Consider the following 234,835-nt stretch of genomic DNA (forward strand, 5'->3'; position numbering starts at 1 on the left):
TTGATTGGAAAGGAACACTGGCAGGGATGACGGCTGAGCAGCAATGGCTGGAATTTCTGGAAGCAATTCAGAAGGCACAGGATATATACATCCCAAAGAGGACGATGTATTCTAAGAGAAAGATAACACTACAATGGCTAACAAAAGAAGTCAAAGCCAACATAAAAGCCAAAGAGAAGGCACATAACAGAGCAAAAATTAGTAGGAAGTTAGAAGATAGGAAGTTTTTGAAAACCAACAGAAGCCAACTAAAAAGTCATTAAGAAGGTCAGGATAGAATACAAAAGTAAACTAGCCAATAATATTAAAGAGGATATCAAGTTTCTTCATATATATTAAGTGCAAAAGAGAGGTGAGCATGGATATCAGACTGCTAGAAAATGATGCTGAAGAGGTAGTAATAGGGGAAAGTGAAATGATGGACGAACTGAATAAGTATTTTGCATTAGCCTTCACTGTAGAAGACACCTGTAGTATGGTGTAAATTCCAAGTGAGAGGGGGCATGTAGTGTGTGAAGTTACCATGACTAGAGAGTAGGTTCTTCAAAAACTGAAAGGTCTGAAGGTAGATGAGTCACCTGGACCAGATGGCTTATACTCCAGAGTTCTGATTGAGGTGGCATTAGTAAAGATCTTTCAAGAATCACTAGATTCTGGATTCGTTCTGGAATATTGAAAATGCAAATGTCACTTCACCCTTCAAGAAGGGAATGCCTACAAGATGGCTCTTTAGAGCAGCTTGTGCTTGAACCTACTCGGGGAAAGGCCATCTTAGATTAGATTGGGTGTTGTGTAACAAGGTGAAAAGGTGCCACACGTGAGGTTACTTAACAAGATAAGAGCCCATGGAATTACGGGAAAGTTACATACGTGGATAGAGCATTGGCTGATTGTCAGGAAACAGAGAGTGGGAATAAAGGGATCTTATTCTGGTTGCTTGCCGGTTACCAGTGGTTTTCCACAGGGGTCTGTGTTGGGGCCGCTTCTTTTTACATTGTACATCAACCATTTGGATTATGGAATAGATGGCTTTGTGGCTAAGTTTGCTGACGATACGAAGATAGGTGGAGGGGCCGGTAGTGCTGAGGAAATGGAGAGTCTGCAGAGAGACTTGGATAGATTGGAAGAATGGGCAGAGAAGTGGCAAATGAAGTACAATGTTGGAAAGTGTATGGTTATGCACTTTGGCAGAAAAAATAAACGGGCAGACTATTATTTAAATGAGGGAAGAATTCAAAGATCGGAGATGCAACGGGACTTGGGAGTCCTCGTACAGGATACCCTTAAAGTTAACCTCCAGGTTGAGTCAGTAGTGAAGAAGGCGAATGCAATGTTGGCATTCATTTCAAGAGGAATAGAGTATAGGAGCAGGGATGTGATATTGAGGCTCTATAAGGCACTGGTGAGACCTCACTTGGAGTACTGTAGGCAGTTTTGGTCTCCTTATTTAAGAAAGGATGTGCTGACGTTGGAGAGGGTACAGAGAAGATTCACTAGAATGATTCCAGGAATTAGAAGGTTAACATATGAGAAACGTTTGTCCGCTCTTGGACTGTATTCCTTGGAGTTTAGAAGAATGGGGGGAGACCTCAGAGAAACATTTCGAATGTTGAAAGGCATGGACAAAGTGGATGTGGCAAAGTTGTTTCCCATGATGGGGGAGTCTAGTACGAGATGGCATGACTTCAGGATTGAAGGGCGCCCTTTCAGAACAGAAATGCGAAAAATTTTTTTAGTCAGAGGGTGGTGAATCTATGGAATTTGTTGCCACGGGCAGCAGTGGAGGCCAAGTCATTGGGTGTTTTTAAGGCAGAGATTGATAGGTATCTGAGTAGCCAGGGCATCAAAGGTTATGGTGAGAAGGCGGGGGTGTGGGACTAAATGGGAGAATGGATCAGCTCATGATAAAATGGCGGAGCAGACTCGATGGGCCGAATGGCCGACTTCTGCTCCTTTGTCTTATGGTCTTATGGTAATAACCCAGATCTTATTAGGGAGCTTAACGTAGAGGAACCCTTAGGAGATAGTGATCATAATACATTGGAATTCATACTGCAATTTGAGAGAGAGAGCATAACTCACATGTATCAGTATCACAATAAAATAAAGGGAATTACAGATGCATGAGAGAGGAGCTTGCCCAGGTGAACACTTGTGGGGGTGATGACAGAGCAGAGCTAGCTGAGGTTTCTGGGAATAGTTCACAAGGCACAGGATAGATACGTCCCACAGAGGAAGAAGTTCTCAATTGGCAGGGGTAGGCAATCGTGGCTGACAAAGGAAGTTAAGGACTTCATAAAAACCAAGGAAAAGACATATAAGGTAGCAAAAATGAGTGGGAAGTTGGATGATTGGGAAGCTTTTAAAATGCAACAAAAGGCAACTAAAAAAGCTACAAGAAGGGAAAGGATGAAATATGAAGACAGACTAGCCATTAATATAAAGCAGGATACCAAAAGTTTTTTCAATTATATAAAGAGTGAAATAGAGATGAGAGTTGATATTGGACCACTGGAAAGACAAAGAAATAGCTTGATTCTGGCATGGTCCTGGAGGACTGTAAGATTGCAAATGTCACTCCACTCTTTAAGAAGGGAGGAAGGCAAAAGAAAGGAAATCATAAGCCAGTTAGCCTAACCTCAGTGGTGGGGTAAGTGTTGGAGTATATTATTAATGATGGGGTTTCAAGGTACTTGGATAAAATAAGTCAAAGTCAGCATGGTTTTTTGTAAAGGGAAATATTGTCTGACAAATCATGTGAATTCTGTGAAGAAATAACAAACACGATAGACAAAGGAGAACCAGTTGATGTTGTGTACTTGCATTTTCAGAAGGCATTTGACAAGGTACCACACATTAGGCTGCTTAACAAGCTATGAGCCCATGGTATTACAGAAAAAATTCTAGCATGGTTAAAACAGTGGCTGATTGGCAGGAGGCAAAGAGTGGGAATAAAGGGAGCCTTTACTGGTTGGCTGCCAGTAACTAGTAATGTTCCACAGGTGTCTGTGTTGGGACCAATTCTTTTTACGTTATATGTCAATGATTTGGATGATGGAATTGAGGACTTTGTTACAAAGTTTGCAGATGATATGAAGAGAGGTGGAGGGGAAGGTAGTTTTGAGGAAGTAGAGAGGCTACAGGAGGACTTAGACAGATTAGAAGAATGGGCAAAGAAATGACAAATGGAGTACAGTGTCGGGAAGTGTATGCCTGTGCACTTTCTTAAAAAAAATGAAAGGCTTGACTATTTTCTAATTGTAATGAAAATACAACAAAAAATGAGGTGCAAAGGGATTTGGGAGTCTTTATGCAGGATTCCCCAAATGTTAATTTTCAGTTTGAGTCTGTGGTGAGGAAGGCAAATGCAATGTTAGCATTCATTTCAAGAGTGCTAGAATATAAAATCTAGGATGTAATATTGAGCAACACTCACATCACGCTGGAGGAACTCAGCAGGTTGGGCAGCATCCCTGGAAATGATCAGTCAATGTTTCGGGCTGGAACCCTTCGTCAGGACTGAAGAGGGAAGGGGAAGAGGCCCTATAAAGAAGATGGGGGGAGGGTGGGAAGGAGAAGGCTGGTAGGTTCCAGGTGAAAAACCCTGACTTTATAAAGCACTGGTGAGTGCAGTCGGATGAAGTTTTATATAGCTGCAGTATGACTTTTTTACTCTTATCATCATAACCCCTACTGAGGAAGGTAAGCATGCCAAATTCCTTCTTTACCACTTTATTAGTTTGCATAGTCACTGTGGACCTGGACCCCAAGTTTCCTCGGTCCTGCAGTGCTATTACAAGACATGCCATTAACAGTATACTTTCTCCTTTAATTTGACCTCCCAAAGTGCAGCCCTTCACACTTGCCCGAATCAAGTTTGTCTGCCATTTCACTGGCCATTTCTGTAACTGATCTATATACAACTGGATTTATTGATAGTCCTTTACACTTCCTAATCCTTCCATCTACATTTTCATCCAAATCATTGATACATATCATAAAAGGCAGAAGGCCCAGCACGGATCCTTGCAGAACACCATTGACAACCACCCTCCAACCAGAATCTTCCATCACTTCTGCCATCTTATAGGCCCTGGGGATTTATCCAACTTCATACTTTCCAGAAGTCTCAGCTCTACCTCCTCCTAAATCTCAAAATGTCCCACCAGATTAGTATGCCCCACTCTGTTTTCACTACCTTCCAAATCCTTCTCCTCAATAAAAACTGACACAAAGTACTCATTTAGTATCTCATTCATTTCTCCGACTCCAAGCATAGATTCCCTCCTTTATCCCTGAGTGGACCTCTCCTCTCCTTATTTGTCTTCTTTTTCTTAATATAAGAATAAATTCTCTTGGGATTCTCCTTGCTTCTGCTCACCAAGGACATTTCATGGCCTCTCCTAATTGTCTACATGAGCAGTCTCCTGTTCTCTTTATATAGCACAAGGTTCTAGTCTGATTTAGCTTCTTTAACCTTATGTACACTTCCTTTTTCTTTCTCATTAACTTTAGGACCTGTCACGTTATCCAAGGTTCCGTTACCTTATCATCCTTGTCCTTACTCCCGACTGGAACATGGCAATCAAGAACTCTGATCAGCTCATCTTTAAGCAACTCCATCTGTCAGCCATAGGCAGTGGGCTGTGCCACCTCATTATTGCTGATTGCAGCTCTTAGTTTCTCAAGTGCTAGCCTGATGTCTGCCTGAAGTGAGAAGTAAACTCTACTCAGGGTGATGGTGGAGAACTCCCTCAGAAGGTAGAATAGCCAGCTCTTTACTGGCAGGTATTCCAGGTTGGGAGAGCAGGAACAGGACGAGAAGCCATGGAAAACAGTTAAGCAAAAAAATGATAATTTTTGGAATAATTTAAGAAACATTAGGATGCTTAAAGTCTCAAAAATTCTACCATCTCAATAGTACATAAGGCATACAAGTTGCATCCCTCCTCTAACAATGAAAAAAGGAAAAAAATCATATTCATATATGACTCAAATGAACTGTCCTGTTTCCATGATGTTCACTCTGCCAGGTGCCACTCCAGATAATTGGGCTGATGGACGGTTCTTCCATTGTGGGACTTGCTCCATCATTCCAGAAGGAATGCTATGGTTCACAAAGGTGGCTCATAGTCGTGAAGGTAAGTATTAAGACAATGGTTTACATTCTGAGTACAAAACTACATCCACTGCCTTTTGGTAATGAAATTCACATTTGAATTTCTCAATATTTATTCTGAATTATTGCTCTCAAAGAGCAGACTAATAAACTTTCCACTGTACCTTGCAATATCGTAACTTTGTCTCATAAGACACATGTAATTGATTATGGTACATTTTGCCTGTACCTAGGTGCTGTGACTTAAAATGAGTTACCTGGGTATCTGCCTCAGTTCAATGGGATGACAATTCCTTCTGCTTCAGGAAGTTATCTGTTCAGAAACCTCGTCGCTGATTGGCTGTGTGGCAAACATTCGGAGTGCACACCACAATCAACAGTGCACTGATGATGTCTCCTCCTATGGTGACAAAACATTTACAAATAAATTGCCAAAATCAGAGAACAACTCTAACCAACCATCGACCACCCAAGTCTTCCAAAATATTTCTAACTTTTGCACTTCTGCTGAATACTCATTTAATCTTCTTCTCTCTCAGTCTTGCTGATAGATTTAGTATTATTTCTAGTATTATGATCCTTCCTCCTTTACCCTTCACACACAATAATCAAAAATACCATGAAACCATCTCTGATGTATTTCCTCTTATTTAGACGAACAGCAATGTATGGTGGTTGGCCTGAAGTTATATTTGTGATGTATTTCCTTGTTCAATTAACATGCAGATCTCCAACACATCCAATCCATGAACACTACCTCTTTATTCCTTTTTTGGCACGATGTATGTATTTTCTAAAATATGGTAATTTTGTGTCTTTGCACAGTACAGCTTCCACAAAACAACAAATTTCACATCATACAAGGCAATGATAATAAACCTGATTCAAAGGACTTCAGGAAGAGGTCACACAGAACTTTACACCAGATGTAAGAAATCTTTTTTACCAAGCACAATTATATAGCTGCTCCAGGTATCATGATTATTTTTCATATGTTCAATAGCACAATGCTTCCATTTAATATCAGAGAATATGTACAGCACACAACCTGAAATTCTTACTCTTTGCAGACATCCATGAAACAGAAGAAAAATCCCAAAGAAAGAATGACAGAAAAATGTTAGCTCCCCAAAGCCCCCCTCCCCCTCCTACAGCAGCAAAGCATCAACCCTGCCTCTATCCCACCTGCCTCAGCAAAAGCATCAGCCCACCACTACTCACCAGGTACAAAATAGCAAAGCCCCCAAAGAGACCATTATCTAGAGTCCATCAAAAAACACCGTTCACCCCAATATATGTATTTGTTAATGTAGCTGATGTAGCTGTTCTTCACAGCTATTAATACTTACATTGCAGACATCTCATTAGGAATTCCTGAATGTTGTACAAAAACCAGTGTGCATAAACAGAGTCAATGCTAACAGTTATTTAACCAACATGGGGTAAATATTTGTGTTAGTCCCCTTTTCTGTCACAATGCTTCCCTTAGTACTTAAAATTGTGTACTGTTTGAAATCCAGTGGTTTACTTCTTCCCAATGCTCCGCTAAAGGCAGAAAGTTTTTCAACAGCTTTGTGTTGCTTTTAGGCAGGGACCATTCAATTCTGAAATTATCTTCATCTTGGAGCAGCTGAGATTCCTGGTAGATCTTTAACGGGATATACCATGCTGAGAGTCCAAAGCAATGTCAACTATGTAGATCCAACAGTTATGTCCAGAAGAAGGTTAATGCTAATACCCTACGTGGCAACGTCCACTGTACTCTTTTCCATAGATGCTGTCTGGCCTGCTGAGTTCCTCCAGCATTTTGAGTGTGTTCTTTGGATTTCCAGCATCTGCAGATTTTCTCTTATTTTTCAATGATTCCTGGGTATCATGCTCTCTCTGAACTAACATCCTAGTATTTATAGCAAAAATCTAGATGGCTAAAACCTGTAGCCATGTCTGGTATTATTTCTTCACATGGGAAACATTATTTCGGACAGCTGAGGTGAGAGTGACAGCTCTTAAAATTATTACCAAAGTAAATCGGTATTAGGGAGCAAACACTCCAATGAATGAACTTATACCCCACAAAAGAAGACAGTTACTGTTGTTGGAGATCAAACAATCTAGCACGGGGATATCAGAAGATCTCAAGAGAAGTTTCCTATGCCTTACAATGTCTCAGTTGCTTCTGGAACTACTATCATGTCCAAAATAAGGATGTATCTGATGATTGTACTGTTTGGTTCCTCAGTAAGTGAAGCAGCTCTTGCTGGTTTGCAGACAGAGACAACATTCAGCATTGGGAAGTAACCTGTTATACAAAAGTGCCAGGACTGACCATCTTCAACAAGAGAGAGCCTGACTGTATTTAACATTCAATGGCATTAATATCACCCACAACTATTTACACCCTGGTAGTCACCATTGTCCAGAAATTTAATTGACTAGTGGTAAATGACTGAAACCTTTTTATCTCAGGATTAAATAATAAATTGAATTCAGCATTGGTTTAACGGGAGAATCCAGCGAGTGGTAGTATATGGTTGTCTCTTTGACTGGAGGCTTGTGACTAGTGATGTGCTGCAGCGTTTGGTGCTGGATCCATTGTTATCATCTATATTAATGACCTAGATGATAATAAAGTAAACTGGATCACCAAATTTGCAGATGACACAAAGGTCGGGGCATATTCGACAGTGAGGAAAACTATTAAAACTTCCAGCTTAATGTTGACCAGCTGAAAAAATAAGCTGAAAAATAGCAGAAGGAATTTAATGAAGACAAGTGTTGCACTTTCGCAGGACAAACCAGGGTTCGACTTGCACAGTGAATGGTAGGGCATTGAGGTGAGCAGGATCTCTTCTGGGGGAGGTATAGCCGGTTCAAAAGTGATGGGTTGCACCTGAACCCGAGGGGGACCAATATTCTTGCGGGCAGGTTTATTAGAGCTGTTGTGCAGAGTTTAAACTAATTTGGCAGGGGCATGGGAACCAGAGTGAAGGAACTCAGGATAGGATAGATTGTAAAAAAGTGAAGATAGCGTGCAGTCAGATTGTCAGGAAGGGCAGGCAGGTGACGGGACTTAGTTGCAGCCAACAGGGTGAATATCAAGTCATTAGGGATGCAGTGTCAGAAAGGATAGCAATTACGGTACTCAAGGTGTTGTATCTAAATGTGCGTAGTATAAGAAATAAGGTGGATGATTGTATTGCAATATTACAGATTGCCAGGTATAATATTGTGGCCATCACTGAATTGTGGCTGAAGGATGGCTGTAGCTGGGAGCTGAATGTCAAAAGTTACACATTATATCAGAGGGATAGGAAAATAGGCAGAGGGGGCGGTGTGGCTCTATTGGTAAAGAATGGCATCAAATCAGTAGAAAGATGTGACATAGGATCGGAAGATGTTGAATCCTTGTGGGTTGAGTTAAGAAACTGCAGGGTAAAAGGACATTGATGGCAGTTATGTACAGGCCTCCCAATGGTGGCTGGGAGGTGAACCAAAGGTTACAACAGGAAATAGAAAAGGCGAGTCAAAAGGGCAATTTTATGGCAGTCATGGGAGATTTTAACGTGCAGGTCAGTTGGGAAAATCAAGGTTGGTAATGGATCTCATGAGATTGAGTTTGTTGAATGCCAAAGAGATAGCTTTTTAGAGCAGTTTGTCATTGAGCCTACTAGGAGATCCGCTATAATGGATTGGATGTTATGTAATGAACCGGAGGCAATTAGGGAACTTAAGGTAAAAGAACCCTTAGGAACCAGTGATCACAATATGATTGAGTTCAACTTGAAATTTGATAGGGAGAAAGTAAAGTCTGATGCAGCAGTATTTCAGTGGAGTAAGGGAAATTACAGTGGTATGAGAGAGGATTTGGCCAAAGTAAATTGGAAGTACCTGCTGGCAAGGATGTCAGCAGAGCAGCAATGGTGTGCATTTCTGGGGAAAATGAGTAAGATGCAGGACACGTGTATTCCAAAAATGAAGAAATACTCAAATGGTAAAATAGTGCAACCATGGCTGACAAGGGAAGTCAAAGCCACTGTAAAAGCAAAAGAAAGGGCATACAACAAAGCAAAAATTAGTGGGAAGATAAAGGAGTGGGAAGTTTTAAAAAAACCCACAGAGAGCAACTAAAAAAATCATTAAAAGGGAAGAGATGAAATATGAAAGGAAGCTAGTAAATAATATCTAAGTGGATAGCAAAAGTTTTATCAAGTATGTTAAAAGTAAAAGAGAAATGAGAGTGGATATAGGATCGCTAGAAAATGAGGCAGGAGAAATAATAACGGAGGACAAGGAGATGTCTGATGAACTAAATGAGTATTTTGCATCGGTCTTCACTGTGGAGGACCCTAGCCGTATGCCTGATGTTGTAGTGTATGATGGAAGAGAAGTGGGTGCAGTTTCTATTACAAGACAGAAGGTGCTTAAAAAGCTGAAGGACCTAAAGGACCTAAAAGATGAACTGCATACCAGGGTTTTGAAAGAGGTAGCGTGAGAGATTGTGGTGGCATTAGAAATGATCTTTCGGAAATCACTGGACTCTGGCATGGTGCCAGAGGACTGAAAAATTGAAAATTTCACTCCACTCTTTAAGAAAGGAAGAAGGCTGCAAAAGGATATTAAAGACCAGTTAGCCTGACCTCAGTGATTGGGAAGATGTTAGAGTCAATTGTTAAGGATGAGGTGATGGAGTACTTGGTGACACAGGGCAAGATAGTACAAAGTCAGCATGGTGTCCTTCAGGGAAAATCTTGCCTGACAAATGTGTTGGTATTCTTTGAGGAGATTACAAGTAGGATAGATAAAGGGGATGCAGTGGATGTTGTATATTTGTACTTTCAGAAGGCCTTTGACAAGGTGCCACACATGAGGCTGCTTACCAAGTTAAGAGCCCATGGTATTACAGGAAAGTTACTCACATGGTTAGAGCATTGGCTGATTGGAAGAAGGCAGTGAGTGGAAATAAAAGGATCCTTCGCTGGTTGGCTGCCAGTGACTAGTGGTGTTCCACGGGGGTCAGTGTTGGGACTACTTCTTTTTATGCTGTATATAAATGATTTAGATGATGAAATAGATGGCTTTGTTGCCAAGTTTGCAGATGATACAAAGATTGGTGGTGGGGCCAGTAGTGTTGACGAAACAGGTAGGATTGAGAAGGACTTAAGTCAGATTAGGAGAATGGGCAAGAGAGTGGCAAATGAAATACAATATTGGAAAATGCACGGTCATGCACTTTGGTAGTAGAAATAAATGTGCGGACTATTTTCTAAACGGGGAGAAAATCCAGGAACCTGAGATGCAGAGGGACTTGGGAATCCTTGTGCCGAACACCTTGAAGGTTAACTTGAGTAGGTTGAGTCAGTGTTGAGGAAGGCAAATGCCATGTTAGCATTCATTTCAAGAGTTCTCGAGTACAAGAGCAGGGATGTGATGCTGAGGCTTTATAAGGCACTGGTGAGGCCTCACCTTGAGTATTGTGAACAGTTTTGGGCCCCTCATCTTAGAAAAGATGTGCTGGCATTGAAGAGGGTCCAGAGGAGGATCACAAGGATGATCCCAGGAATGAAAGAGTTATCATACGAGGAATGTTTGATGGTTCTGGGTCTGTACTCGCTGGAGTTCAGAAGGATGGGGGGGATCTCATTGAAACCTTTCGAATGTTGAAAGGTCTAGGCAGAGTAGATGTGGAAAGAATATTTTCCATGGTAGGAGAGTCGAGGACAAGAGGGCAACACCTCAGGATAGAGGTGCACCCTTTCAAAACAGAGATGTGGAGGAATTTCTTCCGCCAAAGGTTGGTGAATTTATGGAATTTGTTGCCACATGCAGCTGTGGAGGCTGTGTCATTGGGTGTATTTAAGGCAGAGATTGACAGGTTCTTGATTGGACATGCCATCAAAAGTTACGGGGCAAAAGGCCGGGCACTGGGGTTGAGGAGGAGGAAAAAAAAGGATCAGCCATTACTGAATGGTGGAGCAGACTCGATGGGCCAGATGGTCTGATTCTGCTTCTATGTCTTATGGTCTTATAGACAAAGGGGTCTAGGAATACAGTTCCATAGTCCTTTGAACGTGGCATCACAGGCAGGTAGGGTCATAAAGAGTACATTTGGCACATTGGCCATCATAGAGCATTGAGTTCAGGAGATGGAATGTTATCTTGAATTTGTATAAAATATTGGTGAGGCTGAATTTTGAACATTGTATGCAGTTCTGGTCACCAACCATGATAGCCTTCCTCGCTGCCAACTACACCCCAATCTTAGTGCCATCTGTAAATTTTCTGATCCAGTTCACCACGTTGTCATCTATATCAATGATCTGGATGCTAAACAACAATGGACCCAGCACCGATTGCTGTGGCACACCACTAGTCACAGGCCTCCAGTCAGAGAGCCAACCATCCACTACCACTCTTCGGCTTCTCCTACGAAGCCAATGTCGAATGCAAATTACTACCTCATCTTGAATGCCAAGTGACTGAAGCTTCCTGACCAAATGCCTTGCTAAATTCCATATAGATAACATCCACTGCCTTGCCTTCATCCATTTTTTAAGTAATTTCCTCAAAAAACTTTCTCAAAGATTGGTTAGATGTGACCTATCAAAGATGAAGCCATGTTGACTATTTTTAATCAGTCCATATCTATCCGAATATTACAGCTACAGCTCTGCCTTTAATACCATCATTCCAAATAAACTGATTCCTAAGCTCCGGAACCTGGGCCTTAGCACTCAGATCTGCAGCTGGATCTTCAACTTCCTCACAGACAGGACCCAGGCTGTAAAAATAGGGGACAAGCTCTCTTCTACAATCACTCTGAGCACCAGTGCCCCACAAGGCTGTGTACTCAGCCCCCTGCTGTACTCACTGTACACCCATGATTGTGCAGCCAAATTATCATCAAACTCAATACATAAGTCTGCTGATGACACAACAATTGTAGGCCGTATCTTGGGTAATGATGAGTTTGAGTACAGAGAGGAAATTAAGAACCTGGTGGCATGGTGCGAAGACAATAACCTATCCCTCAACCTCAGCAAGGTGAAGGAATTGGTTGTTGACTTCAGAAGGAGTAGTGGACCGCACCAATTTACATTAGTGGTGCACAAGTGGAACAGGTCAAAAGCTTTAAGTTCCTCGGGGTCAATATCACAAATGACCTGACTTGGTCCAACCAAGCAGAGTTCACTGCCAAGAAGGCCCACCAGCGCCTTTACTTCCTGAGAAAACTAAAGAAATTTGGCCTGTCCCCTAAAACCCTCACTAATTTTTATAGATGCACCATCAAAAGCATTCTTCTAGGGTGCATCACAACCTGGTATGGAAATTGTCCTGTCCAAGACCGAAAGAAGCTGCAGAAGATTGTGAACACAGCGCAGCACATCACACAAACCGATCTTCCGTCCGTGGACTCACTTTACACAGCACGCCGTCGGAGCAGTGCTGCCAGGATAATCAAGGACATGACCCACCCATCCAACACACTTTTCATCCCTCTTCCCTCTGGGAGAAGGCTCAGGAGCTTGAAGACTCATACGGCCAGATTTGGGAACAGCTTCTTTCCAATTGTGATAAGACTGCTGAACGGATCCTGACCCGGATCTGGGCCGTACCATCCAAATATCCGGACCTACCTCTCAGTTTTTTTGCACTACCTTACTTTCTATTTTTCTGTTTTCTATTTATGATTTATAATTTGAATTTTTAATATTTACTAATTTTTACTATTTTTAATATTTAATATTTGTAAAGCAGGGAGGGGGAAGTGCAGAATCAAATATCGCTGTGATGATTGTACGTTCTAGTATCAATTGTTTGGCGACAATAATGTATAAAGTATAATGTATATTATATATCCAATCCCTTAGAATACCTTCCAATAACTAAATTTCAGTATATTCTGAAATTTATCCACAATACTTATAAATGCTTTTGTTACTCTTCAGGCATCCTTTTGAATACCAAGCCTTAAATATTATGATCAACTCACAGCTATAGCTAACATGGACTATCTTTTTGCCTTCAATATATGATTCCTGGCCACTCACGGTCAGGATGTCACTTTATACACTATCCTTGATTTCAACACATATACTCTTCCTTAATCTGTTGATGAGGCATATTTAAGAGGATAGATAAAGAAAAGGAGAAACTATAATTAAACAGCATTGATAAATTCTATATCAAAGATAAAGTATTTAATCTACATAATTAGAAACAAGAGAAAATCTGTAGATGCTAGAAATCCAAACAACACACACAAAATGCTGGATGAACTCAGCAGGCCAGGCAGCATCAATGGAAGAGGGTACAGTCGATCCACCTGGCTTTAACTATCACCTTGTGTTTCTCCCGCCCCTTCCCTCCCCCCACCTTTTAAATCTACTCCTTATCTTTTTTTTCCTCCAGTCCTGCTGTAGGGTCTTGGCCCAAAACATCGACTGTACTCTTTTGCATAGATGCTGCCTGGCCTGATGAGTTCCTCCAGCATTTTGTGTGTGTTGCTTAATCTACATATTGCTGGTTTTCATAGCTGTTGCAAAGATTGAAGAGACGTGAATAATATATTGTAGGCTATTTTTTCCTTTGAAGTTCAAAGTAACTTCGATTAACAAAGTACATACATGTCACCATCTACAACCCTGAGATGCATTTTTCTGTGGGCATACTTGGCAAAGAAAAAATGAAAGAGAAGAAAGTAGATAGGGTGAGATATACAATTTGCTAATCTGTAGAATGTAAACATTTCCACCAGCAGCAGTGCAGATGGAGGCCCACAAAGACCTTTTTTCCAGTTTCATGCTAATCTTAACAGCCATCTGGTGCATGTCACATAGCAATAAATTGAAACTTTAAAGAAACAGGATTTTTAAAATTAATTCATTTCTCAAGAACTGCATTTCACTGACAAGGCCAGTATTTATCATTCATTCTTTATTACACTTTAGAAAATGATAGTGAACCCCTAGAGTAGTGTAGCCTACTGTTTACAACTGAATGGTTTGATAGACATTGCAGAGGTAAGTTTAGAGTCAACTTCATTGTCATTGGTTTGGAGTCATTTAAAGGCTGGACCAGGCAAAGATAACACATTTCTTCCCCTGAAGGACAATATTGAATGAGATGATAATGCCAGCTTGAAATGAAGAAATATTTGAAAAACAACTTCACTTAATGACCACGCTGTGGATAAAAGGGTTGTGACAATTGCTTAGTAATTTATAAATATTTTAAGAAACTAAGCAGATGATCTTTCACAGAAGGAAGACAGGTACTGAATTGTTTCCTCTTAGTTTGAGTAAATTGTACAGGCTGTATATTGAAGTCAAAGATTTCTGCTGATAAAAATATTCTCTGTGACCTTTGAAAAAGAAACAATTAATATATAATCCCATTACCTCCCTTTGGTTCTCCTCCTCCTTCCCTTTCTTCTATTGTCTACTCTCCTATTAGAACCCGAAATGGCAAGATGCTGTGTTGAAGCACAGCAACATGTTCAAGTTAAAAAAACAGCACAGCAAGAAATGGTCAAGATTGGAAAAAAAGCACAGCATGTGCTTCTTCAGTAAAGGAAAGATGATAGAGTTTAAAAAGGCAGAAAATGGACAAATTTATGGATTCATGAACAGTGAGTACTGGGTAATAATCATAAATTAAAAAGAAGTGGAAATGGCTGGCTACATTGGAAAGATTGATACATTCAATTGCACAACAGATAACTAGCTCATGTATATTGAGCAAATTGAGCAGTATTTTGAAGCAAATGGAATAACCAATGAACAATGAGCACAAATTTTGCTGAGTGCATTGCATTTAAAGGCATACAATTTGCTTAGAAGTTTAATGCCTCCAACCAAAACTGCTGAAATGAGCTTTGCTGATATTTTGAAAGTAATGCAGGAACATTTAGAACTGAAATCATTGTTGATTGCAGAACACTTTAGGTTTTATAAGCAGAATCAAATGGAAGGAGAATCCATTTCAGCATACATAGCTGAATTGAAGAAATTCTCTGAGCATTGTCTGTTCAGCAATGGGCTTTATGATGCACTGAGAGATTGTTTATTTTGTGGAATCTTGCAAGAAAGTATTCAAACATGGCCCTATCTGAAGCACAACTTACATTCAAAATAACAGTTGAAATAGCTGTATCAATGGAAACCGCAGACAGAGACACAATTAAGTTAAGATCAGGTATGAAAGTGAGTGTAAACAAAATTGCATCATCTAAACAGAAACATGTTTGGCTGAACAAATTGTATTACCATTGTAGCACATACACAAGGGCAATGCAGATTTAAAGGCAAAAGTTTCAGAAATGCAACAAAGTAGGACACATACAAAGAGCATGACGGGAGGACAAAAATAAATAAACTGAACAAGGAAGAGGAAAAGATACAAAGTCAAGTTGCAGTTTCAGAAAGAGCACCAATCTGCATGCTGTTGATGAAAAATCTGATAATGATGAGAGTGACACAGAACTGCATAGCCTTGAGATTTACAACATGAGAACTAGCAATTAACAAGCAATATGGCTTACATCACAAATGAATGGCAAATTAATTAAAATGGAATTGGACACTGGCTCTGCTGTTTCATCATTCCACGAAATGAGTTTGAATAGCATTTCAAAGATACCAAACTGAAGCCTGCAGATATCCAACAATCAGAATCAGGTTTAACATCACTGGTATATGTAATAAAAGTTGTTGTTTTTTTGCAGCAGCAATACAATGTAATACATAATAATAGAAAAAACATGAATTACAGTATATATATAATTGATAAATTAAATAAGTATTGCAAAAATAAAAATGAAAATGTAGTCAGGTAGTATTCATGTGTTCAGTTTTCCATTCAGAAATCAGATTGCAGAGAAGAAAAAGTTGTTCCTGAACTGCTGAGTGTGTGCTTTCATGCTCTTGTACCTCCTTCCTGACAGTAGCAATGAGAACAGGGCATGTCCTGGGTGATGAGGGCCTTTAATAATGGATGCTGCCTTTTTGAGGCATTGGTCCTTGAAGATATCCTGAATATTAGGGAGGCTGGTGCCCATCATGGAGCTGACTAAACTTACGACTCACTGCAGCTTACTTCAATCCTGTGCAGTCGCCCCCCTCCACCCCCTCCCCCCTGCCAGACATTGATATAGCCAGAACGAATGCTCTCCTTGATATATCTCTAGAAATTTGCAAGGGAAATCTTCTCAAACTCTTAATGAGCTATAGCTGCTGTTTTGCCTTCTTTGTAGCTGTTTTGATATGTTGGGCCTGGGTTAGATCCTCAAGAGATATTGACGCCCAGCAATTTGACATTGCTCACTCTTTCCACTTCTGTTCCTTCTACGAGGACCGGTGTCTGTTCCCTCGTCTTATCCCTTCTGAAATCCACAAATAGTTCTTAGGTCTTAGGTAATGTTGAGTGCAAGGTGTTTGCTGAACTACCACTCAACTACCTTGCTCCTATATGCCCTCTCACCACCACCTGAAATTCTGCCATCAAGAGTAGTGTCGTCACTGAATTTACTAATGGCATTTCAGCTGTGGCCAGCCAGGCAGGCATGGGTGTAGAGAGAGTAGAGCAGTGGGCTGAGCACACATCCCTGAGGTGCACCTGTATTGATTGTCAGTGAGGTGGAGCTGTTATTTTCAATCCACAAAGATTGTGGTCTTCTGGTTAGGAAGTCAAGGATCCAGTTGCAGAGGGAGGTACAGAGGCCCAGGTTTTGGAGCATTTTGATCAGAAGTGTAGGAATGATTGTGTTAAGTGCTAAGCTGTCATCAATAAACAGCATCCTGACATAGGTATTTGTATAGTTCAAGTGATCCAAGGTCATATGAAGAGCCAATGAGATTGCATCTGCCATAGATATAGTGTGCTGATGGGCAAATTACAGTGGGTCCAGGGTCCTTGCTGAGACAGGAGTTAGTTTTAGCCATAGCCAACTTCTCAAAACACTTAATCACTGTAAATATGAGTGCTACTGGACAATAATTGTTAGGGCAGCTCACTCTGCTTTTCCTGGGCATTGGTAAGATTGTTGCCCTAACTAGGACTTACACTGGAGAATAGAGGACCCCTGTGGGAATGACATTCATACCAGTGAAATGCAACATGCAAAAAGTCACATTGAACTTGTATATGGTAAAAACAGGAGGGCCAGCATTGTGGGACTGTGAGTGGCTGAGACAACTACAACTTGATTGGAGATCCATCCACCATTTGCATGCCACATTCCCTGCAATAGAGTCAACTGAAAGTGAATTAAGGAAGGTATTGGATGATACAACAGCAGTGTTCAGGGATGGCACTGGAAAACTCAAACGTATCAAGGGTAAAATAGTGTTAAATGAAAATGCTGCACCCAAGTTTTACAAGGCCCATCCGGTTCCTTAAACTATCTCTGATAAAATAGCCAGTGAGCTAAATCACATGGAGGCTGAAGGAATTCTTTCCAAGGTTGGATGGAGCCTTTGGGCAATGCCAGTAGTCCCAGGAGCCAAGAAGAATGGGTCTGTCAGGATCGGTGGTGATTTTAAGTTCACCATCAACCCAGAAGTGAAAGTAGATCAATACCCTCTGCCCAGGATAGAGGATATCTTTGAAAATCTCTCTGGAGGAAAACACCTCAGCAAAGTGGACTTCAATGAGGCCTACCTACAGTTGGAGATGGAAGAAGTCGAAAGCTTTTCTCACTATAGACACTCACAAAGGGCTTTATCACTATAACAGGCTTATTTTTGGAGTAGCATCTGCACCTGCAATCTGGCAGAAAGCCTTGGACCAGGTGCTGAAAGACTGGCCTGTCACTCAGTGTTACCTGGATAACATCATTGTTACTGGTCATGATGACAAGGAACATCTCCAAAATCATAAGACAGTGTTAAAAAAATTGAAAGATTATAGGCTCGGAGCACAACATGACAATTGTGAATTCTTTGAACTAAGCATCACTTACTTAGAAATTGCAGGGGCCCTGGCAGAAATACTTAAAATGTCCTTAGCCACGGGTATGGTGCCGGAGGATTGGAGGGTAGCTCATGTTGTTCCATTGTTTAAAAAAGGCTCCAAAAGTAAACCAGGTAATTACAGGCCGGTGAGCCTGACATCAGTAGTAGGTAAATTATTGGAAGGTGTTCTGAGAGATCGGATATACAAGTATTTGGACAGCCAAAGGCTGATTAAGGATGGTCAGCATGGCTTTGTGCGTGGTAGGTCGTGCTTAATGAATCTTGTAGAGTTTTTTGAGGAGGTTACCAAGAAAGTTGATGAAGGAAAGGCTGTGGATGTTGTCTACGTGGACTTTAGTAAGGCCTTTGACAAGGTCCCACATGGGAGATTAGTTAAGAAGTTTCAGACACTAGGTATCCATGGAGAGGTTGTAAACTGGATTTGAAATTGGCTGTGTGGGAGAAGACAGAGAGTGGTAGTGGATGATTGCTTATCAGACTGGAGGCCTGTGACTAGTGGTGTGCCTCAAGGATCTGTGCTGCGACCATTGTTGTTTGTTGTCTATATCAGTGATCTAGATAATAATGGGGTAAGTTGGATCAGCAAGTTTGCTGATGCCACTAAGATTGGAGGCGTTGTGGACAGCGAGGAAGGCTTTCAAAGCTTGCAGAGGGATCTGGACCAACTGGAAAAATGGGCCAGAAAATGGCAGATGGAATTTAATGCAGACAAGTGTGAGGTGTTGCATTTTGGAAGGACAAATCAAGGTAGGACATACACAGTAAATGGTAGGGCACTGAGGAGTGCGGAGGAACAAAGAGATCTGGGAGTTCGGATACATAATTCCCTGAAAGTGGTGTCACAGGTAGACAGGGTTGTAAAGAAGGCTCTTGGCATCCTGGCATTCATAAATCAAGGTATTGAGTATAGGAGTTGGGATTTTATGGGGAGGTTGTATAAGACATTGGTGAGGCCAAATTTGGAGTATTGTGTCCAGTTCTGGTCACCTGACTATGGGAAGGATATCAGTAAGATTGAAAGAGTGCAGAGAAGATTTACTAGGAAGTTGCCGGGTCTTCAGGAGTTGAGTTACGGGGAAAGATTGAATAGGTTAGAACTCTATTACTTGGAGCGTAGAAGAATGAGGGGAGATTTGATAGAGGTTTACAGAATTATGAGGGATATAGACAGGGTAAATGTGAATAGGCTCTTCCCACCTAGATTAGGAAAGATAAATACAAGAGGATATGGCTCTAGGGTGAAAGGGGAAAGGTTTAGGGGGAACTTCTTCACTCAGAGAGTGGTGGGAGCGTGAAACGAGCTGCCATCTGACGTGGTAAATGCGGGCTCATTCTTAAGTTTTAAGAATATATTGGATAGGTACATGGATGGGAGAGGTCTGGAGGATTATGGACTGGATGCGGGTCAATGAAACTAGCAGAATAATGTTTTGGCACAGACTAGAAGGGCTGAATGGCCTGTTTTCTGTGCTGTAGTGTTCTGTGATTCTATGGTTCTACTGTGGTTACACCACTGATGGACAAGAATTACTCAAGTGTGCTGAGCATATTCAGGTTGTGGTGGATGCCCCAAAGCCGAAGCACATGTCAGAGTTGCAGTGTCTTTTTTAGGGTTTGTCAATGACTATATCAGGTTTCTGCCAAACCTAGCTACTGTTTTCCACCCCTTGAAATCATTACTGCAGATCGGGAAGAAATGGCAATGGACAAGGCGGGGTGAGGTGGCTTTCCAAAAGCAAAAGGAAATGGTGACATTAGACACCATACTCACACCTGAATGGGACAATTTAAAATTTCCTCTGCTGCGAATGCGATGGCAAACATCATCACATCCCCATGTCATGTGTGCACATTTCTCTAAAGGAAAAACTGAACTAAAACCTGCTCACCTGGACTCCTGTCTTTTTTCTGCAATTAGTTTTATAGTTCAGAGTTACAAAACATAGCACCCACCTTCCTGCTCACCTGATCTCACCTATCACCTGCCAGCTTGCGCTCCTTCCCCTCCCCCAACCTTCTTATTCTGGCTTCTGCTCCCTTCTTTTCTTGTCCTGATGAAGGGTCATGGCCCAAAAATATCCACTGTTTATTCCTCTTCATTGTGACTGCCTGACTTGCTGAGTTCCTCCAGCATTTTCTGTGTATTGTTCAAGATTACATCCGGAGAATCTCTTGTTTTTATAATTAACATATTTTGTTTATAACACGAAGGCAGTTATTTTCAATATTTTTTTAAAAATCCGGTAGCAAAGATTGTGGAAACTTAAATTTCAACTCAAAGGCTGTGGATAATTGACATTTCCCATGCAACCCTCAAAAGTTAAAATTGCTGATCTGTAAAATATTGAAAGGGATTCATAAGCTTCCATTTTATTTATTCTTATCTGGCATGCAAAAGAGATGAAAGAGCTATATTTATTGCACTTTTTGTTGGTGCCATGTACTTTTTTCCAGTTGGTCAAATCTGTGCCATTTTGCACAAGGTCATATTGAACCCACCACGTGATTTTCAAACTCCATCAAAAATGTTAGGCTTAATGTGTCTACATTCTAATCCCAAAGGCAAGTAACCTATTAGCAAGGACTGTTGATATCTGGAACCCCTACTGAAATTATTTAAGTTTCTATTGAATTTAGATATGTGGATAATCATTATTTTTGAATTTCCCAAAGTGTCCAGTCACATGGTTTCTATTGCTCTATCATTCTAGTTGTGATATCTGAATGGAGAACCCTAAGACAATTCTAGGTATGACTTTTACCTTTTGACTTGAGATACTTACTTACTGCCTATAGTCCCACTGGTGTTTAAGGCAGCAATGAAAGTATTCCTTGTCTGGCAGTGTTCAGGGCTTCCTTCATCATCTCAGTAGCTTCCTTTCAGTTTTCACTTCTGTCAGTCATGCAAGTCCCGGGTGGAGACTCAGGAATACCATCACACTCAGATGTAGAAGGATTCTTTATTGCTGTTTCCTTAACAATTTTGCTTTACCGGTCAAGATTGTTAGCCCTAGTCTGAATCCCTGAACCTGGAGGGCCGGTGGACCACTCTTAGTCTGGTCTCTACCCTTTGACCTGTTTGGCATGGGGGACCCTACCAAGAGCCAAAGCACAAAGCCCTGACCCCAGCCAAAATAGCTCTCTGGGTCATTGAGGCATAGAGGCCTCCAAACCATGACAAAGTTGTGGTCCTCTTGAAGGTGTTGACTTGAGATATACTAGATAAATTGGGCTTTGTAGATGAAGAAAGAAATTTTCATTTCAAATTTTAAAAAAGGGAGATCTAAATTCAACTGCCTTGGGCAAACAGCAAGATTAGTTGATCTGGGAATTAGCAGGTACGAGTGGGAAGACTTATTTTCTTACTAGTTATGATGTAGATTTTTTAGGCTTTAGATTCATTATATTACAAATTGATTGCAAGGAAATCTGATTATCACGCAGTAACCTCCCTCAGCTGATGAATCAGTGTTCCTCAATGTTGAGCAACATTTGGTAAAAGCACTGAAAGTAGCAAGAACATAGAATGTCCTCAGAGTGGGGTACTCACCAAGGGAAGTTTGGTATCCATTAACCAATCAGGACAAACCTTTAAGGACAATGCTGTAAGATTATGTATGGGGCAGGTAACAAGTCAATGAACGTGAGGGACAAAGCTGCATGATCTTGTATTCACCAGATATCCTTCAGCAATCCCATTAACAGTGGGGTAAAAGCTATCTTTGGGCATGGGGTGGCACATAGTCTAATTTTTTTCTACCTTCTACACCATGCTACCAAGCTCTCTATCTCCTTTTTGTACACCATCTTGTTGTTGTCTGAGATTCAACTTACTGTGGTGGTGTCATCTGCAAACTTGTGGATAGAGTTAGAGCTTAACCTACTGGCAAGGAACAAAGACAGCTGATGGATGGAAAATGTTGCTTCCGAGGCATACACCATATTGACATGGAAATGTATTGCTGCTGCTTCATCATCACTGCACCTAAATCTTGGAATTCCCTCTCCAATAATATTATGAAAGGTCCTTCACAGAAGGACTACTGTGGTTCAAGATAATGGCTCACCATCATCTTTTCAGGGGATAAGCAATAAGTGCTGTCATTGACAATGAGTTTGGAGGGAAGAGGTCATAACTTGGCTGTGAATGCAATTTTGAAGTAAAATTCATTCTAAGGCAAAATTCTAGACACACAAACTCAAGTGAAAGATAGTGCCATGGTAAGTAATTTCAAAAAAAAACTTTAGTTTAATACTTCCAATAATTTCTAAGGGTCAATGTATATTGATTTTTTTTTATTTTTCAGAAATGTTTTTAAAAAATTAAAATCATTTACATTTTGACAGGAATAAAAGGTCCATCATGGCATTATCTTTTGTGAAAGACTGTCAGAGTACTACAGAACAGAGGCAATTTTACTACAGTACACTGCCTGAGATCTTTCCATCTTTCCATCATTGCCTGACTCCAGGATGCAGAGAGTAAGTAACATTTAGGGGTTATGATAGCTTCTTCAGTTGAGCTGACCCAAATTTTGAGGAGCTGCTCCCCAACTTCTGGGTTAACATCATCCACTTCTCCCAACATCTGGTCATCTACAGTGGAATAAGTCTGAGTAACTTGGAGGAAGTCCTTATACCTCTGTGCAATATGCTATTTTGTAGGTCCATTTTGGATATACTGCACCTCATGGTCATTCTGATGGCTGGTCTCTTTTCCTTGGATTTGTCCTCATCTGAGAGTCTGCGGAGGAGCATGCAGTATCTCCCAGTATTACACATTTTATTAATTAATGGGAAGCATGATTTGTTGGGAAGGACAATATTTTCTCTTGTGAAGATGCTTGTGAACAAACTTCTTGAACTTCTGCAGATAATGTTTGCAAATATATTAGGGAGATCCAAGATTTTGATCCAAAATACAAGTGATATAAATGCATACAGAATGGTCTGTGATTTGCAGTAGGACATGTTGATGGAAGATGCTGTTCTGGAGATGCTACTTCGAAAGTCCTGATGAACTGCTGCAGTACACAATGTAAATAGTACACGTTGCAGCTATGGTGTAAGCATAGCAGAGGGAATGTGAACACTTGCCAGTAAAGTAATGGTGATCTGCACTGGATGCTGTTGAGTTTTTTGTTGTGTGTTGTAGTTGTACTTACTTAAGGAAGTGGAGAGTATTCCACAGCACTCTGATGTGTAATGTAGTTCGTGGAAAGATTTTGGGGAAATCAGAAGGTAAGTCACTCAGCATAGGATACCTTTGCCTTGCTTTCTTGGACACTCTGTTTATATCAAAGTTCAACAAAAATTTATTATCAAGGTATGAATATGTCAGCATATACTACCCTAAGATTCCTTTTCTTGTGGGCATTCACAGTAGAACAAAGAAATAAAGTAGAATCAATGAAAAACTACACACAAAGATGGACAGAAACAACCAATATGCAAAAGAAGATAAACTGTGTAAATACAAAATAATAAATAATAATAATAAAGAGTAAATAAATAATACTGTGAACATGAGTTGTAGAATCTTTGAAAGTGAATTGATAGGTTATAGGGTCAGTTCATTGTTGAGGTGAATGATGTTATCCATACGGGTTCAGGAGCTTGATGGTTGAACTGTTCCTGAACCTGGTGGTGTGGAACAAAAGTCTGCTGTACCTCCTTCCTGATGGCAGCAGCAAGAAGAGAGCATGGCCTTGATGGAAGGGATCCTTGTGGATGAATACTTCTTTCTTGTAGTCTTTTATCTGGCCAAGTAAACATTCTGCTCAGTGGTATTTCCTAGCATGCGAATACTGGAAGATTTGCTGGTAGTAATCTCGCTGAATTTCAAGAGGTTGGACTCTCTCTTGTTGGAATTGGTCATTAGCTGGCACTTGTTTGCTAACAATTTAACATATCATAGACATACCACTGAAGCCCCAATGTTGTCTAAACTTTCTCCTTGGGAGATGATTGTTTCATTATCTGAGAAGTTGTGAATGGATACAAACTACCTACAACCATGAGTAAATATCTCAACTTCTGTACTTTTGATGATTATCAACTGAAGATGATTAGGCTAGCATCTATAACTGAGAAATTGCAATAATGTCCAGTGACTGTAAGTAACAATTGACTGCTAAAAACCTTATTCATCTTACTGTATCTAAGGAATGATGTCTTCCAGGACCAGTGAGCACCACAGAGACTAGAGTGTATTAAAAATATTGAATCTTTGAATCTATGGTGGTTGCAGTGGTCTTCGAATATATTCAAGACAGAGATTGACATACATTTTAACAACTAAGAGTTCAAATAATAGGGGAAGAGTTAAAAAATGGCATTGATGACAAAAGTGAATCAACCATGATCATAGGCTTAAGGAGATGACCAGGTCTGTTCGAAGTTCAAAGTACATTTATCATATAAGTATTTATACTGTATACAACCTTGAGACTTGTCTTCTTGTAGGTAGCCACAAAGAAACACAATAGAACCCATTAAAAAACCTCTCGCAACAAAGACCATCAAACACCCAATGTGCAAAAGAAATGAACAAATTGTGTAAACAATAAAAAAAGTAAACGAATAATACCCAAAACATTAACTGCAGAGTCCCTGAAAGCGAGACCACAGCCACAGAGCCAGTTCAGCACTGAGGCAAGTGAAGCTGGTCCAGGAGCCCAATGGTTGCAGGCCACAGCCATGAAGCCAGTTTAGTGCTGAGGTGAGTGTCGGTGGTCGCAGGCCACAGCCACGAATCCAGTTTAGTGCTGAGGTGAGTGTCAATGGTCGCAGGCCACAGCCACAAAGCCAGTTCAGTGCTGAGTCAAGTGTCGATGGTTGCAGGCCACAGCCACAAAGCCAGTTTAGTGCTGAGTCGAGTGTCGATGGTCGCAGGCCACAGCTGCAGAGTCAGTTCAGTGCTGAGGTGAGTGTTGATGGCTGCAGACCACAGGCACAAAGCCAATTCAGTGCTGAGTTGAGTGTCGATGGTTGCAGGCCACAGCCACGAAGCCAGTTCAGTGCTGAGTTGAGTGTCGATGGTTGCAGGCCACAGCCACGAAGCCAGTTCAGTGCTGAGTTGAGTGTCGATGGTTGCAGGCCACAGCCACGAAGCCAGTTCAGTGCTGAGTTGAGTGTTGATGGTTGCAGGCCACAGCCACAAAGTCAGTTCAGTGCTGAGTCAAGTGTCGATGGTTGCAGACCACAGCTGCAGAGTCAGTTCAGTGCTGAGTCGAGTGTTGATGGTCGCAGGCCACAGCCACGAAGCCAGTTCAGTGCTGAGTCAAGTGTCGATGGTTGCAGGCTACAGCTGCAGATTCAGTTCAGTACTGAAGTGAGAAAACTTCTTGGAGTAGTGAGCTGAACACCAGTTCATCCTTCGCTCTCAGCCTTGACGCCTTAATCAGATCAGACAAATAGTGAAAAAACATAAACCAAAACACATGGAAGATGAACTGTAGAGCCCCAAAGTGAGTCCACAGCTGTGGAACCCGTTCAGTGCTGAGGTGACTGAAGCCCATCCTGGAGCCCAGTGGCTGCAGGATAATAACTGCTCCTGAACCTGGTGATGTGGGACCCAAGACTCCTGTACCTCCCGCCCGACAGTAGCAATGAGAAGAGAGAGAGAGACCAGTCAAATGCAGGTGGACGGTACTGAGCACCTGTTCATTTTCCACAATTGTCCTCGACAAATTTAGTTTCGCTAGGCACTTAAATCATTGCGGAGTAATGGAGCCAAGCACGGGTTCATCTTCCACCATCAGGTCTTGATTCAGCATCCACTCCTACTGATGGCTGCACTCTCGAGAGTCTAGTTTGCTGAATCCCCCAAGAGATCGGAAAAGTGTCAGGTTATTTAGTCAGTTGAAAAGAACATCCTTAAAAGGGAAGTTGCAGGCAGCAGACTGCAACGATTGGAGTTCAGAAGAGTGTCTAGTAGCTTTGTGAGCAGTCTACAAGACATCAACGTTGGCAACTGGCGCCATCTTGCCACCATTATATATTGTAAATGTAAGGGATTTTATTTAATTTGCTAAATTTTCCTTCTCCTTTATGATACAGGTATTATTGGTTGTGGGATTTTATAAATTATACTTAATTTGATAAAGTTAGGGAAATCATGTGATTCCTAAGGGTTATTGAACTGCAACTGAAGGACAGTGGTGGGTCCTATCTCTTATTGTTCTACCCTCTATATACAGGTGTTTCAGCACCCAGAGTACTCTATCCACAATCTGAAGCTGCTATTATAGTAAATTATATGAAGATTCTCAGCTGTAACATACAATATTCAGTAAACTATATGTACTTTGGTAGTTGGTGAGATCTTGGGTGGATCGGCACTTGAAAGTGCAATATAAGAAGATTTTGTTCAATATCACTGATGCACTGACAGATGTTCTAACCTATTACATTGCAAAAGGGTTTATTCAATTTTGCATAGAGGAATATTTGTTTGTGACATTAAAATTCTTTTTTTAGTGAGAAAGTTGTCATTGTTTGATTTGAGCGGACTAGGGCAAGGTGTCTATGCCCACTACAAAGGGTTCCTTATTTTCCGTTCCAGAGTGGCAGACACTAGGACCTGTTATCATATGCAAGAGTCCTTTGTTCAGTTTCCGAGCTGGGAAGGCAAACAATAGAATCTTCTGCAGTGCACAAGGAGACATCAGTTCATTTTCAGAGTAGTATAGACTTCCAGAGGACCACGATCAGTATGAATGAGGAGTGCTGAGCAATGGGTCTTTGTTCAGATTCAAGGTGGGGCCGTATGTATAGCACTAGGACCCTGTGAAATTTGGCAAATTTGCCCAGAACAAGAATAGAAGTAGGACAAATTTTGTTCAATTTCATGGTGGGGAAATGTTAGGATTAGGATCCCGCCTATTGGGGAGGAGTTGTTGGTTCCTCTTTAGAAAGAACGGATTATAAAGCAAATTGTAGTCCGGATGCAAAGTGTCAGAAGAGCCTTTGTTCAGTTTTGTATTGGGGCGGGCAAAGTGCTGGCACTAGGACCCGTCGCAGGGAAGGAGGAGCCTTTGTTCGGTTTCAGAGTCGGGCGGATACCATCCCAGGCACTAGGACCCGGCGCAGTGCGGGGGGAGTCTTTGTTCAGTTTCAGAGCGAGCGCAGCTGCAGCTTCAGAGCCGGAAAGATCTCAATGGGAGCAGGGACCATGGCGCTCAATCTTAGTAATAACAGACTCGCTTTACTCACAGCCTATGAGGATGTCATCAACGAGAAGACCTCCACCGACTGGTAAGGGGATCTCGGCACACAGCCGTCGGGATATAGTAGGACCAGGGGCAAGCAGTGGAACGGGAGTTGGGGATGGAGATGGAGAGGGATGCAGACGGTAAATCATAGCAGATCCCGGCTTTGGGGATTTCCTCCTATTGCAGACTTGGGAAATGCACCAGCGCCTCGCTCCGGGCGAACAATAGGGCACCATCGGATGCGAGGAAATATCATGATACAACATATAAATACAAATTTAATTAGTAGCAAGTTGTATATGTTGTATGCGTTATGAAATAAATATTTAAATCAACTCACTATAGTAATTTTATAACTGATTAAATATTGAGTTGTCTTAATTAATGGTGTGCTTATTTAGGAATCGTCCTCGATACCCTTGAAATAACTTTGCTTAATTTAACCGTGAAAAACCTGCAGTTAATCATGCTTCTTAAAGTGCGATTTGTGATTTGTTTATATTTACTGAAATATTTTTTATAGTTAACCTTTAATTGTTTCAGTTGTAAAATATGAAATGCTGCTTGCAATGAACTAGGTAATCACTGGTGGTAATAGAGGGCGACGCCAGTACCTGCTGCGTCTGATTTGCTCTGCTTCTGGTCGGAAGTTGCTGTGTCGAAGAATATGAGCCTTAAGGCTGCTGTGTGATGGACAAATCTCTTCTCCCACCGCCCTGTGATTACCGATAGGTGACAGTCTGTGAAGCGCAAATCTTTTTCTTTGTTACATTGTAACGCAGACTGAAAGGACCACGTAGCTGATTAGATGCAAATCAGACCGCAATTTATGTCTCTCCCCGCCCACCGCCTTTCAACACTACCACCCACGCGCACTTTTATTAGGGCTCATTTCGGTACCTCAATATCTCTGCAGTGTGACCAATGCTTTGTGTGCCTTACTTATTCGCCATGTGCAACGTCTATTGCATTTGTTCATTTTAACGGAGTTATGAGACTATAATGGTTATTCCATTGACCCGCGTCTTCTGTGATTTATGACAGATAATGCAATTGGTATGACTAATTATAATAGGACGTGGAGATAAGATTGTGCGATTAGCAAATGATTTTTGAACTGCATTTCAAGCCTTCTCAGCAAAATTAATCAATTTTATTTTTAAAACACGGAAAAACGTAGAAGTATTTGCATCACTCGTTGCCTTGGCAACCTAGTCAGTCTGAAGGGAATGTTATAAAAATTATGGCATTGTGTGTTGTACATGTGGTTTTCAGTAATGGTTAAATAATATGGAAATTGTTTTAGCAGCAAAGTGGATTACAGTTTCTTCCTGGGGCCCATGGTTTGTGTTTAAATGAAAACCACAGAGAAGTGCTTCAGTATTAAAGCTTCAAATGATTTGTCTACATATTTTTAATCTCCAGATTAATAAGACCTTATTTGATCTGGTCAAAGTCACATCCATTTTGGAGAACTTTCCCATAAGAGGACTGGGCAAAGACCTTTATATGGCAGAAGATTGGATGTGTATAACACATTGCTTGCTCAGCCCAGGTTTTACGCCGTTAAGTTATATCCTATATGGACGCAGTGCATAGACCTCCCCACCTGCTGCCAAATTTGGCTTTTGCAATTTTGCTCACTCTAAAATGGGGAATCATTTCTAATCAACTTGTGTTACCAAGGCAAATATAGTCAAGCTAAATATGTTAATCGCTTGAAAATTCAGAGTACAGAATTTGTGCTCATGTTCCTTCTATGTAAATTGTACCTATTCTTGTCTTGTTTGCATCTCTTTATTTTTATTGCTTTTCATGCTTTGGTCATTATTCTCAGATTCCCTCACAGTCCTTACTATTTACACTTTTAAATGTTGCTAAGCTGCCCACCTCAACAACTATTTCGAGCAGCTCATTTGAAATGTGCACTATCCAGTTCATGCCTCTGATATCCTTTTTCAGTCTCTCGGCTGGAACAGGTCCCATGTTCCAAAATAGTGTTAAAATCAGAGATACATTTTTATGGAGAAAAGCTACGATGCACTTTCATTTTTTTTTTGAAAAGCTGATGAAAATGTGCAACTGATTTCCACGTAAAGCAGTAGGCTTTTCCATTAGAGAGCCATCATTTTTGTTAGTTGTTAAGTGGTCTCTCTTATTACTATTTTCGCTTGCCTACGCATTCCCTGCCTTGTATCTTGTATTTCAGATTTTTTAGTGATTTTTTTTCTGAAAATCTTATTAATTCTATTCTCTGGTTGGATCTCAGGGTTGTATAAGGTGGCATATGTACTTTGATAGTAAATTTACTTTGAACTGTAATAGTAGCTTGTGTTTGTTTAAACTACCTTATTTGGTCAGGCCTTTCTTTGGCATACATGATTTTAATTCTGTATTGATCATATTATTCTTTATCAGCAATGTTTGCTTCACAGATCTGGTCTTGTACCTTCACCTAGATCTGCCGAGTCTGTGTACTCTCATTTCATTGACAAGCATATCCTTGCAAACCGCCTTAATATAAACTAACCTGATCTCTTCCATTTTACTTGATTAATTGGTATTTTGTGATTGATTCCAGTGATATATTAAAGTTTTCCAGTCTGCACTTGCTGTGGTGATTCCAGTATGGTTTGATCTTGGCTAAGTTCAGGGTGGTATTAATGCATGAGGAAACTCTGGTTAGGCCTTTATATTTAAAAAAATGCACTTTGGTCATAGATTATAAAAATATACTCAGTCCTTACATTTGGACTTTGATTTTTTTTTAATGTACAAATACACGGCTTTTTTTTTAAATTGCAAGATTTTGTTTGTTGTTCAGTCATCTTCCTGTGTAACATTTTAACCATCATTTTGAAAATTCCTTAAATGAGAGTATTTGACCAAGATGTGTATCCTGTCATGATTTAGGAAATTGTCTCTTTAATCAGAGACAGTCATCTTCCTGATCTGTAATATTTTAATGAAATATCATCTGTTCTGTATTTCACATTAGGAAATCAGATGCTTTTAAATATTTTGTAATGCAAGAGCATTCTCATTTAGCTCTTTAGTAACTGACCTTGTGCATTACCCTTCAGCTTTCTTGGTCTCTGAGGCATTTAATACAGCATAATGCACAATCCTCCAATGCTTCCACAATCCAGCTGAGTGTGACTTCCCTTTCTTAGTTATTAACTGTTCATACATACAGTAATCAGAGAATTTCCTTCAGTCATTTTCATTCTGTTGCTCCTTACAATTGCCTCTGTGTTGTCAAACAGCATTTCTGATATCCAGTCTTGAATGAGGCACAGTTTTCACATGCTGGTAATTGGGAGGAGAAAAGCTTTTGTTATCTACCTTTTTATCTCCTTTCTGAACATCATTAGACAGGACCAGCTGGTTTAGGACTTCAGCATCATATTTGACATCTGAACTGGCCTTATAACTATGATATCATCTTCATTCCTCTTAGTCTCTCAAGGCTGAGGATGATTTATTTCCCCTCCAATTCTATGTGCTCTGGGGTGATGAGGCTCATAACATGAGATCAAGTACAGAGTCAAAGCTTTTTTTATAAAGTCAGATAAGTATCATAGATGATTCTGCTCACTGCAGCTTCGAGTGTTGAGAGAAATCTCAGCTCAGATGGATGGAATTAACTTGGAGAAAAGTTCTTTAATTACTCAAAGAAATTAGTTTAGTCGGACCCTTGCATTGACTTGCTCTTTTAGCCAACTGCAAGGAGTTCCTTCTGTAGTAATTGCATTCAAATCTGTCTCCTTTCTTTAAACAATTATGGGGCCTCTGATGTTCCCTGGCATGTCCTTCTCTTCAAAAGTATGCAAAATGTGAATTTGCATCTGTCTCTGCCAAATTTTCAATGTTCATGGATACAAAGGCCTTCTTGCTTTTCCATTGCGTATAGACTTATCAACATTTTGTTGGTCTGGGGTGATCACTGTTCCCTCTAAGCTGCGCAGGTGTTCAGCAACTGAAATGCTCCCACTCACGTAGCCTTTGTTGCCGTGTAGCTGGAATTTTCTTTTATGTAATGTTAACATAATTTTGAAATTATGTTAATTTAAACATTTGTTGATATAACTATATGTTAATGAATAATAAATGTACAACATCCTTGGAAACATTTTAGAGCAATGTATTTAAATTATCAGTACTTTAAGTTACAATACTGTTACAAATTGTAACAATAAACACAGAATGGATGTGGGTAGCTCATTGTTAAACCATTGGCCATTGAATGCCAATGCCATTTAGTCAAACCATTTTACTTTTGCCATTGTGCCTGTCACTTATTTTGACTGCCCTTCATTATTTACTTGTGTTGTGAGTCATGGTTTGTATTTGTCTGCAGTTTTCAGACCGTGTTTTTTAAAAAAAAATCCTGCTCAGATCTAATCAAAAACCTGAAATTCAGCTGTTTTAAAAAGAAGAGAGAACTTTGGGGGTAATAGTCACTGGACCAGATGGGATGTGTAGGATAGAGTCAAGCACTGAGTCTCTTGAGATGTTCTTTGAAATGCTAATTCCTGCAGGCACTGATTCTAGCTTTATTTGTGATAAACTTACTCATATGCTTTTCATTTCTTTTCCCTGCAATCAGCTTTCATCTTTATTAGATTCAAAGTATCTTTTTGGACATTTTATAAACTGGTAACTCAGTACTTACTTTTGCCATAGTGAGGATAGTTTAGGAGCTGATGGGATGTACATCTGAATGCAGGAGATAGAATTACTTGGCTGGTTGCCTGAGATTATATCATAGGGTTGGTTAGGTAATTTCTGAAACGTTTTGCTCTGTTTGTTGCAATGAATGTGATTACATCATGAAACTAGGTGATTAACTTAATGTAATGGCATGCACACGATGATGTTTTTTAAAAAATCCAGAAAACTGATCTAGGAATGATTATTGGGGTTCAAGGATCTGATGGTATTAATATTATTAATCCAGTTGTTTATCATGGTGGATAATACAAGGAAGGAGCATGCTGACAAGGTAACTCTGATTAATTGCTAATGATAATTAATTGATAATGACAGATTGACAGGTCAGTGGCTGAATGTGCACTCTGCTAGTTTGAGTATTGTAGCGGGTATTCACTGGTCCAGTCAGAAAAGTATCTCATTTTGTTTATAACTTTAGATTTAAGGTGTCTGAGACTTCGTCATAAAATGATCCACTTGTCAAGAGTACCCAACCCTTGCCTTTCCCTTGCAGCTACAGTGTTTTGCTGTGCAATTAAACCTAGGGGAATTGGTGACATAGGTATCCACATCCTGCAACTTCAGTGATGTGAGTTTAAGTTGCTTGCTTAAGTGTTCTAATTGTTATCCATGATGTAAAAATGCAATAATTTCCTAAATAAAACAAAAGAAGAGAAGTTTGACTTTGCTTGTTGGAAGTCAGTGGAACTAAATACGCAAAATGTATATCACTAGTGGTTAACAGTTCCAAAGTGTTTATGTAAGACAGGTTTTGATTCAGAATTGTACAGCATGGAAATAGGTCCTTTGGCCCAACTCGTCCATGCTGACCACCATGCCTCTCAGTGATAATCCATTTGCCTGTGTATGTCCATGTTGCTCTAAACATTTCCGATCATCCGTAGTATCCAGGCCATCTTCCTCAAAAAGGCAGCATCCATCATTAAGGTCCCCCATCACCCAGGACATGGCCGCTTCTCATTGCTACTATCAGAAAGGAGGTACAGAATTATGAAAGTACACACTCAGTGATTTATGAACAACTTCTTCCCCTCTGCCATCTGATTTCTAAATGGACATTGAACCCATGACCACTACCTCGCCACTTTTTAAAATTTCTATTTCTGCATTACTTATTTAATTTAACTATTTACTATAATGACAAATTTCATGACATATACCTGAGATCTGATTAAATCTGATTTTGATTCCATGTACCCACCATATGTTACTTAAACATTGTAATTCTACTGCTTCTACCTCTGTGGCAGCTGGTACCATACTCACCATCGTTTGTGTGTGTTTGGGGGAGGGATCTTGCCCCCTCAAATTCCTTTTAAATTTACCCTGCCTGCACTTTAAATCTATGTTGCCATGTTTAAGACTCCACTACTCTGGGTGGGGGGAGACGTATTATATCAATTTGTGGGAGGAAATTAATATTTCCTATTTATGAAGTTTCACTACGATCTAATCAAAAACCTGAGAAGTTAAAGTGTGACATTTCTGTTTATGCCATCCAATAGCAACTTTTGTACATCCTCCTAATTAAAGTAGCCAAAATCTGCATCGGAGCTCACAATAGCCTGGCACTGAAATAAGTGGTGAAAGGATATTCTTTGACATTGTTATTGCTACCTCCTTATTCACTCATTTTCACAGACATTGGAAGCTAATTAGTTGATCAGCTGATTCAAACTTTGATCAAATGTTACAATTGGATGTTTTCTGCAGTTCAAGAAGTGTTTACCTTTCGATATTTACAAATTAGGAATTTTTTATGTGGTTTGTTGCCAAATTACCCTTCCGCTTATCCACCTAATATGATAAATGCTTTTTTTTAGTTTAAACCATTTTAAAAAGGGTTGATAGCTATAATCTATAAATAGTTATTGAACTTACGAATGATATCTAATGATAAAATTAAACGCACTTGGGAATCAGAATTTCAAAAGTCATTTTCAGGTAATCAATGGAGTAAAATTTTTCATTTGGTTAACAACTCATCTATATGTGCCCATCATTCCTTGATACAGTTCAAGCTAGTGCATCGGGCCGATATGTCAAAGGATAAACTAGTGTGTATTTTCTCCAATACCAATCCTATTTGTGACAGATGTAATACTGAGCTGGCCACTTTAACTCATATGTATTGGTCTTGAATAAAGCTAGATAACTTTTGGAGAGATGTTTTTAAAATACTACCAAAAGTTTTGGATCTGCAACCTAATTTGCTTACGGCAATTTTTGGGATTATCCCATCGGAAGCAGGAAATATTCCTGTTTCCGCTCAGCGTATGATAGCCTTTTCAGCCTTACTGGCTAGGAGAGCCATTTTATCGAAGTGGAAGGATTCTAATCCACCTACGGTCTTTTATTGGCTCTCCTCCATTATGTCCTGTTTAAGTTTAGAGAAAATAAAAAGTCGGACATTTGATACATCCTTTAAATTTGAGCAAATCCGGCGACCTTTTATCCAGTATTTTCATTTAATTTGATTTACTACTCTTTCAATCTTTTTTCGAAGTTTTAGATTTGATCAGAAAGTCTTTCTTTCTTTTTTGGTTATATCCTCAAAATAGACTGCCCAGTCCCTTTTTTTTGTTTTTTTTTGATATATATATAGTGTAGTAGGTTTTTTCCCCTCTTCATTTAAAACTCAATGTTCTTTCTTTTCTCTTCATAAACTGATAAGAGAATTGCTGTTTTCATTTCTTTATTATATATTTTATACTAGTTTAACAATATTTGATTTTGACAATGTCTATCTTAATCTTGGTTTGTATTGTTAATGATATATATTTGAGATAATTCTCTTGATTGCATTTATGTTTTTAAATCAATAAAAAGATTAATAAAGAAAAGAACAATAAGTGTTTACTTGCACCCTTTGACAGCTGAGGTCATGAAGCAATTGCTTTATTCAGACTGAAGCTTGGAGTTAGAAAAAATGCCAGATATAAAGAATTTTTTTAAAGTCAAAAGATGCAAACAGTAAGATGGTTTGACTGTTTTAATTCTCCCATCCAGCAGGCCCATCTAGTCCATACTAACCTGGTCTTCTGCCTAGTTTTATCTTGCCTGTACCTGGACCATAGCCCTCTCATCCAGGTATAATCCAAACTAAATGGCTTGACATTAGTCATGTAAGGTTCCTCTTGTGCCAATGTTTGTTGAATGATGTTTAGTCCATTGCCTACTGAACTTGGTGTTTTCAGCACGATTGTTGAGTACGGCATGTTGTAGCCACAGCAACAGGGTATGTGAGAGGTGGGTGTTAGGTTAGATGATCCTGTGGATGTGGGTTGGTGTCAAAGGAATGGAGAATTGCAAATGTTACATCCATGCTGAAAAAAGTAGTGCAAGAAGAAACCCAGCTACAATGGGCCAAGCATTTCAATTTTGCTCTTGGAAATAATACCCAGAAACAGAATTAGGAGTGACATGGACATGTGTGGACTGATCAGATTTGTAAAATTAACATGATGTATTTTTAAAATATTTTTTGTAAGAATAGTTTGTGGTGTTTGCAATTTATTATTAAAATTGGATTCCATGAAATAGGGGTGGTAGGAGCAAAGATATCAAATTGTTGTTTTGCAGATTGAAGGGAAGTATTCAATGGATCTCTCCAAGACTGGGTACAAGGGCCATTACTGTTCTTAATGATTAGGATTTGGTGTGGACTAGAGGGCAGATGACAAATCTGCATATGACGAGCATAATAAGTTATATGGGAGATGATACAGACTTCAGTAAAATACAGTCAAATTGCTAGAATATATGGGAAATGAAATTCAATGCTGGAATGTTACATTTGATGGAAAGAGAAAGACAATATAAGTAAGAAGTGTAGCCAAACAGAGATTTAACATAATTTTGTACATAAATCATTATATGTAGAAGGGCAGGTTGAGAATATATATGAAGCATAGAGAATTTTTGACTTTATGAATAGAAGCATAGAGTGCAAAAGCCAGGAAGTCTCAATAAACCTTTTTTTAAAAAAAAACTGATTTACCCTCAACTGGTGTTATGAACACAATACTTAAGAAAGCTGTCAAGGACTTAAAGAGGTCACAGAGTGAGTTGTACTGTGATTCCTTTGACTAAATCCCTCCTGTGCCCTGCCTAGAGGCCTTTAGCTATGTGGATAGTTTGGAAAAGTTGTGTTCTTCGTGGACCAGAGGAGTTTATGAATAATTTGGAATGGAGCAAGTTTGGGAGGAAGTGGATAAAAAGGAAAAAAAAATTCCCATTGGTAAACAATCAGGAACCAGAGAGAGTATAATGAGGTTAACTGGCCAAAGAATCAAATGTGACATGACAAATTTTCTTAAGCAGTTAGGATCCAGTATGCATTGCCATCAAAATAGTGGAGGCAAATTCTTTGTGCTGTTGAAAGTAACTTGTTAAGTACTTGAAATGAATAAAAAGCTGATTTTGAGGAGAACATGGACAAGGTAAGGCTAGCTGGAGTGATGTGTCCTTTGTGTTGATTTCAATAGTGTTGTCATTTTGCCACTTTTTGCTTTACAAATGTGCTGCATTACAGTTGGCCATTCTGCAGTTCATCTGGTACAATTAAATCCATCAATCCATTATATCAAGTTACTTTATGGTTCCAAATTGGCTGCTTCAAATCTAACTGCACTTTCTCATTTAGAAACGTTTTTTTATATATACCAGCTGCTAAATTATGTAGGTTCCAAAAAGTGATGGGATATCCAATATGCTTGTTATCAAGCAAGCCAGAGCTGTAAGGTTTTTTAAAGCATTTGGATAGCTGCCCTAATATTTGCCTGTCAGTCATTTTTTATATATATAATATGGTTTAACAGGTTGGGATGTAAGGTGCTATATAAGAGGATGTTATTGCTGCTCTGGTGTGAAGTTCCAATGAAGTGGGTGTTTTTGTCAATTTAGTGTCAGTCCTTCATGAGTACCAAACTGTGGTGGTTTGTCATTACGTTTTCAATATTTAAGAACAGTTGTTGGATGAGAGAGAGTTAGGATTCCATGCATTCTGAAAATTAAAAATTGATTTCAGTGTTATGTTTTTGGAGATGAGAAAGAATGGGTAGACCACGATGTTTGAAGGTTGGGAGGAGCAAAAGAGAGAAGTGCAGAAGGGTAAAATTGATTTACGAATTGGAAAAATGCCAAGATTGCAATCTTTCAGCTTTCAGGTGAATGAGGAACTTTATCAGATATACGTTTATAATTTTAAAAGTTATATATTTGTAGAACACATTTAAGAACATAAAATGATTTAGAAGTCTGTGTAAATTGGGAAGCTGTATTCTGAGCAAAGGGTAAATGAGCATCTAACAGGAAGAGATAATGGTGGTGGGAGCGGAACCTATATTCCAAAGGCAGTGGTAAAGTAACAGCCAAATAAACATTGGCTGGGTCATATTGGCATTCCTAATCATTGTAAAACTATATTCAACTAAGTCACTATTGTATAGGTAGTAAAATATCAGTTTGATAATTCGTGAGTGCATGCCACAATTATAATTTGATAACTCTTTTCAATTGTGTCCAGCCCTGGTCATTGAGGTTTAAAAAAAAGAGGCATTTAAACCTGGAAGTGCTGTAAGAACAAGCCATAAAATGATATTAAAATATAGAAATTTCACTGATCAAAGCAGTCTTGAAAATCTTTTTAGCTCTTGAGAAATTATTCCATTGTGTTTTATTTATCTTTAATTCAGGTGAAAAAGATAAATCTGTAAAAGTAATTGTTAAAGTAGAAGGCTGATACTTTCTTCATTTCCCCCGCCCCCTTTGTAAAAAAAAAATGATCGAAGCTTGTAATGGGCCTGGACCAGGCTAACAAAGACAAAGCACTGGAATTATACAGCAGCCATATTTATGCTGCTGTTGGCCTCTTGACAGCTAAGCTACAATAGACTAAATTGCTGACTGTAACTATTTTGTGATCTTGCAAGCCCTTTCAGACTGAATCATTTCTCTTTTAGGTATGATTGTGTATCTATTTCATTTGATTGCTGTGAATTAACACCCTTCGTTAACATTGCATTAATATTTTGAATGTTGCATTCAGATATTCGAATTCCTACCGTCCTCAATTCAGGCCTTAAAGATACACGTGCAATATTTCCTGTTAAGAACATTGAACAGTACAAGGCCTTTGGCCCATGACATTATGTTGACCTTTTGATTTACTTTAAGATCAATCTAACCCTTCCCTTCCACGTAGCCCTCCATTTTTGTTTCATCCGTATACCTATCAAAGAGTCTCTTAAAGTCACTAACGTATCTGCATCTATCACCACCCCAGCAGTGCATTCCATGCACTAACCACTATGTGTAGGGGGGAAAAGAAACCTACCAGTGACATCCTCCCTATACTTTCCTCAGATAACTTAAAAATTGTTCCCTCTCATATGAGCCATTGCCGCCCTGGATGAAAGATGCTGACTGTCTACTCTATCTAGGCCTGTTATTGTATACACCTCTATCAAGTCATCTCTCATCCTACTTTGCACCAGAGAGAAAAGTCCTAGCTCACTCAACCTTTCCTCATAAAACATGCGCTCTCTTAACAAAGCAACATCCTGGTAAATCTCCACTGCACGCTCTCTCAAGCCTCCAAATCCTTCCTATAATGTGGTCTTAAAAGTCATCCATCATGGCTTTTGAACTCTGTGCCCCAACTAATGAAGGTCAATGCACCTTGCATCTTCTTAACCATCCTATCAACTTGTGCAGCAACTTTGAGGGATCTATGGATGTGGAGCCCCAAGATCCCTCTGTTCCTCCACACTACTAAGAATCTTGCCATGAACCTATTAGTCTGCCTTCAAGGTCAACCTTCTAAAGTGCATCACATTTTTTTTTTCCTGGATTGAACTCCATCTGCCACTTCTCAGCCCAGCTCTGCATCCTGTCTTTGTCCTGTTGTAAACAGCAACAATCTTCTTCACCACCCACAACACCACCAACCTTTATATCATCTGCAGAGGTATTAACCCACCCTTCCACTTCCTCTTTAAAGTCAATTTATAGAGGTCACAAAGAGCAGAGATCCCAGAATAGATCCAAGCAGAACACCACAAGTCACGGACCTTCAGGCAAAATATGCTGCATCTACTACCACCTTCTGCATTTTATGGGCAAACCAATTCCAAATCCATGCAGTTAGGTTTCCCTGGATCCCATGCCTCTTGACTTTCTGAATGAGCCTGCCATGGGGATCCTTGTTGAAAACCTTACTAAAATCCTTGTACACCACATCTACCGCTTGAGCATCATCACTTTGTTTCGTCCTTTTCTTGTAAAAGTCAATGAGGCTCATGAGGTATGACCTGCCCCTCACAATGTCATGCTGACTATCCCAGATCAGAGTATGTTTCTCCACATACTCATATTTTCTGTCTCTAAGAATACTCATTGGTCTATAATTCTCAGGATTATCCCTATTACCTTTCTTGAACAAAGAAGTAAAATTTGTCACCCTCTAACCTTCTAGTACTACTCCTGTGGTCAGAGAAGACTCAAAGACTCTTCCCTCACTTCCCTTACTAACCTGGGGTACATCATGTCTAGCCCTGAGGACTTGTATATCGTAATGTTTTCAAACATTCAGCACATCCTCTTTCTTAACCTCAAGAGATCTAGAATTCCTTCTGTGCAATTCTGAGTTGAATGTCCAATTCCCAAATATTTTGTGGGTTAATATTTTTGTTTTCTAAATTTTTTGTTAATTTTTAAATTGCTCTTTGGTTTGGAGCTTGCAATTGAAGTTTTTGTTGCTTTATATCAACCTAGAGCAAGGCTGAACATAAATCAATTGCACCTAAACATTTCGAGGTAAACCATTGCTACCCGTACTGTAAATATTTTCTATCTGGTTATCCACTGACATTTTTTAGATATTCAATATTTTTGTAGTATTAGATTACGTACTTTACTATTTGTTCATCCATTAATTTACTTATTCAAAAACAAGTGGCTGAGAGGATGTTAGTATGCCAAGGAATGGATAAATATCTAGAACCAAAGTTGAGGGGGGAAAAAGGCACTGTAGCAGGTGCAGAGGTGAGTGGTGCCAAGATGTGAACAACACAAGAAATGCTAAAGATGGGAGAGGAAAGGAGTGAGGACAGTCAACTTGCCAATGTTTTCAATGATTTAATAATAGCTTTGATGTACTCTTTCTTTTTTAAGAACTGCAATAATGAAGTTACTGAGGGTGCAAAGTTGCTATGGAAACAATCCCCAGACTTCTGGTTTTGCATAGCTTCAGTGATGTCTTGGTTCTTGGGGATGTGGTAAAGGAGCAAATATTTGCATTTGCTATAGTGCTTTGTGGTCTATGAAGTGCATTTTGAATGCAGTCACTATTGTGATGTATGTACAGTATCTGTGGGCATCAATATGTATATTGCAAGCACTTAAAAATAACATTGTGATAATAATCTGTTTCAGTCCTCTTGATTAAAGTATAACTATTGGTCAGGAAATGGAAGATAATGCCCATACTATCTGAAATATTGCAATGGCACCTTTTAAAGCATTCTCATCAAGCAATATGCTGTCTCAACTAAACATCAAGTTGTAGAACATTTTTGATAGTTGTGGTAAACCATGTATATATGTTGTAACTCGGTTGCCTGTCTGGACACACCCCTCTGCTGACCGCCCCTGTGGCTCCTCCCACAGAGTCCTGTATAAATGTGTTCGCCTTGCCCCTCCCCCTCAGTCCGGGGGCAGACACTCACTGTGGAGGTCATATTGTACAGCGAATAAAAGCCTTTCAGTATTTTACCAAACCTCAGTCTTTTGGAGTAATTGAAGGTGCTTCAATAGTGTACCAGAGTGTCAATCTAGGTTCTTCTGTTCAGAATCTGTGGAGTGGAATTTGAGCCCAAGACTTGTGAATCAGCTGTAGCTGCTGCAAACTGAAACACAGCTGACACTAAGATGCTTGGGGGGAGGAGAATTTTTATTCAGTTTTTAAAATATTAATACGGGCCAGAAGAGTCCAGTCGTTCAGAACCTTTATAATTACCAATTAATTGTTGTTTCCAAGGGCTTCAGTTGGATGAGAGCTTTAATTGGCCAAGCAGTGTGGTTTTTGCATGTTGATCATCATCACTGTCTGCATTGGGGATGAACAATGCTCTATTACCGCATAATCTTTGATCTGAAATCTCATCATCTTCCCCCATACTTTTCCTAATCCATTTAAAACAATTAACTACGTGAGACTTTCACCTTGCATTTATCGAGCAAATGCAGCAAATTCTCAGTGCAACAAATATCTAAAGCAGAGTGCAGATATATGCATGCTGTGGTGTTGATGAAATCTGAGTCACATGGTCCACTGGTACCATGTGTTTAGCATATAATCAAGAAAATGCATTTATCAGTATGCTTGGAGAAACTGAATCTGAGTAGCTTTTTTTTCTTGCAACATGGTGACAATGCACATTTTAGTATTAGGAATGAGGAAAAGTTTAACCCTTAAATCCAATTAGCTTGTTTTGTAATTATTTATATTTTCTGCTATTGTCACTTGTACAGTTAATCTACATTGAATTACCTTTGGGATTGCTGCTAGGGCAGCAGCTCATGTCCATGACACCATAAATCAATATTTCATCTGCTTTGATCGTGTGACTGAAAATCCTGATGGGACGACTTCCAAATATGAAAGAAGGTCATTAGGACATTGTGCAACTGCAGATCTAAAACTAATAGCACTGCCACATATGAGGAGCCAGATTCCAACTGTGCACAATGCTCATCTTGCTATTTCTTATGCAAGATAGAGGCGAAAGTACTGCATATTCTAACAGCTGGAAAATGCTGTCAGTGTCCATTGTGAATAGTGACAATGTGATGCTGTTGTCAATTTAACTGTAGACAACAGTAAATTGATTTCTTCGACCTGTAAATCTGACCTAGGTATGCTTTTGCATATTTAAGGATTTAGATGTGCAATAATAATGTTTTGTACAGGTACTTTATACATCTTGATTATTTTCAATGATATATTTAATAAATTATATCACATAACTGCCAGAATCCTAACCATGTTTTTTCAATGGAGTGTTGCAGATACCATCTCCTGTTGTATCATTTGGAGTTAAATACCTTTTGACTTGCCTTTTTATTAGAGAATTTAACAATTACTATTTTGTTTTGCCATTCAATTCTTGTATTAGTAATAGAATCAAAGGGACAGGCCCTTTGCTCTATTGAACACGTTTTGACCATTGCTGGTCCCATTTTATTCTCCCAATATTCGTATCAACTGTTCTTGGGTTCTAAACATTGCCTGCATATTATATACAAGTTACAGAGATAAGTGGCCTATACACTTGTACATTTTTGGGAGGTGAGGGGAAACACATAGTCACAGGGAGGACATGCAAACTCCAGAGAGCACCAGAGGTTAGGGTTGAACCTAGTCTGTTAGAACTGTGAGGCCGCAGCTCTGCTCAATGTGCAACTGTGCTATGTATTAGTTCTATACGTTTTTAAAAAAAACTATTTTGTTGGTTCACGGTTTAACATGGGTCAAGAGAAAAGTCTGGAATAACACTGCCTTGCTCACTTCCTCCTTTCAACATCTTTTTCCATATTTTTGAAAATTGATGATTTTTGATGCATTAAACCTAGCTTTAGATACCCCTGTTAGAGTCATATACTTTAATATTTTCTTCCCACCAGTTCCTTTCCCAACCCACTCATCTGCTCAGATTCGGAAAAGGGTATAGCATCTGGTTACTGATGAGCATGGCATCATGAACTGGTGAACTAAATCACGGGTCCACAGGTGTCATTATCTTTCCCTTTCCTTGGGGAGTTGTTTTGTAAATTGTGATGATCTGAGAGCAAAGGATGCCTTTTGGTCCATTTTACTGGGTTCTAATTTGGAATTGTCTGCAGTATTAAACTATTCCAATGCTAAACTTTGCCGACTGGTGCAATAATTATATCACCTGATACGTTATTTAAACAATGGTCAAAAACCTGGACGTTATAGTAATTAATATGATGTAATATCTTAACAGAAAATACATTGTATTTGGCGTCTCCCCCCTGCCCTTCTCAGTCCTGAAGAAGGGTCTGGGCCTGAAATGTCGACTGTCTACTCATTTCCATAGATGCTGCCTGACCTGTAGAGTTCCTCCAGCATTTCATGTGTGTTGCTTTACATTGTCTTGAGTGGTCTTGTTCAGTTTCATCTCTTATGAACAAGCAGCAATATTGATGTGCATGCTCTGTTCCGAGATTAGTACAAATGTTTAGGGGAAAGTCCAGAACAAGTGGTTCCTTTTTATAACTCATTTCACTTAGTTGTAACAGAATTAAGGAACTTTTGGGGAAAATAAAAAAATCAAATTTCTGAATACTAAAGCTGTATACTCTAGACAGTATGTATAATGCTGTTCAGCTGTCTTGGGTCAAAATGGATGTAAGAGAAAGAAAGCAAGGCTTAAGAATTACTTCTCACTTTCAAGCACTTTGATTTGCTTTTAATTTTTCAGAAAAGTTTAAAGACACATTTCTTAAAATTAAGCTCTCCAGCCTTTCCAAAGCTTAGCAGGTAGCCTTTTTAGCAGAACCCTGACGAAGTATAACATCGCAAATACCTGAACCAGGAACAGAAAAAAAAACTATCTGAATAATGTATTCCCACAGAAGGGGTCGATTCAACCTTTTCCTCCTAGTGGAGGGATTATATCAACTTTGTTGCAAACAGTAGCTCTTACTGGTGAACCATCTTTCTTTAGGCACTCTGTCTCGAATGAGAAGAGGACTGTCTGAATCACTGTGTCAATGGGTGATTTAATACACATTCACAGGCCAGGCTCACAAGATGAGGTTTCTTAACAATGTATCTTTGTTTATTTCAGATATTCTAAACTTGCCAGAAGTATTAAATATATTTAGATCAGGAACCAGCTGAACAAGGACCTGGAAGTGAACACAATTATCTGTCTGTATTGTAAATGTCAAACAATCTGCTTCATCAGGACAAAAATATTTGAGACATGCAGAATGATGCTGAGTTCTGTGATGTGAGAATTAGGATGTTGTAGAAGTCTTTGGTCATTTCTTGCAATACTTTTGTGTTGTATGCTGAAGTTTATCACTGCAAAGAATCATAGATGTTTATGGAAGTGAAGGAAGTCATTTAGCCAGTTAAGTCTGTTGCCACAAAAGAGTGATTCAGAGTCGTTTTATTTCTAAGCTGTCATAGGTTACAACATGTGACATGTTACCCCTGTTCTTGCTAAATGAAATGGAGACTCCTGCTTTCATTTTTGTTGTAGTAAGCTATGGAATTCGTCCTTTGGGGTAAAAGATTTCTGTAACAAATCCTTTCACTAATTACACCCAAGTAGGAGATGTATATACACATATCAGGTGTTTCGGTCTTTCAACATCAGATACTATCGCCTGGGCAACCCACCAGGGTCGATCAGGCCCTGGCTTTTGTCCCAGCAGCACTGGTCCATGGGTCACACCTCTTGATTGATAGCCATCTGGAGGCTCACTCAGCATCTACTGTGACTGTCGTGATGGCTCTTTTCATTGCAGCCCTCTGTAATGCTGAGGAGAGAGTAGGTTCTACATCCCACCTCTATAGGCTCACATTGTACCCTCCACCCCTGTCTCTGGCACTGCACTGCCCTACCAGCTCCTGCTATTTGGCTTTCTTATATAACCTATGCAGGACACTAACTTTAAACAGCTTGATTAATCTCCCTGTAGATTCCAAACCAGCTATTCATTTCCCTTAATTAAAATTTTTCTTAGTCTTGGCAACCTTGTCATAAATCTCTGCTTCACCCTCAAGCTATCACATTACTTGGACATGACAGATGACTTGTCCTGAACTAGTGTTCCACAATTCCAGTACAATTTACCATTTTATGAATTCTGTGCCCTGTTCAATAAATGGAATGATATTGATCAGTTGGTAAGATGGCCAAAGCAATGGATTTATATCTGGAAAAAAGAGTGAGGTGATGTGTTTTTGGGAATCCTAATAAGGATCCTAGTGAAAGCTGGGAAGAGAGGGTCCTTTGGTGTATGTGCCTAAGAATTGATGAAGGGCAGCAACACAACTAAAGCACAAGTGATACTTGCCTTACTTAGGCAGGGCGTAAATGTAAGAGCAGGTAGTCCATGGTACCACTATATAAAATATTAGTTGGATCACAATGTGCATTTCTGGTGGCCACATGATAGGAGGGCCATGACTGAACGGGAAGGGCACAGATGAAATTCACCAGGCGTGGAACATTTTGGTTATAATGGGAGACTGGATAGACCTGGTTTCATTTTCCTTGGAGCAGAGAAAACTAAGGGGGAAACCTGTTAGAGGTATACAAAATTATCCACAAATTGTTTTTTTTTAATTGGGGCATGCACTGAGGTACAGTGCATAAACTTTGTTTTGCATGCCATCCATTATAACTTTTTCATCAAATCAGTATATCAAGGTAATACGACGGGCTAGCAACAACAGAATGCAGAGTACGGTGCTACCCAGAGTGCAGTGTAGACTTAGAACTTGGAAGTAATAGGGCTTAGAAAAGGAATGACTATGATAGAATAAGTCAATCTGCAAGAGTAACTTGCAACAAGTTGTCATGTTACAGTGCTATGTTGCAATGTTTGTGAATTATAGATGGTGAGAAGTTTCTTCCCCTTTAGATTTAGAATGGGTGTTTTCATCAAGATAGTATAGGTTTGAGGTAAGGAGTAGGACACTTAGAGAGACATTTGAGGAAGGATTGTTTTCACCCTGAGAGTGGTTGAAACCTGGATACACTGGGTGGATGGTGAAGTTGGGTACATTAATAACATTTATCAAGTGTTTAGGTGAGTACTTATGAATGTCCATAGTGGAAAAAAAAAGACTGTGTTGCAAAATGGGATTGGCATGGATGGATACTTGATGGCTGACATGGAAACAGTGGGACAAAAGGCCTGTTTCCCTGCCGTATGCCTCCTTAGCGAAATTTCTTAATCTATAATCTGCCTTTGGCTGTTGTTCTCTTACATATTACAAAGGATGAAGGATCAAGCCAAAGTAAATTTGTTATCAAGTATGTATTGTACATGTCACCAGAGATTCATTTCTTTGTAGGCATTTACAGGAAAATAAAGAAATACATATTAAAACTGTACATAAAGACTGACAAACAACCAGTATCCTTTGTATTTTTGCACCGAAAAAACGTGGAAGTATTTCCATCGTAGAGTCATTAGTTTATGATGCCCATCAGTTGGAACAGGTACAAGAGATGTTTGGGAACTTTTAGTCTTTGAAATATGGCTGTTTTATCTAATATTCCACATATGAAAAATAGAATGAGCATTCACCCCTCTCTGTAGAGTGAATAGGGTGGGACGGAGGGGGAAATATGTTTTGCACAATATCCAGGGTAAAGTGAATGTAATTACAGTGGGAAGACCCTGCCAAAATCCCCGTTCACCAAACAGAGTGAAGTGATTTGCAGAACTGGGTTTTGATTGATATGAAAGCCAGGACTTGTATAGAACTGGGTTTAGTTTGTTATAAAGTCAGTACTTGTACAAAAATGCAGTTTTTCTTTTTCTAATAAACTAGGTTTAAATTTGCCTCTATCCCATGGTCTAACTCATCTATTGTTTGCATGCAGTGCTGTTTTTTCAGGGAAGGAATTGAGGTCTGATCCAGGCATCAGGTCCTCACAGAGTATGAACAATACTGTACATAATCCAGTTTGAACTGATGCTGGGTCATTAGGCAGTCTTTCGAACAAGAGTTATGCTTTACTTATTAAAAAAATTAACTCAACACATTGGCCATTATATTTGGATTTACAGGGCAAGTGATGGGACAACCTACCAACTTGGCGTGATCAGGGAAAAGACAGTCATCCCAATCTTATTGCTGGTATCCTTTTCCAATAACGTTTAAGTTTTACTTTTTCTCTGGGTTCCCAGCAATCAGGAGAGTATTTAACACTTGGAGTGGGGCAGCAAGACCAGCATACCTCTTTAAAAAAAAATGTTTAATATTTGTTGAGGAACTGTGTTGGAAAGAACAAACCTCCGAAACTGCATGCTTTCTGAGAACCCGCCATTCCATAAGGAGTGCTAAGATGATCACTTAACCTGGGGTACCTTCCAATTCCCTCCTGAGTTTCATGTGTCTTTTGTGTAGGGAAGAAGCAGTAACTTAGAATTATGAGGGGTGCTTTGATGCAATTATTGAGTGAATGAATAAGTATGCATATGTAGATGTGAAGGTCAGGTTGGTCTGTAAAATGGGAGTACTTTGTGGGGTCTTGGCCTCCACTGAAGTCTACTGGAGTGCACAAACTTGTGCATATGAAATGTAAAGAATTCCAACAAAGTACATGTAGTTTATTCAAGGGCTCTTCACAGGCTATTTCTGGAACTCTGTGCAAGGTATTGTTGCAACCCAGAGAATAGTTATTCATAAGCTGCAGTGCATAAGTGGGTAACAGTCTTAAAGAGATAATTATTACATCTTATACCTAATATTGCATGCGCTACTGTCTAAATAAGAACCTACTTTTAGTTACACTAATCCCTCCCAGTACCTTTTGAAATTTCTCAGAAGGATTTTCTGCAGTTTTGAGCTAAGCTGACTTAAGAACATTTATAGGTTTGCACGAGGGAGACGGGCACAGTCCAAGTAAGCATTTAAAGTAATAATACACTAAATTTGAATAGTTATTAAGTATTTTATTGCATATATTACATTTTTTTCTTTTATTTCATTCTGAAAAATTGGTCATTCATGTGCTTGCCCTTGCCCAGCCGCCAAGTGCTGTAAGGTGTGTAAGAGCAGCCTGGATAACACCCGGAGTCAGAATCTTACCCCCTCCTTTCCTGCTCACTGCCTCCTCCTTTGCACCATGTAATAAATCACAATTCTGTAAGGTGATTGAATTGCATCATTCACATCATACATTTCACACAACTGTTACCCTCCAGACTCCCTTTCTCCAGTGGTCCACTCTCCTCTTCTATCAGATTCCTTCTCCTCTAGCAGTTGACCTTTTCCCACCAAACATTTTCTAGGTAGCCTTCTTTCCCTCCCCTTACCTTTTTATTCTGGCATCTGCCCCCTTCTTTCTCAGTCTTGATGAAGGGTTTTGTTCCGAAACATCAACTATTTATTCATTTCCATAGATGCTGCCTCACCTGCTGAGTTTCTCCAGCATTTTGTATATGTTGCTGTGGTGTCTTTTTTTGTAGCCAAGAAGCAGCAAATTGTAATTGAGGACCTTTTAATGTAATTATAAAGTAAAATTTGTCATCCACTACATACGGAAACAGTGAGGTAGAAGTGGTATGTTTTAAGGAACATATTAAGGAAAGAAATAATTGGAAGTTAAAGGCTTGGCAGCTGAAAGCACACCTGCCGCTGGCAAATTGGTTAAAATGAAGGGTAAGCTGCAGTACCATCAACATCACTCAGCTGTCTGACCAGGTAACACCTGTTCTTGATGAAAACGCTGGAAGACAACTTCACTCCTTGTTCACTTATTTGTAGATCTTTACTTCTATCTGGACCAGTATTCTGATTATACTGTATTGTTAAAAGTAGCTACCAGTCCCATTGCTGGAGTAGTACCCAACCTACAAACGAAAAACATTTCTCCTTAAGTTTCAAATTCAAAACTACCAGAAAATGGAAAAAAAAATCTGCACCTGTCAGCAGAAGGCTAAAATATGAACAATCCTAGCAGGTATCTGGCCTGCCGCACATATCACAGTGCCACACTGTGTGGTAAACTTAAACATTCAAAAATAATTTCATGTTGAATGGACTTTAGCTGGAGATGAAGAGCAAGCTGGACTGTAGGCCAATTATTTAGAATCATTAAGTTGGAAAATGGGAAGCTTTAGGTGGAATCTTACAAAGTCAGTGACTTGAGCAGTAATGTGCTGCAGCAGGTATTGGCAGGTTTCCAGTAGGGCACTCGTGGTTATTTTAAAGTAGGAGATTGTTTGTTGAGTGTTGCTGAGTTAATTGACCATAAGGGACATTATTAATTCTGTCCTTGCCCAAATGCCACATTCCAGTGGGAGTTAATGGTTTCGTTTCCCAGTTATATCTGCGAGGTCAATGAAGAAAGTTATATAATAGCTGAGGAAAAACTAACCCTCTGCATACAGTTCAGAGCAACAGCACAGCCTAGAAATTGAATGGCTCTGGTAGAAATGCACAAGTGTTTCCTGCTACTGAATACACTTGGCCCATACAAAGGCTACTCTTTGGTGAACGTTGCCATTCTGGGCATAAAGTCAAGATAGATCTTGATGTGGGGTGTGTCGGCAAGAGTGGGAGTGCTGTGGGTGAGGGGGTGGGGCTGTGGAAAAGAGAAGGGTTTGGAATTTGTAAGGCAGTCTGGGATTGGTAAGGAAAGTTAACAGATGATGTGAGAGTCAGGGTGAGTGTTTATGGACAGTAAGAAATGGTTTGGGATTCAGAAGGGCTGGGTCTGATCAATAAATTGTGGTGCTGTCAAGGAATTGATGGAGTAGGGGTGTTGAACAAAATGGACAATTGGTGCTCAGGGATGTGGTGTCGGTATAAGATCTGAAGGTGGTGGGGATGGGATGCAGTGTGGGCCTGAGAAAAAGCTGGACAAATGCTGCTTCAAGGAGATCTAGGAATGCTTAGTGCTCTATCAAAATTGGTCATTGGGTAGTGGCATAAAATGGAAATTGATATTTCATTTGTTGAAGAAAGTATTTATTTTCCCTCTCAGTCCCATTCTCCTACCTTCTCCCATAATCTTTGACACTCTTGCTAATCATTAACCTATTGGCCCCCACTTTAAATAAGCCCAATGAATTGGCCTCTGCAGCCGCTTATGGCAATGAGTTACACAGATTCACCACCCTCTGGCTAAAGAAATTCCTCCTCATCTCTGTTCTAAAGGGACATCTTTTTATTCTCGGACTGTGCCATCTGGTCCTAGACTCGCCCACTATTGGAAACATCCTCTGCATGTCCACGCTGGGCCTTTCAATATAAACTTCCAATCAGATTCTGCCACTTGCCCCACCCTTTCTTCTAAACTCCAGCAAGTAGAGGTCCAGAGTTGTCAAACACTCATACATTAACTCTTCCATTTCCAGAATCAGTATTGTGAACTATCTCTGGACCCTCTCCAATGACAGCACATCTTTTCTTAGATACGGGGTCCAAAACTGCTCACAATATTCCAAATGTGATCTGACCAAATCCTTATAATGCCTCAGAATTATATCCTTGCTTTTATGTTCTAATCTTTTTTGAAATAAATGCTAACATTGCATTTGCCTTCCTTGCTCTCAAGTCAAACCTGCAAGTTAACTTTCAGGGAATCCTGCATTAGGACTCCCAAGTCCCTTTGCACCCCCGTTTTCTGAATTTGCCTTTATTACATCTGCCAAGGAAGAACTATGGTACTGATAGTTGGTTATGAGGGTAATCTGAGTGTGCTAGTATTGATTCAGTTTTATAATTTGCCTTCAGTTAGTAGTGCCAAGTTCCTCAAATCTCTTAATTCCCCCAGAGAATTGCTCTCAGTCTAGTATATATAATAGTTTATTTACAGTAATTAAAAGTGTAACCTTGAAGGATTATGTGATGTGAGTAGCAGCTGTCTAGTTGCAATTATGTGTAGACATCCACATACAATGCACTCTATTGGAAGTCAGGAATGTATAAAACGTTTCTTTTACCTGGCAACAAATAACCTACTTGAAGAACTCAACTGATCTAGGAGCATCTTCAGGAACAAAAGGAATTGTTGATGTTTGGGGTTGAAATCTTGCTTCAGCATTAGGATAACGATGTAAGATTTCAACCAGCAATTTCTTCACCCTGAAGTGCACCATAGTAGAGTAGGTTAGCGAGACGCTATTAAAGCTGGGGCATTCCGGAGTTTGGAGTTTAATTTCAGCACCGTTCTGTGAGGAGTTTGTACGGCTTCCCCGTGGAGTGCGTGTGTTTTCCCTGGGTGCCCCAGTTTCCTCCCACCGTGCAAAGACTTCCTCGAGGGTTAAATGGTCATTGTAAATTGTCCTATGGTCATATTGGGGTTAATCGGAGTTAGCAGGGACAGCGTGGGTCAAAGGCCCTGCTCCCTGCTATATCACTAAATTAACAAGATCTTGCTTGACCCACTGATTTTCTCCAGCAGATTGTTGTCCAAGTTCTAGCAACGCAATCTGTCGTGTCTCTGTTTACATGCGAATCACTTTCTCATCTTACTGTTACGTTTTCTCTGCCTAGTGATTCCTGTGTTTTTTTTGTAAATTCCTGAATAACAGCTACTGCTTCAAACTACAAACAGGCATTCTGAACTCCAGAGACCCAACCTTTGTTGTAGTAAATGCAGTAGACTTACTCCAGGAATCTCTTGAGTCAGAGAAGTTAATCTTCTGAACTAAGTTTGTAGGATCTAATAAATGTTGTGCCTGTCTGCACCTTGTTTCCTAACTCTCTGCTGTTGCTGCTTCTATTATGAATGTTTGGCTGTAAGGAAATGCTACACCTGCTTCTTATTACTCCTCACTCCGAGATGGAATTGAGGAAGTGGGGAAGAGGATGTTGAAAACCTTTAGAATTTCGGAGGCTGTAAGGAGCATTTTGTGTGTAGGCAACATGCCAAAAAAAAAAATTGCTCCAAATAGAACTAATTTCCAACTGCAGAAAACTAGGCACTGAAAAGCACCATCCTCCTCAGGGCTAGAAATTTGTCACCTTCAGCGGCCTTTAATTGAGTCTGGCAACAGCTGCAGACTTTAAGTTGGCCTAATTTATCCTGAGTGATTGTGAATGTACAAGACATCATTGTGAACAAAGTATGTACATTACCACAGGCAGAACATGGCAGCATTCACAAGAAAGGTGATCAAAATCTGTTTAGAGATATTATCTTCATTTATTTAATACCAAATTTTTCAAGCAGTTTGGGTCACAAAGAATTTAATAGTTTCCGACACAATGCAGGGATTATATTAAAAAACAATCAAAACTGCTGCTTAGATTTAAAAGTATGGTGCCATTGATGATGGGCCATAAGTAGAACTAGGAATTTGAAGCTGGGATAGTTTTCATACATTACAAGCAGATTAAGGGAGAGCTTCAAAATTCTTATTATTTAAGTAAGGTAACAATTGATTATTTGCAGTGTTGAGTCACATAGAAATAGGGCCACAAATTTAACATCATTGACGAGTTAGAGGACATTAAAAATATTCTTTATATAGAAGCGGATTACAATGTTGAAAATTTTGCGGTAGAATCAGTAAATTAACAATAGCTCTGGAAAATCTTGAAGAAAAACAGTAATGGATGAGGTAAATGGCACTATTCCATGCAATGATATGGGCTGTTAGAGGACACTGCTTGAAAATATAATCTTTTCTAAAGTTCCAATGTGGGGTTTATTTACTTGCTCTGATACGTCTAGCTGTTGCTTGTTCAAAATTTGCAGTCATTCATATTTCTGTATGTTGTACACTTACTGTTTTCTGTTCTGGGAAAACCTGTTTTGCAACAATTCATTAATAGTGTGAAACCATTTGTTTTTTGTCTTGATTTGCAAATTCACTCATGGAATCAACTGCATTTCTCGCTTTCATTGGATCAGTATTTCCACTCTCATCTCTGGTATGCCATTGTCCAATTAAAAATGGCCTGAAGGAAGTGGCGTTTCTTTTCCTGGAAATATTTGGTCATCTTTTCATTCAGAGGATTGTTCAAGGCATTCCCTTGAACTGGTACAAGTATTAATGAAAAGACTGATAGAAGAGGTTTGTTTTATTGAGAGTCACAAATATCCTTTCCCCAATTCACTCCCATCAGAGATAATGAGGGATAATAATAATTCAGATAAGAGCAACTATCCTACTCTTTAAGCCTAGTAGACTTTCTTTGCCAGCTCAATTTAGAAAATTTAATCCTACTGCAGCTGATGGTTAATTTCCATGGCTGCACCTGAAGTCAATGCCATTTCTCCACAGAATATTAGATGTGCTTTAGAAGTGAGAGTGAAGAAATCCCTGGAGACCTCATTAAGGCAGTGGTTCCTGTCATTCACCGAAATGATCATTACAGTGTTGGGCAGCAGCTGCCACTCAACTCCTATTCCAGTCTTGCTGTGTAGAAATAATGTTAACCCATACTCTTTTATGTATCTTCCAGACCAAATGCACATATGGTTACTTGGGAACGAAGGCTTCTCTCACTGGGGCCATTCTGTTAATTGACGCCCTAACAAGAAAAGCTAAGCTAAAATTAATTCTCTTCACAGCTGCTCTATAGCAGGAAATGTGAAAACTGAAAATGCCGCAGTTGGAGAACGGTTGTCTGGACAGCACAGGATTTGGATGGAATGGGCTTGTTTGGAAGAATAAGTGTCTAAATCAGGTTTTTAGCCAGGGAAGGTTAAATTGGAGGCTGGATGACCGGAGAGATTTTTGTTTTGGAATTGATTATATTGCCCTATTTTGAATTACCTTTTCTCTTCATTCAACCTAGTAATATTATTTGAATTAGCAATCTATTTTCTTTTTGAAATTTGGGCACTGGGACATTGTCTGAGGTGTATAGCAGTAAGAATTTAATTAAATCTTTTAGAAATATGGTTGTAATATAACTAGTTATCAGCTACTACAATATACGCAAATTATTTTGACAAACAGTGAGAATAGATTGCCACCTGGTTCTGGCAGATGTCCATCCTCTTCCTATTCATTAAAGATGGCTTGCAGAGCAGCTGCCGCTGTCACGGAAACAGCATTCCATCTTTGCAAGTGAAATTGTGCCTCTGCAGTAATCCCAAGAGTTTCAGAAGCCATTGCAGGATATTCAGATGTAAGAAATAGTATTGCCTACCTTCAAAATGTTGTGTGAAATAGATTATTTCTTCTACCGATATTTATTAATACCATAATGAGGAGGAAAAGCCCCACCATACAGAATGAGCAGCAGTGATGGACGTTGTATATGCATAGTGCTTGCTTACAGCGCAGAAATGCAGAAGAATGACACTGCTCAGCAGGCCAGACAGCATTCAAGAGAGAGAAACAGATGTAACATTTCAGGATGATGAGCTGGACTGGGAGAAGCTAAAGGTTTTGGGCTGCAAAAAAACGGGAAGTAGAGCAAAGAACAAAAGGAAATATCTGAGATAGGAGAGAAAGCAGGAGGGAGTATTCAACATGAGAGATAATATGAACTGAAATGTTAACATTGTCTCTATATACAGATGCTACCTGACCTGCTGAGTATTTCTCACATTTTCTGTTTTTATTTTAGATTTTTAGCATTAGCAATGTTTATCTTTTGATTCACAGGCAATTTCACCCAACAGGCCCCAGTCTCCTCCCACCCTTCTTATTTCACCCTTCCCACCATGTCACTTTTTGCTTGGTTTACGAAGGTAAAAGGAAAGCTATTTAATGAACATTTAATAGCTCTGTTTGATAAATGAGGAAGCAATCGAAGGTTCAGTTTATTAAATTATTCATGTTCAATACAACTCTGATACTCGTCTTCTCTAGATAGCCATGAAATACAGGAAAACCATGGGAGTTGTTAAAGGAAAAGACATCAACTCCGCTCCCCCCCGGCATGAAAAAGAAACAGAAGCAAAACTTGCAAGCCCCAAAACCCCCCACACCCTCCCCTGCACAGAAAACTAACAGACCTCCCACATGAAAAACGAAAGGTGAAACATCAAAAACCCCAAACCCCCAGCGCCCTTCCTCGCAAAAAAACAGTGACGATAACATCAAACCCCTGACCTGCTCCCTTGCTGAAAATAACTGTGACAATAACATCAAAACTCCCACCCCTCCCCCCACAGAAAAAACTAACAGATCGCCCACACAAAATACCAACAAGAACATCAGACCCCAAATCCCCCCCTCACAAGAAGTGACATGTCACCCACCTGCAAATCGGCTATAAGAAAGAAAATGCCAAAAACTGGAAGAGACCAATATAAAGTACAGTCAAATAATCAAATCTCAAAATATTGAAAACATCTTCCCATCAACATTCGAGGAGTGTGACTACATGACTTCAATTCTTCTGTGAAGGGTAACTGCCATATTGGGTTTGAACGCTGCTGACTCGGTTACTGCCCACTGTTGCCCCCATGGCCTCTGTTGAGAGTGACCTCTGACCTCCCCTGCATTCGCCTCTGCTTCAATCTTCCTCGATGCTTTGAAATGGAATTGTTCATGACCCTGTGACACGCCTCTGGTCTTTTCCATGAGCCAGCTCATGTTCTCTGTCCTCTTACGTCCGTTTCTGGTTATCAAATGAACCTGGGTGACGGAAAAGAGGTCCCCTAAATTCACCAGAAGGACTTACTTCCTGTTAGCCGCTGATGTATAGGGCAGCGATGAAGATCCTCCGTCTGTCTGTAGCCATCTTTGTTGTGTCCCAGGTGTGATTCAGGGTCCTCAGTCGTACACGGATATAAAAGGATTCTTCATTGTTGTTTCCATAACAATTTTTTTTGACAAGTCAGGATTTTTAGCCCTGAGCTGAACCCCTGAACCTAGAGGTCAGGTGGGCCACTCTTAGTCTGGCCTCTACTCTTTGACCTGTTGGGCATGGGTGGCCCTACTAGGAGTCAAAGCATAAGACACTGACTCCAGCCAACATAGCTCTCTGGATCATTGAGGCACACAAGCCTTCAAACCCTATCACAAGGTCGTGGTCCTCCTGGAGGACTGGAAGGACAAGCAAACCAATATCGGCATCCTTGCTTTGGCTATATCTGCAATACTGAAGACCTAGAGACTAAGCTACTTGGTGAGGCCACATCAATTATATGCCAGACACACACATTCTGTTTCTTGCACTGTCATGGGAAGGGATTACCTGCCTGTCAGGTGGGAAAACAATCTTAGGATATCCTCAAAACTTTCTTGATTAAATACAGCATCACCAAAGACTCATAGGAATTACTGACCCTGACCCCTCAGTGTAGCAGAAGCAATTGGAATGGTGATGGGAACTTCAAGGCTCATGGATCAGGAGTACAAGTTACTGAAGGAATGAATCAGCTCAGAAGTTGTCCATCTTCCTGTTCCACCTGTAACTACCTGAACCATCCAACTTGGAGTAGAAGTCTGCTATCCTTGATCCTGAGACACTACCCAGGATGTCACTACAATAAACACTGTAGGAAGGTCAGTTCAGGAAAATGATGCAAAGTGGTTGCTATCACAAAGCAATTCATTTGCAAACTTGGCTGGAATTTTATTGTAGCAAAAAACATGTTTAATTAGGAGTTTGAGTAGAGATTTGAGAAAAAACAACAGTATCATAAATTAGATGAGATTTTTTTGAAAAGCATTTTTCAAAGATTTGTCAATGGAAAGCTAATAATGAGGGGAATGACGGCTAATTGCAGGACGAAATGAATGAGGTAGTATTAAGAGCTGTGGGTGGGGGAGCGGTTGTTATCCTTCTTATCCCAGTGACTAAGAAATTGACATTTGATTAATGTTTGAAACAGAGAAGAGTTTAGAAAAGGGCTGTCTGGAGACAGTTAGTCCTGGCAAAAGAATCAGTATGCACATACTGTATGTTAGTTTTAAAGAGGCAACAGTTTAACAATAAGATAATGCCCCAGGGATGCTAGGAGGAAACAAACTAGAAATGTTTGCAGAGGGAAGAATCTGAGGAGATCCAACGTTAAAACTTTTAAGATGATAACCAATCTAGGTAAATTGAATCTGAATATTAATTGTGAAAACCACGAACTCTGTTGCTGGGAAGAACAGAAGGTATGTAAGTGTAGCCAGAATGTGGGGTTCAAATTACAAAGGGAGTTGCAATAATTACAGATGTTTTGGAAGCACACTGGAGTAAAGGGACTTGCAGAGGTATGCAAGAGGTGCTGGCCAAAGTTGATTGGAAGGGGATACTAGAAGGGATGATTGCAGAGCAGCAATGGCTGGAGTTTCTGGAAGTAATTCTGAAAGTACAGGATTGGTTCACCCAAAGAAGAAGAAGTATTCAAGGAAAGATAATGCAACTGTAGCTACAAGCGATGTCAAAGACAGCAAAAATGCAAAAGAGAGTGAATGTAATATGGTAAAAAATTAGTGGAAAGCCGGGGGTTTGGGAAGATTTAAAAAAACAAAAAAAGACATAACAAAAAAAACTATAAGGATAAAGAAGATTAAATATGAATGTAAGCTAGCCAATAACATAAAAGAACATGGCAGAATTTTTTAAAAAGATATATAAAGAGTAAGAGGGGCAAGAGTGGATTGGATATTGGACTGCTGGAGGGGCAATAATGTGAGATAAAGAAATGGCAGACAAACTAAATAAGTATTTTAAGTCAGTCTTCACTGTAAAAGCAGTCAGTAGTAATCCAGAAATTTGAGAGTGTCGGGACAGAAGTGAGTGCAGTTGTTATTACCAGGGGAAAGTGCTTGGGAAGCTGAGCAGGCTGAAGGTGAGTAAGTCACAGGGACCAGGTGGACTACACCCCAGGGTTCTGAAAGAGGTATTTGAAGAGAATGTGCTGGTATTAGTTGTGATCTTTCTGGAGGACTGGAAAATTATAAATGTCAATCCCCTCCTTAAGAAGGGAGGGAGGTGAAAGAAAGGCAATTACATAGTAGGCCAGTTAGCCTGACTTTCAGTGGTTGGGAAGATGTTGGGTCCATTATTAAGGATGCAGTTTCAGGGCACTTGGAGGCACACGATAAAATAGTGTTGAGGAAGCAGGGAGTCTGCAGAAAGCTTTGGTCAGATTAGGAGATTGGGCAAAGAAGTGGCAGATGAAATACAGTATAGGGAAGTGTATTGTCATGCAGTTTGGTAGAAGGAATTTTCAAAAGGAGGGAGCAAATTCAGAAATCAGAGATGCAAGGGGACTTGGGAGTCTTAGTGCAGGAGTCCCTGAAGATTAATTTGCAGGTTGAATCAGTAATAAGGAAGACAAATGCAGTGTCAGCATTCATTTTGCAAGGACAAGAATACAATATCAAGGATGTAATGCTGGGACTTTATCAAAAATTGGTCAGGCCACATTTGGAGTTTTGGGCCCCATATCTAAGACAGGATGTGCTGGCATTGGAGAAGGTCCAGAGGTGTTTTATGAGAAATATTCTGGGAACAAAAGGGTTAATGTTCAGTGTAAGAAGTGTTGGATTGCTCTAGGCCTGTATTTGCTGGCGTTTAGAAGAATAAGAGGGGGTCTCATTAAAGCCTTTCGAATATTGAAAGACCCAAATTGAGTAGCTATTGAGAGGATATTTCTGTTGTGAGGGAGTCTAGGACATGGGGGCACAGTATCAGAACACAAGGATGTTCCTTTGCAACAGAGATGAGGAGGAATTTCTTTAGCCAGAGGGTGGTGAATCTGCAGAATTTATTGCCACAGATGGCTGTAGAGGCAAGTCCTTCAGTATATTTAAAGCAGAAATTGATGGGTTCTTGATTAGTAAGGGTGTTAAAGGTTATGGGGAGAAGGCAGGAGAATTGGGTTAAGAGGGATAATAACTTAGTTGTGATCAATGTCAGAAAAGACTTGATAGGCCAAAATGACCTAATTCTGCTTCTATGTTTTATGGTCTTTTGTGAGGAGCTGCCTGGGGTGCATTGAGAGAGTACTAAAGGTCTCTATAATGTACATTGGTTTAAACTTTGGGATTTGGCTGATGGACTGCCCTGGTCCTTTCATACCGTACAAGTCCTCCTTTGCCCTTGAATTATACTTGAGCACATGCCATTCTGTGTCTGAACATCTGGGATAGTGAATGTATTTGATACCTTAACCCAAAATGAACAACTTTATTTTTGTGACTGATTGGATTTCTGCATGCCTAGTTAGTTTCTCAAATTGACTGAGTGTAGTAACCAGGTCCTGTTGATGAGTTTATATTTTACAATACAGTGGTAGTAACCATTTCAACTTTGTTGCAGCACGTATCATAGTCAGAGGATTTGAAGCCCTTCTGTGAGAGTTGAATGCATAGTTTGGGCTGACAATTTAGTACAGTTATGTGGGAATGCAGTATTGTCTGAGGTACTGTCTTTCAGATCAAACATTAAACTTCAGGACCATCTGTTCTCCTGGACAGTCATGAAAATTGGAGAAGGGTCTATTCTTCGATCAATCACATCATTGGCATTTACAACAATAACTTCAAAGTTGCTTATTTGAATGTAAAATACTTTAAAATTCTTGAAGCCTTGAAGGTAGAAATAAGTTCACTCTCTTTCAGAAACAACAATGAACTGAGTTAATATGCACTTATTTTATTTGCTAGTTGGGGGCAAGTATATTGACTGAGTGAACTCTGGCCTTATTTTACTAATACCATGGGATATTTAATGACTCTTGGAATTGGCAGACTCTAATTAATACTTCATTTGAACAGCTGTGCAATGCTCCATCTATGGTCCTCTTGAAAAATTTGCTTAAATTGCGCAATCAAATTATGGAGCAATGCCTAAATCAGTCTCTGACTTAGAGTCACTGAATGAGTCAAAGCATCATGCTGTTATTACATGTTCTTGCACCTGGTGTTTCTCTACATGTGCTTCTGACCTCAGCAGTTGTTAAGGAAGAGGAGATCAGCCAAGAGGGAACACCAGGTGGTTCAGCTCTAGAATACATTAATGTGCAGTGATACCTCAAATCTTTAATTAATGATAAATATTTACACAAGTAAAATTGAAAGTCTTTTTTTATTTTAGGAAGTACATCTGTGGAGATTTGAAAGCACTTGGCCAGTTAAATGAGTGGTAATTTTGGACCCGTGTGACAGTGGGGATAAGGTGAAGTGGGTGAAACTGCTAATTTTTTAAGACACTGTGTACTAGTGCAGAATATGTTAATCATTTTAAGATGCTTGAAACTAGTTTGAGGTTCTTCAGGTGTGTCCATTTCCTAGTCAAATAATATAGTTGGTTACTGAAGTTCCCAATTTATGCTGTGCTGTGTCTTTATCCGAAGGCAGAATTCTTCTCTACAGATTACATTGAACTTTGAAATCCAAATGGTCTGTTTATGTTCTATTTTTTTGTGTAAATTTGACATGATGGTGATCGATAAGTATGACATTCCTAGTTAAAACCATAAAGATGAACTTAGCAATATATGTGACATATCCCTTTATACAACAACTTGGTCAAATGATAATTAAGATATGGGAAGACAAATTTAGATGATGAAAGTTAAGCTTCAATTTTGCCTTCAATGGTTCCATTTAATGTCAGAGTATACAGTATACAATCTGAAATTCTTACTCATCGAAAACATCCACGAAACAAAAGAACCCCAAAGAATGAATGACAGAAAAATGTTAGAACCCCCAAAGCCCCCTCCCCCTCCCACAAAAGCAGCAGCAAAGCATCAACCATCCCCCTCCCCACCTGCCTCAGTAAAAAGCATCAGCACCTCACCACCCACAGTGCAAGTAATGGCAAAGCCCCCAAAGAGATCACGGTCTAGAGTCCGTCAAAGAAAAAACACATCTCACGGGCTCTCTCTCCCACTAATGAGGGAAAGAGAGGTATCGCTCCTGCCACAGCGGAAGGGGAGGACAACAGCTCGCTGTTTTGATGTTACAATTTGCAGCATTGTTTATTTCAACAGCAGCGTCCATGGCTGTCTCAATGCTCCGATCTCCTGCGATGCCTCAGTTGGCGATACCAGCCTTAGAACAAGTCCAAAAATCTAGGGCTCAATAGATGAAGTAAGGAAGAGTTTGTAGATTAGGCTAAGAATTTTATATCATTGGGGAAGGGGAGCCAATGCAAAGTGGGAGGACAAATGTAGGAACGTACATTCCCAACAGGAGAGCGCAGACTGAATTCAGTCTGTACGGAAAATGACAATAATTAAAGTGATGAGCTGGGGTGATTTAATCAGGGGTAGTGAACGATTTGGTTGAAGCTGTACGTTATTTATGAGTGTAGTTAAATAGCGACCTATCAAAGAGCAAAGATCAATTAAACCCACAAGTTTTCTGGATTTTGCCCTGTCTTGTCCTGTGGCCTGTCCAGTGCAGAATAGTTGTAAGGGGCATTGTCACGATGAAATTCTATTCACAGATGTTTCACATGTTGTGGAATCGCTTCTCCTCCTCCCTCATGGTCATGCTTAGACTTCCTCAGAGACACTTTCCATGACCAGTGTCAGATGCAGCACATTTGGCAGAATTTCTCCACTAAGAAGGATGTGGGTTTAAGTTTCATTCCAGATACTTGGGCACAAAAATCTAAGCAAGTACTCGAAGCAGTGCTGAATTGTTGGAGCTATTGTCTTTTTACTGAGCTGCTACACGAAAGCCATGTTGACTACCTCAGGTGCGATTCGATAGGCAAATTCACTGATATGCCTTTTCTATTGTAATGGTGACTACTTTCTACCTCAACAATATTTCACATGTTCTAAGGCACTTTGAAGTGTCCAGAATGCAGGAAATGTATTATATAAATGACTTTTTGCATTTATTTTGGTATCGCTCAGCACTATATCACATTAGCACTTGCCACTTAAAGCACTTGATATCACATACTTTATCAGCTTTAACTTGACTATCCAAGATGCTAGCAAAGACAGCAGAAGCTGTCCTTACCAGGCACAGCCGGATCCTGGAAAACTAAATCATAGACAATACTTAAAGTCTTTTAAAAGATTTTTTTTGAGGAGTAAAGGAACAAGTGAAGTTGTGAGAGAAAGTAATTTGGAAGGAATTCTGAAATTTGGGAATTTATTGCAAAAAGCACACTGTAAATTGTGCCGTAGTAATTGTTTTAAATTTGGAGATACCCAGGAATGTAGTTATCCCAGAGGCTTACAGAGAGAGTGGCAGGATGATCATTTGAAATTCTAGTTGTAGCTTCACCTAGAGCCCACATTGGTCAACAGACACAGTGGCCATGTGATTATGTGAAATGTATGGATACTAGCAGTAAAGTCCTGAAACAAAGCATGTTTATGGAGAATAGAGTGAGGAATCACCAATGGAAGCTTTGAATTCATTTGTATCCAAAGGTAACAAAAGCACAGGGAACTCAAGGCAAGGCCCCTATTATTTCCATTCTGGCTTCTTGATAGCTTTAATCTTGGTTTCTCCAGTGTCTAATTCACTACAGAATGGAATGTTCAAAGTTTTATTCCTCTATTTTGGTCCATTTAAGCCCCAGTTGTCCATATCTTTATGAAAGTACAGTGGCTTCAACACATTTAATTTTAAATCCTGGATTTCAGTTCCTTCTATAACCCCAAACCTCCAGTTCTCCAGTTTACCTATCTTGTCCTCCAACTCCAGCCTTTTGCATGTCACCTCCAAAAAAATTCTGATATTTCAGCTTCTCAGTGAGCAACCAATCCCCATAGAGGGATCAGAAGTGGCGACAGTGAGCAATTTCCAGTTCCTGGGTGTCAAAACCTCTGAGGACCTAACCTGGATGCAACATATTGATGCAGCTATAAAGAAGGCAAGACAGCAGCTGTATTTCATTAGGAGTTTGAGGAGATTTGGTTTGTCAACAAAAATGCTCAAACTTCTACAAATATACCATGGAGAGCATTCTGACCGGCTGCATCGCTGTCTGGTATGGGGGGTGGTGGTGGGGGGCTACTGCACAGGACTGAAATAAGTTGCAGAAACTCGTAAAATTAGTCAGCTCTATCATGGGTACCAGCCTCCTTAGCATCCAAGACATCTTCAAGGAGCAGTGCCTCGGAAGATGGCATCCATCAGTGAGGAAACCTACCAGCCAGGATATGCCCTCTTCACACTGTTATCACCGGGACGGAGGTGCAGAAGTCTGAAGGCACACATTTAATGATTCATGAACAGCTTCTTCCCCTCTGCTATCAGATTTCTAAATGGACATTGAACCTATGAACACTACCCCACTACTTTTTATTTCTGTTTTTTTGCCCTACTTATTTGAACAGGCTGGATGGAGAGCGAGGTGTCTCCCAGTGGAGGTTGGTTGTAGGGGATTCATAGCCCTTTCTTTAGTTAGAGCCTTCAGCATTTTGGGCATCGAGGGAGAGAGGAAGAGGAGAGCCATCCGCAGTACCACCGATGCGGCAGAGAGGGCCTCAAGATGGCTGTGGCTCAAAAGAGGGGAGCCATGGAGTTATAAGTAGCTAGCCATCTGGACACAAGCTGATGTCTGATCAGCCCCGGTTGGGTCACCTGGAGGAGGTTGTATGATGTTGAAAGACCCGAAACACCCGATGATTCCACGAACATCACTGAAGATGTGTCCAGAAGCATCAATAGATGTATGTACACAGCAGTGAGCTTAGCTATTTAATAAACATTATTAAATAGACATTAATTATTTAATAGATGTTAATGTAACAGTTTTTTCTATATTTGTCATGTATTTCATTGTACTGCTGCTGTAAAGTTAACAAATTTCATGATATATGCTGGTGATATTAATTTAGATTCTTTCCCTAAAGTTTTCACTCTTCCAAATTCCTCTATTATTTAAAAATTCCCTGAAAATCAAGCTATTTGAGTAAGCCTTTAATTAAATCAATATCCCCCCCAATAATGCATTTATTCCCCTTTTATTAAATACTTGGGATATTTTATTGAACAGTACACACATTAATGCTTCCAGTGTTAACCATCGGGTTCTCTTTCTGTTTTATATAGAGTGATGCTGTAAGTAAGAGTTTACTGCAGTATTTCAAGGAGGAGCTAGCTGTACGACTTCCCATGAAAATGGGTGATCTAAGGTTGTTGGATGCAAGTAACTTCTGCACAAGTTATGGAGAATTGCTTGACTGCATAAGGAAATTACAGCCTCCCTAAATTTGGATTTTAATTTGTATGGTTATCTGAACAGTTGGGTGAGAAGAGGAGAACATTGGTCTATATAACTAGTCTTGAAACTGGACAGGCAAGGCTCAGTATTACTCAATATTGCCTTTGTGTGTTTGCTCATTGATTGCACACTCACCTCCAAATTAGTTCATGGGTTCATGACCCAAATCGGATCTCAAGTTCATAATCTAGTCTGATGTTTTAACATTGTGCAAGAAGTGTACTGCATTAGTGTTAGGGTTACTGCTTTGTTTGTCTGCTCAGAGGTACCAGTTAGAAATTTGACTGTAACACGAGAAAATCTGCAGATGCTGGAAATTCAAGCAACCCACACAAAATGCTGGTATTCCACCAGAAATTTGACCTTGGTCACTTGTAGAAAGTGTGCATTAGCAGAGGTGATTGCCTTTTATCTATTATTCTCAAATTCTGTTGCTTTCTTTTCAGTTGAAACAACCTGCCACATCAATCCAACTTTCTATCCAGGTGTCTTTGACAGGAGAACATTGGTTCAGGCTGATACCAAAACTTCCATGCTCTCTATGAAATATACTCTGGCTGGATTTCCTCCCTGAATATGATCACTGAAACAATGCCAGTAATTGGTTATTTGTTTACTTGTTCAGGATAATGGCAGGTGATTTTTTTCTTTCCTTCCTACTCACAGCCTCTTTAGTTAATAGTGTTGATACCAATTCGTCCCATGAGCCCTTTGTTTTCTAGCAGCTTGTTCAGAAGATCAAATCTCCAAGATCCTGTCTCTGTAGAATATCAAATTGAAAACTCATCCACCCACTTTTATGATTTGCAGTAAAGCAGCAAAAGAGGCTCATGGGCAAATGTGGTTCATTAAGAAAAGAAATCAAAAGCCACTTCAGAAAACAAACTTGAGCTCCATTTAGTACAAATATATCTTTAGCATCCCAGATAATAATTGAAGCAGGTTATAGTCATGCAGGCTGGACCAATCTGGAGCCTGCCAGTCTTACTGTGTATATTCAGCTACTTCAGTGTTATGGAATCTATTTTGAACAAAGACACTAAATGCAATGCACCATGAAGTGTATTGCACTCTTTACATTATAAGAATTATTACTCTATGCTGCCCACTATGTATGCCATGGAATGAGAAATCTTCATAGTATGCATCCTGGCAGTACGCAGAGTACAGCACTGCAGTGATTTTTGTAGTAAAATTAGCAGAGGTTTAACATAGATCTGGCTGATTAATTATTGTTAATGTCTAATCCATTGGCTTTCTAGAAATGTTCCTCAAACTAGCAATATATTACTTTTTATGTTGGTTAACTCTTCTGTTCACTACACAGCATGTTTTGGTGTTAGAGTTTAGCTTATCGTCATTCAGTCGTTCACATGTATACTGCCAAATGAAACAACATTCCTCTGTGCCGATGAGCACAACACAGTACTTATAACTACAAACATAACAAAAAGTAATATTACCATTAGTAAATTAATAAATAACAAAGTGCATTTACAACACAAGTTTAAAAAAAAACAATATAATGTTACTGGCGCTTCATGTGCGATGAGTTCTGGGTGTGTCAACGGATTTCAGTATTCTTGTGGCCTGAGGGAAGAAGCTATTTCACATCCTAACGGTTTTTATCCTAATGTTACAGTATGTCAACTTCATTAACTGTTACACCAAATAAGCATTGGTTCCAGTTTAAAAATAAATGGTAAATCTATTTTCTGTTTAGTGGTCAAACAATTTACAATTTACGCATTGTAAAAATCATAGCATTGACATCTGAGCCAAGTCTCAATATTACTGTGCAGCAAATAAAGCTAGCTTTTTTGTGCCTACCTGCATGTGACTGCTTTGCCATCTGGTCCTCTGTCATGTTTGATAAGTTAATACTCGAGTGTTCTCTCTTCCATTTTACTAATATTGTTGGATGTAATAGATGAGTCCAGTCCAGGAAACTCTGTGTTGTACCAGTGAAGGAATTATGTGGCAGGTATTTAAAGCCAGTTCAATACAATCCTGCTCACCTGTACTTGGCGATGACCTCATCGTGACTATTCTAACTTAATCAATAGGTACAGTATATTGATGTTAAGGGGCAGAATATTAATTTGGACATCCTGTAATTAAAATCATTACACAGCCTTGGAAGACTATTCAGCCCCCAAACTTTTGTTCACAAGAATGAGTTTATGACCAGGGATTTTGATCAATTTAAAAAAGAATTTTTATCTATGAATCGCATGCTCTCTTTTTCACAGTAGAACCCAAAAAAAGGAATATTGTAAAGCATGAAAAACAAAAAAAATCAAAACTGAAATATCAGCAGTTCAAAAGAACTCATCCCCATTTACTCAGTAACTTTTAGTTGAACCACCTCTCACAGCTATTACAGCCCATAGTATTTTTGGATGTCTTTATCAGCTTTGCACAATGTGATGGAGCAAGATTTGCCCATTCCACCTTGCAAAATTGCTCAAGCTGTGCCACGTTAGTTGGGGAGCAGTGGTGGACACCAAACTTCAGGTCTTGCCATAGATGTTCAATCAGGTTAAGGTACGGACTCTGACTTGGCCATTCAAGGGCATCATATTTCTTCATTGGAAGCCGTTGCATGGTTCCTCTGACAGATTGCTTTGGGTCGTTGTCCAGCTAGAAGACGAACTTACTCCCCATGTTAAGCTTTCTGGCAGAGGCTAACAGGTTTTTGTCCAGGATCTCTCTGTATTTATCAGAGAGATCCATCTTCCTATTAATCCTGCCCAGATTTCCAGTTCCTGCTGCTGAAAAGCATCCCCATAGCATGATGCTTCCTTCACCATACTTTACAGTAGGGATAGTGTCACCTGACTGGTGCACAGTATTAAATTTACACCACAGGTACCACTTTTTAAAAAAAAATACCCTTGGCCGTAAAGACTTTGTAAATCATCACATAAACTGTAAAGATGTGGAAGAAGATAATATGGTCAGATGAAGCTAAAGTGAAATATTTTGGTCTCAACACTAAATGGTACATGTGGCGTAAATATAATGCTGTTGGTCAAGGAGAGAACATGTCCTTGGAGGCAGAAGGTGTGGGCAATGTCCTAAATGAGAACTTTGCATCAGTATTTACCAAAGAGAAGAATATTGAAAATGGTGAGATCAGTAATGATAGGAGAAGACAGGAAGGGGGAGGGATGGAGCCAAGAGCTGGACAGTTGATTGGCGAAAGGGATATGAGAGGATCATGGGACAGGAGGCCTAGGGAGAAAGAAAAGGGGGAGGGGGGGAAGCCCAGAGGATGGGCAAGGGGTATAGTGAGAGGGACAGAGGGAGAAAAAGGAGAGAGAGCTAAAGGATGTGTATATAAATAAATAATGGATGGGGTACAGGGGGAGATTCTGATATGTCTATCCATGGCCTCCTCTACTGTAAAGATGAAGCCACACTCAGGTTGGAGGAACAACACCTTATATTCCATCTGGGTAGCCTCCACCTGATGGCATGAACATTGACTTCTCAAACTTCCGCTAATGCCCCATCTTCCCCCTCGCACCCCGTCCGTTATTTATAGACACACATTCTTTGTCTCTCTCTCCATTTTCTCCCTCTGTCCTTCTCACTACACCCCTTGCCCGTCATCTGGGCTTCCCCCCTCCCCCTTTCTTTCTCCCTAGGCCTCCTGTCCCATGATCCTCTCATATCCCTTTTGCCAATCAACTGTCCAGCTCTTGGCTCCATCCCTCCCCCCTCCTGTTTTCTCCTATCATTTCAGATCTCCCCCTCCCCGTCCCACTTTCAAATCTCTTACTAGCTCTTCTTTCATTTAGTCCTGACGAAGGGTCTCGGCCCGAAACATCGACTGTGCCTCTTCCTAGAGATGCTGCCTGGCCTGCTGCGTTCACCAGCAACTTTGATGTGTGTTGCTTGAATTTCCAGCATCTGCAGATTTCCTCGTGTTTGCGAGACCAGTAATGTTGGGTCTCTTGAAGGATGTTAATTTGGATAAATTCCCAGGGCCAGATGAGATTGTTGGGGTCTTGACCAAGATATTTACGTCCGCTTCAGCCACAAGCACAATTCCAGGGACTGGCAAGTAACTAATGTTATTCCATTATTTAAGAAAAGAAATAGAGGTAATTCTGGTGTAGGGTAATGTAATTGGGAGAAAAGTACATAGTTCACAACCACTGACATTGAGTTGGGCTTTCACTTCAAGAGGCTGGTCTAGTGTGATGATGTTTTTATGTAAAGAGCTTTAGCGCATTTTTGTGTGTAGGTTCAATAAAAGTCATCAAGCGTAAAGCGCCTTACTTTCTTTTATTTGTGAAAACCTACACTGGTAACTATAGACTTGTGAGTTTCACATCAGTGGTAGGGGAGTGAACTGTTGGAGAGGATTCGTGGGTATATAATTTATGAGCATTTGGAATTGTCAAATTAGGGACAATACGTGGTCTTTCTAGCTTGATTGAGTTTTTCGGGGAGGTGACAAAACTGATTGATGAAGGTAAAGCTGTTAAGGTTGCCTACTTGGCTTTTGATAGGGTAGGAAGGGTTTAATATGAGATTCAAAACTGGCTTGCCCACAGAAGACAGAGTAATGGTCGATGGGATTCATTCTGGCTTGAGGTCAGTAATTATTTTCCATGTAGGTCTATACAAGGGGGCCTACAGTTTGTGATTGGTGAGCTAGTAGGTTTGCTGATGACACAAAGATTGGTTGTGTTGTAGCTAGTGCAGAAGTCTATCCAAACGATATGGCAGGGTATAGGTAATTTGTAGATATAGGTAATTGGAGACATGGCAGGTGGAGTTTAATCTGTCAAATGTGTTGCTCTTTTAGAATCAAACAAACATAAAGGGACTGTATACTGTTAATGCAAAGACCTTTAACAGTATTGATATATAGAGGGATCTTGAGTCCAAGTCTATAGCACCTGAAAGTGGCTGATCTGGTTGATAGAGTGGTAAAGATGATATAAGGCTTGCTTCTCTTTATTAGTCAAGGCACCGAGCTTGAGTCAAGAAGTTATGTTGCAGTTTTATAGACCTCTGGTTAGGTGACATTTGGAGTATTCAATTGAGTTGTGATCACCCCAAAAGAGAAAGGGTTTGAAGCCTTTGAAGAGGATGCAGAAGTGGTTTACTGATGTGCTGCCCAGATTAGAGGGCATGTACAATAAAGAGAGGTTGCACAAACTTGGGTTATTTTCTCTAGAAGTGGCAGAGGCTGAGGAGTGTTCTAATAGAAGTTGATAAAATTATGAGGGGCCATAGAGTAGATAGCCAATGTCTTTGTCCAGAGAGTGAGATGCTTAATGCTAGCAGGCATGCATTTAAGATGAGAGATCAAAGGAGACGTGCAGAGGCTTTTCTTTCATACAGACTTGTGGGTGCCTGGAATGTACTGCGAGGGGTGGTAGTGGAGGCCAATCTGACAGAGGTGCTTAAGGGGCTCTTGGATGTGTAAAGAATGCCGGTATATGGACTTGAAAAGTGACTAATCTAATTGGGCGTATAATTACTAGTTTAATTAGGAACTATATTGTGTACTGAAGAGCCTATTTCTTTACAATACTGTTCTATGTGTGGGAGAAGCAAGTGTTTTAGGTAGTGAGTAACTGAAGGAAATCATTATAGAACATACGTTTGTAGAATAGTACAGCACAGTACAGGCCCTTTGGCCCACAATGTTGTGCCGACCCTTAAACCCTGCCTCCCATATAACACCCCACCTTAAATTCCTCCATATACCTGTCTAGTAGTCTCTTAAACTTCACTAGTGTATCTGACTCCACTACTGACTCAGGTAGTGCATTCCACGCACCAACCACTCTCTGAGTTAAAAACCTTCCTCTAATATTCCCCTTGAACTTCCTACCCCTTACCTTAAAGCCATGTCCTCTTGTATTGAGCAGTGGTGCCCTGGGGAAGAGGCACTGGCTATCCACTCTATCTATTCCTCTTATTATCTTGTACACCTCTATCATGTCTCCTCTCATCCTCCTTCAGAAGAGTAAAAGAGTAAAGCCCTAGCACCCTTAATCTCTGATCATAATGCATACTCTCTAAACCAGGCAGCATCCTGGTAGATCTCCTCTGTACCCTTTCCAATGTTTCCACATCCTTCTTATAGTGAGGCGACCAGAACTGGACACAGTACTCCAAGTGTGGCCTCACGAGAGTTTTATAGAGCTGCATCATTACATTGCGACTCTTAAACTCTGTCCCTCGACTTATGAAAGCTAACACCCCACAAGCTTTCTTAACTACCCTATTTACTTGTGAGGCAACTTTCAGGGATCTGTGGACATGTACGCCCAGATCCCTCTGCTCCTCCACACGACCAAGTATCCTGCTATTTACTTTGTACTCTGCCTTAGAGTTTGTCCTTCCAAAGTGTACCACCTCACACTTCTCTGTGTTGAACTCCATCTGCCACTTCTCAGCCCACTTCTGCATCCTATCAATGTCTCTCTGCAATCTTTGACAATCCTCTACACTATCCATAACACCACCAACCTTTGTGTCATCTGCAAACTTGCCAACCTACCCTTCTACCCCCACATCCAGGTCGTTAATAAAAATCATGAAAAGTAGAGGTCCCAGAACCGATCCTTGTGAGACACCACTAGTCACAACCCTCCAATCTGAATGTACTCCCTCCACCACAACCCTCTGCCTTCTGTAGGCAAGCCAATTCTGAATCCACCTGGCCAAACTTCCCTGGATCCCATACCTTCTGAATTTCTGAATAAGCCTACCGTGTGGAACCTTGTCAAATGCCTTACTAAAATCCATGCAGATCACATCCACTGCACTACCCTCATCTATATGACTGGTCACCTCCTCAAAGAACTCTATCAGGCTTGTTAGACACGATCTGCCCTTCACAAAGCCATGCTGACTGTCCCTGATCAGACCATGATTCTCTAAATGCCCATAGATCCTATCTCTAAGAATCTTTTCCAACAGCTTTCCCACCATAGACATAAGGCTCACTGGTCTATAATTACCCGGACTATCCCTACTACCTTTTTTGAACAAGGAGACAACATTTGCTTCCATCCAATCCTCTGGTACCATTCCCGTGGACAATGAGGACATAAAGATCCTATCCAGAGGCTCAGCAATCTCTTTCCTTGCCTCGTGGAGCAGCCTGGGAAATATTCCGTCAGGCCCTGGGGCTTTATCCGTCCTAATGTATTTTAACAACTCCAACACCTCCTCTCCCTTAATGTCAACATGCTCCAGAATATCAACCTCACTCATATTGTCCTCACCATCATCAAGTTCCCTCTCATTGGTGAATACCGAAGAGAAGTATTCGTTGAGGACCTCGGTCACTTCCACAGCCTCCAGGCACATCTTCCCACCTTGATCTCTAATCGGTCCTACCTTCACTCCTGTCATCCTTTTGTTCTTCACGTAATTGAAGAATGCCTTGTGATTTTCCTTTACCCTACTTGCCAAGGCCTTCTCATGCCCCATTCTTGCTCTCTTCAGCCCCTCCTTAAGCTCCTTTCTTGCTACCCTGTATTCCTCAATAGACCCATCTGATCCTTCCTAAACCTCATGTATGCTGCCTTCTTCCACCTGACTAGATTTTCCACCTCACTTGTCACCCATGGTTCCTTCACTCTACCATTCTTTATCTTCCTGACCGGGACAAATTTATCTCTAACATCCTGCAAGAGATCCCTAAACATTGACCACATGTCCATAGTACATTTCCCTGCAAAAACATCATCCCAATTCACACCCGCAAGTTCTAGCTTATAGTCTCATAATTTGCCCTTCCCCAATTAAAAATTTTCCTGTCCTCTCTGATTCTATCCTATTCCATGATAATGCTAAAGGCCAGGGAGTGGTGGTCACTGTCCCCCAGATGCTCACCCACTGAGAGATCTGTGACCTGACCCGGTTTATTACCTAATACTAGATCTAGTACGGCATTCCCCCTAGTCAGCCTATTAACATACTGTGACAGGAATCCGTCCTGGACACACTTAACAAACTCTGCCCCATCTAAACCATTGGAACTAATCAAGTGCCAATCAATATTAGGGAAGTTAAGGTCACCCATGATAAGAACCCTGTTTTTTTTTCTTTTTGCACCTTTCCAAAATCTGCCTCCCAATCTGCTCCTCGGTATCTCTGCTGCTACCAGGGGGCCTATAGAGTACTCCCAATAGAGTAACTGCTCCCTTCCTGTTCCTGACTTCCACCCATACTGACTCAAAAGAGGATCCTGCTACATTACCCACCCTTTCTGTAGCTGTAATAGTATCCCTGACCAGTAATGCCACCCCTCCTCCCCTTTTGCCCCCCTCTCTATCCCTTTTAAAGCACTGAAATCCAGGAATATTGAGAATCCATTCCTGCCCTGGTGCCAGCCAAGTCTCTGTAATGGCCACTACATCATAATTCCATATATGTATCCAAGCTCTCAGTTCATCACCTTTGTTCCTGATGCTTCTTGCATTGAAGTACACACACTTTAGCCCTTCTAGCTTACTACCTTTACATCCTTTATTCTGCTTCTCTTTCCTCAAAGCCTCTCTATATGTTAGATCTGGCTTTACTCCATGCATTTCTTCCAATGCTCTATCGCTCCGGGTCCCATCCCCCTTGCAAGTTAGTTTAAACCCTCCCAAACCATGCTAGCAAACCTAGCTGCAAGGATATTGCTCCCCCTCGAGTTCAGATGCAACCCATCCGATCTGTACAGGTCCCACCTTCCCCAGGAGAGATCCCAATGATCCAAAAATCTAAAACCCTTCCCCCTGCACCAACTCCTCAGCCACGCATTCAACTGCTATCTCCTCCAATTCTTACCATCACTGTCACGTAGCACTGGTGGCAATCCTGAGAATACCACCTTTGAGGTCCTGTTCTTCAGCCTTCTGCCTAGTTCCCGAAACTCACACTTCAGGACCTCATCCCTCTTCCTGCCTATGTCGTTGGTCCCAACATGTATCATGACTTCTGGTTGCTTTCCCTCTCGTACCAGGATGTCGTGCACCCGGTCAGAGACATCCTGGACCCTGGCACCTGGGAGGCAACAAACCAAGCGGGTGTCCTTCTCATGTCCACAAAATCTCCTGTCTGCTCCCCTGACTACAGAGTCCCCAGTGACGACAGCTCTCCTCTTCTCCGTCCCACCCTTCTGCACCACAGGGTCAGGGTTAGACTCAGTGCCGGAGGCCCTGCCACCGTGGCTCACCCCGGTCAGTCGTCCCTGATTAGTAAAGAAATATTGCCAGGGAAATTTAATGGCTGACAGACACCCAAGGTACATCCCAGAATATTAAAAGAAGTGGCTAGCATTTAAAGGTTTAAAATTTAACTAGTTTAAAATTCTAGAAAAAGGTAGACTTAATTGAAAAATAGAATAAACATCCAGGAGAAAAGCCATCCATCTGTAACCAATGAAGGAAGTTAAGGATGGGATGGGAAAGATGTGACTTAAAATGGTGACAAAAGTGCAGCAAACCTGAAGGTTGTGAGATTTTAAACACACAGTATTTGAATGATTGAAAATTGATAAAAATGGAAAGATAAAGTAAGAATAACATTTGAAGTTGTAAAAGGCAACATTTGAAGAGTTTCTGTCACCATGGAGATAAAAATAGTGTCTCAGTGGAACCTGCATTTATTTTTGACATTGGCAGAAGAAATTATAGTGTGGAATAAAGAAGATGGCTGAGGCATTAAACATTTTAAGTCCGCCTTCATTGCAGGTTATATAATAATAGAAATGGAGGGAAACTTGGGTTGAATGACACCAAGGAACCAAAAGGTATTTAATATCACCACCAAAGGAAAGATGATTGGGGAAATTAAAGGGAATGACTCTAGATAATCCTGATGGCTGGCTCTTGAGGTTTGGAAAGGAGGTAATTGCACAAATAATTGTGTAATCTAGAGTTGACAATTCCTTTGCTTCTTAATCAGTGTTGTAAGGTTGCAAATATTACCCTTTGAAGGTAGGAAAGAAATATATAGAGCTATAGATTTAGCCTGACTTGCTGACATCATTGAAAGAATCATATTGCAGTTATGTAGATATATACAATGGATTTCTGTTAATTGGTTCACATTGGAATCAGTACATTTTGCCCCAATTAATCAGCAGGTTACTGGACAGCTTCTATGGAGAGAGAAAAAATGAATGGCCAACAACCTTTTTATTTTAACTCTTTTTCTCCCCATATATGCTGTCTGACCTGTGAGGACTTCCAGAATTTTCTCATTTGTGTTTCATGATCCCCATGGTCATTAGATCTGAGCAGAATAACCACTGAAAGTATCAAAAATTGGCTCGATTAAAATACAGTGGATTCTGGTTAATTGGGACATGCCAGGAATAGTACATTTTGGCCCAATTGCGTGGTTGCACCAATTAATTGAATGTGTATTAGTACTGTGTATTAGTTCCTAATATTATTGATTGAGAAGCTCATCTGCAACCTTTTTGATAGAATGTAAATGAACAAAATTAGTGGAGGTGCCTAGTGTAGATAATTGACTTACTTCATACAATGCCATTGATGATTACTTCTTCCAAATCTTCATTTTCATTGCAACATTGAAGGTGATTGTTGATTCCTTCAAATTCATTGTCGTTCCTAATTTGAAGTAGTGAAGGTGTTTCATTTTTACTCCTGGCCGTTTCTGGCAAGGGGTAAAGGTAGTTTATTTGCACCTTAAAACCAGTTGTTTCAGGCTGATTGGGTTCAGCCTTAGTTGGGAGCTCCTCTAGGAAAAGGAAAATTCTGATCTCAAACATCCGCTTGCTTGCAGACAGATCCGGGGAAGGCTTCAGGAGTAATCCCCAAGGAAAGATTCTGGAGCTATAGTCCCTAAGGCAGTCCTGCCTGGCAATTCCTGCAATACCGCTGATGCCAAAATGTATCGGTTTCTGCAATTCCTTTGGATTCATCAGCTGCATGGAGAGGGTGAGCCTGATGCATGGACAGCAGCTTGCTCTCTACATTGTACTGCCCTTCGTTCCATATTATGTGGACATCCAGGATGCAACCTCCATGGTCAACCCCAACCATCAGAAGTTCTCCAAGTGCCAAAGAAATTGAACATTAAGTACAAATTGGTGTCCTTTAAATTTCACTTCATCTATGATTTTTTTGCATATTGAAGTAAATTAGAAATATCTTCACTGAAAATATTTTAACATGAGATGAAAGAAACAATTGGGAGCTTGGGTTGTATTTCGTTTCCTGTGTTTCACTTCTGTTTTATTGAGTTACAGGGAAGTGGATAGATGATCTCATCTGTTTGCCCCCACTGAGAAGTTTGTGAATATATTTCCTCATCCAGTGGAAAATTGTGATCAGTGGCAGCTGTGATAGAAGAGATGTAGAAAAGTGGAGTTACATGCTAAAAGTTGAGTTTGTGGTTTTGTTTATCTTGAAGTTGTTCAGTTTTCACTGTGTTTTGCACTTTGGATTTCCATTTGTTCTCCTGTTGGGAAGTGGAAGAAAAGGAGAAAAAAAGGAATAAAACATTTATTCCTGGCTCTCTTGCTGCCACACACATTCTTCAAAACTAACCAAATTCCAAATTCCAACAATTACTGTCTCCTGTGTCTCCTCGGCTTCCTGGAAACTGCACTAACAGATTTTCTGAGAGACATTACGTTATTCTGAAAATTATAATGGATGCATTCACTTTCTGTTGTCATGAGTTTAACCTCAATTTCAAGAATCAACATAAACCAACAACCTTTTTGTTTGCCTTGGGATATCTTTAAGGCAAGTGTAGTATCTTCTCTGATTAATATGCCACCCTCATTGTTCTGATCATTTTCTGATGATGGTATTTCATCTACTAGTTAGTTCAAATTCAAAGATTTGTTGATATCACTTGAGTAGTTATATTGAATAAATAACTGCCTTGCATGTTCCTACAAGGTTTTGTCACTGAGGGTTTTGGTGGGCATCAGTTACTGTAGAGAAATCTAGAAAAGGAAATGTTGCTTTGCACATTGCAAATTCTTTTACTAAACAAATTTTATTTATTTAAATTACCAGTTGTCATCTAGTACCATAAAGAATGAATTTTTTTTAAAAAGATAAAAATTCTAATTTCAGCTATCTGAGACCTGGAACTCGTCTGAAGATTTCCCTTCAATCACTCCTGTATTTTCTGTGATATACATAGAAGCTATTCACCATAACGTGTACTAAATCTCTGATAGATACATCAATCCCCATCTCCCAATTTTTTTTTCTTCCTGGTTACTTACTTTGTTTCAGTTCCTTTAATTTCCCCTAATTGTCCAATCATCTATTTATACTTTGGGCAATTCACATTAACACACTTTCAGCTGTTGTGCAATCTTATTTATTTGTATTTGTAACACCAGCTCTCATTCTGGCCACTGTCTAAAACTGAATCAAAATTTCTATTTTCATAATTGTAACTATATCAGGCTAATTACCTATTTCAACTGCAGGATGACTACAGCTACATTTTCCCTTCCCTTTCACAATATAGCACTTACAGCACATGGTCTTTCTGGTTTCCTGCAAAAACTTGGTTTTGCCAGATTAGAATGAGGCTTAGCATTTAAAGGTTTGTATTCATCAACCTTATTGAAGAAGTGAGAGTGTTTGGTTAGGTAACAGATGGTAATGGAAACTGTCTTCCCCTTTTCTCTCCAGTTTTTGTCCTTGTGGTTGGAGTTCATCAAACTTCCTCAGTTTTGCTTAATAATGTTTGTTAATTTGCTGCTTCTGTTCTTAAATATTGTGATTTGAATGAAAACAGTTCAACTTGTTTAGCAATATAATTGTACCTAAAACCTGGGACTTGAACTGATTGCAACACATTAATTCAACTGTTGTGCAGTCTTATTTCTTTTTGTGACACTATCTCTCTTCCTGGTCATTGCCTCAGACTGAATCAAACTTGATCCTAAAATGAGCTTTCAGCCCCTTTTCATTCCATTATCACATCCATTTAACCTTGTGTTCATAATGTTTCCTGTCTCAGTTTGAATAGTACTGACCCTATCACCCATCTGTTTAATCCCTCATAAACATACCATTTTTAAGTATTCACTATGTATTTCTTCCAAAATACTATCTCTATTGTGTCTTTCTTTGAGCTCAATTTATTCATTGGCCTGCCAGATTTTTTTTTAAATCTTGTTTTTAAATTCCTCCTTCACTTATTCAGTCATCCAAGTTCCCAAGGGCACTGCCTCTGGAAGAATTTCCGTAATACAAAGGAACATTGCCTTAAGTTACTTGATTCACAGTCCAGAAAACCAAATTCAGATTCAAGGTTTAAGATCGTGTAATGTTATTTCCTGTACACAAGTGTAAGGAGAATGAAATAATTGCTACTCTGGATCTGATGCAGCACAAAAAACACAAAAGATAAAGAACACTATAATAATATAAACAATAAATATAAATACATAAGATTGTGTATATATATGCATGTGTGTGTATGTATATGCATGTGCAAATATATAGTCTATAAAGTAAAACTCACAATACGCTGGAGGAACTCAGCAGGTCGGGCAGCATCCGTAGAAAAGATTGGTCGACGCTGAAGAAGTTTAAATCTTGTGTTTACGATAGTCTAGAAAGTGATGCTGGACTGTACGTAAGGTGACTGACAGGGAAAATAAAGTAGTGGTGGAGTTACTGGGTGCAGGTACTGATCAGCCTTACTACTTGGAGAAAGTAAACTGTGCGTGAGTCTGGAGTGGATGCTATGTGGCCTCCTCCCTGATGGGAGTGGGACAAAGAGCATGAGCAGGGTGGGTGGTATCCTTCAAGATGTTACTGGCCCTTTTCCGGCACCCTTCTGAATATCTGTCCTTGATGACAGCTGGTGCCAGTGGCGTGTTTGGCAGTTTTCACTACCTGTTGTAGAGCTGTCCTGTCTGCCGCAGTGCACTTTCCCTATCAAGCAGTGACGCAGCTTGTTAGGGTGCTCTCTAATGAGCATCTGTAGAATGATGTGAGTATGGACGAGATAAATTCTATTCATATTCCATTGCGTCATCTTAGAATTGACCATAAAGAGAAGCTACTGATGTGGTAAATCCCACGATGATCCTTGTAGGAAATGTGACCTCCTTACCCAGTTTTGATCTGTGCTGGGGTTTCATTTTTGTGATTGACTCTTCAATGGCCTGGCAAGCCACTTGTTCAGGGAAATTAGGGATGGGCAGTACGCGCTGGCAACAATCTGGAAAGTGGAAAACCTAATCATTTGGCAGAACTTTATGTCACCTATCTAATTTTATTGTATGTGGTTCAGTTCAATTTTTATGTCATGCCTTGTTATTATTAATTGATTAAAGATGCAGTAAATTAATGTAGTGGTTTCAGAACTAAATTACTCTGGTCTTGATGTTGCTTGCATTGGAGCTGAGCTCTAGGCAATGCTGAGGTAACCCATCTTGATCTGGTAGCAGTTAGTCTTGTTTTAATTTGCTTGTTGTACTGAACTATAAATAAGAGGTGGAAGATGGAGCACACAGGAGAGGAGAGAAATTAGCTGTTGTCATGTCTTTTGACATTATGTAACTTTTTTTTTAAACATTGACATTTCCTTTTCCTCCTGTACCAGATTTTGTTTTTAGATTTAACATTTCAAATTGCTCCATTGGATTAGCCATCACTTTCTGTAAATTAGAGTGTGCCTCTTGGATTGCCAATTTCTAGATATTTTACAGTGATTTCCGAGATTTGGAACACATTTTTCACAATGTAAAAGTGAATTTCAAAAGGTGGTAGAATAAACATTCAATTAGATTATGTCTTAAACTATAAACTGTGAAGTGAAATTTGTTAATAACTGGAGAATTAGCCAGTGACAAAGGCTGGGAATAAATTTGGAATTTGTTTTGGCTATTAAAAATTCAAAGTACATTTATTATCAAGGAATGAGTGCAGTATACAACCCTGAGATTCATCTTCCCACAGACAGCCACGAAACAAAGAAAACCATGGAACCCGTTCAAAGAGAAACAACAAACCCCCAATCCAAGCAAAAAATCATGCAAATGGCAACAAAAAGTGCGAAAAACGCAGAATATAAAACACAAAATTGAAAGAGTTTAGGCATATAACTGCTTGGAATAGTGGATTGAAACAGTTATATATCTGCCGTGTTAAATAGACTCAAGTTCCTGGATTTGCTCCCCTAGTGGTTCATTTTGAGAGATGATGCATTGTTAATAACATTTAAACACTTCCAATGGACTCATCAAATGTTATTCTGGCTGAGATAAATATTCACATTTTAGCTAACAAACTAAATTAATTTTAAGTCAATCAAGCTTGCATCTAAGCAAAATCTGCAAAATGTTTGTATTTTAATTGAATGATTGCGCACTTTTCTTTAGCTATCTGGCACGGCTCTTCTACTTATAATCCAGTAAATCTTTCCATTCTGCCACCCACCGCACCAGGACAACCTGCTAGTATGAAATTCAGTGCACCTCCAGCCATTTTATTCCTTTCTCTAAGTCGTTGTAAAATAAGAACTAACAATTAGTGAAGTGTATGCCTTGCTATTTCTGTTGAAGGATTTTTTTTTCATGTCTGCTAGGTATGAACACAGATTTCAGTGACTGGCTGCTGGAAGATATCTAAACTCAGAGCAAGCTCTGTCCTTAAATTGCTAACTTGGCGGTTGATGAGTGATTGAGTTTCCTTGATATGCAAGATGAATATGACATAATTTGACTATTAATAAAGCAATCTCCTATTTTCCAATAAAGATTAATCCAAATGTTGAGACTTAACACCTTTTGTTCCCAAATTTCACAAGTTTGTAATTTGGATACATGAATTTTAAAAATAAATAACACACACGCACTGGAATACAACGCAATAGGCTTCATATTATTGCTGGTTCATTCAACTATCCCATAGTTACCTCAAACTTAATAAATTACTTGGTATGTAATTGTTTGCTCTGCAGAAACACAATTCCATTTCAAGAGCAGTAGAAGAGCCAGATTGATTCTTTCCAAGCTAATCAGTAGGTTCCCTCTATGTCATATTGAGATTTATTACTCTGCATTGTGCTGATGCAGTTTAGAGATATAGTACTGAGAGAATACTGCATGAGCCTGCTCACTGCCCATTATCTCTATTATACAAGGTACATTTTTTTGCCTTTTTCCCCCAATTGTTTCTTGGATCTAATTTGGATATTTGCATTCACTAATATGAGCTCCGAGGTTGCAAATGAAAGTAACCTTAAGTACTTTGTACAAGAGACCAGGTGGTGATCTGGCAGAAGCCATTGACAGAATAACACTTACAAGTTTGATTATCTTCTGAAATTGTTACACACAATTTATACAATGGATCATTGAATAATAGCAAGGAGGTAAGTGTAGTGTATTTAATATTTAAGTAATATTTGAGTAATATTGTAAAAACATTGATTAAGCATGCTTTTTATTTACATAATTCATTAAAGGTTATATGTATAAGTATGTAGCAGACAGCAACAGAATCAACAAACTCATTCGTAAGGCCAGTGATGTTGTGGGGATGGAACTGGACTCTCTCACGGTGGTGTCTGAAAAGAGGATGCTGTCTAAGTTGCATGCCATCTTGGTCAATGTCTCCCATCCACTACATAATGTACTGGTTGGGCACAGGAGTACATTCAGCCAGAGACTCATTCCTCCGAGGTGCAGCACAGAGCGTCATAGGAAGTCATTCCTGCCTGTGGCCATCAAACTTTACAACTCCTCCCTTGGAGGGTCAGACACCCTGAGCCGATAGGCCGGTCCTGGACTTATTTCATAATTTACTGGCATAATTTACATATTACTATTTAACTATTTATGGTTCTATTACTATTTATTATTATGGTGCAACTGTAATGAAAACCAATTTCCCCTGGGATCAATGAAGTATGACTATGTGAATGGCCTATGTCACTATGCCACCAAGTCATGCTTACTCTCCTCACTAAAGAGAATCTAAGTACACAAGTATCCCCAGCTTCTGTGCTTTTCTTTTGATTAAATTTCTGGAGTTACAAAACATAACAGCAGCAATGAGGAAGTTTTAAAGCGAACCCCAGACAACTACCTACCTGTTGAAGCACAGCATGTTTTTATCTTTGGAGGGTGTCATATTTGCTTTTAATAAAGACAAACTTGGTCTTGGTAAATGCTAGAACATTTTATCACTGAACACTGTACAACACTGATTGCATGTGTCTAGGTCTCCATTGAAACTTCTGGGTCTGGGTGAACTACCTGCATTGCACACATAGTAACAAAGAAGGGCAGAGAGATTTTGAGTTTTTTTAAAAAAAAAGTGCAGCACATATTTATTTGGAAGGGGAGAGAGTCATTGAGTTTTCTTTTAAAAAGGGCAGAAAACAGATGAAATTCATGGGTTCATGGTTGAGTACTGGGTGACAATAAATTTAAAAAACAAAAGCAGAAATGACTGGCTACTTCATAAAGATAGGTGCATACAATTTCACAATAGATAACTTGATGATGTATATTGAATGTATTCAACAGTATTTTGAAATGAACAAAATAACCCATGAGAAATGAGTACCAGTTTTGCTGAGTACAGTAGGTGAAAATGAATACAATTTGCTTAGAAGTTTAACTACTCCAAACAAGCCAGTCAAAATGAGCTTCTCTGATATGAAAGCAATGCAGAAACATTTGGAGCTGAAACCATTGTTAATTGTAGAATGTAGGTTTAAAGGTGAAACTTGCAGAAAATGCAACAAATTAGGGCATGTACAAGGAGCATGTTGGGAAGACAAAAATGGGAACAGGGAAGAGATGAAGATAAAAAGCAAATCAAGTTGCAGTTTCAAAGCGAGCACTAATCTATATGCCGTTGATGAAAAATCTGACGATGATGAGAGTGACACAGGACTGAGCAGCTTTGAGATTTACAATTGTGAAACCTAACAATGGACAATATGGCTTACTCCAGAAGTGAATGACAAATTAATTGAAATGGAATTGGACGCTGGCTCACTGTTTCAGTTATTCCAGAAAATGAGTTTGAATAGCATTTCAAAGAAGCCTGCAGATATCCAACTAAGAACTTGTACCAGAGAAAAGATAACTCCTGCGGGAATGACATTTGTAACAGTGAAATACAACAACCAACAAGCCACGTTGTGCTTGTAGGTGGTACAAGCAGGAGGGCCCATATTTCAGGGTCATGATTGGCTGGGATAATTGCAACTTGATTGGAAATCTATCCACCATTTGCATGCCACATTGCCTGCAACAGAGGTAACTTGAGGCTAATTAAGAAAGGTACTGGCTGATGCCACAGCAGTGTTCAAGGATGGCAGTGGAAAACTCAAACATATCAAGGGTAAAATGGTGTTAAATGAAAATGTCACAACCAAATTTTGCAAAGCTGCCCTGTTCCTCATACCATCCATCATAAAATAGCCAGTGAGCTAGATCACATGGAGCCTAAAGGAATTCTTTTGAAGTTTGAGTGGAGCCAATGGTCCCAGTAGCCACGAAGAATGGGTCTATCAGAATCTGCAGTAACTTTAAGGTCACCATCAACCCAATACTGAAAGTAGATCAATACCCTCTGCCAAGGATAAAGGATATCTTTGCTAATGTTTTCTGGAGGAAAACACTGCAGCAATGTGGACTTAGCTGAGGGCCACCTACAGATGGAGCTGGAACAAGAGGAAAAAGTGGTTCTCAGCATTGCAAAGGGCTTTATCAGTATTTTGGAGTAGCATCTGCACCTGCACCCTGGCAGACAACCGTGGACCAGGTGCTGCCCAGGCATTCAGTGTTACTGGGATGACATCATTGTTACCGATGAGGATGACAAGAAACATTGCCAAAACCACAAGACAGTATTAAAAATATTAGAAGATTATGGACTCAGAGCACGATATGACAAGTGTGAATTCTTTAAACCAAGCATCACCTGCTATGATTACACTATTGACCCAGAAGAATTACATAAGTCTGCTGAGAAAATTCCAACAGTGGTGCATGCCCCAAGGCCACAAGGACGTGTCACAGTTGTGATCCTTTACAGGATTTGACAACTAGTATGAAAAGATCCTGCAAAACCTGGCTACTGTGCCCCACTCTTTGAACACGTTATTACAGATCGGGAAGATATGGCATTGGACAAAACCGTGGGAGGTGGCTTTCCAAAAGATAAAGTAAGTGGTGACATCAGACTCTGTACTCACAAATTATGACCCACATTGTCCAGTGAAGCTTGCCTGTGATGTCATATGCTCCCTTTGCATCATGTTCCTTTACCACTGCAGAACAAAATTATGCACGGATTAACAGAGAGGCTGTCAGTCCGGTTTGAGGTGTAACACGTTTCAACCATTACCTGTATGGGAGAGAATTTGCCCTCATCACTGATAATCAACCACTAGTGTCCATTTTCAATCCACAGGAGGATGTTCCACTGACAGCAGCACAAATGCAGAGATGGGCTCTGTTTCTTGGAGGATACAATTACAAGATCAAATTCAAGAGGATGACTAATCGTGTAAACGCTGATGGATTGTCCCAATTACCCTTGTCAAAGGAAATAGCTGAAAAACTTAAAAAGAGGACACTCCTCTTGACATATGCTCCCTAACACAAATCAAAAACCTTCTTGTTATGGTAGATATGATCCAAAGGGAAACCAGAACGATCCCACACTCTCAAGTCTATATGGCATCCCAAACTGGCTAGGATGTGCAGCAGAATTCCCAGTTCCCCAATTTTTACCAGGGCTGTGATGAACTTGCCCTTGACAGGGATTGCCTTGTTTGGGGATTGAGAGTTGTTGTACCATCCAAACTGAGAGCTAAAGTGTTGGAGGAGCTACATGCTGGTCATCAAGGTGTGGTCAAAATGAAAACATTGGCTTGAAGCTTTGTCTAATGGCCCTGGCTAGATCAGCAGATCGAGCAGCTTGCCACGCACTTTTTGGGATGCCAGCACCTCCAAAAGATGCCAAAGCAGCACCTCTCCATCCCTGTTAATAGCCTACATTGCCTTTGTAGAGGATTTTCACGTGGATTTTGCTGGAACAATCATGGGCATAAATTTCTCGGTAATAGTGGATGCAGCGACAAAGTGGCCAGAAATGTTCCCATTAACCTCTACTAGAGCCTTGCACACTGTTGATGGGTTGAGAAGCCTCTTCTCAAGGTCTGGTTTTCCAGAACACTTAGTGACAATGGACCACAGTTTGTTGTGTAACAGTTTCAGTCATTTCTGAAAATGAGTGGAATAAGACATATTACGTCTGCACTGTACCTCCCAGCTACAAATGGCTTGTTGGAAAGGTGTTTCCAGACTTTTAAAGAACACACTGCAAGCAATGTCAGCAGAACACATTACACTTACACTGAATCAGAAGCTCCCCAATTTTCTCCTTGCACGTCACAATGCAGCACACTCCACGACTAACAACTCACCAGCTATACTGTTCCTGTGTCATTCCTTGCACTCAAGCTTGGATCTCCTCAAACCCAGTCTCTGAAGGAATATGCGGGACAAACAGCTGAAACAAACTGAGGGCTCCTCAAACAAGGAGGTTCAGCATTTCACTCCTGGATAAGTAGTCCTGTAGGACTGTAGAGGTGATCAAAGTGGGTATGCGGAAAGATTAAGGACAGAACTGGACCACTCTGCTACACGATGGAGATTGCATCTGCTGTCATCTGGTGAGGACACTTTGATCAGTTGAGGAGACCAGAGTCAATTCTTAGAGAAAAAAGGTATCCAGAGCTGTCAGAACTTCTTCCTGCAGTCCCAAAGTCAACACCTACAACCACCACTGAGAAGGCTCCAGAACCTGAGATTGTTTCACAGCCATAAGGTCACTCTGCTTGGCGGGTAAGACCCCCTTGTCAAGAGAGAAGTTAACCAACAAGAATAAGCAATCCTGCACAGCGATTAAATCTTTAGTCCTCAATGGAACAATTTAAAATCTACTATGCTGTGAATATCTATATTGTAGTTGTGCTGTATGGTATACTGCGTGAGAGAGCAATATGTTGAATATTTCAGTTGAGCTGCATTCTATCTTGAGTTGGAGTTTATAGCTAAGTAGAGAGAAGTATAGTGTATTTAATAATTCAGTGATATTGTAATATTGTAAATGTTTGATTGAGCATTCTTTGTTTACATAATTCATTATGGGTTATATGTAAGAAGTATGTAAATAGCGTATATTATTAGACCACCATGTCATGTATGTGCACTTCACTAAAGAGGAGCTAAGCACATTAGTAACAAAAGGTTGTAGAGAATTTTTGCTGTTCCAGATGAAGCTAGCTTTCTTACTATATTAAAAATAAATTAAGATATTCCAATTGGGACAGCATGTTCATTACTATGTTTAGCATTGTATTCAACATCAGTGCCTTTGGGGAGAGTGGCATGCTTTGTTTTTGGCAGTGTATCTCCTGTCAGCTGAAAGCTAATGATTAGTTGTATCTTTTCAAAATCAACTTTACAGATAGCATACAATAATAGAGAACTTTGTATTGCAAGCTGCAATTGTATTGGATAAAACTCTGCAAGTGGACTTTGCTGTTGACATTTGCAAAAGACTGAATAAGATTCTGCCCATTTCCCCAGGTCAGTTGATGTGACTCACAATTTCTGGCAATTTTCCTGCTTTACATATGTTAAACATACAAGTTATAATGGCACAACCAGGCTACGAAAAAACTGTTTTAAAAAAACAAATCTAAAATTTCCATCTGCTACATATTTATTTATTTATTGAGACACAACACGGAATAGGCCTTCTGGCCTTTCGTGCCATGCTGCCCAGCAACCCTAGCCTAATCATGGGATAATTTACAATGATCAATTAGCCTACTAATGGGTATGCCTTTGCCTGTGGGAGGAAACCAGAGCACCTGGAGGAAACCCATGCAGTCACGGGAAGAACGTACGTGTTCCTTACAGGTAGCGGTGGGATATGAACCCAAGTTCTGGTACTGTAAGGTGTTGTGCTGACCACTATGCTACCAAAATGCCCAATTTATGCACTTTGTTTAATGTGGATTAAAAATTATAATCTAAAGGTGTGTTAATCTAAGAATGGAGTCCATTTCTATTTCATGTGAGATACATACAAAGTGAATGTTTATCATGCACAAGATACATTGTGTGATACAATGTCTGGTACTGACTATCTAACTCAAAAGTGGGTGGGGAAGGAGGGATGAACTAGATTAGTGAGATCAGGATGCTATAATTCAATGAGGCTAACTTTTGACCAAGCATTTCCCAAACAAGTGTCCACTCACACCGCAAGAGCAGCATGAACCTCAGGGTAGTGTACGGTGATATATTGTATATGGACTTTGAAGGCAATTATTGATAGATAATAAACAGTGGCCTTTCTGTCATGCCCAGGTTATGCAAAGTCAATAGATAAAGCAAAGGATTCAGATTAAGGAGAAGATGTGCAGGCACTGGTTCAAGGTGGATGGAGTAGAATGATTTTGGAGCTCAAGTTAGAGAGGAGATTGGGGTCAGAGAGGGAGGAAGGTAGAGGATTAGGTTAAGTAGTACTGGAGAGAAGATTTTGGTCAGTGGAGGAGTAGGACATTGTACTGGAGTCATAATGACACTTGTGAGTAGGGAGGCAGTCCATAAGAACAGGAGCAGAATGTGGACGTTTGGGTCATTGGGTCTGCTCTCTCATTTGATCATGGATGATTTATTTTCCCTCTCAACTCCATTTTCCTGCCTTCCAAATCAAGGACACCCTTACTAATCAATAACCTATCAACGTCCACTTTAAATATATCCATTGCCTTGGCCTCCACAGCTGTCTGTGGCAATGAATTCAACAGATTCACCACCTTCTGCCTAAAGAAACTCCCCTTCATGTCTGTCTAGAGGAATTTCCTTCTATTCTGAGGTTGTGCCCTTTGGTCCTAGACTTTCCCACTATTGAAAATATCCTTCCTGTGTCTAGTCTAGCTAGGCCTTACAATATTCTGTAGGCTTCAATGAGTAATCCCTCATTCTTCTAAATTTCAGCGAGTACACACCCTGAGCCATTGAACCCTCCTCATGTGTAACCCTTTCATTCCCAGTTTAATTTTTGTAAACATACTTGGGACACTCTCCAATGCCAGTACATCTTTTTTTAGGCATGGGGCTGAAAACTGCTCATAGAACTCAAAATGTGGTCTGATCAATGTGTACTAAAACCTCAGCATTGCATCCTTGCTTTTATATTCTAGTCCTTTCAAAATGAATGCTACTGTTGCATTTGCCTTCCTTACTAATGACTCCACTTGCAAGTTAACGTTTAGGGACTCCGAGTCCCTTTGCACTTCAATTTCTAAATTCACTCCCCATATTAGAAAATGCCTTTAGTCCTTTTACCAAAGTGCATTATCATACACTTCCCTACAGTATATTGCATCTGCGACTACTTTGCCCATTCTCCTAATCTGTCTAAATCCTTTTGCCAACTCCCTGATTCCTCAACAGTACTTGCCCCTCCACCTTTCTGTGTATAGTTTGCAAACTTGGCCAGAAAGCCGCCAATTCTGTCATCCAAATAACTAACATAATACATGAAAAGTAGCAGACCCAATACTGACTCTTGTGGAACATCAGTGGTCACCGGCAGCCAACCAGAATGGGTAACTTTATTTCCGTTCTGTCTTCTGCCAGTCAGACAATCTTCTATCCATGCTAATACCTTTCCTATAATATAAGGGGCTCTTATCTTGTTTAGCAACCTCATCGTTAATAATGGATTCTAACATTTTGCCAACTACTGAAGTCAGTCTAACTGCCTAAAACTGCCTATATTTTGCCTCCCTCCCTTCTGAAAGAGTGAATGACATTGTGATACTTCAGTCCTCTAGAACCATTCCAAAATCTAGAGATTCAAGAAAGATCACTACTATTGCCCCCACAATTGTTTCAGCTACCTCTTTCAGAACAGTGTGGTGTAGTCCATCAAGTCCAGGTGACATATATCTTCAAACATTTCAGTTATCCAAGCACTTTTTCATTAGTAATAGCGACTGCACTCACTTCAGCCCCTGACACTCTGGAATTTCTGGCATACTCCTTAGTAAAGACTTTGATTTCTCCAGTGTCATTTTCCAGAGGGCTAATGTCCATTCTTGTCTTACTTTTACTCTTTATATAACTGTTTTTAAAAAAACTATATTTTGTTATTGGATATTTCATATTTTCTCTCCTTATTGTTTTTTGTTGGCTTTTTAAAAAGATTCCCACTAATTTTTTTGCGCGCTCTCTCTCTCTCTCTCTCTCTCTCTATATATATATATAATTTTGCTATATCTTATGCCCTCTTTTTGCTTTTATAGAAACATAGAAAATAGGTGCAGGAGTAGGCCATTTGGCCCTTCGAGCCTGCACCACCATTCAGTATGATCATGGCTGATCATCCAACTCAGAACCCTGTACCAGCCTTCCCTCCATACCCCCTGATCCCTTTAGCCACAAGGGCTATATCTAACTCCCTCTTAAATATAGCCAATGAACTGGCCTCAACTGTTTCCTGTGGCAGAGAGTTCCACAGATTCACCACTCTGTGTGTGAAGAAGTTTTTCCTCATCTCAGTCCTAAAAGGCTTCCCCTTTATCCTCAAACTATGACCCCTCGTTCTGGACTTCCCCAACATTGGGAACAATCTTCCTGCATCTAGCCTGTCCAATCCCTTTAGGATTTTATACGTTTCAATAAGATCCCCCCTCAATCTTCTATATTCCAGAGAGTATAAGCCTAGTCGATCCAGTCTTTCATCATATGAAAGTCCTGCCATCCCAGGAATCAATCTGGTGAACCTTCTTTGTACTCCCTCTATGGCAAGAATGTCTTTCCTCAGATTAGGGGACCAAAACTGCACACAATACTCCAGGTGTGGTCTTACCAAGGCCTTGTGCAACTGCAGCAGTACCTCCCTGCTCCTGTACTCGAATCCTCTTGCTATGAATGCGAGCATACCATTCGCCTTTTTCACCGCCTGCTGTACCTGCATGCCCACTTTCAATGACTGGTGTATAATGACACCCAGGTCTCGTTGCACCTCCCCTTTTCCTAATCGGCCACCATTCAAATAATAATCTGTTTTCCTGTTTTTGCCACCAAGGTGGATAACCTCACATTTATCCACATTAAATTGCATCTGCCATGAATTTGCCCACTCACCTAACCTATCCAAGTCACCCTGTATCCTCTTAGCATCCTCCTCACAGCTAACACTGCTGCCCAGCTTCGTGTCATCCGCAAACTTGGAGATGCTGCATTTAATACCCTCATCCAAGTTATTAATATATATTGTAAACAACTGGGGTCCCAGCACTGAGCCTTGCGGTACCCCACTAGTCACCGCCTGCCATTCTGAAAAGGTCCTGTTTATTACCACTCTTTGCTTCCTGTCTGTCAACCAATTCTCTATCCACATCAATACCTTACCCCCAGTACCATGTGCTTTAAGTTTGCACACTAATCTCCTGTGTGGGACCTTGTCAAAAGCCTTTTGAAAATCCAAGTATACCACATCCACTGGTTCTCCCCTATCCACTCTACTAGTTACATCCTCAAAAAGTTCTGAGATTCGTCAGACATGATTTTCCTTTTACAAATCCATGCTGACTTTGTCCGATGATTTCACCGCTTTCCAAATGTGCTGTTATCACATCTTTGATAACTGACTCTAGCATTTTCCCCACCACCGATGTTAGGCTAACCGGTCTATAATTCCCCGATTTCTCTCTCCCTCCTCTTTTAAAAAGTGGGATTACATTAGCTACCCTCCAATCCTCAGGAACTAGTCCAGAATCTAAAGAGTTTTGAAAAATTATCATTAATGCATCCACTATTTCTTGCGCTACTTCCTTAAGCACTCTGGGATGCAGACCATCTGGCCCTGGGGATTTATCTGCCTTTAATCCCTTCAATTTACCTAACACCACTTCCCTACTAACATGCATTTCCCTCAGTTTCTCCATCTCACTGGACCCTCTGTGTCCTCCTTAGTGAAGACAGAACCAAAGTATTCATTCAATTGGTCTGCCATGTCCTTGTTCCCCATGATCAATTCACCTGTTTCTGACTGTAAGGGACCTACATTTGTCTTAACCAATCTTTTTCTTTTCACATATCTATAAAAGCTTTTACAGTCAGTTTTTATGTTCCCTGACAGTTTTCTCTCATAATCTTTTTTCCCTTTCCTAATTAAGCCCTTTGGCCTCCTCTGCTGGACTTTGAATTTCTCCCAGTCCTCAGGTGAGCCACTTTTTCTGGCTAATTTGTATGCTTATTCTTTGGAATTGATACTATCCCTAATTTTCCTTGTCAGCCACGGGTGCACTACCTTCCCTGATTTATTCTTTTGCCAAACTGGGATGAACAATTGTTGTAGTTCATCCATGCGATCTTTAAATACTTGCCATTGCATATCCACCGTCAACCCTTTAAGTGTCATTTGCCAGTCTATCTTAGCTAATTCACGTCTCATACCTTCAAAGTTACCCTTCTTTAAGTTCAGAACCTCTGTTTCTGAATTAACTATGTCACTCTCCATCTTAATGAAGAATTCCACCATATTATGGTCACTCTTACCCAAGGGGCCTCTCACGTCAAGATTGCTAATTAACCCTTCCTCATTGCTCAATACCCAGTCTAGAATAGGCTGCTTTCTAGTTGGTCCCTCGACATGTTGGTTCACAAAACCATCCCGCATACATTCCAAGAAATCCTCTTCCTCAGCACCCTTACCAATTTGGTTCACCCAGTCTATATGTAGATTGAAGTCACCCATTATAACTGCTGTTCCTTTATTGCACGCATTTCTAATTTCTTGTTTAATACCATCCCCAACCTCACTACTACTGTTAGGTGGCCTGTACACAACTCCCACCAGAGTGTTCTGTCCCTTATACTGTCTTTGACCCCCCTTGTTAACCACAGTTGCCTCATCCTCCCTATAGAATTCCTCCTCTTCTTTGAGATGATCAATCCTGCATCTTCCCTATTACTCCCTGAAACTCCAGCCACTGCTGTTCTGCTGTCGTCCCTGCTAGTGCTCCTTTACAGTCACCTTTGGCCAGCTCTTCTCTAATGCCTACATAGTTGCCTTTACTCAACTTGTAAATCCAATACTTCCAATTTTAGCATCTTCCCCTCAAACTGCAGGGTGATTTCTGTCATATTATGCCCACTGTCCCCTAAGGGTTACTTTACCTTAAGCTCCCTGAACAAATCTGATTCGGTATGCAACATTCTGTATTGAATTGCAGTATGGAATTGCCTTTTGTTTAGTTGGCTCAGTCACAAGCTGGTCTAAAATGCCATCTCATAGGCATTCTATAAATTCCTTCACAGCATTTACCTCATTTTCCTAATTTACCTGAGTGAATTGCTGCAGTCTGGGATTAGTAGTGGACTGGAAATTGAGAATAGCTTGGTTGAATAGTTGGGATTTGCAGGGAAGATGTGAACAGCCATTCAAAATCGCCAGCACTGGCAGGCTATAGTCAAACTAGATTCAAGGAGGGGGGATTTGGATGGCTGTAGGACTGATTAGGTGCCCTATAAGTATTGGCAGTGAGGGGGTGCAATGAGAGTTGACTTGAGACAACACCTTACAGACATATGTCAGATTTTGTCATTTTTAAGACTGAATATATTCTTCCAGTTAATGCCAGATTCAGTGTTAGTAGCCTTATCCCCTTCACTGACCCAGCTCCAAAAGGTGAAAGCTGCAAGAAGAAAAGGAGATGAAAGAATTTTGAACACAGTGGAGAGAAAAGCTCACCAACATCGAATAGTTCGGGTGAGCACTTTTGCTGCAATGTTATTAGTGATCCTTACCAGACTGTTCCAATGCAGTGATAACACTGCCACAGCAGAAAAGAAATTGTCAAGGTATGCAGGGCAAGTCTAGCCAATTACTTCCCCAATAAGCTTACTCGATCATCAATAGAGCAGATGTTTTTTTTAAATTAAGCTGCTCATATTCACCAGTAAAATTCATCTAATGTTCACCTTGTCTTCCTTTTGGACTACTTGGCTCCAGGCAATTCTGGTCCAGGTTTAGATAAAATATTTGAATTCCAGGGGAGAAATGAGAGAGCCATGAACCAGCATTTGTTTATGTATAACTTTGACTTTGAGACTTTTATCGTGCCATGGTCTGTAATCAATTTACGGTATTGCTTTGCACTGTTGTAACTATATGTTATAATTATGTGGTTTTTGTTAGATTTTAGGTCGGTTTGTCATGTGTTTTTGTGATATCATTCTGGAAAAACATTGTATCATTTCCTAATGCATGCATTACTAAATGACAATAAAAGAGGACTGCGTGTCCTCATAATCTAATCTCACTTAGAACAGGGGTCCCCAACCTTTTTTGCACCGCGGACCGGTTTAATATTGACAATATTCTTGCGGACTGGTCGATTGGGGGGTGGGTGGTGTTCAAGTAGGGTTAAACTCACCTCAACATGTCTTTTACAGCAAAAAAAAAAGGAATTCTGCAGATGCTGGAAATTCAAGCAACACACATCAAAGTCGCTGGTGAACGCAGCAGGCCAAGCAGCATCTATAGGAAGAGGCGCAGTCGACGTTTCAGGCCGAGACCCTTCGTCAGGACGAAGGGTCTCGGCCTGAAACGTCGACTGCGCCTCTTCCTATAGATGCTGCTTGGCCTGCTGCGTTCACCAGCGACTTTGATGTGTGTTGCATGTCTTTTACAGTTAGGGTTGCCAACTGTCTCACTCCCAAATAAGGGACAAAAGTAGCAGTCAAATCCTGACGAAGGGTCCCGGCTCGAAACGTCAACTGTACCTCTTACTATAGATGCTGCCTGGCCTGCTGTTTTCACCAGCATTTTTTGTGTGTGTTGACGGGACACTTGTGTTTACCCCGAGAAAGACTACCATGACCATGAAGCCTTGCGCGGGCATGTGTGTGCATGCGTGACGTGCGCATGCGCGTGCGAGCCGATTTTTTTTAATCCACAAATCGGTTTTAGCTTAATCTTCCCAACTATACTGTACATGCATTATTTCTACTTTATATAGGCTGTGTATTTATCATATCATTCCTGCTTTTACTATATGTTAGTGTTATTTTCAGTTTTATGTGTTATTTGGCATGATTTGGTAGGTTATTTTTTGGGTCTGGGAACGCTCAAAAATTTTTCCCATATAAATTAATGGTAATTGCTTCTTTGCTTTATGCCATTTCGGCATGAAAGGTTTCATAGGAACGCTCTACTTTAGCGGGGGAAATACAGGACAAGGACAAGGGCGGTCCCGTATGGGACAAACCAATTTAACCCAATATACTTGATGTCCCGGCAAATATGGGACAGTTGGCAACCCTATGTTCAAGTTCAACAGTGTGTGACAGGGAATGAGGAAAGGTGCAGCTGACTCATATCGTTTCCTCACAGCCCGGTCGGTAGCAGAGGCTTTGCGGCCCGGTGGTTGGGGACCGCTGACTTAGAAGACCCCTCCCCCCGGCAAATATTTGATGTGAATGGAAGTTACATTTGACAAGTGTTCAACAATGACCATCTCCTTTATGCTACCTTGACTTCTTATGACATAGGAGGCAATTTCACCCATTAGGTCCTTGCTGGCTCCCAGGAAAACAATTCTTATCAGTCTTATTGCCTATCATCAATTCGTTGGAACAACTCCTCTGATATACTTATCAATTCCTCTTTTAAGTCTTATGCCATTTATCCACATTGAAGGGTAATTTATAGTGTCTTGCCAGTCTAATAGAGCATCTTTATGATGTGTGATGAAACTGAAGCTCTTAGAAGAAACCCACAGAGTCATAATGAGAAACAAACTCACAGACAACATTGGAAGTTAGGATTGAACCCAGTTGCTGGTGTTTTGAAGCAACAAAATTAATTGTGTTTCTATACCAATATCCTGAGAGTTCTTTCATTCCATGAGCTCCTGCAGTTCACGTATAAAACTTGGTTAACTTGAAATGGGTAGTGAATATTAGACTTTCCCACAATTCCCAAGCCCTGTGCATTTTCTTCTCTTCAATGGCTTTGATAACTTCTGACTGGTATTTACTTTATTCCAGAATTGCCTTTGGGGCATATACAGTACACAGGAAATCCTCTCCTGTGGTCTTAACAGCTTTAATTTTCCACATCCATCTGTTTGGAAGCTTTTGCTTAATTCATTATTTCCTCCCCCCTCTCCTAAGTATAGGATTAATGTTATTTCATATTGAGTTAACATTAGTGTATGTAAAAGGAGAATCATTATGTATATGCACGTGCATGCGTGTGTCTAACAATGAATCCTATCCTGCATGTTCATTGGGTCATCTGAAGGTCAGCAATCCAGATCCTTAGAGTACTCGCTCTCATTCCCATTTCAGCAGTCTTGTTTATCATGAACTCAGTCATGCAGATATTGAACCTTTCCCCACAGATATTATTATTTCAACTATAACCAAAGCTACCATCCCTTTCTCTAATTTAAAATTATCTTTTTAAAAATTTTGCAGTAAGATTTTCTACAGGCTTAACACACAAGCTAGCTTAAAGAATGAGGGAACTAATTGGAATAGTTGATATTTGTGAACATCTTTGCATATCTAATTCAATCATCAACTTCAACAGAACTCCCTAGTTAAGTAATTTAAGGAACTGACCTTTTTTTAAAATGAACTTCTGACTAACTTCCCATCCCTTCAAGCTGGAAATCATGGTAAATGACGAAAATTCCTATCAATACTGACAGGAGTTGTGGAATTGGTTCTAGGTTCTTGGAATTACTTTAGTGGAAAAAGTAAGATTATGACAGGAAGTTTTAAAAGCTTTCATGTGTGATCTTATGGAATACTGCACCAGGTGTAAAATTTAATTTAATAAAATGTTCAGAATTTCAATCACAACTTGTTTTTTTTCCCCTTTCCAACTGAAATCCCTCAATCCAGTTCTGGATTACCGTATACCATTTTGCTCTCCCTAGTTAAAGAGCAAAATTAATTGCAGTGGAAATCCAGAGAAAGTCGATTAGAATGAAGAGATTTTGTGGAGAAAGATGGGGTGTCCAGTCTTATTGAAACATGCAAAATATTGAGGAAGCTTGATAGCAGAAGTACTGAAAAGATATTTCATTTCACATGGGTTTAGTAAATAAAGGAATGTGATTTCAGAATACAAGTTTGTGTCTTTAAAATTGATAGGGAAGAATTTCTTCTTTCTATGATTGTAAATCTTTTAGAACTTTCAACTCTATTGAGCGGTGAGCATTGAATATAATCAATTGACATAGACATAGTCCAAGATAGCATCAATCATGATCTTATTGAATAGCAGAATCTATGACCTAATCATCTTGGTCTTCCCGATGTCCTAATGGTGCAGGAAATCTGCCATATGTAATCATTGTGATGACTACATCTTCTTGGTTTTAATTTCCAGAAGACCACCTTGCCGCATGTCCCTTGATACCTTTTCTGTCTAAACCTGATAACTTGGTCAGTAGCTCCAAGTTCACCCTCTTTTGTCCTATTTGTCCTTGCCTCACCCTCTTTGCAACTTGTAATAGTTTCTTTTTCTCTTGTTTGCCACTGACTATGATCTGAAACATTAATTTGTTTTCTTCTTCCATAGATGCTGCTGGATCTAGATTAGATTAGATTAGATTAGATTGGACGTTTCCAGCATTTTGTGTTTCTAGTTCGGATTTTCAGCACCGTTTTTCTTTCATTGATTTTCCTGAACTCTTCTTATCTCTTTGTGCACTGTAAACTGTTGCTAGACTGACTCTCAATGTCAGACAATCTTTGGCTGTGCATTATATTTCTATTTTTCTCATAGATCTTATAGTATTTCCAAGCTGTCTAAGTTGCATGCTATCTTGGACAATGTCTCCCATCCACTACATAATGTAATGGTAGGACACAGGAGTACATCCAGCCAGAGACTCATTGCACCGAGATGCAACACAGAGCGTCATAGGAAGTCATTCCTGCCTGTGGCCATCAAACTTTACAACTCCTCCCTTGGAGAGTCAGACACCCTGAGCCAATAGGCTGGTCCTGGACTTATTTCATAATTTACTGGCATAATTTACATATTACTATTTAACTATTTATGGTTCTATTACTATTTATTATTTATGGTGCAACTGTAACGAAATCCAATTTCCCCCGGGATCAATAAAGTATGACTATGACTATGACTATGACTATTCAGTTGTTGAATGTTTAAGTATTCAGGTATAAGGAGCAAATGTAGAGAATAGCTCCTAACCTCCTCAATCCATCTCTCTGAGTAGTGCTAGGCACTGAATGTGTTAAGTGTATTTTTCTGAAATGTGTTGTCACCATAACAAGCATGTTTTGATTTACAATGACCTTTAAATTGAGGGAATGGAAGCCTTTCCTGACTGAATTTGGTTTTTTAAAATGTGCCCTTAAGGTGTGCTGTTAATGGCTGCCAGCACTTGTGAGAAGTCAATGTTCTAGATGGCACCTGTTCACCGAAATCAAAGTAGTGGAGGACTAGGACATTCCCTAGAGATGGGTGAATTGGCTGATACCTCTAATGAAGTAGTGAGCAGCAAGTTGAGAGACGATGGAGAGATCTGTTGTGGCCACTTGGATTGACCCTGTGGTGAAAGAGTTGAGGGGTTAATATTACTTGACGGCTCTGGAGAGAATAGTTGAAACATGAGAGCATGGCCCATAAAATATCTTAATGATTACATATTTGGAAAACCTGAACCTGCCTTCAGGTTGCTCATCTCAGAGGTTCCAGTGGGGGATGAAGACTTCTCTGTGAGTAGCGTCGTTGTTCATGCGCAGGAGTCAAAGACAAGCCCTGTTATCCTCGGGTTAAAAGTGGTACCTCCTGTTTTTTAAAAAAAAAAGTGCTACACCAACAAAATCACTACTAAGGCACTAATTGATTCACTATCACAGAAGTTCAATACTGGAGAAAATGAACTCTCCCTGTTAGTTGCAGCATATTATGGTCACCTAACTATAGGAAGGATATCACTAAGATTGAAAGAGTGCAGAGAAAATTTACTAGGATGTTGCTGGGTCTTCAGGAGTTGAGTTACAGGGAAAGATTGAACAGGTTAGGACTTTATTCCTTGGAGCGTAGAAGAATGAGGGGGGATTTGATAGAGGTTTTCAAAATTATGAAGGGTACAGACAGAGTAAATGCAAGTAGGCTCTTTCCATTTAGAATAGGAGAGATAAATATGAGAGGACATGGCTTTAGGGTGAAAGGGGAAAGGTTTAGGGGGAATATGAGGGGGAACTTCTTCACTCAGAGAGTGGTAGAAGTGTGGAACGAGCTGCCATCCGATGTGGTAAATGCGCGCTCACTCTTAAGTTTTAAGAATAAATTGGATAGATACATGAATGGGAGAGGTCTGGAGGCTTCTGGACTGGGTGCAGGTCAACGGGACTATCGTAGTGGTTCCCAACCTCCGGGCCGCGGACTGATACCGGGCCGCGAAGCATGCAGGGGAGCAGCGGTAGCCGGAACGCACCCAGCACATCTTCAAGAAAAAAGCTGAAATAAACAAGCTAATTAATTAGGTGCTGCCCAGCACATAAATGTCGGCCCAGATCAGAGCCGGGCGGCACCTAATTAATTAGCATGCTTCGTGGCCCAGAGGTTGGGGACCACTGGACTAGCAGAATTAAGTTTCGGCACAGACCAGAAGGGCCGAATGGCCTGTTTCCTGTGCTGTAGTGTTCTATGGTTCTATATTCTGTGCTTGACCAGTCTGCAGCCCCTTTTGGAGCTGCCCAGTCAAATCCTTCAATATTACCAGAGTTTTCTGCTGAATTCTGTAACAAACAAGCAAAATATAGTCTCTTTCAAACAAGGAGCATTACATGATAGCTGTAGTGTGGAGTTTTCTAATGATTCATATAAATATAAGCAAGATTAGCATTAGGTGATGACAGTATTGTTTGGTGCGGTGCACACTGCTTCTGGCATCATTTTGCTTGGCGATGATCTCCAGGGTGATCATCTCACAAGGAAGTTAAAATTGACTACATTGTCCCTAAAAATAAGTGTTACATAATCCAATACCATGGTTACAATCTTTTTTTTGTATTCTGCTGAATCAAAAAGTAATATTTCCGGGTTCTTTAGCAAACATTCATGCCATTGCTCACATAATGTGGTTCTGCGTAAACTGACTATATACATCCACTGTACTAATTTTCCTCCCTTTAGAGCATAAGATATACATAGGAGCAGAATTAGGCCATTTGGCCCATTGAGTCTGCTCCACCATTTCATCATGGCTGCTCCATTTTCCCTCTCAGCCCTAAAGTCTTGCATTCTCCCTGGTTAGACCATAAGATATAGGTGCAGAATTATTTCTTTGTTAACTTGGCTCTTTTTCCCTTCCTTTTTATGATTCACTGACTTGATCTCTTTTTTTGGGCCTGTTAATACAAAGTGTTTCCGCTCACAACTAGACACTTCACAGACTCACTTCTGCCTTCTCCAGTTTCTCACTCTAAATAAAATGACCAGTGCTGGGATTTCACATTTTTCCTGTTTTTTCTGTATCCTTATGACATTAACTCTCGGAACTAAAAAAAAACTGCTTTGCAGATAGATTTTTTTTTCCACTTGATTTTTCTGTCAGGCAATGGACCACCCTGCTGTTGGCAACATAATCTCTAGCTCTTGTGATTTGGATCAAATCCAATTTCGTCATGTACTGAAAGGATGTGGTCAATATTTATTCTACTTGTGTAGAATATAACAAGGGAGTAGGAATCTGTTGAAATACATCTGTAGCTCAATAGCGGGCCAATCTGATAGAAGGGTCCAGAACGTCAGGAAATAGTAATTATTGTTTGATTGCTAACCTCCTGTGACTCTGGCAGATGCTGTGGTTTAATTTGGCATCTGGCTCTTTGGCTGCCGTTGGTTGCTTCTGGCATTTATACAGGCACAATGAGATATGAAGGAAGCCTCCACAGTCCTCCACAGTGAATCATTTCTATTAGCACCGACTTTGAGTACATTTTGATGTAGCCTGCTCAGACTTTAGGTTAGGCAATGATCATTTCAGTCCCCACCAGAAAATAACTGAGCATTGATCACAGCTGCAAACCATTATTCACCATCATTTAAATTACACTTAAAACAAATACACCAAAATCTTTACTATTATATTTCTCCAGATACTCTGAATTATTCATGTCAATGACTACCACCATTATCACCTTGAGTATCAGATCTTTGCACATAGTATTAATGGTCTTATGATTTAAAATTCTTTCCTTACACAAGAATTAATTTTGTTGCAAAGTGTTTTTCCATAGTACAGGAAATTCACATCAATCATTGATAAAATCATAGCCACAACATAATGCAGACTGCCTTGTGCTCATTGTTGATCACCTACTCTGTAAATGCTTCCTTACTTTGTATATGCTCTATAGAATGAACTTTCTCAAGCTATGAATTTAAATTGTTTCATTGTCTTTGTTAGTCCTGTGAAGAATTCAAGTTCAGAGCCCAAATAATATTTGGAATTATTAGTGCTAGGAGGAAGTGAAATGTGTTCCTACACATATGGGTTGTTCTGAAAATGGTTGGATTTATTATGATTGTTACAAAGTAGCAGAGAAAATTTCTTATTTATTATTATCATTTCTTCTTCTTCTAGATTATGTATTGCATTGAACGGCTGCTGCTGAGTTAACAAATTTCATGACACATCCCGGTGATAATAAACCTGATTCTGATTCTGATTCTATCCAGAGTTCCCTACACCAAGAGTATGAATCTTTTTATCATGATTGTACAATATTATCCATGGTCACTTTGCATACTGCAAAAATGAACTTTATCTTCTTCATGCAAAATACTCTATGGTTTGTTGTACTTTCAGTAAGTCTTGTTTACCAGCAGAATGAAACTGTCTTTTCTGCTGTGCTGAGACCTCACGTCCAAAATTCACTCAACAAGGATTGTGTATGATAGTGTTGTTTTTCACTTCAGGCTGCTAGTGAAACATTTTCAACTTCATAAAATTTTGGTTATTTTGCAGCTGACTAACTATGCAGTCAGTTTGCCACACTAAAGAAGGATCTACAATGGAGAAGAGTGTAGAGGAGATGGACTAAGGTGTTATGTGGTATGGATGTTTCAGTTATGAGGAGAGCCTTTTCTGCCCCAAATTTGTTTTGTTTTGGAGGGGTTTAGAGGTAGATTTTTCTTCACCCATAAGATTGTTTTTCAATCCTGTTGGGTGCAGTCTTTCATTGACTCAATTATATTTCTTAGATTTACTGAGTATGCTGCAAGAAAACAAATCTCAGGGCTGTAAATGGTGACATATACAGTATTGTGCAAATGTTTACACTGTTTACACTGCTGCTGCCAAAATAAAACACAAATTTCATGTCGTATGTGAGTGATGATAATTCCGATTCTGCAACGTGGACTGAGAGTGAGAAGGGGTTAGGAAGAGGGGAATCATGATTGGGAAAAGGGGAAGGGAGGAGGAGGGAAGGGAAGCACCAGAGAGACCATTCTGTAATGATTAATAAACCAATTGTTCAGAATCAAATGATCTTGCCTGGTGTCTCAAGGCGGGGTGTGTCTGCACCCACACCATTCCCACCCCGGCACTCCTTCTCTTCCACCTGTCCCACACCCTCTCCGTGGCACCCCACCCTTGCCATTCCCAGCATCCTTTGCAAACTCGCTCTCCACTGCACGTTGAATCTGAATTGTGCCATGCCAAACCTGATTGGTAGATTATTAAGAAAGCAATCTGTTTAATCTCCAGTTAGGATTTATTCTTTCATTCTGTCTATTCCTGTTTCATACGGTGTGCATGCTGACCCTGAAGAGGATGTACCTTCAAATTGCGTTGTCAAACACCGACTCTGGGAGGATTTGTTTCTATTTCTTTGCACAGATTAAACATGTCCATCCAATGTAATTGTACGCTATGATTTGGAAAGAACTGAAACTATGTGGTGTTTGAGGCAGGAAGAGTTAAATCATTAAGATGATCATGTAAGCAGGAGGGGGATGGAATATGTCTCAATTCATTTCAGAAGAAACTGCATTTCCCTGTTTAATCAAGTACTCATGGGTGGGAGGTCACAACAATGAAAGATGCATATTTCAAGTTGTTGTGCTTTGAAGGAGCAATAGGTACTGCAAAATATTCAGACTTCAACAAGAGTTTGCAAAATCACATCACAATCAGAACAACAATGCACCCACCACAATTTGTTTTGATATTTTTAGCCAGGGGAGGAAAAAACTCCTGCTGCTGATTGTTATTCAGACTATGAGTGACAAATTTGTAGTTAGTATTGTAGTCATGATGTTCCGATTAGACTTCGTTGTGCCTTCCTACAGATCTAAATAGCCAGCTGACATTTGACTTGGGTTAGTGATGGCCTGCAATGGGACAGTGGCACGTTTTGACTGTATTCCATTAAAGGAGATTCTTGAGGTGGATAACTGATCAGTGCAACGACAATGATCTTGGCTGAATTTGACACTGGAGATTGAATGAGGGTAATATGGTACTCCATTCCCATCGGATAAATCGGACAGTAGCCAAGTCTACATGCGTGCGGGTAAATGTGCAAAGTTAAAAGTTACTGTTCAAGTTATTCTGCCTCTTCACAGGCTGGGCTATAGTGTTAATAGCCAAATGACCACCTCTTTATAGACTGTGAATTTAAGAGGACATGGAGGCAGATGCAAGGTTTATGTCCTGGTTCATCCCCAGCAGTGTGTAACAGGGACTTTCTGTTCTTTAGACTGTTCCTGGGAACGAATGAAAACACACACACACACACACACACACACACACACACACACACACACACACACACACACTAGCTGCGGGAAGGTCTCATCTTAGTGATGTTTGCCTGAAAACTTGTGGGTCTTCCAGCACAGTGAAACGTCTGTAAAGGAATTGCTGCAGACCAGCTCGGTCCGGGCTGCAGGTGTATGTACTAAGGGATGCTCTAATGTTCAGTGTGGCCAATGCTAATGCTCTGTGGGGAAGGACCCACAGTATAGGCTCCTAATGCTACTGCACGTGGAGGAGCTGAGCTGGGTGGGGAGGCCTTTCAAACAGTGAAAGAGTTCTCAACTCGGGGACATGTGATGGAAATGGTGCTATGTTCTGTTTTTCTCCTTATGTACTGACCAAGAATGTAAAGTTTTTTGCACTATTTCATCCTTTTCTATATTTTTATCATGAATAAAGTTTATTTTTGAAAAAAAACTGTATTCTTTCATTGAAACATTTTTCCAGTAAGATGCTTTTGACCACAAGCCCCTTAAGCAGTATCCTACACAGAATATTCTGCAGACATTGCACAGTGAATTCCGTGGTGTGATTCCTTGAGCAGACTGTCCAGATCATCTGGCAGAATATCTCATTATCAGAACTTGCCACAAGCACCATTATCTCTTCCGGCTGACACTGAGCAACCCCCCACCCCTTGTCAGATCCTTTCTGTACAGTCAGAACCTCACTCTCAGTGCATGCTGTCCTCGTGGCAGTTGCAACGTGGAGGAGGTGGTTGTCTACGTCTTTATGGTCTGTGTATTTGTAAAGAAGGTCTAGAGAAGAATGCTAAACGCCTTGTCACAGTTCATCCCGTGATTGACAAACTCTTATTCAGTTTGTCCTCCACTTCTTTGTTCCCTCATTACTACCTCTCCAACATCACTTCCCAGTGGTCCACTCCACCCTCTCTTTTAATCTTAAGTAAACTTTAAGTATCCTGTTTTATTGGCTAGCTTACCTTCACATTTCATCTTTTCACTCCTTACTGCTTTTGTAGTTGTTTTTTTTTCAATGTCTAACTCCTCTAGCTTTCTAATGAATTTTGCTATATTGTATGTCCTTCAGACACAGTTACCTCAACCCTCCTTTAGAATGCTGTTATTCTTTGGAATCGGCCAACCTTGCAACTTCCATTTTACCCCCAGAAATTCTCGTCATTGCTTCTCTACAGTCATTCCTTCTAGTGTCCCTTTCCCAACAACTTGACCAGCTTTTCTCTCAACCTTTACTCAACTGGGATACTGATGCTAATGTCAGCATGAAGAATGTCATGCACCTTTATTGACCATAATTAATGATTGAATGTGTTTAAGCTGTAGAAAATTTTCAATTTATCCTCTCCAACCTTCTGAGGAAAACCCCCTAATAACCACCAGATTATCTTCATGTGTGCTTGCATTAATCTGAATGCATATTGATTGATGAAATTTGCATACACTGTGGATTCTGGTTAATGGGGGCAGCTGCTTATTTGGGAAAATGCTTAAAGAACAAAAACTAATCAAGAAATTTACTGGGATTCCATTTGTTTGTTTGGGATACTATATCACTTAATTGGGACAGGAAACAAACAGTTTCTAACTAGCATTAGTCATGTACACTTCTGTGGCAGTTAGATGCTACACTATGCTTAGAACAAAAGTTTTCAAGTAGCATTAGTTGTATGTGTTTGTGTTCAAAAAAAGTGACTTTTATCACTGATACTTGGTGAGAAATGTGCAGCAAGAACATTCTGAACTGTTTTGCTCACTGTAGTTTGAAATGGAAACAGCCAGGAGTGAAAGTGAAACAATTTCACTACTTCAAGTTAGGTACGATGAAGAATTTGAAGGAATCAACAATCATCTTAAATGCCACAATGAAAATGAAGATTTTGAGGATATGATTATCGAAAGCATTGTATGAAGGCAGTTCATTATCTGCATTAGATGTTTGCGCTGATTTCATTCATTTACAGTCAATCAAAAGAACTGGGCAGCGTACACTGGATGAATTCCTCCATCGATAACTATTAAGAACTAATAAACAGTTTTATAGTACTGCAGTGGTATTGGTAGTGTTCTCATTTGTTCTGTTTCATTTAAATATATCGCATTTTACTTAGTTAAGTGGTAGCTTGTCCTTTTATACCTTTTAAACTATTTCCATGAAACTTCAGCAGTGCTTAATTGGGATGAAATGCACTGGTCCCAGTCTGTCCCAATGAACCGGAATCCACTATATATGATTTTATAGCAATTAGATCGGTAGTTATCTGTGGTCTTCTCCTGGCTTTCTATCATTCCTGGATACAGATTCTATTCCAGCTTCAAAAAAATGTGATCATTGCTGATGTAGTAAAACAGTTCTTTAATTATATAAATTTAAAATGATATTAATAATTAGACTACATTAATATTCAAAAAGTAGGCCAGAGCATCCCTCAGATACTCTGACATCAATGAACTCCTGTTTTAAAACCTATGCTGAAGATAGGTTATGGTTACTAGATGATTTAGCTTTAAGGTGAGAGGGGAAAGTTGAAAGGAGATTTACCCAAGTTTTGTTTTACACAGAGTGGTAGGTGTCTGGAATGCGTTGCCAAGGGAACTGTTTGAGACATTTAGACAGGCATGTGAATAGGCAGCAAATTGAAGGGTATAGATCATGTTTAGGCAGATGTGCAGTTTAAATTGTCATCACTTTCAACACAGACATGATGGGCCAAAGGACCTGTTTCTGTGTTTGTATTGTTTCATATGTAACTGTTCCACTGACTTTTAAAAGATGGCTTTGTTGTTTTTTTTTGGTTGGTGCAGCAGCAATTTTATTGATTTTTAGATTCATGCTGACGATGGTCCTTTTATCTTGTAAGTATATCATGGAGTGAGTTGAAATATGGAGCATATCCAAGTTTGTCTAATTGAAGGATTTTGCTAAAGTGCTTTAAGATGTATAAATTATGTATGTGCTATATTAATAGACCCATCTCCAAATCCCTGAGCTGTCAGGGTGTTCAGTATTTTGTGCAGACCTTACTGCCCGCCTATTACTTCACAAAATCCAACCACTTGGAATATTATATTAAGTACATCCTACTTGCCACTGGAAGGAATGGTCTTTTTAATTAGAGGCTTGAAAAATGAACAGGATAGCAAAGTATTCTTCAGAGCTAATTGGTCAATCTATTTCAAGGTAACTGATGCTTTAAAGAAACAGTTGGAGACTGTATTGTACAAGTACCATTAGCCCCTCATGAGTTAGCTACAGAAGCAAAGACAAAATAGGCAGATTTGCTATTGGTAAGACCAAAAGATGAAGAAAGCTTGTATATTCCTGAACCATCTACTTTTAACATACCTGAACCTGCAGCACCCTGACCCAAGACTAAATTGTTGACATTTTATTTATGAGGCCACATGGGTCCATGTCCTGCAAACCATTTTCCTCTGTTTGGGGGAAGGAAAGATTGGACCACTGACCAAGATATTGTTCAACATCAGTATGTAAATATATTTTCATTGTACACTTAGTATGATGTTCTTGATCTCTAATGTACACTACCAATCCAGCCAGTACTTAGTTGGTCAAAAGTGTCACTCAGAAACATTACATTTTCATAAAAGGTCATAAATGTTAACGTTATTTCACTCTCCACTGACCTGAGTAATTCCAATATCTTCTGTTTAATTTTAATTTTGTTTGATTTTCCCATAACATGTCAATAGCAGGTTATTTTTACCTTAGGGCCAGGTGTTTGTTCAGTTAAAAAAAAGCAATGATCAGCTTACCCTGGAGTAGATTAAATTTGTGATGTCTATATGTGATTATCACCCATCAGGAGGTTTACATATCTCATTTATCTGCGGTTTACATATCTCATTTATCTGCAGCAGTTTTATTTTTCCTAGTATATTATTTCTCGCATGAAACATCCTCCAACTGTTGTCAGCATGAGCACAATCCAGGATGCAGAGATATTTTCAACCATGCTGGTCGGAAATGAAAACAGCTAGACCATATAACATAGGAGAAAAATTAGGCAATTTAGCCCTTTGAGTCAACTCTCCCATTCGATCATGGCTGACTTAATTTTCCTTTCAATCCACTTCTCCTGCCTTCTCTCCACAATCTTTGATGCCTGTAGTAATCAAGGACCTGTCAACCCAATAATTTGGCCTCCACAGTTGTCTGTGGCAATGAATTCCACGGATTCACCACCCTCTGGCTAAAGAAATTCCTCCTTATCTCTGATCTAAAATGTTGCTGTCACAAAACAAGCAAGTTATACTTAATCATCCTCTGAAAGTCCTGTTTAAAAGACCATTAACTCATACTGTACGGTTTGCTCACAGTGAGATTTTTGACCTCAAATGCCGCATCGCACATGACTATATATATACTTTATACATTATTGTCGCCAAACAATTGGTACTAGAACGTACAATCATCACAGCGATATTTGATTCTGTGCTTCACATTCCCTGGATTACAAATATTAAATATTAAAGATATTAAAAATAGTTAAAATTAGTAAATATTAAAAATTTAAATCATAATTCACAAATAGAAAATAGAAAAATGGGAAGTAAGGTAGTGCAAAAAAACCAAGAGGCAGGTCTGGATATTTGGAGGGTACGGCCCAGATCTGGGTCAGGATCCGTTCAGCAGTCTTATCACAGTTGGAAAGAAGCTGTTCCCAAATCTGGCCATACGAGTTTTCAAGCTCCTGAACCTTCTCCCAGAGGGAAGAGAGACGAAAAGTCTGTTGGCTGGGCGGGTCATGTCCTTGATTATCCTGGCAGCACTGCTCCGACAGCGTGCAGTGTAAAGTAAGTCCACCGGACAGAAGATTGGTTTGTGTGATGTGCTGCGCCGTGTTCACGATCTTCTGCAGCTTCTTTCGGTCTTGGACAGGACAACTTCCATACCAGGTTGTGATGCACCTGAGAAGAATGCTTTCTATGGTGCATCTATAAAAATTAGTGAGGGTTTTAGGGACAGGCCAAATTTCTTCAGTTTTCTCAGGAAGTAAGGGCGCTGGTGGGCCTTCTTGGCAGTGAACTCTGCTTGGTTGGATCAAGTCAGGTCATTTGTGATATTGACCCCAAGGAACTTAAAGCTTTTGACCTGTTCCACTTGCGCACCACCGATGTAAATTGGGTCGTGCGGTCCGCTACTCCTTCTGAAGTCAACAACCAATTCCTTCGTCTTGCTGAGGTTGAGGGATAGGTTATTGTCTTCGCACCATGCCACCAGGTTCTTAATTTCCTCTCTGTACTCAAACTCATCATTACCTGAGATACGGCCTACAATTGTTGTGTCATCAGCAAACTTATATATTGAGTTTGATGGAAACTTGGCTACACAATCATGGGTGTACAGTGAGTACAGCAGGGGGCTGAGTACACAGCCTTGTGGGGCACCGGTGCTCAGAGTGATTGTAGAGGAGAGTTTGTCCCCTATTTTTACAGCCTGGGTCCTGTCTGTGAGGAAGTTGAAGATCCAGCTGCAGATCTGGGTGGTATGGCCCAGGTTCCGGAGCTTAGGAATCAGTTTATTTGGAACGATGGTATTAAAGGCAGAGCTGTAGTCAATGAAAAGGAGCCTTACGTATGCATCTTTATTCTCCAGGTGTTCTAAGGAGGAATGCAGGGCCAGAGAGATGGCATCTGCCGTAGACCTATTGCTCCGGTAGGCCAATTGCAAAGCGTCAAGGTTGACCGGTAGGCTGTGGTTGATGTGTGCCATAACCAATCTCTCGAAGCACTTCATAGCAATTGATGTCAGAGCCACAGGTCGATAGTCATTCAGGCATGCCACCTTGCTCTTCTTCAGCACTGGGATTATCGTTGCCTTCTTAAAACACGAGGGGATCTTAGACTGAAGCAAGGAGCAGTTGAAGATGTCAGCAAACACTCCGGCTAGCTCGCTTGCACAGGCCCAGAGAACCCATCCCGGGATGCCATCTGGGCCCATCGCCTTCCTTGGATTTATCTTCAGGAAGGCCTTTCTAACGTCCTCGTCAGTGACTATGAATCTCGATGCCACCAGGTCCGGTTCATCCAGAGGGAGCGGGACGGTAGGCATCCTTGACTGCTGTGTTGCAGTGGTCAAGTATATTCGGGCCTCTAGTGGGGCTGGAGACATGTTGGTATAATTTCGGCAGCGCCTTTCTGAGGTTGGCCTGGTTAAAGTCCCCGGCTGTAATGAGCAAAGCCTCCGGATACCTGGTCTCAAGTTCACTGATGTTGGCATACAGTATGTTCAGAGCACACTCCACGTCCGCCGGGGGGGGGGGTGGGGGGGGGAATGTAGACCGCTGTCAGTATGATTTCCAAGATTCAAGATTGTTTAATGTCCTTCCCTGTACACAAGTCCAAGGAGGATGAAATAATTTTTACTCCAGATCTGATGCAGCATTTTAAAAAACACACAAAAGATGAACACAATAATACTAAAAAAAAGCAATAAATATAAATACATAAGATAGCTTATGCACTTTGATCATCTGTCCATAAAGTTGCGTAGGCTGTACTGATGGGAAATAATAAAGTAGTGGTGGAGTTGGTGGGTGGAGGTGTTGCTCAGTCTTTCTACTTGGGAAAAGTAGGCTGGTGGTCTTGGTGTGGATGCTACCTTCCCCCTTCTCTGATGGGAGTGGGACAAACTGTTCATGAGTAGGGTGTGTGGGTTCCTTTATAATGTTCTGGCCCTTTTCTGGCATCCTTCTGTTTATATGTCGTTGATGGTGAGTAGTCAGGCACCAGTGATATGCTGATGGTTTTGACTGTAGGTTTGGAGCACTCCTGTCTAGTGCAGTGCAGTTTCTGAACCTAACCGTGAAGTTGGGATGCTCTCTACTATGCATCTGTAGAATGATGCGAGTATAGATGTGCAAGCTCCAGCTCTCTTCAGCCTTCTCAGAAAGTTAAGACGTGGATGTAGTTTCGTGATTGTGTAGGATGTGCTCTGGGACCATGAGAGTTTGTGCGCTATGTGCCCTCCCAGGAGGCTGGCTGCTTGCAGTTTCCACTGCTGTGCCACCAATATAAAGACAGGTGCATGTGGTGCGAGTTCTCCCAAAGTCTTCTCCTTTGTCTTGCCGCCATGAAGGAAGAGGCTATTTGCTTGGCACCTGACCTCAAGCTCTTCCACCTCCTCTCTGTAGGCTATCTCATTGTTGTTGGTGATGAGCCGCACGACCGTGTAGTTGACAATGTGATTGTGGTCATGTGCGAGCAGACTGTACAGCAATGGGCTCAGCACAGCCCGGGGGGGGGGAGGGGCGGGGGGGTGGGGGCACCCGTTTTGAGGATGACGTGAGGGGAGGAACAGCTGTGCATCCTGACTCTCTGAAATCTGTTTGTTGGGAAGTCCAAGACCCAATTGCACAATGGTGTATTTAGACTAAGGAGTAGGAGTTTGTTCACCAAGGTCTGTGGGACAATATTGGTGAATATCGAACTGAAATCCAGAAACAGCATTCTGACTCTTTATTGCAAACTGCCGACGGGACATCAACCGTCTCGACTTCACCGCACCTTGTCCCCATTCCAACCTCACTCCTTCGGAACGCTCTGCTCTCCGCTCCCTCCGCACTAATCCTAACATTATTATTAAACCCGCTGATAAGGGGGGTGCTGTTGTAGTCTGGCGTACTGACCTCTACCTTGCCGAGGCACAGCGACAACTCGCGGATACCTCCTCTTATTTACCCCTCGATCGTGACCCCACTAAGGAGCACCAGGCCATTGTCTCCCACACTATCACCGACTTTATCCGCTCAGGGGATCTCCCATCCACTGCTACCAACCTTATAGTTCCCACACTCCGCACTTCCCGTTTCTACCTCCTACCCAAGATCCACAAACCTGCCTGTCCTGGCTGACCTATTGTCTCAGCTTGCTCCTGCCCCACCGAACTCGTTTCTGCATACCTCGACACTGTTTTATCACCCCTTGTTCAATCCCTTCCGACCTATGTTCGTGACACTTCTCACGCTCTTAAACTTTTCGATGATTTTAAGTTCCCTGGCCCCCACCGCTTTATTTTCACCATGGATGTCCAGTCCTTATATACTTCCATCCCCCATCAGGAAGGTCTCAAAGCTCTACGCTTCTTTTTGGATTCCAGACCTAATCAGTTCCCCTCTACCACCACTCTGCTCCGTCTAGCGGAATTAGTCCTTACTCTTAATAATTTCTCCTTTTGCTCCTCCCATTTCCTCCAAACTAAAGGTGTAGCTATGGGCACCCGTATGGGTCCTAGCTATGCCTGCCTTTTTGTTGGGTTTGTGGAACAATCTATGTTCCGTGCCTATTCTGGTATCTGTCCCCCACTTTTCCTTCGCTACATTGACGACTGCATTGGCGCTGCTTCCTGCACGCATGCAGAACTCGTTGACTTTATTAACTTTGCCTCCAACTTTCACCCTGCCCTCAAGTTTACCTGGTCCATTTCCGACACCTCCCTCCCCTTTCTAGATCTTTCTGTCTCTGTCTCTGGAGACAGCTTATCCACTGATGTCTACTATAAGCCTACTGACTCTCACAGCTATCTGGACTATTCCTCTTCTCACCCTGTCTCTTGCAAAAACGCCATCCCCTTCTCGCAATTCCTCCGTCTCCGCCACATCTGCTCTCAGGATGAGGCTTTTCATTCTAGGACGAGGGAGATGTCTTCATTTTTTAAAGAAAAGGGCTTCCCTTCCTCCACTATCAACTCTGCTCTTAAACGCATCTCCCCCATTTCACGTACATCTGCTCTCACTCCATCCTCCCACCACCCCACTAGGAATAGGGTTCCCCTGGTCCTCACCTACCACCCCACCAGCCTCCGGGTCCAACATATTATTCTCCGTAACTTCCGCCACCTCCAACGGGATCCCACCACTAAGCACATCTTTCCCTCCCCCACTCTCTCTGCATTCCGCAGGGATCGCTCCCTACACAACTCCCTTGTCCATTCGTCCCCCCCATCCCTCCCCACTGATCTCCCTCCTGGCACTTATCCGTGTAAGCGGAACAAGTGCTACACATGCCCTTACACTTCCTCCCTTACCACCATTCAGGGCCCCAAACAGTCCTTCCAGGTGAGGCATCACTTCACCTGTGAGTCGACTGGGGCGATATACTGCGTCCGGTGCTCCCGATGTGGCCTTTTATATATTGGTGAGACCCGATGCAGACTGGGAGACCGCTTTGCTGAACATCTACGCTCTGTCCGCCAGAGAAAGCAGGATCTCCCAGTGGCCACACATTTTAATTCCACATCCCATTTCCATTCTGACATGTCTATCCACGGCCTCCTCTACTGTAAAGATGAAGCCACACTCAGGTTGGAGGAACAACACCTTATATTCCATCTGGGTAGCCTCCAACCTGATGGCATGAACATCGACTTCTCTGACTTCCGCTAAGGCCCCACCTCCCCCTCGTACCCCATCTGTTACTCATTTTTATGCACACATTCTTTCTCTCACTCTCCTTTTTCTCCCTCTGTCCCTCTGAATATCCCCCTTGCCCATCCTCTGGGTCACCCCCCCCCACCTTGTCTTTCTTCCCGGACCTCCTGTCCCATGATCCTCTCGTATCCCCTTTTGCCTATCATCTGTCCAGCTCTCAGCTCTATCCCTCCCCCTCCTGTCTTCTCCTATCATTTTGCATCTCCCCCTCCCCCTCCAGCTTTCAAATCCCTTACTTACTCTTCCTTCAGTTAGTCCTGAGGAAGGGTCTCGGCCTGAAACGTCGACTGCGCCTCTTCCTATAGATGCTGCTTGGCCTGCTGCGTTCACCAGCAACTTTGATGTATGTTCTGACGTGTGTCCTTGTTTTCTACGTGTCAGAGCCAGGTAAATGACAGATGCTATGGCATCTGTTGTAGAGTGGTTCTGTCAGTAAGCATGTTGGTGAGTGTCTAATGTGGCAGGAATGGAGAGTTTCTTCTGTGCTATTATCAGCTATTAGGAATAAGCGTTATCATTCTCCAAACTCTGGAAGTTCAAAGAATGCATTTGTGCCTTTACAGAGACATCCCTGTCAGTATCCTGGGCTCTAGACCAGGCTGATCTCTAGCACCTTGAAGGGACTATTTTCACCAGCAAGTTGAAGTCCCTTTGACCCTGCAAACACTCCCACCTGACAGTGCAGCATTCCTTATTCGGTAGCAATGCTCCCCAATACTTGAGGGAACAGACCGTGAGGTATAGGAACGGAATTAGGCAACTTGGTCCATCAAGTCCGCTCTGCAATTTCATCATGGCTGATCCAATTTTCCTCTCAGCCTCAGTCTCCTGCCTTCTCCCCGTATCCCTTCAAGCCCTGACCAATCAAGAATCTATCAACCTCTGCCTTAAATATACATAAAGTCTTGGTCTCCAAGGCTGCCTGTGGCAAAGAATTCCACAGGTTCACCACTTCCTGGCCTTAGAAATTCTTCCTCATCTGCAGTGTAAAAGGACACCCCTCTATTCTAAGGCTCTGTCCTCTGGTCTTCGACTCTCCCACTACAGGAAATATCCACTCCACATCCACTCTATCAAGACCTTTCACCATTCAATAGGTTTCAATGAGGTCACCTCTCATTCTTTTGAATATTGCTTGCGTTGACAATGTCCCTTTAAGAACTGCCTGTAACTGTAATGTCTGTTGTGGTTCATGTTGAGAGCAAACAGGACTTGCAACACATAAACAGGGAACGTCCACTAAGCCAATAATGCCCATTTCAGCGCATCATTACAAAGAGAAACACAACATCATCGCTCTGTGAACCTCAAATTTAACTTCCCTTTCTAAATGTGACTTTCACAGACAGCATTAAGGTTTTAAGCCCGAAACAAAATGATTTCAAGTCTTGTTAAGGGGTGAAGTGAAGCAGTAAATCTTCTATCTGTAGGTAGCTGCATCTTGATATTGCTTTCCCATTAGGCATAAACCTGTCGGCCTGTGGACGTATTTTAGTTGTAGTCTGTAGCCATGGAGGTCACAGCTTTTCATGCAGTGAATTTGTTTTAAATGCTTGAGGATTTCAAGCAGTGTATTCCAGAGCTCCAACCACCTCTGGATAAGGTAGGCTTTCCTCATCACCCCTTCTACCAGTTACTTTAACTCAACGCCTCCTTTTTTTTTTGCCCCTGCTAAGGGTTTGCTAAGCAAGTCGAATGAATCAAGGTGCCTTATAATTATATACTACCTCAATTAAGTATCACTTTGTTATCATTTATTACAAAGAATACAGCATCATCTTATCCAATATGTCATAATAGTTACGAATTTCCTGTACTGGCATAAGATTTTACTCAAAAATCTCCTCTGTGGCCTCTCCAAGTTAATAACATCTTTCCAAAAGTATATGTACAGAACTCAAATTAATGACCTACTAAATTTGAATATGGTTTTGCTGTAACCTTCTTGTTGATATGTTCTGCAACTTGGCAGAAAGTGTCCTGCAAGTGTTTTTAACTGCTTTCTTTTCCTATCCAGGTAGAGTTTTGAAAGATCTATGTATTTATCACATTCCAAAGTCCCTTTCTTTCCCGCACCACTCAATATCTTGTCATTTCCATTAAACTCTGTTAATCTGGCCCACTCAGACTTCAGTGGTGCTGGATTTGCAGATTTTCCGGACAGTTGGATGTTATTCCCTTTAATAACTCAACACACATTTAGTTTGCTTTTTGTTAGATGTTACACAGTAATTACAGTAATATGGTCCATTTTCAAAGAGCCTGGGAAGTTTAAGATGCGATGGGAAATAGCGTCGCAGTTAAATTAAAGGAAGCATGGGAAACATTGCCTGGTGAAACCAGTCACTAAACAGTCAGGATTTCCGAGTGACCGGGCTATCTATATCTTCTGAATTCTAAGGACTTGCCAACCACAGCCATTTTTTGTATCAGTTGCAAAATTCTTTATCCCAAATAGATAGTATAAAAAGCAGGAGATTAATTACTGTGCCCCATGGAACCCCCACCGGCAATAACTTGCAGTTACAAAAAGATACTTCAACCACTAACATTTATTTCCTGTGACTCAGCAGATATTTGATCCATTATTTCATTCTCTCATGGGCTTTGCTTTTTGATTAAGCTTTGCCAAAAATCCATGTAGATGACATCCAATGCACTGCCCACGTGTACACTCCTTTTAACCCAGATGAAAGGTTTCGACTGAAAATCCCACCACAGCCTGATCTGCTGTGTTCTTCTTGTTTATTGTTTTATCTGTCTCTCTCACGTCTTCTTCCTACCTTAAAAGGCTGGCAGGTCAGGGGAGCATTGGAATTGATGAGTTGGAGGTAGCAAAGAAATGCATGAGGTATTCAGCAGCAAAGGAGCTGAGGCAGAGCCAATGTTGGACTTTCCAATGGAGTTTCCCTCAGCGATGGCACAGGTGTGTGGCCAACATAGAGTTAAGCGTAACAAATGAGATGCTGGAACAACTCGGTGAGTCAGGCAGAAACTGGAGGGAAATGCATGGTTGATATTTCTAATTAAGTCTGTTTCTCTGTCCTCATCTTACCCTCAGAAGATGCTGCCTGAACCGCTGATTTCCTCCAGTACCATATCTCCCCAGATTCCAGCACTTGCAGTCTTCTGTTACTTCATGGAGAGACAGTTTGGTTACAGGCAACGGTTCTACTTTGATACACATTCCAGTAATTGAGAGAAGGCATCTACCTTCACTTTATATCAAATCACTTTGCCAGAACTACCTCTTAAAAATGTGATGAAGTACTTACAAATGTCATGAAGTTTGTTAAAATCTGCATTGAGGCACATTTTTTAAAATAGAATAAGCAATTGTAAGAATATTTAGAGCCAATAACAAGAGTTGCTTCAACTACATACCATGGAGAGCTGTGAATTATTTCTCTTTGTTATTTATTTTCTTTCATTTTAATCTCCCTTCATTCAGTGAGATTCTTGCATGATTATGTAATAGCTTTTCATCATTGGACAAAACCATTTGTGCCATGGGAATGGCACGCCCCATATTAACTTTACTGCGTGTGGAAGTGCTAATTTGACCTTTTTCAATTAGCATTGTGCGATCTTTCTTGAGTTCAGGGTTTATGAAGAAAGTAGGAAGAGTGAGTGTGTTAGACAGTATCTATGGTGTGAAATGGACAGTCGACGTTTTAGGTACAGACCCTTCATCTGGATGGGGCTATGAAGCTGCCTGAACTGCTGAGTGCCTCCAGCACCTTGGCTTCGGATTCCAGCATCCGCATCTTTTGTCTCCATCTGTCTCTCGTTATGTTTACTCTTCACCTTCCCCTGTCCCTAGAGGACCTTTCAATATCAATTTACTAATTAACCGTTTCATTACACAAGGGGAGTAAGAAAGCAGGTTCCCAAATTAATATTGAATATACTGTTACAGAATAGTTTGCAATACATTCTATGAACTCTTCCTCCAAACTACTGTTAATTTGATTTTCCCCTGTGTGTATGGATTAAAATCTCCCATGATTATTGTGTTTCCTTTGCTACAACAATTTATCATTTCCTAATTAAATCTCCTTTTCCATAATTGCAATGCTGATGTTAGAATGTTTGTAAACTAATTCAACTAAGTTGTCAAAAGCTCTGGATTTCCAGCATCTGCAGAATCTCTTGTGTTTATAAGTTGTCAAGTGACCATCTATTGTTGGGCTCACAGTTTTAATCCTGCTACACTGATTTCAGAGGCCAGCAATTAAGCAAAAGAGAATAGGTCCAGTCGAGGATAAAGGAAGGAATTTATGCTTGAAGTCAGAACAAATGAATGAGGTAATACTTCAGTACCTTGTGTCAGTATTCACTGAGGGGAATGATTTAGAGGATAATTGAAACAGTGGGGCATTTTGAGATGGCGGATGTAGTGTTACTTCTGAAAGGTATTAAGGTGGATAAATCCCAAAGCCTGATAGCATATATCCCAGAATATTGAAAAAAAAAACAACTGAGGAGCTTGTTGGGCTTTGGCAAAGATATTTGTGTCCTCATTAGCAACAAGTGAGGTCCCAGATGATTGGAGAGTAGTAAATGTTGTGCCTTTGTTCATGAAAGGAAAGAGATAATTATTGTTATGTTTTGTAACTCCAAAAACTAATCGAAAGGAAAACGCGGGAGCCCAGAATACTTGCGTACCTAGTTCTTATTTTCCTTTTGTGAGACATGCACATATGACGTAGTGGCATAATGAATTATGTAAATGAACAAAGAATGCTTAATCAAACATATTTGCACTATTACTGAAATATTAAATACACTGCAATTATAAACCAGTAAGCTTCACATCAGTGGTAGGTAAGATATTGGAGGGGATACTGCAGAATAGGATATATACATACAGTATTTGGAAATCATAGCCTACTTGGGTGACAATCAACATGGCTTTGTATGGGGCAGGTCAAGCCTTACAAACTTGATTTTTTTGAGGAGGAGAGATAAAGGTAAGGTAATGATGAGGGTAAGCCAGTGGTTATTATCTACATGAACTCCAGTAAGGAATTTGATAAGGGGCCCTATTGTACGATGATCCAGAAGACAAAAATGCATAGGATCTGGGGTGAATTGCAAGTTTGGATTCAGATTGGCTTCCCCTTGGAAGACAGAGAATACAGGTGGAATGCTTTTACTCTGGCTCGAGGTCTGTGTCCAGTGGTGTTCCTCAAGGATCAGTGCTGTGACTTCTGTTGTTCGTGACACATGTTCAATGATTTGATTAAAATCAGAGCAACACGCACAGAAACTGCTGGAGGAACTCAGCTAACCAGGCAGCATCTAGGACATTTGACGTTTCGGGCCGAGTGCCTCCAGCACTTTTTGTGCATGTTGCTCAGACTGGATGAAAATGTGGATGGGTGGATTAGTAAATTCGCAGACATTGTAGAGGATTATCAATAAATACAATGGAATATAGATCAGTTAAGATATTGGCAGAGAAGTGGCAGATGGGGACTTTAATTCCAGCAAGTGTGGGGTGTTGGTTGTATTTTGGGAGGTCAAATGAAAGGGGAAAATAGACATTAATGTGGAATTACAGAGTGATCATGGGGTCCAGGTCCATAGCTCACTGAAAGAAGATAATGGTGTACTTGCCCTCATTGGTAGGAGTGTTAATGACAAGAGTAAGGAAGTCATACTGCAGTTACATAGAATATTAATCAGACTGCATTTGGAGTATTGCATGCAGTATGATGAGCCCATTACAGGAAGGAAGTGGAGAGTGCAGAAGGGGTTTACCAGGATAGAGGGTATGAGCTGTAAGAATAGACCTGACAAACTTGGTTTGCTCTCCCTTAGGATCAGAAACTAAGGGGAAACCTGATGGAGGTTTTAAATAATTATCAGAGCCATAGATAAGTAGACATCCAGAATCTTTTCCCCTAAGTTGAAACGTTAAACAGTAGAGGACATGACTTTAAGGTTAAAGTGATGGTGGTGGTGGTGGGAATGGGGTGGGGGTGGAGTTTAAAATTGGCATGAGGGGTAAGTTCTTTACAGAGAGAATGCTTTATATCCGCAGTCGATTACCATGGGTAGTGAATCAGACAGTTTAGTGCAGGGTTTCTCAACTGGGGTTCTGTGGAACCCTAGGATTCTGCAAGAGATAGTGAATAAAAAAACCCCATCATTTTTTGACCTTCACGCAGTGGTGGGCAGTGACCGATCAGTGCCGTTAGCAATCTCGTTAGCAGTCTCTCAGTCCAGTAGGACAGTGCGCAGTAGGGCTTTGTTGACCTGGCTGATTCCATTCACAGTTTTTGACATGAGAGGGGGAGGCCATTGATAATTAGTGAGCGCTGTATTGCACGGGGTGAGGACGGTAGGCTGATGGAGGAATGTGAAGTGTGGTTTCTGAGCATTGAATGGACTCGCCCAACTTGGGCTGAGCTCCTGAATTAGCTCCCCCAACTTCCTCTTGTGCACCGCCAACTGACTTATGGGAGTGAACAAGCTCTACAGGTATAGTAGAAAATTGCAGGGAAATTTTCATTCTAAAGGAAGTCTTGAGTCTTACTGAAAACTACGTAGAACAGAGCTGAACAGTATTTTCCTCCCTTTTAACACAAGTGTATAACTGTGTGAGGGACCATTTGTCTGAATCTTCTGCTCAGCCTGAGAACTGGACTTTGAGGGGAAAAAGAAGAACTTTGTGAGCTGCAGTCTGATCATGCACTGAAGATGACATTTACTGACCTACTCCTGGACAAGTTCAGAATCCTCATACCAAGCCCAAGCATATTAAATTTGACAGCCATCTCAGCCAGGTCATCATTTCTCTTCCTACTGCTGCTGTCAACATCTACAGCAGCATGGCATGACGGTGTTTCCATTATGTCTAAACTGTTCAGGATATCGTAGCTGGTGAGGAAACAGAAGACACACTGAGCGTTGTGGTAGGTCATACCCATACCAATCCAGCCAACAAGATCTCATGTGACAAGTACCACTGGGGTCATCAATATTGACCTGGCTGAGATGGCTGTCAGATTTAATCTGTTTGGGCTTGGTGTGAGGATTCATTTCCACTGTGTTGAATGTTCAGACTAAAGGGTAATGTGTTTTCAAGCACAAGGCCTTTCTCCATTTTGAAAAGAGGAAATTATCCCTTTAATGACCAACACTGTTAACTGGAAGCCATTTTTTTTTGATATTAAGTGGCATTACCATTGCCCATTTTCCCACCATCAAGATCCCAAGACTTTCAATTGACAGAAACCGGCCTGGTCATTTATATACTGTAGGTTCGAAGGCTACACTGTGGGACTGTAATCCTGACCTCACCAAGACCGCTCACCATTTATATATCAAAACTAATGAAACTCCTCAGCAGAGTGAAAAACTCATGAGTGGAGAGCCAGAATGAGTAAATTCTAACTCATTCAGCAAAAAAAACAGAAACCCTTCAATCTGTTAATAGAGATAGAATGTTTCTGTTTTTAAGTAGATATAATTTATATTATGGATAAAGATTATTGATTTGGGTTTTATTTCTTTAAGGGTTATGCTATGTGATTCAACATTTATTGGTGTCCAACAGAAGAGGTCTATGATGAATTCTTTACTAAAGAGGATAAGCTTTATTATGATGCATAGCCATTTGTTTCTACAATGTATGGACTTCATTGGATATTTGTGTTCAACAGAAAACATGTATTCCACATTCAGAAGCTCTTCAAGTAGCATTAGCACAGGTGATGTGCTAGGGGAGATAATTTATTTGTGCTCAGCAGGTATGGACATCTGAATCCAGTGAACTGCATTATCTTCATCAGTTGTACAGTTTTCTGTGACTAGCAGTACTTGATAGGGTGATAGAAACTGGCTTGTACAAGTTATTTTTAGCCTTGTGGAAGCAGTGCGGGTGGTTGAGAGGTATTATTTAATGTAGTGATATAATCCTATGGTGACTGACATTATATAGGATGAATAGGTTAAAACTGAATAGCTCTTGACAAAGGCTGTTCTTGAAACACTAAAATGGAAGGGCAGACACTTTTGTGTCTCTAGAGAGGTGTTTTTCATCAAATTCATTCATGACTGTTACATTCCAATTTCTGATTTATTTTCTGCTGTGCTGCTGCATGGCACGCAGTGTTGACTCTCCGATTTTTATGTTAATATTTAGCATTCCATTATCTGTTTTTGTTTGATAATAGTATACCTTCTGGAGATATTTTTGACATTCACAAGATTTCACCTTACACCATCAGCCTTAACTGATAATGCATGCGATCAGTGGAAGCCAAAATGCAACTGTGTGACGGTGCCCAAAAATACCATATTACGGCTTAGAAACCTGATCAAAGATGATTTGAAGCAGCAAGAATTACTGAGACCAGAACTAGTTGTTGCCATTCTTATACTTCGAAAAATATACCATGCATTATTAAATATTGCCAATTCTTATTGCAGTTTGACAAATAGCAATCAGATTTTGATTAACCTATCATTAGTATGTAAAAGTGTAATATTTGCTTATTTACTCTGATACTTCACACCTGGAATGTTTCAATCCTTGGGGCTTTTTTTTTGCAGCTATAAGTTTTGGAAGTGGAAACAAGGATAGGTTTTCTTTGTAGACATCAGATGGAACCTAACATATACCATTGTATAGGGTTAAATGGCGTGGTTCAGTGAGGGTCCTAGCATCTAAATCCATCTATCCTGAGAGCTCAACACAGTCTGTGTGACCCAGTTGCCATATTTAGAGTGTCTAATCTATATGCAGAAGCAAAAGTAAATATCAGCACTGGCTACCAAGATTCTGTAAACTGTGACTGACACTAAAATGTTTTGGAATGAATCATCAGGCAGATTTCAGAGGTTGGATTTTGGACTGTCAGGGTGCAAAGGAAGGGAGAGAAGGAGCGATATGAGAGGCCAGGTTGATGGGACGGTGAACATGGGGTAGAATGAGGAAGAAATGTTAGTTTGATGGGTTGGGGGATTGTTTGAAGAAGGTGGAAGTAAGGAAGTGCTCATCCTATTAGCCCACTGGTAATGCTGGAAAGGTACTTGTCTTTTGGGTTCTGCAGTTCCTACCTTCTCTCAGTTGTTAGGTTTCCTGAATTATAGTGCCACTGATGTTTTCGCAAAAAAGCAAAATGGGGTGTCTTATGTTTAATGAAACCTGTAACTCCAAAATCTAAACACAAAATTGCACTCAAAATCTTTATGTAAGAACGTGATCATATCAGATCAGCCTCTTAAAGTGAAACCCCAACTGAATGTCAGTGGTTGTGAATTACCTGTGTTTCTCCCAACTACATTACCCTACACAGGCCCTCCCCAAATTCACCAAAACCAGTCTGGAGCTTGGATGAGCCGCCCGGCTCGGGTCCTGTGTTCCATGCGTGGAAGAACGGCAGGTGCCTCTGGCTTGTCCACAGGTGGGTTGACATGGTCATGGCCATATTGTGACGCCAGGGGCATGACAGCGGAATGTTCCAAATCTTGGTGGTGATCTACCAAAACACGTACAGGTTTAATGCTCTTGTCTATGATAAGAGTCTTTTCTCCCTATTCCAAGACACAGAACAGGCCATTGTAAGGGGAACTAAGGGGGTGTTGGTGGGTGTCATGGCAGACGAAAACAAACGAGGTGGAATGTAGGTCAACAGGAATCGAAGATTGTTGTATGCCACGATGGGAAGTAGGGATAGGGGAAAAGGAATTGAATTTACTAAGGAGGGTGGAATGCTGTTGTGAGGCCGACCAGTTAGTCATGGCATCAGGAATGAAATCACCTGGCTGTCCATATACCAACTCAGCCACGGACAAATACAGGTCCTCTTTTTGAGCAGTTCTCAGCCCTAGAAGGACCCATGGGAGACAACCATGCCAACACTCACCTGTCAGGGAAGCCCTCAGAGCAGCCTTTAAGGAGCAGTGAGACCACTTGCATAGGCCACTGGACTGTGGGTGATACACCATGGTGTGATATAGCCTAATGCCCAGGTTCTCAGCTATTGCATCCCAGAGGTCTGAAATGAATTGGGGACCGCGATCAGAGGAAATATCAGATGAGGTGCTAAACCCAGCAATCCACGTCTATGTCTGTAGCCATTGTCAATGCTCGAGGAATAACCTCTGGCCACCTGATGGTATAGACCAACATGGTAAGAAGGTGCGTGAAACCTCAGGAGGAGAGAAAAAGACCCACAAGGTCGGCATTGACATGGTCAAAACATCACTCAGGAACCTCAGAAGGTCCCAATGAGGCCTGAACAGGACGGTTAATTTTTGCCTGCCAACACTCCACGCAGTCTGCAGTCCAATCAAGCATATCCTTTCTGAGGCCGTGCCCCACAAACTTTAGTGCAACCAGTTTCTGTGAGGCCTTCGGGCCCGGATGCAAGAGGCCATGTATGGAGTGGTCAAAATAAGGGCATTATTTTTCCCCTTGATACATCGTACATCAGTTGTGAACTTGGATACGTAGGCCAGTTGGCGTTGCTGCTGTGCAGACCATGGGTCTGATATTTTGCCCATCGTATGCACGAGGGGTCTGTGGTCAACGAATGCTGTGAAATAGCGACCCTCCAGAACAGTGGTCCTCAATCTCCGATACCAGGCCGCGAAGCATGCAGGGGTGCAGCGGTAGCTGGAGCACACCCAGCACATCTTTAAGAAAAAAGCTGAAATAAACAAGCTAAGGTGCCGCCCAGAAGCCAGTCTTCATTAGAGGAACTGAAGTGGAGAGGGTCAATAACTTTAAATTCTTCGGCATTAAGGATCGACGTTTCTCTCTCTGAGAAGTGTCAGAGGATCTGTCCTGGGATCAGCACGTAACTGTCATTACAAAGAAAGCACGGCAGCGCCTGTACTTTATTAGAAGTTTGTGTAGATTCAACATGTCACCTCGATCCCTGACAGCCCTGTCTTTTCAGCCTGTCTGGGCTGGCATTTAACTTGACCAAACAATGGAACAGCTAAAGGCTCCAGCGCCCTGGAAAGAGGAGTGAACATCACATAGAGCAAGTGAAATTGTCAATTGCCTCTGATCTGGGCCAACATTTACGTGCTGGGTGGCACCTAATTAATTAGCTTGTTTATTTTGGCTTTTAACTTAAAGATGTGCTGGGTGCGCTCCAGCTACCGCTCTACCCCTGCAAGCTTTGCAGCCCGGTATCAGTCTGCGGCCTGGAGGTTGGGGACCACTGCGCTAGAAGAAAACTAAAATGGCAGATAGCCAGATAGAGACAGAAAAGCACACAGTCAAATGTACTGTACTAACTTGCGGCTGAAGAAGGTGAGTGGCTGTCACACGCCTCCAACTAACTGTCCATGCACAACACCCACAGCATAGCACAGCACAGCACAGCATAGTCTGAAGCTTCAGAAGTAATACCTATGGGTGTGTGGGGAGTGGATGTGCCAGTAGGGTTGTGTTAGCTCGTTTGGTATCCCCTGAGCAGTCAAGTAGTTGATTAGGAGTATTGCCTTTAAGTGCACTATACAGGAGGAGCACAAATTCAGCAGCTCGCAGAATGAAGTGGTGTTAGAAATTCACCATACCTGAAACCCCTGTAGTTTTTAGTAGTGCAGGGTAGTAGGAAATCCATAATAGCAGCCACTTTTGATGGGAGGGGTTTTGCACCTTCTGCGGAGATGCGATGGCCAAAAAGTCAATGGTTGATGACCCAAGCTGGCATTTAGCAGAGTTAATAATCAACCTGTACAGGCTAAAGTGTTCAAAAAGTGTGCAGAGAAGAGATGTGTTCCAATTTGGACGCACTGGCAACAAGTATTTCATCCAGGTAAACAAAGAGAAAATCTAAGGCTTTTATTGCAAAGTCCATCAGCCATTGGAAAGTCTGTGCGGCATTTTTCAGTCCAAATGTCATGCGCAGAAACTCAAAAAGGCCAAACAGCATTATCACAGCGATTTTGGGAATGTCCTCTGAGCACATGGGCACTTGATTGTAGGCACTGACTAGATCATCTTTGGAAAAAAATGAACTTTCTGGCTAAACATGCCGAAAAGTTTTGTATGTGTGGGACTGAGTAACGATTGAGGGTGGTGGCCTCCTTAAGGCATTGGTAATTGCCATTGGACTTGGGGACTATATGGAGGGCAAACCCTTGGGGCTATTCAACTGGGACACAATCCGGAGTCTTCCCATGTTGGCAAACTCGGCTTTCACAGTTGCTAGCTTTTCTGGATCCAGTCTATGCGCGCAAGCATGGACCGACAAACTAGTTGTAGGAATCTGGTGCCCAACTCCATGTTTTGTGATTTTTAGTGGAGAATGTGGACTTAGTGAGGTTTGGCAGCCGAGTATACTCACATGTGGTGGTGCATGAGCTTCAGAGTCGTTGTAGGGAACTTACTGGGGGAGCAGGGTAATGACCAAAGACTCTGAAATCCAGATCTTAAGATCAACTCAGTCTTTTGACGCACAGGACATCTGCACCAAGCAGAAGTCTAGCCACTTTAGCAAGGATGAAGTCCCACGTGTGAAGTTGCCCACTGAAGCAGAGCATCACCGTTGCGTCTCATAAATCTGGATTCTGCTGCCGTTGGCAACCTTCAGCGAGATTTAACTCCTCATCAGTAGGCAATGCTGGCAGTACACTCACTTGAGCACCCATGTCATACAGAAAGCGTCGCCCTGAAAGGGTGTCCATAATGAACAGAAGACGACCCCGGCAGCTGGAACCCACAGTGTTCACAGACCTCAGATGTCCCGACGTGCTGGCACCGTAGAAGCTGCAAGGTGGTCAGCACTTCCTAGCATTCGTACCAAAGCGAACATGGTTAAAAACACATACCAAGCATCATCTACTTCGCAGCCACATTCATCCTTTTGCTGAGGGCCGTGTAACTGGGCTTACTGAGGCTGAGAGAGGAGGAATGTTGCACCGCTGACTGGCTGAGTGTAGGCCATCAGCCATTTTAGCAAGCTCCCTGTAGTCCTTCATGGGTGCATTACCAAGGGCTATGGGAACTTGATCAGGCATTTGCTCCATGAAGAGCTCTTTAAAAATCAAACAAGGATGGTCATTTCCTTGACAGCAGGTGGTCCATTAGCTCTAAAGGCCTAGCATCGCCAGGGCTGGGTAAGAAGAGCAATCGTTTGGTGCGCTCTGACTCCGATAGCCCAAAAGTCTGTAAAAGGTGAGTTTTCAGCGATCAGTGTTTATCGTGCTCAGGCAAGTGTTCTAGTAGTCTCGTCACTTTCGCAGCCGTGGAGTTGCTGAGCGATGCTACTACATAGAAATACTTGCTGTTATCAGTGGTGATTTCTCAGCTGGGCCTCAGCTTATACAAACCAAGCGACGGCATTTTGCTCCCAAAACTCCAGCAGTTTCAAAGTGACTGTGTTCGCCAACATGTTCAATAACTCCAGAATCATCCTGGATGCATCGGGGTCACCAGTGTAGGTTTTCACAAATAAAATGAAGTGAGGCATTTTATTTTAATGAAACCCGTAACATAGTTTATTGAACTCCAAAACCTAAACACAAAATCTCATTAAAAAGCTTTACGTAATAAAGTCATCATGTTAGACTGGCCTCTTAAAGTGAAACCACAACACAGTGTTGGTGGGTATGAATTATGTACATTTTTTTTCAATTACATTACCCTACACCATCATAAATTACCGGTGGCAGTGTCAGACTTAAGCCAATTCAGGTCAGAGCAGACGGTAAAGTCTGCCCATGGCCCACCTTGAATCACACGTTCGCATGTATGGTTTCACTTCTGGTCAGTGCAAGCCTCAGGCCAGCCTTTTGCCAAAATATGCACCAGAATCTTAAATACATGCCTCAATATAATATTCAAATAATTTCCACTGGAGGGAGGGTTGGATTGGTTGAGATTTATTGGTGGTTATAGTGACAGAAAACCCACAGATGTGGTGTTTAAATGCTGTCCCGTTCCCCTACTTGAAATATACTTTCCCATCCATATTTGAATTCAACAGTGTTAACCTGGGCCCAAATACTTCCAGGCCTGGAGATTCCTGTTGATCCACTAGGCCCCATAGTCAGGTTAGCTGTTAGGCGATTCTAACTGCAGACATCCCACCCTGCAAAAACTCATTTCAGGGAGGTCGCACCATCAATTTGCGGGAGACTCCCGGAACTTCCGGGAGAGGTGGGATGTCTGCAGTAGAGTAGCTCCTTAGCAGCTAGCCAGCTAGTTTAAATAACGTTAGCTATACTCGTGAACAAATTACACCTGCTAAACTCACCTCAACATGTCTTTTACATTTTAACCCACCATGGGCAATAGAAAAGTCACTGTTGCAAACAGCGCAGCGAGCAACACTGTCATTATTTTTGACCCCTATTAGGCAGGGGTACACTTTCGTGTAGTCTGGGGTGACGTACATTTTATATTTTCTTTTTTTTGGGAACACTCTGCCATGGCGCGCTCTTGCTCTCTCTCTCGCTCGCGCTTTCCCTCTTGTTGTTCACGCGCTCTCTCGCGCTCTTGCTTTCTCTGGCTTGCTCGCTCTCAAAAAAAATTGATTTCTGTGATATTGTATATAATTTGCGGGCATCAGGGAGCCACTATTCATATGTGGGAGACTCCTGAAACTTCCGGGAGAGGTGGGATGTCTGTAACTGAGCATGTCAAATCTGGCAAGTTTATGGTGGATAACTTCTAGTTGTGTGAGATCTGCATCCCCAAAGCCACTGCTCTGAACTTACAAGAACAATAAACAGTAGCTTCTCTCCATTTAAAATTTGCTGACATGTGACTTTGTTATTGAAATTAAGCGGCAGGCAGCAGGATTCCAAACCTCCTGTTCAATTCCTCCAAATCACAGTCTCTTCTTGCATCCCTGCACCCTCCACTAACCTATTCAGACATTAATTTAAGATTCAGATTCAAGGTTGTTAACTGTCGTTTGCTGAACATAAATACTTTACTTTATACTTTATTGTCACCAAACAATTGATACTAGAACGTACAATCATCATAGCGATATTTGATTCTGCGCTTCCTGCTCCCTGGATTACAAATCGATAGTAAATATTAAAAATTTAAATTATAAATCATAAATAGAAAATAGAAAAATGGAAATATAAGGAGAATGAAATAATTGTTACTCCAGATCTGATGCAGCACCAAAAAAACCCCACAAAAGATGAAGATCTCAATAATCATAATAAATATAAATACGTATGTAGTCCTAGGGCACCCACACAGCATACTAGTAGATCCAATCCCGGACGAGCCCCCACAATGTAGCCCCCCCGGCCACCCTCAGGGTCGCTCGGCTCGCCGTTGTCTAGGGAAACGGCCCTCGGCCCCGGCAAACTGGGTAATTCGTTTGTGTGGATGCTGTGTGATGTACCCCACCCCGCCCAAATAACAGACAATACCCCAGGTATGATTAAATGATTTACAGTTTATAGATATTACTGGAACTATATAATTAAGAGAATAAAATATAAAAGGAAAATAAAAGGCGCCACACTTATCAAAGTTCAATCTCTTCATGCACAAAACAATTGGAGCTCAAGGGCCTTCTTCTTCACCCTGCGACCCCTCGGACCACCTCGACTGGCGGCCTGGGACCACCAACGGTGGTCGACCAGACACTCCACACGTGTCCGTCTCCGTCTCCTTGCCGAACACCCTCCTCGGGGTCCGACCCCGTTAGCGGACATCACAGCACCTCGTCCATCCTCTGTCTCACTCTCCCGCCTTCTGCCCAAAACCCCGCGCATACAGCATCTTCGAATACACCAAAACCATAACAACTATCCCCCCAATTTGTTAATAGCTCAAAAAGAGCTCCAAACCAAACAAGCTGCTGGCGCAAACTTTCTCAGCATTTAACACAACAAAGCCGCATTCCCCAGATTAACATAACAGAGACGCTATTTTAATTAGCCTCCACAGTAACATAAAAGTCGAAACCCCCTTACACGTAAGATGGCTTATACACATTGATTGTATGTCCAATAAGTGACACTAGGTGGTATATAAGGTCACTGGTAGGAAATAATAAAGTAGTGGTGGAGTTAGTGGATGGAAGTGTTGATTAGCCTGACTGCTGAGGAAAAGTAACTGTTTTTGAGTCTGGTAGTCCTGGTGTGGTCGCTACGTATCCTCTTCTCTGATGGGAGTGGAGCCAAGAGTCCATGAGCGGAGTGTGTAGGATCCTTCATGAAGTTACTGGCCCTTTTCTGGCACCGTAGTGTATACGTGTCCTTGATGGTGGGTATGCTGGTGCCAGTGATGCGCTGGGCAGTTTTGACTGCCTGTTGTAGAGCCTTCCTTTCCACCACAGTGCAGTTTCCGTACCAACCGGTGAGTCAGCTTGTTAGGAAGCTCTCTACTGCACATCTGCAGAATGACACAAGTATGGATGTGCAAAGTCCTGCTCTCTTCAGCCTCGTCAGAGAGCATGGGTGTTAGTGAGCTTTTTGACGGTCTAGGATGTGTTCTGAGACCATGAGAGGTTGTGTGAAATGTATACTCCCAGGAGTTTGAAAGCTCCACAGCAAAGAATTGTCATTTATAGATTAGTCTCCGAAGAAATCATTGTAATATTATTACTGTTCCATAATTCAATGCACCAGACAGGATTTTTATAAGCTCCACAGGGAGGGTGATATCTTGGCAAAAGTTACATTTCTAGTTTCAACACATAGAAACACCAGCTGTACAAAAGGTCAGCCACCAACAAGAGACCTGTGAAGCTAGGTGTTTCAACTTTCTGAGAGTACACTACTGGCTTTGTAGAGAATAATATATTGTACAACTCCACCTGTTTTCAGTAGGCCTTTGTACATCTGATTGAGAACTAAAGCACTCTATTCCACAGTGACCTGTTGAATGATGAACAAATTTGCAGTGCTACAGAAGCCACATGAGGCCCACACTTCTAATGGCATGGTGTGTTGGGGAAAATTTTCCCCTTATTAAATGATTTTCCAATGGGACAACCCTGGCAAGCTGAGAAACACTCTTGTATAAATATAGCCAGAGAAGTAAAGTTGACGGTTGATTTTTAGCGCACTATCTACCTGCATGATGGTATTGGATTTGCTGACCGTGTAATTCTAAACTTAAACAAAGACCTTACCCTGTTTTCCAATAAGCCTGAACTGCTCTCTACATTTTTACAGTTTTACAGTTTCTCTTCCACTTCGGTGACTTCACACGAATATGATGTTTTCTCACATACCCTTTTAACACAAAAGGCAGACATCCCACCTCTCCCGGAAGTTCCAGGAGTCTCCCGCATATTGATAGGGGCTCCCTGATGCCTGCAAATTATATACAATATCCTGGAAATCGATTTTATTTTTTGAGAGTGAGCGAGAGAGAGAGTGTGAGAGAGAGCACCATGGCAGAGTGTTCCAAAAAAAGAAAATATAAAATGTACGTCACCCCAGACTACACTGAAGTGTACTCCTGCCTAATAGGGGTCAAAAATAATGACAGTGTTGCTCGCTGCACTGTTTGCAACAGTGACTTTTCTATTGCCCATGGTGGGTTAAGACTCTAAAAGACATGTTGAGCAACGCACATCAAAGTTGCTGGTGAACGCAGCAGGTCAGGCAGCATCTCTAGGAAGAGGTACAGTCGATGTTTCAGGCCGAGACCCTTCGTCAAGACATGTTGAGGTGAGTTTAACTGGTGTCATTCGTTCATTAGCATAGCTAACGTTATTTAAACTAGCTGGCTAGCTGCTAAGGAGCTAATCTATTGCAGACATCCCACCTCCCGCAAATTGATGGTGCTACCTCCCTGAAATGAGTTTTTGCAGGGTGGGATGTCTGCAAAAGGTCTAAAAGTTCTTGGAAACGTAGATCTGAGCTTTGCACCATTAATGCTGTAAAGCTAATTTCCTTGAGTACATAAAACCCTCAACATTATGAGATCAATTATTTATATGATATGCCATTTGTCTCCATCTACCCTCCATGTGCACGCTTCTTTGAACTGGGCAACTTAGAGTGAATCAAGAGGGGGAGAAAATGTCAAAACATAGTGGTTGGTTATGTTCTTCCCGTGGGAGTGAACACCCATTGGTATGCTCTAACCTAACATTCTGATACCAATCAAACCATCTGCATAATTTTCTTCCCATTTTAGTGATCCAGGACTCTGGGTATAATTGTTCAGAGTTTTCCTCCTTTACTTTGTTGAAAATTGCACCTAACTGAGAAGAACATCTTCCCAACTTTAGTGCTTTCCCAGAAAACTTTAACTAAACAAGCCTATTCAGTGAGTTCTGTCAAACCAAGGGATTTTATCAACCAAATATACAAATTGTTCGAGTAACATAAAGTATGACACGAAGAGCAGTATTAATAAGCCTAATGGTCCCATGTGTTGCATTGTAGAAGTACCACATATGCAGTATGTTCTTACACCCAAATAGTAAGTAAAGCACATGCAAATAGTTTAACTTTGTGAAGCACTAGGATTACATCACAGCTTCTGAAGAATTTGCAACAAAATAGCTTTTAAAAAAGTTATCAGGAGTATAGCATTCTTCAGGAGTAGCTATCTTTCTGCCCTTGGTAAGTCTTTACCCAGGAAAAATATAATAAATTAGGTGGTTTAAAAGTCAAAGCTGCTAATCATGATAACCGTTGTCCCTCTCTTCAAGAAGGGAGGAAGAGAGAAAACGGGCAATTTTAGACCGGTTAGCCTGACGTCGGTGGTGGGAAAGATGCTGGAGTCAATTATAAAAGATGAAATTATGACACACCTGGATAGTAGTAACAAGATTGGTCCGAGTCAGCATGAATTTACAAAGGGGAAATTGTGCTTGACTAATCTTCTGGAATTTTTTGAGGATGTAACTATGAAAATGGACAAGGGAGAGCCAGTGGATGTAGTGTACCTGGACTTTCAGAAAGCCTCCGATAAAGTCCCACATAGAAGATTAGTGGGCAAAATTAGGGCACATGGTATTGGGGGCAGAGTACTGACATGGATTGAAAATTGGCTGGCTGACAGAAAACGAGGAGTAGCAATTATTGGGTCCCTTTCGGAATGGCAGGCGGTAACCAGCGGGGTACCGCAGGGTTCAGTGCTGGGACCGCAGCGGTTTACAATATATATCAATGATTTAGATGAGGGAATTAAAAGTAACATTAGCAAATTTGCCGATGACACAAAGCTGGGTGGCAGTGTGAAATGTGAGGAGGATGTTATGAGGATGCAGGGTGACTTGGACAGGTTGGGTGAGTGGGCAGATGCAGTTTAATGTGGATAAATGTGAGGTTATCCACTTTGTTGGTAAGAACGGGAAGGCAAATTATTATCTAAATGGAGTCAAGTTAGGAAAAGGGGAAGCACAACGAGATCTAGGTGTTCTTGTACATCAGTCACTGAAAGGAAGCATGCAGGTACAGCAGACAGTGAAGAAAGCTAATGGCATGCTGGCCTTCATAACGAGGGGAATTGAGTATAAGAGCAAAGAGGTCCTTCTGCAGCTGTACAGGGCCCTGGTGAGACCACAGCTGGAGTACTGTGTGCAGTTTTGGTCTCCAAATTTGAGGAAGGACATTCTTGCTATTGAGGGAGTGCAGCATAGGTTCACAAGGTTAATTCCTGGGATGGCGGGACTGTCATATGTCAAAAGATTGGAGCGACTGGGCTTGTATACTCTGGAATTTAAAAGGCTGAGAGGGGATCTTATTGAAACATATAAGATTATTAAGGGATTGGACATGCTGCAGGCAGGAAGCATGTTCCTGCTGATGGGTGAGTCTAGAACCAGAGGTCACAGTTTAAGAATTAAGGGTAGGCCATTTAGAACGGAGTTGAGAAAAAACTTTTTCACCCAGAGAGTGGTGGATATATGGAATGCTTTGCCCCAGAAGGCTGTGGAGGCCAAGTCTCTGGATGCTTTCAAGAAAGAGATGGATAGAGCTCTTAAAGATAGTGGAATCAAAGGTTATGGGGATAAGGCAGGAACTGGATACTGATTGTGGATGATCAGCCATGATCACAGTGAATGGCGGTGCTGGCTCAAAGGGCCGAATGGCCTACTCCTGCACCTATTGTCTATTGTTTATTGTCCATAATAATGTCATTGTTAGCAGTGAACAACACATTTACAAAGTATATTATATAAAATCTTAAGAAATGTATATGGTTCTTAAGATTTTACAAAATGTACTTTGTAATTATGAAGTTACCCATGTTAAAAAGTAAATAAGTAAAATCCAAATAGTCAAGTAAAGAATAATGTTTGCTCTCTCATTCTGTGGGATTGTATTATTAGGCCAATTATTCATGACAGACACATCCCAGCACTCTTCACGATGAGGAGAGAAATATGCACACCCTTATGCAGTGTTAATGATCAGGACTAGGAAAAGGAGAGGAGCAAGAGTAACATGATCAGGGCAGTCCCTGCTCTTCACTTTTCCAGCATTGATGATGAACCAGAGGAATAGGTAAAGGGACAAACACAAGGCAAAGTATAGCAATCCAGACACAGTCATATGAGGGATAACCTATAGTAGTGAAGGTTAGATATTGGAGTTAATGGAGTCTTAGGAGTGAAGCTGTTATATAAAAAGCAGAAGTCAAACTTCCATCCTTGCAGGCTTCAACACCAGTAAAAAGAGCACTACAAAAACAATGATTCCAATGGCTAGGGGAATTGTCCATCAGAAAACTGAAAATAAAATCTTTCAACACAATTTAAAGTAGTGTGAACACACCCAGAAACTGTATTCACTACTCTGGAAGCTATATTTGCAATAGCTGGAAAGGTCTTAGCCATTGTTTCAGCTGGAGCATTAAGCTAGTCAGGGGCTTAGTATGGGTCTGCAAAAGAAACTTGTAAAAGAATTGATTTGTGTCAGTTCAGTTACTCTCATAATGTACAGGGAAACGTGTTTCTCATTTGAATTTCTTTGAGCCATTGACAAATATAAAGTCCTTCTAGAATATTCTTTGTTGTATCTATCATAAATCATTCCTTAAGACTGGTCTTGTGTTTCTGTCTTGAGATATACAACATAGATTAAATCATCAAATTACTCCAAGTCATTTCCTCTATAAGCCTTACAAATGTCAGACATTCTCTGATAGTAGTATGTCTGATCAGCTTTTGTCATCAGAAATTTCTACCCTCCAAGTGAACTGAAGGATTATGTTAGCGCTATAATGAGAGTGAGCGCTGTTGACACATGACTGTACAGACAATTTTATTCCAATTATTTTTATATCATGAAAATTGTTTATAGCCGAATCATGTTTTATTCTGCTTGTTGATGATAACACCATGCAACTGAATACATAGCAATAATTGAAAGCTTGTTTATGTATGTAACATTATCTATTTAAGGGTAACGTTATCAGTGTAACCCCAGAATTTGGCATTGTCAATTGGTCTCCCACAGTAAAATTTGTCATGGGCATGTTCTGTTGTTTTTCAACCTGTAGTCGAAGTCTATCTGATATATAATTGAATTCGTAAGGACACCAATAGTTCTGAAATAATTTTCATTGCCAAATATTATTTGCACAATAGCATGATTAAGGGCAAATAAGAAATCTGCGTAAATCTCTAAAAAGCTTATTAGACTTATCAATTTCAGTTGGCCAGGGAGGAAAACGTTTTCATTTTATCTCGGCTTCTGCTTCAGTGCATCTTTCCATCTTCTCATGCAAAAACCTGGAGAAGTGCTTCTCTGAACCATTTAGAACATAACCCAGAGACGCAGAAAATTGCCATGCTACTCCAACATTTAACAATGGAGTGGAATTGTGGCCACAATTGGAGAAATGGAAATATCTCACATCTTTGTAGTAAGTATGTTCATAGACTTGTTATCCATAGAGGGAAAGTGCAATGTGATATTTGTCTAATGAAGAAGACAATTAAAAATGGTTTTTCACAATGCTCTATCTAGTCTAACAGTTTTGATATCATGTTCCCATGGGTGGGACCATTCAATGACATAACAGTGTCTATACTTTTCTTCAAGTCTAGTGTGATCCATGTCAAGGGATTCCTCTATTAGTTTACCTTCAGTATCTGGGCTGGAATCTTTCAGTTTTGTTAGGGTGTTGCCAGTCATTGCTATGTGATTCTTTGGTTTGCTGTGTATCCATGTTCATTTCATCTGCAATGCTATCAGAGTGATTGTGTAAGTGGACAGGAAGAATCAATTAGCCAGAAGCAAGAATTAAGGGTTCCAGTGTATTAGTTCACATATGACCAAGAGATAAGGGCCATTTAGTGATATTTAAACTAGAATCCTTATTTGCTTGCAGATCCCCTTAATCTAATATTCTGAGTCATTAAATTTTAGGGGTGCCTAAATACAACTTTGTGAAAAAGCAAATGGTTAGTAAAGCAGCACTGAGCATTTTTGTTATATGCAGAAATATTAAAAGTAAAGTATAACAAAAGCAACATTTCCCCTGGAGCTTGAGTCAACAACCCATTCTAGATGTATTATCCCTGAGCAATGCATCTATGAGATTTTCCTCAAGTGAACAGGAATTTTTTCATTGCTTTTAAGATCTAAACATGTGTTTTTATCATTTCAGTGCATCTCACTCCCCTTCGCATCAGGATGTATGGGTTCCATGGTGGGCCCATGTACTGTACATAAGTTTCCAGTCATTTTGGGGAAGAAACCCTGCTGGGGCAGGTTTGATGTTATTTATGGAGACAGATTTACTTACTGGCTTGTTTCCCCTCTAGGGGCTCAATTATCACAATCCTATCATTGATGACCTGCTATCCCAGTCCCCTTTATGTGTCTCCAAACTGTAAGTGAAGTCTCCCTGCTCCTGCCCCACTGAACTCGTGCCCCACTCAACTCTGTTCCATACCCTTTGGTTCATTCCCTGCCCACCCACATCTGCGGCACTTCTCATATTCTCGATCTGCTCGCTAACTGTCAATTCCCTGGTCCTGACTGCCTCATGTTCACTGTGGGTGTCCAGTCCCTATACATTTCCATCCCCCATCGAGAAGGCCTTAAAGCTCTCCGCTTCTTTCTCAAGAAAAGAACCAACCAGTTCCCCTCCACCACCACCCTGCTCCATCTGACAGAACTGGTCCTCACCCTGAATAATTTGTCCTTTGGCTCCCACAATTTTTCCTCCCACATTCTCCAGACTCATTGTAGCTCTGGCACCTGCATGGACTGCAGCGATGCCTGCCTCTTTCTTGGCTACATAGAACAGTCCATATTCCTCGCCTTTCCCGGTAATGCTCCCCAAGTCTTCCTCTGCTACATTGAACCCTACACTGGTGATGCTTCATGCACTAATGCTGAATCATCAATTTCATCAACTTTGCCTCGAATTTCCACCCTTCCCTTAAATTCATTTGGTCTACTTCTGTCACTTCCCTCCCCTTTTTTGATCTGTCTCCATCTCTGGGAGACAAACTGTCGATCGACATCTTTTATAAGCCTGCTGATTCCCATGGTTATCTTGACTATACCTCTTCCAACCCTGTCTCTTGTTTTAAAGAAAAAGCCACTCCCTTTGCTCAATTCCTCCATCTGTTCCCAGGATGAGGCTTTCCTTTTCAGGACATCAGAGATGTCCTCCTCCTCCAAAAAACAGGGGTTCCCTTCCTCCACCATAGAGGCTGCCCTCACCTATATCTCCTCCATTTCATGGACCTGCGTGCTTACCCCATCTTCATCCACTTTGACAGGGATAGAGTCCCTCTTGTCCTTACCTATCACCCCATCACCCCATGAGCCTCTACATCCAACACATTCTCTGCAGCGTCCACCATCTCCAAAGGGATCCTGACACTCAACACATCTTTACTTCCCCCACCTCCCTCCCACTCTCTGCTTTCCACAGGGATCACTCCCTCGTGGCACTTATACCAGCAAGTGGCCGAAGTGCTACACCTGTCCATTCACCTCCTCCCTCACCTCCATTAGGACCCAAAACAGTCTTTCCAAGTCAGGCATCAATTCACCTGCAAATCTGCTGGGGTCGTCTATTGTAATCCGCGCTCTAGATGTGGCCTGCTATATGTTGGTGAGACCCGCTGTAAATTGGGGGATCGCTTTGTCGAGTAGCTCCGTTCCATCTGCCAAAAACAGAACCTCCCAGTGGCCCAACATTTTAATTCCCATTCCCATTCCAACGTGTCGGTCTATGGCTTCCTCTTTTGCCATGATGAGGTACCCTCAGGGTGGAGGAGCAACACCTTGTATTCCATTTAAATAGTATCCAGCCTCACGGCATGAATATCAATTTTTTTAAACTTCTGGTTTAAAAAAAAATCCCTCCCCCCGCCCCTCTTCTACTCCCCACTTTGGCCTCTTATCTCTTCTTACCTGCCCATCACCTCCTCCTGGTGACCTTTCTCCTATGGTCCACTCTCCTCTCCTATCTGATTTCTTCTTCTCCAGCCCTTTACCTTTCCCGCCCACCTGGCCTCACCTGTCACCTTCTAGCTAGACTTTCTTCCCTTCCTCCCACGTTTTATTCTGGCATCTTTCCCCCTTCCTTTCCAGTTCTAAAGAGTGATCTTGATCCAAAACATTGACTATTTGTTTATTTCCATAGATGCTGCCCGACCTGCGGAGTTCCTCCAACATTTTGTGTTTGTTGTTCTGGCCATCGATGCTGCCTGACCTGCTGAGTTTCTACAGCATTTTGTGTGTGTTGCTTTGGGATTCCAGCATCTGCAGAATTTCTTGTGTTTAAGGTGTAACATTCTTGTGCGCTCCTATTTTCACAATTGGCACTTCTTTTTACGGAGAGTTGCACTTCAGGGACAAGTTTAGTCTACTTTGCCTCTGGAGTAGACTAGTTTTGCCAGGCCTCTTCAATCTCTCAATTCCTTTGCTCCACAATGCCACTCATTTGCAGCTGAAATGCAGTGGTGTGCTCCATTTGTATGCCTATTTGTTACACATGGCTTGAAAGCCTTTACCACTGAAGGGAAACCTTCAGTCAACATGTATGTAGGCAGGGTTGCTAGCAAATGAGAATATGGACTTTTGGAGGACACAAAGTTTGTATGGGATATACCATGTATCAATTAGCACAAGGATATACTTATTAGATTTCCAGTAAGATGCGATGCCAGAAATAGACCTAAATAATCAATTTGCCATACCTGCATTGCTGCATTTGGTTTTATTTATCTTATAGGATGTGGTCTTGTGTCTGCTCCTTTATTATAGGCCAGGTATTCTTTACTATTTGTAACAAATTGCTTACAATTACTCAACATGTAAGGCCACCACATAACCTGGTTAAATTCACAAGTGGCTTGTCCGCCACCATGATTGTGTCTGAATCCTTTGTGGGCTTCTTGAATCAGTGTTTCCCGCTTGTGGCAGGGGGTATTTGCTCATAGCTTTTTTTTTAAGAGCAGTACACCCATATCTTACCTCCTTCATCAGCTTCATATTTGTATTGTGTTGGAAATCCTCTGGAATTGAGTTTATTGGTATCTAGAATAATTCTTAAAACATCATCCTGGTTCGTTTGATTTGTTGCTACCAAAACCCTGGCCTCCCTTACTGTATTAAGATCCATCCTGACAGCTTGTTGTGCTTGTTTTTTCATTTTGTTTATTGCCATAGCTCAGTAAGAGGCCTGCAGCGTATCCCAGGATGTGTAACACCTGTAATAATGATCTAGTCAATAAAAATTCATAAATATTCTTCCACGTGGACAAATGTGGAAACAGTTTATCTCTGTGCTCTCCATCTGGTAGTTGATCAGGTGGGAAGATCTCTTTCTACTGCATTCCCAACATAATTAGAGTCAGTTCATATCAAGGCTGGTTCTGTTGTATTTACTTGTTTTAGATATAATTTGCTTGTTTTAGTTTCTGCAAATTGAGCTGTATGATTCACTAAAGGACGCGCTTACAACTCGTCATTCCAATTCAGTTTCCGGTAACTATTTTCCCCTTATAGTCAGGAGTTGAGTGGATCCATCTTTCTGGATTCTCACTGCTGACCCATCACAGTACCATATTTGAGAACGGTGCTATAAATATGTTGTGCTATAAATAGCTTGTAGAGAAGATGAGTCTGCATCCTCCATACCAGGTACTCGCAGCTCTCAGGAACATGTTCCCACTTTAAGGTGTTGTATTGTAAAAGTATTTGCTATTCGAATTATAGCAGCGCTCCATTCATTTGTTGGTAATTTGCTAAGAATTTTTAAACTGCAAGCTGTGTTTGTGTAATAATTGGTTTGCCCCCTTGCATTGGTCTTACTGCAATAAGTGTACAGAATACCACAGTAAGACATTGTTCTAAGGCAGCAGATTTCTGTCCTGTTGGGGTGCGATGATATGAGGCAGTGTGTTTCTTCTCCCTCATTATAGCCGATGGCTACGGTGGTTTTTGGAGAAACACAAATTCAGAGAACAAGAGATTTTGTTTGGTCTCTTGTCTGGAGGTCTATCACTTCCTAAATTGCATTCATCAATTTCACTAGTGCCTCAGTCTTCTGAGGGTAAGAACAAAAGGCTTTATATTTTTTTTGGTTAATGTCTGTCATACAATAGTTTTAACAATTGAGCATAGTCAGATATGGAAGTTCTAACATAATTCAATAGGCCTAGGGTTGATTGTAAGTCTTTTATGGTCTTTGGATATCCTACTTGAACAAGTTTTTGTCTAAATTCTGGAGTTAAACTATGTCCCTGATTGGCTATAGTCATATCTAAGAAATGTATTTTTGTACCACAAAGCTGAGATTTTTTCTATGTTAATTACAATATGGCCTCTGTCACTTCAAGAAGTGAGTGTGACCAGAAGACATTAGCCAGATCCATGCAAAATATATACTTTTTTAGTCGACCCTTGAAACATTTGTTGTAATAACTGTTGCTGTAACAAAAAAGCAGGGGTGAATTTTGCCAAAGAAATGAGCTTTGGCATATGGAAAGGTGAGACTAGATATACCTATATCCTGTTCGTCAGATAGAACATTTTGATTAGAGTCATTCCAGAAAACCTCCTGTGCTATTTCTATTGCATTAACATTGACCTTCTCCTTTGTTATATTTTGTTTTCTCTGAGATGCAGAGGAGGAAATGGATTTTGGATGGGCCCTGTCCCTCGGTGTATTTAGATAGTCGGGCCTTGTGTGTGCTCGGTTTCATACTCTTCGCCATAATCTCAATGGGGCCTTTAACTGTTCTCCCTGTCCTGCAAAGAGTATTTTGGTCTAAGACATTCTTCTACAAAGGAAGGGGGTGGAGCTAAGGGTCACGGACTAGTCCCAGGGTTTAGCCATTTTGGTTGTGGGTGAATATCTCTTCCTAAGGCAGGAGGCCCCCGGGAAACTTGTTTGGTTTATTGATTCCATCTTCCCTGCTGAGGGGCTGGTGCAGGAGAATGCTGTGAATGTAATCAACCCAATGAATGAGGTTAGATTGATGACGTTGCTGCTAAGCCTACATGCCCTGTAGAGGGAAAATGGCCAGCAGCTCGTTGCCCTTGTATGTGGGTGCACAGGATCTCTTCAACAACCTGAAATCGTTCATGTGTCAGTGTTGAATAAGGACCATTCCACACATGCTGCAGAGGTTTTCACTAGGGTGAAGGGATAACATTATAGAATGACCGAGGTACAAGACTACCCTTGCCATTTGTTCTCCAGACTTTTAAGCTGTTATTAAGCCCTGGATTTTCAGTACTTTATTCAACATAGTATTATATCCTTCACGTACATCTCCACCATTTATTTGTTTTTCAATCTATGCATAAATCTGATATGGATTTTCACACTCGTGTGGAGATGGTATCAAGACTATGGGAAATAACATTAATAAGAATTGCTGAATATGTTGGGGAGCTTGACTGGCCCAGAAGTCTTTAATCCCCCGGCATTCTGAATTAGCCTCTTCAGAATCAGCTAGAAGCATTGCCCATACCGCCAGCAAACGTTGAATAGACATTTGTCCAAAAACTTGATGAGAGTTTGTACTGGGAAGCTGCAGTGGCTCCCTATATAGGAACCTGTCCCTGTATTCTTCTTTTACTGGCTATAGTCAATCTTTTTGGTAATTCTAGTGCATATTCCTAAGCATCTTTAGTGTATCTTCCCCTTCCCTTTCCCTCTTCTTTTTATTCTGACATCATCCCCTTTCCATTTCAGTCTTGAATAAAGGCCGTGGTCTGAAATACTGACATTTTATTCATTTCCGTTGATGCTGCCTGCCCTGCTGAGTTCCTCCAGCATTTTGAGTGCGCTGCTTTGGAATTCCAGCATCTGTTGACTTTTTTGTGATGATTGGTACAGCTAGTTTTTACTGGTGTGGGTGCTACCTCACGGGCTTGGAAAGGATACACAATATCCCTGTGCATCAGGATTAAGAAATGAGTCATCAAGTTCTATCATGTTAAATGTGTGGTCCCCACCCCAGTGCTTGGTTTCTATCTAAAAAGGAGCTCGGTTGTTGTCTCAAATTATTGCTAAATTGCTGGGATCTGTACAAATTGTGCTGCTGTGAATCCAGCAGGTCGTACCATGGGGTTTGGTCTGTCTAATCGACATCCAACTGTATGTTCTAATCCTTCATTCCAGCTTGTGACCTGAAGAATAAAATATTCATCACCTTCAATTTGAGGAGCAGTTGGGGTATTATCCTATATTTCTGCTGCATTAACACATTCATGATATCACCCAGCATTTGCATGGATGTCGGATGTCTGCCATTTTATAGTCTTTGGTGGGGTGTTATAGAATTTATCAAGAGTTCTCTGAGTTGGGCTACTGTTAAATAATGATTATTTCTAAAATAATATTTTCGGTATAATGTGAACACATTGGGCACCAAACGTGATGGTATTGCGTTCGTTGACCGCGAAGTTCTAAACTTAAATGCCTTATTGAATTATAAATAGTCACAAGTGCTGTCACTAAAGAGAGATTGTACTGTAACTACCCAATCTTCAAAGACTAGCTTACTCACCACAGCAAGTTCAGCTACCAATTCCCAGTATTTGAGTGGTGGTCTATTCTATCATGTGCCTCCCTGAGACCTCAACCCTAATAATCAACTCCAACATCTTCCCAACCACTGAAGTCAGACTAACTGGCCTATAGTTTCCTTTCTTCTCCCTCTCTCCCTTCTTGAAGAGTGGAGTGACATTTGCCATTTCTTGGAAGATCATTACTAATGCCTCCGAGATCTCTTTCAGAACTGTGGGGTGTAAACCATCTGGTCCAGGTGACTTATCTACTTTCAGACCTTTCAGTTTCCCAACAACCTTCTCTCTAGTTATGGTAACTTAACACACTTCATGCCCCCCACACCTGGAACTTCCACCATATTGCCCGTGACTTCCTCAGTAAGACTGATGCAAAATACTTATTCAGTTTGTCCACCATTTCATTGTCCCCCATTACTACCTCTCCAGCATCATTTTCCAGCAGTCCAGTATCCACTCTCGCCTCTCTTTTACACTTTATGTATGTGAAGAAACTTTTGGTATCCTCTTCAATATTATTGGCTAGCTTACTTTCGTATTCCATTTGACCTTAATGACTTTTTTAGTTGCCTTCTGTTGGTTTTTAAAAGCCTCCCAATCCTCTAACTTCCCACTAATCTTTGCTCTATTTGCTCTCTCTTCGGCTTTGACTTTTTTCATTACCTACAGTTGTGTCATCTTTCCTTTAGAATACTTCTTCCTCTTTGGGATGTATATATCATGTGCCTTTCCAATTGCTTCCAGGAATTCCAGCCATTGCTGCTCTGCTGTTATCCCTGCCAGTGTACTTTTCCATCAATTTTGGCCAGCTCCTCTCCCATGCCTCTGTAATTCCCTTTACTCCACTATAATACTGATACACCTGACTTTAGCTTCTCCTTCTCAAATTTCAGGGTGAATTCAATCATATTATGATCACTTTCCTCTAATGGATCTGTTGCCTTAAGCTCTCTAATGAATTCTGGTTCATTAAACAACACCCAGTCTAGAATAGCTGATCCTCTGGTGGGCTCAACCACGAGCTGCTCTTAAGAAGCCATCTTGTAGGTACCCTAGAAACTCCCCTTCCTGTAATCCAGCACCAACCTGATTTTCCCAATCTACCTGCATATTGAGGTTCCCCATGACTATTGTAATATTGCTCTTTTGGCATGCATTTTCTATCTCCCATTCTAATTTGTAGCCCACATCCTTGCTACTGGTTGAGGGTCTGTATACAAATCCTATCAGAGTGTTTTTACCCTTGAAATTCCTTATTCCTTAGCTCTATCCACAATGATTCAGTCCCTTCCAACCCTATGTCACCTCTTTCTAACGATCTGATTTCTTTTTTTTAACTAAAAGAGCAACGCCATCCCCTCTGACTTCCTGCCTATCCATCCAATGCAATGTGTCTCCTTGGACATTCAGCTCCCAGTTATAATCTTTCAGCCATGATACAGTGATGCCTACAACGTCATACCTGCCAATCTGTACATGTGCTTCAAGTTCATCTACCTTATTCCATATACTGAGTGCATTCAGATACAAGGCCTTCAGTCCTGTATTCACACTTTCTGATTTTGTCGCACCATGCTCAACCTTTTGATTCCTAACTTCATCTGAGGTCTTACCAACATCTGCCTCCACAGCCTCTTCACTAACAGTTCTGGCACTTTGGTTCCCATCCCCTGCAGCTCTAGTTTAAACCCCACCATGCAGCATTAACAAACTTTCCTACTAGGATATTAGGCCCTTTCTAGTTCAGGTGCAAACCATCCCTTCTGTATAGGTCCCACCTTCCCTGGAAGAGAGCCCAATAATCCAAAACTCTTATGCCCTCCCTCCTACACCAACTCCTTAGCCACATGTTAAACTGTATAATCCTTCTAGTTCTGGCCTCACTAGCATGTGGCACGGGTAGCAATCCTGAGATCCAACCCGAGAGGTCCTACCCTTTAACGTAGCACATAACTCCCTGATCTTCCTATGCAGAACCTCATCACTTGTCCATGTCATCGCTACCTACAAAGACCACAACTTCTGGCTGCTCATCCTCCCACTTAAGAATGCTGAGGACTCTATCTGAGATATCCTGGATCCTGGTACCTGGGAGGCAATGTACCATCTGGAATCTCATTGTCACTCGCAGAACCTCCAATTTCTAGCCAATGATTCCCTTATCACCACGACGTGTCTCTTCCCCCTTCCCCTCTGAGTCACAGAGACACACTTGGTGTCAGAGACCCGGCCACTGTGATTTTCCTCTGTTAGATCATCTCCCACACCCCCCGACAGTATCCAAAGTGATCTACCTGATGAGGAGGATGCCTATAGAGGTACTCTGCACTGGCTCCTAAACCCCTTTCCCCTTCCTGACTGTCACCCAGTTTCCTGTGTCCTGCACCTGTCTGTCACCCCCTCAGCCTCCCGAATGATCCAGAGTTCATGCAGTTCCCGCTCCATCTCCTTAATGCAGTTCACTGGAAGCTGCAACTGAGTGCATTTCTCTTAGTTGCAGTGGTCAGGGATACTGGAGGTCTTCCTGCCTTCCTACATCCCTACCTGACATCTACTGTCCTACCTGACATCTACTGTCCTACCTGAGCAGATATAAAAAGCTTTTCTTTCCTTTGCTTTCGCTGTGTGAGGCCTCTCTTTGCTGAAGCCGCGAAGAGCCCCACTCCGACTACGTCCACTCAGATGGCGGCTGCTGCGATGATGGCTGCTGCTTGCCCCTGCCTTCCTTTAATTTGCTCTTACTAATCAATCCCAAATGCTGACTGGCCACTAATCAGAGCTCTGTTACACTGCCACGACCCGCTCCTACCTTTTATCCTTGAGCAGTGGACCTGATTGAAGTCCACCTTGTCTCCGAACTTCCGATGATCGGATTGGCTGCTGGTCAAAGTTGTCTTTCCTTTGAGAAATGCATATAGTAGTGGATGATTTGCAATCTGGAGAGAAGAAGAATAATCTCAAGGAAAGAGCTGTTATTGTGGAAAAAAAAGCTGGCATGTCACAAAGAAGATCTATCACTGCACTGCTGAGAGAGGCCATTTACCCCATGAGGTCTATTCTAGCTCTCAGCAGGTCAATGCTCCCTTCGACTTTCCTGTAGCTACCTCTTCTCTCTCTCAATCTTATCGACTCCCCTTTGCTGCTTTTACTGCTTATCTACAGTATACAAAGGGGTAAGTTACAGTGGCACATGGCCAAGTGGTTAAGGCGTTCGTCTAGTGATCTGAAGGTCACTTGTTTGAGCCTTGGCTGAGGCAGTGTGTTGTGTCCTTGAGCAAGGCACTTAACCACACATTGCTCTGCGACGACACTGTTGCCAAGTGGTATGGGTCCTAATGCCCTTCCCTTGGACAACATCGGTGGTGTGGAGAGGGGAGACTAGCAGCATGGGCAGCTGCCGGTCTTCCATACAATCTTGCCCAGGCCTGCGCCCTGGAAACCTTCCAAGGCGCAAATCCGTGGTCTCACGAGACTAATGGATGCCTGTAAGTTACAGTGGCCACTTAACCTATTAGCCCATAGAATATGCAAACTCCATACTTACATGTACGGCACTAGAGGTTAAGATCGTGCACAGTTTGCTTGAGCTGTGAAGTAGCAGCATTAACTGTTGTACCACAAGCCACTCCTGGCGAGGATTTAATATGTGTTCTATTGTTGGTAACTTCACACAGGGATCATTATTACGGGGTCCTGATCTGAACAGGCATTTGTTTCTCATTGTTAAACATGGAATTATAAAAATTATCTTTTTTAAATTCCATTGCGCAGGCACATGTGCTTTCTCTCCATCAGCATATGTACACCCGATCAATGGAATTTACATGGTCAATGACACTCGAGTGGGAATAAAAACAAAAAATGTTGGAAACACTCATCAGGTCATGTATAATCTCTGGAAAGAGAAGACTTTGACTTGAAATATTAACCCTGTTTGTCATTCCAAAGTTACTGCCTGACCTGCTTGCTGAGTGTTTCCAATATCTTTTATTTAAGACTCACAATGTCTGTATTTATTTTTGCCTGTCTGAAGCTTGCATTAGTTTTTGATGAATGGAACATTTATCTGAGGGTTTGGAAATGCAGAATTAAGCTGGAACTTTGCAATCCATTCAGGTCCAATATGATGGTAGAATTTGTGCTTTCACCTTAGTAGAGAATTATTGTGGTGTAATCAGCTGACTCTCAAATAATTTCACAAAGGTCCTTGGCTGAATGTACTCATTTAAGAGTGTCACCTAATTTCCACCTTTTAAAGAGGGAACTGGTGAACCTCCCACAATATTCTCAGAATCAATGAATATATTCAAAACTTTAAAATCACACAATGTATAATTGTTTCTCTCTTGAATCATAAAGACCATCTTTCAGATGTGCATACTATTTAAAGTGATTTTCATGAGAAAATCTGCGTAATCAGAAATGGGATATTAAAGTTTTATTGAGGTGGATGTTGTTAGAAGTAAAACACCACCAATCAGAATGGCTTCATGATCTAGTTTGCAGAAGCAATTGTGATGTTTTCAGTGCAAGCTTGCTGAATGATAATTAACAATTGACAACTGACTGTTGTTTTTTGACATATTACACAGTCATCACTATATATCACCTGGAGGATGTTGTATAGATTAGCTTTTAGAAATCAAAATTCAGATGCATAACCTCATGTGATAGAAATATACATTCTGAATTGGATTCCACTGACTTAAATTCTCACATTCTTGATGAACTACAGTAGTTTCTGGTTAAGTGGGACACATCTGGACCAGTATGCTTTGGCCCAATTAAGCAACTGCCCTAATTAGCCAAAGGTTCATCGAAATAGTGAAAAAGTTATTTTAAAAAAAGACAAACTACAATTAAACTGATTAACAATTTATGCATTTGAATGAAATTAGATTACTGCCCAATGTCATAGCACTATAAAACTGTGTATTAGTTCCTATTCGTTATTGACAGAAGAATTCATCCAGTGTACACTGCCGTGGTCTTTGGATTGACTGTAAATGAACAAAATCCGTGCAGACACCTAGTGCAGATAATGGACCGCCTTCATACAATACTTTCAGATGACTGCATCCTCCAAACCGCATTCTCCCCTCCCCCCATCTTCTTACACTGACTTCTCATCTTTTTTTCCAGTCCCACTGACAGGTCTCAGTCAAAGCGTGGACTGCATATTCCTTTCCATCAATGCTGCCTGGCCTGCTGAATTCCTCTAGCATTTAGTGTGTGTTGCCTTGGATTTACAGTATCTGCAGATTTTCTCACATCCTTCAAATATTCATTTTCATTGTATTTTAATTCAAGATGATCGTAGATTCCTTCAAGTTCTTCATAATTCCTAACTTGCTGAAGTAGTGAAATTGTTTAATTTTCATTCCTGGCTGTTTCTAGCATCTCCAGGCTTGAAGCTATAGTGAGCAAAATGGTTCTGAATTGTCTTATGACTTATTTTTGGCTAACCATCAGTGACAAAAATCACTGCTTTTTGAACCTCTTAAAATTGGAACATTAGCTGGCACGATGCAAACTGTAGTCACTCGGTATATGTGATTCTGTAGTCAGCAGTACAATTAGGATTTAGCAATTAAACCTTGAACATATTTTATATAGAATTCTTGTAAATGTGAAAAGAAACAATGAAGTGGGAAGTGACCCAACTCAGGAAGTGTGTTCCAACCCTCCAATACTTTATACTTCATGGGGACATTATGTCCCAAACTCCACAGCCAACTGTGCTTTCAAAGTTTCTGGGTTTTTTTCTTTCAGTTTTCAGGTACTCCTTTTACTCCTTTTTTTTTTCCCTCTTAATTTAAGTGAAATTATTTTGGGTAGTGCTTAAGAATGCTTCTGTAAACTGAATTTCACTTGTCAATGGCTTAATGTCACAACAAAGCCACACTTGAGTTGGAGGAGCAATACCATATATTCTCTTTGGGTAGCCTCCAACCTGACAGCAATAACATTGATTTCTTGAATTTCCAGTAATGCCCTCCATCACCATTTCCCATTCTCCATTCCCATTTCCTCCCTCTCACCTTATCTCCTTACCTGCCCATCACCTCCCTCTGGTGCTCCTCCCTCTTTTCTTTCTTCCATGGCCTTCAGTCCTCTGCTAACAGATCCCTTCTTCAGCCCTGTATCTCTTTCACCAATCAACTTCCCAGCTCTTTACTTCACCCCTCCCGGTTTCACACATCACCTTATAGTTCTTCCTCTCCTTCCTCCCCCCCCCCCCCACCACTTTCTTAGTCTGACTCCTCTTCTTTTTTTTCCAGTCCTGATGAAGTGTCTCGGCCCAAAATATTGACTGTACTCTTTTCCATGGATGCTGCCTGGCCTGCTGAGTTCCTCCAGCATTTTGTGTGTATGGCTTATAATTGGGCTGTTCTTGGGTGGCAGGGTGGTGAAATGTCTCTGCAAAGGACATGTAAGGTACTGCTTCCCTCCACTAGCCTGCAGGTCACACTTGGGCAAGGTGTAGCACCCCCTGCCCCCACCCTGATCAGGGTCACGTGAAACCATGGGAGCAGGTGGTGGACGGTCGTATGAGCAGCTGGTGCATATCACAAGTCCTGGTTATGTGGCCACTGATGCCAGGCAGACAATCTCTGAGGAATGTTGCGATTGGTTGGGGTCACCCATTTTGGAATGACACTGCCCAGAGGAAGGCAATGGCAAGTCACTTCCAAAGAAAAATTTCCCAAGAACAGTCACGGTCAAAAGGCCCTGATCGCCTACGCCAGGGGTCCCCAACCTTTTTTGTGCTGCGGACCGATTTAATATTGACAATATTCTTGGGGACTGGCCGACCCGGGGGGGGGGTGTAGGGTTGCCAACGGACAAGAGTATGTAGCATGCAAATACGTTGTGTTTACCCCAAAAAAGACTACAATGACCATGAAGCCTTGTGCGGGCACCAGTGCATATGCGTGTCCATGCCGATTTTTTTTTGCATAAATCGTTTTTTGGCAATTCTGTTCCGGGGGGAGAGGTAATCACGACCAGAATATAGGTGATAAGTGACTAATACACTCAATTTTGTTTCTAAAAGGGTTTATCTAACGAATTTAATATTAAACATGCAGCGCATATTTTCCTCGCATGAACATAGTGATAAATCAATTATCAGGGGAGGACAGGGGAGCTTGAAGTAAGCGTTGAACGAACTTCCAGTAAAAGTGGTAGAGGCAGGTTGGATATTATCATTTAAAGAAAAATTGGATAGGTATATGGACAGGAAAGGAATGGAGGGTTATGGGCCAAGTGCAGGTCGGTGGGACTAGGTGAGAGTAGCGTTCGGCAGGGACTAGAAGGGCTGAGATGGCCTGTTTCCGTGCTGTAATTGTTATATGATTATATAAGTCACTTATAAGTCAATAGCATCATAACATTTTAAGTAACGTTTGGATATTAAACACACAGCACATATTTTTCCCGTATGAACATATAAAATCATTGCAACACACCAATATCGCTGAATCAGTGGGAGCCCTGGGCTTGTTTCCCTGCAACAAGACGGTCCTATCGAATGGTGATGGGAGACAGCGATACTCGAAGGGGGTTCCTTATGTCCAGTCTATTCCACAATTTAGTTTTCGTTGCATTCATTGTAGAAAACTCCGCTTCGCAGAAAAATGTTGGAAATGGAAGCAATGTTTTCAGTGCTTTCGTGGCTATCTCAGAATATTTAGCCTTGACTTTGATCCGGAATGCCGGCAGAGATGTTATGTCAAACATACTTTTCAGCCCACCGTCATTTGCAAGCTCGAGGAGTTGATCTCCTTCCCGCGCTGACATGGATGACGCAAGGGAAATGACCTCGCGTGCGTAATGGCTCAACAGTAGGCGTGACAGGGAATGAGGAAAGGTTTCCTCGCAGCCCGGTTGCACATGCCTTGCGGCCCGATACCGGTCCGCGGCCTGGTGGTTGGGGACCACTGGCCTACGTCATACGGCCCAGCACACGATGATGATAATGATGTTCTAGACTTGTCATTTTTCAGCACTTACTGGTTTTTTTACCACAGCATATATAATCTAGCTGTGAGAATATATACCTGAGTTTTGCCAGCATGGCTTATTTTCTGTCTGTAATAAAATGCTGCCCTGTCAACTAGAACCAAGCCTTGGCCTGTCCTCCCCTACTGAAGCACCAATTCATCTTATGGGGGCCTTCATGTTGATATTCAAAATTCTGATGGAATAATCTTGCTTTACAAGATAGGGTCAGTAGTTTTGTGCTTGGAATATCCTGGACCAGAACAAACGTGGTGAGCTAGTGGAGCTGCTGCCTCACAGCTTGGGCACCCTGAGATCAATCCCGACCTCTGATGGTGTCCATGTGGAGTTATCTCTTCTCCCTGTGATGTGTGGGTTTCCTATGGGTGTTTGAGTTTCATTCCACATTGCAAAATATGTTGCTCAGCAGTTTAATTGGCCATTGTAAACAGCCCCTACCATGTAGGAAAGTGGTGGAATCTGGAGGGAATTGATGGGAACAGGAGAAGAATAAATTGGGAATGGTACAGAGTTGGTGTAAATGGGTGGTCAGTTTTTATCTGTTTATTTATTCATTGTGATATAGAGTGGATTAGCCCCTTCTGGCCCTTCGAGCTGCACTGCCCAGCAAACCCTTCCAGCCTAATCACAGGAAAATTTACAATGCCCAATTAACCTCCCAACGGATACCATTTGGACTGTGGGAGGAAACTGGAGCACCTGGAGGAAACCCATGCAATCACGGGGAGAACGTACAAACCCCTTACCGGCAGTGGTGGGAATTGAACCCAGGTCACCTGTACTGTAAAGCATTGTGCTAACCACCATGCTACTGTGCTGTCCCACTAACAGCTGGTAAGTGTGGAGTTAGTAGGCAGAACAGCATGTTTTTGCGCTATGGTCTAAATTGACTTTTCTGTTGAATACTTAAAATTGAAGAGGTGAAACAGCACTTTGTGAAAAAATACATCCTCAACTCTGTCTCTATATTACAATGAATGGTAATTTTATATCATTTGTGTTAAAGGATTGAAATCTGGTATCAAATCACATCAGCTTTGTGCACTTAGCTGACCCAAGAGATTGTTTTCATGAGTGTTGCTGACTTGTGCGTGGCTGCTTTTATAGTATCATCGGCTGCTCCTACTTCTGGATTCAATTGTGATAGAACAGAACCTTTGGCAGGGTAATGTAAGGGAATATTTCTACAATATACACATATTTATTAATCAGATAAAGTCAATCTAAGCAATAGTTTTATTAATTATTGATCATGTCTATTTTTGTTTGCAGGGGAATAACAGAGTCTGGTTAGGTTACGAGACCAGTAGTCAGAACCTGGCTCATTAATTCATAGGATATTGACTCCCACCTTGGCAGCTTGTGAATATAAATTTAAATAATTAAATCTGGAGCTTTTGTCCCAATGATGATGACCAGGAAGCAGCTGGATTTTTGTAAAGCTCCTTTCAGTTCACTAATATCCTTAAGGAAGGAAATCTGCTATCTTTACCTGGTCTGGGTTGTATGCAGCTCCACAGACACCAATGTTTTTGATTTGTTTTTGGTTTCAAATCAGCATTAAGTAAGAATAGACAATAACTAGTGGCATTACTGGAGATATCCACATTGTGAAACAATAATTTGTTTATTTTCTACCCTGTGCCTGTAGTCTAAAAAAAATTGACCTCGCCCTCTGGCGATCTGCAAGAAGATTCACCCCAAGCTAAGTATAGTTTTCCTCCCTGACATTACTCGAGTTTTGTACCACCTCTTTCTGGTCATAGCTGACACTAGGAGCTCAATGTCAATGATAGTTTCGGTGTGAACCTGGGTTATGCTTCTCAGTAGTATTGGAGACTAATTTGGAGGAGTTTCCTGGTTCTAACAACAACCTTGCACTCAATGTCAGTAAGACCAAGGAACTGATTATGGACTTCAAGAAGGGGAAGTCAAGGGAACACACATCACTCCTTATCAAGGGATCAACAGTGGAAAGGGTGAGCAGTTTCAAGTTCCAGGGTGTCAACATCTCTGAACATCTATCCTGGGTCCAAAATATTCAGCAATCACAAAGAAGGCATGTCAATGGCTTTACTTCATTAGGAGCTTGAGGAGTCACCATAGACTTTCAAATTTCTACAGGTGTACTATGGAGAGCTTTCTAACTTGCTGCAACGCCATCTAGTATGGAGGGGCCACTGCACTGCGCAGGATCGGAAAAAAACTCCAGGAAGTTGTAAACACAACCAGCTCCATATGGACATGAGTTTCCCCAGCATCAGGGACACCTTCAAAAGGCAATGCCTCAAGAAGGTGGCATCCATCATTAAGGACCCCCATCACCCAGGACATGCCCTCTTCTCATCGCTACCATCAAGGAGAAGGTACAGGAGCCTGGAGACACACACTCAACATTTCAGGAACAGCTTCTTTCTCTCCTTCGTCGGATTTCTGAATGGACAATGAGCTCACAAACACTGCCTCCATATTTTTCCCTTCTCTTTTTGCACTTCTTATTTAATAAAGACTATGAATTCCAATGTACTGATTATTAAAAAAAAAATGAAAGTTAAATTAAGTAGTCTTTAATTGGAGTTTTCATTGCATTTCTTCTGCTTTTCATGTGGGTTACGATGACACAGCAGATAAAATCATGTCACCGCTGAAGGAGTTGATTATGAACCTGCCTGTGTAGAGCTTGTAGATTGTCTTTGTGCTCGGGTACCTCCTGAGTGGTTTCTTTCCATATCTTAAAAATGAATTGCCTGGCTGTTTCAAATGAACCCTTTGTGCAGGTGGGTAACAAAAGAATTGGGGGTAGGGGGTAAGCGTGTGATAAAGAATGGGTATTAGCTATACACAAGAGCGAAATGGGACTCGCAGAAATGCTTTGCTGGGAGCTGGCATGGTCCCAATCGACTGAATAATCTTTTGTGTTGTAATAAGTGAGAATATCTGCTGTCTTACAACCTGCTTCTGAATGCCTCAATTATCCTGCCATATTTACCTCCAGCGCTGCTGAGTGGCGGTCTTTCTGTGCTTTGGTCAGGGAGTCTATCTTGAAGGTGTGAAGACAAAGAAGGACGCAGTCACTGTAACCTGGAACGAAGCCAGAATGTTACAAGGACTCGACATGTCAAGTAGATGCTGCTTGACCTGCTGAGCTCTTCCAGTGTTATGCTGTTATTCTACCTGAAAGCAAGGCTATTGCAAATGAAGTCGTTCTGACATGGGCAACTATGTGATTAGCAATGCAATTTTCTGGGACCTGATCTTGCGGAAGGTATTCCACAATGCTGTACTAATGGTGCATGGTGCCAAGGTTCTAGCCAAGGTAACTCAAACTTGGGAAGTGTAGTTAGCAGACATTCAGTATAAGTGAGGTATTGTCAAATTTTCATTTGACGTCCTAGAAAAGATACCAGCTCAACTGCGACTAGACCCTTTAAATTTTTTTTACTGCAATACAAACTCATCTACTGGTAATCCTCACTTATTTTAAAGTTTCCTGGAAGAGGTTTTTTAAGAGCACCAGCTGCAACTCCTGAGAAAGACGGTGTCATTTCTTAAGGAGACTATAAGTAACCTATGTAGCTCTGTGTTATTTACCATTCTTAAAAATTCTGAGTACTGTAAACAGATTATATAACCTTGATTCCAAATGTAAAATTAGAATATACAAATACAAAATTGGCAAATTCCCAAGGATAAAAGAAGCCTTCTCCTTTCCAGAGAACAATAGATTACAGCCACTGCCTGTAAGGAGTTTACACATTGTCCCAGCGACTGCATGGGTTTCTTCCGGGTGCTCTGGTTTCCTCCCACAGTCCAAAGCTGTACTGGCTGGTTGGTTAATTGGTCATTGTAAATTGTCCTGTGATTATGTGAGGGTTAAATCAGGAGTTGCTGGGCAGTGTGGCTCAATGGACCAGAGGGCCTATTCCGCCCTGTATCTCAATAAGTAAATAAATGGACTTGCAAGTAATTGCTCCTGCTTTTTGATTAAATGTTAAACAAACTGAATAATTACTGGTTAGGAACAGGATGAAAGATGATAAGTATAAGCACAGAGTCAGATGATAAAACACTCAATAGACTACAATAATTCTGGAGCAGCTGATGCAATCAATGGAAATGTCAAATAATGCCAAATAATTAGTCAATCATAATTAAGGTTGGATGGATATTCTGGAGTTTCACTGAAGGATCTAGGAAGAGACTTGATAGAAAATTTTTCCAAGAAATTAAACAAATTAAACCCAGATTGCCCATATCTTGGTCTTCATTTCTTAAACCCCTTTACGTTCATTGACTGCATGGCCTTGGATTAAAGACTTGTTTAAGCCTAAATTTGATATAACCAAGATCATTCCCACTTCTCTCCTTCCGAAGTTTGAAAGTCTTTTCATCATTTACTGAGTTTAACAATGCAATCTTTTCTTTCTATGTCTGTTGTTCCCTGATTACTTCATGAAATGTTTTGAGATGTTTGATTTCACGAAGGCTTTAAAATTAAAGATAATGTTATTGTTGTATCCTTGTTGTTCATTGCACACTACCTAAAATGAATAGACCTGTCCATGTTCAATGCTTTCGGATATTTGAGTTTATCTGAGCATCAATATGTAACAGTTGCATATCAGATTGAACTTTCACTGGTTTGAAAGCCTCGACTTCAATCAAAACAGTTTGTTCTTAACCGATTTCCTCTGCCTTTATCATTGAAAAACAACAGATCAGAGAATCTGGAACAAAGTGTTGGAAGAACATTTGTAAAGAGCACATGGTGTTGATTTGTCAGTAACTTATTGTACCAAATTTTATAATTATTCTTTGATTTGAATGGGCTCCATGTATTGAGATGGCAAAGCTGATTAAGTGGTCTGAATTCTTTTTCTCCACAGGGCCCTGTACACTTACGAAGATAACACTGACAACCTGAAATTAGCAGATTCAGGAGGTATGTGACTAATGCAGGCTAGATTTATGCCTCTTGTTAACATTAGACTGTTCCAACTGGATTTGATCCAGACTTGCCATCATTTGTAAGTTAAAATTGCAGTATAGTCTGCAGTAAAGCAATTAATAACACTCTTGTAAAGAATTGTGTGCCTGCCTAATCTACAGAAGGTTCCAAGCATTTGCACTGCATGAATTCTTGCTATTGATCTGCAGAAGATGTGGATAATGACAGGCTTGAACTCATCTACACTTCTAATTTCAAGCTGTTGCATTGCTGAGATATGTGATGCATTGGCAGATAGGTAACATTAAGGGTCCATAATCTTCTAACGTCCTTTTTAATACATCAATTTCCTGTTATGTGTCATGTTGTCCACAAATAAACTGAACACGTAGATGGTTAAATAAAGTAGGAATATGGAAAAAATGGATTAGGTGAGCATATGTGATGAAGACTACCTCTCACGTGGGAAGATAAATGCTAACAGCATAGTTTCTTCAAAGTACCTGCTTCTACAATTTGATGTCAGCAGTTTCATAGTTATAAATAACCTGCTTTTTAAAAAGAAAATCAATTAACTCTTCTACACTGAATATTACATTGCCTGAGGTATATTTTCCAGTCTTTAACAGATTCAACATTCTTTATACCAGGAAAATATTTTCGGCCTTGGATAAGTCCCTTGAATGCCTTGAGAGGAAAGATCATAAAATTTGTGGTCACTTTTGCAAACTTGAAAACAGTGAAGCTCAGTAAGGTACTTTCAGAAGAGAATTGAAAGGATATTTGGTAGTACTGAAGTGAGGAGTGCAGATAAATTGCAGTGAAGAAGTGAGAGTTCCAAAGGTTAAAATGTGGAGAAGTAAGTCAGCACCAGAAATGTGGAAGATAAAGGTGTATATGTTTGAAAATAAGGGTATCCATTGTTTTTTTAAAAAAGGGAAAAAGCAAAATACAGGGCATAAACAGAGGGGAAAAATAATTACAAACAGATGTACAAACAGCTCAGTTCAAAGTTCAAATATATTTATTATCAAAGTACATGTATGTTACCTTATATAATCCTGAGATTTGTTTTCTTGTGGGCATACTCAGTAAATCCAAGAAACACAATAGAATCAATGAAAGACTGCATCCAACAGGACAGACAAACAGCCAATGTGCAAAAGACAATAACTTGTGCAAATACAGAAGAAGAAATAATAATAAATAAATAATAAACATTGAGAACATATTACTGAAGCTGAGTCCATAGGTTGTGGAAATAGTTTAGTAATGGGGCAAATGAAGTTATCTCTTCTGGTTCAAGAGCCTGATGGTTGAGGGGTAGTAACTATTCCAAGCCCTGTGGTGTGGGTTGTGAGCACTTTCCTGATGGCAGCAGCGAGAAAAGAGCATGATCTCGGTGGTGGGGGTGCTTGATGATGGATGCTGCTTTCCTGTGACTCAGTCCTCTGTGTAGATGTGCTCAATGGTGGGGAGGGTTTTACCTGTGATGCATTGGGCCGCTTCCACTACTTTTTGTGGGACTTTTCCACCCAAAGGCATTGGTGTTTCCATACCAGGCTGTGATGTACCAGTCTAGCCAGTTTACATCTGGGTGACTTCATTTTGAATTATTTTCGCAGTGATAGTCCACAGACCCTTGAGTTAATTCAGGAGGACATTTGTATTTTCAATAATAAATAAAATAAATTAAATAATTTTTATTCTTTGCATTTAATGTTCATTTATATAGCACTTTTAAATGTTCCACGGCAAATCATAGCAGCATTTTGATCAGAAATATTGATGTTTTGACATAAGGATGAATTACAGCAGTCGAGGCCTGGGGCGGAAATTTCAGAGCTTGGTGGATTGCAATGATGACTGAGTAAATATGGGGATACTGAAGAGACAAGAATTGAAGGGATGTAGATTTCTTGAGATTACAGGGCTAGGGGAAATTGTAGAAACAGGAAGGACAAAATTAAGAATCAATTTTATAAACAAGAATGAATATTTAAGTATTGCATTGCTTTGCCAGGATGCAGTGTGGTTTATAATAAAAAGGTTTTAGGGTGAACAGAACTTGGAATGAATAAGCGTTTAGGCAGCAGAATCAAGAGCTGTGGAGGTACAAATCCATAAATGAAAATTTCAGCTATAAACAACCAAGGCTGAGGTGATCTTACAGAGGAGGAAAGTGTAGATTACAATTTTGTCTTCAGTACAAGGTCTGGAATACGTTTTAGGCCAAATATGATATAAAGAATGTGAACAGATGGGTGCAGGTTCAGACAATTGCCATGGAAAGTGATGGGCATTTGAGAGAAGAAAATTTCTAAACATGAGCAAGTCTGCAGATGCTGGAAACCCAAAGCAACACACGAAATGCTAGAAGAACTCAGCAGGTCAGGTAGCATCCATGGAAATGAATAAACAGTCGAGGTTTTGGGCCGAGACCCTTCATCAGGACTCTTTTGCAAAGAAGGTGCCTGGCCTACTGAGTTTGTCCAGCATTTTGTGTGTGTGTGTTGCTAATGTTTCATGGCAGCTACTTTTCATAAAATAGGAATGGAACTGGGCTAGTATGGTGCCATCCAACTTGAAAGATGTCGTCATATTTTCCATTTAATTATTCTTTACTGTGAATCCCTCAGATTTTAAGTAGATGTGCCAATCTTCTGTTCTTTGTTAACTTGCTTCTCATTCTTGTGCCTTTTATTCTGCCAATAATTGTTGTTTTTCATACTGGCATTGAATTGTCCCTTTTTTTTTGGAAGGGAGTGGGTGTCTGCTTTTAAATCAGCAATTCCAAATTCCCCTCCTGACTGCTTTTCTGCTACCTAAGAATGGTAGTTTTGCAACTTGGATACAAGACTCAGACATGTCTAAGATGGCTTCACTACCTTTTACCTTTTCATGTGGTTCCAATTTTTCAAGCTAATCACTTTTTATCTGCAACAAGACAAATTTATTTTTACACAGAATACAGTTTATTGCCTGTAAACGTCATTAAACATAGAATTTCAATGGTTGGATTTATCATGTATTTATAAAATTAAGGTTAATTGCTTGATAAAACAAATTAATTGGGATCTTCTATCTGGGGCAACTATAGAAATGCTAACTTGATTGAATCAGGACAATAGAATTAATACAAAACAGAAGGGAGGGCATTTGACTCAACAAGCCCTTTGTAAGAACATCCAAACACTTCCATTTCCTGAAGAAGGGTCTCGGTCCAAAATGCCAATTTTTTGTTCATTTCCATGACCTGCTGAGTTCTTCCCACATTTTGTGTATGTTCTTTTGGGTTTCCAGCATCTCATATTTCCCTAACTTTTTTTTTTGATCATCCTATTATGTCTCTATATATCAGTCTTCCCTGGGTAACTTTCGTTCTGTTGACACCCTTTCATACAGTGAATACAGATCATTACTACAAACTGCGTGAAAATGTGTTTCCCCTCCCCATCTCACCTGGTTTTCTTTCTGGTTAACACTGAACTGCATCCTCTGATTCTGGACTCTCCTACCAATGGAGACAATTTCTCTTTGTTCTCTATCGTTAGAGTTGTTAATTTGCACTCCTTAAAAAATGCTTCTCAACATGAAAGTGAAAAGCCCATCTTCTCTAATCCATCCATGTAACTGAAGCCTATCTTTCCTCAGGACTACTGCTGTGAAATTAAATCCATTAGTACTCACATAATGCCCATGCCTGGCCTCTGTTCTCTTGTTTGCTGTACAATCCTGTCCATTTATGGTCTTGTGTCCTTTTTTTTTTTATCTCTGATCCCCCTTTGCTTTTATGGTATTTTGCCTGATCTTCACCACACTTATCATTTAATCCTTTCTGTTCGTACTCTTTTCTCATCTACTGAGGTGTTGTCCTATATTTACCCCTGGTAGTTTGTGTCTACAAGGTTCCAAAATCATTCTTTCCACTTCACCAATTTTTGTTTCCATTTTTAGTGAAATGAAACTGCCCTTTTTCCAAGTGTGTATTTTTACCTGCGGTTGCATTGTGTTACTTTCCATTCTGAAATAAATCTGATGATAATGATACATAATCGTTATTCACACAGTCATACCTGCTCCACTTAACCGTCTTGTATCTGGGAACTAATGCAGCAGTGCCACCTTCTCTTGATTGTTTTACCCTCTCCATCGGCATGGCTGGCTTGCTGGCCATTTGATGCAGCTCTGGATTTAAACAATTAAGAGTGCACAAAGGTCCATCAAATATCCTTGACATGAGACTAAGAGGTATCATTTTGCTATTCTCTTTAGCTTTCATTTTACGTTTTTTGCCTATTCTCCCAGAATGTCAGCCCACTTTTACTGTGTTTCCAAGTTTTTCATCATTTGCAGATTTGGATTTTTTGTTTTGTATATCTGTGCCCAAATATTAGTTATTGGCTATGATTCTGGTACCTGGAGAATGCCCCTATGCTACTGTCAGTAACTAGCTCCTCACCTCTCCTCCCTGTTTTCCCACTCTTGAGCAAGTTTACTATTGACTTTGCTTCTGCCCCTGTTGTTCCATGGGCTTAAATTTTACTCAAAAGTCAACTACCTAACCTTACCTAGCAGCTTTTGAAAGCCCACATTTCCCAGTTCATTCCTTTGTTACTTCGTCAATAAAATTCAATCAAGGTAGTGAAACAAAACTTTTAACAAAATAGCAGTGTCTTGCCCGTATTGGTAATACACGTCCAAATGACTGTTCATTTACTTACTGCCCATTATGCCACTGGCATTTAGGACAGCAATGAGGGTCCTCCATCTCTGGTTGTGTTCATGGCTTCCTTCATCATGTCAGTAGCTCAGTTTTCAGTACTCACAGTCACGCAAGTCCCGGCTAGAGACTCAGAAATACCATCAAACTTGGCTGTTGCTGTAACAATTTTGTTTTACCTGTCAGGATTGTTAGCCCTGAGCTGAACCCCCAAACCTGGAGGACCAATGGACCACTCTTAGTCTGTCCTCTACCCTTTGACCTTGTTTGGCATGGGTGGCCCTACCAAGAACTAAATTAGAAAGCCCTGACTCCAGCCAACATAGCTCTCCAGGTCACTGAGGCACGCAAGCCTCCAAACCCAATGACAAAGTTGTGGTCCTCTTGGAGGACAATTAATTTAGTTCTATATCATTTCTTATTCCTGCTCCATCACTGAAGTTAATGATGGGCCAGTAGCTGTGGTGTTTATATTGCTTTCTTGATTCAACAATTTGTAGTTTTCAGAATCAGAATCAGGTTTATTATCACCAACATGTGCTGTGAAATTTGTTAACTTAGCAGCAACAATTCAATGCAATAGCAACAGCTCCTTATCATCATCCTTGTGTCTAAATACTGGAGAATAATGTGCAGGTTTGCACTCTTAGTTCACTGAACAATCTAGCGTGCATTCCATCTGGCTTTCCCACTTTTGGCAAAGATTTTCAGTACCACCCTTCTATTAAGTTTTGCTCTATCCATCCATTTTTTCAGCTCTGCATCCTTTTTTCTAAAAATTATGAATTCAGTAGCATCTTACTTTGTGCAGTTAGATGGAAAGAACTGGATATAAGATGTTTTTAGAGCCTCTTTTGCTTTGCTGTTGTCATTTTTCATCCTTCCTCTGATTGCCCTTTATTTAAGCTTTCATGTATTCTCATTGAGATATTGGTAATATTGCCCTTATTTTTGTTTCATCTCACTCTTGATCTCTTTTGTCACAAAGGTGCTCTAGCTCTTGTTGCCATGTCCCTCTTGAAAAATGCACCCTGAATAATTTGCTTTATAGATTATTGAAAATGATGGCCAAAACAAGAATGCAATTTTTACAAAAAATGTTGGTGGGATCAGGAACTTTGTAAAAGGGTAACGTGCATTAATCCAAGGCATTACTTTGGGCAGTCTTCAAAAGACAAGCTGATTACTATGTCCAGTTGTAAAGTAAAGATCTTCAAGCCTTGGAGAGGGTGCAGAAAAGATTTGGTGAAATATTCCTCAAGGTCAGAGACTGCCATTGTCCATTCAGACTTGTTCTCCTTGGAGCAAAGGAAGGTGAGCAAGTATTTTGACACAAGTGATCAAAGTCATCGAGTGTCCAGACAGAGTAAATGAAGAGAGACTGCTTCCAACAAGGTTGAAACCCTAAACCCTATTGAATGAAGCAGCAGAGAGAGAGAGAGAAAGCTTTTTTTGCACAGTGAGTAATCATGATTTGGAATACAGTGCAAAACTGTACTAAGAAAGTAAATTCCCCTATCAGTTTTGGAAAGAAATTGGTTATGTGCTTGAGGGAGGAAAATTGCATGGCTTTGAGAAAGATGTGGAGAATGGGAATAACCAGATTGTTCCTGCAGTGAGTGAGCAAGTTCCTGGTGGGCCAAAAGGTTTTTGTTATTCTTGTTGCCCTCCTGAATCAATTTCCCAACCCTCTGAAATCCACCATCTTCCATTTAAATACTTTACTCTGCATTTCTCCTGCACCCTTCCTCTCTGTAGGTTCTGGACTAAACCTCTTATCCACTTGTTCAAAGTGCATCATGGCCTTGCCCTCCCCATCTCTGAAACCTCTTCCAGGTCTACGTATGAGAATCTGATCCCCCCCATCCTGCTTCATCATTAGCAAGTTTGACCTTGGTCATCTGCAATTCCTTTCCTGAACACCTCAAGTTCATCTTTTATGGTCGCCTGCTTCAAAGTTTTCCCCCTCAAAAATATAATAAGCTTTCAAATACACCCTTTGGCAGCATGGCAATGAATTGTGCCAAATTCTGTTCTTTGAGTCACCTGAAAATGTGCTGCCATTTAATTGCAAGCCACTATTGAAAAGAAAATGTTGTCCAGGCACACACACAAGTAACATTAATAAAGTAACATTTTGAGAGTTTCTTTCAGGCTCAGTGATTTATGTGACTCTGAACTGATTTCTGCAGGAATGTAAGCTAGTCTGATGTACACCATCTGCCATGAAAGTCCAAGCTGTCAAACAGCATCTCACACTGACTTCAGTTTGTATTTCGAGCAGTCCCTCTCTTTCCTACCAGTCTCCTACTGCTGCCGACACAGCCTCAATCTCTGCAACATGGCGAGAAAACAATTTGGTGTGACAAAGTAGAGAGGGTTTATTCTGTTAGATTAATGTAATTTTAGAAGGCAATGGTTGTTCTTTTAAGAAGGGCGTTAAACTGCTGTGTTTCTTGGAAACCTTTAAAGTAACACCCTTTGATCTGTACTTCAATTAGCACTCCACAGGCTATTTTATGTGACTGGTTGAAATGTAAATACTATAGCCTTCAACAGATAGTTTAAAAATGTTTTCAGTATTTGTCTGTGGTCCTTAGTCAGTTGAAACTGAACTACAAACTCATTATGCTGTGTGGATGCCTGAGACTGTATTGCTCAATGTGTGATCTAATATTTCTGGTATTGTTGCTGGGAGGTGCATTTAGCAAGAATAAATTATCTGTCTGAAATACTGAGCTCTTTGATCTCAAGCTAGCTGAGCAAGTGAAGTTCTATTGAAAGAGAACTTTATTTGGACTGTTTGCTGCAGACACATTTAGCGTAGTAACAGAAATCAGGAAGACATTTTGTTTAAGCACAGGGAAAAGGTCATTGACATTGTTTTGCAAGTCCAAGCCAGCACTGGCATACTTGCTGATAAATGGCAAGTGACGTTCTTCCTTTTGTAGTGCTAGACAATGTACATCACCAGTAAGTGAGATTATAAACCAATTGTTACTGACATTCAATAGAAATACTGTCACAAACTGTACCATCAAAGCATTGGGAGTCACAATGAAGCAGAAAGTTAACTGCTCCTGGGAGATCGGAGCCTGGTTATCTTGTACCCTTGACTCAATTTCAGCATCCTAAAGTTTTTTTTACAATCAAGAAGGCATAAGTTAAGGGTTGATTACTCCCTACTTCTCTGGATAAGTGCAGCTGCAACTAGAAAGAAGTCCTTGCATTACCCTGCCCCAATCCCATGTGTTGCTTGAATTTCCAGCATCTGCAGATTTCCCATTGATCGTTCATTCCTTCCACCGTTGGAATGTGGCTGCATTGTAGACAATCTACTAAATGTATTGCAATTACATACCAGTGCTACTCTGGTAACTCCAAATCCTGCATCCTTTATCACCAAGAAGCACAAAGGCAGCATGCAAATGTTGTTCTCCAAGTGTTCTTGACATTCTGCGAGCCACAGTCCCCTAGAAGACATTGGGTTGCATAGCGGGGGAGAGAGAGAGAGTTCAAAGAAAGTGAGCAGGGGCAAGTCAGGTCACTTGGATAGCATAGCTTGAGAATGAGTTAAAAAGAAGTGAGCAGAGTAGTTGGGGCATACTGCGTTCCACAGTTCCCGAGGAGGGGTTAGGTTATGCTCATTTAGGCACTTGGCAAGGAAAAAGGAAATCCTTCCTTTTTCCTTAAAAATCCTTTTTCCTTAAATCCTTAAAAAGGAAGTCAGGTTTAAGTTTAATGGCCGTCGTGGGAGCGGCTATTATGTGACTGGGCCAGCGTTAGAGTGGGGAGTTCAAGCTTTGGCTCAGAGAGGCTTCAGTGAGGACAAGTGAAATCTGTAAGTCAATTTTTTTTGTTCATTTAATTTTTCTTTCCCTCTTTCTTGCACAGTTAGAGCAGTGGGGATGCCAGGCAGGATAATGGAATGTAGGGACTGGGAAGGCACGGAGACCTACAGCGTCCATGAAAGACTACAGCTGCAAGAAGTGGATCCAGCTGCAGCTTCTTTCAGAATGTGTTAAGGAACCGGATGAACTCCCGATCATTCAGGAGGCTGAGGGGTTGATTGAAAGGACATACAGGGAGGTACTTACATCCATGGTGTGGGCCGCTAGTCACTAGCTGATTGTCAGGAGAGAGAATGGGGATAGGCATCCATTGGAGAGTAACCCTGTGGCGATTCCATTCATCGACAGGCATACCGCTTTGATCCTATTGGGTGGGGGAGGGAGGAATGACCTAGCAAAGGAAGGTCATGGTGGTCACATCTCTGGCACTGAGTCTGGCTCTGTGACTCAGAAGGGAAGGGGGAAGAAGAGCCGAACTGTAGTGATAGGGGAACAAAAAGGATTTCTGTGGATGAGAATGAGATTTCCAGGTAGTATGTTGCCCCTCAGGTGCCCGAGTCACGGACATCAGGGATTGAGTCGGTAGCATTCTTAATTCGAGGGTGAGCAAGCAGAAGTCATGGTCCATGTCGGTACCAATGACATGGGTAGGAAGGGTGACGAAGTGCTGCAAAGTGATTTCGGGGAGTTAGGTGCTAAGTTAATGGACAGGCCTTAAGAGTTGTGCTCTCAGGATTGCTACCTGTGCCATGTGTTGGTGAGGCCAGAAATGGGAAGATCATACAGTTTAGCATATGACTAAGGAGATGGGGCAGGAGGGAGGACTTAAGAATTTTGGATAGTTGGGCTTTATTCCAGGGAAGGTGGGACCTGTACAGAATGGATACTTTGTACCTGAACTGGAGGGAGACTAATATGCTTGCAGACAGTTTTCTAGGGCTATGGGGACATGGGGGTTTAAACTAGACTTGCAGAGATATGGGAGTCAAGGCCCAGTGCAGATAGTGGAGTGATTGTGGAGAAAGATGTTGTTAAGCCTGCACAGAAAGTCAGGAATCAAAAGGTTGAGTATGGTGGGGTTAATATTCTGAGTTGTGTACATGTCAATGCAAGGAGTATTATAGAAAGGGCGAATGAGCTTAGCGTATGGATCAGCACGTGGAATTATGACATCTATTGTTTTAGACATGGTAGAGGCAGAGAGTTGGCATTACTAGTCAGGAAAAATGTAATGGCAGTGCTCAGGCAGGATGCAGAGGAGATCCTCATCTACTGAGGCTGTATGGATAGAACTGAGAAATAAGAAAGTGATAACCACGTCAATGGGATTATATTATAGACCACCCAACAGACCACAGGATTTAGAGGAGCAAATTTGTAAGGAGATCACAAGACTGCTGCAAAAAACATAAGGTCGTGATAGGTGATTTAAATTTTCCATTCTTTGCTGGGGTTTCCCATTCTGAAAAAGGGCTGGATGGGATAGAGTTTGTCAAATTTGCTCAGGAAAATTTCCTGTGTATAGAAGTCCCAATTAGAGAGAGTGTGATACTAGATTTCCTATTAGGGAATGAGACAGGGCAGGTGACAGGAGTTTGTATAGAGGAACGCTTTACATTGAGTGATCATAATGCCGTTAGTTTCAAGATAATTATGGAGAAGGATAGATCTGGTCCTCAGGTGAGATACTAAATTGGAGAAAGGCCAATTTTGATGTTATCAGAAAGGATCTGGAAAGTCTGGATTGGGACAGGTTGTCTTCTGGCAAAGGTGTACATGGTAAATGGGAGGCCTTCAAAAGTGAAATTTTGAGAGCACAGAGTTGGTATGTTCCTTTTAGAATAAAAGGTATGGATAACAGTTTTAGGGAACTTTGGTTTTCAAAAGATATTGAGGTTTTTTTTTAAAAAAACGGAAGCGAATAGCACGTATAGACATGAAGGAGCGAAAAAGGTACTTGCAGAGTATAAGAAATGTAAAAGGCCATGAGAAGGGAATCGGGAGGGCTAAAATAAGACGTAAGGTTGCTCTAGCAGACAAGGCGAAGGAAAATTCTAAAGGCTTCCACAGATAAATTAAGAGGAAAAGGATGGCAAGGGACATAATTGGTCCTCTGGAAGATCAAAGTGGTCACCTATGTATGGAGCCAAAAGAGATGGGGGGAAATCTTAAATGGACACAGTTTATAGAAGTGAGGCAAAGCAGCGGTGAGGTCGTGGACCCTCTACATATTGCCGATGAGGAGGTGCTTGCTGTCTTGAGGCAAATTAGGGTGGATAAATCCCCAGGGCCTGATGAGGTGTTCCCTCAGACCCTGTGGGAGGCAAGTGCAGAAATTGCAATGGTCCTAGTGGAGATATTTGAAATGCTCTTAGCTACGGTGAGGTGCTGGAGGATTAGAGGATAGCTAATGTTGTTCTGCTGATTAGGCATCGTGGACATGGCTTTGTGCGTGGTAGGTCATGTCTAACCAATCTTATGGGATCCTTTGAGGAAGTTGCTAGGAAAGTTGTTAAAGGCAAGGCAGTGGATATTGTCTGCATGGACTTTAGCAAGGGCTTTGACAAGGTCCTGCATGGGAAGCTGGTCATGAAGGTTCAGTCACTTGGCATTCAAGAAGAGGTAGTAAATTGGATTTGACATTGGCTTTTTAGAAGAAGCCAGAGAGTGGTAGTAGATGGTTGCCTGTCTGAGTGGAGGCCTGTGACTGGTGGTGTGCTGCAGGGATCAGTGCTGGGTCTGTTGTTGTTTATCATCGATATCAATGATCTGGATAATAATGTGGAAAACTAGTTTGGCAAATTTGCAAATGACACCAAGATTGAGAGTATAGTGGGCAGTGAAGAAGACTGTCAAAGCTTGCAACAGGATCTGGGCAAGCTGGAAAAAAAGAGTTGAAAATGGCAGATGGTAGATGGCATGAGGTGCTGCACTTTGGGCAGACAAACCAGGGTAGAACTTGCACGGTGAGTGGTAGGGCACTGAGGAGTGCGGTAGAACAGAGGGATCTGGGAATAAAGATCCATAATTCCTTGAAAGTGGTGTCACAGGTACGTGGGGTCGCAAAGAAAGCTTTTGGCACATTGGCCTTCATTAATCAAAGTATTGAGTACAGGAGTTGGGATGTTATGTTGAAGTTGTAAAAGATGTTGGTGAGGCCTAATTTGGAGTATTGTGGGCAATTTTGGTCACCTACCTACAGGAAAGATTTAAATAAGTTTGAAAGAGTGCGGAGAAATTTACAAGGATGTTGCTGGGACTTGAAGTTTTGTGTCATAGGGAGAGGTCAAATAGGTTAGGACTTTACTCCCTAGAATATAGAAGTTTGAGAGGAGATTTGATAGAGGTTACAAAATTATGAGTTGTATAGGTAGGGTAAATGCAAGCAGGCTTTTTCCACTGAGGTTGGGTGAGACTGCGACTACAGATCAAAGTTTAAGAGTAAAATGTGAAATGTTTAAGGGGAACATGAGGGGGATCTTCACTCAGAGAGTGGTCAAGTGTGGAACGAGCTGCCAATGGTAGATGCTGGTTTGATCTGAATGTTTAAGAGAAATCTGGGTAGATATTTGTGGGAGGGGCTTATGGAAGGTTGCAGTCTGGGTAGGGGTTGATGGGACTAGGCAGATTAATAGTTTGGCTCGGACTAGAAGGGCCGGTTTCTGTGCTGTAGTGTTCTATAATTCTAAGTAATGTATCACCTTGATTTGGAAATATATTTTCCATCTTTCACTATCATTGCATGTTGTACAGCATCCTACAATTACCTTCACTAGAGAATTGTTATGGGTCAGAATATAGCTTCCTCTAGGGCAATAAGGAATGGGTAATAAACTGTTTACTGCCCTCACAGTGCCTGTGTACAAAAGGCACTGTGTATGAGTGAGTAAAGCACCTTCTCAAATATCACTTAAACTGGAAGCTTTCTTCAGGATTTTTAGTGAGATCCTACTTGCGAAACTGCAGAAAGTTAAGTAAAGTGTGTATTAAATTCAATATTGAATTGCCCCATGCCTGACTATACTAATACTGTTGATTATTCTCACAGCTGATGTTAACCAAGGTAATACATACACACAACACTCCGTAACTGCGCTGTATAAATAAGAGCAAAGTCGTGGCGCAATTAACAATAAACATAATACGGTCAATTCTGGTTAATTGGGACACATCAGGGCCAGTACATTCTGGCCCAATTATGAATACCTCAATTAGCCGTGTTTCATGAACATAGTTAAAAAAGGTATGAAAAACACAAACTACTGTTTAATGAGTAACAAATTATGTAACATCGACTGTACTCTTTTCCTAAATGCTGAGTTCCTCCAGCAATTTTTTTGTGTGTTGCTCAGATTTGCAGCATCTGCAGATTTTCTCGTGTTTGTAACAAATTATGTATTTAAATAAAACACAGAATAAATTAGAACACTTATCAATACTACTACAGTACTTTAAAGCTGTTCATTTGTTCCTAGTGAATATCGACAGAGGAATTGCTGCTATGTTCCTTTGATTGACTGTGAATGAGCACAATCAGTGCAGACATCTAGCGTAGATAGTGAACTGCCTCCATACAATGCCTTCGACGATTCCAACCTCCAAATCTTCATTTTCATTGTAACATTCATGGTGATTGTCAATATCTTCAAATTCTTTGTAGTTCCCAACTATTGAAGTAGTGAAATTGTTTCATTTTCACTCCTGGCTGTTTCTGGTATCTCCAAGCCTGAGTTCTTGAAACAGTTTTGAATTGTCTTCCTGCTTATTTCTTGCCAACTATCAGCAACAAAAATCACTGCTTTTAGAACACAAGCACATACAACTGATGCTATTTAAAAACTGTTCATTCTAAACACAGTGTAGTGTCCAATGGCCACACAAGTACAGGCATTTGATGCTAGTTAGAAACTGTTTGGCAAAAGTTTCCTGCCAAAATTAAGAAGTGTAGTGCCCCAAATAAATGAAGGGAATCACAGCTATTTTATTGAATTATTTTTGCTAAGAGTTGTCCCAAATAAGCATTTTCCCTGATTAACTAATGGCCCAATTAATCAGAATCCACTGTACTTCCTTCAAAATATATCTACTAAATTTTCACCAATATTAACAAAAACTTAAGAATCACATATATTGCTATTTCAAGGTCAAATTAAGAGAGGGTGGAGATGGATGGCTGTCACCAGGCACTTCAGATTGAATCCAAGTTAACCCGTACAGGGAATGATACAAAAACAGCTTACGTACAGGAAGTGACGTTCATAGAAAATAAACTGTGCCTCTGGAGGCCAGAAAATACTGTATGTTAGTTAGGTCAGCAATGTCCACCTTCCATACATGGAAAAAGAACTTGGGAATAAGATCATATTTTTGATGTTAATTTCAAAATTCTAGTTTATTAGAGGTTTTAAGAAGTTTGAAGAAAGATAAGCCAACCTTCATCAATATAGCAGTGACTTCACTATTCCTATCTCTGAATTGAAATTGGGAGGAGAAATAATGCAAACTCCACTGCCTAGAATTAATCCAAAATAGAGAATTTGTTACCTCAAAATGTAGTTCTGGCACTGTCAGATTGGTCACCCCTCTCTTTATCGTTGATTAAAATGAATATTTTGCCTAAATTTTTATATTTATTTCAGGCCATACCTGTTTTTATTCCTAAATCCTTTTTTGATTCTCTGGATTCTATTATATCTTCTTAAATATGGAAAAATAAAATTTCTCGATTAAATAAAGTTCATCTTCAAAAAGCTAAAAAGAATGGAGCCAATTTTACCCAATTTTAGGTTTTATTACTGGGCAGTCAATATACGGAATCGTACGTTTTGATTATATTATATTAATCGAGAGGTCTGTCCGGTCTGGGTTTCTTTAGAAGCTGATTCTGTTAATAAATTTTCTATCATTTCTCTTCTCGGATCCTCAATTCCTTTATCTTTAAGTAATTCAACTGATAATTTTGTAGTTAAACACACCTTGAGGATTTGGGTACAATTTAGAAAATATTTTGGTTTATTGAGTTTTCACTTTCAAGTCCCATTTTTTCTAACTTTTTTTTAAACCTTCTATGACTGATGTAGTTTTTAAAGAGTGGAAGAGATTGGGTATTAAATGTTTTCAGGATTTGTTTATTGGAGATAGTCTCTCTTCATTTGAACAATTGTCTGCTAATTATAGCCTACGCAAAACCCACTTTTTTCGATATTTACAAATTAGAGACTTCTTGCATTCTCAAGTACATACATTTCCTAAAAGTCCAGATAGGAATTTACTTGATACAATTTTTAATTTGAAATCCTTCCATAATGGATCTATAGCTAATATTTATGGTATGTTGTTGGGAATGAGAAATATTCCTTTAGACAAAATTAAAAATCTCTGGGAACAAGATTTACAGATTCCAATTTCTGAGGATACTTGAAATGAAATTTTTAAATTGGTTAATACCTCATCGTTATGTGCCCGTCATTCCCTTCTACAATATAAAGTTGTTCATAGGGCCCACATGACTAAAGATAAGCTCCCTTGTTTTTATTCGGATATATCTCCCTATTGTGATAGATGTAACAATGGAGAAGCTTCACTAATTCATATGTTTTGGACTTGTCTGAGTCTTGAAAAATATTGGAAGGAAGTATTCAAACTTTTTCGGTGCTTTTTAAAGTAAATTTTAAACCTAATTCTTCGACTGCCTTATTTGGTATTGTTGGAGTCACATGATTTGCATATTTTGGCCTTTATTTCTCTTATAGCCAGGAGGGCGTTGTTGGTTAAGAGGAAGGTTGCCACTCCGCCTACTCATACTCATTGGTTAAATGATGTTATGTCACGTTTAAATTTAGAGAAGATTCGTTGTTCAATTTCTGAACCTAGACAAGATTTTTTAACGTTGTGGGGACCTTTTTTGAATTATTTTCAAAATCTTCGATTTGCTATTAAGCACAGATGTTGGCTAACAATATGTTTTATTATATGATAAGGATTTTTTTCCTTTTTTTAACTCAAACAGCTGTTTTTTTCCGGCAGTGGGTTTAGATTTTTTTTGTATAATAAAATTATCTCTTTTCAATATATGTTTAAATTTAATGTATACGGATATGGGGTAATGAGACTATATTTGTGACTCCAATATACTGTAATCGATATATATCCTACTGTACTTTGTATTCTTTGTAAGAAATCAATAAAAATATTGAAAAAGAAAATGTAGTTCTAATTGAGGATAGTATAGTCGGGAGAATAGACACAATTCTCTGTTGCAAAGATTGAAAGTCCTGAACGCTGTGTTGTCTGTCTGGAGTCTGGGTCAGTGATATCTCATGTGATTTGCAGAGGAATTTATGCAGAGTGGGAGGGGAAAGTTTCAGTTCTGGTGATTCACATGGGTACCAATGGCATTGGAAAAGAAAGGGAAGAGGTTCCACTGACAGAATTTGGGCATCTAGTGACTAAGTTAAACTGCAGAATGAAAAAGGTAATAATCCCTAGATTGTTACCTGAGCAAAGTGCAAATTGGCAAAGTGTTGTTCAGTGAACTAAATATGTGGCTCAAAGTTGATGTGGGAGGAGTGGGTTTGGATTTGTGGGACATTGGCACCAGTATTGGAGAAGGAGGGAGCTGCTCTGATTGGGTGGGTTCCACCTGAAGCATGTTGGGACCAACATCCTGGCAAGTCGCATAACTAAGGTTGTAGATAACTAGGGTTATAGGACTTTAAAGTAAACAGTAGGGGAGTGGGTTCAACAGATTGGAAAAGTGAAGAGTAAAAGGGAAAGAAAGTGTAGGAGAGGTTATGGAAGTTTCTAGAATAATGAATAAGAACAAGTTGAGAAAGAGATAAGAATTTAACTTAAGACAATATGGAGACAAAATTCAAAAGAAATATTCAAGTGTTATACTTGAATATACGCAGTGTACAAAGTAAGATAAATGATCTTGTAGCGCAGTTAGAAATTGGCTGGTATGATGAGGGCATCACAGAGGCATCACCGAATGAAGTTCAGAGCTGGAGCTTAATATCCAAGGATATCTGTTATATTGAAAAGACAGACTGGTGGGTAAAGGGGGTGGGATGTCTTTGTCAGTTAAAAAAAAAGAAATGAAATCCTTAGAAATAATGACATAGGCTCAGAAGGTGTGGAATCCTTGTGGACAAAGTTAAGAAGTTGCAAAGGTAAGAAAGACCCTGATTGGAGTTGTATACAGGCCTCTGAACATTAGTCAGGATGTGGGGTACTAATAGCATTTTGGAGCACCTTTTGGTTGAGCCCTCTAGAGAAATTACAATTCTGGATTGGGTGTTGATCAGGTTTGATTAGGGAGTGTAAGATAAAGGAACTCATAGGAGGCAATTGATCATAATATGAAAGAATTCTCCCTACAGTTTGAGAGGGAGAAGCTAACATTTGATGTATCAGTGTTTCATTTGAGTAAAGGTAACTACAGAGGCGTGAGTAACGAGCTCGCCAAAGTTGGTATGAACTCCCAAATCCTCAAGACCTTCTACAGGGGCACCATTGAGAGCATCCTGACTGGCTGTATCACTGCCTGGTACAGGAACTGCACCAACGTTGATTGCAGGGCACAGCAGACAGTGGTACAGACAACGCATCTATGGATGTGAACTTCCCTCCATTGAGGTCATTTACAGCGGCACGTGTAAAAAGAAGGCCTGGAAGATCATCGGGGACACCAGTCACCCTAACCATAAACTGTTTCAGCTGCTTCCATCTGGCAAATGGTACCACAGCATTAAAGCCAGGACCAACAAGCTATGGGACAGCTTCTTTCTACAAAACATTAGGCCTTTAAATCCACATGTCAGTACATTGTGACTGAGTCATAACACAAAGATATTTACTCCTCACGTTGTGGGACAGATGTAAGATTTAAATAAATTCATAGTTGATTAGAAGGGGACACCAGCAGGGATAACTGTGGTGCAGCAATAGCTAGAGTTGTTTCAGAATAATTCAGAAGAAGCAGAATTGGTTCACCCCAAAGAAGTAGTATTTTAATGGGAGAATGAGGCAATTGTGGCTGACAAGGGATGCCAAAGAGAGCATATAAGCAAATGAGATGGCATACAATATAGCAAGAATCACTGGGAAGCTAGAGGATTGAGAAGCTTTTAAAAATGAACAGAAGACAACTAAAAATTGAGAGAAAAGGTGAATTTGAAGGTAAACTAGCCAATAGTATAAAACAGAATACAAAAAAAATTTCAGATGTGTAAAAAGTAAAAAAGAGGCAAGTGTGGACATCAGACTGCTCTAAAATAATGCTGGAGTTGGAGTAATAGACAAGAAAGAGATGACAGATGAACTGAATTTTGTGTCACACTTCACTGGGGAAGACATCAACAGCATGCAGAAATTCGAGATTGTCAGGGGTTGGAATTGAGTGCAGTCACATTACTATAAAGAAGATGCTTCAGAAGGAAGATAAGTCACCTGAACCAGATAGACTACACCCTAGGGTTGTGAAAGAGGTCGCTGAAGAAACTGTGGAGATTAGTAGTGATCTTCCAAGATGCACTAGATTCCGGAATGATTCCAGAGGACTCAAAAATCACAAATGTCATTCCACTCTTCGGGAAGGGAAGGAGGTTCCTTTGTTCCTTTGTCTCTAACACATCTGTTCCCAGGATGAGGCTTTCCTTTCCAGAATATCAGTGATGTCTTCATTCTTCAAAGAGCAGGGTTCCACCATTGATACTGCCCTCACCTACATCACCTCCGTTTCCCAGACATCTGTCCTCACCCCATCACCCAACTGCCTTAACTGGGATAGAATTTGTCTTGTCCTAATCTGCCACCCCACGAGCCTCCATATTCAGTGCACCACTCTCCACAACTTCCACCATATTCAATGGGATCCTATAACCAAACACATCTTTACCTTCTTCCCATGCTCCACTTTACATAGGAATATTGCTTCTGTGATTTACTTGTCCATTCCTCCCTCCCGGCACTTATCCCTGCATGCAGAAGTGCTTGACCTACTTGTTCACCTCCTCCCGGACCTTCATACAAGGCCCCAGACAGCCCAGCCATGTGAGGCAGAACTTCACCTGCAAATCTGTTGGGGTTGTCTACTGTATCTGATGCTCCTGATGTGGCCTGCTCTACATTGGTGAGAACCGACGTAGATTGGGGTACCATTTTGTCAAGTACCTTTGCTCCATTCCCAACAAACAGGATTTTCCTGTGGGAACCATTTCCCACTCCCATTTCAATATGTTAGTTCCTGTTCTCCTCTACTGCCACAATGAGGCCACCTTATTCTGACTTCTTCCCCCTCCAGTTCTGATGAAGGGTCTTGGCCCAAAACATCAACAATTTATTCCTTTCCATAGATGCTGCCTGGTCCCTGGTGTTCCTCCATTATTTTGAATGTGTTACTCTGGATTTCTAGCATGTTCAGCATCTGGTGTTTGAGGGAGTCAGAGGGCTAGAAAGATGTTAGAGTTCATTATTTAAGGATGAGGTTTTGGGTGACTTGGATGAACACAATTAAGCAGGCCGAAGTCAACATGGTTTTCTTAAGGTGAAATATTGCCTGACAAATTAGTTGGAGTTCTTTGTAAGATAGGCAAGGGAGGGCCAGTGGATGGTGTTTACTTGAATTTTCGAAAGTCCTTTAAAATAAGGTGCCACACATGAGGCTACTGAACAAGAGAAAGCCCATGATATTATTGGAAAGATACTAGCACAGAAAGAATGCTGGCAGACCAGCAATGTTCCCTCTAAGGTGTGCATGTACACACATCCTTTGCTACTAGCGCACAAAGGAATTTCAATTGTGCACAAAGGGTTGTCACTTTTTGGCATCTTAAGTGTATTTCATGATCATAAACAATCACATTTCCTTTTCTGGTTTCTGGTGTGGACGATATTGACATTGTGGAGTTTGCCATGATTTGTCTGCAGATTTTAGAACTGGCTTATACTGATTTTTATTGAAGAAGTTATTGGATCACTATGTCGAATTCCAAAGAAGCAAAGGGCAAGAAATGCAGAGGAACTGCTAGTTCATTTTAAAGTGGAATGGCCTAATGAAACAGGACTTGGTAGTTTATTATCCTTAGAATACCTTCAATTCTATTTCCACTTAAAAACTCAGTGTGCACATGTTGTTGGCACTGCGCAAAAACATTGCACAGCACAAGATTATTGTGCGCACTGGTCATTACAAAATAGAGGGAACATTGCTGACTGGCAGAAGACAAAGATCTTTGGCCAAATTTCTGAATAATGCAAAGATTGGTGGAGGGACAGGTAGTGTTGAGGAAGCAGGGAGTCTGCAGAAGGATTTGGATAGATTAGGAAAATAGGCAAAGAAGTGGCAGATGGAATATACTGTTGGGACCTATATGGTCATGCACTCTGGTAGAAAGAATAAAAGCATAGACTATTTTCTAAAGGGAGCAAATTCAAAAATCCAAGGTGCAAAGAGGTTTTAGAGTCCTAGTACAGGATTCCCTGAAGATTAACTTGCAGATTAAGTTGGTAGTAAGGAAGTCAAATGCAGCATTAGCATTCATTCCGAGAGGACTAGAATATAAAAACAAGGATGTAATGTGCTAAGGTTTTATAAGGTGTTAGTCAGACCACATCTGGAATGTTGTGAGAGTTTTTTTTTGCCCATATCTAAGAAAGGATGTGCTGGCACTGGAGGGGATCCAGAAGAGGTTTACAAGAATGATGTTCCTTCTGCCAGAGTGCAAGTGTTGATGTATAAGGAGTGTTTGTTTCTGGGCCTGTATACAGTGGGGTTTTGATGGATGGTGGGAGGGGAATCTCATTGAAACCCATTGAGTATTGGATAGAGTGGACATGGAGAAGATGTTTCCAATAGTGGGACAGTCTCAGGATAGACTGACTTCCCGTTAGAACGGGGATAAGGAGATAAGATATCTATGCACCTATTTTGTTTTAAGTAAATTGCTTCATCATCATTTCATTTATATACACATTCTTACAAGGCTTGATGGGGTTAATCTATGGTTTGTTTCCTCTAGATGTGATTTCTGAATCCAGGGCTCAGTGCCAAAATAAGTGGGCATCCTTTCAGGACTAAGATGAGAAGAAATGTCTTCACCCAGGGGGTGGTAAATCTTTTAGTTCACCACCCAAGGGAGTTGCGGAGGCTAAGCCCACCATTAATATATTTTAAGACATTAAAGAAATCAAGGATAAGCCACTAATTCAGGGAAATGCATTGGAGGTAAAAGACCAGCCAAGTTACTCAATAGGCACAATGGGCCAAATGTCTAATCTTTCTGTCTCTTAAGATATTTATAGTGTTTCCTGACCCTTCACTGTCACTACATCTGTTCATTAGGGCCATTCCTTTGTTGTGATGCAGTAATGTTCCAGCAAACAGCCTTTCACACTGGCAGGTGATATTTGTTTCCTGGTCTTGCACAAGCACGTTAAGACTATGAAATCCAGCTTACTGAAGTGAAGCAGGTAAGCCTGAGCAACCAGTGGTGTGGGGTCTCAGATCCCAGCAACCTCCTGCCCTTCATCAACTTAAAATGTCCCATTTACCACTGAGTTTTTATTTAGCTGAGAGTTGAGCTATGCCAACAGTTCCTGGTTTTTCTTTAACTCTGTGAGCCCATGAATTAAACAAGGAGGTTGGGGAGTGACTGGTTAATTCCACAGATGTGTAATGACTAACTTATTTGCTGGCTGTATTATTTCAAAGTGGGATCCAGCTCTGTGGAAAGGCTAAGGTTTCAATTATAAACAGCATTCATTATGTGCTCTTAAACTCTCTGACAAGTTTTTCCTTCTCATTGTTCAGCGGGTGGTCTGCAGGAAATCGCCACAAAGTTTGACAATCAAAGTGTGATGTATGGATTCTGTAGCATCAAGGACTCTGGTTCTGGTCTGCCCAAGTATGTTCTGATAAACTGGGTAAGCAATTTTTCATGTTAGTTGGACCGTTTTTAAAGGGTACAAATCACCAAAAATTAATGTCCCAGATAATGTTGAGTAAGGACAATCCTGCAAGTGTTCTTGCTGAAGCTGATAGCCGCAGGGACTGTTAGGCTTGTGTTGGCAATCCCAAAGCTGGGGGCTGGGTGAATCAGTGTGAATATGCAGACTGTTCTATTTGGAGCATTTGACTGTAAACTGAAGGAAATCACTTCCATTTCATATATTTCCAGAAAAAAGTTAACACTTAGTTACGTTAAGTTAAGCAAGTTTTAAAATAATAATTATTGCTTATGACCTATGTGCTCTAAAAATATAATTACTAGCAAGTTCTTAGCATCATCAGTGATGTGTAGCCTGCTGTTAATGCTGACCTACAAAAAGTCTTCAGACCTGCCTTGTGCAATCACCTGTCTGAAAGGCACTACTGGCCACTGCAGCTTGTTTAGGGGTGGTACAGCACTTATCAGTAAGTACCGCTGCATGTCAACTCCAGGGTTCAGTCCTGACCCCTGCTCTTCTCTGTGTGGAAATTGCACGTTCCCCCTGATTGATGGCTGTTCACTTCCCAGGGCCCAAAAGGATTATTGCTAACCTCAGCTTTTTAATACAGCAGAAGAACCTTTCCAAAGGGACAGAGTTGTTCATAGCAAAGTTGAACTCCATGGACCCCAAGTTGGGAACACCTATTCCAACCAATATTCCTTGCTCAGTAAAAAACCAACCAATTAATTCTTGTAGGCTCAGGTTTAATGAACATAAGAGAATAGCGTTATGTTAATTGGCCTGCATCAAACCAGACAACACTAAGTTATTTGCACCATTGTGGCTGACTTCGAGGAAGCTTGCAGACCAGATTGATTTTGTCACTTTGTACATCAAATATGGTCACAGGTAGAGTTGAACAATCAATAGTTGGGATATTTGTGTACCCAGAGGGATAGCCCCTACAACATTAATTTTGGGTGTCTGTGATCTCTGTCACTAGAAGTTTTAAGATCATTTATGTGAATTACTTTGTCCCAGCAAAGGTATCTGAAAAATGTCACATGCAGATGATGTCAACTAGTGGCAAAACAGTGTTAGAAAGCAGTGGGGATTGTGAGGAATAACAGAAAGACATGGAAACAGAAAGAATGTCTAAAATTTATTCATTAAACTTCATTTTCTGCGACGGATGACTCATTCATCTGCAATGCTTTGTACATACTTATAGTTCATAAGAATATCACCTATGTTTGGAAATTTTTTGTAGTTTCTAAATCTTTTGTAATTCAGAAATCTTTTATAAATCAGAAATCCCCAATGTTTTAAATGCATGTTAAGAACTATTTGTCTAAATTTAAATGTGAATTATTAAAAAGAAACTAAACTATATTTAAACAACTTCATTTGCCGGAAGCATCTCCTCCTTAGTAGAAGATGGAGCCCAGCACTCAAATAATGGCAATTGGCAGCTAAACCTCATTGCAGAGACTAGACAGGGAAGTAAGTTAAACTTTGAAGAGTACATTCACACAATATAACCTCTCTATACTGAAGGTACCCATAGATGCCTATATTGGATAGGGGTTAAAATCTCCTTTTGAGTTTAGGGCTTTGCAGACAATGAGCTTTGATGCTGTGTAGCTTTTATTCCACCTCCCAACTAAACCTTGGAGTGGTAAGTGGCAAAAGAATCAAAGATGAGATCATGAGCATGTGAAAGGGAACAATTTGTCATATGGACTGTGGATAGACGGGGCCTGCACACAAAAAATGGGAAGTAGCTGTTAAAAACTTTGCACAGCTTTTTAAAAGACCTAATTATTAAATAACTGAAAAGTTAGCTGGAAAGCATTAAAATTAAAACAAAAGATCTATGAATACGAGAGCTTGATTTGGTTGCCTGCAAATAAAATATGCCAGGTCCGGTCCCTGGTTGTTCATGAAGAAGTTTCACTGTAATGTTGTCACAATGGATTCCACTGTTGGGACGTGGAGAAAGAAACACTGAAAAACGGTAGTGCCGCAGATTTTAGGCTTCCTCATTCATAGACGTAGGCAGGAAAATCTTAAACTGTCCGTGTGCTGTAATGTTCTGTGTTCTAAGTGTGCTCTTATGTGGGCAGTTGGTGGCGGTTGGATGCAGAGCCATTGGCATTGCTCTGCAAAATACCAAAACATTATTTCAAATGTTTTACTCTATTAATTATGTGCATTTCCAGCTTTTATTTTTTCCTAACAGCATGTGACAGCAGTGGTTTTGAGGGATGACTTGAATTTGTGGGAAATTTCTAAACCATCCCTTAAACAATTCTGTACCTATCCCAGGGCTGGCCCCTTGGTAACTGAGGCTATGGCTCCTTGCTGCCCCTCTCTCAACAACCTCTGAAAGACTCACCGAGCTTCATTCCATTAGCCATTTTTCCTGTTCTTTCACCAATCTCCTAAGTTTTGGTGGCGGGGGGGGGCTAATTTACCTTTCTCCTTTATAGTCAATACGGACAATTGTTTGATGTAAGAGTGGCCAGAGCGATTAATTCCCTATAAACTGCTGCATAGGAAATTGTGTAGTTGTTTAACCACTGCTTTGGCACAGCCTTCACCTTTTAAATTTCTTTTCCTTAGGTGGGTGAAGATGTGGATGATCATCGAAAATGCACATGTGCTAGTCATGTGCCCACAATTGCAGACTTCTTCCAGGCAAGTGTGCTTCTCTGTGATTTTCAGATTCATTATGTTTATACCCTTCATTATGTTTAAATAAACTGCCCGAAATATAATTCAGTCACTGACAATGACTAGTGAGATCAGGGAAATGCAATTTCTTCACTGTTAGTCAATTCATCAAGGTAAGGTACTTTACCTTGATGAAGAGGCACATTATCCCTTTTTGCTACGCGTCAACTATTCACTGGCTACTTGTTTAATTGTAGTCTGCTGCAGATTGATGAACTAAATGATTAAAATGAGAGAAACAACAAATTATAATATATTTCAGTCATCTTGATCATTGGGAGCTGCTGCTAGATATAATTGCAATCGTTAAGAAGCGAACCATTAAATCAATAATGAAAAGGTTTAGAAACATTTTGACTACTGGGAAAAGCGTATGCCTTTAAAGATCCAGGATATAATGCTATATTTTTTTGTTTTCCATTGCACTGTACTTAGGCAAATGTCAATAAAGCTCGACTTCAACTTTGATTTTAAAATCTTCTGGTAATTGCTGACATAAGCTGGGATGTATAGAGTTGGTGGAGGAGTTAGACTAGTTAGAGATTTAGTTTGGTTTATGGGATGGTTTTGTTTCGGAAAGATGGATGCAAGCACTGAGCTGCAGTACAATACTTGTGAAATATCTGATACTTTCAATACTCGTTCATGAAGAGTAACTACTTGTGCATGTAAAAAGAAAGCACCAATAGGTTACTTAGTTGTAAAAGCAGAATCTGCTTTTTATTTAAATCATGGGCAATATTCTGCTTTGTTATTGTGATATAAAAGGAAGGTATTTATCCAATGTTGTCTGTACTGGCTCTCTGACGCTTCCCATCGGTCTCCATTCCTTTACTGTTTCCTTGTAGCCTATTCACACTCGAGTGTGTGTTGCTCCCTGATTCACCTACATTTATAATAATCAATTAACCCTATTTTTACAGTAGGGGAAAAAACCTGAACTCCTGGGAGAAACTCACACAATAAGAGAATGTACAAACTTCATGGAGATGACGCTCGAAATTAAAATCACACTTGAGGTCACTGGTGTTTTTATGACAGAAGTGCTTATTGTTACATACGTAGCTGTGCCAATGTATCTTGGCTCCATGTCCCTTAAATTATTTAGTATCCAAGAATGTATTGGTCTTGTTATGAAAAATGAAGCAGCTCCTCATTTAATTTTAATCTTAAATTCTTGACTATGTATTTTGAGCTGATGATCCTAGTTTAAGTCATCTTATCTAGGGGAAGCATCTATCATTTTAGGATATGCATGATTGGAAAATATCATCCTTCCAAATTCTAGAACATTTTTCCACTTAGTACAATAGTCTGATTTCAGAAATTTATTCCAGTCAAGCTACACTGCACTATTTAAGTTCTTCATTGGATAAGCAGGTTAAATTACACACACTACTTCAGCCCACAGTCTGTAAATTATTATCCAGTTTTAATAAAAACTAAATTAAAAGGCTAAAATTCCTGCTCAAGAACTTTTTGATATCAATATCAAAAAGTCTCCATCCACTTAAAACTATTTTACTACAGGTGTCCTCCGCTTTTCGAACGTTCGCTTTACGAAACCTCACTGTTACGAAAGACCTACATTAGTACCCTATTTTCACTAACAGAAGGTGTTTTCACTGTTACGAAAAAAAAGCAGCGCGCAATAAAAAATCAGCGCGCCAAAAAATCAGCGTGCGATAAAAGGCAGCGCGCGCCCCAAGCAGCCGCTCTCCCCCAGATTCGGAACGGCATTCTTGCCGGCATTACTTAAACACATGCCTGTGAGCAGTCGTTTGCAAGATGAGTTCTATGGTATCGGAAAAGCCTAAAAGAGCTCGTAAGGGTGTTACACTTAGCATAAAACTAAACATAATTAAGCGTTTCGATTGTGGTGAACGAAGTAAGGACAAAGTGAGTTTAGCTTGTGGAAGTTGCTGAAGATGATGTTAGAGGTTTTGGCATCCCATGACCAAGATCTGATAGATGACGAGCTGATGCGATTGGAAGAAAAAAGGATAACAATCGAAACCGAATGCAGTAGCAAACTGAACGTGAAGTAACTGCGTGAGATTTTCGCTGCAATGATGAAGTACGACTTTAATTTTGAAAGGGCACGTAGGTTTAGGGGATATTTGCAAGATGGTTTGAGTCCTTACAAAGAACTGTGTGATAGAAAAATGCGCCAGGCTCAGCAGTCAAGCAAGCCTTCCACATCAGCCACAGCAGGCGACGAACCTCGACCTTCGACATTGAGGCGGGCAGAGACAGAAGATGAACTGCCTGCCCTATTGGAAACAGATGATGATGAGATGACACCCCAGCGTCCCACCACCCCAACCCCCGGGCCACGGACAGATACCAATTCGCGGAGAATGCAGCGGTAGCTGGGAGGCACACGGCACATCTTTAAGAAAAAAGCCGAAATAAGCATGCTAATTAATTAGGTGCCGCCCGACACGTAATTGTCGGCCTAGATCAGAGACGACACAATCAGAAATCGGCACTGATCTGGGCCGACATTTACGTGCCGGGCGGCACCTAATTAATTAGCATGTTTGTTTTAGCTTTTTTCTTAAAGATGTGCCATGTGCCTCCCAGCTACCGCTGCACCCCTGCATGCTTCGCGGATCAGTATCGGTTGGTGGCCCAGAGGGTCGGGGCCACTGCACCAGCCCAACCTGCGACGACTCAGCCTAACACACCATCATCAGTGTGCTCGGCGCTGTCCCGATTCCGGTAAGTGATACTACACTGTACATACATTATTTCTATTTTATATAGGCTGTGTATTTTTACATGTTATTTGGTATGATTTGGCAGCTTCATAGCTTGAAGGTTACTGGAGAGCGCTTGCGCTGTGTTTTTGCCGATGGCGCTTGCGTGAGATTATCTGCTGACGGCGCTTGCGTGAGATTTTCATTACGGAGAACAGTGCAGTAATGATTGTGGAGAAGTATTTCTACTTTATATAGGCTGTGTATTTATCATATCATTCCTGCTTTTACTATATGCTACTGTTTTTTTAGGTTTTATGTTATTTGGCATGATTTGGTAGGTTATTTTTGGGTCTGCGAACGCTCACAAAATTTCCCCATATAAATAAATGGTAATTGCTGCTTCGCTTTACGACATTTCGGCTTACGAACCGTTTCACAGGAACGCTCTACCTTCGGATGGCGGGGGAAACCTGCACAGGTTGAATACTCCCTTTCTGAAATTCTAAAATTCAAAAACCTCTGAAATTTTTTTTGTGTATTGACTTGACATCACAAATGGAAAATTCCACAAGATGCCGAGGAAGTTCCCAGGCAATGTGCAGGTGTCTGCACACCACAGACAGTTCTGGGAAGTCACCTCACATATGTAATGAACAGAAGTAACAAAACAGAATAACTCTGCATAAATTGAAAAAAAGATCTCAATCATGTATTGTTAGCATCGGAGAGAACATATGCTGCATAACAATATGCTGATCATGAAACAAGCAAAGATCTATCACGACGAACTGAAAATTGAAAGTAATTGTGAATATTCAGCAGGCTGTTTGCAGAAATTTCAGAAAAGACATGGCATTAAATTTTTAAAGCATCTGCTTATCATGAAAATCTAGCATCAGAACAAGTCTATGATGCTGGTTGTTCTTATACCTTACATAACGGCATAAATTTTTAAAGCGTCGCTGCTAAAAAATCTAGCACCAGAGCAAGTCTACGATGCTGATTGGTTTTTATACCTTACATAATAACATTAAATTTTTAAAGCATTGCTGATGAAAATCTAACATTAGAACAAGTCTACAATCCTGATTGTTTTTATACCAAACATAAAATTGTAAAAGAAAATAAACTACAAATACAGTGTAATCAAAACACCTCATTGTAGGTGGCGACTGAAAGCCAGTTGCTGTTTGTTGTGTTGTTCAATAATTGATTCAGGTATTCTCCTAATGCTGCCGTGCTGCTATTGTTACCCTGCATACTTTATATTTTCATTACATTAATGGTATGTAGTAATTTTTACTGTTTATTGCACATGTTTGATGAACAAGTGTAAGACAAAGACTCAAACAACAGGAATGAGGGTCTCGGCCTGAAACGTCGACTGTACCTCTTCCTAGAGATGCTGCCTGGCCTGCTGCGTTCACCAGCAACTTTGATGTGTGTTGCCTAAGACAAAGACTGCTTACTGGTAGCACATAAATTCAGAGTTAGAAATGATGGTGATCCCAAGCCATCTCATTATTTATCCAAAATCTGAAAAATCCAAAACATTTCTGGCCCCAAGCATTTTAGATAAGGGGTCCTCAATCAGTATTTTATTTTTCCTTTGGAAATTCATATTTCTCTGCATTTTATTTCATTTAATCTGTCTGTATGCTTTACAGACCCCTTGTGTTCCCCTGATGGCTCACTTTCCTACCTGGCCACCTACCATATTTTGTTTGATTCATTTTTGGGGGATCTTGGCATTGTTAGCAGAGCCAACATTTAATGCCAGACCATCCATGCCTTTCAGAAGGTGATGGTAATCTGTCCTTTTTGAATGACTGAGGTGTTGTGGACGGTACTCCTACATTGCCATTGTTTAGGATTTGAACCCTGTGGTGATGAAGGACCACAAATGTATTTACAAATCACAGTGGTCTGCAGTGGAAGGAGAAACTGCAAAAGGTTCTGCTCTCATACCTGGGTGTCCTTGTCCTTATTGGTGGTTGAGATCCCAGGTTTGAGAGATATTTAGATAGTTTATACATGGTACCTTCTTTTAATAAATTTAAGTGAGTGAGCCTCAATTGCTGATCCTTGCAGGATCCCAAAACTGATTATTCCAATCTATTTGCTAGTCAACCGATGACAAACTCATGACTACTAAGTTAGCGTCTACTTGTGCGCTACCTTATTGAATGTTTTATGGAAAGTATTGGGTTTCCCTTAATACCACTCACAAATTTCTTCACAAGCTTGCTTTCATAGATCTGTGGTTACTTGGTCAGTCATATTTGCAGATGTCCTACTCAAAAGAGATCTCTAGCGTTTGTCCAGCCATTAATCTCAATGTAAAGTAAAGGAAGACTAGCAGCATTCTCAAGCAAGAATCAGTTCTTTCAAGGTGTGGAGTTGATGAAAGACAATTGGGGGTGGGGGAGAAGTTTTATTCAATACTTTCCAACTTCCTTCAAAAGTTTCTACCTGATTTTCACCCTCTTTACCTACTCTTTTCCCAATTCCAATCAGGGGGCAAATGTTATTGTTAATGCCAGCAGTCCTGAAGATGTGGATTCCACCGCTATCCGGCAGAAATTGACTAATGGCACAATGCATGTTTCCAGCCCAGTCTTACGCCGACTCCATCTTAAAGAGGATGAAGACTTGCTGGGTCCAGTGGTGAGTAGAAGACAGTAGCTGACAATAGCTAAGGTGTAAGTTGCTGGAGAATGCCAGTGTAATTATAAATGTACAGGTTTTTAAGTTAATAAAAGTTATTAGCTTGAATGTTAAATAAATACCCTGCATTCAAAACCAAGCAACCATGGCATGTATTCAAAGATAATAGAGCTTGAGTGTAAAATGTTCCAATTACTGTTTGACTGTATTTAACTAAAATGTATAGGGAATGGGAAAGGTTAAATAACCAGTTTGTAGAAACAACTGGGTTTTACTTTGAAGTTTGAAAAACTAAGCATCTTGGGAGCAGGTATGCTATTAGTGCTGAATTGTCTCAGTATTATATGTGTAAAGGGATAGCTACGGGGTCACTGCTTTGGAAGATTTAACCTTAAAATTTTAATTCTCTAAAGTGTGATGATTGTGATCGTGATACATTTATCGGTCTCAGGGTATTCAACAATGTACGAATTAGGATTCCTAGTACCTGACTTCAATAATAGTTAGAAGTCTACCAAAGTCTAAATAGGAGGTGTGTACAACCAGAGATATTTAATTTCAACTTATTTCTATATATCGAATGCTTGTAGATTAAATGATTAATCATACAAAGTAAATTTGAAAGTCCCACTTGTTCCTGCAAGCAACTTGTCTTTCAGTGACAGTAATCTGCATCTTTCAATGAGAGTTGTTTTTTTTCCCTTCCTTTAATATATGTTCCCTGTTGCAGGGAACAACATACCAAAAGACCAATGCTGCAATTGAAATGAAACGAATCAACAGAGAATTATTCTGGGCACAAGCAAAGGTACACCTCAACATAATCTTTACACATTTACCAACTGAGAGAAATTTCATTTTGCAAAGTAAAGTTCAGATTCTTTATTACCTTTCTGCTACATAATGTTTTTTCATTAAAATTCTTGTCCAAGCAATGTAAGGATTTGATTAAACTCTGGTGGAAAGAATTAGCACTTTCTTCGGTAACTTCTGCTGACTGGGTTTTCTGCATTTGCCATGATTAGCGGTTTGTCACAGATCTGATTTAAGCTTTTTGCTCTTGTTCCAAATATGTTCATAAATTCAGGCACGTAATCAATCGTTTTACATTATGACTTTAAGGATGGACTTTCAAAATTATTGCAAAAGAAAACTAGTAATTGGCATCAGTGTGGTAGGTTAATTTCACCTGTGAAACTTTGTGTCTAATTATTATTATCGACTTGAATGACAATTTTCTTAAGAACCAGAGTGGATCCCATATCACTGCACTTATTTAGAAGTATGCACTAGATTGAAGATTGACTTTGAAGATAAGCGATTGGAAATTGTAAAGTCACTGTGACAATTAGTGCTATGTAAGTGCAAAGTACGCTGTTATTATTTGGAGAGGCTGATTAACACAACGATCACAGAATGACAGTGCTTAGCAATGTACTTAACCCATTTAAAATTTGGAAAGGATACCATATAATTTATTTGATGACAGTAGAAACCATGATATTTGTCTCTTCCTTTACCTCCCAACCCTCACTGGAAAACCTGCTATGTTTTCTCAAACCTAGTTTCCGGAGCTACTTCTGCATCAGTCCAATTCACACTTGCCCTTTTTATTTTCTGAAAATACTGGATAGTCATTAGAATACATGGAAGCATTTCGGTAATGTCAAGTGGACCCCACAAGCAAACGGCACAAGCTATAAAAATGTCCTCACCATGTTTGACATCTTCCCTCTATGTTTTTCACTTAATTTTCCCCTCACCAATACATTTAGAAACCATAGAAAAACTGCAGCACAGAATCAGGCCTTTTGGCCCTTCTTGGCTTTGCCGAACCATTTTCAGCCTAGTCCCACTGACCTGCACACGGACCATATCCCTCCATACACCTCCCATCCATGTATCTGTCCAATTTATTCTTAAATGTTAAAAAAGAACCCGCATTTACCACCTCGTCTGGCAGCTCATTCCATACTCCCACCACTCTCTGTGTGAAGAAGCCCCCCCAATGTTCCCTTTAAACTTTTCCCCCCTCACCCTTAACCCATGTCCTCTGGTTTTTTTTTCTCCCCTTGCCTCAGTGGAAAAAGTCTGCTTGCATTCACTCTATCTATACCCATCATAATTTTATATACCTCTATCAAATCTCCCCTCATTCTTCTACGCTCCAGGGAATAAAGTCCCAACCTATTCAACCTTTCTCTGTAACTGAGTTTCTCAAGTTCCAGCAACATCCTTGTAAACCTTCTCTGCACTCCTTCAACCTTATTAATATCCTTTCTGTAACTTGGTGACCAAAACTGAACACAATACTGGAGATTCGGTCTCACCAATTTGGGATATCAGAGATATCTAACCTGATTGATTGTCCAGATGAAAGTTAATAATTAGAACAGAAACAATAAACCTAAAATTTAAATATAAAAATGCTGTTAACGGTCAACAGGCCAGGCAGCATTTGTGTGGGGGAGAAAAAAGCAGAATTGATGTCCCAGGTTGAAGTTCTCTCTCTGTGTGGAGCTAGTGGCATCATTGTTGTCTGGTGAAGCAATGTTTGAAAGCCCAAATGGCCTACTCCAACTTTTGTCTTTCTGTGAAAATCAATTTTAAAACTGCAGATGCTGGAAATCTGAAATACAAGCAGAAAATACAGGAAAAATTCAGCAGCTCAGGCAACTTCTGTGGAAAGAGAAACAGTTAACATTACATATGCAGGGCCCTTCAGTGGAACCCTGACGAAGTGTACCAGATCTGAGACATGTGCTATATGCTCTACCAGGTTCTCTAGCATCTCCTGATGTTATTTCTGTTTGTTCTGTCGATGCAAATCGTTTTCCTTCCATTAAGTATGAAGTAGCTTCTATTCTGTCTTGAAAGGTGCACCATCCATACATCATTGGCCCTTTCCTCTTGAACTACTGCACATTTCACTTCCAATCTCACATGTTTTTGCTATTTCTCCCTCTCTAGAGAGAGGAGGAGCTGAGAAAAGAAGAGGAGCGCAAGAAAGTGATTGAAGAAAGAGAAAAATTTGAGAGAGAGAGAATGGAGCAAGAGAAGAAAGAGCAAGAAGATAGAGAGCAAAGATACAGAGAACGCGAGAAACAGATAGAGGAAGAAAGGTATGGTTCCTAGACATATGGATAATTGTCTTGAGGTCAGTGCTGTGAGTTTCTGAAATCTTGATGTCTGTTTCCCAGAGTTAATCATCTCTGTGCAGTAAAGCTACTTTGAGATGGCTGATAATAGTTCAGTGAATCTGAAGAAAGAGGGGCTAACAGCATGGAATGATTATAGGCTGGTCTATTTTGCTTGAAAGGGTGCTGAGATCTTGTGAGTTTTCTGACATCATCCAATGACAAATGGAAATACTTTTTCTAAGCTGTTGTAATCTTTTAAATTGCTGCCAATAGTTATTTGTGATTCAAACACAAAAACAATTTTTCCTCTGTTTTGCTTAAACGTCCTTGTGCAAAGTGTGTCAGACACATAGGAAATTAACTGATAGTCCCTCAGGAAAAGGAGTATCTAATCAGCCCATAGCTATGTGCTGCCTGCAGATAAGCATGATCACTCTATGTAATTAGTTCCAAAGTAAGTCATTGTTAGCTGCACACATCAGGAAGCCCAAGATCACAACATGTTGGCATTACTTCAAGTTAGGAAATGTGTATTGTACCTCAGGGGGTGCGGGAAGTGAATCCAACCCAAAAAAGAGTGAAGAATAATACCTCATGAGAGACTGTAGGTTTATGGAAAGAGGAGATGCCCAATAACTACGTGGGTAGGTGATACTTCCAACCCACAGTTCTTGGCTACTGCGAGTAAATAGCTGTGGAAGTCAATGGCAGAAGTCTAGCCCTGAGACCTGGGTGTGTGCTAACCTTTGAGTATTTTAGTCCCTTTTAAACAGTATCGGTGATGGGTTCTTTGTGAGGCCATGAGAAGGGTATAAGCTGGCGAGTGGAATATACTTGCAATCTTTGACTACAGATATTTCAATCTCTCATTTTGTTTCCTGCCTCAGCCGATTCCAGTGGCCCTTTCCTCAGTGAACTCAGTCACCTCTAAGAGGACCACAACCTTGTGATTTGGAGGCTTGCGTTCTTCAGTGGCCTGGAGACCTATGTTGACTATGCTTTGGCTCTTGGTAGGGTCACCCATGCCAAATAGATCAAAGGGTAGAGGACAGAGTGGTCTTACTGGTTCTCCAGGTTTGGGGATTCAGCTCAGGGCTAACAACCCTGACTGGTCAAACAACATTGTTGCAGAAACAGTAATGAAAAATCCTTCCACATCTGAGTGCGACGGTATTCCTGAGTCTCTACCTGGGACTTGCATGACTGACTGCACTGAAAGCCAAGAGGAAGCTACTGACGTAATGGAAGGAAGCCTTGAATACTGTCAGAAATGGAGGACCTTCATTACTGCCCTAAATGCCAGTGGCATAGTGGACAGTAAGTAAGTACAGATCAGCAATTGTCATGATGATAAACATTTCTGCCTCTCCTTTTCCAATATAAATCCATTATATTATTATAATATTCCAAACAGGTGTAAGAAGCTTCCCAGCTTCAACCGTATGATAGGATAAATATCTGTTTTCATAGCAAAAATTCAATCAAATTCTTTAAGAAATCATACATTAATTCAGGATACTTTTAAAATCAAAGGAATTGCATGTCTAATTGGGTTCTGGGCAATAGGAGTAAATCACTGGTTTTTGACCAGAGGGAGAGAAGCAGTTAGATTTTGAGAACCATGACAAGTTTCAGGCATTTAGTTTTTATAAGGACTTGAAGTAGATATTTTTATTTATTTATTTGCGGAGCAGATTAGGCTCTTCTGGCCCTCAAGTCACACTATCCAGCATTCCCCCAATTTTAACCCTAGCCTAATCATGGGACAATTTACAATGATCAATCAACCTACCAACTGGCTTGTGGGAAGAAACCAGAGTACCTGGAGGAAACCCACGTGGTCATGGGTAGAACTCCTTGCAGGCAGCAGCGGGTCGCTGGTACTGTGAAGCGTCGTGTTAACCACTGCGCTACGGTGCTGCCCCATGTGAATACACAAATGTACAATGTGAACAGAATGATGAATGAGTAAAGTATTGTCTATTGTCTATTGAGTAAAGTGCAATGCTGGGGAATAAACTGCCAATAACTCGCGCTGTGTCAAGAACTCAGATATCATAAAAGGGCTCAGAGGCAGGAAGCAGAGGGCAGTCGTTGAACACAGGCCAGTGACAAGTGGTGTGCTGCAGGGAATGGCGTTGGGATCTTTGTCATTTGTAACAAAGGGGCATAGGTTTAGGATGAGAGGGGAAAGATTTAAAAAGGATTTGAGGGACAACTTTTCCCACACCGAGGATGGCGAGTATGTGGAACAAGCTGCCAGATGGAGTGGTTGAGGCAAGTATCATTTAAGAAGCATCTGGACAGGTACATAGAGAGGTGGGGCTCAGAGGCTATGGGCCAAATGCCAGAAATTGGCACTAGATGGGGAGAGCACCATGTTTGGCCTGAACTTTGGGCTGAAGGCCTTGCTTTATGACTTGATACACAACAACAACAGCTTCCTCTCAGACTTGGAGCTATATCAGTCCTGCCTGGCAAGTTGGACTAACCACTAGCCCGACTGTCTAGCTGTACATTCCAGCGGGTCAAAATCGACCTTTGGCAGTGCCTGATGTTTGGTACTATAGGTGCTGGTCAAGTACACATATGTACTTGTGAAAACCATGCACAAAACGTATCCTGCCACATGCTTTAATGGTGAAAGCACAAGTGCACATAAAGCTAATGGGCATAAAATATTTACATTATTAGGCAGATCATAGCATTAGAGATTTAATGCAGAGAAATGATGGAATAGAAAAGACAATCCTGCTTCTAAATTGGAAGGAAACAAGGGAGGAGGAAGACAGAAACCATGTTGGAATGAAAGAGTTAACAGTCACAAGTACTACATATCTACAGTATCCTTGAGGTGCTGTTGGTGATAGATCATTATGGAGCGAATTGACTAGACATTTCCTTGCGCAACTCCACAAAAGAAAACTCTGCTATTCTATTACAAATCAGCTCAACCCAAGAAGGGCAATATTGCACACATTTCTTGGTGTCTAACCACCTATTGGGAAATTTAACTCCTGACCTCTCAGTGGGATTTTCAGTTGTCCTTTGACCTTTTCTCCGGTGTAAGCAGTACTACAACATCTAAAACATGTGTCCATTGTCATTTTACTGCCATAGTGATCTGCAAAACAATATTTCTTATTTACTCACTGAACAACTACATTTTACTTACCCCATTCTTCCTGAAACCATGCTTATTAAAAGGACCAAGACCTAAACTGCATCTTTGTTCTGACTGAGTTCAGTGATCTCTTGCTACCTCATAGTTGCTTTTTTGGTGAAGTTCACTGTTGTAGTAACTTTTGGATTTCTAGTTTCAGGTTGTTGCTGCTGTTCTATGCCACATTTTACTGTTGGCTGTTCATTAGGAACAGCTGGCAGGGAGAACTTGTACATTTTCTTCTACATATGGGAATAGGGTTTGTATGTGGACATCACCAGCTTTGCAGGCTCTCTCAGAATCAACTCCAATCCTTGCAGAAATCTCCCCAATACCTGCCTGCCAAGGACAACTGGTTCGGGCCTTGGAGAACTTCCCTAGCCCCTTGAATTTCAAAATAAAAATGCCTGTAAGGGGTATCCATGTGTACTGGTCCTCAAAATTTCCTTGGACCATTCCCTTGCCGCTCTCCCATAACTACAGCATCCATTCTCACAGAGCTATAGGAGAGTGATTTGTGATGCATTCCTTTCAGATCACCCTATAGAGATCTTGTTTCCTCGGCCAAATGCTGGCAGATGAGGGAAATTGTAATAGGTAAGCAGAGTAGGCCACTCTGAGGCTGGCATTGTTGTTGTTCGTCCTTCATAGACGAAGATGACCATGGCTTCAAAGTCAAATGGAAGATTGGTGGCTGTGGGTCCGGAGGTGACTGATGAGGCCAATCTGGGCCCTGAAGGCTCGCCCACATGTGGGACACAAGTGGGTGGGTGCTGTCGTGGCAGTGGATGCTGCTCGGGCCTTGCGCACAGCACACTTTCGTTGCGCCTTGATGATGCGCCTGACTTCAGCTGCTCGGGCTCCTGTGGTGATCTTGCTGCGCCAAGCTGGACGGTCAAGGGCAAGCGTCTCCCACGTGTTGATGTCAACACCCAGGCCTTTGAGGGACGCTTTGAGGCAGTCTTTGTAACGTTTCTTCTGCCCCCCGACTGAGCGCTTGCCCTGACACAGTTCTCGGTACAGCAGCTGCTTAGGCAATCGGCTGTCTGGCATTCTGACCACATGTCCAGCCCACCTGGCTTGAGCTTTCAGCAGGAGGGTGTAGACGCTACAGAGCCCAGCTCGTTCCAGGATTTCCGTGTCGAGGACTTTGTCCTGCCACCTGATGTGGAGGAGTCTGCGGTGACAGCTCAGGTGAAAGTGGTTGAGCTGTTTGGCGTGTCTGCTGTAGACAGTCCAGGTCTCGCTGGCGTAAAGGAGGGTGGTAAGGACCACTGCACAGTAGACCTTCAGCTTGGTGGTAAGGCTGAGTCCTCTCCGCTCCCAGATGTTCTCACGGAGTCTCCCAAAGGCGGCGCTGGCTTTAGCAATCCTGTTGTTGACCTCAGCGTCTATGTTCACTGCACGAGAGAGTATGCTGCCCAGGTAGATGAAGTTTTCGGCTGCCTGGAGGTTCTGGCCCTTCACCGTGATGCGCGGCTCCTGGTCTGGCTTTCCTGGGGCAGGCTGGTACATAACGTCGGTCTTCTTGGTGCTGATAGTGAGACCGAAGTTGTCGCAGACTTGTGAGAAGCAGTCTATTTCACGCTGCATCTCCTGCTCTGTGCTGGCGTTGAGTGCGCAGTCATCAGCAAACAACAAGTCTCTGATGACAGTCTCTCGCACCTTTGTAACTGCCTGCAGGTGCCTAAGGTTGAACAACCTGCCGTCAGTCCTGTATCTGACCTGGATTCCTTCTTCGTAGTTACGGAAGGCATCTGTCAGCATGGCAGAGAATACCATACTGAACAGTGTCGGGGCAAGAACGCAGCCTTGTTTGACGCCATTTGTCACTGGGAAGGCCTCCAACTTGTCGCCGTCATCCAGAACTTTCACCATCATACTGTCGTGGAACTGCCGGACGATTGTGATGAACTTGCTGGGGCAGCCAAACTTCTTCATGATCTTCCACAAGCCTTCTCTGCTGACTGTATCGAAAGCCTTGGTTAGATCGACAAAGGTCACGAAGAGGTCGCTGTGTTGCTCCTGGCATTTTTCCTGGAGTTGGCGTGCAGCAAAAATCATGTCCGCGGTCCCACGTTCAGCACGGAAGCTGCACTGGCTTTCTGGGAGCAGACCTCGCTCAAGATGTTGGAGAAGGCGGTTGAGCAGGACACAGGCCAGAATCTTCCCCGCAATGGACAAGAGGGAGATGCCTCGGTGGTTATCGCAAGACTGGCGGTTGCCTTTCCTCTTGTAGATGTGGACTATGCTGGCATCTTTCAGCTGTTGCGGGACCTGTCCCTTTTTCCACATGGACTGGAAGAGTACAGTCAGCCTTTGCATCATGACAGGGCCTCCTGCTTTGTATACCTCAGCAGGGATTGCATCGGGTCCTGGCGCTTTGCCACGGGAGAGTTGCTTCACTGCCTTCCTGACTTCATCTACTGTGGGGAGGGTGTCGAGGTTCTTGTTGATCTCTACCTGGGGCAGGCGGGCAATGGCCTCGTCGTTGATGTCGGCAGGGCAGTTAAGGACGTTGTTAAAGTGCTCAGCCCACTGATCCAGAATCTGCTTCTTCTCTGTCAGCAGCTGCGTCTCATCTGCATTGAGGAGGGGTGAGGAGCCGGAGGACTGGGGTCCGTATACAGCCTTAAGCGCATCGTAGAAGCGCTTTATGTCGTGGCTGTCTGCATAGCCCTGGATTTCATCGGCCTTCTTGCTGAACCAGCTGTCCTGCATCTCGCCAAGTTTTGTCTGCACCTTTCTTCTTGCGTTGGTAAAGGCACCTTTCTTGGCTAGCGACGTGGGGTCGTTCTGATGCGCTCTGTAATGTTGATGTTTCTCCGTTAGTAGTGCCTGTATTTCTTCATCATTCTCATTGAACCAGTCTTGGTTTCTTCGGGTTGCTGGTCTGAGATGTTTGAGAGCGGTAGTGTAGACAGCGTCTCTGAAGGCTGTCCACTGTTCCTCAACGCTGGTCCCGTCATCCTGTGGTGTGTCTGGCAGTCTGCCTTCAAGGTCATCAACGAATTCTTCTGCAACCCTGCTGCTTTTCAGCTTGGAGACATTCAACCTCTTTGCAGTCTTCTGCTCTTGGGGTCTTCTCATGGGCAGAATGCGAAGCCTGAACTTGGACACAATGAGGCGGTGGTCGGTCCAGCAGTCGGCACCACACATGGCTCTCGTCACTCTGACATCCATCCTGTCCCTCTTCCTGGTGATGATGTAGTCAATCAGATGCCAGTGGTTTGAGCGTGGGTGCATCCATGACGTCTTCTTACGGGTGGGTAGGCGGAACAGGGTATTGGTGATGACAAGGTTGTGTGTAGCACATGTCTTGAGGAGCAGAAGGCCGTTGTTGTTACACTTGCCAGTGCCGTGTCTTCCAATGATCCCTTCCCAGGTTTGGTAGTCTGTCCCTACTGTGGCATTGAAGTCTCCGAGAACGATGAGCTTCTCTGACTGTGGGATTGCTGAGATGAGGGCGTCGAGTTCTTCATAGAACCTGTCTTTAATGTCATCTGGGTTGGTCATGGTGGGAGCGTAGGCACTAATCAGCGTAGCACTCTTCTTGTTTGCAAGTGGGAGCTGAAGTGTCATCAGGCGGTCATTGATGCTCTCTGGGTGCTTGGTGAGTTTACGGGCGAGGTTAGAATTGATGGCAAATCCCATGCCTGCTTCTCGTTGTTCAGCGCTGCTGCGACCACTCCAGAAGAACGTGTATCCACCACTACGTTCTGTCAGCTGCCCTTGTCTGCTAGGTGTGTTTCGCTGAGAGCTGCTATGTCCACGTTGTAGCGAGCTAGCTCTTTTGCAACCAGTGCAGTTCTTCTCTCTGGTCTGTCTGCCTTGATGTTATCTCGCAGAGTTCTCACGTTCCATGTGCCAAGGTTGAGCACCATCACTTTCTTCCGCGTTGGGTTTGAAGTCATGACTTGTGCTTGACTTGGATTAAAGTGAGGGAGAGTTGCGCAGGTCATGAGCCTCACTCTCCCGTCCCGACCTATCTGGACCCAGTGGCAAGACATAGTCGAGACGGCTGGAGATGGGTCAGGATGCAGTGGATGGCCAGCAGTGTTCTGTGTGTCTCACTGTGCCCTCTTAGCGCTCCACGACACATTGCTGAGAATCGCCTTTCTGCCCGTTGAACTAGTGATAGTTTCTTCCGCACAGTCCGCTGAATCCAGGCTTCACACGCTAGGTAGACAAGCCCTGAGTGTTGTGGGTCTACGGCAGTTCTTGCGGCGTGCTCGCAAGCCTCCCTACCCATTGGGCATCCTCATCCGCCTTTGCAGCTGTTGGGAGATGTCTCCTCTTCCGCCTGCCCCGCCATTGGGATGATCAGCTAGTGGTGTGGTAATGACACCGCCCCCTCACTTGTTTTTGCCCGCTAGCTGGCATAACATGGTCTTGTATAGACAAGCCTACTCTCTATATTACTCTGACTATCTTAGTTGAAGATCTTAATCAGTAGGGACGTGTGACATTGATTTAAAAATATTAAATGGTTGTAAGTAATTTCTGGACTAGTTGTTCCATTGGGTTCTAGGGGATCAAAGTTCAAAGTAAATTTATTATCAAAGTACATGTATGTCAAAGTACAGGTTTTGCATGCATATTCAATAAATACAAAAAACAGAATAGGATCAATGAAAGACCACACTCAACAGTACGGACAAACAACTAATGTGCAAAAGACAACAAACTGTGCATATACAAAAAGAAAGAGTAAAAAAAGAAATAGTAATAATAATAAACAAATGTAATAAGTATCGAGAACATGACATGAAGAGTCCTTCAAAGTTGAGTCCATGGGTTGTGGAAACTGTTTGGTGACGGGGTGAGTGAAGCTATCTTCTGTGGTTCAAAAAGCCCGATGGTTGAGTGGTAACAAGGAGATGATCCTGACTCGGTGATATTAAAGGCTGAAAATTATTTGGATAAAATTAAATTTTTGAAGAATCATAAATGATATATCAACAGAATTTTGAGGTTTACAAATATTAACTTCATTAAAATGATAGAATTGTTTTAGGTGTACAGGACGTACTGAATATTTACTATTGTATTCCAGAAAAATCCCCATTGTACATTTTTCCCCTTCGTGATCCTTCAGTATATTAATTATATTTGTATACCATTTACTCATTTCTATTTTTTTGCAAATTGATATTTCATAATGATAGATAAATGCATGGGCATTTAATGTATGTATTTTTTGCCCACTTTTCCTGGAGTCTACACTGTTACGTGTTAGTTTCTTTCTATTGTAGGTTCTTGAGATTTTACCATTTTGTAATACATCTTATCAATAGCAATGGACCAACCAGAATGACAGTGGCTAATTCTGAACTTAATAATGATAAAACTGTGTACAACAATGGTATGTTTATGTGATGGGATTGGGAAGAGGTTCAATTTAATATTGTTACTACTTCATGCCACATCAGTATAATAGATGGCTTTTACATGTTGAATTAATTGTTTCTTGTATGTGTTTTTTTTTTAATTTTAGGAAAAAACTACAAAGCCTGGAAGTCAATGAAATCAAAGATGTATTGAGCCAGAACATCAACAGGGTGAGTGAGATTTCTGGTTCTCGTTACTGTATTATTACTAACTGCATGCTGCAAAACAATTCACCTCTTCATTGTGGCTTGAAACTAAAGAGAGGGATGAGCCAGTGTAGTGAGATTCCACACTGGCCACAGGCATTTTCTCACTCTGCAGAACAAATACAGAAAGCCAGGACCACAGTCAAAAGCAACACCCATCATACTGCCCCCTGCCCCCTTGCCCTTAACACTCGCAAATACAAATGAGTTGAGAATAGTATGAGGTTATCTTGTACCATCACAAAAAATGACATTCACTGACCTGCTAATCTGTCTGTTGCCTTCTGATAGCTTCAACCCTTTGCAGTGCAGTTATCTTGCATTCTAGCTACAGTCAACATAATTTCCTAGTACCATCACTTTTTATGAGCTGTGCATGATGCTGTTATGGCAAGTTCATGTTCAAATTTATTGTTGTCATGGGCACAGATACACAGGGGTATAAATGGCATGAAAATTAGATTTTACAACAGCAGACTATATTACAGGGACAAACATATCAACATAAACTTAAATTGACATATTATATAAGACTTAGACATGTGCAAAATTAATTACAATGAGTGACACTCGTGTAAGATATTTTGCAGTTGGCTCCCAAGCGAATACCAAAATATTCCCATTCTTATCATTTAAATAAATCCATGGACTGAGAAGGGAGTTAAGAATCAGCCACCTTGGTGGGCCAAAAGTTGCATAAAGTCCAGATGATAGATTTCTTTTCCTCAAGAAGGTTAGTGAACCAGATGTTTTATTTAACAGCAATCCTTTTTTTGTAGTTGAATTGAAATTCCCTATTTGCCTTTGCAGAACTTGAATAATCCTGATTAAGTACCAATCCAGTAATTTAATTGTCGAACCGGTGTTCTATAGATAATAACTTTAATATTTTTATTGTGTATGTCACTTAGTCTTAAAGTTAACAGGTTAAAACAGTGCAGAAACTGAATAGAACAGCTTCTAGTTTTTTCTATATAAATATCCTACCTTCATCCTTAGTGAATTTCACAAAGATTTAATGTTAAGTTTTGCATGCTAATAGTCTGGTTTGTTAAAAAGTATTGCCTTCACAGCTAAGGTATTTTGAATAGATTTCAACTCTAGTTACTTACTTTCAATATTTTAAACATTTCAAACATCAATTTTAAACAGCAGTGTATCTGTGATGTAGGGCTAGCAAAGTGGGGGCATCAGGTGGTAAATTCCCTCATAGTTATCCATGGTCCGGGGAAAATCATACCAGGACAAAAGTTTAGCCGTTGAGAAACTACTTTGCAAGAGAAAATCTGCAGATGCTGGAAATCCAAGCAACACACACAAAATGCTGGAGGAACTCAGCAGGCCAGGCAGCATCTATATCAGAAAAGTATAGTCAACGTTTCGGGCCGAGGCCCTTCAGCAGGACTGGAGGGAAAAAGATTGAGGAGATTTAAAAGTTGGGGGATGGGAGAGAGCAACACAAGGTGCTAGATGAAACTGGGAGAGGGAGGGATGACGTAAAGAGCTGGGGAGCTGATTGGTGAAAGAGATAGAGGGCTGGAGAAGGGGGGAGTCTGACAGGAAAGAACAGAAGGCCATGGAAGAAAGTAAAGGGGGGATGAGCACCAGAGGGAGGTGATGGGCAGGCAAGGACATAAAGTGAGAGAGGGAAACGGCGATGGGGACTGATGAAGGAACGGGTGAGGGGGTGGGAGCCTTTACCAGAAGTTGGAGAAATCTATGTTCATGCCATCAGGTTGGAGGCTACCCAGACAGAATACAAGTTGTTGTTTCTCCAACCTGAGTGTGGCCTCATCACAACAGTAGAGGAGGCAATTGATTGACATATCAGAATGGGAATGGGAATGGGAAGTGGAATTAAAATGGGTGGCCGCTGCGAGATCCCGCTTCTTCTGATGGAGAGAGCGTAGGTAGTCGGCGAAATGGTCTCCCAATCTATGTCAGGTCTCATTGATATACAGGAGGCCACACTGGGAGCACTGGATACAGTAGATGACCCCAACCGACTTGCAGACTCACGGGTGAAGTGTTGCCTCACCTGGAAGGACTGTTTGGAGCCCTGTATGGTAGTGAGGGAGGAGGTGTAGGGGCAGGTGTAGCAATTACTTTCATTTATAGATAGTATTAAAGGCTGAAACTCCCTGAGAGTATTTTTAGCAGAAGAATAAAGCTGCCAGTGATCATGTCTCACCATACCTAGTTGCGGGAAGTGAAGTGGAATGTACTTTTGTCTTGCTCCAGATATCTTTTACACAATTTTACTGATAATGCCACAATTGAGTACTTTGTACCTTGCTTCTAAAGTTCATATCTTGTTCATCCTGCACACTCCTTCCACACTGCCTGTGCCTCTGAAATAGCAGTTGAAAAGTGCTAAAAAAAAAATGATGACAATGTAGGTTGTAAATAGACTTCATTCTTCATAGTTTAAACGTTGGTGTACTTGTTGTTAAGCACTTTAGATTCAAACTGTGGTCAGTCAACTAATGGGAAACTTGATAAATAATTCCTTCCCTCTACCCTGAATGATCCCATGAAGAAATACTGCTAGCAAACTCTGTGTTGTATTTACTATCCAGAGTAGAGGATTCAAGTCACTGCTGCCAGCCTTTATCTCATATCAGAGTAGATAGACGATATCACTGCTATCACCTCAGCTACTTGCTTTGCATCAAGTCAGCCGACTAGTTGGATATTTTTTAATAAAGTGGCGATATTGACCTTGCATTTGATTTGATGTGGTTAAGCTGTAGATTTCACCTCTATAACTAACATCTCCTCCTGTTACTTCCCCCATAATGTTCATTTCCCCTTGCTCCAGCTCACTGTCTGAAGAAATCCTTATCCAAGGCTTTATTACAGCTAAATGTGACTATTCCAATGGTTTTCTCTGCTCCATTCTTCACAAACTGAGCCCATACAAAGCTCTGCTGCCTTCATCCTAACTCGCATCAAGTCCTGTTCCTTATTATACAGTGCACACTGACATTTGTTAGTTCGAAGTTCAAAGTAAATCTTATTATCAAAGTCACCATATACAACCCTGAGATTCATTTTCTTGTGGGCATACTCAGCAAATCTATCAAATAGTAACTCGAACAGGATCAATGAATGATCAAGCAGTGTGCAGAAGACCAGCATACTGTAAATAGCAATAAATAACGAGTCCTTGAAAGTGAGATCATTGGTTGTAGGAACATTTCAATGATGGGGCAAGTGAGTGTTGTTATCCCCTTCTATTTAAGAGCCTGATGGTTGAGGGGTAGTAACTGTTCTTGAACCTGGTTCTCTGTCTTACAATATTTCAGCTTTGAAAGCCTCATCTCGCTGGCCTTTCGGGAACTTGGGTGATTCATTGTACTAGATCATATAAGTGCAGGTTGTTGGAATGTGTCCACACATCAGTCTAATGCTTTCAGATTATGATCTGTGCTGTAATGCTGTGCTGATCTAATATGTTTAATTTGATATATTTTAGCATTTTGTTTTGCATTTCTTAATGGTGATAATTACTACCTTGCTGCACCTACACGTGTCAACCCAGATTTAATGTGGCAATAGATGATCACAGAATTACTGCTGAATAAATTATTGCTGCAACATTCAAATGGTTATAAACCTGTTCATTTTGAAACAGGAAGCACAGAGGGAGGGAATAGAAGAGGATGAAGAGAACAGAGGACCCAAGATCAGTGATTCAGCAGAGAAAGCAGCAGTGAGTAATTAATAGGGATCAAAATGTGAAGCATTCAGCGTTTTAAAACTGCTCTGTGTATGGACACCAAAACGAAAGGCATCACAGATGCTCTAATCTCTAAGCCTTATATAGTGACACAATGGTGCTGAAAGGTGCTGAGCCAGAAAACATTAGACCTGACAGCAATTCCTGAGGATTTAGCCAGTGGCTGAGATAGAGTTCATAATACAGCCCGTTTCTGTCCAACTTTCAGCCTCTCATTTTCATTCTTGCCGGTTTTTCTTTCACGTGGTCTTCTTGTGCAGACAGCCTTTCCAAAGTGTTAGCTCTGGAAGTGGCATGTTTGGATGAGTGATGACAGTCATTCAAACCTCAACAAATTGTGCTTCATTTGACCCTGGTTCTGTTAAGCAGGTGTGCTACGACAAGATGGGGCAGCCTCTTCTCAAACAGCTACTCCTGGCTGTAATGTTAGAACAATATGAAGATTGAATTCCAGGACCTATAGCTCATATTCTCAGGCTGCATGAAGTAATTTGCCAAAGCATAAACCCATCACACTGGAATACAGACTTAAAACAGGATCAGAATCTAAACAACGGCTTGGCAAAAATTCCATCTCATTATCCACAGAACCCCCCCCCCCCCACAGTGCAACCTGCATTCCCAGGAATGTTTCAAAGTTTGCAGAATGTTCCTGAAAGGTTTCAAATGTGTGATCTCTGTTCATTGAGGAAGCAGCCTTGCTGAGAATGATCAAATAATGGTCGTAAAAATCTCTCTGATTTAATAACCATGATTTAATGTTCTAGCTCACCTCTGTGATCTCCTAAAAGGGATTAAGCTGAGGATTTCAGTGAGATAAAACAAGCTGCAATTATGTCACTGAATGTTTTTTCCATTTGGTTGAGATTGCTAAACAATCTATGCACAGAGTACAGGAAAATATGGGAATTGTATCCTATATTGCAACAATTTTGTACTTGATCCCTGTAGTTGGCTTGACTAAAAAAATATTAGAAAGGTGATTAATGAAGTGGTATCAATGAAGAGTTTTCTTTTCAGATTGCTTATCTTTTATTAAAAATAGGATTTTGATTTAAATAAGTTTTCAGAGCAGTACACAAAGAAGAGGGACGGAAGAAAAGAATAAAAGGAAGTTCTGTGTTAGGGTAGAGGGAATGAGAGATTAAGTGACAAGAGGTGATAGAATAAAGTGAAAGGTAGTGCTAGTAAGGCACATCAGATTTGCCTTAAGGTGGACCAAATGAAGAATATGTATTTAAAATTATCGGTGGGGTGACTGCTGAAAACCTACAGTAAACATACTAGAGAAGGTCTGTAATTTTCGAGTCCTGCAGTATTCAGAGGATGTGCCTGTAGGAAGGTGAAGTGCTACTTATCAAGCTTGTGTTGAATTTTGTTGGAACAGTGTCAGAGTTGGAGGAGAGGGGGTTATGGTGGTGGGATTGTGGTGAGATGAGACAGCAATGTCTGTGCTGGTGGCATCATATTGGAGGCATTCAGAAATGGAGAATTATTTATTAGATGTGAAGGCTGAGTGGATGGAAAGTGAAGACAAGGTGAAACCTATTCTGAAATTGGCAGGGAGGAGTAAAGGTGAAAGGAGGAGGATATAAACAGATAAGGTTGGGAATCATCACAAGAACAGGTGGAGATAGGGAAACTGGAGAATGGAAAGGGGTCCTTACATAAAGCCATTATTAGAAGAAATACAATCAAGGTAACCCTGTAGTGGATATTGGTTGCTAAGCTATTGCCTGGAGCAAGTAGAGAAAATGTGAAGATGGGACCAATGTGAAGGTGGAGATCAGCAGCAGAGTTGATGAAACTTTCGACTTCAAGACAAAAGCAGAAAGCATTGCCGATAGAATCATCAGTGAATTAAATACAGAGGTAAGGGAGTGGACTGGAGTGGGACTGATACAATAGATGTTCCATGTAGAGCACACCACAAAAAACAGGATTGCTGAGGCAATTAAGAACAGATCTGACAGAAATTTAGCTAGTAACTGCAGCTGAATTTGGAATGGAGCCTAGCTCTGTGATGCACCCTGCTTCTCATTTTGACTGGTACAAATTGACTTTGACAAACTGCTGTTACGCATAGGTTCCCATAACAACACCTTTAATTTGCAGAACTTGAGTGGTATCAAGATATTTTTTTCTGTGTGAGATTGATTCAACCCAGCAGAAAAGAGTAGTGATGGAAGAGGAGAAGATGAACCTCTGATTGAGGGAAGGACTATTCCTCCCAGAATGCTTTGGTTCATTGTTCATCTCCACCAGTACCCACTGCCTCTCTCAGGTCAACTGCATCCAGAATTACTCGAGATACAACAGCTTCCCTCCTACATCCTTGTTTTCTACCTGGGCTGCGAAAGCCTTTCCAGATGAAGTAGTGATTTGTACTGCTTCCAATGTAGTGTTCTATATTCCATAAAGCTGACTTTTCAGTGGGGAAACCAAATAGAATCTAGCTGACTACTTCATGGATCTAAGTTAACAATTTCACAATACAGGCCAGTGTTAAACCCGATTCTGAGCTCGATTAATTCTGTAAATGTGATCCAGAGCCTCCAGTCACCTGTCACCTTTTCCATCTGATTCCTACTCCAAGCTCTACACTCTTCCAGTAAAGTCCAGTGCAAGCCCTGGGAACAGCACCTCATCTTCCATTAATTCATATGGTGTGAAAGATGATTAGTCTAATCTTCACAACCAAGCGTGTAAAAACGGCAGAAATGTATTAAGATAGCCATTCTCTGTTCAGTAGGCACTCTGTTTCTCACTTCTTAACAGGAAGCTGCCGCCCTTATTGCACTGAGAGATGGAAATCCAAGGGAATTTTTTAAGCAGCGAGAAAGAGCTATGACAACGAGTTTTGAGACTTCACATATTTCAGGCCAAAGACCAGGTATGAAACTATCTCAGTGTTCCTATTGCACATCTTCAACCCCTCATTCCCTTGGGCCTCTCATTCTCCATGAAAATTCCTTCCCTCGAAATGGCAGAGTTAATGGTTTTGTCCGTTCTGTTATCATCAAATCCTTTTTCAAGATCAGTAAAAATAAAATGGTTGATCACATTGCAACCTGCTTAGATGCTTTTTGAAATTATTATGATGAGGTGATCAACATCAAGGTATAAGCTCAACAACATAACAAAACCATCTGCCACTCAAACCACTAAATATCTGTAATTAATATTTCTGTCTTGATACTTGATTGCTGCAGACAACATCAATGATTCACTTGGACTATAATCACATCAGCCAAATGAAAGTGGCATGCAGTAATATCTGATTGTTTTTCAATCAACTAAATTGTTTGGACGGCCAGTAAAGTAACCTGTGTAAAGAATGGAATTAATCATGTTGAATGACTTGGTCTGGAATTATGCAGAGTGCTGTGATTGTTGACAGGTAAAACATTTAAAATTGGCGATTGAATCGAGTGATTCAGCTGGAAAAGTTGAGGGAAAACCGGAAGGACATACAGGGAAGAAGAACACTCAGTTATCTCAAGTGAAGTAATAAAACATGGGGTGAAGATGTAATCAGCTGGACCAACTGATGTAACTGAGGCTGGGATGACTCATGCATATATATGATGGTTAGTTTAACTGGTTAAAGTTGAGCCACCTGTGGACAAGTTGAACCATGTTTGGAGAAGTTTTAATGTTAATTGAGCAACCCAAAATGTTCTCATACAGTGTGCACTTTGGGCCATTTTTCATGGTACAATTAACAAGTGAAATTGGGATTACAAGTTCTGATGAACAGGGCTCCACTGTATTAAATATCTTCCTGATGTAAAGGTTTATGGTTGGGGCAGAAGCAGCACTCAATCAGCACTTGTTGAAGTTGCTGTCCATTACACTACACCTGAGTTTGTAACAAGGTCATAGTACTGTACTTTTTTAAATAACAGAGAGGTACTTTGAGGGAGGAAGATGCCAACAACAGGCAAACTATTAGTAAATGCTAAATGACATTAAATAATGAAACCCACTCTTCTGAGCTTTTCTTCAGCACTGTATGTACGGTTTGGTTTTATGATATATCTCAAACTGAAAATGAAGGAAACTGATGTTTAAATGTTTCAATGTCTGATAATAACAAACCTTCTGGTGATGTAAACTGTTTGAGATACTTGGTTGAAGTATGTCAAACCTTTGGAAGGAGAAGTATCTTGGATCATTGTTTTAAAAGCAGAGAAGGAATTCATAAGGCCCCCAGTCATCGGTGGTAGTTTCAACCCTACTTTACAACACTTGTCTTGATTTTTTCTCTTCATAGTGATGCTGTCAATGGAGTGAGACTCCAAGTATGCATCAAGCACCAACCTTCCCAAAGCTGCACTCAACGATGTGACATCACTACATTTAGTCTGGGACCCGCTTCCCAATAGTACTCAGCTATTTGGGACTTTCTCGTTAACACAAGGCCTTCTCCACATCTTATCTATAATTAGAATGTGGGTTTCACCTATAATTAGTATGTGGGTTATCCACACTACTTACTGTCCTGTGATGGAGCATGATTTTCTTGATGATGTAATAAGTGAATGTTGGAAAAATGCTTTAAACTTTGGGCTATTTTACTGTGGGTTCTCAGTTCTCATTTAAAGTTACATTAAGAATCATCTCCACAATTCCATGCTGTTTTCCTATCATGGAAATCAGTGATCTGATTATTGTATAATTTTCAATCTTGTCCTTTTTGATATGTTGCATAACTGCTTATTCCATCAGGTTTTTGTGCCACTCAATGGTCTTCTGCAGCCAAAACTCACTCCTCAAACCGGCAATCAATCTTAATTTCTTAGGCAGTCCCTTGGAACTAAAGGTGACTTACATTCACTCAGGTTTTGTGGCTTCTGAAGTGGGGGCCACAGTCTCTTCCACATTTGGGAAGGTATGGTGTCTAACTGGAGGCTGCTGTGTGGTTTGTAAGATGCTTTTGCCACTTACATTGGATATTTTTGGGTGCTTCGAATGCAGGGCCTTGAGGTTCCGGGCTCAGGTTTTCCTGAGAGTCAGTAGGGATGTTACATTTTTCAAGGCGGATCGGAACACACCTTTGAATTGTTTCACCTCTGTCCACCTAATGATCTTTTCCTTTCCTAGAGATTGTAATGAATGTTTGTGTCCAGTGTCTGACATTGGGCAAACAAAGTTATAAGCTGACAGGGTACAACTCAGGCCTCAGTGCCAAGGATGCTGACCTGAAAGAGGATACTGACTTTGGTTCACATATTTTTCTGGTGAACTTGGGGAATTTTGTGGAGATGATTTTGTTATTTTCACTCAAGGTACCATCAACAGGAATCAATCCTGCCCAGCAGACTATGTTACTGCCAGGGTTTATCCCAGCCAGGGTAATATAAAGTCTGATGATGGCAGTCTACATTTATGATACTGGATGTTTGTCAATTTCAACAGATTGTATTCATCACTATACATGTCAGCATATCTAGCTGAGTTTACAGGGAATACTGTTGTTAGCTTGTGGCACTTATCCGTGTAAGCGGAACAAGTGCTACACATGCCCTTACACTTCCTCCTTTTCCACCATTCAGGGCCCCAGACAGTCCTTCCAGGTGAGGCGACACTTCACCTGTGAGTCGGCTGGGCTGATATACTGCGTCCGGTGCTCCCGATGTAGCCTTCTATATATTGGCGAGACGCGACGCAGACTGGGAGATCGCTTTGCTGAACATCTACGCTCTGTCTGCCAGAGAAAGCAGGATCTCCCAGTGGCCACACATTTTAATTCCACATCCCATTCCCATTCTGACGTGTCTATTCACGGCCTCCTCTACTGTAAAGATGAAGCCACACTCAGGTTGGAGGAACAACACCTTATATTCCGTCTGGGTAGCCTCCAACCTGATGGCATGAAGATTGACTTCTCTAACTTCCGCTAATGCCCCACCTCCCCCTTGTACCCCATCTGTTATTTATTTTTATACACACATTCTTTCTCTCACTCTCCTTTTTCTCCCTCTGTCCCTCTGACTATACCCCTTGCCCATCCTCTGGGTCCCCCCCCCTTGTCTTTCTTCCCGGACCTCCTGTCCCATGATCCTCTCATATCCCTTTTGCCAATCACTTGTCCAGCTCTTGGCTCCATCCCTCCCCCTCCTGTCTTCTCCTATCATTTTGGATCTCCCCCTCCCCCTCCCACTTTCAAATCTCTTACTAGCTCTTCCTTCAGTTAGTCCTGACGAAGGGACTCGGCCTGAAACGTCGACTGTACCTCTTCCTAGAGATGCTGCCTGGCCTGCTGCGTTCACCAGCAACTTTGATGTGTGTTGATTGTGACCAAGTGATGTTTTTTTAATTCTCTGGGCATTGTTTTGTTGGGAACATCCTCTGCTATGGACCTGTGGACTGTCTACTGCTCTGATCATACTGTGCAGGAAGGATCAAAAGGACGGAAGTGAAAATTCAACATCTTCCTGCAATCTCACTGAGAGTGATTTTCTTTTGTTTTTATTTTGAAAAACTCTTTTAACAAGTGCAGCCCAAACAATTCAAAAATTGTGCAGTAATCTCTTGAAAGCAGAACACTTTCTCACAGTGGTGAACAAGTGTTCACACGTTATCTAGAGGGATATAATGATTTCTAGTACAGTGGAGCAGTGTTATTATCATACCTGGCTTAGAGTGGTTGGAACTGACTTCATAAACTAATTGGAAAGCCAAAAACTGCGAAATTGATTGCATCAGAATGTGAGCGGGGAGTTGAGTAAATTAGAGGGTGAAAGTAAATGAGATAATGAAAGGGGAACTAAAGTAGCTGAGAAAAGGGGATTTAAAAAAATTAACAGTATAAAATGGATATGGGAAAAATATGGTAAAAGAGAAAATCAATGGATAAGGGGAAGCCATGAAAAATGTATATACAAGGAAGGGGAGAGTATTAAAACATGTAATTTCTAAGATTGTGATGGTTTGGAACCATTTTAGTGCAAAAGAAATTAAGTAATTCTTCAGTAAATGGTAGCAGCTCAGATTTAATATTTTTCCGAGATGAGGTGACTGGTGAATTAAGCAGCATTAAGAGAATAGCCAAAACATTTTCAGTGACAGCAGTAGCAATGCATGAAAAGTGTCATTTTCTTTTAATTATATACTGTCTTTGGAATGGTATGACAATAAATGGGTTACACTGTATTAGTTGCATTAACCACCTCATCAATCCCTTTTGCTACCCCTTAACTCTCTTATTTGCTGTTGTGTGTTACTGACTGATGTGACACATTCTCCCCACAGGTCGAGTGAACAGCCCCTTCCTTAAGAATCAGAACAGTCTGCCCGAGCGATCATGGTCCCCTCCAAGATCCCCTTGCCCTCGAATTGCTGCTAGCCATAGCCCCTTCCAGTCTTACCCCTCATGTATGTATATACTTTCTAATTAAATATAGAGTATCATGTTTCTTTGAATAGAAGCATGCACTTTCTACAGTATGGAGACTCTTATGGGCTTCCATACACTGTGTAGCTTCTAGTTTACTAAATAGCTTTGCATTTAAGAAATGATGCTGCAGTTTTAAATCAAATTCTAAAGCCCCTGACTTGGAGCCATAAGAAAACAGAGAGCGGTCTCATATTGAAACAAGATGAATTATCAGGGGAAAATTAAACAAGCAGATTTGGTTATTTTTAATACTGACGATACAGCACATAGCTCTGTTCCCAATGTCCTCTTGTCAGAGAAAGTCACTTGAACTTCCACAATGCTGCAGGTGCAGAAGGAGGAGAGGGGCTACGTCAGGAGCAGTAAACACTAGTCAGTATGGACTGAAGTCATTGTTCTGATGATGTTGCAAGATTTGAATGACCCTTTGCTTTTATGTGTGACAAAGGACCATGTCTGTCCCTTCTGGTGGATGGAAAAAGTCTCTGAACAGGTAGATTTATTCTCTTACAGACAATTGATATTAATCTTTCACTGAACAGCACCAAAACTGCTTGGTGTCCTCCATTTCTGTGCCTGAGTGCATTCATCTGATATACTCCAAATGCACAACTTAAAAGATCAGAGCTTTGGAAAGAATTGAATATGTGCGTACCTTTGATATGGCCATGTCTTCTTATCCTCATGCTTTTGTTCATCAAGCATTCTGTCTCAATTAATCTCTGCCAATGAAACCAGCCAGGTTTCTCACACTCATGCACAAGCTCCCTCCAACTGTGATGAGTATATCTGGCTTTGTACTCTATTACTGTTTGTACAATTTGTGATAATGTATAAATCACATTAATAATTGAAATGGTTCTCTGATCATAGATTCTTAAATTACCCACTGTACTGATGTAGGTTGATAATGATTGAATGAACTCTAATTTAGAATTTTTAAAAGTTGAATTGTTTGAAATATAATGGTGTGGGTTTGACTTTTCCTTGTGTACAGTGTTTATTGATGCCCATTTGAACCCATTTAAATTTGGACATATTCTTTTGAGAAGTGGCAGAAACTTGGGCATTATTTGACACTGGAAACTTGTGTGTAATTCTGCAATATCTAAGTCAAATTGTAGCGAACCTAACAAGAAGCAGCATCAGAAAAAAAAGCAATGGACTTTCTACTACCATTTCCCATTCTGCGTCTATTTTAATGATTAATTTCCTTCTCAGTTGGACAATGAAGTTTGATGATACCAATGCCACTGTTACTTCTCATGAGGTGTTGCTGTGTGTTCACTCCACTGCAATGTGTGGCACTTGGCCAAGTGGTTGAGGCGTTGGACTAGCGATCTGAAGGTTGTGAGTTCAAGCCCCAGCCGAGGCAGCACGTTGTGTCCTTGAGCAAGGCACTTAACCACACACTGCTCTAGTCCACCCAGCTGAAAATGGGTACCGGCAAAATGCTGGGGGTTAACCTTGCAATAGACTGTTGTCCTATCCGGGGGAAGTCTCGTACTCTCAGTTGCTTCACGCCACAGAAACCGGCATAAGTACCGGCCTGATGGGCCACAAGGCTCGGGACAGACTTTAACTTTAACTAACTCCACTCAATAGTATTGGCAATTTAAAATGTACATAATTGATTTTAAAGACCATTGAAAGTTCAGGGTTCTTGAAAGATGTTGACTTGAAAGAATCTGGCTTGCTTTGGTCCCTGATGGTCTTTTGGTCACAAATCGTTAGTTGCTACTGTATGAAATTTGCTTTTAATGAATTAGTGCTTTGTCAGCAACAAATGCACACCGACAACAGCTCTCATGTGTACAGGATATTAATAAGAAAATTTCATTATAATTTTTCAGCATGATAAACACCTTATCGTAGGTAACTCACTCGTTATTATGCCTTGTAGATCCAACCTTCTGCTCCAAAAGACTGAACATTGCTAACATGTCCAGGAGCTAGGCAGAAATTTAGCTAGAACAAAGGTTTTCTGTCTTTGTTAGAGTTAAATAACTTCAGATTATTCCAAACTATTGCAATTTAATTTGTAGATAGCTAGTCTCTAAAAGGTTACTATAAATTGAAGATCATAAGGGTTCTATAAAATTTAATTAGGGAATTTTAATGTATTCAGGCAATGTAGCTGGTATGTGATTTTTATAATGTTTTCTACTGTACAAACATAGTAAGGAGCAAAACTGTGAGATGTTCCCTCTCGCACCCCTCTGTGCTTAGTATGCCATAAAATCACAAGCTGTTGCACAGCAAAGACAAAACATTAGCTTTAGCCTTCAAAATGATATTTGCCTTATTTATTAAGCTGGGGAATTCTACTGAATAAAAGATGACGCAGCGTCATAAACAGAGTTGTATTGAACTTAACAAAGAGCAACACCAAACAAAAATTATGGGATCTCTACTTCTATTTGTCGTAGCTTCCATTTTTACAAGTTGTATCCTTCTCATTTGGACAACAAGACCCAACCTATGACATATTGCCTTGCACACAAGGGTTCAATGAATTTACCTGATATTTTAATGCCATTGCACCAGTAAGAAAGAAGTGGGCTTTTTATTTATTCATATTTCAGGAGATAGGCAGGCCAGAATTTGTTGTCCATCCCTAAATGCTTTAGGTTTTACTTTTCTTGAACCACCATAATCCTTCCGGTGAAGGTTCTCCCACAATGCTGTTGGGGCATAATCTTTCAGGGTTTAGATCCAGAGACAGTGATGGAATAGCAATATAGTTCCTACTCAAGATGCTGTTCAACTCAAGGAGACAGCAAATGGTGGTGTTCCCATGTGCCTGAATTTCTTGCCCTTGTGGTAGATGTCATGAATTCAGGAGGGACGTAGTTTGGTATAGCATGAGCAATTAAATGGAGTCCACTTGTAGAAGCCTAGTTGATCAAAACCTCACCAACTACCTACTACACACTGCACAAAGCAACCACTGTGCACCGGTAATGGATGAGATATTAATCAAGAGGGCTTCTTTTGTTCTGGGTGGTATCATTTTTCTTTGGTGTTTTTGGGTCACATGCATCCATGCCAGTCTCAGATGCTCTTTGATAGCTGGAAATTAGCTGAATCCTGAAAGTTGTCCACTTGCTTGGTAGGGGACTTGTGCAAATCCCAAAACGCTCTGCAAGGCAGAAGGAAAATTAGCCATTTTTTAAAGAAGTTATTTAGATAACTGCAAAGGCAATGAATCTGCATTTTTTAAAAAAAACTTGCATGTATTGAATTGTGTTGGGAAAAGGTGTTAAAGTGAGAGAGTAATAATAGACAGGGTGGGTGCAATAATGAAAGTGGGGCTGTAGGAGATGTTGCTTTATCTTTCCTTGGGCCAGTGTACTTTCAGCTTAAAACTCATGTACGTGACATAAAGGGTCTCAGCCTGAAACGTCGACTACTTGTTCCCCTCCATAGACCTGCTGAATTCCTCCAGTTTTGTGTATTGCTCCGGATTTCCAGCATCTGCAGAAACTCTTATGTTTATCATAAGCATATGTAAGGTTGCATTTTTAAAAAATTTGTTTTCTGCATTTGCTCCGTTTCTTACGGTATTTCAGCTTTTGTATATCTCTTGTTATTTGCACACTTCACCACCATCTCTCAGTCAGTACCACACTACTGCTTTCATTCAAGGCTCCATCCTATCACAGGCCTTCCTTTTTTGCTGTCATCTTCTTTGACTTAAAACTAGTTTCATTTCTAACTTCAAAGTTGCTGGTGAATGCAGCAGGCCAAGCAGCATCTCTAGGAAGAGGTACAGTCGACATTTCAGGCCGAGACCCTTTGTCAGGACTAACTGAAGGAAGAGTTAGTAAGAGATTTAAAAGTGGGAGGGGGAGGGGGAGACCCAAAATGATAGGAGAAGACAGGAGGGGGAGGGATGGAGCCAAGAGCTGGACAGGTGATTGGCAAATGGGATATGAGAGGATCATGGGACAGGAAGTCCGGGGAGAAAGACAAGGGGGGGGGGAACCAGAGGATGGACAAGGGGTATAGTCAGAGGGACAGAGGGAGAAAAAGGAGAGTGAGAGAAAGAATGTGTGTATAAAAATAAATAACGGATGGGGTACAAGGGGGAGGTAGGGCATTAGCGGAAGTTAGAGAAGTCAATGTTCATGCCATCAGGTTAGAGGCTACCCAGACGGAATATAAGGTGTTGTTCCTCCAACCTGAGTGTGGCTTCATCTTTACAGTAGAGGAGGCCGTGGATAGACATGTCAGAATGGGAATGGGATGTGGAATTAAAATGTGTGGCCACTGGGAGATCCTGCTTTCTCTGGCGGACAGAGCGTAGGTGTTCAGCAGAGCGGTCTCCCAGTCTGCTTCGGGTCTCGCTAATATGTAGAAGGCCACATCGGGAGCACCGGACGCAGTATATCACCCCAGCCGACTCACAGGTGAAGTGTTGCCTCACCTGGAAGGACTGTCTGGGGCCCTGAATGGTGGTAAGGGAGGAAGTGTAAGGGCATGTGTAGCACTTGTTCCGCTTACAAGTATAAGTGCCAGGAGGGAGATCAGTGTGGAGGGATGGGGGAGGAACGAATGGACAAGGGAGTCGCGTAGGGAGCGATCCCTGCAGAAAGCGGGGGGTGGGGGGGAGGGAAAGATGTGCTTAGTGGTGGGATCCTGTTGGAGGTGGCGAAAGTTACGGAGAATAATATGTTGGACCCGGAGGCTGGTGACTTCTCTAACTTCCGCTAAGTCCCCACCTCCCCCTCGTACCCCATCTGTTACTTATTTTTATGCACACATTCTTTCTCTCACTCTCCTTTTTCTCCCTCTGTCCCTCTGAATATACCTCTTGCCCATCCTCTGGTTTCCACCCCCCCCCCGTCTTTCTCCCCAGACCTCCTATCCCATGATCCTCTTGTATCCCCTTTGCCAATCACCTGTCCAGCTCTTGGCTCCATCCCTCCCCCTCCTGTCTTCTCCTATCATTTTGGATTTCTGTCTCCCCCTCCCACTTTCAAATCTTTTACTCACTCTCCCTTCAGTTAGTCCTGACGAAGGGTCTCGGCCTGAAACGTCGACTGTACCTCTTCCTAGAGATGCTGCCTGGCCTGCTGCGTTCACCAGCAACTTTGATGTGTGTTGCTTGAATTTCCAGCATCTGCAGTATTCCTGCTGTTTTCATTTCTAACTTGTCTGTTTTGGCAGAAAGTCATCAATTTGAAACGTTATGTCTGTTTGCTTCCAATTTATAGATTAACCAATGCAAATCAAATTCTATCCATCACATTAGTGGTGCTGCATAGCTGTGGTGTGTCCATCTATAACATGCCTTGGAGCAATTTACCAAAACCTGTTCAGCAGCAATTCCAAACTTTTAACTGTCTGCCAGTGGATGTGTGAGTCCAGCACTAGCTTCTGGTTGCCCTCCAGTGTGCCTACCGTCCTGACTTGATAATGTTTAGTCAATCCTTCGCTGACACTGCCTGGGAATATGAGGGCTCACTCTAACAGCACTGTGAGAATATGTTCAGTACAAGAATAATTCAAGATAGCAGCTCACCATTTCTTCCTCAGGAATAATCAGAGATGGACAAGGAATTCTAGTTTTGCCAGTAAAATCCTGCATTCCGCAGACGAGTTAATGCCCATGTTTTAAACTTTAAGACAGTGCAGATGTACTCAGGCTAAACTTCGGGCCACAATTCTGAAATATGGTTGCTGATCAGGCGGCTTTAAAAACATCTAATGAAAGAGTTTCCATGGTTCTTTCCCAGTTTCACAGCTAAGGCCCGTGGAAGGTCACGAGAAATGCTCTAGAGATATTGCTACTCTTTACAGTTGCTAATGTGCTTTAATTATGGATTCCACTAATGTATTGACTGCAGTCAGTCAGAAAGTACATCGAGCGTGTTTGGAAAGAAGTTTAATAAAGATAATGTTGGGGTTGATAAAATAAGTTGTTTTTGTATTTTGAACAGAACTGTATAATGTAACCAAGATTTATTTGGTGCAAAAAGGGGTCCAATGCTTGGAGAGGTTCTATGGGTAGCATCATGTTCAGGTACTTTACCATCTAACTTTTCTCAGTAAACAAACCTGCATAGTAAGTTTGGATGATTTATTCATTTTTCGGAAGCATCATAAGCCAACCTCCCTCTTGAATCCTAGCTTCCAACAGAAAATATGAAAGAATGGCCAGAAATAAGGCTTCTGATTAATTCTGTTCCTGGCATGGATAAAGCTGTCCTAGTCAAGAGCATGTCGCTCAAGCACAAAACTTGCAGAATTTCATGCTTCGGTTCTCCTCATTTATCAGTGCATTTTTTCACTAAACCATTCAAGACCAACTCTACTATTTCTAATATATCAAGCCACTGTTTTGCATGTAGTTATTGCTGATTTTACAGTCACCTCGCAAGTCAAACACTGCAGGGAAAGTTTTGAGGTGACAAACAATATTAAATGCTACTTTGAAATGTGTTAGGGAGAGAAATGTGGGGAGGTTGGGTGAAATGGTTCAGGTATGTGACAAAAATGTCTTTCAGAGCATCTATTATCGCTCATATCTGAGCTTCCAAATTAAATACTTTCTTATGAAGAGGAATTGAATGTGGGAGGATTTATCCAAATTAATACATACTTTGAATCTTCCAAGGAGATACAACCTGTGTTTGATGTTGATCATGTTAAATGATTGGAAAGAACATCTTAGTTAAAATTATGGTAAATATGTATGCATACTACTTTCACTTAGTCCCTCAAACTGGAAAATGTTCATTTATGGAATATTAATGGCTGGTAAGTTAGAAATTTCTGAAAACAAAATAATTTTGTTGTGGAAGTTCCAGTGATGCAATCTTCATTTCATCATCAATCCTACTATTCCATGGTACAATCTGTTGGCTCGAGGAGTGTTTTATGTATGCACATGTGGCTCACTTGAAGCTTGCCTCCATCCCTACCTATCACTCTCAGCTGCTCCAGTGATTCTGCTTTTTGTATGTGTTAGTGCTTCATTCAGCTGTCCTGCAGTCCATAATGCTTCCAAGAAGCTTTGCATTCCCACTTTTTTTGTCTCTAGAAAGTACTTCCATATTCCTATGATACACATATGTGAAAACCAGTTGCATTTTCCTCTCCTGCATGCCACAGGAAGTGATTTCCATCTTCCTATTTTTGTTTACTTCGAAGTAAGTTTCATCTTCTCTGAGCCAGAAAAGTAGTTCCATCTTTGTCTTCTGTTTGTGCATTAGAAGGTAAGATCCATTTCACTAACTTTCAGAAAAGTACCTCCCCCCACATTTTCTCTCGAGTTCTGCTCTGTTCTCTTGAATGCCCCTAAAGGTAAGCTGTCATGAGCCTCAAAAGCAACTTCATCACCTATCTGGCCAGTAACTTTATATTACAAGTTTTACTTGATTATCATCCTTGCATATTGTTTGTGTCCAAACTTTTATCTTTCAAGATGAATTTGGATTCTGACAATGCAAAGAAAAGATGTCCCTGATACTGTATTGAACCAGACAAAAGCAGTCTTTTATAATCCTTAGTCCAGGCTGCACTAAAAGAATTATTCTGCATCATTTTCTGTAATGGGTGCAAAGTAATTCATTTTATCTTTTTAATCAATCCTTTAATTAAAGGCAAAACCATACAACAATAAGGTATTTCAGTCCTTAATTATTTCTCTAAAAAAAAATCCTCTGGCATTCTCCAAAGAAAATTTTGATGACTGCTCTCAGAAAATTAAATCCTTCTTTGTATGTAAACATGAATAAATAGTTGTCTGGGAAATATGCTGCTAGGTTGTTATTTTAAAAAGAATTGCTCATTTAATCACAGCTCACTCAAAATATCATTTTGAATTCTACCAGTTGTGGGTGACAGCATGACCATATTTAACCACAAAATATTGTACTGTTAAAGTCCCTTTATTGGGTGAATTGATCATTTGCTGATCCTTTTGAGATCAGTCGGTCCCACAAGTTTTCTACGGTTGCATTAGCAAAAGTCTAATTCACATTTTCTGCATAATTGACAAAGCAATATCTAGATTTTAAAAACATTAAATTATGTTTCATAGTTTTTTTTCTCTTAAGTTTGAGATTTGGTAGTTACTGGAGTTTTAAATGAATTTTTACATTCAACCCTTTACAGACTACCAGACACAGTTTGAATCCACAAGACAGGAAGATGTAACATCCTTCAGTACTCCAGATCCAAGTATTGTTGTGACACCGATATATGAGGAGAATGAAGAGTCTGTAGAGGAAGAAGTTCCAAACTTAATTCTCGATGCAGGTATAGTTGAAGCATGGATCACATTATAAAAGGCATGCAAAAGGAGCAATGTTATGATGGCCATGGAGAATTTCAATATGCAGTTAGATTGGGAAAATCAGGTTGGTGCTGGATCCCAAGAGAAAGAATGTGTTGAATGCCCAAGGCATGGCTTTTTAGAGCAGTTTGTGGTTGAGCCCACTATTGGAGAGGAAATACTGGATCTGGTGTTGTTAATGAAACAGATTTGATTAGGGAGCTTAAGGTAAAGGAACCTAAGGGAGAACCTAACGGAACCTTAGGAGAAGATGATCATAATATGATAGAATTCATCTTGTACTTTTGAGAGGAAGAAGCTAAAATCAGATTATCAGAATTGCTGTGGTGTAAAGAGAACTACAAAGGCATGAGAGAGGAGCTGGCCAATGTTGATTGGAAACGGACACAAACAGGGATGATAGCAGAGCAGCAATGTCTGGAGTTTCTGCAAGTAATTCAAAAAGCACAGGACTGGTTCACCTCAAGGAAAAGAAAGGATGAGGCAAAGATGGCTAAGAAGGGAAGTCAAAGACAACAAAAAAAGCAAAACAGAGAGCATACAGTATAGCAAAGATTAGTGGGAAGCTTTTATAAACAAACAGGAGACAGCTAAAAAAGTCAATAAGGAGAGAAGAGATTAAATTTGAAAGTAAGATAACTAATTAAATAGAAGAGATTTCTTCATATATAAAAAGTAAAATAGAGGCAAGACTGGATATAGAACCACTGGAAAATGATGCTGGAGAAGTTAGTAATGGAGAACAAAGAAATGGCAGGTGAATTTAATAAGAATTTTGCATTACACCTCATTGCGGAAGATCCCAGCAGTATGCCAGAAGTTCGAGAATATCAGGGCAGAAGTGAGTGCAGCTACTTTCCTAAGGATAAGATGTTTGGGAAGCTGAAAGGTCTGAAGGTAGATAAGTTGCCTGGACCAGATGGACTACATCCCAAGTTTCTGTAGAAATTGTGGAGGCAGTAGAATTGTTTTTTTCAAGAATCACTAGATTCTGAAATGGTTCCAGAGGACTGGAAAATTGCAAATGTCACTTCACTGTTTAAGTAGGGGGGAAGGCAAAATAAGTGAAATTATATGCCACTCAGCCTTACTTCAGTGGTTGGCAAGATGCTAGAGTTCATTATCAAAGATGAGATTTTGGGGTACTTGGAGACATATGATAAAATAGGTCAAAGTCAGTATGGTTTCCATAGTGCTTCAAAAACCTGTTGGAATTCTTTGAAGAAATAAAGCGGAATCAACAAAGGAGAGTCAGTGGATGTTGTTTAATTGGATTTTCAGAAAGCCTTTGACAAGGTGCTGCATGAGGCTGCTTAACAAGATAAGGGCTCAAGAAATTACAGGAAGGCTACTAGCATGGACAGAAGATTGGCTGACTGGCAGGAGGCAAAGAATGGGATTAAAGGGAGCCTTTTCTGTTTGGCTGCTGGTAACTAGCGATATTCTACAGGGGTTCGTGTTGAGACAGGTGCTTTTCACATGATATGTTAATAATCTGAAAGATGAAATTGATGGCTTTGTGACCAAATTTGCAGATGATACAAAGATAGGTGGGGGCATGCAGTGGTGAAGAAGCACGGAATCTGCAGAAAGATTTGGACAGATCAGGAGGATGGGCAAAGAAGTGGTAGATGGAATACGGTGCAGGGAAGTATATGGCTATGCACTTTAATAGAAGGAATAAAGATGTAGACTATTTTCTAAATAGAAAGAAATTCAAAAATCAGAAGTGCAAAGGGACTTGAGAGTCCTAGTGCAGGACTCCCTGTAGTTTAACTTGCGAGTTGAGTTGGTAGAAAGGAAGGCAAATGTAATGTTAGTATTCATTTTGAGAGAATTAGCATATCAAAGCAAGGATATAATGCTGAGGCTTTAAGCATTGGTCAGATCACATCTGGAATACCGTGAGAAGTTTTGGTCCCCATATCTAAAGATGTGCTGACATTGGGGAGGGTCCAGAAAAGTTTAAAAAAATGGTTCAGAAAAGGTTTACAAAAATGATCCTGGGAATGAAAGCGTTAACATTTAATGGTTCAAGGGTTGAACTTACTGGTGCTTAGAAGAAAGAGGAGAGGTCTCATTGAAAGCTATCAAATATTGAAAGGACTAGATAGAATGGAGTTTAGAGGATGTTTCCTACAGTAGGCGAGCACAGTCTCAGAATACAAGGACATTCCTATAGAACAGAGGTGAGGAATATCTTTAGCTAGAGGGTAGTGAATCAATGGAATCCATTGTCACAGATGACAATGGAGGCCAAGTCATGCATAAATTTAAAGTGGAGGTTGATGGTTCTTGATTAGTTAAGAGTGTCACTGGTTATCAGGAGAAGGCAGAAGATTGAGGTTGAGAGCCATGATTGAATGGCAGAGGAGACTTGATAGGCCAACTGGCCCAATTCTCTACTCCTGTCTTATGGTCTTTGAAAAATATGGATAGTTTATACACAGAGGTTTGTTTGTAAATTTGGATTCCTGCCTGACGTGAATCTATCAAACAAAGCCTACAAAATAATAGGGAAGTTTCCTCTGTTACAACTAATAATAGCCTTTTTTCCTTTTGTTCTGCTGAATCTCTGCCGAACATTCTGCAATCTATTTAAATTCCTTTACAGTTAAAGAGGACTCAGAAACTCAGTGAAAACACAACCTGAAAACTAATACCAAATTGGGTCATTGGCAGTCTAGGATGGCTATCAGTGGGTGCCACAGTATCATAGTGATTAGCACAACAGATTTCAACTCAGGCCATCAGAGTTTGCAGATCAATTCCAGCGTCATCTGTAAAGGAGAGTGTACCTCCTGCGTGTTAAACGTGCGGGGTTTCCTGGGTGTTCCGGTTTCCTCCCACAGTCCAAAGATGTACAATTGGTCATTGTAAATTGACTGGTGATTCGGTTAGGGTTAAATCAGTGTTGCTGGGATGATGGGGTTTGAAGGGCTGCAGGGCCTACCTCACATTAGATCACTAAATAAATAAATTTAATCCAAAATCTGTGTCATATAAAGGATGGCACACTGCCACGAGTGGTGGCATCTTTATCAGCCATTGCTTTGGAAGTCCTTCTCATAATTTATTTAAACTTATAAACATTGAGGCTGTAAATTTTAGCAATTACAATGACTTTCTCTGTGAAACATGCTATTCTAATACGTTGATGAAATCTTACAGAAGAAATCTGAGTGCAAAAGAATCCACAAATGTATGTAAGGGTTGTCTTCATTGTTGTTCAAAGTGACACTTATACATGTATACTCTAATTTGTTTTCTGGAAAACTGATTAATCATTCTATTAAGAAAAAACTTGCTTAACCTCGGAAGGACTGGGAGGATAACAGCTCATTGAGAACCATGGGTGGATTAGTTCAAAGTTAAAAGTATATTTATTATCAAAGAATGTATACATTATACAACCTTGAGATTCATCTCCTAACAGGCAGCCACAAAACAAAGACACCAAAAAGAACCCATTAAAAAAAACTAAAGATTGTCAAAACCCAATGTGCAGAGAAAGAAAGCGAATCATGCAAACAATAAAGGCAAGCAAATAGCGTTCTGAACGGAAGTCCATAAAGAGAAAGACTGTCCACAGACACTTTGTTCAGTGCAGAGCAGAGCAGTGATCTGGAATGGCCTGACCCTCAACTTAGGCCCCAGTCGTTCCAGTCTCTTCGGTACACTCTGGGGCCTGGACCCCGCCACCTTGGTTCGGCCTGTGCCCGTCCTTTCCAATTCGGCCCAGCACTTCAATCGATCGAATCTTGGGTCTTCCTCGCTCTCGGCAATGGGCCCAGTTTTGGCACATCGAATTGCCTCCAAGTCCAAGGGGAAGTTACGTGCTAATGTTTGTGGTGATCATTTGCCACCAGCCAGAAGTCACTAAGATTCACCAGTGCCATCTGAAACCAAACATTTATAATAAATTAGACTATGGTTACAGCAAATATACTGTATTGCTCTCGTATGTTCAACATGCATAGCACTTTTCAGTGCAATGTACAGATTATTGAGTCTGGCAATAAATGGGGGAAATGTGAATCTCTCTATTTAAAAAAAGTTTATCAGTGCACAACTAAATCCAAAAGTAAGAATATTAACTAACTTTTAACAAATCACGTGTTTAAACTCAGCTATAATATTGCATTATATTCTAGGTACCAAACAGATGATGCCAGGGCTGAGGAGGAGATTTACCAGAATAACTTTCAGAGTGAGAGAGTTCACTTCTTAAAAGAAAACTAGAGAAACTAGAGTTGTTCTACTTAAAAGCAAATAAATATGACTAAGTAAAGATGTTCAAAATATAGGGTTTTAATATTGAGGACGAGTAGCAATATCAAATACAAGGGCAAAAGTTTATGGTGACTTAGGCTTATGGGCATCTTAAGGGTAAAACTTTTGCACAGAGTGATTGCCACCGATGTGCTGCTACTGAAGATAGTGGAATCACATATGATTACCATGCTTAAAAGGACATTCTGATACAGGCATACAAAGATACAGTCCTAATGTGGACAAAAGGATTTATATAGATGAGCAAAAAAACAAAACTAGCGTAATTGTACCATGTGGAAAGGTTCGTTTCAGTGCTTTGTGCGTATGACGGTCAGTCGCTGTTTGCATTGTCAGGCAATGGGAACCAGATCATTTAACAACATAATTAGAGAAAGCACTCCGAGAATTTATACACAAGTTAGCATGATCAGCAATGTTTTGCTTACAAGACAGAGAGAGAGATGAATTTAGTTGTAAATTTCTAAAGGGAATAGTATAGAAACTTAAAGGAAAATAATCAGTGCTATGTTAATAGATCAGCGGAATGAGATCAACTGAAGAGCTCTAAAAGCTGGCAGAGACATGATGAGCCAGATAGCCTTCCTCTGTGCTGGAAGATTCTGTGACAGGGTGAGAAGAAAGGTTAGCGTTTAATTCTTAAGATACAGAGAAAAGAACCAGTGTACAATTGTGAGCCAGGCAGGAGGGGGCAGTATATGGCTTTCTTTTTGACTGGCAGAAAGAGTGGTGTAGAGTATATAGTTTCATGAAACGAGACTTCACAGTGTTGCATGTCCTCTCTCAAAGAGTAAAAAAAGTGTTTGGATACAGTTGACCAAGGAAATCTATGAATTCAAATCTCTGTGCTTTTTAAGTTTTCATTGCCTATGCTATCAAGTCTACAATCTATTTTAGTATGTTGTATTCTAATGGGTGGAGAGTGGCATGAAATTCAGTACAACAAAGATGGAATAAGTAAATGGAGGACCTTTACCCAAAGGGTCAATGGTGTTATCAGGAAAATGTGAATTGAGGAATACCCTGCATTTAATATCATGATTCTTTTTATTTGTGGTCAATCTAGACAAGGCTGCACCTATCTTTCAAGAAAACCCACCTATTCTGTGTGAAGAGCCACTGCCAGCACAGATTGTGCCAAACTATACTGATGAACCTGGTCTGGTAGATGTGGATGCCCCAAATCCTGTATGGCCTGAGGCTCCCAGCTTTGTACATACTGAAGAGTTGGTGCACGTTGAGCAGGGAAGTTTCACAAGTACTAAGGAACAAAGCCTTGTAGACATTGGGAAGCCACAAACAAATGATAATTTACCAGAAGTGAATGAGAATTTACTGGACCTTTTGGAGGCCAATGGAATAGATCAGCTACCATCGGAATCACACCACAGTGAGATAGCAGAGAAGCCATTGATCAATACCAGTACTGATGAAATGGAATTGATTTTAGATATGAAAAGGCCGCCACTGGATGAGACACTTGCAGACATTGATGCAAATAGCCAACCACTTGTGAACTTGCAGGAGTCAGGGCAGTATGCGGAACTAGAGCCCACTGAACGAGGGAAACAGCAGCAGCCGCTGAACAGTGGAGGAAATGACGAAGACAACTTGCTGTGTTTTGATAACAATGAAGGGTTACCAGCGCCACCTCCAGACTGCCTTGATTCACAGAACTGGGAGAATATTCCAAGCCTCATAGAGCTCGAAGGCTCACAGCAGATGAGTGAAGACTTTTGCTTTGGAATGCAGGAATTGCCCAAGCCCCAGGATGTAGAGGTAAGCTGGGGTTAAAAGGATAGTTGCAGTGCCAAAGGACTCATTGTGGTGCTTTAAGCTACAGCAAGTGTATGGAGTTCAACTTCTTGATTCCCTTATTCTGGCTCTATGATATTAATCAAAATATGCCACAGTGTCAAGGTACAACATAATTGGACAGAACCTCATACCAACAGAAAAGCAGTTTGCAAATAGTAAGCAAATCTCTTTCTCTAAAATTGAGCCTTGAGCAATCATCATCTTGTGTCCTTTCATTTCTTGATTGGTAAGGATATTATCTGAAATAACTGAAGATTGAATAGATTTCCATAGGGTGTGAGCCGCGAGTGTACATCTTATGATTCAACACTGCACCGACATTCATTCAGATTAGATATTTACCTTGTGTTAGAAATAGAAAAATATTATACAGTACATCATACGGTTCTAAAGATTAGACATATTGTTGAGGCAGAATAAACTGAGGTGCTGAAAATACCATAACCCTACGTGAGTGCGTCCAACACTAGCACTGTCTTTACAGAACAAACATTCTATGAAATCATCGACTTGCATAAATAAGCCTAGAATAAATGAACCCTTCTTCCTCAAGATGTGACCTGATACAATCTAGTTCACTAATACCTGTACTCATTTTGTCCATTTGTTTGAGGGAAGAACTTTCTGAACCCTTTATCTGTGCATCTATATCCCAAATGGGACTAAATAAAATGTTGGTTTTGTCAGTATCTAAGCCAGAATCTGTTCTCAGTGCTTCCAACTATAATAATACAAATATAAAATTAATTGCAAAATTGATGGCTAAAATCTAGAATGTCCTGCTTGAAAGATTGCTAGCAGCAGCTTTAATAGTAGCTTTCAACAGGGAATTGCCTATAGATTTGAGCTTTAGAGATTAATTAGAACACCATAAATTGGAGCATGATGCATTGGCACACTATTAACAATACTTCAAAGAGCCACTACTGGCAAAATGAACCAGCAGCTGTCTCCTGTGATTCTATTTCAAATCAGAGGAGGGTGGAAGTGGTAGGGAGGCAGGTGCTCTATGCCGAGTCACAGATGGGGACAGGAAGGGTGCTAAATTTCTATATTTTTCTCATTTTTAAAATCTCACCCAGTTGATCTGTTTCTTTTTCTTTCCTCAGGGATGTATTTTTGACAGCACAAATTGCATTAACAAATAAAAAGTAACTTAAAACCCCAGTCAGAAAATTTGCTTCGAAGTTAAATAATCCTATAAAGCACTGTTGTTTTTACCTGAATAATTTTAGACACACTTCAGTATAATATCTTGCTGCATCTTCTAACTTAAATTTTATGGTTTATATTCTATAGGCAGTTGAAGATTTTTTTAATCCACCACAAGATGAATATATCAAATTCCAATCACGTGTAGAGGAAACTGGCAGTAAAATCCCAGGTGAGAAGCTGGCTTTTTTTCTTCATTAGCAATATTGTTTTGCATTTTTTTGAATGTCCTAAAAGCCCTTTGATTACCATGCTACTTTACACATTTCCTCTATCATCTCAAACATTCCATTTTTGTGAACTCCAAAGAAGACTGATTAGGATGTCCAGGATATTTTTGGCTTCCCACCTCCTCAGTCAAGATATTCAGATTTTTTGGATGATTCAGAGAAGATGCCAAACTAATTTTCAGTCCAAGCCAAATTCATAAACCACCACACCTCCATCATGAAATTCAAAGCTCAAGGAATTTTGTCAGAGTGGGAACTGATTATTCAGATGCTCCCTCTATAATTTGGGATCTTCCCTGTCCTACATTTGTACCTGCACTTTTCACCTTTGTTTCTACCTTTCCCTATCCTCTTTTTGGTCATATTGCTCTTGAGACTTTCCTCCTCTTCCTTTCACACCATTTTCACTCAATGGTTCCCTGCCCTGGTGTTGCAAGTGACTCCATTTCATCATCTTTGTCCTGCCACTCGTCTGCTAAGCCACCTCTTCAGGAGCAGTTATGACCTTTCAATTGCTGTACTCCTGAACCAGCGTGGATAATTTCACTCATCTAAACTCAGAATTGATTTCATAACCCCGGGATTCACTTTCAAGGACTCTACAACTCATGTCCTAAGTATTATTTATTTACTTATGTTTTCATTTGCACAGCTTGTCTTTTGCACGTTGGTTGGTTATCAGTTTTCTATTGCAAATGTGTAGTTTTCTATTGATTCTATTGCGGGTCTCTCTGGCTCAGAGAGGAATGGGGGAGAGGCCGAGTGCAGTGGAGATAGGGGCTTAATAATTAGAGGAGCAGAAAGCAGATGCTGTCAATGTGAAAAAGACACCCAGCTGATCTGTTGCCAGGGTCAGGGGTGTCTTGGACCAGGTCCATGGGATTCTAAAGGGGGAGGGTGAACAGCCAGAATTCATGGTACAAATTGGTACCAATGACATGGGCAAGAAAATGGAGGAGATGCTGAAGAGAGAATATAGACAGCTGGGCAGAAAGCTGAACTGCAGGACCTCCAGAGTAGTAATTTCTGGCATACTATCTGTGCCACTGAGGGTAGGAACAGGATGATTTGGCAAATTAATGCATGGCTGAAGAATTAGTGCAGGGGTATGGTTTCAGATTTCTGAATCACTGGAATCTCTTGTAGGGAAAGTATTACCTGTACAAAAAGGATGGGTTATACCTGAACCCAAGGGGGACCAATATCCTTGTGGGCAGGTTTGCTTGAGCTGTGGGGGTGGGTTTAAACTAATTTGACAGGGGGATGGGAATTTGGATTGATACGGCTGAGGATAGGGCAATTGGTATACAACTAAATGTAATATATAGTGAGACTGTGAGGAAGGAAACATAGATAACAGAGCAAAATTACAGTCGGTGAGTTAAAGTTTAACAGGCAGCCAAAATCAGAAAGGGTGATAAATGCAGGACTGCAAGTGTTATATTTGAATGCATGCAGTATATGGAATAAGGTAGATGATCCTGTAGTGCAGTTAGCGATTGGCAAGTATGATGTTGTGGGCATCACAGAGTCATGGTTGAAAAAAGAAAACAGTTGAGAGCAGATCACCCAAGGTCACACATTGTATCAAAAGGACTGACAGGAAGATGGAGAGGGTGGAGTGGCTCTATTGGTAAAAAATGAAATCAAATCCATTGAATGAAGTGACATAGGATCAAAGGATGTAGACACCTTGTGGGTAGATTTAAGAAACTGCAAGCGTAAAAAATCCTGATGGGAGTTGTATACTGACCTCTGAACAGTAACCAGGATGTGGACTACAAATTACAACAACAGGTAGAAAAGGCATGTAAAAAGGGCAATGTTGTGAAGATCATATGAGATTTCAATAGGCAGGTAGCTTGGGAAAATTCTGTTTTTACTAGATCCCAAAAGAGGGAATGTGTAGGACGCCTATGAGATGGCTTTTTAGAGCAGCTTGTGGTTGAGACCACTAGGGGAAAGGCAATTCTGGATTAGGTAATGGCCCAGATTTGACTTGGAAGCGTAAGGTAAGGGAAGCCTTAGGAGGCAGTGATCATGATAATATGATAGAATTCTCCCTGAGTTTGAGAAGGTGAAGTTAAAATCAGATGTATCAGTATTACAGTGGAGTAAAGGGATTACTGAGGCATGAGAGAGGAGCTGGCCAGAGTTGATTGGACAGGGATACGAATAGGGATGATTGCTGAACAGTAATGGCTGCTGTTACTCTAAAGGGAAGATGAGGCAACTGTGGCTGACAAGGGAGGTCAAAGACAGCATAAAAGCAGAGGGCATATAATAGAGCAATAATTAGTGTGAAGATAGAGGATTGTGAAGCTTTTAAAAGACAACAGGAGACATCTAAAACAGCCATAAAGAGAGAAAAGATGAAATACAAAGATAAGCTAGCCAATAATATAAGAGAGGATACAAAATATTTTTTCAGTTATATGGTATAAGGAGTAAAAGATAGACAAGAGTAGATGTCAGACTACTAATGGGGGACAAAGAAATGGGGGAGGAACTGAATAAGTATTTTACATCAGTTTTCACTGTAAAAGACACTAGCAGAATGCCAGAAATGTGGAAGTGTTAGGGGGCAAAAGTGAATGTTGTTGCTATTACTAAGGAGAAGGTGCTTAAGAAGCGGAAAGGTCTGAAAGTAGACAATTCAGATGGACCAGATGGACTACACCTCAGGATTCTGAAAGAGGTAGCTGAAGAGATTATGAAGGCATTAGTTAATGATCTTTCAATAATCAATAGATTTTGGCATGGTAAATGTCACTCCACTATTTATAAAGGAAGGGAGGCAGAAGAAAGGAAATTTTAGGCTAGTTAGCCTGATTTCAGTGGTTGGGAAGATGTTGGAGTCAATTATTAAGGATGAGGTTTCAGGGTACTTGGAGGCACAGGATAAAATAGGGCAAAGTCAGCATGGGTTTCAGGAAATCTAGCCTGACAAATCTGTTGGAATTCTTTGAGGATATAACAGATGGGATAGACAAAGGAGAGTCAGTGGATGTTGTTTATTTGGATTTACAGAAGGCCTTTGCCAAAGTGTCATACATGAGCCTGCTTAACAAAATAAGTTTCCACGGTATTACAGGAAAGGTTCTAGCATGGATAGAAGATTGGCTGACTGGCAGGAGTAAAAGTGGAAATAAAGGGGGCCTTTTTCTGGTTGGCTGCCAGTGACTGGAGGTGTGCTGCACCATCGGTGTTGGGACTGATTCTTGTCACGTTGTATGTCAATGATTTGGTTGAAGGAATTGATTGCTTTGTGGCCAGGTTTGTGGATGATACTAAGATGGGTAGAAAGCGGGTGGTGTGGAGAAAGGGTGTCTGCAAAAGGACATAGACAGATTGGACAAAGAAGTGGCAATGGAATATAGTGTTGGGAAGTGCATTGTCATGCACTTTGTTAGAAAGAATACATGCATAGATTATTTTGTAAATGGAGAGAAAATTCAAAAATCAGAGGCGCAGAGAGAATGGGGAGTCCTTGTGCAAGATTCCCTAAAGGTTAATCTGCATGCTGACTCAGTGGTAAGAAAGGCGAATGTAATGTTAGCATTCATGAAATACAAAAGCAAGAATGTAATGCTGAGACATTGGTCAGACCACACTTGATGTATTGTGAGCAGAAAGGATCTACTGGTGTTGGAGAGAGTCCAGAGGAGATTAGAGTCATAGAAAAGTATAGCACAGAAACATGCCCTTTGGCCCATCTAGTCAGTGCTGAACCATTTAAACTGCCTACTCCCACTGACCTGTTCACAAGAATGACTCTAGGAATGAAAGAGTTAATATAGGAGGAACATTGGATGACCCTGGACCATTACTTAGTGAAGATTAGAAGAATATTGAAAGGTCTGAATAAAGTGGATGTGGAAAGAATGTTGCCTGTAGTGGGAGAGTCTAGGACCAAAGGCACAGCCTTAGCATTGAGAAACATCCATTTAAAACAGAGATGGGGAAAAAATTCTTTAGACAGGGTGGCGAATCTGTGAAATTCTTTGCCACAAATAGCTGTGCAGGCCAAGTTATTGGGTATATTTAGGCAGAGGTTGATAGTTCTTGATTAATCAGGGCATCAAAGGTTAATGGGAAAATAGGGTTGAGAAGGATAATAAATCAGCCATGATGGAGTAGCGGAGCAGACTCAAGGGACTGATTGAGTCCTGCCAAAGGGTCTCGGCCCAAAACGTCGATTGTACTCTTTTGCATAGATGCTGCCTGGCCGGCTGAGTTCCTCCAGCATTTTGTGTGTGTTTCTTGGGTTTCCAACATCTGCAGATCTTCTCTTGTTTGGGACTGCATGGCCTAGGTCTTATGGTCTTAATAATGGACTCCAATATTTTACCAAGAACTGAAGTTATGCTAATTGAGTCCCATTCGGCCCATTGAGTCTGTTCCACTACTACATCATGACTCATTATTATCCCTCTCAACCCCATTCTCCTGCCTTCTCCCCGTAACCTCTCATGCCCTGACTAATCAAGAACCTATCAACCTCTGCTTTAAATATACTCAATGACTTGGCCTGCACAGATTCACCACCCTCTGGCTAAAGAAGTTCTTTTTCATCTCTGTTCTGAATGGATGTCCCTCTATTCTAAGGCTCTGTCCTCTGGTCCTAGACTTACCCACTATAGGAAACTGCCTCCTGACACATGAATTTCTGGCACTATTTATTGAGTTCATACCTATTCAAGCAAAATACTTATTCAGTTTGTCCAAAATTTCTTGGTTCCCCATTACTACCTCTCCAGCATAATTTTTCAGCAACCTAATCCACTCTCACCTCTCTTTTTATTCTTTATACTTTATACATCTGAAGAAACTTTTGATATCAATATCCTCTTTTATATTATTGTCTAGCTGACCTTCATATTTCTCCTTACTGCTTTTTTAGTTATCTTCTGTTGGTTTTGAAAAGCTTCATAATCCTTCAGCTTCCCACAGATTTTTGCCACACTTTTGCTTTAATGCTGTGTTTGACTTCCCTTGCCAGCCACGATTCTTCATCCTCCCTTTAGAATGCTTCCTCTTCCTTGAGATGAATCTATACTGTAGCTTCTGTATTGCTCCCAGAAACTCCTGCCATTGCTGTTCTTCCATCATTGCTGGTACTGTCCTTTTCCAATCATCTTTGGACAGCTCCTCTCTCACGCCTTTGTTGTTCCTTTTACTCCACCACATTATTGATACATCTGAATTTAACTTCTCTCAACCTGCAGGGTGAATTCTATCATATCATGATCATTGTCTCCTTCAGCCCCTATTATCAAATCTGGTTAACTACACAAAACCCAATCAAGAGTTGGCTTTTTCCTAGTGGGCTCGACCACAAACTGCTTACAAAGCATCTTGTAGGCATTCTACAAATTCCTTCTGTTGGGATCCAGCGCCAACCTGATTTTCCCAATCTACTTGCTTTTTGAAATCCCTATGACTATCATAACATTACCCTTTTGACATGCCTTTTCTATCTCCCATTGTAATTTGTACCCCACATCCAGATTACTGTTTGAAGGCTTGTATAAAACCCCCATCAGAGTCTTTTTCCCCTTGGAGTTTTTTAACTCTATCCACAAGAATTCTACATCTTCTGATCTGATATCACTCTTTCCAAGGTTTTGATTTAATTTTTTACTAACAGAATGACCCCATCTCCTCTGCTGACCTACCTGTCCTTTCAAAACAATATTCACCCTTGGATGTTAGGCTGCCAACTATAATCTTCTTTCAGCCATGACTCAGTGATGCCCACAACAGTATCCAAATCGGTATACTTATTATTGAGGAGAATGGCCATAGAACTGCTCTATGCTATCTGTCTATTCCCCTTCCTTCTTTTAGCAGTCACCTAGCTACCTGCCTACTGCAACTGAGCGGTGACTACCTCTGTGTCTAGTCTAGCCTAGTCCATAAATGTGCAGGAGCAATGTGTGGTTAAGTGCCTTCCTCAACACGCTGCTTCAGCTGAGGCTTGAACTCGCGACCTTCAGATCACCAGTCCAACGCCTAAACCACTTGGCCACGCGCCAACACACAATGTGTAGTTCCTATCTGTCACTTCCTCATTCTCCTGAATAAGCCAAAGGTATATACCTCTTGCCCATCCTCTGGGTCCCCCCTCCTCCTTGTCTGTCTTCCTGGACCTCCTCTTCCATGATCCTCTCGTATCCCCTTTTGCCAATCACCTGTCCAGCTCTTGGCTCTATCCCTCCCCCTCCTGTCTTCTCCTATCATTTTGGATTTCCGTCTCCCCCTCCCCCTCCCCCTTTCAAATCTCTTACTCACTCTTCCTTCAGTTAGTCCTGACGAAGGGTCTCGGCCTGAAACGTCGACTGCACCTCTTCCTACAGATGCTGCCTGGCCTGCTGTGTTCACCAGCAACTTTGATGTGTGTTGCTGCAGTTCCCTAATATGTTTGTGAGAAGCTGCAGCTGGATGATCCTATGCAGATACAGGATCAAGGACACTGGAGGTCTTACAGGGTTTCCACATCTCACATGAAGTACACACCACTATCCCTGGACCCATTCTCTCTGCACTCGCTATGCACTAATAGACAAAGAAAGTAAGAAACTTACCAGAAGTTTCCCTTGGCCTTCATCTCTTCTCACCTAAAGCTCTTGAGCTGAAGCCTGAAACTAATCACTCTAACACTGGTCCACTCACACAACAGCTGCTCCACTTAAACCTAACTTTTTTATTTTTAACCGCTGCTCCATCCTCTACAACTGGAACTTCCCGGTGGCCAAATACTTTAATTCCATTTCCCATTCCTGTTCTGCCATATCAGTCCATGGCCTCCTCTTGTGCCAAGATGAGGCTACCCTCGGGGTGGAGGAGCAACACCTGATATAATATTATATTATAGCTCCAACCTACTGGAATGAATATCATTTGCTCCTTCCTCTCTTCCCAACTCTGACCTTTTACCTCTTCTCACCTGCCTATTACTTTCCCTGGGTCCCCTCCTTCCCTTTCTCCTATGGTCCACTCTCCTCTCCTACCAGATTCCTTCCTCTCCATCCCTTGACTTTTCCTACCCACCTGGCTTCACCTATCACCTTCCAGCGAGCCCCCTCCCGCCTTTTTATTTTGACATCTTCCCCATTCCCTCTCAGTCCTGAGGAATAGTCTCGGCCCAAAAAGTCAACTGTTTACTCATTTCCAAAGATGTTGCCTGATTTGCTGAGTTCCTCCAGCATTTTGCGTGTTGCCTCTTCTTATTGACCTGTGCCGATAGCCTAGTAAACAGCAATGATTGAAACCCGCGGAAAAATCCCAAAATGCCCTGAGCCCTTTTAAAATCTCGTGCTGTCTCACCAAAACAAGCAACTGCTCACAATGATTGAAGCCTGCTGATTTGCTAGAGTGACTCATGCCAGTGAGGATCTGTTTAAAAATTGCCTGTTGGTGGGGAAACAACCCAGAAATTATTATGATGGTATTTCACTCGGGGAAAGAGTCCATTTTTAATTGCACGTAGCGGAAATAAACATTGCCACCTACATCTTGATGCTGGGAATGAAAATCATGAAATCATGAGATAATTTTTGCAAACATGATTAGCAACTTGTTATTGTTGATCCAAACTGCTTTAGTCTTCATTTATCTGCTTTCCCTTGTTGTAGAACAACTGCTGCCCTCCCTGTTCCTGGATTGAAAGATACTCTTTCCAACCATTCCTCCCCCCCCCCCCCAATGCACTTTGTTTTAATCCTCTCACCCATTACCTTTCCTTTTCTCTCTTTCACAAGTTACGTCTCCTCAGTGTCTATGAGCATTCAGCCATTCTAGCATCATATCTGAGACCTGGTGGTTTTTCCTGACTACAGACTGTTATAAATAAACTATTTGCATAACTGCAGTGTAACCATGGAAACATCTTACTGTTTCTCCTTTTGTTTTTAGAAATTGATATTACCTATTGCGACAATGATACTGATACAGACCCGGATCACTCCCCTGCAGACTGAGTTCATCCTGTGAAGCTCTTCACTATGACAATTATGCTTCAAGTAAATTAAAATGACAAAAACTGCTAAGTTTTAATTTTAGTCTGTGTTTACTATTTTTAATTGTAATAATTTGAATGTATTATTTTCTACATTAACCTTATTGTATATTAATTCCACTCACAGCTGCTAGGTATAGTCTGCTGAAGCTGATATTATGTGACTAGCAGTGTTAACTATCACCAATTGCTTTTCAAGTACCATTTTCAAAAGCACAAATTTTGTGAAATGCTGATTGCTGTTGTATGAAAATAAACAGTTTCCGAAAATCCAGTATTTCAAACAATAACTCATTTGTACCGACCACCCAATCCACTTTTGTAGTTCTTTTCCTGTACTATTTCTTCTCCAGTTGGTGAGATGTGCAGAAAAAAACATAAGATATAAAATGTAAGCTGTCCATTGAGTATTTTCACTTGCTCTGGGTTCCAGATAAACACTTGTAGCTTACAATATAACAAAAAGGTAACCATCTTCTGAGTGCTTTAATGTTAGTTTAATTCTTGCCTTAACTCAGCTTATTCTCATGTAATAGCAGAATAGAGTAAATAAGAAACAATTTCCAGAAGGAAGAAAGATTGGGAAGCAAGAAAATTTGCACCTTTTTCAATGTATCACCATAACATGAAGGTACTGGCTGTTGAGGAACCAAATTTGTTAGTAAATTTAAAAGGGAATTGAATACAATTGACAGAAGATTGCCTGCATAGCAATGAGAAAAGAACAAAGCTAACAATGCTCCTAGAGCCAGTTGAATTGCTGTTCCAAACAAGAGTACATTGTTATTTGTCTTGGATTTAACTTCTTTGGTACTGTTTAATAATTAACAAAATAAAGCAATAATAACATACTTCACTACTTGTTAACCTCATTAGATCTTTGAAGAGAAACACGTCATTAGTTACACAATCCAAAGTACTCAGTACCTCTTAAATTCTTAAAATTATTTTGAATTTAGATGGCAAATGATGAGATCAAATTGCACAAATGAGTAGAAATCTCTCATTGGCTGCAGGCGCTGGAACTAAATTTCAGATTTGGAGTTAAATGGACGTACACTAACATAATTGCTCATTTGGCAGTTGTGATAGAAAAATTTCCATCTCTGATCAATTAAATCTGATACAATCATTTGCTGCTTTGTTTACTGCAATTCCAATAAGCCAAGGTCCAATTCTTGCTGTTACCCTTTATAAGCATGTCTTTGCCGATGGTCCCAAGGCTCTGTGGAGATTACAATTTGTTGTGCCATCCCTTTCACTCTATCTCATCTTTTGCAAGATTTTGTGATCTGGCAAGTTATGCAAAGCACATGAAACAACTGGGTGAATAGAAATTGTTCCTTGGTCCAGAGTATGTGGGGAACATCTGCAGAACAAGCACAGAGATCTTGAAGCAAGCACAAATAGTTATGGAAATTCACAAATATTTCAAGTTGGGAGTACAATCTGATAAATATTCTGTATGTCAAATTTAACTTTGATACCTGAATTGATTACAAAAACAAAGTAGTTGCATTTTGTGATGATATGCATGTCCCTAGACATAAATGACATCACAAGCCAGAAGAAGCACAGCCCATGGGATAGCTTTGACAGGAGATTAAGTCATGCCACTAGCTTAGATGGTTTTCCAGGGAATATCCTGCTTGTAAAGGGTCTTTGTTCTCACTGCAAGTGCCTTCTCCAAGTGGCATACTCTACAGTAGGGCTCAGATTGACAGTCATAACTATGCTGAAGATTGGATCACAGCCAAGCTACTTAGTCTTTTGCACAACAATCCAGAAACGAGAGCATTAGTAAAGCAATCCAGAGCATTGCCACTGCATTCTGCCTCTCAGGAATTAGTTGTACAGTGATCTCCTTGTTGCAGTTATCCAACCAACTAAAGCAGCACGAGGTGATTTCAGTTTAATGTGAAGGGACAAAAAAAATCTCAAGGAACAAATACAGAAAATGTAAGAAACAGCCAGCAGATCAGGCAGCATCTGCTCAAAGAGAAACTGAGTTAGAGATTCAGATGTAAGACACTTTATCAGAACTGCAAAATAAGTAAAAAGGAAAAAAAAAATTAGATTTTGTAAGTTTTAAGGTTTATTTTACATTCCATTGATATTTTTGGCTATTTAAAAGACCCAATGATTTGTGGTGTGGAGGTGGATGAATGGACTGACACACAATGGGTAATGATGTACTTCAGGCAGAATTTATTCAAGAGAAACATCACCTCTGTGCCTTTACATCCCTGCCGTGGTTTCATCCCCCTGGGCTTGCTGCCAAGCTATAAAACTGAACTACATACCCATGTGGCAAATTCACTCAGGATATTACACAGTTCCTCCTATTGAGACAATAAAAGTAACTGTAAGAAACAAGAAGTGCCAGGTCAATGGTCTATAGTCCTCCTTCGCTTTATGTTCTTAAGATATGCCAAAAGTCTCCAACAAGTTAGTGTCATGTTAAAAGGTGGCATTGAGCCCTGTAAACTGCCAAGTGTTTGTGGCGTGTTCTCCAAATGATCTTCAGAATGATTGATGTTAATACCAGTTTCCCGACGGGATCCCATTCAAACACAGGACCTTTGCTTACATAGTTCAATGGTGTTTCAAGCATTGCAAGAGGGAGATGGCCTAACACGGCACGTGTTAAACAATATAGCAGTGACCACATTTCAGCAGCACTCCAGGCATAGAGTCCCAACATGAAACTGGTGTACCGAATGTCAAATCAGTGCCCAAATTCTAACAGGACCACAATGGGGTTTCGGACAAGTTCAACTGAAATGTTTGTTCTTAAGTATGGCGCATGTAATCTGTATTTTAAAAAAAGCTCAATCTTTGTTTATGAGGGATTTGAGATGTATTTTTAGAATATATATGTTAGTGTCCATACATTAGATACTGCTAACACTCTGAAGGCAATTGCTTCCTGCTATGGGCTAACACAGCATGTAGGCTGGAGGGGGGAGTAATAACTGCAAAGCTGACCTTTAGAAGCATAAACTACAGTATAACAAAAATCTCCTGTAGAGATCATTCTAGAAGCAAATTTCAAGGAGATATGGCATATGTAAATTAATAAAAATATTTATTCAGTGATATAGAAACATAGAAAACCTACAGCACAATACAGGCCCTGCGGCCCACAAAGCTGTGCCGAACATGTCCTTACCTTAGAAATTACCCAGGGTTACCCATAGCCCTCTATTTTTCTAAGCTCCATGTACCTGTCCAGGAGTCTCTTAAAAGACCCTATTGTATCTGCCTTCACCACCATCGCCGGCAGCCCATTCCACGCACTCACCACCTTCTACGTTAAAAAAACTTGCCCCGATATCTCCTCTATACCTACTTCCAAGCACCTTAAAACTGTGCCCACTCGTGCTAGCCATTTGAGCCCCGGGAAAAGCCTGCCTATCCACACAATCAATGCCTCTCATCATCTTAGACCTCTATCAGGTCACCTCTCATCCTCCGTTGCTCCAAGAAAAAAAGGCTGAGTTCACTCAACCTATTCTCATAAGGCATGCACCCCAATCCAGGCAATATCCTTGTAAATCTCCTCTGCACCTTTTCTATGGTTTCCATGTCCTTCCTGTAGTGAGGCGACTGGAACTGAGCACAGTACTCCAACTGGGGTCTGACCAGGGTCCTATATAGCTGCAACATTACCTCTCTGCTCTTAAACTCAATCCCATGATTAGTGAAGGCCAAAGCACCGTATGCTTTCTTAACCACAGAGTTAACCTGTGCAGCTGCTTTGAGTGTCCTATGGACTTGGACCCCAAGATCCCTCTGATCCTCCACACTGCCAAGTGTTGTAATATAGTATCACCATTAATACTATATTCTGCCATCATAATTGACCTATCAAAATCAACCACCTCACATTTATCTGGGTTGAACTCCATCTACCACTTCTCAGCCCAGTTTTGCATCCTATCAATGTCCTGCTGTAACCTCTGATAGCCCACCACACTATCCACAAATGTGATCATCTCCTCAGATAATCGATGTGTCATCTCCAGGTGACATCAGACACAATCTCCACTGTGCAGAAGTGTCATCCCGTTCTGTCCTTGATCTTTCTGAGCACCCATGTTTGACACTACTGTAGTCCATTGGCAGGACTGCTTGTCCAGGAGTGAAACATGAAATGTCTTTGTTTGAGGAGCCTTCAAATGTCCTTGTTTGAGGAGCCTGATGATGCACAGTGCCTTTTTTAGACTCTGGACAAACTATTCCACCAAGCCAGCTGTAGCTGAGTGGACCATTCTTACTCTATCCTATTGCGTTCATATCTAGTTTTACACATGACTTGAGATGTATAATCAAAACATAAAATTCTGCGAATTCTCAGCCGACCAGGTCGCTCCTATGAGCCAAGCTGAGGACCTTTCATCAGAACTGAGGAGACAAATAAGCCTGTTAGTCGAGGAGTGTGGGGAGAATTTATCTGACGGCGCAAAACTGGACTACCACATTGATGATGGTCTCCTCTGCTTCAGAGCTGCCAAATGCAGACTGGGTGACTGCCATGCAGATTCTTGTGTTTAGTCCCCAGTGTGACCCTGGGCTTTCCCTTTCCCACAACTTCAATTCCCAAATGGTCTGTGGCCTCCTGCACTGTTACAGTGAGGCCCAGCACAAACTTGCCGAACAACACACCACCTTGCATTTGGGGACCTTGTGGCTTACCGGACTCAAAACTGAATTCTTTAACATCAGTCAGCTTGATATCTGTCTGAATCAGTCATTAGTTGTGGCATGGGATCAGATTGTTGTTTATTTTCTCCCATTTTTTTCCCCCTCTGGAACGAGGACTTGGCCAGCCCGACCTACCAGGTACATTTTCCTACTCTGTATGTCATAACCACTACCGCACATTCTGTTCTTATTCTCTGTTGCCATACACATTGACCGAAAAACTTTGTTTACAGCTCATCCCTACGTTCACCCCAATTTTACCCTATCGGAGTCACTTGTCCCCACAATTTTACAAGCTTTTTAGTTGCCCTCCCAGTTCTGACAAAGGGTCTTTAACCTGAAATGTTTGGTCTGTTCCCCCTCCCAACAGATGTTGCCTGACTTGCTGGGCATTTCCAGTTTTTAAAAATTTTTTAATTGAAGATCTCTTCAGTGAGAATTCTTTTGGTATCTACAAGGACAGCGGTTTGATTAATTCAAATAAACCTGTGGGAGACCACTC

The 234,835-nt window shown here is 40.8% G+C and overlaps 1 protein-coding gene across 3 annotated transcripts; it reads left to right on the forward strand.

The window, feature by feature from the left end:
• The first annotated feature begins 27,061 nt into the window (after window positions 1-27,061).
• Window positions 27,062-230,484, forward strand: LOC134349388 (drebrin-like). 3 transcript variants are annotated; one of them, XM_063053610.1, is made up of 15 exons: window positions 27,062-27,348; window positions 153,028-153,083; window positions 174,478-174,590; window positions 177,222-177,296; window positions 182,555-182,704; window positions 183,453-183,512; window positions 185,675-185,826; window positions 194,505-194,568; window positions 198,242-198,319; window positions 201,125-201,239; window positions 205,604-205,726; window positions 213,873-214,016; window positions 219,413-220,125; window positions 221,464-221,548; window positions 229,524-230,484. In XM_063053610.1, exons 1-15 carry the CDS (start codon window positions 27,251-27,253, stop codon window positions 229,586-229,588), a joined length of 2,091 nt encoding a protein of 696 aa, XP_062909680.1. In that variant the 5' UTR covers window positions 27,062-27,250; the 3' UTR covers window positions 229,589-230,484. The 3 variants fall into 3 exon arrangements, with proteins under 3 accessions (XP_062909680.1, XP_062909679.1, XP_062909681.1); XM_063053609.1 differs by having other exon boundaries at window positions 27,064-27,348; window positions 183,435-183,512; window positions 229,524-230,483; XM_063053611.1 differs by lacking the exon at window positions 205,604-205,726 and having other exon boundaries at window positions 27,066-27,348; window positions 183,435-183,512; window positions 229,524-230,482.
• Window positions 230,485-234,835: the final 4,351 nt, after the last annotated feature.

The sequence above is a fragment of the Mobula hypostoma genome, chromosome 7 (genome assembly GCF_963921235.1).
Source record: "Mobula hypostoma chromosome 7, sMobHyp1.1, whole genome shotgun sequence".
In the NCBI taxonomy this organism is placed as follows: Eukaryota; Metazoa; Chordata; class Chondrichthyes; order Myliobatiformes; family Myliobatidae; genus Mobula; species Mobula hypostoma.

What these genes read in the sequence shown, in the direction of transcription:
- LOC134349388 (XM_063053609.1), top strand. Translation starts at nt 27,251, where the DNA reads ATGGGAGCAGGGACCATGGCGCTCAATCTTAGTAATAACAGACTCGCT. An exon ending in AGTATGTTCTGATAAACTGG is followed by an intron (nt 174,591 to 177,221) that starts GTAAGCAATTTT and finishes TCTTTTCCTTAG; the next exon opens with GTGGGTGAAGATGTGGATGA. An exon ending in TATTTCAGGCCAAAGACCAG is followed by an intron (nt 201,240 to 205,603) that starts GTATGAAACTAT and finishes TTCTCCCCACAG; the next exon opens with GTCGAGTGAACAGCCCCTTC.